The 243,793-nt window shown below is 46.2% G+C and overlaps 4 protein-coding genes, 2 long non-coding RNA genes and 2 pseudogenes across 16 annotated transcripts; 4 read left to right on the top strand and 4 right to left on the bottom strand.

The window, feature by feature from the left end:
• The first annotated feature begins 2,822 nt into the window (after positions 1 to 2,822).
• Positions 2,823 to 114,765, top strand: NUDT3 (nudix hydrolase 3). Its single transcript, XM_008960613.4, has 5 exons — positions 2,823 to 3,229; positions 53,613 to 53,723; positions 98,778 to 98,822; positions 100,935 to 101,019; positions 105,539 to 114,765. Exons 1-5 carry the CDS (start codon positions 3,131 to 3,133, stop codon positions 105,715 to 105,717), a joined length of 519 nt encoding a protein of 172 aa, XP_008958861.1. The 5' UTR covers positions 2,823 to 3,130; the 3' UTR covers positions 105,718 to 114,765.
• Positions 3,237 to 53,605, top strand: LOC117980572 (uncharacterized). Its single transcript, XR_004671952.3, has 3 exons — positions 3,237 to 3,686; positions 25,199 to 25,430; positions 52,572 to 53,605. It is a non-coding gene; the product is annotated as an uncharacterized LOC117980572 (long non-coding RNA).
• On the bottom strand, positions 114,314 to 145,616 carry LOC129397951 (uncharacterized). Its single transcript, XR_008625600.2, has 2 exons — positions 145,435 to 145,616; positions 114,314 to 115,304 (listed from the first exon to the last, which is right to left on the bottom strand). It is a non-coding gene; the product is annotated as an uncharacterized LOC129397951 (long non-coding RNA).
• Positions 130,840 to 131,356, top strand: LOC134730493 (large ribosomal subunit protein uL29-like; annotated as a pseudogene).
• On the top strand, positions 144,971 to 147,685 carry SMIM29 (small integral membrane protein 29). Of its 4 annotated transcripts, none has more exons than XM_034961887.4 (5): positions 144,971 to 145,126; positions 146,229 to 146,352; positions 146,603 to 146,628; positions 146,948 to 147,053; positions 147,229 to 147,685. In XM_034961887.4, exons 2-5 carry the CDS (start codon positions 146,302 to 146,304, stop codon positions 147,292 to 147,294), a joined length of 249 nt encoding a protein of 82 aa, XP_034817778.1. In that variant the 5' UTR covers positions 144,971 to 145,126; positions 146,229 to 146,301; the 3' UTR covers positions 147,295 to 147,685. The 4 variants fall into 4 exon arrangements, with proteins under 4 accessions (XP_034817778.1, XP_034817777.1, XP_014200803.2 ...); XM_034961886.3 differs by having other exon boundaries at positions 146,229 to 146,412; XM_014345317.5 differs by having other exon boundaries at positions 145,056 to 145,378; positions 146,229 to 146,412.
• Positions 147,686 to 147,848: 163 nt separating this feature from the next.
• HMGA1 (high mobility group AT-hook 1) lies at positions 147,849 to 157,360 on the bottom strand. 8 transcript variants are annotated; one of them, XM_034961880.3, is made up of 6 exons: positions 157,130 to 157,360; positions 156,774 to 156,887; positions 153,172 to 153,350; positions 151,279 to 151,362; positions 150,555 to 150,605; positions 147,849 to 149,250 (listed from the first exon to the last, which is right to left on the bottom strand). In XM_034961880.3, the coding sequence occupies exons 3-6, from the start codon at positions 153,304 to 153,306 to the stop codon at positions 149,197 to 149,199; spliced, it is 324 nt and encodes a 107-aa protein (XP_034817771.1). In that variant the 5' UTR covers positions 153,307 to 153,350; positions 156,774 to 156,887; positions 157,130 to 157,360; the 3' UTR covers positions 147,849 to 149,196. The 8 variants fall into 8 exon arrangements, with proteins under 8 accessions (XP_034817771.1, XP_034817773.1, XP_034817774.1 ...); XM_034961882.3 differs by having other exon boundaries at positions 153,205 to 153,350; positions 157,130 to 157,286; XM_034961883.3 differs by lacking the exon at positions 156,774 to 156,887 and having other exon boundaries at positions 153,205 to 153,350; positions 157,130 to 157,260.
• Positions 157,361 to 173,133: 15,773 nt separating this feature from the next.
• LOC129397948 (cytochrome c-like) lies at positions 173,134 to 174,696 on the bottom strand. The gene has a single exon (XM_055113483.2). The coding sequence runs from the start codon at positions 174,647 to 174,649 to the stop codon at positions 174,326 to 174,328; it is 324 nt and encodes a 107-aa protein (XP_054969458.2). The 5' UTR covers positions 174,650 to 174,696; the 3' UTR covers positions 173,134 to 174,325.
• A 26,073-nt stretch (positions 174,697 to 200,769) lies between these two features.
• Positions 200,770 to 204,140, bottom strand: LOC129398093 (keratin, type I cytoskeletal 18-like; annotated as a pseudogene).
• Between the last annotated feature and the right edge of the window lie 39,653 nt (positions 204,141 to 243,793).

The following is a 243,793-nucleotide window of genomic DNA, read 5'->3' as shown; positions in this document are numbered from 1 at the left end:
AAGTTTTGTATTTTTCATAGAAACGGGGTTTCACTATGTTGCCTAGGCTGGTCTCAAACTCCTGGGCTCAAGTGGTCTGCGTGTCTCAGCCTCCTAAAGTGCTAGGATTACAGGTGTGAGCCATCGCACTCAGCCTTTTCTCGCATCTTAAGGTGGAAATTTATATTATTGATTTTAAGCTTTTCCTCCTTTCTAATACTAGTTGAATCTATTTATATCCTTCTAAGCACTGCTGCTTCTTTTTTTTTTTTTTGCAGCGATGGGGTTTCACCATGTTGTCCAGGCTGGTCTCCAACTCCTGGACTCAAGCAATCTGCCTCTCTCAGCCTCCCAAAGTGCTGGGACTACAGGCGTGAGCCATTGCGCCCAGCCTCCTTTAGTTAAGCCTCATAAATATTGATATCAGTTAGAAACATTTTATCTTTTGTGACTTTTGTTTCATGGGTTACTTAGAGGTAGATTATTTAATTTACAAATATTTGAGCCTTTTCTAGATATCCTATTATGGTGTTTTCTAATTTAAGTCCTTTTCCCCATGAACATATTCTATGCAATTTCAGTCCTTTAACATTTATTGAAGCTTATTTTATGGACATGCTTATGGTCTATGTTGACAGATGTTCTTTCAGATTTTTTTTTTTTTTTTTTTTTTTTTTTTTGAGATGGAGTCTCACACCGTCCACCAGGCTGGAGTGCAGTGGCACGATCTCAGCTCACTGCAACCTCTCCCTCCCGGGTTCTAGCGATTCTCCTGTCTCAGCTTCCTGGGAGGCTGGGATTATAGGCACGCACCACCACGCCCGGCTAATTTTTGTATTTTTAGTAGACACGGGGTTTCACCGTGTTGGTCAGGCTGGCCTCGAACTCCTGACCTCAGATGATCTGCCCACCTTGGCCTCCCAGAGTGCTGGGATTACAGGCTTGAGCCACTGCGCCCGGCCGAGTATAATTTTTTTAAACAAATTTAAATGTACTACTTACCCATTATCTTCAAGGAAAGGACAGAATCCCTTGGTTAATGCTCCCTGAACAAAGACAAAGTAATTATTACTCAGTCAAGGGATCTGGGAGTAATCTTGTGGGCTCTTGAAACTAAACATGCCCATAGGCTGGGAGCAGTGGCTCATGCCTGTAACCCCAGTACTTTGGGAGGCTGAGGCAGAAGGACTGCTTGAGCCCAGGAGTTCGAGGCCAGCCTGGGCAACATGGTGAAACCCTGTCTCTACAAAAAAAATACAAAAGTTGGCTGGACGTGGTAGCGCTCCAGGCTGCATGACAGGCGCCTGTGGTCCCAGTTACTTGGGAGGCTGAGGTGGGAGCATCGCTTGAGCCCAGGAGTTCTAGGCTGCAGTTGAGCTGGCTGAGATTATGCCACTGCACTCCACCTTAATTGACACAGCAAGACCCTGTCTCCAAAAAACAATCAATCAAACAAAAAACCCCAAACAAACAAAAACATGCCCATAAAAAGTCAGGGTAAGGAATTAGAAACCAAAAGAAAACCTCCATCTATCTATTCATTCAACATTTACTGAACTCTAATTTTCTTTTCTTGAAGAGAGGAAAGTTTAATAGGCAAACAAACTATTAATAGCATCTGGTGTGCCCTGAGTGCTTGCTATGTGCCAGGGCCAAGTAGGTCTCTATTTTGCGGAAGTTAAAATATGATGTAATCGGGTGGTATGAACATTAAAAAAAATGTAATTGAGGTTACAACCAAGGTGTATTTGGTTTCAAATCCAGATCTTTTTGACTATGCTAAATACAAGCAAATTCAAAAAGGGGAATTAGCCGGCTGCTGTGGCTCACACCAGTAATCCCAGTGCTTTGGAAGGCCGAGGGTGGATAGCTTCGAGGCCAGGAATTCTGGACCAGCCTGGGCAACAAAATGTTAAATAAAAAATTTTTTAAAAATTAAATAAAAAAATTTAAAAAACAAAAAAGGGTATTAAACAACTCACAGACAGATACTGCACAGGATTTTTGGTACGTTTAGGGCATCTGCATGGTACTTGGTTTGTTCTGGGTTGCTGAGAACATTCACAGGTCATACACCAGTTTTCCTTTCTGGAGAGCTTCTGTCTGTATATCTTTTCCTGGAGAATCTGTTTGACATCCACAACACACACTCCTCATTTATTGCCAGAAACGATGATGTTTTATGATTTACATTATGTGTGTACACACACACGCACGCGCGTTCCTTTCTGGCCCTCTTGTTTACCATAAGAGGAAGCAATTACCTTTAGCATCAATAAAAGATTGCAGAATAAATATTTGTTCTTTGTAATGGGCGACATGCACCAGCCCCTAAGACATCCTGAGGTTCAGGCTATCAACGCAAAGTGCACACGCCTCCCATGCGCCGTTTCCTTGCAGTTCCAAATCCCAGATGTCTCAGGCTGCAGCTTCCGTTGCCTTTAACTACATCCTCCTTTTTCCTACAAACCTTCCCCCTCAACCCCTTCGAGACCGACCGGCAGGGCCCAGGGGCGGGTGGCATGACCTTGGTTCATCCTCGGCCGCGGAGACGCGGCGTGACCTTGGCCAAGTCCCCGATTCCCCATCCGCTGACTTGCGCGGCTGGACCGCTCGGTCTCCGCTCCGGCCGCTAGGCGTCCTGCGCCGCTGTTCTTATCTCCCCCGGCTTCCTCCGCGCGCCCCACCAGTTCTACGCCTACGCTGCCGGCGTAGCGGTCGCCTGGAGTCGCACGTCCCTCTCCTTTCAGATGCTGGTTTCCGCCGCGCGAACTGGGAGGGCGCGATTCGCGAACGCGGCCTGCGCTGCGAGCGCGCGGCCGTCCCGCAGGCCGGTGCAGCCTTACGCCGCTGACGCATCGCGCCCAAGATGGCGGCGCGGTCGTCGTCGGGGGTGGCGGCGGCAGAGGGGGCGGCGGCCCTGGCGGCAGCGGAGACGGCAGCCGTGACGGTGGCAGCGGCGGCGCGGGACCTGGGCCGGGGGGAATGAGGCGGCCGCGGCGGGCCAGCGGCGGAGCCGTGTAGCGGAGAAGCTCCCCCTCCCTGCTTCCCTTGGCCGAGCCGGGGGCGCGCGCGCACGCGGCCGTCCAGAGCGGGCTCCCCACCCCTCGACTCCCGCGACCCGCACCGCACCCCCACCCGGGCCCGGAGGATGATGAAGCTCAAGTCGAACCAGACCCGCACCTACGACGGCGACGGCTACAAGAAGCGGGCCGCATGCCTGTGTTTCCGCAGCGAGAGCGAGGAGGAGGTGAGGCGGCAGGCTGGGCGGCCCGGGGTCGTCGGGTCGCCGGCCCCTTCGGGTGGAGGCGCGAGGGGCGCGGCCGCCGGAGGAGGGTGTGCCAGGGCCGCCCGGCTCGGGCGGAATGAAGTTCCGATGGAATTTCCTGAGGCGAAAAAAGGGGGAAGGAGAAAGGACGTTGGGGCTGAGGGGAAGCGGGTTTGAGTGCGGCTGCACAGGGCGCGCCGGGCGGAGGGGGTAGCCGGCTTGCGGCCGGAGCGCTTCGGTTCCGCCGCCTGTTACCGGGGAGAGCGGCCGCGGGAGAAGGCAGTGGGCTGGGAAAAGTGCGGCTTTCGGTCCAGGCCAACGGCTTTGATCCTGGAAGGGCCGCTCCGCAGTTGTCAGCCAGGCACATGTGTGCGGAGGCCGGCGTGCACGAGGCGCGGGCCGGCCTTTGTGGCAGAGAAATACTGCACTTCATTGGCAGGTTTGGGGTTTGCCGAGGGATTATATGTCTGTGAGCCCAAAGCCGAGGGGTGGGGGTGGGGTGTCTTCGGAAGATTTAGGGCGTTGTGCATAAGCCACAGACAGCTGTTTATTTTACATTGCGCTGGGTAGCCTTTATGGTGTAGTCTGAGAAGAAAAGACATTTGATATAATAATCTTTGTGTGCTGAAAATGTTTCATATTAATTGGGAAGACCAAAAGCGGTATTTAACATTTTTGCCCTGACGTTCCTCCACTGCCTTGTGGGAAGACTCTTAGGATTAAATTAGCTAGGAAAATAATGTTTTAGAATCAGTTTCTTTTTATAATAGGTAGGGTACTTTAAAAAAAAATCTCGGCTTCCCAAAGCCGTTTCTGTGGTGATGAAGGGAATTCAGAGAAGCACATGTTTTGTAAATCCACAAAAGAGTAGCTGCTTTGGAAATTCATAAGATGCCTGTGGGAATGCATTTCTCGTGTGCATGGTGGTAAAATGGCAGTTAAACTGGAAACAATGAAGGACAGTGAAATCCAATATGTTATATTGGATTCAGCAGTGGGCTATGGTGGCAGGGCCGCAGTACAGTGCAGTGTCGAAATGGGGAAAGGAACTTGACCCGTTAGTTATGAAAAGAAGCTGTGGCGAAAGAGACAGATGGATTGCCAGGAGTTGCTGTCCAGAGGTATTTAGGAGGAAGTGGGAATTTGAATTACTGCCTGAAGAAAATTAGTAGTGAATTGTGTTGTTAAGGGATCCCATGTGTGCTCCCTTTCAGCAAAACAGAACGAAAGGAGATTTGGAAACGTATGCTTTGTATCCTACCATATATTGTAAAAGTCCCCAGAACAGATGCATTGTAATAGCTAACCAGGGCCGTGCTGTAAATTATATACTGTTTTGGAGTGCATATTTGAGTAAAGTAAAATTATTGGTGGTGCTTATTGCTCCAGAGCCTTTATTCTCTTCATTATCATATCATGTTATGGGAAATCAGATGGGATCACAGGCTCTTAACTGAAGGGAAAACTAATTAGCATAATAGCATGTCTTACTACACTAGTATGCGTAAATCTGTGAGCACCCCAATTATAAGTATAATTTAGTTGTACGAATGATGCAAGACTGTTTGTTTTTAAAAAATCACACCAGGCCGGGCGCGGTGGCTCACGCCTGTAATCCTAGCACTTCAGGAGACCAAGGTGGTGAGGCCAAGAGTTCGAGACCAACCTGGCCAACACAGACCCCCATCTCTAAATATAAAAAATAATAATAATAATAAATCATACTAGAAATAGAAAATGTATTTTTGATAAATTGAAAACTATAGATCATAAGCAAACTAGCAAAGGCTTAATTTTCCATTTTCTGTTAAATGTTTTGTTATGCACTGACATTAGCAACATTAATGTTGAAAGCTTACTTGTCTGTTTAGGCTACCTCACGGCATCTCACGAGTCAGAGCAGGCATAGGACTTGCCTTCTAGGAGCTTACTTTTTTTCTTTTTTTTTTTTTTGAGACAGACTCTTGCTATGTCGCCCAGGCTGGAGTGCAGTGGCCCCATCTTGGCTCACTGCAACCTCTGCCTCCCAGGTTCAGGCGATTCTAGGAGCTTGCATTTTTATTTTTAAAATTTTATTTATTTATTTATTTTTATTTATTTATTTATTTATTTATTTTGAGACGGAGTCTCGCTCTTTCGCCCAGGCTGGAGTGCAGTGGCGTGATCTCGGCTCATTGCAACCTCCACCTCCCGGGTTCAAGCTGTTCTCCCTGCCTCAGCCTCCCGAGTAGCTGGGATTACAGGCACCTGCCATAATGCTTGGCTAGTTTTCTGTATTTTTTTTTTTTTGAGACAGAGTCTTGCTCTGTTGCCCATGGTGGAGTGCAGTGGCACCATCTCGGCTCACTGCAAGCTCCGCCTCCCAGATTCACGCCATTCTCCTGCCTTAGCCTCCCGAGCAGCTGGGACTACAGGTGCCCACGACCACGTCTGGCTAATTTTTTGTATTTTTAGTAGAGACGGGTTGTCACCGTGTTAGCCAGGATGGTCTCAATCTCCTGACCTCGTGATCCACCCGCGTTGGCCTCCCAAAGTGCTGGGATTACAGGCGTGAGCCACCGTGCCTGACCTTTATTTATTTATTTATTTTGAGACAGGGTCTTACTGTGTCACCCGGGTTGGAGTGTAGTGGTGTGATCATGGCTCACTGCAGCCTCAGCCTCCTGTGCTCAAGCAATCCTCCCGTCTCAGCCTCCCAAGTAGCTGGGACTACATGCACAAGCCACCACATCTGGTTGATTTTTAAATTTTATGTAGAGACAGGGTGTATTAGTCCATTTTCACACTGTTACAAAGAAATACCTGAGACTGAGTAATTTATAAAGAAAGAGGTATAATTGACTCACAGTTATACATGGCTGGGGAAGCCTCAGGAAACTTACAATCATGGCAGAAGGCAAAGGGGAAGTAAGAACCTTCTTCACAAGGCAGCAGGAGAGAGAGGAGGGAAGGAGGAACTCCCAAACACTTGTAAAACCATTGGATTTCGTGAGCATTCACTAGCATGAGAACCGCATGGGGGAAACTCCCCATGATCCAGTTACCTCCCTCACTCAACACATGGGAGGGATTACAGGTTCCCTCCCTCCACAGGTGGTGATTACAAATCGAGATGAGATTTGGGTGGGGACACAGAGCCATAGCATATCACAGGGTCTCCCTTTGTTGCCCAGGCTATTGTCAAACTCCTGGGCTCAAGAGATCCTCCCATCTCAGCCTCCCAAAATGCTGGGATTATAGGCAAGAGCCACTTTGCCAGGCCAGGAGCTTAAAATTTTAAACTGTTAAAATGAGTTTCTTTAATGCATTGAGTTTCCTTTATTGAATTTCTTTTTGAACGTTGGTTAATGAGCCGAGGAATCATGCAAAGCTTTAAATTACAGATTCAGTGGGTGTTACAGCTAAAGCCTGGGAAGAAAAATAAAATGAGTGAAATACATCCATTTTAGATTTGTTCAGTTCAACAAACATGTATGAAAAACAACAAAAAGCATGTATTAAAGAGCCTGCTATGGCTGCAGCGCTGTGTCATGGAGAATCTAAATATTAGCATCCCTTCTTGCAGACAGAGTTGAGTAGTTTTAGATGAGATTCCTTAATTGGGAGGGATTTTGGACCACAGAATAATCTCTAGGGTGCTTTTCAACTCTCAGATTATATAATTATGTTGGAAGGGAAGTAATTTGTTAGTTCCAGGAGAACTTTTATGTTCTCAGTAGATGTGCCAGAAGCATTAGCTGCCACACATTGTGGGAATGTAAAATTCCAACCGAATAAGGCATTCAACCCAATTAAAAAAAAATTTTAATGGGCACTAATGGCCTTAATAAAGATAGAATAGTTTACAGAATATTATTAGCATTAATACAGTAGTAATATAAGTATAAATAGGACCTTGATTTATAAATTTAAGCAATGTCAAGAAGCATACATGGAATGTGAAGAAAAAGAGATGAAAATACAGCCATGTGTCGCTTAACGTTGGGGATACGTACTGAGAAATGCATCGTTAGGTGATTTTGTTGTTGTGTGAACCTCATAGAATGTACTTACACATACCTGGATGGTACAGCCTACTGCACATGTAGGCTATATGGTATAGCCTATTGCTCCTAAGCTGCAAAACTGTACAGCATGTGACTGTACTGAATAAATAGGCAGTTGTAATGCAGTAGTATTTGTGTATCTAAACATATCTAAACAAGCAAAGTACAGGAAAAATACGGTACAAAAAATAAAAAATGGTTCACCTGACCAGGGCACTTATTATGACTGGAAGTTGCTCTGGGTGCATCAGTGAGTGAGCGGTGAGTAAATGCGAAGGCCTAGGGCATTACTGTACACTACAGAAACACTGTACAGCTTAGGTTGCACTAAATCAAAAAATTATTTTTCTTCGATAATAAATTAACCTTAGCTTACTGTAATTTTTTTACTTTATAAACTTTTACATTTTTTAACATTCTGACTCGTTTGTAATACTTAGCTTAAAACACATTGTACAGCTATATAACAATATTTTCTCTTTCTTTCCTGTCATACTAAAATCACTTTTTTTTTTTTTTTTTTTTTTTAAAAAGAGATGAGATCTTGCTCTGTTCCCCAGGCTGGTCTTGAATTCCTGGGCTCAAGTGATCCTTCCACCTCAGCCTCCCAAGCAGCTAGGACAACTGGTGTATGCCGCCATGCCTGGCTAATGTTTTCTTCATTATATCTTTATTCTAGAAACTTTATTTAAAAATATTATTTAGTATTTGTTTGTTTTACTTTTTGTTCCTCTGGCTACCCATATTTTACTTTTTAAGCTTTTTCTTTGGTTGAAAACAAAGACACAAACACACATTAACCTAGGCCTACACAGGGTCAGGATCATCAGTATCACTGTCTTCCACCTCCACATCTTATCCCACTGGGAGGTCTTCAGGAGAGTAACAGGCGTGGAGCTATCATGTCCTATGATAACAATCCCTTCTTCTGAGACTGTTTTACAATTAACTTTTTAAAAAAATAAGTAGAGAGAATACACTCTAACATAACAATAAAAAGTACAGTATAGTAAATACAGAAACCAGTAATAGTCATTTACTATCAAGTATTATGTACTGCACATAATTGTATGTGCTACATTTTGTTGTTGTTGTTTTGAGACAGGGTCTTACTCTGTTGCCCAGGCTGGAGTATAATGGTGTGATCACAGCTCACTGCAGCCTTGACCTTCTGGGCTTAAGCGATCCTCCCACCTCAACAAGTATCTGGGGCTCCAGGCACATGCCACCATGCCTGGCTAATTTTTGTATTTTTTTGTAGAGATAGGGTTTCGGCATGTTGCCCAGGCTGGTCTTGAACTCCTGGACTAAGGCAATCTGCCTCCTCAGCCTCCCTAAGTGCTGGGATTACAGGCATGAGCCACCGTGCTCAGCTGTGCTAGACTTTTATATGACCGGCAGCACAGTAGGTTTGATTGTGTACTCACCATAAACACATGAGTAATGCATTGTGCTGTGACACCACAGCTATGATGGGATAGGAATTTCTCAACTCCATTATAATCTCTTGGGACTACTCTTGTATATGTGGTCTGTAGTTGACTGAAATGTTATATAGTCCATGACTATATTAGAAGGTAATAGATCATGGGTAGCCAAACCTATCATTCTAGGTTTTTTTTTCCCCAGCCTCAGAAAACTTTATTTATAGACCAGCAATGAGAGGCTGAAATTCTGATCCAGGTTAGGATGTGTCAACATAGCAAATTTATTGAACACTCATTGAGTGCCAAGTTCTGTGATACTGTTATGAAGGAGACAGACATGCAGGGAGCTTAGAGTCTAATGGGAGAGATGGAAGAACAAACAGACCAAACAGCATAATGAAAATGATTACCTTTTCTTTTTCTGGCTTCTCTTCTTGTTGACAAACAAAAATTAACAGGAAAAAACCTCCCACTTAAAAAGTTGTACTGATTGTTATTGGTATGTTGATAACATCTTTAAATTGGGTATTTGTGGTAACTAATAATAATTAAATAAAAGAAACTGATATACAGTTTCTTAACCAACCACCACTTTAACCAGCTTGGTACACTGAATGCTTGGCTGTTACACAGCAGGCTGCTGGGTCTGGTGTACCCCAACCAGGTGGCCTCCCAGCTGCCAAATTGTGTGATTACAATTAGTTACCTTTATTCCTTTATCTGTTTATGTTCATTGTACTTGTTATTGTAATTGTGCAACTTAACCAGTGAACTTTGAGTTCAGAAAAGAACAAGGCTCAGCATGGTGGCTCACGCCTATAATCCCAGCACTTTGGGAGACCAAGGTGGGCGGATCACATGAGCCCAGGAATTTGAGACCAACCTAGGCAACATGGTGAAACCCCCTCTTTACTGAAAATACAAAACTAGCCAGGCACAGTGGTGTGCAGCCTGTAGTCCCAGCTACATGGGGGCTGAGGCACAAGAATTGCTTGAACCCAGGAGACAGAGGTTGCAGTGAGCCAACAGCACGCCACTGCACTCCAGCCTAGGTGACAGAGTAAGAGTCTGTCTCAAAAAAAAAAAAAAAGAAATTACTGCTCACTTATATGGACAAACAAACTGAGAAGACTGGAGAGGGGATCTTAAAAGTCTAGAAGGACTCTGCACATAGATTACTTCATGAATGTTTTTAGGTTTTTGTTCTTTATAAAAACTAGGACTGGAAAACATAGGTCATTGATTATGGATGTGGCATATGAAAGAAAGACAACTTAACAATTCAACAGTAGACTCATACTCAAAACAAGATCTTGGCCCTACAAAGATTAGCAGATAACTACATGTTTATATACATATAAAAGATTTATTTGCTAATAATATGTAATATGGTCTTGAACTCCCGACCTCAGGTGATCGCCCGCCTCGGCCTCCCAAAGTGCTGGGATTATAGGCATGAGCCACTGTGCCTGGCCATATTTTTTATTTTTTGTAGAGATGAGGTCTCATGTTTCCCAGACTGGTCTGGAACTCCTGGCTCAAGTGATCCTCCCTTCTTGGCCTCCCAAAGTGTTGAGATTATAGGCATGAGCCATCACATCTGGCCTGATTATTTAATATTTTCATTTGCTTCCTCTTTGCACATAATATATAATTAGTAATATATAAAGTATGTATATATAAATGTATATTTATCTGCTAATCTTTGTTCTTAGGGCCAAGATCTTGTTTTGAGTTTTTTTTTTTTTTTGGAGGCAGGGTCTTGCTCTGTTGACCAGGCTGGAATGCAGTAATGCGATCTCAGGTCACTGCAGCTTCCACCTCCCAGGCTCAAGTGATCCTCCCACCTCAGCCTCCCAAGTAGATGGAAGTACAAGTGCCTGCCACCTTGCCCAGCTATTTTGTGTGTGTGTGGAGACAGGGTCTCACTATGTTACTCAGGCTGGTTTTGAACTCCTGAGCTCAAGCGATCCTCCCACCTCAGCCTCCCGAAGTGCTAGGATTACATGCGTGAGACACCACGCCCAACCTACATTTATATTTTTTAATCAACCATATCCTTTACTTGATACTTTATCATACACTGTGTGGAAGACTGTAACTTCTTGAGTAAGATTTTATAATCCAAAATTGGGTAATATGATATTCATCTGTCATATTATTCAACTTTGGCCCTGCTAAAGTACTTCCAGTGAGATTGTCCCTCTTCCCCCAGCCTTTCCTTTTTTAGAGCCTCTGTGAGGAGAAGTGAGAGACAGGGATGGGCTTGTTTGTACTCTTAGAAAGGCCAAATGATACAGAACATACAACAAATGACATCACCGTGCCTAGGAAAGTTAAAGCTGCTCCTAACGGGTCTGTTTTTACCCAGGGAGAAAAATGACTACTAATAGGATTGTGTGAGTTAGATTTCCCTGTGCCTTAAAGCTGTTTTAATAAAGAAAGGATGAAGCTGTTCCTAAGTTGTTAGGTTCGTTTGTTGTACTTTTCCACTAGAAGCCCTATATCTCTTGGCAAAGGGGAGCTGCTTCACATTTTCTCAGATCCTTCAGCTCACCAGGTTGGAACGGAGAGATGATTGACATTGGAGCTCTTCAGTGGGCAGAGACTGGTGGCCTGTTTGTCTGTAAAATGCCCCAGAGGAGCAGGTGGACTGACGTCTCTGCAGACTACACCTTCCAGCAGGCTCTAGAGAAGAGAGTAAGACACAGGTAGCAATCCCAGAGGCAATAATCATGACAAAGGGCTTCCAGCAGATCCCAAGGTGGTTCGGGAGTCCTTTTGTAACACATCTTGGTCACCGTTCAATATTACATTGCTCTAAGATCACGATGGGTTCATTGATCCCGTCATGACTGGACATTTCTGCTCCTCATTTCTCAAAATCTTTCCTGGAAGCTTTTTTCCCCTGCTTTCCCTTCTGTTTGCCTAATACCAGTTAGTCATGTCTTCCATTACGTTATTTTTTGCCTCCTTCCCAAGGTGTGAATTGTGGTCTGAATTCATACTGCAGTCTCCATTCTTTTTATGTCTTTGCCCCAATCCTACTTCTTTGCTTCTGCTTTAATTCTCATTTCTCAATAAAAATAGTGCTGCACATCTACTGTGTGCTGTGTCTGAAGCAATCTATATCTTCATAGCCTAGTACAGAAAGGAAGGGCCCTTGTTCAGGAATACAATTGTTTATTCATTTCTTCAGCACACATTTTTGGAGTGTCTGTGTAAGACCTTGGGAATACATGGATAAATAAGACTGCTCAGCATTTTGGGAGGCCTACGTGGGAGGATCGCTTGAGCTGGGGATGTCTAGGATGTGGTGAGCTGTGTTTGCATCACTGCACTCCAGCCTGGGCAACAGAGTGAGAGAGACCCTGGCTCCAAAAAGAAAACACCATAAAATGAAATGATCCCTTAAATAGACTTTCTTTGTATACAATTAGTTGATCTCTTTGTTCATAAAACAGTAAAGTTTTATGAACTGCTTAGAAAATCTTTTCTTCGGCTTGGTTATTTAACATATTTCTGATGTGTTTTGTAAGAGCAGCTTAGCAATGATGAATAAAAAGGAGTATGAGCTCAGACATAGTGCTTATGCTTTTCTTAAAAGGAGGAAGGATTGTGATTTTTCTTTTTTCCTTTTTTTTTTTTTTTTTTGAGGTGGAGTCTTGCCCTGTCACCCAGGCTGGAGTGCAATGGCGCCATCTTGGCTCACTGCAACCTCCGCCTCCCAGGTTCAAACGATTCTCCTGCCTCAGCCTCCCGAGTAGCTGGGATTACAGGTGCCTGCCACCGCACCCAGCTAATTTTTGCAGTTTTAGTAGAGATAGGGGTTTCACCACCTTAGCCAGGCTGGTCTCGAACTCCTGACCTTGTGATCCACCCTCCTCGGCCTCCCAAAGTGCTAGGATTACAGGTGAGAACCACCGCGCCCGGCCTTTCCTTTTTTTTTTGAGACAGGGTCTTGCTCTGTCATCCAGGCTGGTGTGCTGTGATGCAGTCATGGCTAACTGCAGCCTTGACCTCCTGAGCTCAAGCGATCCTCCTTCCTCAGCCTCCCGTGTAGCTAAGATTACAGGCATGCACCACCATGCCTGGCTAATTTATTTTTAGTAGAGACAGGGTCTTGCTATGTTGCTCAGGCTGGTCTCAAACTCCTGAGCTGAAGCAGCAGCCCTCCTGCCTTGACCGAAGCAGCAGCCCTCCTGCCTTGACCTTCCAAAGTGCTGGGATTACAGGTGTGAGCCACTATACCTAACCATGATTTTTATTTGAATATTTAGAAATCCTAATAAAATATACATTAAGAAAAGTTACAAAACAAACAAAAAAAGAGAAGTTACATTGTGCTTATACTTTGAAATTTGTTTGTTTGTGTTTTGAGACAGGGTCTGGGTCTGCCACCCAGGCTGGAGTGTAGTGGTGTGATCATAGCTCAATGCAGCCCCAACCTTCCGGGCGCAAGTGATGCTCTCACCTCAGCCTCCTGAGTAGCTGGGACTACAGGCATGTGCCACCACACCCTCCTAATATATATATTTTTTATTTTTTGTAGAGATGAGGTTTCATTATGTTGCCCAGACTGGTCTGGAACTCCTGGCTCAAGTGATCCTCCCTCCTTGCCCTCCCGAAGTGTTGGGATTACGTGCACGAGCCACCACATCTGGCCTGTTTGATTATTTAATTTTTTTTTTTTTTTTTTTTGAGATAGAGTCTCGCTCTGTCGCTCAGGCTGGAGTGCAGTGGTGCGATCTCGGCTCGCTGCAACCCCCGTCTCCCGGGTTCAGGTGATTTTCCTGTGTCAGCCTCCCGAGTAGCTGGGGTTATAGGTGCCCACCACCAAGCCCGGCTAATTTTTGTATTTTTAGTACAGCTGGGGTTTCACCATGTTGGCCAGGCTGGTCTCGAACTCCTGACCTCGTGATCCGCCTGCCTCGGCCTCCCAAAGTGCTGGGATTACAGGCGTGAGCCACCGTGCCCAGCCGATTATTTAATATTTTTATTTGCTTCCTCTTTGCAGAAATGATTTGATTGCTAGGCTTATATTCAGCCATCATTAACCAAATGTGCTGAGCCCTGACTCAGGGCTTTTACATCTATCACTGTGGTATTGATTTCTTCCTAGGAGGCTTTGCAGTTTGGATAGTCTGCCTTTAATAATAGTAAGACAAAACTTTTAGATTTTATTGCCAGTATGAGTTAGGAAAACAATCCAGAGAGTTTCTGTATATAATAATTGTATTTCTGTGGGGTTTTTTTTGTAGGTTCAACTATTTTAGCTGGGCACAATCATCCTTCTGCCAGGGTGTATGGTTCATTTTTTTTTCAAGAGGGAATTATTATTTTTGGTTACAAAAGTAATTGTATTGTGGTATCTATAAAGAATACTTCAAACTGAAGAGTTTTAAAATGTGTAGAATACAGAATCTGAGCTTCAGTCTACTGGCAAGATGCAATTTAGGCCGGGTGCAGTGACTCACACCTGCAATCTTAGCCCTTTGGGAAGCCGAGGGGGAGGATTGCTTGAGCTCAAGAGTTTGAGACAAGGCTGAGCAATGTAGTGGGACCTCGTCTCTATAAAAAAATTTAAAAATTAGCCTGGTGTGGTGGTGTGCGCCTGTGGTCCTAGCTACTTGGGAGGCTGTGATGGGAGGATCACTGGAGCCTGGGAGGTCAAGGCTGCAGTAAGTCATGGTTGTGCCTCTGCACTTCAGCCTGGGTGACAGAGTAAGACCCTGTCTAAAAAGCAAAATAAGATGCAGTTTGGAGTGTAAAATAGAGAAGTATGGAGAGAGGTGTTTATAGGAATTGGAGAAGCCTTTGAAGAAAGATGAGCTAGAGTGTCAGGGATGACTTTATGGAGCAGGCTAGACCTGAACAGCTTGGTCGAATATGGGTAGTTGAAGAATATCCTAGGTGAAGGACACTGGGCCATCTAAGTCAGAGGCCCAGATATGCAGCCTTTGGAAGCCTGTTTGTATTAACGTATTGTGGATAAAGAAAGCTGTTATTCCCTGCCTGTCCCCCTAATCTGTGCTGGAAGAAAGAGAGAAAGTAAGAGGCCCAGTCCAGTGTCTATGAGAGAGTGATGACCCTTTTTCTCATCCCCAAGGACATGAAAACAAAGATCTCAACAGAGAATTCTATCCATTTTGAACCCTGTAACTAACAGTGAAATCAACCAGGAAAATCCTTCATGATTTCATCTACTTTTCATTTCATGGTATGGATGCTATATACCACTAAAAATTAGTACTTTAGCTGGCTGCAGTGACTCTTGCCTATAATCTCACCTATTTGGGAGGCTGAGGCAGGAGGATTACTTGAGTCTAGGAGTTTGAGGCTGCAGTGAGCCATGGTCGTGCCACTGTACTCCAACCTGGGTGACAGAGCAAGATCCTTTCTCTTAAAAAAAAAATAAATAGGGCTGGGCGCTGTGGCTTGCGCCTGTAATCCCAGCACTTTGGGAGGCCGAGGAGGGTGGATCACCTGAGGTCAAAAGTTCAAGACCAGCTTGGTCAACATGGTGAAACCCTGTCTCTACTAAATATACAAAAATTAGCCAGGCGTGGTGGCAGGCGCCTGTAATCCCAGCTACTCGGGAGGTGGAAGTTGCAGTGAGCTGAGATCGCGCTGCTGCACTCCAGTCTGGGCAACAAGAGCGAAACTTTATCTCAAAAAATAAATAAATAAATAAATAAATAAATAAATAAATAAAAATTAGTACTTTACTGCATAAAAGAAAACTGATTTATTTTAATATGTATTTACTATTTTTTTTTTAAGATGGAGTTTCACTCTTGTCCATGCTGGAGTGTAAAGGCTCGATCTCAGCTTGTTGCAACCTCCACCTCCCAGGTTCAAGGGATTTTCCTGCCTCCACCTCCCAAGTAGCTGGGATCACAGGCATGTGCCACCCCATCCGGCTAATTTTTAGTAGAGATGGGGTTTCACCATGTTGGCCAGGCTGATCTTGAACTCCTGACCTCAAGGGATCTGCCCACCTTGGCCTCCCAAAGTGCTGAGATTACAAGCATGAACCACCGCGCCTGGCCTAGATTTTAAAATACAATCTTTGGGCTGGTACAATCTCAAGCCTGTAATCCCAGCACCCTGGGAGGACAAGGTGGGATGATCACTTGAGGCCAGGAATTCAAGACCAGCCTGGGTAACATAGCAAGACCCTGTCTGTACAAAAAAACTTCTGTGGATTACTTTTTTTTTTTGAGATGGAGTCTCTCTCTGTCGCCCAGGCTTGAGTGCAGTGGTGTGATCTTGGCTCACTGCAACCTCTGCCTCCCAGGTTCAAGCGATTCTGCTTCAGCCTCCCAAGTAGCTGGGATTACAGGCACCTGCTAACACGCCCAGCTAATTTTTGTATTTTTAGTGGAGATGGGGTTTCGCCATGTTGGCCAGGCTGGTTTCAAACTCCTGGCCTGAGGCGATCTGCCCACCTTGGCCTCCCAAAGTGCTGGGATTACAGGTGTGAGCCACTGTACCCCACCATGGATTACTTTTATAATAAGTCATAAAAAGTCCATACTTTTATACTATGTCACACATTTAGCAAATCTAAATTTTATTTTGAAACATTGAAAACTAAACAAATACTGATATAGGTGGACTTTTCTATTTTCCATGAGTCTATACAGATCATGGAGCTGTTGTGCTAATGAAAAGAAAACTAGAACTACGTTGCTGTGGGTGAAAGAAGAGGGGAGGTGAATTCTTCTTGGGTTTGATAAAGATGTATGACTGAGAAGGTCTTGGCATAAGACTTGATCATGGACTTGGAGGAGGGTGTGCTATGGCCAGACTGGGCAGAAGAGGCCAGGGATGGTAGAAGCAATAAGCATACACAATGGTGCCACTAGAGAAGAGTTTGGGTGGCTGTGGTGCAGGGATGCGGAGTGTATTGAATGATTGATTTTTCTGGCATAAAATTAGAAGAGTACCATTCTTTTTGGAGAATGCCCTTCTTGGAGAGAAGGAGGGACCCATCCTCCACCTAGCTCTCTTCTCTGGTGTGGCCATGTGGATGCGGGACTAAGGCTCCACCAGTTGGAGGCCTGAGGAGGCCAAAGGGATGGGTGGGGCAAGGCAGTGACTGTGTGCTGACCAGATGTTTGTGCTATAGACCCAGGCTGTGGCTTTTGCTGCCACCTCTGGAGTGCTCATAGTGTGGGCCTATCTTCTAAGATTGGTCCTATAGTCCTTGCCACTCCAATATTCTGAGCATTTGATATTTTTTCCAATAAATTCCTTTTTGGCTTCAGACAGCCAGGCTTTGTTTCTTTTGCTTGCAACCAAGAACTTTGCCTAATATATCACTTTGGTAGTTTTTAGGGTAGCCTCCTCAACTAATCCAGTGCACCAGAAGAAACGTATACATGTTGAGTCAGAAGTTTTTTTGTGTGTGGGAGAGCTTTTCATTTTATTTATGAAGCAAGCTTTAACATTTTTCCTTTTTTCCCCCCAAGTCAGGATCTTGCTCTGTCTCCCAGGCTGGAGTACAGTGATGTGATCATGGCTCCCTGCAGCCTCATCCTCCTGGGCGCAAGCAGTTCTCCCACCTCAGCTTCCCAAGTAGCTGAGACTACAGGAATGTGCCACCTCATCTGGCTATTTTTTTTTTTTTGGGTAGGAGCGACGAGATCTCGCTATGTTGCCCAGGCTAGTCTCAAACTCCTGGGATCAAGCAGTCTTCCTGCCTAGACCTCCCAAAGTGCTGGGATTATAGGTGTGAGCCGCTGCACCTGGCCATTTTTCCGCTTTTTGTAGTAAGAATTTCTTCATGGTAAAGTTTGTAAAATTGATTTTAAATGGCAAAAAAGTAATTCAGTCAAATTAGAGCAAATCAGAGCACTGTAACTAACAGTAGCCTGAACGCCAGTGTTTTTATAAAATGCTTATCAGCATAGTCATGCTCTCTCCACACTTTTTTTTTTTTTTTGAGACGGAGTCTCCCTCTGTCACCCAGGCTGGAGTGCAGTGGTGTGATCTTGGCTCACTGCCACCTCTGCCTCCCAGGGTCAAGCGATTCTCATGCCTCAGCCTCCCAAGTAGCTGGGGTTACAGGTGTGCTCCACCACACCTGGCCAATTTTTGTATTTTCAGTAGCAACGGGTTTCACCATGTTTGCCAGGCTGATCTCAAACTCCTGGCCTCAAATGATCTGTCCGTCTCAGCTTCCCAAAGTGCTGGGATTACAGGCATGAGCCACTGTGCCCTGCCCTCTCCACACTTTTTAAATTCTCTTTTTAGAATTATCCTAAATAATATTTGAGAATGTGTGAATTTTTAATGTTTTAAATGTTGGGGGTATCAAGGACCAGATTTTTTAAAATGAATTTTTAAAATCCAAGTTTATGAAAACAGTACGATGCTTCTTAAAATACATATTGTAGTCTCCAAGTTCTGTCTTGGTTAACAAGAATTTATTGAGGCTTCACTTTTTGCAAAACACTATTCTCGGTGCAGTGATGGTTTTAAAACTGTGGACATGTCCACTGCTGTCCAGGAAGAATGCTTTTCTAAATTGATGAATTAATTAAATTACCGTTAGGCATTTCAGTACAGTTGAACAAGTGGCTGCATTATGTGCCTTGGGTGGGATCAGACAAAAATTAAAGAAGTGGGACATAAAGTACATGGAGCAGTTAGAAAAAATGTAGGAAAGGCTGTGCTTCCGGAGTGCTTCATTTTGGATGCAAAATACAGAAGTAGTCAGTCTTGGGCTCTAAGAAGTTAATAGGATTTACGTAGAAAGGAGGGGAAAGAGTATGTTAGGAGAAGGAGACCCAGCATGATTGAGGGTGGAAATGAGTTTGTTGCATGCCAGAGACTCTGAGCATATGAACCTGGGTCTGGGATAGTGGTGTGGCAGGGTATTTATGGGGAGTGATAGGGGGTGTCAGCTGGCTGGGAGCTAAGGGTATAGAGCCTTGATTTGAGATAATGAGGAGTTTGGGTTTGATCCTACAGTGGGGAACCACAGTTGTCCTTCAAAGGGTTGTGGAAAGGTATGTGTGAGAGTAGAATGCAGGGTGAACTCAGTGGGGGCTACCAGAGGGAATGATTGGGAGAATGATGTTCTATTCTGGAAGTGAGAGCCATGGTAGCAGCAGAATGGAATGAAGTATCAAGTGACACTGTAATCAAAGGGTGGACAGGTTTGGTAACAGATGATATGTTAAAGATAAAGGAGGCCATGCATGGTGGCTCACGCCTGTAATCCCAGCACTTTGGGAGGCGGAAGCAGGAGAATCACTTGAGGCCAGGAGTTCAAGACCAACCTGAGTAACATAGGGAGACCCCATCTCTACAAAAATAAAAATAAAAAATTAGCTGTGCATGGTGGTGCATGCCTGTAGTCCCAGTTACTCAGGAGGCTGAGGTGGGAGGATCACTTGAGCCTGGGAGATCGAGGCTGCAGTAGATGCCATTGCACTTGAGCCTGGGAGGTCAAGTGGCATGATAGTGCCACTGCACTCCAGCCTCGGTGACAGAGTGAGACCCTGTCTCAAGAAAAGAAAAAAAAAAGATGAAGGAGCTCATGGTTGAAGATGACTTTTAAATTTTGATCCTGGGTGACAGGAGAAATGGAAATTTAGAAGAGAGGTTGGTTTCGGAGAGAAGATGGAACTTTGGTTTTGTCATGTCGAATTTGAAGTGATGAACTGAATTCAACTGATGATAGTTGGAGATGTGGGACTAGAAGGGGAGTAAGAAGTTAGGACTATAGATACAGTGTGGAGTGTCAGGGACCTTGGAGAGGGAGAATAGAAAGTTAGCACAAGAGAAAGTACGCAGAAAGCAAAACTGAGCGTAGAGCCTGAGCTTGGGGCATCATAGCACTCAAAGAAGCACTGTCATAAAAGCGGAGGTGGAAGAACATTTCACAAAGATGTGATAGGTGATAGGTCACACCTAGAGCCATCAATTATAATGAAGATGAGATGTAGCAACAGATTTAACGATGACTTTATAAAACTGTTAGAAGGATGGTAAGATGGACATGTGGATTTGGGTTGATTAAATCAGGCTTTAGGAAACAAGCACATTTTCTTCGGAGATTGGAAGGTGGATAAATGAAAAAACCCAAGAGTCTGAGTTATATTGACATGAATTCGAGAAAACTCCTTCCACATGGATCTATTCTGAGAAGGAGAGTTATTCACCGTATTTACTCTTCCAATCAATATACTGATCTGGTGATTTGAGAGGCAAGAAAAAGTCTGGCAGAGTTACTGTGGTGTGGTCAGGATTGAAGTGATAGTTTTATAAGGGGATACATTTGGAGGCTGAATGGTATTTATCCTCACAAACAATTGTGGGCCTTCTGTGTATAAAGCAGCATGTAGACTCCACGGAGGATAAACTATGAGCAGGAGAGACTGTTTTAGAACTCTGGTAACTTTTTTATATTTTATTTTTTAATTTTTTTTTTGATACAGAGTCTTACTCTGTCGCCCAGGCTGGAGTGCAATGGCACGATCTCAGCTCACTGCAACCTCTGCCTCCCCGTTTCAAGCAATTCCCCTGCCTCAGCCTCCCAAGTAGCTCGGATTACAGGCGAGCACTGTCATGCCTGGCTAATTTTTGTATTTTTTAGTAGAGATGGGGTTTCACCATGTTGGTCAGGCTGGTCTCGAACTCCTGACCTCGGGTGATCCGCCTACCTCGGCCAAAGTGCTGGGATTACAGGCATGAGCCACAGCGCCCGGCCGAACTCTGGTAACTTATTACCTAGTGGGCTCAAAAGGAGGTGGAATTTATATTAAGTTTCATATATTTCCTTATCCCTTTGCATATAGACGCTGGAGAGGGGAAAGAGAACGGTAGAGATGTCCCAAGATTGGGGACTGATTCAAGAGCATGTTATAAGATCAGAAGAATCAGAAAGTTGACTGAGAGTCAGTTTTTTTATTTGTAAAATGGGAATAAATAATACCTAATTCATGAAGTTGTTATGAGACTTGAATGAGGAAAGTAAAGTGCCTCCCAGATAACATAGTTGGTGCTGTAACGAAGGCAGGAACCACAGAAGGAATCACACTAGCCAAGAAATGATGATGATACAGTGAAATGAGTGCTGTAAAAGAACCCTCTCCGAATGCTTTAGAAATGGAGGAGTAGACAAATGCTGGATTGAGAAGTCAGACACAGTGCGAAAGGACTAGATCTGAGTGTTGAAGGATGAGTATAAATTTGCTGCTACTCCAATACAGATTGTGCAGGCATTAAAAAAAAAATCAGATGCTGATCATAACAGCGTCACAAAGACAGACTGATATGTGATCTAAAAAATACAAGAACTGGGAAAGAAAGGAAAGATTCACTGCAGTAAATGGTGCTCTGTGAATTTACTGTGAAAGAGCTTTTATGGAAAGAGAGGAAGACCTGAAGTTATAGAATCTTTACATTTGTGAACCTGGAAGTAAACATAGACATGATCTATCCAGCCACGTCAGTGAAATAAGGGAACTGGAACCAAAAGAGTGTTGAAATCTGTCTACTGTGATAATTCTGGTAAAATAATATGTACAAAGATAACACAGTTTTCTTCTGACAGATCCACAAAAGGAGTTAAACAAGTAGAATGCATTTTTTTTTTTTTTTTTTGAGAGGGAGCCTTGTTCTGTCGCCCAGGCTGGAGTACAGTGGCATGATCCGGGCTTGCTGCAACAACCTCTGCCTCCCAGGTTCAAGTGATTCTCCTGCCTCAGCCTCCCAAGTAGCTGAGACTACAGGTGCGTGCCACCACACCTGGCTAATTTTTTGTATTTTTAAAGTAGAGACAGGGTTTCACCATGTTGGCCAGGCTGGTCTGAAACTCCTGACCTCAGATGATCCGCCCGCCTTGGCCTCCCAAAGTGCTGGGATTACAGGCATGAGCCACTGCGCCCAGCCGAATAAAAATATATTTCTAAAACAGACTCCCAGTACCAGTATTTAAAAGAACAAAAACAGGTGGAATGAAAGGCTGTAACACAATTATAGAAGTGTAATCTATACCAACTTCACCAGCATCTATTGCTGTTGTCACTGTTAGCTGAAGCTGATCACGAATCCCAGCACCAGTGCGTGTGTGTTGTGGGAAGAAGCTGAATTTGTCAGAAACATGGATATTTTTGGCACATTTTGAATGCCATAAAATACTTTTTAAGGCAGTTTTAGTAGTCTTCCTTCCATTATAAAGATGTTCTACATTCACCATAGCAAATTTGGAAAATATCCTCTTTTGAGCCCATTACGTTATAAGTTACCAGAGTTCTCTCCTGCTCATAGTTTATCCTCTGTGGTGCCTACGTGGTGCTCCATACACAATAGGCCTACAATTACTTATGAGGATAAATACCATTCAGCCTCTAGTTTCCCCCAAAACGTATGAAGGAAATTATTCTCTTTAATCATTCTGGCTTTAAATTTTATAACATTGTGTTTGATTTATATACAATTCCTTCCCCACTGCCCCCCATGGGACCTCTCTTTGTTGCCCAGGTTGGCCTCGAACTACTGAGTTCAAGTGATCCTCCCACCTCAGCCTCCTGAGTAGCTTGGGCTACAGGATTAGATTATATACAATTTTATAATCTGTTTTTTCACATATAATATGCAATTTATCCTAATTTGAATTCTGTATACACTTTTTTTTTTTTTTTTGAGACGGAGTCTTGCTCAGTCCGCCCAGGCTAGAGTGCAGTGGCGTGATCTCAGCTCACTGCAAACTCCGTCTCCTGGGTTCACACTATTCTCCTGCCTCAGCCTCTCGAGAAGCTGGGACTACAGGCGCCTGCCACCATGCCCGGCTAATTTTTTGTATTCTTAGTAGAGATGGGGTTTCACCATGTTAGCCAGGATGGTCCCGATCTCCTGAGCTTGTGATTTGCCCGCCTCGGCTTCCCAAAGTGCCGGAATTACAGGTGTGAGCCACCGCGCCCAGCACGTGCGCGTGCTCTCTCTCTCTCTCTCTCTCTCTATATATATATATTAAAGCCTGTCAGATTTAGTGGGGGCAGGGATGAGATGGGGGGTAGATGACAATGTTAAGCCAGAAAAGAAGATAGTATTATTGACCAGTAATTGATAAATTATTGGTTTATTTTTCTCCAATCTCACAAAGTATATATATATATATATATATTTTTTTTTTTAAAGATGGAGTTTTGCTCTTGTTGCCCAGGCTGGAGTGCAATGGCATGATCTGGGCTCACCACAACCTCTGCCTCCTGGGTTCAAGCGATTCTCCTGCCTCAGCCTCCCTAGTAGCTGGGATTACAGGCATGTACCACCACACCTGGCTAATTTTGTATTTTTAATACAAATGGGATTTCTCCATGTTGGTTAGGCTAGTCTCGAACTCGTGACCTCAGATGATCTCCCCACCTCGGCCTCTCAAAGTGCTGGGATTACAGGTGTGAACAACTGTGCCTGACACAAAGTACACTTAAAAAAAAAAGTGACACTTGGCCATCAGAGAAACGCAAATCAAAACCACAATGAGATACCATCTCACACCAGTTAGAATAGCGATCATTAAAAAGTCAGGAAACAACAGGTGCTGGAGAGGATGTGGAGAAATAGGAACACTTTTATGCTGTTGGTGGGACTGTAAACTAGTCGAACTATTGTGGAAGACAGTGTGGCGATTCCTCAAGGATCTAGAACTAGAAATACCATTTGACCCAGCCATCCCATTACTGGGTATATACCCAAAGGATTATAAATCATGCTGCTATAAAGACACATGCACACGTATGTTTATTGCAGCACTATTCACAATAGCAAAGACTTGGAACCAACCCAAATGTCTATCAGTGATAGACTGGATTAAGAAAATGTGGCACATAGACACCATGGAATACTATGCAGCCATAAAAAAGGATGAGTTCATGTCCTTTGTAGGGACACGGGTGAAGCTGGAAACCATCATTCTGAGCAAACTATCGCAAGGACAGAAAACCAAACACTGCGTGTTCTCACTTATAGGTGGGAATTGAACAATAAGAACACTTGGACACAGGGTGGGGAATATCACACACCGGGGCCTGTCGTAGTGTGGGGTTAGGGGAGGGATAGCATTAGGAGATATACCTAATGTAAATGAGGAGTTAATGGGTGCAGCACACCAACATGGCACATGTATACGTATGTAACAAACCTGCACGTTGTGTACATGTACTCTAAAACTTAAAGTATAATACAAAAAATAACAATAATAAAAAAAGACACTTAGCCAACCATCTTAAAGAATTATAATTCTCATCTTGCCAGTCTATTTCCCCAGTGCTCATTAAAAAGAATTAGTGTGATTCTCTATTCTTCTAATCAGTGAACCACATAAACTGACTGTTACCTCTAATGGTTTCAGAAAGGATCTCGTAAGGAATCAATAACAATTTAGTAGTGATTGTTCTTTTCTGTTTCCCACGTTGAATCTGCATCTGCTGAGTAAGAGACTTGCTATCTTCAAAGCATTTTTTCTTTTTCTTTTTCTTTTTTTTTTTGAGACAGAGTCTTGCTGTGTCGCCAGGCTGGAGTGCAGTGGTGCAATCTCAGCTCACTGCAACTTCCACGTCCTGGGTTCAAGCAATTCTCCTGCCTCAGCCTCCCGAGTAGCTTGGACTACCGGCACGCCACCACGCCCAGCTAATTTTTTTATTTTTAGTGGAGACAAATTTCACCATGTTGGCCAGAATGGTCTCGATCTCTTGACCTCTTGATCTACCTGCCTCGGCCTCCCAAAGTGCTGGGATTACAGGCATGAGCTACCGCACCTGGCCCAAAGCATTTTCAGTAGCCATAAAGTTGCTCTTTAAAGACACAGCAAAGCGGTATTAGACTTTTTTTTTTCTTTTTTTGAGACGGAGTCTTGCTCTGTTGCCCAGGCTGGAGTGCAGTGGTACGATCTCGGTTCACTGCAACCTCTGCCTCCCGGGTTCTAGCGATTCTCCTGCCTTAGCCTCCCGAGTAGCTGGGATTACAGGTACATGCCACCATGCCCTGCTAATTTTTGAATTTTTAGTAGAGACTAAAAATTTAGTTTCACCATGTTGGTTAGGCTGGTCTTGAACTCCTGACCTCAGGTGATCCACCTGCCCCGGCCTCTCAAAGTGCTGGGATTACAGGTGTGAGCCACGGCGCCTGGCCAGTATTAGACATTTTTAATGCATTTTTTATTTGTTGGTGATTGTCATCAACAGTACAACAACTATAACAAAAATCGTGTTTATGTTTTAGCCAAAGAAAATATGTGAGAATTCACCCAGAGGTGCTGGACTTCACTGGTTTGATGGTCAGCTTAGTCTAAAATTAACACCATTGTTCAGCTTGTCAAGTTCTGTCCGAGGAAGGAAGTTGGACATTGGTTTCCCGTATTTGGCTCAACCAGTGTGTGACAGACACTGTTGTTTGGCTGACCCCACATCCTGAACCCTCTTTTCGCTAAATACTCATTTCCCAGTTTTCTGTGCAATTAGGAGTGGCTGTCTGACCCAGAAGCAGAAGTTTGCTGAAGAACAGATGTGACTGGCACTATTACTTCTGTCATCTGCCTTGAACGCTGAAGTTGTATCTGGAGTTGTAGCCGCCACTTTGAGGCCATGAGGAGGAATGGGAGAGTGCAAAGATACAGAGTCTGGGCCTTGATGGCATCAAGTGGTCAGACCAACTCCAGTAGCTGTCTTCCTCAGATTTCTGTTAGTGAGAAAAGTAAGTTCCTATTTATTTTAGCCAGCATTATTCAGGTTTAGATTCATAGAGCATAGTGGAGATGACTTGTAGAATGGTGCCAAGAAGGCAGCAGAAACTATCCATTAGGGCAGGTGCAAATGGTCATAAATGTTCTATGGATAATCTGTTTGGATTTTGAGTAATAACTTGCCATATTATTTGAGGAGTCACCAATTCTTAAAAATAAATCAAGAAAAATGTAGTGTTTTCTAAATATTATGTTTCAGGGCTTTATTCAAATGTAACTTTAAAAAATTTGTTTTTAGGTAATAGACATTATAAACTGCCTCTGGGAAACCTCAGATTTGTCCCCAAGATTATGAATATTATGTACCTTTCACCAGTGGCATGTGTTAGTCATACTAGGAAGAGGTCAGGATTAGGGTCTCTGGGTCCTTGGAGTTTCTACCAGCCAGCTGCCTAATATTGCCAAGTTTCCTGAGAAGACCCTCCAGGCATCTGCTCTGTTTGTGGTTTATTCAGTTATAATAAGGTATAATATTCAGTAGAATTTTAAAAAGTCTTTTCATTGTACTGAAGTGACATGGTAAATGACTTTAGATCAATATGTTGATTTTTCTTAGACCAAAGGCTTCCCTGTCTTTGATGTTGCCCTCTTAAGTCACACACTGTCACATCATGGTCTTTAATTTCCTTCCTAGTACCTATCGCTGTTTGACATTATCTTACTTACCTGTTTACAATACCCCTCTCCTTAACTGTGACTTCATCAGAGCAGCCGTCTCCTCTGTCTTGCTTACCATTGTAGCCCCATCGCTTAGACAAAAGTCTGACACAAGTCTTAATGTTTGGAATTTTTGCCTTTGAACTTTAAGAAAACTACTGGTTTATTTCATATTTTTAGATTAATTTTGTTTCTGAATGATGAAAGAAGAGAGATTTCAGGATGCTTTTTTCAAGTATCCTTTTGTAAATAATGTTGTAGCTATGAGTAACTTAACCCCCAGTAAATAAAAAGTCAAGATGGAGATAGTCTTCATTATATATTTTTCTCTTGTGTAGTCATTTTGATGAGTTGAATTTAACTTACAGATCTGGTAGAAATTATTTCGAAAGAAATTTGCAGAATTGTATTTATGTTCCTTGTTAACATACATTTCTATACAAGTTTTCCTTCTATATCTTGTGTTCAACCAGTGGTCTATTACAGGTACCCAGTAAACAGTATAGAACTAATTCAAAATCAGCTAGGCTGCTAAGGGAGTTGAACTGTGAGGAAGCTTCTCAAGATCCACTCCAGAAAACAGACAATGAATTACTTATTAAACAGAGCTACCGTTGGGCCGGGCGCGATGGCTCACTCCTGTAATCCCAGCACTTTGGGAGGCCGAGGCAGGCGGATCACGAGGTCTGGAGATCAAGACCATCCTGGCTAACACGGTGAAACCCCGTCTCTGCTAAAAATACAAAAAATGAGCCAGGTGTGGTGGCGGGAGCCTGTAGTCTGAGCTACTCAGGAGGCTGAGGCAGGAGAATGGTGTGAACCCAGGAGGTGGAGTTTGCAGTGAACTGAGAGCGCGCCACTGCACTCCAGCCTGGGCGACAGAGTGAGACTCTGTCTCAAAAACAAAAAATACAAAACAAAAGCAGAGCTACTGTTTCATACGTTGATGCTTAAACCTGGGAGGTTGTGAGCCACCAGTTGAAAATTGCTGTCTGAGATTCATCTATACTGTGTTTTTGTTTTTCCCCTGTACTATGTTTTGATTTGATTTAATGACAGCCAAATAAACCAGACTTTCTCTCCTCCATGCCCTGGAGCCCAGGGGATTGTATGCTACTGCACTTCTTTGCTTTATGAGGTCTCCTGGCCTGTGCCTTTCCAGATCAGTTATTCCTCCAAGAGTTCAGGTCCCTTCTCAAGCTTGTAAAGAGATAGGCCTTCTCAGGCTCCAGCTACTTGGTAGGGAAGAAGGAGAGGAAAAAAGCAGCTTGAAGTAGTCCTAATATGAAAACATCCCAAGAAAGAAACACCTGAAAACAACATTCTTTATGGAAGATGCAGCTTTCTTTTTTCTGAGATGTAGTCTCGCTCTGTCGCCCAGGCTGGAGTGCAGTGGCACGATCTCAGCTCACTGTAACCTCTGCCTCCTGGGTTCAAGTGATTCTTCTGCCTCAGCCTCCCGGGTAGCTGGGACTACAGGCACATGCCACCACGCCGGGATAATTTTTGTATTTTTAGTGGAGACGAGGTTTCAGCATATTGGCCAGTCTGGTCTCGAACTCCTGACCTCGTGATCCGCCTGCCTCAGCCTCCCAAAGTGCTGGGATTACAGGCGTGAGCCACTGCGCCCGGCCAAGATACTGCTTTTAACCTCTCCATTCTTCTGGCAGTCCTGAGCTTTCCCCACTCCCCAAAATGGTAGCCAGTTTTGCCCATGGCACAGCTCTTCTTTCTCCATCTTTTCTTCCTTCTAGGGTATGAAGCAATGCTCTGAGCTTGCCTTAGAGCAGCAGTGTCCAAATGCAAGGCTAGAAGCAAGTTTTTATTTTATGGTAAAATGAGAAAAAGAAAGCCAATGTATGTATAAATGCATTGGAAAGTTGCCACTTGTCTTTTGTTCTGAAATTAGGTTTGTCCTAGTGTTTTTGGTACTAAAATGTTCTTTATGAACTGGATGGTCATGCTGGACGGTACTTATGTTTAATCTTTTGTTTACTTACATGACAAAATATGGTAGTGGCAACTATTAGTACCTTATTTATTAAATTTTTTTTTCTTTTTTTTTTTAATGAGATGGAGTCTCACTCTTGTCGTCCAGGCTGTAGTTCAATGGTGAGATCTCAGCTCACTGCAACCTCCGCCTCCCAGGTTCAAGCAGTTGTCTTGCTTCAGCCTCCCGAGTAGCTGGGATCGCAGGCGCACGCCACCACACCCGGCTAATTTTTGTGTTAATTGTAGAGACGGGGTTTCACCATGTTGGCCAGGCTGGTCTCGAACTCCTGACCGCAGGTGATCCACTCACCTCAGCCTCCCAAAGTGCTGGTATTACAGGCGTGAGCCACTGCGCCCGGCCAATTTATTAAAATGTTTTTAGGTCAGGCATTGTGGCTCACACCTGTAATGCCAGCATTTTGGGAGGCTGAGGCGGGTGGATTACTTGAGGAGTTTGAGACCAGCCTTGCCAACATAGCAAAATCCTGGCTCTACTAAAAATACAAAAATTAGCCAGGTATGTGCTCACCTGTAATCCCAGCTACTTGGGAGGCTGAGGCAGGAGAATCGCCTGAACTCAGGAGGCAGAGGTTGCAGTGAGCTGAGATTGTGCCACTGGACTCCAGCCTAGGCAACAGAGCGAGACTGTCTCAAAAAAAAATTTTTTTTAATTGTGGTAAAATATATGTAATGTAAAATTTTCACAACTTTAGGTATTTAAAAGTGTACAGTTCAGTGGCATTAAGTACATTCACATCGTTGTGCAACTATCACTTCTGTCCATCTCAAGAACGTTTTCATCTTCACTAACTGATACTCTGTACCTATTAAGCAGTAAGTCTCAGCCAGATATGGTGGCACACCTTGCAGTCCTAGCTGCTTGGGAGGCTGAAGGGCAAGGATTGCTTTAGCACAGGAGGTTGAGGCTGCAGTGAGCTATGATCATGCCACTGTACTCCAGCCCGGGCAACAGAGTGAGACCCTGTCTCTAAAAAACAAAACAGTAAGCTCCCATTCTGGCCTCCTCTCTGCCCCTGGCACTACCTTCTCTCCCTCCCTCCCTCCCTCCCTTCCCTCTCTCTCTTTCTCTCTCTCTCTCCTTCTCTCTCTCTCTCTCCTTCTCTCTCTCTTTCTCTCTCTCTTTCTCTCGCTCTTTCTTTCTCTTGCTGTTTCTCTCCCTTTCCTTTCTTTCTCTCTTTTCTTTTCTTTTTTCGACAAGGTCTTGCTCAGTCACCCACGCTAGAGTGCAGTGGCAAAATCATGACTCACTGCAGTCTCAACCTCCTCAGCTCAAGTGATTCTCCCACCCCAGCCCTCCGCAGTAGCTGGGATTATAGGCATGTATCACCATGCCCAGCTACTTTTTGTATTTTTTTTTTTTTTGGTAGAGATGGGGTCTTCCCATGTTGCCCAGGCTGGTTTTGAACTCCTGGGCTCAAGTGATCTGCTGGCCTTGGTCTCCCAAAGTGCTAGGATTACAGGTGTGAGCCTGACCCATTCTACTTACTTTTTAAAAAATATTATTTATTTATTTATATATATTTTTTGAGACAGGGTCTCGCTCTGGCTCTCAGGCTAGAGTGCAGTGGCGCAATCTTGGCTCACTGCAACCTCTGCCTCCGGGGCTCAAGCAATTCTCCTGCTTCAGTCTCCTGAGTAGCTGGGATTACAGGCTTGTGCCACCACCCCTGGCTAATTTTTGTATTTTAGTAGAGATGGGCTTTCACCATGTTGGCCAGGCCAGTCTTGAACTCCTGACCTCATATGATCCACCTGCCTCGGCCTCCCAAAGTGCTGGGAATACAGGCGTGAGCTCCGTACCCGGCCTGTATTTATTTTCAGAGATGAGTTCTTGCTGTGTGACCCAGACTCGTCTCGAACTCCTGGCCTCAAGGGATCCTCTTGCCTCAGCCTCCTGTATAGCTGGGAATACAGACATGAGCCACTATGCCCCATTCTGCTTTCTATCTCAATGAATATGACATCTCCAGGTATCTCATAAGTGGAATCATAATTTGTGTCTTTTTATGACTGGCTTATTTCACTTAGCATGATGTCTTCAAATTTTATTCATCTTGCAACATGTGTCAGAATCTCATTCCTTTTTAAGGCTAAATAATATCCCAGGACTTTATTTATTTATTTATTTTATTTATTTTTGAGACAGAGTCTTGCTCTGTTGCCAGGCTGGAGTGCAGTGGCGCGATCTTGGTTCACTGCAACCTCTGCCTCCCAGGTTCAAGTGATTCTCCTGCCTCAGTCTCCTGAGTAGCTAGGACTACAGGTGCCTGCCACCATGCCTGGCTAATTTTTGTATTTTTAGTAGAGATAGGGTTTCATCATGTTGGCCAGGCTGGTCTCAGACTCCTGGCTTCAGGTGATCCACCCGCCTTGGCCTCCCAAAGTGCTGGGATTACAGGTGTGAGCCACCTTGTCTGGCCGGTTTATTTTAAAAACTTGTCTGTGAAATTTTAAAAATCTGGAAATTACTTGTCAACATTGTGTCCTGGATGGACTAATATTTTACTGATTGGTTCTTTTATTTTATTTATTTATTTATTTATTTATTTATTTTTGAGACGAAGTCTCGCTCTGTCACCCAGGCTGAAGTGCAGTGGCATGATCTTAGCTCACTGCAAGCTCCACCTCCTGGGTTCACGCCATTCTCCTGCCTCAGCCTCCTGAGTAGCTCGGACTACAGGCGCCCGCCACCGCGCCCGGCTAATTCTTTTTATTTTTAGTAGAGATGGGGTTTCACTGTGGTCTCGATCTCCTGACCTCGTGATCCGCCCGCCTCAGCCCCCCAAAGTGCTGGGATTACAGGTGTGAGCCACCGCACCCAGCTGATTGGTTCTTCTAATAATTATTTGTTGTACTTTATATACACTCTACTGGATGCTACTGGTGTGTTACATAATGGCCAGTTCTTAGGCCCTGCCTGAGTTTTTGATTTATGATGGGAGGTAAAGCTTCACTTATCAAGGTAAAGGTTGGGCAAAAGATACAGTATTTGTGAAGAATGGAGAGGATTTATGTATGACTTCCCGTTGTTTAGATTTGTTCCGTTGTTGTTGTTGTTGTTTTTTTTTAATATCCTAGGCCATGGCAGGCCATTGTTTAGTTTTAGAAACTGTCAGTAGCACTTGTATTTTTAAAATCAACTTATTAAAAAAAATTCTACAGAAAGCAAACAACAGGTTGAGCTGCTGTCGGATATATTGGAAATAGGGGAGTTTTATAATGCTAGAGAACAAAAGGGCTTGGCTTGTAGATGAGGACAAAACCTTAGTAAGTTTATTTATATTCAGTTATATTTACAATAATTTACCATAAGACAGCTTGTCAGCTGTTAAATGTTTCCTCCACCAATCATGTTTTCTGACTTTTTACAATCATGTTACGTGTTTCTTCATTCTTAATGCCCAACAGAGGTAGGTAAAAACAGCCCTTGTAATATAATAGTTTGACAGCAATAGAAAACACCAGCAGAAAAATTTGTTACTTAAAACAGAGCATGGTCAAGTTTAGTCTTACTTGAGAGCTTGACACAGTCTGGTTAGTTAGCAGCTAGCTTCCTTGTTAGCGTCTCTGGAATAGAGGAGAAACAGACGTTGGGCGACAACCGCGGTGAAACCCCATCTCTACTAAAAATACAAAAATTAGCTGGGCGTGGTGGTGGGTGCCTGTAATCCCAGCTACTTGGGAGGCTAAGGCAGGAGAATCGCTTAAACCTGGGAGGAGGAGGTTGCAGTGAGCTGAGATCGCGCCACTGCACTCTAGCCTGGGTGACAGAGCGAGACTCTATCTCAAAAAAAAAGAAGAAAAAGAAAAAAAATTACTGCTGGGCACTGATTATGATTATTTCTATTGTGAGGATGATTGTGGGGGTAGGAGGAACTTTTCTGACATTTCAGAAGGCTGGCTCCTTAATGTTGAACTGGACATGGGAAAGGTAGAAATGTGCAGTTTCTAAAAATACATGCTGATCAGAACTCTCACCTAGCCCATGCTTAATACATCTATTTTGGGCCCTGTTTCCCACTGCCAAGACTCTCTAATCTCTCACAACTGCTGAGTTTGCCTCTTACCCTTAAGTGACAAGCCTGCTTCCCTTACTCCCCTTCATGAGTTAGGATAAAAATTCAGTTATTTTTCAGTGCTGCGGTGGATGAGCAGTTAAGTCTGCCCTTTATTTACCTTTGGTTATTTGCCGTTTCTGCTAATCTCTTTTGCATAGTTGCCTGCCTTGAGTGAAAGTGTCTAAATGCCAGTACTTGTTAACTTGCAAAGGAACCCAGGTAATCTTTTATCCTTCATGAGTTGAGATATGGATCTGGAGGACCCCCAAGCTCTGCTGCCCTAGAACCCAATAAACTTTGGCGTAGCTGTTAGCATATTATGCAACCTCTCAGTTCATAAACCAGCTATGAATGTCTGATAGCTTTTGGTTACCCAGCAAAGTAGAGGGGAAAACCACGTCCTGGCAGGTTTGAGTGTTGTGCTCAATCGTTAACTGTATATTCTGAGCACATTTTACTAGTCTAAGCTGTTAGAATCCATGTGCCATACAGAACTGAAGCTACCAAAAGCTCTTTATTCGGATGCAAATTCTCAGGACTCTCATGAGGGTTAGCTCATGGTAGCTAGTGCTGCAGCAGTCAAACGGAGACAGGTGGTGTATGGAAATAATGGCTTTAGAGTCACATCTGAAGTTCAGGGCTGAATTATTCTCTTTAAACCAGTTTCCTCAAGTGTAAAACAGAAATACATCCACTAATACCATCTGATTCCTAGGGTTATTGTGAGAATTTAATTAGGTTATATTTACATGAATAGAACTTGGGGCGAGGCGCAGAGACTCACGCCTGTAATCCCAGCACTTTGGGAAGTTGAGGTGGGGGGATCACTTGAAGTCAGGAGTTTGAGACCAGCCTGGCCAATATTGTGAAACCTTGTCTCTACTAAAAATGCAAAAATTAGCTGGGCATGGTGGCAGGCCCCAGCTACTCAGGAGGCTGAGGCAGGAGAATCACTTGTTACTAATAATTTTTTGAGTTTATATTGAACCTTTAGTGATCTGTTGAGGTAATCTAGCATATAATTTAAAATTATTTTTAATCCATGAGCTAGCCCACTAGCTCATACCTGTAATCCCAGCACACTGGGAGGCCAAAGCAGGAGGATCTCTTAAGGCCAGAAGTTTGCCACCAGCCTGGGCAATGTAGCAAGACCCCATCTCTACAAAAAATAAAATTAGCCAGGTGTGGTGGCATGCTCCTGTAGTCCCAGCTACTCCGGAGGCTGAGGTGGCAGTGAGCTATGATCATGCCACTGCACTCTAGCCTGAGGTACAGAGCAGGACCTTTGTCTCTCCTTCTCTCTTTATGTGTGTGTATGTGTATATATAATGAATGTATGTTTAGTACTTTTAAAAATAGACTTTACTTTTTAGAGCAGTTTTTGGTTCATAGCAAAATTGAGTGTAAAGTACAGAGTTCCCATAGGTCCCCTGCCTCCACAGGCAATCTCCCTCACTATCAGCATCCTGAACACAGTGGTATATTTGTTACAATCAATGAGCCTACTATGACACATGATTATCACCCAAAGCCCATACTTTACATTAGAGTTCTCTCTTGCTGGTGTACTTCCTATGGATTGGACAAATGTATGCACCAGACAGAGTAGTTTTACTGCCCTAAAAATTCTGTTCTTTCTCTACCTATTCATCCCTCCCTCTCTGCTCACCCCTAACAACCACTGATCTACTGTCTTCATAGTTTTGCCTTTTCCAGAATGTTATCTAGTTGGAATCTTACAGTATGTGGCCTTTTCATGTTGGCTTCTTTCATTTAGTAATATGCATTAAAGTTTCCTCTATGTCTTTTCATAGCTTGATTGAGTACTGAATAATATTCCTTTATGTGGTTGTACCACACCTTATTTATCCATTCACCTACTGAAGGACGTCATGGTTGCTTCCAAGATTTTGGCAATTATGAATAAAGCTGCTATAAACATACATGTGCAGGTTTTTGTGTCACTTAAGTTTCTAACTTTTTGGGGTAAATACCAAGAGGTATGATTGTGTTATCATAGGGTAAGAGTATATGTAGTTTTGTAAGAAACTGCCAAACTGTTTTCCAAAGTTGCTGTACCATTTTGTATTCACCCCAGTGAGCAAATGAGTTTCTGTTGCTCCACATCCCCACCAGCATTTGGTGGTGTTCAGTGTTCTGGATTTTGGCTATTCTAATAGGTGTTAAGTAGTGTCTTCTTGTTGTTTCATTTGCATTTCCCTGTTGACGTATGATGTGAAACATCTTTTTATATTTATTTACCATCTGCATATGTTCTTTTAAAAATTATTTTTTAGAGACAGGGTCTCACTCTGTCACCCAGGCTAGAGTGCCAGTGGTGTGATCATAGCTCACCGTAACTGAACTCCTGGGCTCAAGTGATCCTCCCACCCCAGCTTCCCTAGTAGCTGGGACTGCAAGTGCACACCACCATGCTGGCTAATTTTTAAAATTTTTTATAGAAATGGGGTCTTGCTATGTTGCCCAGAGTGATGTCAAACTCCTGACCTCACGCAGTCCTCCTGCCTCAGCCTTTCAAAGTGCTAGGATTATAAGTATGAGCTACTGCTCCTGGCCCCATATGTATGTATTTCTTCTTGAGGTGTCTGTTCACATCTTTTGCTCATTTTTTAATTGGGTTTTTTTTTATTGTTGAATTTTAAATGTCCTGTGTATATTTTGGATGAATCCTTTATCAGATAAGTCTTGTGAAAATATTTTTTTTCCATCCTGTGGCTTGTGTCTTCTCATTCACTTGGTATTTAGTACATTTTAACTTATTTTCCAGGGGGAAAAAAAACTAGTTATTTGAGCTTTTTCTGCATGTGTGTCTATGGTGGAGGGCGAGAGAATAAGAGTAACTTTTTCCAGTCTCACTAAATGGTCATTCTGCTTTCCTTCAAAAGTTAAGTAGTTATTATAGACAATCTTTTTTGTTTGTTTGTTTTTGAGATGGTGTCTTGCTCTGTCGCCTAGTGGCACAATCTTGATTATCTCGGCTCACGGCAACCTCCGCCTCCTGGGTTCAAGTGATTCTCCTGCCTCAGCCTCCTGAGTAGCTGGGATTACAAGTGCCCACCACCATGCCTGGCTAATTTTTGTATTTTTAGTAGAGACAGGGTTTCACCATGTTGGCCAGGCTGGTCTCGAATTCCTGACCTCAGGTGATCCACCCACCTTGGCCTCCCAAAGTGCTGGGATTGCAGGTGTGAGCCACTGTGCCCGGCGTTTGTTTTGTTTTGTTTTGTTTTTGTTTTTAGCTTTTTTTTTTTTTTTTTTTTGAGACAGGGTCTCACTCTGTTTCCCAGGCTGGAGTGCAGTGGCACAATCACCACTTACTGCAGCCTTGCAGCCTCAACCTCCCCAGGCTCAAGTGATCTTCCTTCCTCAGCCTCCTGAGTGTGTGGGACTACAGGCATGTGTCACCATGCCTGGCTAAATTTTTGTATTTTTTGTAGAGATGGGGTTTCTCTATTTTGTCAGGCTGGTCTCCAACTCCTGGACTCAAGCAATCTGCTCACTTCAGCCTCCCAAAGTATAGACATTCTTAAAACTAGTTAAACATGTCACACCCACTAGAGTGGAAAATAACAAGTGTTAGTGAGGATGCAGAGAAATTGGATACCTCATACATTGCTGGTGGGAATGCAGAATGGCTCAGCTGCTGTGGAAGTTTAGTGGGTCCTCAGAAACTTAAATGTAGAATTATGTTTGATCCAGCAGTTTCATTTTTAGGTATGTACTTAAAGGGATTGAAAAGCTTGTACTCAAACATTTGTAGAGGAATGTTCAGCACTATTTACAATAGCTAAAATGTAGAAACAACCAAATGTTAACCAGTAGATGAATGGATAAACACATTGTGGTATATGGTGTATACATAAATTGGAATGTTATTCAGCTATGAGGAATGAGGTGGTGATACATGCTACAATATGGATGAACTTTTCAAATATGCTAAGTGAAAGAAGACAGACACTAAAGGTCACATATTTATTGTATGCTTCCATTTATATGAAGTATGCAGAATAAGCAAATCCATAGATACAAAAAACAAATTGATGGTTACCAGGAAGTGGGAGGATGGGGACAGGGAATAACTGCTAAATAGGTATGAGTTTTTTTGTTTGTTTGTTTTTGTTTTTTAAGGCAGTCTTGCTCTTGTCCCCCAGGCTGGAGTGCAGTAGCACGATCTCGGCTCACTGCATCCTCCACCTCCCAGGTTCAAGCAATTATCCTGCCTCAGCCTCCCGAGTAGCTGGGACTACAGGCGCCCGCCACCACGCCCGGCTAATTTTTTGTAGTTTTAGTAGAAACTGGGTTTCACCGTGTTAGCCAGGATGGTTTCGATCTCCTGACCTTGTGATCTGCCCGCCTCAGCCTCCCAAAGTGCTGGGATTACAGGCATGAGCCACCGCACCTGGCCGAATTCTCAATCTTAATGTAGTCGTTACTTAGGTTTTTCTATGATTTATTGTGATAACTCCTTATCTTCCTAAATTGAGTAAATGTTATTTCCAGTAGAATAAAACAGTCTGATGGTTAAATTTAATTCATTTCAGAACACAAAAATTTGTGACATAGTACTTGAAATTACATAAAAATATTTTCCTTGCAATAACTATCTTTCTATCTTAATTTTCTCCTATATAGTTAATGTATTATTCCTGGTCCACCATATGATTGGCTCTTTTTTTTGTTCTCATGTTTGTAAGAACGATAAACTTGAATTCATACATCCGTGAAGAGCTGTTTGTGCCCTGTCTACTCTCTGGTTATTGCTCCTCTGCCCAGCCCTAGCTCTGGCCCCCCTGTGAGGCATGGGTTTCATATCTCATGGCTCTAGCTGGGCATCTGGCCAGGCCATCATGGTTTACAATCTGTTGGTATAAAGTAAAAATTTCTTTTTTACTTTAAAAAATAATTTCCACATAATCACTTGATTGTGCTTATGTGTGGAATTAGTATTTTAATACTAACCTGTGAAAATTTTCTGTGACTCCTTTGAAATAATAAGCCATAGGATGGAGTTAGGAACCCATTATAACAGTAACAAAAAAGAATAAACTTAAGACATAGATAAGGTCTGTGCAGAGAAAACTTTTTAAATATTATTGAAAAAACTTGAGAAAGTATCTTGCTCTTAGGTGGGAAGTTTCAACATCCTGTCGATTATTGTAAATTAATCTATAAATTCAACTTGATTCTTGTAGAAATTATAAGGGGTGGGTGTGTGTGTGTGTGTGTGTGTGTAAACCACTCATGCAGTTTCTGAGTTCAAATGGATAAGAAACCTTGGAGGAAAAGCCAGTAAAACTCTGAAAAAGAAGAGTGAAGGGCAAGTATGGTGATGTCAGCCCCATGAAACCATATTGCAGACTGTGATACTTAAAATAGAATGCTACTAAGCTGGATCATGAATTGGCAAATGAATCAATAGAACCGAATAGATAGTCCAGAAGTAGACTTCAATGCATATAGGAACAACTGGCAATACCTGGAAAAAAGTATAGTTGGATTCTTTCCTCATATTTATAATCAGAATAATTTTTACATAGATGGGAAGTACAAACATTAAAAACTACCGTCATAAATTACTAGAAGAAAACCTGGGATAATTTCATTGTAATCTTGGACTGAGGCAGGACCTTCTAATTATGCTAATTCAAGTTATAGAAGAAAATATTTGAAGGACCTACATGAATGAAAAGCTATACCTTGCTTATGGATTAGAAGACATACAGTTTTTTCTGAAATCTATTTGGTTTTATAATACAAATCAAAATCTCAGCAGGTTTCTTTTAAAAAATAATAAATTCATTCTAAAATATATGAAAGTATAAATGGCTAAGAATAACCAATGCATTAAATTTTTTTTTTTTTTTTTTGCAGGGTGCAGGGGATGTAGGGTCTTGCCCTGTCACCCAGGATGCAGTATAGTGGGATGATCACGGCTCATTGCAGCCTCAGCCTCCCAGGCTCAGGCGCTCCTCCCACCTCAGCCTCCCTTGTATTGCTGAGAGTACAGGTGCTCACTACCATGCCCCGCTAATTTTTTAGTTTTTAGAAAGATAAGGTTTTGCCGTGTTGTCCAGGCTGGTCTGGAACTCCGGGGCTCAAGCGGTCCACCTGGCCTCCCAAAGTGCTAGGATTACAGGCATGAGGCACCATGCCTGGCCTAAAAAAAAACCTTTTATTATGGAAAACTTAAAAGCTCTTCCAAAGTGGACTGAATAGTATAGTGAACCCCCGTGTACTCCTCAGTCAGCTTCAACTGTTACCAGCTCATGGCCAATTTTGTAGGATGTATATTCGTAATCACTTCTCCCCCTCCACTATTATTTTGGGTCAAATCTCAAACACTGTATGATTTTATCTGTAATTTTTCAGTAAGTACTTCTAAAACAGAATACTGTCTTTAAAAAATAACCACAATTTGGCCGGGCGTGGTGGTTCACGCCTGTAATCCCAGCACTTTGGGAGGCCGAGGCAGGCGGATCACGAGGTCAGGAGATCGAGACCATCCTGGCTAACACGGTGAAACCCTGTTTCTACTAAAAATACAAAAAATTAGCCGGGCATGGTGGCGGGCGCCTGTAGTCCCAGCTACTCAGGAGGCTGAGGCAGGAGAATGGCATGAACCTGTAAGGCGGAGCTTGCAGTGAGCCAAGATTGTGCCACTGCACTCCAGCCTGGGCAACAGAGCGAGACTCCGTCAAAAGAAAACAAAAAAAACCCCCACAATTCCATAATTATACCTAAAAATAATTATATAGAAAACACAAAATAAATGATTGATTTTTTTCCCCCTCAGTTTGTCATTATTCCCCAAATTAGTGAGTTGGTTCATTGACATCCTTCAGTGGTTACCAGTTCTGTTTTTATTTCTTAAAAATTATCAGTATAAACTCATGGATTTAAATATATTTGATATTCTAGTCTGTTGCTGTTATTCTTACTGGCCCATTTTTGACCAGCGTGAGCCTTTTCAAGTTAACTCCTGAATCCTTTTGATACAGTCCTAGTGGGTTTTGATAGCTTCTTCAGTATCTGATTTGACAAGATGTTTTAGACTTATATTGTATATTTCCTGTTGGTCATGGAATCAGCCATATCAGGAATGAAAGTATTCTGTAGAAAGAATCAGTATTGGTTTTACAGATATCGAAAGGATAATAAGGGAATATTGTGAACAACTATAAGGCAATCAAATCAGTATTTTCAATGAAATGGGCAAATTTCTTTTTTAAATGTAATTTTTAATTTTTGTGGGTACGTAAGATATTTTGATATAGGCATACTATGAGTAACAATAACATCAGGGTAAATGGGGTACCTATTACCTCAGGCATTTATCCTTTCTTTCCAGGGCCTTCTTACATTGTTAAGTATCTGGTTCCTAAGATGTCCAGTATCACAGACACAGCCAGGAACTGTGTGTCCTGCATTTAAAATACACAGTCCCTTCATGGCTCCTATCATGCTTTCTCTCTTGAGATTGTCCCATTCTACTCCTAAACAGGGTCTTATGTTTACTGGTTTATTATAAAGGACATTGCAAAGGATACAGATGAAGAGATGCATAGGGGAGGTATGGGGGAAGGGGACCGAGCTTCCATGCCTTCCCTGGGCACACCACCCTCTAGGGACCTTCACATGTTCAGCTATGTGGAAGTTCTCCAAACCCTTTCCTCTTGAGTTTTTATCCAAATTTCTTGAAAGATACAAACTACTAAAGCTTCTTTAAGAATAAATAAATAAGCCTATGTCTATTAAAGAAATTGAATTTGTAGTTAAACCCTCCCCCCACCCCCCACCCCCCACCCCCCCAAAAAAACAGCTGTAGGGCCAGGTGGCTTCGCTGGTGAATTCTAAAGATATTTAAGAAATAGTATCATTCTACACAATTTCTTTACTTTTTAGGAAATAAAAGAAGTATAATTTCTTTATTTTTTAGAAAAGAAGAGGGAATGTTTGCCTATTTTATAAAGCCAGTATTACCTTGATACCAAGATGGTACATTACAAGAAAAGAGAACATCAGACACTGTATCCTTCGTGAACAGAGACCCCAACCCTAAACTGGACATTAGCAACTTGCATCCAGCAATATACAAAAAGAATAATACATCGTGACTAACTGTGATTTATTCCAGAAATACAAGGCTGGTTTAACATTTAAAAACTGGTCAGTGTAATTTACCACACTGACAGACTAAAAAAAAGAACCACCATATCATCGTATCAATAGATTCAGAAAAAGCATTTGACAAAATCCAATGTCCATTTATAATAATAATTAAAAAACAATCTCAGCACTAGGAATGGAACTTCCTTAACCTAATAAAGGGCATCTACCCCAAACAGCTAATATCATACTTAATATTGAAATAATGAATACATTCCTCCTAATACTGGGAATAGATAAGGTTGTCTGCTCTTACCACTTCTATTCAACATTATTCTGGAAGCCCCAGCCAGTTCAGTAAGGCATGAATGAGAAATAAAAGAAATATAAATTAGAGGGGAAGAAGCAAAACTATCTTTATTTGCTGTTAACATGATCATCTATATAGAAAATCCTAAGGAATCCACCAAAAAGCTACTAGAACAAATGAACAAATAAGTGAATTTAGTATGGCATAGAATATAAAGTATACAAATATAAAATAAAATATAAGTATACAAATATAAAATAAATATATAAAATACAAATATAAAATATAAAGTATACAAATATAAAATAAATATAAATATAAAATAAATAAATAAATATATATATATATATATATATATATATACTTTCCCCCCCCCGAGATAGAGTCTTGCTCTGTCGCCCAGGCTGGAGTGCAGTGGTGCCATCTCAGCTCACTGCAACCTCCGCCTCCCGGGTTCAAGCAATTCTCCTGCCTCAGCCTCCCAAGTAGTTGGAACTACAGGTGCCTGCCACCACGCCTGGCTAATTTTTGTGTTTTTAGTAGAGATGGGGTTTCACCATGTTGGCCAGGCTGGTCTCGAGCTCCAGACCTCAAGAAATCCATCTGCCTCGGCCTCCCAGAGTGTTGAGATTACAGGCGTGAGCCACTGTGCCCGGCCAAGAGTGTGTGTGTGTGTGTGTGTGTGTGTGTGTGTGTGTTTAATGAAATCTCACTATACTGCCCAGCTGGAGTGCAATGGCTGTTCATAGGATGATCATAGAGCACTGCAGCCTCAAACTCCTGGCCAGGCCCAGTGGCTCATGCCTGTAATCCCAGCACTTTGGGAAGCCGAGGCGGGCGGGTCACCTGAGGTCAGGAGTTTGAGACCAGCCTGGCCAACATGGTGAAACCCTGTCTCTACTAAAAATATAAAAATTAGCCGGCTTGATGGTGGGTGCCTGTATTCCCAGCTACTTGGGGGACTGAGGCAGGAGAATCTGAGGCAGGAGAATCGCTTGAACCCAGGAGGCAGAGGTTGCAGTGAGCCGAGACCATGCCATTGCACTCCAGCTTGGGCAACTCTGTCTCAAAAAAAAAAAGAAAAAGACTAGCCTGGGCAACATGGCGAAACCCTGTCTCTACAAACAAGTATTAGCTGGGTATGGTAGCAGGCGCCTGTAGTCCCAGCCACTCAGGAGGCTGAGGTGGGAGGATTGCCTGAACCCGGGAGGACAAGGCTTCAGTGAGCTATGATGCACCACTGCACTCCAGCCTGGGTGACAGAACGAGATCCTGTCTTAAAAACAAAAGCAAGGCTGGGTGTGGCTCATGCCTGTAATCCTAGCACTTTGGGAGGCCAAGGCAGGCGGATCACTTGAGGTCAGGAGTTTGAGACCAGCCTGGCCAATATGGTGAAACCCTGTCTCTACCAAAAAAATACAAACATTAGCTGGATGTGATGGCACGCACCTTTAATCCCAGCTACTCGGGAGGCTGAGGTAAGAGAATCGTTTGAACCCCGGAGTTGGAGGTTGTAGTGAACAAGACTCTTGTCTCAAAAAAAAAAAAAAAAAAAATACTTGGGAGTTGTGTATAGGTAAGTAAAACAAGATTGGCAAACATTGATAGTTATTGAAGCTGGACAGTGACTACTGAGGAATTCATTATATTTTCTCTCTGCTTTTATGCATGTTTGAAATTTGTGTATAACAAATAATAAGTTTTAAAAACATACCCTGTGGTTATTTAAAAAAAGGAAGGGGCTCTCAGAATGTACTGATAAAATGATCTCCAGGATTTAAGTGAAAAGGCAAAGTAGAACAATGTGTATAATGGGTTACTATTTGGGTTGACAAAGGGGAAAGAAAAGAATAAATATGTATTTGTTTATACTCATATGTTAGAATATCTCTAGAAGTCTTCACAAGAAGTGCCTCTTGGGACAGAGTTAAGAGAAAAGGCTTGCTTTTCATTATGTTTTTTTTATACCCTTTGAATATATACATTATGTACTATTAAAAAAATAGATGTTTGGAAAGAGTAGAATTAGGAAGACGAATTCTAGACACATGTACCTCTATCAGTTTAGAACAACAGAATATTAATGCTGAAAGAATTTTAGATTTGGACCATCTCATTTTAAAACTAAAAAAGCTGAAGTCTAGAGAGAGATAATTTTTTCATTGCATTTATGTGACTGATTGGTGTCAGAGGCAGACCTGTAACCCAAAGTCTCCTGACTGTCCTCCTCTATAAAGATGACAGTGTACATTTGTGGTTTAAACTTTGACATCTTAAATTAGACTGAATTGTGGTTAATAAGTTCATGCTACCTTGGGAACACAATACCTGCCCTTGAGTTTACAGTTAATGTCTTCTGTTTGAGCATGTATTATGGAGGCTATCATTTGGTACATGGCTTGGCAAAATCAGCATATTGATGAGCAGGGATTTTACAGTGTATTCCTGTAGTTCTAAGACTGTGGGAAAGTTATGCAATTCATGGATGTCAGGAAATGTTGCTGTGGCTTTGTTTATTAAAATAAGCTCAAGGCCCAGGGATGGTGGCTCATGCCTGTAATTCCAGCACTTTGAGAGGCTGAAACAGATGGATTGTTTGAGCTCAGGAGTTTGAGACCAGCCTGTGGAACGCGGTGAAACCCTGTCTCTACAAATAATGCAAAAATTACCCAGGTGTGGTGGTGCACACCTGTAGTCCCAGCTGCTGGAGTGGGTGGGGGGTGTTGAGAGGATTGCTTGAGCCCGGGAAGTTGAGGCTGCAGTGAGCCAAGATGGCACCAGTGCAGTCCAGCATGGGCGACAGAGTGAGACCCTGTCTCAAAAAATAATGATATAATAAAATAACCTAAAGAAACTTCATTCACTTTATTTGGCTTTCAGAATTTTCCTAGGAAATAATGTTTGGGATTCTTCTTGGCCAATTATAAGTTTTTTTTTTTTTTTTTTTTTTTTTTTTTTTTTGTGGAGACAGGACCTCGCCATGTTGCCCATGTGGGTCTTGAACTCCTGGGCTCCCACAGTGCTGGGATTACAGGTGTGAGCCACCATGCCCACCTCCATTTATACATCTTAAATGTTTGTTCTAAAATATTCAAGCCATACTCAAGGTTTTAAAGTAAAGCACCTCATCCTTAGCACTGCCAATTGTACTGTACAGAGGCAATCTCTGTACACCCTGGGGACTCACTTAAGAATGATACATCTGTGTGTATATATATTTTTTCTATTTCTTTTTTTGTTTTTTTTTGAGACAGAGTTTGACTCTTGTCGCACAGGCTGGAATGCAATGGTGTGATCTCGGCTCACTGCAACCTCCACCTCCTGGGTCCAAGCAATTCTCCTCCTTCAGTCTCCCGATAGCTGGGATTACAAGCGCCCACGACCACGCCCAGCTAATTTTTGTATTTTTAGTAGAGTCAGGGTTTCACCATGTTGGCCAGGCTGGTCTCGAACTCCTGACCTCAGGTGACATGCCCGCCTTGGCCTCCCAAAGTGCTAGGATTACAGGCATGAGCCACCGTGCCTGGCCCTCTAATTTTTTTTTTTTAAAGACAGGGTCTTGCCTTATTGCCTAGGATGGAGTGCAGTGCACAATCATAGCTCACTGTAATCTCAATCTCCTGAGCTCAGATGATCCTCCTGCCTCAGCCAGCCACTAGGTCTGGCTAATTTTTTTTGTAGAGACAGGTCTCTCCATATTGCCCAGACTGGTCTTGAACGCCTGGCCTCAAAAGATCTTCCCATCTTAACCTCCCAAAGTGTTTTTTGTTTTTTTTTTTTGAGGCAGGGGAGTGTAGAGACGAGGTCTCAATGTGTTGCCCAGGCTGGTCTCAAACTCCTAGGCTCAAGTGATACCCCCACCTCAGACTCCCAGAGTGCTGGGATTACAGGGGTGAGCCACTGCGCCTGGCCACCAAAGTGTTCTTTTTTCCTTTTTTAAATTTCTGTCAGTGCGCATCCCAAAGTGTTGAGATTACAGATGTGAGCCACTGCGCCTGGCGCCGATATCTGTGTAATAGTTTGTATCTGTGGAAACCTTTTCATATTGTTCTTAAAATAATCTTGTTGCTCCCAAGATAAAAACTGTCAGAATATCTGTTCATAGCACAGTATGGTGTTTCTTTGTACTAGGCAGGGAATTTCCTCTTTGATTAAATAAGCGGCCTGATAAGCTAACTAAGGTGAAGCAATGTTTATAAGGCATTTTGTAAATTGACTGTTTATGTCTAGGGGTTCCTCCTTTTAGCATTTTTTTTTAGTTCCTCTGTAGCTAAAAAAAATAGTTTTAAATTTTTAAAATAACTATTAAAAATAGTAGAATGGCTTTAAAGCTCTAGAAACTGAAACTTCTGTGCTTGGCCCTGTGATAATTTATTGATTTACTTTCAGCAAGTTATTTAACCTCATACTCAGCTTTACTCATCTTTTAAACATTTTATGGGATCATCATGCACAAGACTTTGTGACAGCTGTTCTTTAAAACACTGTGTAAAATATCGTATACGTCCATTTATCTGGAATCCAAACAAGTACAGATAATTACTCACTTTCATCTTGGCCTTATTTTTATGAAGGGACACATAAATTATTTAAAGCGCTCATCTGAAGATGCAATTTGCAGAGCATATCACAGATTTGATAGGATCTGGTCCTGGTGCCATCTGGGGTACCAGCAGAGCACTCTGGCAGTATTGGCAGTGCTGAGAGGCTTGTCAGATGTCAAGGGAATTGCATTGTTGGAAACAAGATCATGTTGAGTGCTTTACTGTATGCAACTGATTCTCCAGAAATCAGTAATATGTCCAGTCATGTAGTTTGTTAATCAAGATTTCCTATGGCATAGATTATCACCATAGATAATCTAATTTCTTTTCTTTTTTTTTCTTTTTTTTTGAGACGGAGTTTCGCTCTGTCACCCAGGCTGGAGTGCAGTGGCGCGATCTCGGCTCACTGCAAGCTCCACCACCCGGATTCACGCCATTCTCCTGCCTAGCCTCCCGAGTAGCTGGGACTACAGGCACCCGCTACCACGCCTGGCTCATTTTTTGTGTTTTTAGTAGAGACGGGGTTTCACCGTTTTAACCAGGATGGTCTCGATCTCCTGACCTCGTGATCCGCCCGCCTCAGCCTCCCAAAGTGCTGGGATTACAGGCGTGAGCCACCGTGCCTGGCCTAGATAATCTAATTTATTTAAGGAGAGTATTTCCAGAACTTTAACCTAGGATCTCTGGAGTATATCTATGCCCACTATACCCTTGGCAGTAGGAATGGAGATTTGTCTGATACCAAGGTGGATGGTGGGTGGATAGGGAGAAAGGGGTCAGATCCTCTGGCCAGAGCTTTGCAAATGCCCATGTTCCCCTTCTGTTAGTCTCATTCTGGCTGGAAGATTCTGATACCATTGTTTCCAAAATCACCGTCGGTTTCCCTCTTAACTCCAGTCCCACATTCATATAATTTCTCACTAGAAACACTCATTAGATGTCTCACTGAACCCTCAAATTCATATGTTCAGAGGATGATTTCACAACTCCTCCCTGTGGTTCCCTCCTCCACTGACGCCTCCATATTCTCCTTGGAAGGCTGCTACACCATTGACCCAGCCCATATCCAAGGAGTCATATTCCCACGTCCTGTCAGTCACTTGGTCTTATAGACTCTTCTTTCTATGTATCTGGAAACCTATCACTTCCTTCTACTTCCGCCTCCTACTGTCTTAATCATTTCTCAACCTGAATTACTGCAGGAACCTGCTCCATTAGCATGCTGTCCCATCTCCAACATATGTCAAAGTAACCTTTCTAAAACTCAAATTGGGTTTTAGAGGCCAACTCAGGAGGATCCCTTGAGCCCAGGAGTTCAAGACCAGCCTAGACAACATGGCAAAACACCGTCTCTACAAAGTAAAAATAAAAAATATTAACCAGGCTTGGTGGTTAATAAATATATTATTTTAAAAATAAAAAATATTAACCATGCCTGTTGTCCCAGTTACTTGGGAGGCTGAGACAGGAGGATCACTTGAGCTCAGGAGTCCAAGGCTGCAGTAAGCCACGATTGCACCACTGCGCTCTAGCCTGGGCAAAAGAGCGAGATCCTGTCTAAAAAAAAAAAAGAGAAACCTTCCCATATCATTTCTCCATTATGATGCATCCCCTACTCCCCAAGTCTGACTTGTTCTTTTGTTTCTTTCTATTTTTTTTTTGAGACGGAGTCTTGCGCTGTCACCCAGGCTGGAGTACAGTGGCGCGATCTTGGCTCACTGCAAGCTCCGCCTCCCGGGTTCACACCATTCTCCTGCCTCAGCCTCCTGAGTAGCTGGGACTACAGGTGCCCGCCACCACGCCCGGCTAATTTTTGTATTTTTAGTAGAGATGGGGTTTCACTGTGTTAGCCAGGATGGTCTCGATCTCCTGACCTCATGATCCGCCCGCCTCGGCCTGCCAGAGTGCTGGGATTACAGGTGTGAGCCACCGCTCCCAGCCTGTTTCTTTTTTTTGAGACAGGGTCTTGCTCTGTCACTCAGGCTGGAGTGCAGTAGTGGGATCATAGCTCACTGCAGCCTCGACCTCGTGGGCTCAAGCAATCCTCCCAACTCAGCCTCCCCAGTAGCTGGAACTGTAAACATGCACCACCACGCCTGGCTATTTTTTTTTGGGGAGGGGGGGTTGTTGTTGTTGCTTTTGTTTTTTTGGGACAGGGTTTCATTCCCATTGCCCAGGCTGGAGTGCAGTCATGTAATCTTGGGTCACTGCAACCTCCTCCTCCTGGGCTCTAGCGATTCTCCTGCCTCACCCTCCTGCATAGCTGGGACTACAGGCTCACACCATCGTGCCCGGCTAATTTTTTTGTTTTTGTTTTTGTTTTGTAGAGACGGGGTCTTGAACTCCTGAGTTCAAGTGATCTGCCCGCCTCAGCCTCCCAAAGTGCTAGGATTACAGGCATGAGCCACTGCACCTGGCCTAATTTTTTATTTTTATTTATTTATTTATTTATTTTTTTGGTAGACATGGGGGTTTCAGTATGTTGCCCAGGCTGGTCTTGAACTCCTGGCAAGTGCACCTCCTACCTCAGCCTCCCAAGTAACTGGGACTACTGGGTTTACAGGTATGAGCCAGTACGTCCGGGCAGGTATCTCTTTTCATTATCACTGTGGTATCCTCAAGCTAAGTATTTATCACTCCATATAATTACTCTTGTTTGGTCTTTCACTAGATACTCAGTTCCTATAGGGCAGGGACTATGGGTTTCTTTTATATTTTAAAAATTTGTATTAAGCACTATTTAGCAAAAAACCCCACAACAATTTGTAAGAAATAAAACAATGGTGTTCCTGCTATATTTCTTCCTCCCTTCATTAGGTTTATCATTCCCACAGATTTATCATTTCACTGCACACATGTCACTAATCAATAAAATGTTTTTTCTTCTGTGCCCATGTGGAAAACAAGTTGTCACTGCACCACCTGTTGATTTCTGCCTGCTCTGTAGAGCCACCTATATCATGAATCCAAGAGTCTATCTATGGATGGGTGTGTTCTGTGGGTCTCTCTATCCACTTCTGCATAGATATCACCTGTCTCAATGACTAAAGCTTCAAAAAGGTCTGATACCTGGTCAGCTGGTTTCCCATTTTGATCTGCCTGCAAACTGCAGTGCATTTAATCTCTTCATCTCCAGTTCCTGGCTCATGATGTTACTTAATGAACATTTGTTGAGTAGGTAATTTTTCCCCTTAGTGTATTATTTTTGAAATCTTTTTGGAGCTTTTGCACTTAATTTCTTTTCAGATAATTGTATATGTCAAAATCAAACTTCGGAATAAGAATTTACTGACCAGAACACCATTTAGTACTTTATATGATAGGAAGGAGTAAAACCACTGGCTGAAGTAGAAAATTTTTGTGGGTGGGCACAGTGGCTCATGCCTGTGATCCTAGCACATTGGGAGGCCGAGGCAGGAGGATTGCTTGAGGTCAGGAGTTCAAGACCAACCTGGCCAACATAGTGAGACCCCCGTCTCTAAAAAATGAAGTTTAAAAAATTTAAAAATTAGCCGAGCATGGTGGTGTGTGCCTGTAGTCCCAGCTACTCGGGAGGCTGAAGCTGGAGGATCTCTACCGCCAAGGAGTTTGAGGCTGCAGTGAACTTTTATCCTGCCACGGCGCTTCAGCCTGGGCAACAGAATGAGACCCTGTCTCTACAAAAAGCAGAAACAGAAACTTTTTTTTTTTTTTTGGTAGTAAATTTTCAATAGGTTGTCAAGGAAACTTACCGAGGAGAGCTATTTACCAGTAACAGTGTTTGCTTTGAAGTGTGGCTACAAACTAATGAGGCTTGCTTCCTTCAGCCTCATTATTGTAGTCCTAGTTCATATAGTCATGGCTGACTGTGCAAAGCAATAACACTTGCTAGATTTACTAATTAGTATTTCACATTGATTGAAATTTAGAAATTGAATGCTTATCTTTTGTCAGAGGTTTCCTTTTCTTTGCTTTATCTTTGAAATATTCCTATAAAGGTTTTTGTTTTGGACTGTAACTTCATTGGATGGCCTTAGTCAGCCTTTGAAGCAATGCTTAAGTTTATAATGGCTGGCAAACACTTTACCGGGAAGTAAGGGAAGAAAGACTACGTGTTGTTATTTATACAACAAGTCACTGGAGGATTAACCCATTTTACTTTTTCTTCTTGAATCTTTTTGTAGTTGGATAAATATGACTTAAATGCTTTTGTCTACAGTCTTTGGAGGCCTTTTTTTTTAACCTTGTAATTCGAATTAACTTACATGCTTATATTTGGGTTTATTTTTTTTTGATAAAGAATGTTGTAAAATGTAAGATTGGTCACAGTTATTGAAGAGAATGAGTGTGGCAGTAGTTTTATGATTTAGTAATATAAAACTTGGCCGGGCGCGGTGGCTCACACCTGTAATCCCAACACTTTGGGAGGCCGAGGCGGGCGGATGACCTGAGTTCGGGAGTTCGAGACCAGCCTGACCAACATGGAGAAACCCCATCTCTACTAAAAATACAAAAATCGGCCGGGCGTGGTGGTGCATTCCTGTAATCCCAGCTACTTGGGAGGCTGAGGCAGGAGCATTGCTTGAACCCGGGAGGCAGCGGTTGCGGTGAGCCAAGATCATGCCATTGCACTCCAGCCTGGGCAACAAGAGCAAAACTCCGTCTCCAAAACAAAACAAAACAAAAGTAAGGATAACCTTCTGGAAGGTTACTCCATTGAGGTGTAGACTCTGGGGGAAAAAAGTAGTAGCACTGAGTCCCTTCAGCTTTTTTTTTTTTTTTTTTTTTTGGGATGGAGTCTCGCTCTGTCGCCCATGCTAGAGTGCAGTGGCGCAATCTCGGCTCACTGCCAGCTCCACCTCCCGGGTTCACGCCATTCTCCTGCCTCAGCCTCCTGAGTAGCTGGGACTACAGGTGCCTGCCACCACGCCCGGTTCATTTTTTGTATTTTTAGTAGAGACGGGGTTTCACCGTGTTAGCCAGGATGGTCTCGATCTCCTGACCTTGTGATCTGCCCGCCTCGACCTCCCGAAGTGCTGGGATTACAGGCGTGAGCTACCATGCCCAGCCGACTCCCTTCAGCTTTTAAAAAATGACAGTGATCAGCTGGGCATGGTCGCACACCTACAATCCCATCACTTTGAGAGGCCGAGGCAGGTGGATCACCTGAGGTCAGGAGTTCAAGACCAGCCTGGCCAACACGGTGAAACCCCGTCTCTACTAAAAATACAAAAAATTAGCCGGACGTGGTGGTGGGCACCTGTAATCCCAGCTACTCGGGAGGCTGAGGCAGGAGAATCACTTGAACCCGGGAGGCAGAGATTGCAGTGAGCCAAAGTTGCACCACTGTACTCCAGCCTGGGCAACAAGAACAAAACTCCGTCTCAAAGAAACAAAACAAAACAAAACAAAAAACTGTGATTGCAAAACTAGTTTTCTTTTTTTTTAATCAAAATGGAATTCATGTAACATACCATTAGCCATTTAAAAATGAACAATTCAGCCTGGCGCGGTGGCTCACGCCTGTAATCCCAGCCCTTTGGCAGGCCGAGGTGGGCGGATCATGAGGTCAGGAGATCGAGACCATCCTGGCTAACACGGTGAAACCTCATCTCTACTAAAAACACAAAAAATTAACTGGGCATGGTGACAGGTGCCTGTAGTCCCAGCTACTCGGGAGGCTGAGGCAGGAGAATGGCGTGAACCCAGGAAGCAGAGCTTGCAGTGAGCCAAGATTGCACCACTGCACTCCAGCCTGGGCAACAGAGGGAGACTCCATCTGAAAAAAAAAAAGAACAATTCATTGGCATTTGGCAATCACCATTTCATATCTACTTTCTGAATACTTTCATTTTCCCCAAATAAAACCCTGTACCTGTTATGCAGTTGCTGCTCATTTTCCCCTTCCCCCAGTTCCTGGTAACCACCAATCTGGTTTCTGTTTCTCTGGATTTGCTTATTCTGCTTATTATGCGTATTTCATATTCATGGAATCATACAATATGTGGCCTTCTGTGCCTGGCTTCCTTCCCTTAGCATGTTTTCAAGGTGTAGCATCTATCAGTAATTCATTTTTTTAATGGCTGAATAATCCATTGTGTGTATAGGCCACATTTTGTTTATTCATTCACTCTTATTGGATATTTGAGTTGTTTTTACCTTTTGGCTATTGTAAATAATGCTGCTATAAACATTTGTATGGAAGTGTCTGTTTGAGTACCTGTTTTTAGTTCTTTTGGTTGTATACCTAGCAGTGGAGTTACTAGATCTGATGGTAATTTTATGTTTAATTTACTGAGGAACAACCAAATTGTTTTCCACAGTGGCTGAATTAACCATTGTACATTCCTATCAGCAATGTACGAGGGTTCCATTTTCTCTATATCCTTGCCAGCACTTCTTATGCTGTTTGGTTGATTGAATTATAGCTATCCTAGTGGGTGTGAGGTAGTATCTCATTTTGGTTTTACTCTGCATTTCCCTAATGACTAATGATGTTGAGCATCTTTTCATGTGCTTGTTAGCGATTTGTATGTCTTCTCTGTAGAAATACTGTTTATCTTTTTATTGTTTTAGATACTGGACCTGTATTAAATATATAATTTGCAGATATTTCCTCCCATTGTGTAGATTGTCTTTTCACATTCCTGATTATGTCCTTTGTTACACAGAAGTTTTTAATTTCAATAAATTCCAGTTTATCTTGTTTGCCCTTTTGTTGCTCATGCTTCATATCTAAGAATTTGGCATATCTTGCCAAATTCAAGATCATGACATTTTACCCCTGTGTTTTCTTCTAAATGTGCTATAGTTTTAGCTCTTACATTTAGGTTGTTGGTCCATTTTGATTTTGTATAAGGTCTGAGACAGTCCAATGAGAGGATTTTTTTTTTTGAGATGGGGGTCTCACTCTGTGGCCTAGGCTGGAATGCAGTGGCTTGATCATAGCTCGCTGCAGTCTCAAACTCCTGGGCTCAAGCAGTCCTCCCAAGTAACTGAGACCACAGGTGTGCACCACTAAGCCTGGCTAATTTTTTTTTTTTTTTTTTTGTAGAGACGAGGTCTCATCATGTTGCCCAGGCTGGTCTTGACCTCCTGGGCTCAGGCAGTCCTCCTGCCTTGGCCTCCCGAAGGGCTGGGATTACAGGTGTGAGCCATCACACCTGGCTCTTGTAGTATCTTTTAACTGAGTATATATACATATCAACCAAAAACTACTGTGGATTTCATAGTATTTTAAATTATTTCGCATTGTATTAATCAAAGCAGAGCTTATAAATATATTTGAAAAATAGTACTTGTAAGTTTAAGACAAGTTTTCAGTCCATGGCCTATATATTAGTGACTGAGTATGGATTCATGGATTTCCTTCCCATAACACCATGATCTTCTCTGAATCTACAGATCACATATTTTGTAGATGAGCATCAGAAGACTTATGACAGGAACAAGAGGGACTGAGGATGAAGGTAGAGTTTCCAAGGGTCCATAGCTGCAGAGACCTCAGGGAAGAGGCTGGGGATGACTGGAATGTCAGTAACTAGAAGGCAGTGGTGGAATCTATAAGGGCTAGAGAAGGAAGTAGCATTTCATTTGAGGCAACAAGGATGGTTGCAGAGTTTGGTTTGTAGGCTCACAGGTCATCATCAGAAAGTAATGGTTTAGGGAGCAGTTGAAGATTCCTTTAGTTTTGGAAATAATGCCAACTCAACTCAGCCTCCAGACAGGGAGTCCAACTGACTTTGTTTAGCATCTTTCCTACAGAGAGGGGTAAGTAAGGAAAAGGAACTAGGCAAATTCTAGATTTTTATTTCAACTCTGACCAGAATGCTGGCTAAGTCTTTTAAAAAAGTCCAGTTTTAGTTTAGCTGAAAATGTGATGAAAGGAATTTTTCTACTTCTCATGTGGCCAAGAGAATTAGGGTCCCTTAGAGTCTAGGGTGGTGTATTGGCCTGTGGCCATCTGATGGAGCAGGAACTGGGATACAGCTCCCAGTTCATGGGTGAGAAACTTGGAGGGAAAGTGTTGGACCATGATGGCAATCATGGCCAAGGGCCTTTTGTCTTCTGGCCAGCTTTTTCAGTGCTGACAGGCTCATCAGTGACAATCCTCTTTTTTTTTTTTTTGAAGTCTTTTATTCACCTTGTCAGGTCTGTGTTCAAAGGGCTCTAGCAAAAGGAACAAGGAGGGGATAAATAGAGCAGGAGATTGAGCATCTGAGGGGAGTGTAGAGATAATGGCCTTCAGATGCCCTTCTGCTTTTACTAGCTGATTGCCTACTTTTTCAAATAGAAACGAAAGCTACTTTGCAAGAAGTGATTTGGGAAGGCATAAACAAAGAGTGGGTCTTGGTCACTTTGATGTTTGTGGTGTTTAAACTCTGAATTTGTGTGGATGTGTCTTTGAATTTTTAACCCCCCCATGCAACCTTTGTGACTTAACAGGTGCTACTCGTGAGCAGTAGTCGCCATCCAGACAGATGGATTGTCCCTGGAGGAGGCATGGAGCCCGAGGAGGAGCCAAGTGTGGCAGCAGTTCGTGAAGTCTGTGAGGAGGTATGCACGGAGAAGAGAGGGCACAGCTGTGCCTCGTCATCATGAACCTGTCTTATCTGTGTAGTTCTTTAATATGTCAGCACTCACTGAATAAATATACAGTCACAGAAAAAGGGCAATGAATGGTTATCCGGTCCCTCCTTTATTACCGGGTGATGGAGTTGTGACATGGTAATGTTAACCGGCACTCTGTGCCAGACTTCCCATGACTTTTTATGCCAGACTTTTGTTACTTCCCATGGATTTCTTCCAACACTGCCTGTTACCTGTGGCACAAAATCAAGAAGCAAATAGTTCCTGACCTCTAAGGAGTAAGAGGAACAGGCAGCATTAGTATAAATGACTCATTGTCATTAAGCTTTGGAGGAGGCCCTTGTTTTCCTGTGCTTACTGCATCCTAGCCATGGAACTGTGGCTAAAGGAGTGATTCTGTTAGCCAGATACTGTTAATGGTACAACTTGAGAGAGAATAGTATCTTCTTTTTTATTTAGTCACATGATGTTCCACATACATGTGTTGAGTTCCTGGGCCACGATATCCTACTAGATACTCCAGAATAAATAAAAGAAGTAAAGTCATGGACTCTTAGTTCTCTTATTTCAAGAATTTACAGCCTGGGGGAAACTGAGAAACAGATTGCAATTGAAAACCCAGAGAAACGAACTAATATTTTTCCATAGCCTCTTGTGGTGACACCATGCTCTGCTTTTCTTGTTATCTCATTTAGGACTCATAACTCAGTTGTGTAAGCTTTATCGCCCCAGTTTACTTGCCCTGGTCACATAGGTAGTGCTTTTGAAATCCATTTCCTTGTTCCAGAGGGAATATAAGATTGATTCTAAGAACATATAAAAAAGCACTTACAACAAGTCTAATTCCTATGTTTCTTTTGGATCCAGCTTTTGATGAAGTGCTCTTAGAATAATCTTACCCTTGGAATATCCAAGGAATTCTTTCCTCACTCTGAATTCCTACACTTACATTGGCTTATGTCACTCTCATTGTAGCATCTATCTTATACCCATAACTAGATTGTTCTCTCTGAGGGCAAAAATCACGTTTCCCATCAAAAATCCTTACTTTCCATGCCTAGTACACAGCTAGGTGAACAGAAAGTAATTAATACATGCTTCTTTGATAGATGGAACAATGGTTGGAACAATGCAGATGCTGAAGAAATACCCTAAATGGAAATTGTCAGAGTATAGAAAGTGATAAACATTGACAGAGAGGATGTGAGAAGGCATTCTTACAGTGGGTGGTAAGGAGGCTAACCCGGGTAGAACCAAATGGAATCAAGAGAGGGTGTAATGAAAAGAACATTGACGTGGGAATCCTGGTTTCTGTTACTGTCAGTTAATAGCTGCGTGACCTATGAGAAAATAACTTTAAACACCCTGGACTTTTGTCCTTCATTTGAATATCTTCCTTTTTACTCCGTCATGGAGGGAGGGGAGGGGAATATGAGGTTCAAACGAGAACATGAGTATGAATGTCCTTTGTGAATTATGTATCACTCTACCACTTAGGATGTATGCAGCTGAAAATAATATTATGCCCCTTACTGTTCTGTAACAGGCTTATTATATCGCATAATAAGAAGTCCCAGGTTGGCTGACTCAGCAGTATTAAGAGCCCAAGTGCTTCCCTTCTTTCTCTTCTGCCATCCTTGGCTTTTGTTTGCGGGCTTGTCTCCTTGTAGTGACAGGATGGTTATCACAGCTCTATCCTTACACATTCTTTTCAAATGCAGGACACACAGTTTCACCTCATGGGTCTCTTTATTTGAGAGAAAAGAAATTTTCCCCAAAGGGTCCCCCAGCAGACTCGTTATGTCGGTGTTTCAGAGTTGCTTTGTATGCTTATGCTTAAACTTCCTGGCAAAGGGAATGTCGGTTCCATGTTTAAACTACTAAGCCGTCACCGTCTAGGATTTGACTTTGAGAAACCTCTTAGACTTTAAAGCAATTTAAAAGCATGGCCAATAAGAGAAGATAAAATGTTTATTTTGTTAGAAATTTAGCTTACATTGGAATGTGCCAATATATGTTTACTCTAAAAAAGAATGGATAGATAATATGTAATTTTAGAGTGAGAAAAAATTTATTATACAGGCCATACAATCTCTGTCACAGCTATTTAACTCTGCCATTATAGGGCAAAAGTAGCCATAGACAGTACAATACATAAACAAATGGGCCTGGCTATGTTCCAGTGAAGCCTTATTTATAAAAACGGTGGTGAACCATAGATAATCCCTGGTTTAAGCTCTTGCTACTCAGAGTGTAATTGATGGACCAGCAACATCAGCATCAGCCAGGAGCTTGTTAGAAATGGAAAATCTCAGACCCCAACCCAGATCTACTGTATCAGAATCTGATTTTAATAGGACCTCTGGTGATTTTGAGATCCTACTGCAGTAGAGTATTGAATTGTTACCAGTGAGTGTTCTGAGAATTTCTCCTGATGGATCTTGTGGAGAGAAATGCTCTTTGAGGGATGGACTGTGGTTTGGTGGTCTCCACACCCATTCCAATACTCTTCTGACATGGAGAGACTAGAAAGTTAAAAAGCACTTTTCCTAAACTCAGGTAAGGAATGCAACTAAGTCTCCTTGATGATATTTAGATATCCCCAATACAAAGCACTTGAACAAGATTGCTTTAGTCACAAGGAGGGCATGTTCTGAGAGCAGCAGGCCCATCTGTTTTGGTGGCACACATTTAGACAAAGGAGATAATGGTTTTGGAATTGGCAGCTATAGTGTTAACTTCCTGATTTGGCTGGTGGCTTTTATTTGGCAGCTTCCTGATCCACCCCAGAGACAGCAACTCCCTTGGCAGTCCAGTTCTGCAGTGTGGTTTTAAGAATTGGTCTTGGAACCTTGGCCTGTGTTTCTTGAGCTCTCCTAGTGATTCTGTAAACTATTTTTATCCCTTAATAAATCATTATCTTAAACTAATCAAGTTGGATTCTGTTGTCTGCAATTAAGAATTTTGACCCAACCAGATTCCCTGTGAATGATAACAGCTGCTTTAGTTGTATCAGACATTCTCCTCTGCCTGGCTGTGCTAACCCATCAAGGAATTGAGATGTCTTTGCAAAGCATCCCCCTCTAGAGAAGAGTGTCCAGTGGCTTGTGAGAGAGCTGTCTGATCTACAGTGTGTCAGTAGTTTAATCAGGCAGACCTGTTTCTGTGGGAAAGTGAAGCTGTGACAGAATCCAGTTCAGAGTCTGCACCTTCCTCATAGCTGTTTACTGATTGAATGTTATTTGTCCGTTCAGCAAATATTGAGTACCCATCCATCTTGCACACTGGGCCACAAATTGGGGATACAGAAATTTGGGTTTTGCCATCATCACATAAGCTTAACATCTCACCAAGAATACAGAGTTAATAGGAAACTATAATTTGAAAATTAAACTTTGAGGGAATAGTTTGTACAGCATGCCGGGGGCTTATTGGCAGAGTAGCTAACTCTGGCACAAAAGACTGGCTCCTAGGAGAATGTCTGGATGGTTATAGACCTGCTCATTTAAGATTTTCCCATTTTGGAGGGACTTTGGGGATGCAGTAGGTAGTGTGATGATGGTCTTATATATGATATCCCCACATAAGGGAGATTAGATGGAGGAGGGATGAAGTAGCTAGTGAGCTTTTCTTTACTCTGAAGCAGAATTGGGTTCCCACTTTCCTGTCAGACCTGGGATAATGCGGAATTAGAAGGGTGTAGACACACCCTGAAGGGCAGGTATGATTCTGTACTTTGCATCCCTAGGCCTGAGGGCACCAGAACCTTTGCCTGACTCTTTCTGTAGGAACTGAGAGTTTGACTGTTCAAATAAGTGTGGTAGGGCCAGTTGGTGGGCCTAAACTGAATAATTTTGATTTAAATCCAGTTGGCTTCTGTAGGTTCTAAGGTGCTTAAGGCAAAAATGGTGTTTGAGAGTGACCATGCAGTTGTGTATTCAGACAGATTGTTACAAGACCTGAAATGGAGTGATGGTTCTGGAATAGAGAGAGAGGAAAAAGTTCAAAGACCTTGTGCAAAGACTTGATACTTGGTTTTGGGAGTTGTGGTTGGAATATCTCTGGCAGTTCTACTTTTGTAGAGCACATTTGGAATTTGTGTCTGTTTCAGGAAAGCTCACCTTATTTGTTGTCACTGTTGCTGTTCTGTTTTTGAGTGTTACAGTTGAGTTGTCCCTGGGTTATACAAGTGCAGCTAAGATATAGAAAACCAGATGTTTGCAACAGGAAATGCACTGAGGGAGTAGGAAGGATATAGGGTATTGTACTTTTGTTTCCTGGAAATTGCATACTATCCTTCTATAGGTAAAAGGGAGAATAGTGTGAAATAGGAGTAAAATAATCTTGAAGCAAGGAAGTGAAAGATGCAGCACAGATAATTAAACTACACTCCTCATGTTTAGTATCTTACCTAGCTCCTGTCTTGAAGGAATCCTGATCGTGAAACTTTATTCTCTTAATAATACTGGAATAAAGTATGAGATATGATGATGTGATTCTTTTCTGACTGCAGGCATGCTCTGCCTGCCGTTCTCAGCCTTAAAGAATCCTTCCTGACTTTGAGCTAATTTTTTTTCTGCAGTCAGAGGAGAATCATATCATCATATCTCATATTTTATTCCAGCATTATTGAGAGGATAAAGAAATGTCTGTGAACTGCTTTGAACTTTAGAATAAGTATCCAAATAAAATGTACAAACAATAAAAATAAGAGAACATGTCATTACAGAAACAGAAACAGTTCAGTGGCTTCCATCAAAACAGAATGAAAGAAGTGGATTTTCCAGTTTTATCAACAGAGAATTAGACTTGAAATCGGAGACTTGAAATGTTGATAGATGTTTTTTATTGTCCTTGAAGGGAAGCTTTTGTAAACAAAGCACTGTTTAGAGATTCACTTAGTTTTCAAGATGTTTATGCTTTCAGATCTGATTTTTTATTTGTAAATGTAGGAGATTTTAATAGCCACTTTTTGAGGGGCTGTGTGGATAATACCTCTATACCAATTAGTTGAAAACCTTCAGATGTTTCAGATTGCATTTATACATTTAATATATTTGATTTTTTTTTTAAAGAACTTCAGTTGTCCTACTTAAAAAAAAAAAAACTTTATAAAGCTCTTCAATGAAAAAAAGTCTTGTGAAAAACTACTACAAGTAAACACAGGGGGAAGCACTTTAGGACATTGGTCTGGACAAAGATTTTATAGTTAAGACCTCAAAAGCACAGGTAACAAAAGCAAATTTAGACAGATTGGATTGTATCAAACTAAAAACCTTCCGCACAGCAAAGGAAACAATCAACAGTGAAGAGACAGTCTACAGAATGGGAGAAAATATATGCAAAATACTCATTCAACAAGGGATTACTATTCAGTATATACAAAGAATTCAACAGCAAAAAAAAGAATCTAGTATTAAATGTGCAAATGATGTGAATAAACGTTTCTCAAAAGAAGACAAATGGCCAAAAAATACATTGAACAAGGCAGGGATTAGGAGCAGCAACACCCCTCCCAAACTCCCCCACCCCACTCAAATGTGTATATAACCTTTTGTTTGTTTGTTTGTTTGTTTTGAGATGGAGTCTCGCTCTGTCATCCAGCCTGAAGTGCTCACTGCAACCTCCGCCTCTGGGTTTCAAGCGATTCTCCTGCCTCAGCCTCCCATGTAGCGGGGATTACAGATGCCCACCACCATGCCCAGCTAATTTTTGTATTTTTAGTAGAGACGGGGTTTCATCATGTTGGCCAGGCTGGTCTAAAACTCCTGACCTTAGGCAGTCCACCCGCCTCGGCCTCCCAAAATGCTGGGATTACAGCCATATTATACCCAACCAGATTTATCATTATATATTGTATACATGTAGCAAAATGTCACTGTACTCCATAAATACTTAAAATTATTATGTGTCAATAAAAATTAATAATAAAGACACTTATAGCCAGGCCTGGTGGTATGGGCCTGTAGTCCCAGCTACTGGGGAGGCTGAGGCAGGAGGATCACGTGAGCCTAGGAGTTTAAGACCAGCCAGGGCAACGTAGCAAGACCTCATCTTAAAAAACAAAAAAAACACAGCATTTTCAAAGAAAAAAACACTTTTTTTTTTTTACAAACTCCTGTAAGTCTCATATATTACACTTAGAAATAAGATGTTTTAGAGTCTTTAAATATTCCCATGCTATATATAAGCTTCTTAAGATTTTTAACTTAAAATCATGAGTCAGAAATAAATTATTCAACTATATTTTTAAAATTTGAGGCCACAAGACTGCCAGCCAGAATAAGTAACATTCTTGTAAGCATTACAAAATCTTAGATTATGTCTGGTCTCCTTCACACAAAAATACTTCTGTGGTAATGAACATTATAATATTTAAGACTAAAATATTATAAATTATAAAATATTTATTGATTCCCTTAAACATTTTTATATTTAATTCTAAATGTTTCTAGGATTGAAAGATGCTTACCTGTTGAACAAACTGAGCCTTCCTATTAAATGAGGCCACGACTCTTAGGTGACCTGATAGGCCACACTGACCCTGTTCACTTTTGCTTCATCAAAACTCCATAACATCACAAGGCTGGGGGTCATGGAGTTCACACAGCATGAATCAACATAGCAAATTTAGTCAATCAACATGAAGGTTACTTCATTCATGAAATCTTTGTGATTCCTTCTAGTAGGTTCACTCATGCTGTATGTTTCCATTGCAGTCTGTATTTCTAGCACTGTGGTATTGTTCATGCTTTATTGATGTTGCTTGTTTAATTATCTGTCTTTTGTGCTAGACTTTATACTCTGCGTAGTCTTCCTTCCTTCCTTCCTCTCTCTCTTCTCTCTCTTTCTTTCTCTCCCTCTTTCTCTCTCTCTCCTCTTTTCCTTTTCCTTTTTTTTTTTTCTTTTTCTTTTCTTCCCAGGCTAGAGTGCAGTGATATGGTCATAGTTCACTGTAACCTCAAACTCCTGGGCTCAAGCAATCTTCCTTCCTCAGCCCCCTGAGTAGCTGGGACTACCGGTGCATGCCACCATGCCTGGCTAATTTATTATTATTATTTATTAGAGACAGGGTCTTGCTATGTTGCCGAGGGTCTCCTAGCTTCCAGCCCCTCCTCCCTCAGCTTCCCAAAGTGCTGGGATTACAGGTGTAGGCCGTTGTACCTGGTCCCCATTTTTTCTTTTTTCTTTTTTTGAGATGGAGTTTCACTGTTGTCGCCCATGCTGGAGTGCACCATCTTGGCTCACTGCAACCTCCGCCTCCTGGGTTCAAATGATTCTCCTGCCTCAGCCTCCCAGATAGCTGGGATTATAGGTGTGCACTACCATGCCGGGCTAGTTTCGTATTTTTAGTAGAGACGGGGTTTCACCATGTTGGTCAGGCTGGTCTCTTAACTCCTCACCTCAGGTGATCCACCTGCCTCGGCCTCCCAAAGTGCTGGGATTACAGGTGCGAGCCACCGCCCCCGGTCCCATTTTTTCTTGCTCATTGTCGAATCTCCAGTGCTCAACACATATCTCAAGTGCTTAATAGAGTGCTACAATTATTGACCTCACTGTTAGAACAGCTACAGAAATGCAACTGCAATGTGCCCTTTTAGGTTGTCAGAAATAGACATACTCTCCAAATGCCTCAGTTAAGTGAGGAAGAACATGACATTGTCACAGCAACTGCCCAGCCAAGGCTGTACAAAGCTGGAAACTTGGGTCACAGTGCACCGGCAGGCATCACTCGTGACAGGTGGAACAACAGTGGAAATGCAGAGTGGCTCAAGGAGCCTGGTCACACGCCAATGGCTCAGCCCCCCTCTTCCACTGCGGAGGACCTGCCTATCTCATCTCTTCTCAGCCTCTTAGCTTACTGCTTTTATTTTGTGTTTTTCCTGTCTTATGCAAAACTTACCTGTCTGTTGACTCTGTATTCAGCCTTCCTAAGAGAGGACCTGATTGGTTTTGCCTAGTGACAACTTCATGTAGTATGCCCCTTTGGGCAGAGCTGCCAGGTCACATCATCAGCTTCTGGCTATTTTGAAAATGTCTACCTTACCTTTGCATCAGTTGCTGATTTTTAATTCTCTTAGCTGTGCTCAGAGTAGTGAAGTCACGTGCTATAAAAGCATGGCAACCCATGGTTAAGTACCATCTGCAGCACCTTTTCCAAAGGTCCTGTGTATGTAGTAGGAACTGTTATTATGTACATTTTACAGGAGAGAAAAGGCTGAGGTTGAGTGATTTGCCCCAACAAGTTGTGTCCAGCCTAATATGCTCAAGGTAAGATTTGAATCCAGGACATCTTTTGTCCCCGACACTCCTAATGCTATGGCTCCTTGAAAGATGTCCACCAAAATGTTTGCAGTGGTTATCTTTATGTTAGTTCGTAGGTTATCAAGTTTTCTGCATTGAGTGTATGTTTCTTTTGTTACTAGAAAAAGTTTTTATATAAACATGAAAGGATTGAGATTATTCAGTAGTTTATCATGGCATTGTCAGTCCTAGGTCTCATTAAATTCCACCTGTTCTAAAGCGTTGTTCAGCCCAGCTTAAAAATTTTAGCATATTGGCTGAATTTCAGAAACAGATAAATCTGAAGCATTTGACACATTAGCAATCACATGTAAGGGGAGGGCTAAAATATTCCCTTTTGCAAATTAGCTTCCTTTTTTTAGCTGCTTGTGGTCAAAATCCTTTTAGAGTGACCCCTTACAGGGTTAGGGGAACAGGCTTGCTCCCATGGCCTGCCATGGGCTTTAGTAACAGTGCCTCTTTAGACTAGGGCAGCAGAAGCTGTGTGAGCCAGCCATGTGATAGTCTTTCTGTAATAAAAAAGAAAAGCACCTCTTTGTATGATCTCAGAGCTATTCTTTCTTGCTAATTCAGTGGGAAAGGTAAAACTCTTGTCTGACAGGGGAAAAAAGGGAAGCTGTGTCTGAAACCGTTCTGTCTTCTCTTCGTCTTACATTCCCATTTCCTTTACCTTTTCTCACCTCAGCCATCCCAAGAGTATTATCACAAGAATAGAGAACATCCAAAAACAGAAACAGGAGGAGAAAATTATGTGCCTACAGTATAGCCATTCCTTGGTATTGGTTTCAGGACCCCTGATGGATATAAAAATCTGCCAATGCTCAAGCGCCTTATATAAAGTGGCAGAGTATTTGCATATGACCTACACATATCCTCCCATATACTTTAGTTCATTTGTAGATTACTTATGCTACCTCATGCAATGTAAACACTATGTAAATACAGTTGACCCTTAAACAACAGGGGATTGAACTGCACGGGTTCGTTTATATGTGGATTTTTTTCCAGTAAAAGTTACACCATTATACTGAGTGTGCCTGCCTTTCCTGCTTCCTCTTTTACCTCCTTCACTTCTGCCTCTGAGGTGGCCCCTGAGACAGCAAGACCAACCCCTCCTCTTCCTCCTCCTCTTCCTTAGCCTACTCAATGTGAAGATGACGAGGAAAAAACCTTTACTGGGCTCCACTTCCACCTAATGAATAGTAAATATATTTTCTCTTCCTTATGGTTTTCTTAATAACATTTTCTTTTTCTAGCTTTAATATAAGAGTATAGTAAATAATACACACAACATACAGAATATATGTTAATCAACTGTTATTGGTAAGGCTTCTGGTCAGTAGTAGATTATTAGTAGTTAAGTTTTGAGAGAGTCAAAAATTATATACCCACCAGACATGGTGGCTAGAGGTTAGGAGTTTAAGAACAGCCTGGGCAACATAGTGAGACCGTATCGCTACAAAAAACAAAAAAATTAAAAAAAAATTAGTTGGGCGTGTTGACACATACCTGTAGTCCCAGTTACTTGGGAGGCTGAGGAGGGAGGATTGCTTGAGCCCAGCATCAAGGCTGCAGTGAGCCATGATTGTGCCAGTGCATTCCAGCCTGGGTGACAGATCAAGACCTGTCTGTTAACAAAAAAAAAAAAGTATACACAGATGTTTGACTGCGTGGGAGTTGGCACCCTACCAGCTTGTTCAAGGATCAACATTATTCAAGGATCGACTGTAGTTATACTATATTGTTTAGGAAATACAAGGGAACAAAGTCGGTACGTGTTCAGTACAGATACAATTTTTTAAAAAATTCTTGATCTGCAGTTGGTTGAATCCACAGACGTGTAGTGCACAAATACGGAGGGCCGACTGTATTTGTAGTCAGCCTGATAGTTTGTGACAGAGCCATTGCTTTTTTAAAAAGTGTGGTTAGTTCTCTGTGACTTCCTCACTTCTATCCTAATAGTACTTCTGTGCTACTCCTCTGGCTCATGCCACCTGTTGCTTTGCCATAGAAACAGTCCATCTTCAGGTTGGTGATATCTGCTTAGATTTCCCTGTATCTTTGCTGCCCTCCCTCAAGTTTTTGTACAAGTTAGTATGTACAGTGTCATACATAAAATAAAAATTCCACAGCATGTTTTACTTAATTAACCTTCATTAAAGAAAGTTGTAAAAGAAAAGAAAAATCCAGCAGGTCATGGACAACTTAAAAAGAAAGTTTGGAAAAAAAAAAAAAAAAGAAAGTTTGAAAGTCTAAATACCTTAATGTAGAATAATTGAGGTTGCCTTCCTAATGGCACCGCAAGAGTTCAGAGCTGCTCAATTATCTCTAGCCTTGTTAATCTATCCGCAGTCTATCAAGAAGTTATTTTAGGCCAGGTGCGGTGGCTCACCCTTATTATCCCAGCACTTTGGGAGCCCAAGGTGGGTGGATCACTTGAGGTCAGGAGTTCGAGACTAGCCTGGCCAATATGGTGAAACCCCATCTCTACTAAAAGTACAAAAATTAGCTGGGCGTGGTAGCATGTGCCTGTAGTCCCAGCTACTCAGGAGGCTGAGGCAGGAGAATTGCTTGAACCTGGAAAGCAGAGGTTGCAGTGAGCCAAGATCGTGCCATTGCACTCCAGCCTGGGCATCACAGTGAGACTCCATCTCAAAAAAAAGAAGTTATTTTAACTCTTCTTGATTCCATTTGTATTTTCTTTTCTTTTTCTTTTTTTTTTTTTTCTTTTTGGAGACAGAGTCTTGCTCTGTTGCTTAGGTTGGAGTGCAGTGGTGTGATCTCAGCTCACTGCCACCTCCACCTCCCTGGCTCAAGTGATCCTCCCACCTTGGCCTCCTGAGTAGCTGGGACTACAAGTAAGCATGCACCACCACACCCAGCTAATTTTTGTATTTTTTGTAGAGCCGGGGTTCCACCATGTTGCCCAGGCTGGTCTCAAACTCCTGAATTCAAGCAATCTGTCCACCTTGGCCTCCAAAAGTGCTAGGATTATAGGCACGAGCCACCATGCCCAGCACCATTTTTATTTTCTAATAAGAATATGGAAAATGCCATAGTGAACTTTATTTAAAAAATGTGTATCTTCTGCATTTACGCAGCCAACAGACACATGAAAAAATGCTCATCATCACTGGCCATTAGAGAAATGCAAATCAAAACCACAATGAGGTACCATCTCACACCAGTTAGAATGGCGATCATTAAAAAGTCAGGAAACAACAGGTACTAGAGAGGATGTGTTGAAATAGGAACACTTTTACACTGTTGGTGGGACTGTAAATTAGTTCAACCATTGTGGAAGACAGCATGGTGATTCTTCAAGGATCTAGAACTAGAAATACCATTTGATCCAGCCATCCCATTACTGGGTATATACCCAAAGGATTATAAATCATGCTGCTATAAAGACACATGCACACGTATGTTTACTGCAGCACTATTCACAATAGCAAAGACTTGGAACCAATCCAAATGTCCATCAATGATAGACTGGATTAAGAAAATGTGGCACATAGGCACTGTGGAATACTATGCAGCCATAAAAAAGGATGAGTTCATGTCCTTTGTAGGGACATGGATGAAGCTGGAAACCATCATTCTGAGCAAACTGTCACAAGGACAGAAAACCAAACACCGCATGTTATCACTCATGGGTGGGAATTGAACAATGAGAACACTTGGACACAGGGTGGGGAACATCACACACCAGGGCCTGCCATGGGGTGGGGTTGGGGGAGGGATAGCATTAGGAGATATACCTAATGTAAATGAGGAGTTAATGGGTGCAGCACACCAACATGGCACATGTATACATATGTAACAAACCTGCAAGTTGTGCACATGTACCCTAGAACTTAAAGTATAATAAAAAAAAAATTTTTTTTTTAAGTATCTTCTCATCCTAATTCCTGTACCATGTATTCCCTGTCCCTGCAAAAGAATGGTTGTTCTTGGCTGGGCACGGTGGTTCACGCCTGTAATCTCAGCACTTTGGGAGGCCAAGGCAGGCGGATCACCTGAGGTCAGGAGTTCGAGACCAGCCTGGCCAACATGGGGAAACCCCGTCTCTACTAAAAATACAAAAATTAGCCAGGCGTGGTGGCAGGCGCCTGTAATCCCAGCTACTCGGCAGGCTGAGGCAGGAGAATCGCTTGAACCCGGGCGGTGGAAGTTGCAGTGAGCTGAGATCGCGCCATTGCACCCCAGCCTGGGGGATAAGAGCGAGACTTCATCTCAAAAAAAAAATGGTTGTTCTCTTTTTTATATATATATTTGTGTATATGTGTGTATATCTATGTATATATGTATTTTTATGTATATCTCTCTATATATATACACAACACACACATAGCAACCAGAAGGCTCCATATGGTATCTCAGAACAGTCTCTAACAGGAAAGCAGAATTTCATGTTTCATGTTATACAAGAGTAGAACACTTAAAAAATCTGTGACTACTTGGGAGTAATTTAAGATATTCATTGTCACCAGTTTTTTAGTTCATTAATGTTTGGCTCTGGAGTAGGGGAAAAAAAGTGAAGGCACAGTATGACTGTGTTGTATTTTCATCTGTACCTTTTACCCAGCCTGAGCAGTTGTGAATAGAAAGTGGAGTGTAGGCTATCATAGGATTTATCAGAGAAATAACATGCATTTTTAAAACCCAGAACTTTAATCACAAAATTATATATCATTTAGTAGCAAAACTTTATGAATAATATATTAAGGATACTTTTGAAGATTTCAACATAAGTATAGCAGTTTGGGGAATTATGAGGAATTAATATGGTCAGGGGTCTCCGGCTCATAAACTTGTCAGGAAGGGGACAGGCAGTTGACAGTAAGTACACCTCTGACAAGGTGGGTACAGCTGTAGTCCCAGCTACTTGGGAGGCTGAGGAGGGAGGATTGCTTGAGCCTAGCATCAAGGCTGCAGTGAGCCGTGATTGCACCAGTACATTCCAGCCTGGGTTACAGATCAAGACCCTGTTAACAACAAAAAAAGTATACACAGATGCTTGAATTAGGATAATATGCAATCTTCTTTGTACTTTCTGTTTTTTCATTCTACTAGGAACATGTATTATTTTTATAATCAGAAAAAAATGGTAAGCTATAGTGGAGTGGGCGCTAGCTTAATCAAGTGATAAAACTTGGCTACACTAATACACTAGTGGTAGTTAAGTCCCAGTGTGTATACATACATCAAAACGTCATGCAGTACACCGTAAATGTATATAATTTTTATTTGTCAGTTAGACCTAAATAAAGATGGGGGTAAGGGGAAGACCCAGTGTGATCAGATCCTCTGATGTTTCAAGAGAAACTTGAAAGCTGGATTCTTGGCCGGGCGTGGTGGTTCACTGTGGGCGGAAGATTACCCAGGTGCCGAGGCAAGAGACTGAAGGCACAAACTGTTTCAGTATAATAAAGAAAGTAGTTAGAATAAGAATAGTTATCATACAAATTAGATATAGAGATGATCATGGACATTATCAATCATTAGCGTAAACATTATTAATCATTAGCTTTTAATATTACTCTTTGTTGTATTACTAATATAACCAAGGAATAACTGGCAGGTACAGGGTCAGGTGCTGAAGGGACATCGTGAGCAGTGACCAAGAAGGCAAGAGGTGAGCCCTCTGTCACATCCGCATAAGGGCTGCTTGAGGGCTCCTTGGTCAAGCGGTAACGCCAGCGCCTGGGAAGACACCAGTTACTTAGCAGACTGTGAAAGGAAGTCTCCCTTTCCTTGGAGGAGTCAGGGAACACTCTGCTTCACCTGCTTCTTGTGGGAGGTTGGATATTATCCAGGCCTGCCCACAGTCATCTGGAAGCTTAAACCCCTCTCTGTAGTGCTGTGCTTCAGTGGTCACGCTCCTTGTCCACTTTCATGTTCCTCCCATACTCCTGGTTCCTTTTTGAAGTTCTTAGAAGATAGCGGTAAAAGAAATAGTTAAAGTCTTAAAATCTTTGATCTTTCTTTCTTCTTTTTTTTTTTTTGAGGCGGAGTCTCGCCCTATTGCTAGGCTGGAGTGCAGTGGCACGATCTCAGCTCACTGCAACCTCCACCTCCCAGGTTCAAGCGATTTTCCTGTCTCAGCCTCCCAACTAGCTGGGAATACAGGTGCGCACTACCATACCCAGCTAATTTTTTGTATTTTTAGTAGAGACAGGATTTCACCATGTTGGCCAGGATGGTCTCGATCTCTTGACCTCGTGATCCACCCGCCTCGGCCTCCCAAAGTGCTGGGATTACAGGTGAGCCACCGCGCCCGGCCTGTCTTTGATCTTTCTGATAAGTGAGTAGAAGAAAATGCTGACGTATGCTGCCTTCCCTCTCTGCTTCGGCTACCTATAAGGGAAGGGCCCCCTGTCCTATGATCATGTGACTTGCTTGACCTTATCAATCATTTGGATGACTCACCCTCCTTACCCTGCCCCCTTGTGTTGTATACAATAAATATCAGTGCACCCAGCCATTCAGGGCCACTACCGGTCTCCGCGTCTTGGTGGTAGTAGTCCCCCCGGGCCCAGCTGTTTTCTCTTTTATCTCTTTGTCATGTGTCTTTATTTCGTACGATCTCTCGTCTCCACACACGGGGAGAACACCCGTCAAGCCCCGTAGGGCCGGACCCTACATTTCACGCCTGTAATCCCAGCACTTTGGGAGGCCACGGCGGGTGGATCACCTGAGGTTAGGAGTTCGAAACCAGCCTGACCAACATGGTGAAACCCTGTCTCTACTAAAAATATGAAAATTAGCTGGGCATGGTGGCGGGTGCCTATAATCCCAGTTAGTCAGGAGGCTGAGGCAGGAGAATTGCTTGAACCTAGGAGGCAGAGGTTGCAGTGAGCTGAGATCACGCCACTGCACTCCAGCCTGGGCAGCAGAGCAAGACTCCGTGTCAAAAAAAAGAAAAAAAAAAAAAGCTGGATTATCATGTAAGATCTTCTGATCTTTCAATGTGGGCAACTAATTTGAAAAATTGGCTTTTAAAAATGTTAGAGTAATATCTGCATATGGATTAAAAAGACAACAACAGTAGTAGGACTGAAAGGCTCATAGTGAAAAACAACCAAAGTATGTGTTAATTAAATGAATGAGCTGTGTTTCGAATTTTAACTTTATTTTAAACTGTAAATTGATAAACTCCAACCTCTTAGAAGATAGTTTTTGTTTTTTTGTCTCCGAAAGCAAATAAAGGTTTTTAACCTTGGGAATATTTTACTGTTAAATAAAAATGTTAAAATTAGAAAGTGTAGCTAGATGTAGTTTGCTAAAATTATCTAGATGTAAATTGTTAAAATTAGAAAGTGTATCTAGATGTAAAAAGTCAGGAGAGACCACGAGTTGCTCCCGTTTGTTTAAAAGCAGGCTTTATGTAGATGGCATTCTCGAACTTCCATTATTTAATTTTTTAAGGATTTTAAATCACATGAACATGAATTCCTAATAACAATGTACATGTATGGCCTAGGCCTATGGCTTTATCTTTAAAATCAGAACTAAAATAGGCAAATAATTTTTCTGTATGTTTGACATTTTTCAAAATGAAAAGTTGAGAAAATAAGCATAAGTACTTATTATATATATACCAGCTATATTCAAGTTCCTGAGCTGGAAGCTACAAAGGACGGTGATGTGATAGATGCCACTTTCCCTAAGACAGATTGTATGTTTGTCAACATTGCCATGTCTGTCAGCACTACCGTGTCTTTATTTTTACTTGATAAGAAGACAGATATTTTTATCTCCTTTGGTCACAGCACTACAATATATAAGAATCATTGTGTCTTAGTACATTATATGTGAGGATCTTATTCTGATAATTTATTCTTTTTAAAGGATTTAGTGGGAAATGTGGCTCCGTAGTAAAAATTTCAGGAAAACCTTTGTTCACCTAACATGAACATATATTTTTGTGTGAGGAAGCATCTTTATTCCGCCCTCCTAGGAAAACTCATACACAAAAATACAGCAAAAGAAGTTAAAAGCTTATCCTTAGAAAAATAATTTTGTCTGGGTGCAGTGGCTCACGCCTATAATTCCAGCACTTTGAGAAGCCCAGGTGGGAGGATCACTTGAGCCCAGGAATTTGAGACCAGCCTAGGCAACAAAGGGAGACCTTATCTCTACAAAAAGTTTTTAAAAAGGAACCAGACATGGTGGCTTGCACTTATAGTTCCATCTACTCAGGAGGCTGAGGAGGGAGGATCGCTTAAGCCCAGGAGTTTGAGGCTGCAGCAAGCTATGGGCAACAGATCGAGACCCTGTCTCTTTAAAAAAGAAAAAAGAAAAAAAAATTCATTATATAAAGTGATCAGTGAAAGCATATCATGTTTTAATGTAGAAGGTGGTGTGAGGCAGTTTTACATTAGAAGACAGAATGAATCCCATAGATCTCTGGCATTACCTTTCAGGCCCTTAAGTAAATCGGTATTGAATCTCCTGTTTCTGGCAGCTGAGAACTTAGAAAGGGCCTTCCCTCTCAGTTACAGTTCGGGGATGAAGGCAAGCCTTGGCATAGACATAGCCTCCAGTGCAGGGCCTGGCTGAGTTGCAATTGTGATGATTCCTGTGCTCAGCTTTTGCTCTGTGCTCACGTGGCCGAGTGTAATTCAACACTGGCCCCACAGCCATATTCCTAGTAGAACCGCCTCTCTCTCTTTTCAGAGAAGCATCTCTGCTCTGAGGCTGTTACTAAATGGTAAATGGCTGCCTCTGGGTTATTACCATGATTACTTCTAGAGTCATCCTTAAGATGATTGACTTTTTAGTGACTCTGTCATTCTGGTGTTTGCAAAAATTCATGGTAGATACTATTGACTATATAAAAAGTGATATTCATAATGTTATTACATATTTGTGTTAGTGACCATTTTAGTTTTAAATATATAGGTGCTTTTGACTAAGACCATTAGAGTGATTTGTAAAGTTTTAACCCTAAAAATGGAGACATGCTGGGTGCAGTGGCTTATGCCTGTAATCCCAATACTTTGGGAGGCCAAGGCAGGAGGATCACTTGAGGCCAGGAAGTCAAGATTACAGTGAGCTATGATCATGCCACTGCACTCTGTCCTGGGCACAAGTGAGACCCTATCTCAAAAACAACAACAACAACAATTATATGATCTAAACAAGGCTCTTATTCTGAAGGCTTTTTTTTTTTTTTGCAAGCGTAGTCTTGCTCTGTTGCCCATGCTGGAGTGCAGTGGTGTGATCTCAGCTCACTGCAACCTCTGCCTCCTGGGTTCAAGCCATTCTTCTGCCTCACAGTCTCCTGAGTAGCTGGGATTAGAGGTGTGTGCCACCATGCCAGGTTAATTTTGTATCTTTAGTAGAGACGGGGTTTCCCGTGTTGGCCAGGCTGGTCTCAAACTCCTGACCTCAGGTGATCTGTGCACCTCGACCTCCCAAAATACTGGGATTACAGGCATGAACCACCACGCCCAGCCCATTCTGAAGGCTTTTAAGTGCTCCTTGTAAGCACTTAGTGATGCTATTAGTATATTAGTGTAGCCAAGTTTGATCACTTGATTAAGCTAGTGCCCACTGTAGCTTACCATTTTTTTCTGTTCATAAAAATAATACGTGTTCCTAGTAGAATGAAAAGACAGCGCAAAGAAGATTATATATTACCCTAATTCCATGGCTAATTATTTTTCCGAACTTTTCAATCATGAAAATTTTCAAGCATACAAGAAAAATTCAAAAATAGTACAATAAACACTATACCTTCTTCTAAATATAATATCTTTTAACCTTTTGCGTACTCGCTTTATCTTTCTATATTGTTACTTTTTTGGCTATTCCATTTGAATGTAAAGTTGTAGATAGTGTGACACATCACTCCTAAATTCTATTCTTTAGCATGTATTTCTTTTCCTTTTCTCTTTTTTCTCTTCTCTTCGCTTCTCTTCTCTTCTTTGTTTCTTGTTTCTTTTCTCTTTTTTTTTGAGACAGGATCTCCCTGTGTTACCCAGGCTGGAGTACAGTGGTGCAATCTCTGCTTACTGTCACCTCTACCTCCCAGGCTCAAGCAGTCCTCCCACGTTAACCTCCTGAGTAGCTGGGACTACAGGCACAAGCCACCACACCCAGCTAATTTTTGTATTTTTTGTAGAGATGGAGTTTCACCATGTTTCCCAGGCTGGTCTTGAAATCCTGGGTTCAAGAGATACACATGCCTTGGCCTCCCAAAGTGCTGGGATTATGGGCCACTGTGCCCAGCCCGTCTTTCTTTGTGCCCGCCCACCCTTCCTCCCTCTCTTTCCTTCTTTCCATTTTAAAATTTAGATTTGGGGGATACATGTGCACATGAGTATATTGCATGTTGCTGAGGTTTTGGCTTCTAATGACCCTGTCACCCAAATAGCAAGCATAATACCTGATGGGTTGTTTTTCAACCTCCCCCCACCCCACTTTTAGAATCCCCAGTGTTTATTGTTCCCATCTTTGTGCACATGTGTACCCAGCGTTTAACTCCCACTCATAAGTGAGAACATGCAGTATTTGGTTTTCTGTTTCTGTGTTAATTTGCTTAGGATAATGGGCTCCAGCTGTAACCATGTTGCTGCAAAGGACATTATTTCGTTCTTTGTTATGGCTGCATAGTATTCCATTTTGTATATGTACACTTTCTTTATCCAGTCCACTATTGATGGGCACTTGGGTTGATTCCACCTCTTTGCTATTGTGAATAGTAGCATGCATCTCTTTGGAATAAGGCCAGTCTCCTACATAACCACATACCATTGTCACATCTAAAGAAATTTGTAATAATTCCATGATATTATCCAGTATTGACTCTATATTCAAATGTCCCCAGTTATCATGAAATGTTTGTTATATTTGTTTCCTCACTAGGCCTTAACCTAGGTTCACACATTACTGTTGCTTGTATGTCTTTTTAGGCTGTTTTATCATAGAACTGTATTTCCATTCTTCCCATATGCCTGTCCCCAAAGATACTGACTGTTTTATAAGAGTCCAGTGACCGGGCGCAGTGGCTCATGCCTGTAGTCCCAGTATTTTGGGAGGCCAAGGTGGGCGGATCACAAGGTCAGGAGATCAAGACCATCCTGGCTAACACAGTGAAACCCCGTCTCTACTAAAAGTACAAAAAATTAGCCGTGCGTGGTGGCGGGTGCCTATAGCCCAGCTACTCGGGAGGCTGAGGCAGGAGAATGGCATGAACCCGGGAGGCGGAGGTTGCAGTGAGCTGAAATCGTGCCACTGCACTCCAGCCTGGGCGACAGAGCGAAACTCCGTCTCAAAAAAAAAAAAAAAAAAGAGTCCAGGGTAGTTGTCTTATAAAATGCCTCACATCCTGGTTTTGTTTGATTGTTTCTTCCTGGTTTCCTTTAACTTCTTTCCCCATCCTCTGTATTTCCAGCAACTTAGTCTAAAACAGTGCCATCCAATAGAACTTTCTGAAGTGAAGGAAAAGTTCTATATTTTTGTTGTTCCGTATGGCAGCCACTAGCTGCCTTACGTGGCTAGTTAAACTAATTAAGGCTTTCTGGGCACACTGCCTATGGGATAGTTCTGCTTCACAAGAAGCGGTAAAACAACAACAACAAAAACAAACTAATTAAAATTAAATAAATACAAAATTCAGTTTCTTAGTTACACTAGCCACATTTCAAGTGCTCAGTAGCTACATGTATATCATGTTCACCATTTTGAACAGCCCAGGTTTGGAGGCTTGATTAGATTTAGGATAAATATTTTTGGTGAGTTGCACATAGGTATGCTGTGTGCTTCCTGATGCTCATGTCACTTGAGGAGGTTCTAGTACCTGGGCGCCTTGGTGAGAGTGTAGTACTGCTCAGTGACTTGCATACCCATGGAATGGATTGGGAAAGATAGTGGTGGTCGATCTTCCCTGAGATTTGCCACTTCTAAGCAGAGAAGAAATAATAAGCGAAAAATATATATATTATACCTCACTGATTATCAGATGAATGCAAATTAAAGCAAGCTGGTATCTTGCTCTTACTACATTAGCCAAGATTTTAAAACTAATTCTATTAATGATGAAGGAGACAACACACGTTATTATTATTATTTTATTATTATTATTATTTTTGAGATGGAGTCTCGCTCTGTTGCGCAGGCTGGAGTGCAGTGGTACGATCTCGGCTCACTGCAATCTCTGCCTCCCAGGTTCAAGCGATTCTCCTGTCTCAGCCTCTTGAGTAGCTGGGATTACAGGTGGGCATCACCACGCCCAGCTAGTGTTTTGTATTTTAGTAGAGATGGGGTTTCACTGTGTTGCCCAGGCTGGTCTTGACCTCCTGAGCTCAGGCAATCCACCTGCCTCGGCCTCCCAGAGTGCTAGGTTCACATGCGTGAGCCACCGTGCCTGGCCTGAGACAACACATATTATAACCTTAAGGATGTCTGTGCTATCTCGGACCCTATGTGCCAGTCATTCTAACTGCTTTCCAGGACCCCACACATCTGACATAATGCATGCGGTTCCCTCCTGTCCCTCCTGCTAGAAACCGTGCCCTATCCTTTTGCCACCTAGAGACACCTCTTTGGGTTTTCAGCTTAGTCACTACATTTTATCAAAGCTTTTATGACTTTCCATGCTGATATGTAAGTGCTTTTTTCACCATCTCATTGTAATGTAAATTTCAAGTGTGTTTTTCCTGTATATTTAATGTGGACTATTTATTTATTTATTTTGAGACAGGGTCTCACTTTGTCCAAGCTCGAATGGAGTGGTGTGATCATAGCTCACTGCAGCCTCGACCTCCTGAGCTCAGGTGATCCTCCCACCTCAGCCTCCTGAGTAGCTGGGACCACAGGTGCATGCCACCACGCCTGGCTAATTTTCTTGTATTTTTTGTAGAAATGGGGTTTCACCATGTTGACCAGGCTGGTCTCGAACTCCGGGCTCAAGAAATCCACCCACTTTGGCCTCCCAGGGTGCTGAGATTACAGGTGTTAAGTCACTGTGCCCAGCCTAGTGTGAACATTTTAAAAGCAGAAAAGTAGGCTGGGTGCAGTGGCTCACGCCTGTAATCCCAGCACTTTGGGAGGCCAAGGTGGGCGGATCACGAGGTTAGGAGTTTGAGACTAGCCTGGCCAACATGATGAAACCCTATTTCTAAAAATACAAAAATCAGCTGGGCGTGGTGGCAGGCGCCAGTAATCCCAGTTACTTGGGAGCCTGAAGCAGGAGAATCGCTTTAAACCCGGGAGGCGGAGGTTGCAGTGAGCCGAGATCACACCACTGCACTCCAGCCCAGGCAACCATACGAGACTCCGTCTCCAAAAAAAAAAGAGCAGAAAAGTAAAAAGAACAAAATTTAAAATTTTCATACTCGCCACTAGTAACATTTTGATATATTTCCTTTTGTGTGAGTTTTCGCCTATTAACAGCCCTCCTTCTTGACTGTGGGCTTTTCAAGAGTATTTTCAAATATTGGATACAGAAGTGAACTAGGAGGTTCATGTAAATTATTAAAAAGGAGACAAAAGTTTCTCTTTACTGTTGTGATATTGACACATATATATATGTTTTCATCTCAGGTTCCCAGCTCCTAACTGTCATAGCCTTTTGGAGTTAACAGTCTTTTGTTATAATGTTGGAGCACTTTAGGCCTCAGGAGCAGGCCTCAGAAAACAGAATCTCTGTCTCTGACTTTCTCCTGCCCTCCTTTTACCTGCCCAAGGCAGGACTCTAATCTTTCCCCGCCTTTATGATTATGGGTCACAAGATCCTCATTCCAGAGAAGGTCATGCCCCATATGTTAGAGGAAGAAATCCTGCACAGAAAGGCCAAGAAGAATCTGAACAAACAGGCCTTGCTAGGTTTTCCTACTCAGTCGATTAGTATTAACTCATACCCTTTGTGTTCAATCACATTTCAACATGGTTGTCCAATCATGCCTATCCAATGAAGTCTCCATAAAAGGCCTAAGAGGACAGAGTTCAGGGAGCTTCTGGGTAACTGAACACGTGGAGGTTCCTAGAGAGCAGCACACCCAGGGAAGCCATGGAAGCTCTGTGCAGCTTCCCCCAACCTCGCCCTGTGCATCTCTTAATCTGTATGGCTTATATTCATTGTAATATACTGGTAAATGTGAGTTTCCCTGAGTTATGTGAGCTGCTTTAGCAATTGAGCCCAAATAGGGGGTCATGGAAATCCCAACTTGAAGCTAGTTGGTCAGAAGTTCTAGAGGCCCGGACTTGTGACTGGTAGGAAGGAGGGTGTTGTGGGACTGAGCCCTCAACCTTGGTTTCTGGGGCTGTCTTCCGGTAGATAGATTCAGAATTGAGTTGGATGACAACCTGCTGGCATCCACTGCAGAACTGATCCCTGCTTGGTGTGGGAGAGGAAAATCCCCACACATTTTGTTACAGAAGCCTTCTGTGTTGATTGTTTGGTGTGAGAGCACAGAAAAAACATGGTTTGAGTTTTCCCTGCCTTACAGCTGTCATTTTCTACCATCCCAGGCCTTTTTTTTTACTGTCCCAGCTCTGTTTTCCTAGAAAAGCCCTATCTCTCCTCTCTTGCCACAGGCTTGGACACATTGACTAAATCTTCTAACTTTCTGTGTCTTTTGGTTATATCTCACCCTAGCACTTTCACTTCTAAGCATATGCTGAGAAGTGCTTATTTATGAGCACAAAGAAGCATGTACAGGCTGGGCATGGTGGCTCACACCTATAATCCCAGCACTTTGGGAGGCCACGGTGGGAGGATCATTTGAGTCCAGGAGTTTGAGGCCAGCCTAGGCAACATAGCGAGACTTCATCTCCAGTTTAAAAAAAATTTTTTTTTTAAAGAAACATGTACAAGAGGTTCTCACAACTTTATTTGTAATAGCAAAAAGTTAGAAACAGTCTAAATGTCCACCGATAGGAGAATGATTGTGTCAAATATGACACATTTGTATTTTTTATTACCATCCAGCAGTTTAAAAATAATATAGGAAATCTTTATATCCCAACATAGAGCGTCCTGTAAGACACATAGTTAAATGTTTGTTGAAGATAAGGTTAGTTGGCAAGCATGATCCCATCTGGGTAAAATAAAATGTACAAAAATGTATTTGTGTGTGTTCATATATATGTAAATATATAGAGTGGAATCTGGCAGGGAAAATATTAAACTGATTAGAGTGATTACCTCTGGGGAAGGAATTGGGACTGGAAGGAAGCCATGGAAACTTTTACTTTATCTAAAGTTTAAAAAATTTTTTTACAACCCCATCATCTTTTCCAGAGTCTGGGCAGAAATGTGAAGCAATCGAGCAATTGTAAAAGTTAGTATTTAAAGTGCTTAAGGATACAGCCATCCTTTCCCCCAAGAATTCTAAAGGTATATATTTGAGCTTAGAAAAGTTAAAATTAGAATTGCTGAAATTCCGTTCTATATTGTCTTCTCCTTGGGTACAAGGAAATGAAAGCAAAGATGTCTCTGGGGGCAGATGGCAGAGCTTCAGTTAGGTTTTTGCTTTTGATGCAAGTTTATTTTCAGCTTTTAAACCTGACCTTGCTATTCTTAGAGTTTTAATTTTTTAAATTTAAATTAAAATGTTTTGTTTGTGAGGATAAGATGAGTTGGGAAAGAGATGGTTCACATGGAGATCATTGAGATAGCTGAGTATGTTTCCAGAGGCCTGGGTTAATCTTTAAAGGGGTAAAAGACACTTTGACTAGAAGTAATCCATGAAGAACTATCAGATGTGTTAATCAGCCTGAGAGCTAGAGAATATTGCTCTTGTATATATTTATGTGACTTCTGTTGGTGATGCTGACTTTTATGTATTGAAAAATGATGAGTTATCTGTTGCTACCTAATAAAACTTAAAATAAGGATAATCATTTGTTATCTCATGCTTTCTGTCAGACATGAATTCAGACAAGGTACAGCCATGTACCATGTTGTCTAGGGCCTCAGCTAAAAGAATCAAAGGCTGAGAGCAAAATACTGTTGGGGGGGTGGGAGAAAAGCTTGAATACCTTTTTCCAGCAGGCTTCCAGTAGGTTTTTCTCCTGCATCTGAGTTGTCTTTGCTCATTTTTCCCTCTCTCTCCACCTCTTAACATTAGATGCCTTGGGATTCAGTCCTTGGTCTTTTTTTTTCTTTGTCTGCTTCTCATTTATTCCTTGGTGATCTCTCCCAATCTGGAGGCTTTAAATACAGTAGGTAGGTGGTTGGATTAGTGGGTAGGTAGGTAGTTGTGTGGATGGGTGAGTAATCTATCTCTAACCACTGCTATTCTTAACCTGCCTACTTGGTATTTCCATTTGAATGTTCAGTAGCCATCTGAAACTCAGTATGTATAAGCCTTGATTCTACTGCCTTCCCCCAAACCTGCTTCGCCAGCAGTCTTCCCCGTCTCAGTAGTGGCAGTCCATCCTTTAAGTTACTTAACCCAAAAACCTAGAAGTCATCCTTGATTTTTGTTCTTTTCTTACACCTAGTATCTAGTTCATCAGCAAATCCTGTTGGCTCTACCTTCAGAATACGTGTGTCTAGATTTCAGCCACTTCTCACTATCCCCCTGGTCCAAGCCACCATCACCACTCACCTCAATTCCTTAGCTACACCCCCTGCACCCTTGCCTTCTTCAGTCTACTACTTTCAACACAGTAGGCAAAATTATCCTGTAAAAAGAAACCAGATCAGATCATGTCACTCAAAGGCTTTCTAAGCTGAAGCCCTCAGATTGGCCTATGATCTATCTCTCTCTGGGACCTTAGCTCTCACTCCCCTCTCTTTCTCATTGTGCTCCAGCAATACTGGTAGCCTCCTTGCTGCTCCTCTAATACCAGGCCTTTTCCCTCTCAGTGCCCTTGTAATTGCTGTTCCCTCTGCCTAAATCACCATGGTTGGAAATACAATCTTACATTAAACCTGGAGGAGAGAGACTTCATCCTGTTGCTTTTTTAAGTGCCTTTTATTGGTGAAGAAATGCCATGGTACTGAGGATGGGAAATTAAGTTTCAAATAACAGAATGTGTTTATACTAGAAGTAGCCAGTCCAAGCATTCACACCTATGCCAGATGAAATACTGTTTTTCATCCACCTACCTGCCATTCTTGCTCATTTATATCTCTTCTATATGAAGTAGTCCTGTCCTTTAGATGAGGTGGGAATTTCTAGGAGACCCTCTAATGCCACTAAAGTGTTCATTTCATTTGGCTCCATTTTTGTTCCTCTTTACTACCTTTTGTGATTGAGGGTGAATTAGAGGGCAGTCTGGGATGCCATCTGAATAACTGATTCTGTCAGTTAAGAGACTTGGTAGGGGTCCACATCAGGCCCTAAAATAGATACGGTTTTAGTTTCAAAATAAGCCATAAAAACACTCTCAAAAGAGCCAAGCTTTTGGGCCAGGTGTGGTGACTCACACCTGTAATCCCAGTGCTTTGGGAGACTGAGGTGGGAGGATTGCTTGAGATCAGGAGTTCAAGACCAGCCAGGGCAACGGAGAGACCTGTCTCTACGAAACAAAGTGAAAAGAGCCAGGCTTTTGAAGTAGGTTTCTAGAGTGGAGAGTAAGGCAGTCAAAAAGGGGAAGAGGTTGTTTTTAACCAGGATGACGAGAGCTCCTCCATGACATGCTTTATCGGAGATTTATGAAAGCAGGAAGAAAGACGATCAGCTATTTATGGCCATGTGACTAGCAAAGCTCTGGGCGTAAAACTGAATGAGGACATCACTGAGAAAATCCTTAAACTTGAGAAGCCTAAGGTAGTATGCCTGTTGTATATAGAGACTGTGATATTAAGTGGAATTTATTTTTATGGGGTCATAGAATCACATTGTTGAAAGGATGTCAAGAGGTTATCTAGTTTAAATCTATACTTTTGGTCAAACAGAAACCTATAACTGCAGGCCTTCAGTTTTTTCTTTTGAATACATATTTATAACAGATATGTCTGTACATGATCTAAATGAGTAAACTTTTTTTGAGACAGGGTTGTGCTCTGTCTTAAAAAAATTTAATGAAATAAATTACCTTTAATGCCATTGAATAGTGAGATGCCACTACATACCTATTAGAATGTCTAAAATAAAAAATGATGTCATTTAGATTGAGAATAAGAAAGGTAGATGCAGCTTATTGCAGCTTTCAAATAAACCGTTCATCTCTGGTGAGTGAATAGAATAGATGTGATATTAAATGTTTCAGAAAGAACAAGACCACCTTTGTAGTGGTATTTGGCAAAGTTGAATTTTTTTGTCATTTCAAACTGAAACTGGCAGTTCTGCCTTTAAAATGAAAGCTAGAAAATTGAAGAGGCTTTCAGGTAATAAGAGAACCAGAATCACTTAAGACTGCAAAACCAGTTTTTCTTAAGTGTTTGTTCCCCCCACTCCCTTTTTAAACCTGGTCCTTAATATGGATTTTTCAGGTAGTCTAAAAGGCAAAAGATTTATGTAATACCCCTGTAGTAACTGCAAATTCAAAAAATAATTTAATGTTCCATTTAAATAAACTTATCTCCCCTGCAGAAGGTGTCCTGATTTATTTTCCCAGCGGCAGAGGTCAGGAGGTTGGTACGTGTATATGCTTTAAAATCAGAGGCACCTAGGTTCTAATCCTGGTGCTGATGTTTAACTGCATAGTATTGGCAAATTATTTATCATCTCTAGATATCAATTTTCTTGTCCGGAGCATAGATATCATGATATAATATCTGCTTCACAGGTAGACATTTAGTAAGAACTCAAATGCTAGGTATTATTATTACTAGAAAAACAGACTAATTTGCCCCGAATCACACAGTGACTTATGACCTGAACCCTCAGGAGCATTTCCCAAAGCCCTGGGCTTTCATCTGCTCTTTTCTGCTCCCATCACCCTATTACCGTTGTTAGGAGGATGCTAGTTAAGTTAATGAAGTATATAAATAATTTTAGGTTCCTTTATGTAGTTAGGAAAGAAACTACTTTTGGCATTAGGGTTTAATTTTTTTTTTTTTTTTTTTTTTGAGACAGAGTCTCACTCGGTTGCCCAGGCTGGAATGCAGTGGCGGGATCTTGGTTCACTGCAGCACCCACCTTCCAGGTTCAAGTGATTCTTCTGCCTCAGCCTCCCGAGTAGCTGGGACTGCAGGCGCGTACCACCAGGCCTGGGTAATTTTTTTTTTTTTTTTAGTAGAGACAGGGTTATGCCATGTTGACCAGGCTGGTTTCAAACTGCTGACCTCAGGTCGTCCACCCACCTCGGCCTTCCAAAGTGCTGGGATTACAGGTGTGAGCCACTGCGCCCGGCCTTATATTTTCAGTAGAGATGGGGTTTTGCCATATTGGCCAGGTTGGTCTCAAACTCCTGGCCTCAAGTGATCCACCCGCCTTGGCCTCCCAAAATGCTGGGATTATAGGCATGAGCCACTGCTCCCAGCCAAGGTTTATTTAATTTTTTTATGCTCAGAATTTTTTTTTTTTTGAGACGGAGTTTCACCCTTATTGCCCAGGCTGGAGTGCAATGGTGCAGTCTTGGCTCACCACATCCTCCGCCTCCTGGGTTCAAGTGATTCTCTTGCCTCAGCCTCCCGAGTAGCTGGGATTACAGGCATGTGCCACCACGCCTGGCTAATTTTGTATTTTTAGTAGAGACAGGGTTTCTCCATGTTGGTCAGGCTGGTCTCGAACTCCCAGCCTCAGATGATCCACCCGCCTGGGCCTCCCAAAGTGCTGGGATTACAAGTGTGAGCCACCGCGCTTGGCCTAATTTTTTGTATTTTTAGTAGAGATAGGGTTTCACTGTGTTAGCCAGGATGGTCTCGATCTCCTGACCTCATGATCTGCCCGCCTCAGCCTCCCAAAGTGTTGGAATTACAGGCGTGAGCCACTGCGCCCGGCCTTAACTTTTTTTTTTTTAAAGCCGTTTTAGATTCACAGCAAAATTGAGTGCAAACCACACAGAGTTCCCATATACCCACCGACCCTATGTGTGCATAGCCCCCATTATCAACATCTCACACCACAGCAGTACATTTGCTACGGTCAATGTACCAACACTGACACATCATAATCACCCCGAATCCCTCGTTTTCATAAGGTTCCCTCTTGGTGTTGTACTTTCTTTGGATTTGTAGAAAGGCATAATGACATGTATCCAGAATTATAGTATCACACAGAATAGTTTCACTGCCCTATAAAAATCCTCTGTGCTCTGTGTATCATCCCTCCCTCCCCTAAACTCCTGACAACCACTGATCTTTTACTGTTTTCATACTTTTGCTTCTCCTAGAATGTCTTATAGTTGGAATATACAGTATGTAGCCTTTTCAGATTGACTTCTTCCACTTAGTAATACGCATTTAAGATTCCTCCAAGTCTTTATTTTATTTTTCTGGGTTTTTTTTCAGAGACAAGGTCTCGCTCTGTCACCCAGGCCGGAGTGCAGTGGTGCAGTCTCAGCTCACTGCAAGCTTTGCCTCCCAGGCTCAAGCAGTTCTCTTACCTCAGCCTCCCTGGTGTCTGCGAGTACAGGCCTGTAGTCGTGCGCCACCATGCCCAGCTAATTTTTGTAGTTTTAGTAGAGAGGGGGTTTCACCATGTTGGCCAGGCTGGTCTTGAACTCCTGACCTCAGGTGATCCACCCACCTCAGCCTCCCAAAGTGGTGGGATTATAGACGTGAGCCACCATGCCCGGCCCTCTCCATGTCCTTACATACATAACTTGATAGTTCATTTCTTTGAGCACCGAATAATAATCCTTTGTGTAAATGTACCACACCTTATTTATCCATTCACCTACTGAAGGACATCGTGGACTCGGACGTTGCTTCCAAGTTTTGGCAGTTATTAATAAAGCTGCTATACAGTAATCAGGACAGTGTGGTTTTAGTAAGAGACATATAAATAAATGGAACAATAGTGAGCCCAGAAATAGACCCACATTGATTTGCAAGTTTTTGCATGGACATAAGCTTTCATTAACATGGATTGTTGCCATTTATTTAGTTTTTCTTTGATATCTGAAAGTTTTGTGGTTTTTTTATATAGATCTTGTACATATGTGTTTTAAATTTATACCTAATTATTTCACTTTAGGAGGTGCTAATGTAAATGATATGTTTTTAATTTGAAATTCTACTTGTTTATTCTTGGGATGTAGAAAAGCAATTGACTTTTGTACATTACCCTTGTATCTTGCAGCCTAAAAACAAGCTAATTGTTTTAATTTCACATTTTTTTTGTCAATCCTTTTGGATTTTTAAAAAATTAAAATCATGTCATCTGCAAACGAATACAGTTTTGTTTTATTCTAGTTTCTCACCATTAAGCTTCTGGTTTCTCACCATTAAGCATGATGTTAGCGATAGTTTTTTGTACTTACTCTGTATCAAATTGAGGAAGTCTCCCTCTGTTCCTAGTTTGTTGAGAGTTTTTTTTTTTTTCTTCTGTGTCCAACTGTGATTGGAGGTTGAGAGTTTCTTTTATCACGAGTAGGTATAATTTTGTTACATGCTTTTTCTGCATCTATACCTGATCATGTGACTTTTAGCTTGTTGATGTGATGGAATACATTAATTGATTATTGAACATCGAACCAGCCTCGGGAGAGATAAATCCCACTTGGTTGTAGGTGTAATTATTTTTACACATTGTTGGATTTGATTTACTACAAGATATTGGTCTGTAGTTTTCTTGTGATATATTTGTCCTGTTTTGGTATGAGGGTAACGCTGGCCTCATAGACTTAAGTTAGGAAGTATTCTTTCTTCTAAAAGAAATTGTAGAGAATTGGTGTAATTTTTTCCTTAACTTGTAGAATTCACCAGTGGCCCATCTGGGCTTGGTGTTTTCTGTTTTGGAAGGTTATGGTGGTGGTGGTGGTGGTGGTGGTGGTGGTGGTGGTGGTGGTGGTTGTTATTTGAGACAGAGTCTCACTCTGTTGCCCAGGCTGGAGTGCAGTGGCATGATCTCAGCTCACTGCAACCTCCGCTTCCCAGTTCAAGTGATTCTCCCGCCTCAGCCTCCAGAGTAACTGGAATTACAGGCATGTACCACCGCGCCCGGCTAATTTTTGTATTTTTAGTAGACACAGGGTTTCACTGTGTTGGCCAGGCTGGTCCTGAACTCATGACCTCAAGTGATCCTCCTGCCTCGGCCTCCCAAAGTTCTGGGATTACAGGCGTGAGCCACCATACCCTGCTTTTGTTATTATTTTTGAGACAGGGTCTTGCTCTGTCACCCAGGCTGGCGTGCAGTGGTACAAACATAGCTCACTGGAGCCTCAAACTCCTGGGCCCAAGCAGTCTTCCAGCCTCAGCCTCCTGAGTAGCCGAGACTACATGAACAGGCCACTATGCTCAGCTCATTTTTTTATTTTTTGCAGAGATGGGTCTCACTGGTTTTGCTCCTCCTTGTCTCAAACTTCTGGCCTCAAGCAGTCCTCCCACCTCAGCCTCCCAAAGTGCTAGGATTACAGGCATGCACCACCGCACCCAGCCAGTTATTAATTATTGATTTAATTTCTCTAATAGGTACAGGCTTATTGAGATTGTTTTTTCTTATGTGAGTTTTGACAGATTCTACCTTTTCAGGAATTGGTCATTTCATGTAGGTTGTGAAATCCATGGGCACAGGGTTGTTCATAGTTTTCTTTTATTTTCCTCTTTTTTGTTCATGGCATCTTTAATGATGTCTCCTCTTTCATGTCTAATATTAGTAATTTGTGTCTTCTTTTTTTCTTAATTAGCCTGGCTGAAGACTTATCAATTTTTATATGATTTTATTTTCATTACATATTTTAAACATACGTTTGTATACTTTTAGGCTTTTTAATTTTACTGACCTTTTAAATAACCAGTTTTGGGTTATGTTCATCCTCTCAATTGATTTTCTTTCTCAACTTCTTTGATTTCTGTTCTAATTTTTAATTATTTTCTTATGCTTACTTGGATTTAATTTGCTCTTTTTCTAGTTTCCTAAGGTAAAAGCTTAGATTATTAATTTTAGATCTTTCTTTTCTAATATATGCATTTAGTGCTAAAGTTTTCCTCTAAGCACCACTCTCACTGCATCCCACAAATTTTGATGTTATATTTTTATTTTTATTCAAAAATTTTCTTGAGATTTCTGCTTTAATTCATATGTTATTTAGAAGTGTGTTGTTTAATCTCCAAATATTAGAGGATTTTCCAGCAATCTTTCAGTTATTGACTTCTTTCTTCTTTTTCTTTTTTTTGAGATAGGGTTTCATTATGCTGCCCAGGCTGGTCCCGAACTCCTGAGCTCAAGTGATCCTCCCATCTTAGCCTCCCAAAATGCTGGGATTACAGGTGTGAGCCACTGTCCCCAGCCAAATTGATTGATTTCTTAACTCCATTGTGGTCTGAGAGCATACATTTTAATGATTACTGTTCTTTCAGATTTGTTAAGGTGTGTCTTGTAGTTCAGAATGTGGTCTGTCTTGTTGAATGTTCCATGTGAGCTTGAGAATAATGTGTATTCTGCTGTTGTTGGATGAAGTGGTCTATAGAGGTCACTTATGTCAATTTGATTTTCTGCCACCTAGATCTGCCTGTTTCGATAGAGGGGTATTGAAGTCCCCAACAGTAATAATGGATTCATCTACTTCTCCTTGCAGTTCTGTCAGTTTTTGCTTCATGTATTTTGATGCTCTGTTGTTAGGCATATACACATTAAGGATTATTATGTCATCTTGTAGAACTGACCCCTTTATCATTGTGTAATGTTTCTCTATTCCTGACAGCTTTCAAGCTCTGAAGTCTGCTTTTTCTGAGATTAGTGTAGTTAGTTACTCCTGCTTGCATTTGATTAGTGTTAGCACGGTATGTATCACTCTCCATCCCTTTACTTTCAAGGTATGTGTTTTTATACTTAAAGTGGTTTTCTTGTAGACAACATATTAAACATATTGGATAACTCTTGTTTTGTGATGCACTCTGACAGTCTCAGTCTTTTTTTTTTTTTTTTTTTTTTTTGAGAGACGATCTCACGCTGTCTCCCAGGCTGGAGTGCAGTGGTGCAATCAGTGCTCACTGCAGTCTCGACCTCCCAGCCTCAAGCTGTCCACCCATCTCAGCTTCTTGAGTAGCTGTGATTACATGTAGGCACACACCACTATGCCTAGCTAATTATTTATTTCTTGTAGAGAGAGGGTGTCCCTATGTTGACCAGGCTGATCTCGAATTTCTAGGCTCAAGTGATCCTCCCACCTCCGCCTCCCTAAGTGCTGGGATTACTGGTGTGAGCCACCTGGCACCTGGCCTATCTTTTTTTTTTTTTTTTTTTTTTTGAGACAGAGTTTCTCTGTGTCTCCCAGCTGGAGTGCAGTGGCACGATCTTGGTTCACCGCAACCTCTGCCTCATAGGTTCAAGCGATACTCCTGCCTCAGCCTCCTGAGTAGCTGGGATTACAGGCATGTGCCACCATGCCCAGCTAATTTTTTTGTATTTTTAGGAGAGATGGGGTTTCACCATGTTGGCTAGGCTGGTCTCAAACTCCTGACCTCAAGTGATCCATCTGCCTCAGCCTCCCAAAGTGCTGAGATTACAGGCATGAGCCCCTGCACCCAACCCTGTCTTTTAATTGATGTATTTAGACCATTGATGTTTAAAGTGATTATTGATGTAGTTGGATTAATATCTCCCATGTTTGATAGCTTTCTGTCCATTGCCCTTTGTTCTCTGTTCCTGTTCTTCCATTCTTTCTCTGCCTTTTGTGGTTTTAATTGAGCATCTTATATTATTTCATTTTTCTCTTTTGTTCTTATCCTTCATTTTAATGGGCTCCTTGGAAGAAGAGATAATATACGTAGTTGACCACTGCATTTCTTGTTAAAATTTTTAGAGACAGGTTCTCCCACTGTTGCCCAGACTGGAGAGCAGTGGTGCAGTCATAGCTCACTGCAGGCTCAACCTCCTGGGCTCAAGCGATCCTCCCACCTCACCCTCCTGAGTAGCTAAGACTACAGGCGTGCCACCATGCCTGGCTAATTTTTTTATTTTTGTAGAGATGGGGTCTCGCTTTGTTTCCCAGGCTGGTCTCGAACTCCTGGCCTCAAGCCATCGTCTTGCCTCGACGTCCAAAAGTGCTGGCATTGCAGGCATGAGCCACCACACCTGGCCTCAACTTTTTTTAAAGTTTTAGAATTATTATTTTTTATTATTGTTATTATTTTTAGAGACAGGGTCTTGATATGTTGCCCACGCTGGTCTTGAACTCCTGGGCTCATGCAGTCCTGCTACCCAGCCTCCCAAGTGGCTGGGATTACAGTTGTGTACCATCACACCCAATGTTTCAGAATTATATCTCTTTTTTCTCCTTTGACTTGAAAATAATGATATAAATGTTTTTGCTTCTCTAAGATACTGCACAGGAGTATCTTGCTTTTAATAGACTCCTCTTCACAAATTGCGCATAGGCCACATTGTTGTAAATACACTCGTTTCTGTGTATAATTTATCTCAAAAGCTAGTAGCGTTTAAAAAAGAATTGCTCCTTAGTCAAGGAACTGATATTTTAAATTGACTAATTTAAAGGTATTTTGCTGTTAGCACACTTTTAGTACAAATAACTACTCTAAATTACTTTTTAACCACTTTTTAACAACTGGAATTAAAGATATCTTTTTACTCAGTTTAGTGGTCTGTGTTATAGTACATTGAATGGTACCCATTGACAAATATTAAGTTTAGTGGCTAAGTGTACAGATTAGAATGTGCCCTGTTAGAGAGAATATAGTACTGTATTTGAGCTGGTTTGTGTTGGAACCCTGAATAGAGGTGGAATTACTGGGACGGGAGCCAGTCGCCTTCTGCGAAATGAACTGAGTCCAGAAGAGTCTTCCAAAACAGTTGTGTTTGCTTTCCCATCCAGCTGCACATTCCAGGAAAGGATTTTTAGTCATTAGGAAATATATCCACAGCTTACTTTCCATTGACTTCAATATAATTAACAGTGGTTTCAGCAAACACTAAATGCAACCCTTGCCTCTGGAGATTCCACAATCGTTAAACTACCAACAGCTGCTGGATTTAGACAAATCTAACTTATCCGGCCTTGTTGCCACTTAACAGCTTTCTCTTAATTCCATGGACTTATGAATACAAGCTGCTTATCACAAAGCTTGCTACACAGGAAGTAAATGTAAGGACTGCCAAGACAGTATGGTAGTCATGAACTTAATGTACACCTAGTAAACCTCCATCAATATAAAGTAAAAATTATCAGAGTTACGGGGAAAGTCAACTCAATAGCCATATTGAAGACTTCAAAACATCTCATTTTGTGCTTGATAGTCCCTATGAAGAACAATAAAATCTCATTTAGAAAGTGATTGAAAAGTGGCAAACAGAAAAATAGAGGTTAAATAACACCATTAACAAGATTGAGCACATAGATATGTTGAGAGAGAAGCTTCCACCCAACAAAGAATACGTAATTTTTTCAAGCATGCATGGAAGGATAAGAACATAACCACATGTTAAGTTGTACAGGAATGGTTAAAAATTCCAGAGCATCAGTATTATAGACTGTATATACTCTGATAGAATGCAGTAGAATTAGAAACCAACAACAGAGCCAGCTTGAAAGAGAGAGAAACACAGGTTTGGAAACAAAAAAATGTTCTAAATAATCCATGAGTTAAAGCACAAATCATCATAGAAATAAGCAAATAGAGCTGAAGAGCTGTGAAAGCACTTCACATCATGACTTACGGGATACAGCTCAGTCAGTTCTTTGATGCTTAGATGCTTATATTAGAAAGTTAAATGGACGTTAAGTAAATTGAGCAATCAACTCAAGAAGCTGGAAAAAACAAGAGCAAGCCCAAAGGAAGTAAAGGGACAGAAATAACAAGGAAAGGGGTAGAAATTAATAGAAAAATAGAAATGACCAACAAAACCAAAAGTGGGTTATTTTTATTTGTCTAATAAAATAGATAAACTTCTGGCAAGACTGATAAATAGGAAGACAGAAATAAATGAAGAACAAAAAAGGGAAATAACCACAGATTTATAATAGAGGTTTTTAAATTATAAGAATGTTACAAAGAGCTACAAACAGAAAGATTTGAAAACTTTCATAGAAATTTTCCAGAAAATCCTACCCAAATTTACTTTTAAAATAATTCAGGCTGGGCGTGGTGGCTCACACGCCTATAATCCCAGCACTTTGGGAGGCCAAGGCGAGTGGATCACTTGAAGTCAGGAGTTCGAGACCAGTCTGCCAACATGGTAAAACCCCATCTCTACTAAAAATTAAAAAATTAGCCAGGCATGGTGGCACGTGCCTGTAGTCCCAGCTACTAGGGAGACTGAGGCAGGAGAACTGATTGAACCCGGAAGATGGAGGTTGCAGTGAGCCAGTATCACGCCATTGCTCTCCTGCCTGGGTGACAGAGCAAGACTGTCTCAAAAAAAAAAAAAAAAAAAAAAAAAAAATTCAGACCAGGCACAGTGGCTCATGCCTGTAATCCCAGCACTTTGGGAGGCGAAGGCAGGAGGATCACTTGAGCCCAGGAGTTCAAGACCAACCTGGGCAATATAGTGAGACCTCATCTCTACCAAAAAAAAAAAAAAAAAAGTTTTTAATTAGCTGGGCATGATGGTGCACCCTGTTGTCCCAGCTACTCAGGAGGCTGAGGTGGGAGGATTGCTTCAGCCTGGGTAGTCAAGGCTGCAGTGATCCATGATCTGCGCCACTGCACTCCAGACTGGGAGACAGAGTAAGAGCCTTTCTCAAAAAAAACAAAAAAAAAAGGAAAAAGAAAAATTTGAAAACCTACACATAGATCATTAGTCCTTAAATTAAGTAGTAATCACCTTCCTTCCTGCCAAAAAATACCAAGATCAGACTAGATTAATTTTACTAAAATTTTTAAATATGTATATTCTTGAAGACTATTTAGAGGAGGATAGTTACATACCTTTTGTAAGACTGGTAAGATCTTGATTAATGATTAGCAAACTCTTCCTTTCCTTTTTCCTTTCTTTTCCTTTCCTTTCCTTCTTTCGATATGGGGTCTCACTGTGTTGCCCAGGCTGGTCTTGTGAACTCCTGGGCTCACAGTCTTTCCACCTTAGCCTCCCAAAGTGCTAGGATTACAGGTATGAGCCACCATGCCCAGTGATAGCAAACTTTCTTTTTTTTTTTTTTTTTTTTGAGACAGAGTTTCACTCTTGTCACCCAGGCTGGAGTACAGTGGCGTCATCTCAGCTCACTGCAACCTCTGCATCCCAGGTTCAAGTGGTTCTCCTCCTTCAGCCTCCCGAGTAGCTGGGATTACAGGCATGCGCCACCACACCCAGCTGATTTTGTACTTTTAGTAGAGATGGGGGTTTCACCATGTTGGCCAGGCTACTCTCGAACTCCTGACCTCTGGTGATCCACCTGCCTCGGCTTTCCAGAGTGCTGGGATCACAGGCATGAGCCACTGCGCCTGGCCTCGTAGCAGACTTTCTATAAAGGGCCAGATAGTAAATGTTTTAGGCTTTAGAATTCATATGGTATCTGTTTTAGCCACTCAGCTCTCCTATTGTGATGTGAAAGCAGCCGTAGACAATACTTAAACGAATGACACAGCTATGTTCCAGTAAAACTTTATTTACAAAAACTGATGGCAGGATGGATTTCGCCTGTAAGCTGTAGTTTGCTGACCCCTGATCTCGATAATTAAACTAGAAAAGAACAGTAAATTGTCATTTATGAATGAGAATTTGCACAAATTCTAAGTAAAAATTTATTAAAATTCAACACCTATTCATTATAAAAACTGTTAGCAAGCTAAAAACAAAAGGAACTTCCTTAACCTGATAGAGTATCTAATAAAACCAATAGCAAACATCGTATTTTTGAAATGTTCAAAGCATTCCCATGACAGATAAGAATAAGACAGTTATGCTTGCTATTATGCTAACATTTAATATTGAACTGCGATCCTAGCCACTGCAATTAAGACAAGAAAAATAAATACAAATTGTAAAGATTCCAGAGACAAAATTGTCCTTATTTACAGAAGATGTGATTATTAACTTAGAAAACGAAAGAAAAACAACAGGAACTATTATTAATAGAATTAGTGAACACATTTAGAAGGACTGCAAGAGATAAGATTGATATCTAAGAAAACCAGCTGAATATTTCTGGTTCTGACTAGCCTGGGCAACATAATGAGAACCCCAATTCTACAAAAAAAAAAAAAAAAAAAAAAATTGCCAAGTATGGTGACACGCATCTGTGATCCGCGCTACTCAGGAGGCCGAGGAGGGAGGATCACTTGAGCCCAGCAGGTCAAGGCTGCAGTAAGCTGTGTTTGCACCACTGCCAAAATATCTGAAAAAACTGATTTTTGGCATTTATATGGATGGATAAAGGTACAAAAATGGCTTAGAAGTTTTTGTTAAAGAAGAGCAGAGAAGGGTATTCCAAGTATTAAGATAAAGTTGTATTAGTTAAAATCATATGCATATGCTATTAGTACATAAGTTAACAACTAAATTAGTAAAACAGTAATATCTATGGCTCTATTCTGGAGTCTCTAGACCATTGGCTATTTGGAAATAAATTACAGATGGATCGTACGATAAAACTCTCAGATAATTAGAAAAGATATGTGACTGTAATTTTATGCCATAGGAATAGGGATGTGTTTTTTTGTTTTTTGTTTTGTTTTTTTGAGACGGAGTCTCTCGCTCTGTCACCCAGGCTGGAGTGCAGTGGCGCAGTCTTGGCTCACTGCAATCTCCGCCTCCCAGGTTCAAGCAATTCTCCTGCCTCAGCCTCCCGAGTAACTGGGACTACAGGCACACGCCACCACGCTCGGCTAATTTTTTGTATTTTAGTAGAGACGGGTTTCACCATATTGCCCAGGCTGGTCTGAAACTCCTGAGCTGAGGCAATCTGCCCACCTCGGCCTCCCAAAGTGCTGGGATTACAGGCATGAGCCACCGCACCCGGCCATGGATGTGTTTCTTAAACAAGATAACTAACACAAAAGGTAAAGATAAGTAAAATAAACTGTGTCTAATAAAATATGCTCAGCAAAGAACATTGAAAACAAGGGTAAAAGACAAGTGCCAGATTGGGAGAAAATATTTGCCACAGAGCATAAGTATCAAGAAGGAAGCTGAAATGGAAGAATTGCCTGAGCCCAGCAATTTGAGACCAGCCTGGGCAACATGGCAAAACCTCATCTCTACCAAAAAAAAAAAAAAAAAAAAAAGCCAGTTGTGATGGCACGTGCCTGTAGTCCCAGCTACTCAGGAGGCTGAGGCAGGAGGATCACTTGAGCCTGGGAGGTCAAGGCTGCAGTGAGCCATGATTGCACCACTGTACTCCAGCCTGGGCTACAGAGACTGGTCTCAAAATAAATAAATAAATAAATAAATAAAGATACAAAGAACTGCAGATTCATTATGATGGTCACTTGTCAAATAAGGCTGTGAATATATAATGCCCCTAAGAGGAAATCTGAATGTTCACTGAAGTAGGAAAAAGTGCACAATTTCAGTTAAAAAATAATGTAATACAATTTCACACTCATATTGACCCAGAAGTGGGGAGGGAAAATGGCTAACAACAAATACTAAATATTGAAGAGGAACAAGAGTGATGGCAACTCATACACTGCCTGTGTACTTTGGAGAGTGTATCAGTTTGCTGTATAACAAACTATTCCAAAATGCAGTGGCTTAAAATAGTACTTATTACTCCTTACAAGCCAAGGTCAACTTCTGGTGTCAGCTGGACTATTCAGATGTCTGCAGCCAGCTCTGAGTTGAGTAGGCAACTCTGCTGATCTTGGCTATGCTCTCACACAGTTTGGAGGTTAGCTGGCTGTAGGCCACTCAGCCTAGACAGCTGTGGTCTTTCATCCTTTAGGAGCCTAAGCTCAGGCTTATTCATATGCCGAAGGCAGAGTTCCAGGAGGAAAAGTGGAAACTACAAGGCCTCTTGAGGCCTAGGCTTGGACCTGGTAAACCATTCTTCTACATTCTGTTGGCCGAAGCAAGACACAAGGCAAGTCTAGATATAGGGATGGGTAAGTAGATTCTATCCCTTGATGGGAAGAGCTGCAGAATTAATGTCAAAGGATATGGATGTAGGGAGAGGTGGAGAATGGTCACTATCTCTGCAGTTGATCTACCAAAAGAGACCAACTTGAAAATATCTGGAGGTACTTATCCTCTGTGACTGAGAAATTTGACTTTTAGTATAAATCTTCGAGAAACTCTTTCACTTGGTAACAAGGAGATAGATTAGATCTACAAGAGAGTTTTTTTGCAGCATTTTTAATAATAGCAGAAGTAAACTGACAAGGGAGTAGATTAATAAATTATGGTAAATTCCTAAAATAGATAACTGTTCAACAATTAAAATGAATTACCTAGAACTACATGTGTCAATATAGCTAAAACTCTGAAACATAATACTGAGGGAAAAAGTTATAGAAGGTAAAATACCTTTTTTAAATTCAGTAGAGAAACTTGCAGCAAATACTGTTAATAGTGGATACATACCCAAGTAGTAAAAGTATAAAAACATGCAAGAGAATGATAAACACCATTTTCAGGTGAGTAGTTGTCTCTTGCCAGGGAGTGGGGAATACAGTTCTTGGTCTTCTCAGAGAGCTGCCTTTTAAATCAAGGGAAGAAGTAGCAGGAACCTTTCAGCTACAAATAATAACAGAACACCTGACTAAAAGTGGCTTCAGCATCATCAGTTATGTGGGAAACATGAAAGCCCCAGACACTGGCCATTATTACTTCATTGCTTCACAGCATCAGGGCGCTGGGTCAGCTTCTTTCTAGATTTCTTTGGCCTTCCCCTTATGATCAGATGATGGTAGCAGCTCCAGCTTTCACATCCCCACTTGACAAGGAAGTACAGGGTTTCTTTTTGTGCAGTCTTTTTATCGTGTTGGGAAATCTTTTCCAGAAGTCCCTGAGAGACAGCCTCTAAGGAGCTGTTGGACATACAGCACCTCTGAACTAGTCCCTGCAGAGGGGAGCAGAATTTCCTGTGCCTTGCTTAGGCATGCCATCTCAAAGTACACCACAACCCCCACCTGGACAGAATCTGGGTCTCCCTGGTAGCAGCAAGGGAAGGGGAATGCCTGTGGGCTGGGCAAACATCATTGTCGGTCAAAATGTCCACTGTAGAGTGAAAAGCTGGTTTCAGAAGATGACGGTCCACTTGTGCCAACAAAGTCAGGATTCCTTGTGGTAGATCGTTTTAGGCACAGGTTCAAAGGGCCATCACCCACATTAGTGCCTCTGCCTAAGCTTTTGTACATACACAGGGAGACTGCCACAGAGCAAGATCGGATCCAGCCCTTTCCAGAGAAATACCTCAATCCCAGTAGAACACCTCATAGGAAAAAGAGACACTTGTGTTTTTTTCTCTTAAAAAAGCAGGGCCGGGCAGGTGGCTCACACCTGTAATCCCAGCAGTTTGGGAGACCAAGGTGGGAGGATTGCTTGAGACCAGGATTTCAAGACCAGCCTGGGTGACACAGCGAAACCCTGTCTCTCAAAAATAAAAAATAATATTTTTTTTTTTTTTTGAGACAGTCTCGCTGTGTCACCCAGGCTGGAGTGCAGTGTCACAGTCTTGGCTCACTGCAGTGTCTGCCTCCTGGGTTCAAGTGATTCTCCTGCCTTACCCACCTGAATAGCTGGGATTATAGGCACCCACCACGCCCGGGTAATTTTTGTGTTTTTAGTAGAGATGGGGTTTTGCCGTGTTGGCCAGGCTGGTCTTGAACTCCTGACCTCAGGTGATCCACCTGCCTCAGTCTCCCAAAGTGCTGGGATTATAGGCGTGAGTCACCACACCTGGACTTAAAAAAAAAAAAAAAAATTCAAGAAAATACCCGGTCTTGGTGGCACATGCCTATAGCCCCAGCTACTTGGGAGGCTAAGACAGGAGGATCACTTGAGCCCAGGAGTTCAAGGCTGCAGTGAGCTATGTCCATGCGCCCTAGCCTGGGCGACAGAGTGAGACCCTGTCTCTTAAAAAAAAGAAAAAGGGTAGGCAATTATTCAGATTATTTTTGTTAACCAGGCCTAAAGTACTAGAAAAGGGTGAAAGAATTACCTCTACTAAGATGGACTTTTAAATAAAGACTCCCTCTCTAGATTAGTGGCTTTTGACATATAGATTGAAATTGTAACTGCTTTCATATAATTTTGCAAAAGACAGATCCATACCAGCATCCTGATGGGACCAAATTTAATATACCCTTGAATTCAATCTTATCCCCAAATGTGTGAGCCAAATATCTGTCAGATGTGGCCCTGACACATATCCCGACCTGCATGCAGGAATCATGTGACAGATAAAAATAACCCACTCTCAGATTGCTTGTGGCAGCATTTGAGAAAAAACTAGGAGATGAAAGTTGGACTCTGAGTCTGGGAAAATTGTGAAAAAGTAAGATAGTTAAGGTAAGCTGTCTGGGAGAACCTTTGCCTGTGAGAAATTTTTCTTTTTTGTCAGCACTATGACTTCAAAGAACTGAAATCCTTTTACTAAAGGGGGGACCTCTTCCTGAGAAAAGTGCTGAATTCCAATTTTTAAAATTGGTAAATAGGGAAATATTTATTTGCTTTATACTATAGAATTATTGGTAAGATCACATTAAATAGAATTCTGCTAATTAGATCCCATAAATATTATGAAAGAAAGGCTAAGGGACAAATAAAAAGTATCATTAGCCATGTGTGGTGGCACGCACCTGTAATCCCAGCTACTCAGGAGGCTGAGGCAGGAGAATTGCTTGATCCCAGGAGTTTGAGGCCGGCCTGGGCAACATAGACACCATCTCTTTAAACAAACAAACATCATTAGTTTCTACATTCTACAAGGTGAAAGACTAATTAGAAGTGAAAAATACCACTGAAATGTTGGTGTACAAATGGCAGCATAATTTGATTTACACTAGATTTTACACATTTCTGTCTATTTCAAATAGGTACTTTTACATTTTTCTTAACTGCATCTGACACAGAGTGAATCACAGATATATGTTGGTGTCGAAAGCAGAGGTTACTATTATTAAACGAAATTTTGTGTTTTGAAGTTATTTTGTTTTGTTTTTTTGAGACAAGATGTCTCTGTTGCCCAGGCTGGAAGTACAGTGGTGCAGTCGTGGCTCACTGCAGCCTTGACTTCCTGAGCTGGGGTGATCCTCCCACTTCAGCCTCCTGAGTAGCTGGGACTATGGGCATGTGCCACCATCCCCAGCTAATTTTTTGTTTTGTAGAGATAGGGTTTCACCTTATTGCCCAGGCTGGTCTCGAACTCTTGGGCTCAAGCAGTCCACCTACCTCGGCCTCCCAAAGTGCTGGGATTACAGGCTTGAGCCACCGTGCCCAGCCAAACAAAAGTTTTAAATTAATTATATTGAGTTGTCATAATGTTAAGTTGATTTGTGCCCTAAAAGTTTGGAGATTGTTTCATAAACTTCTAGTTTAAGAAAAAAATATTGGATAGTAGCTGCTAAAGAGACTTTCTCCTTTGTGGAGGAGAAAGGTGAATGATGGCCTCTTAAATCTTTTCTTGGGCCGGGTGCAGTGGCTCACACCTGTAATCCCAGCACTTTGGGAGGCTGAGGCGGGCAGATCATGAGGTCAGGAGTTCAAGACCAGCCTGGCCAATATGATGAAACCCCGTCTCTACTAAAAATATATATATATATATATATATTTTTTTTTTTTACATTAGCCGGGTGTGGTGATGTGCACCTGTAAGACACCTGTAGTGCCAGCTACTCGGGAGGCTGAGGCAAGAGAATCGCTTGAACCTGGGAGACGGAGGTTGTAGTGAGCCGAGATCATGCCACTGCACTCCAGCCTGGGTGACAAGAGTTAAAAAAAAAAAAAACAATGACTTTTCTTACCTCTGTCCCCCAAGGCCCTCATCTGCCCCAACAGCTCTCCTTCCAGACCCTCAGTGGAGGCTTGTGGCAGGAGCACAGGTGACATGTCTCAGGAGATGAGCAGAGTGTGTTCAGGCTGCCTGGGATCAGAGTACAGAACTGCCTTTCCAACCCAGGCTGGCCTGGCAGCTTGTCCCACTTGTCAGGCAGCTTCACTGGTTAATTCATGAAGTATAAGCTAGCTAGTTTTAGCTGGCTGTGGAGGGCAGTTATTTATAAAAATGTAGAGAAGCAAGTTACTGTTTTCTTATTTAAGAAAAGGCAGGCCAGGCGCGGTGACTCACGCCTGTAATCCCAGCACTTTGGGAGACTGAGGTGGGCGGATCACGAGGTCAGGAGATCGAGACCATCCTGGCTAACGTGGTGAAACCCTGTCTCTACTAAAAAATAGAAAAAATTAGCCGGGCGTGGTGGCGGGCACCTGTAGTCCCAGCTACTTGGGAGGCTGAGGTGGGAGAATCGCTTGAACCCGGGAGGTGGATGTTGCAGTGAGCCAAAATCACACCACTGCACTCCAGCCTGGGTGACAGAGCGAGACTCTGTCTCAAAAAAAAAAAAAAGGTCTAACCACTGAAGTTATCCCTCTTCCTGCCACTCCTTGTCATCACATCACTCTGTGTATTTCTGTCATGATACTTACCCGTAGCAGAATTACCATGTTTATGTTCTTGTTCATCTAGGCTTTCTTGAGTTCTTGCAGGGTGCCAAACTCTCTTCCACCATATTGTATACAGACAGCCAAGTCAGAGCAGGGTCTTAATCCCATGGGATCTTGCGTTCTAGCCTATTCACTGTTACATCTCTGGCACATATACTGTTTTCTGGTTCAAATTAGGCATTTAGTATGTATTTGTTGAATGAATAAGTGAATGAAGTAATCTATGTATGTATGTATGCGTGTATGTATGTATGTATTTACCGACAGGGTCTGGCTCTGTCACCCAGGCTGGAGTGCAGTGGTGTGATCTCGGCTCACTGCAGCCTCCACCTCCTGGACCCAAACAACCCTCCCACCTCAGCCTCCCGAGTAGCTGGGACTACAGGCATGCACCATCACACCCAACGAATTTTTATATTTTTTGTAGAGACAGGGTTTCACCATGTTGCCCAGCCTGGTCTCGAACTCCTGAGCTCAAGTGATCCACCCGCCTCAGCTTCCCAAAGTGCTGGGATTACAGGCATGAGCCATAGTACCCGACCAATTAATTAATTTATTTGTTTTTGAGACATGGTCTCACTTTGTCACCCAGGCTGGAGTGCAGTGGTGCAATCATAGCTCATTGCAACCTTGAACTCCTGGGCTCAGGTGATCCTCTCACCTTAGCCTCCCCAGTAGCTGGGACTATAGCCACATGCTGCCATGACTGGCTAATTTAAAAACAAATTTTTAGAGGCAGGATCTTGCTATGTTGACCAAACTGATCTTGAATTCTTATCCTCAAGCGATCCTCCCAATTCAGCCTCCCAGAGTGGCAGTGCCTGGCCTGAAGTAATCAATACCTCAGAATATTTTTGGTGTGGTGGCTTCATGGCCTGATGATCTTGCTCTGCTTGGCTAGCTTTGCAGTAGGGAGAGAGACCAGAAGAAATGAAAGGCATTCTAACTTCCCAGAGCATACACTGCTGTTAGCAGGTTAGCAGTCGGTGACACACAGGAAACACTGGTATCACTTCACAGATGTGGAGTCTGCCAAGCTGTGTCCTCTTGTTTTTTGTTTCTATTTCATAAACTGCTTAAGAAGACTCAGAATGAGGCCAGCAATATAATACTATCAGTGCATTAATTGTTCTTTTTCACTTTCTAGGCTGGAGTAAAAGGGACATTGGGAAGATTAGTTGGAATTTTTGAGGTAAGTCTGTTAAAATCTTTGGTACAAATGATATGTATTAATAACCACACAGATATTAACATAGGAAAAATGCCATTTCTGTTTCAGCGAGTTTTTTTTTTTTTTTTTAGTTATTTTTAACTTTTCGAGACAAGGTCTCACTCTGTCAGCCAGGCTGGAGTGCAGTGGCACAGTCATAGCTCACTGCAGCCTTGAACTCCTGGGCTCAAGCAGTCTTCTGCATCAGCCTCCCGGGTAGGTGAGACTACATGGATACACCACCATCCTTCTAAATTTTTAAATTTTTTGTAGAGACAGGGTCTTGCCATGTTGCCCAGGCTGGTCTCAAACTCCTGCGTTTAAGCGATCCTCCTGCCTCAGCCTCCCAAAATGCCAGGATTACAGGCGTCAGCCACCATGCCCAACCTCGGTGAGTTTTTTAAAGAAAGCAACACCAACAGAGAATAACATGCTTTAAAAAAAAAAGAAAGAAAGAAGGAAATCCCATAGTCTTGTCCCCTAAACTACTAGAATTATTTTTAAATATTATTTTACCCCATTCCTACTTTTCTTTGTCTCCTACCAAGGTAGGAGGAAAGGTAGCTAAGTGTAGAGAGACAGAAGAAAAATAGAAGATAAGTAACTATAACAAAGAGAGGAAAAACAAATAAGCTGTGATACAAATTTGAAAGAAGGCAGGGAAAAGTGAGAAATCAGGAGAAATAAAGATGAGCAGATGCTGGGCGTGGTGGCTCACACCTATAATCCCAGCGTTTTGGGAAGCTGACACAGGAAGATCTCTTGAGGGTAGAAGTTCAAGACCAACCTGAGCAACAGAGTGAGACTCTATCTCTACAAAAAGTTTACAAAATAAAAATGTCAGAAGAAAGGTCTCTGATGAAAAAATAGATATGTAAATAATTTTTTTTTTTTGAGACAGAGTCTTGCTCTGTCACCCAGGCTGGAGTGCAATGGTGCGAAGTCGGCTCACCACAACCTCCGCCTCCCAGGTTCAAGTGATTCTCCTGCCTCAGTCTCCCAAGTAGCTGAGATTACAAGTGCCCGCCACCACATCTGGCCAGTTTTTGTATTTTTAGTAGAGACAGGGTTTCACCATGTTGGCCAGGCTGGTCTGGAACTCCTGACCTCAGGTGATCCACCCACCTTGGCCTCCCATAGTGCTGGAATTACAAGCATGAGCCACCGCCCCTGGCAATAAATAAATTTTTTTAAAAGGTGGCTGGGCACTGTGGCTCATGCCTGTAATCCCAGCCTTTTGGGAGGCCAAAGTGGGAGGATCACTTGAGCCTAGGAGTTTAAGACCAGCCTGGGCAACATGGTGAAATCCTGTCTCTACAAAAAAATACAAAAATTGGCTGGGTGTGGTGGCTCACATATGTAATCCCAGCACTTTCCCAGGCCTAGGCATGCGGATCACTTGAGGTCAGGAGTTTGAGACCAGCCTGGCCAACATGGCGAAACCCTGTCTCTACTAAAAATACAAAAATTAGCAGGGCATGGTGATGTGCACCTGTACCAGCTACTCAAGAAGCTGAGGTGAGAAGATCACCTAAGCTCAGGAAGGTCAAGGCTGTGGTGAGCCATGATCATGCCACTGTGCTCTACCGTAGGTGACAAAGTAAGGCTCTCTCTCTCAAAAAAAAAAATAAGGTAAGTGGGGTTAGTGGGAAAAGGGGTGTGGGTGGGAAAAGGGGTGTGCGTGGGTGTGTGTGTGTGTCACACTCAGCTTGTTTGCCTTGCTGGGGTCACTGAAGTTTGAGACCTCTGTGGTAGCCCACCCATCCACAGTCCTCTCCCTGGTGGTCTAGCTAGTTAAATTTACATGATGCCTTTTTCTTGATTCACAGTATTCCTGTGAAGTTGTATTTAGGGGAAGGGGAGGAAAAACCAATATAATTACTTGGTTTTAGAAGTCCAGCCAAAGAGCACACCCTCAAATTCAAGTGTGGCCTGTTTTAAATCATGTAGCTATAACTGTAGGACCATAAAAAGTAAAAGTTTAGAATCTTTGTGTCTGAGCTCTCTGGACATATGCATAAGAGTGTGTTTCATTTAAGTAATTCCAGCTTTCTAAGGAAAAATTCTCTCTATCCTTCTCTCTTTGCCCTTCAGAACCAGGAGAGGAAGCACAGGACGTATGTCTATGTGCTCATTGTCACTGAAGTGCTGGAAGACTGGGAAGATTCAGTTAACATTGGTAAGCCATCTCCAGACAACCTGGAAAGGGCTCCTCACAACCAGCCCTTGCCATGCCACAGGTCATGACCAGAGCCAGAAACAAGAGCGTACCAGGCTCAGTACTCACCTATAACCCCAGTACTTTGGAAGGCCAACACAGGAGGATCACCTGAGCCCAGAGTTCTAGACCAGTCTGGGCAACCTAGTAAGACCTCGTCTCTACAAAAATCAGAAGACTTAGCTCGGCGTGATGGCACATGCCTGTGGTCGCAGCTTCTCAGGAGGCTGAAGCAGGAAGATCATTTGTGCTTGGGAGTTTGAGGTCACACTGAGCCATAATCATGCCACTGCACTCCAGCCTAGGCAACAGAGTGAGACTCTGTCTCAAAAACAAACAAACAAACAGAACAACAAGAGCTGGATAAAGAATAGAAATAATTGAAGGATGTGTATAATAAAACAAGCATGTACATTTTGAACCTGATAGTATTTTGAAATGTTTAAATGGAATCTGAAGTGAGTACATGGTCCACAAATAGAAGCATGACCCCTAAAAATAAGAAGTGTTGCTTCTAAAATCAAACTGGGTCCTTGCCAAAAGGGCTATACTTCTGCACCTCCTGAGCAGATACTGATTGAGGGCCTCCGCCATGCCAGGCTCACTGCTGGCCATGGGGACCATAAGTGAGAGCAGGACCCTGGTCTTTTTCCTCATGACATTTATATTGTTGAGAAAACTGTTGGTTTGGTGGTGTGAGTCCCTCCAGAAATCATTTAGTAGATACAGAATAGTGCAGGTGGTTTCTAGTTTTATTCTTATAAAATATGAATATATCTATAATATATATTTTTATATTTTTTTCATATTTTATATGAATATAAAAATAAAATTTATGAACTTTTACAAAAAGTGCTGTGTGTACCCTTTAGGTACACCCAACTTTCTCCCAAAGGAGCCATTTTCTTTGATCTCAGATGGCTGTTAACGTTTATAATGGAACTATAAACTGTGGTGGTACAAAGGTTGGTTCATGGTTTGATTGTTTACTTCTGAAGGAAAGTATATTCTAGAAAGGAGAACACTAATTTCCATTACAAATTGGCAGACAGATAAAATTTATTTGCCAACATTCTCACTTTAATGTTAGTGTTTGCCTTGCCGCCATGCCCCTCACGTTGTTACTCTGGGCAGTTCGTAGCCCTTTGGCTCTTGATGGCTTTGTGTCTAGTAATAATGCAGGGTGCTCAAGGAAATAAATTCAGTGTGGATATACTGAAAACAGACTCCCTGACAGGTGTGCTAGCGCTTGAAAAGGAGACTGCAGTGGATGTGTGGTGTGGCCCTATCCTCAGAGCACTCTCTGTCAGGCAGGAGTCATACACTTGTGATACTAATTTTTTTAGGTACCGTTGCTCTATTAATATTCAAACAAGCCTTTCACCTTGTACTCCCACTTCTGAGAATTGACCCTAATGAAATAATCTAAAATATGACAAGCTATGGAGCCTTCCTTCAGATGATCTTACTACCATTATTCTTACTGGTTAAAATTTGCATCTTAAATGTATAACTCAATGAATGACAAATCAATGAATGACATGTGTCTGATGGAATGTTATACAGCTGTTAAACACCATAGTTTAACACCACCCCGTTAAACTGCAGTTGCAGTGGCTCACGCCTGTAATCCCAGCGCTTTGGGAGGCTGAGGCAGGTGAATCACTTGAGGTCAGGAGTTCGAGACCAGCCTGGCCAACATGGTGAAACCCCATCTCTACTAAAAATACAAAAATTAGCCAGGCATGGTGGCGCACACCTGTAATTTCAGCTACTCAGGAAGCTGAGGCAGGAGAATAACTTGAACCTAGGAGGTGGAGGTTGCAGTGAGCCAAGAATACGCCAATGCACTCCAGCCTGGGCAACAGATAAGACTGTTTCAAAAAAAAAAAATTTTGTCAATGTTAAAGAAAAGCTAATATTGGCAGGAATGTGGTGAGACTGACATCCTGACATACACAAGCAGGACTGGGAATCAGTGTCGCCTTTCTGTAAAGCACTTTTGCAGTATAAATCAGGAGCCCTTGAAAGTTCAAAAGCTCTATTTTTGTAGTTCTTGTGCTAGATATCTTTCCCTAGAAGGTTAAAAAGAAAGAAAAAACGGGGAACGTTTTTAAAAAATAGCATTATTTATAATAATTAAAATCACTGGGCATGGTGGATCACGCTTGTAATCCCAGCACTTTGGGAGGCCAAGGCGGGTGAATCACTTGAGGTCAGGAGTTCAAGACCAGCCTGTCCAACATGCTGAAACCCCATCTCTACTAAAAATACAAAAATTAGCTGGGCGTGGTGGTGTGCGCCTGTAGTCCCAGCTACTTGGGGGCTGAGGCAGGAGAATTGCTTGAACCCGGGAGGCGGAGATTGCAGTGAGCTAAGATAACGCCACTGCACTCCAGCCTGCATGACGGAGTGAGCCTCCGTCTCAATAAATAAACAAAAATTAGCTGGGTGTGGTTGTGGGCGCCTGTAATCCCAGCTACTTGAGAGGCTGAGCCATGAGAATTGCTTGAGCCTGGGAGGCAGAGGTTGCAGTGAGCCGGGATCACATCGCTGTACTCCAGCCTGGGTGACAGACTGAGACTCTGTCTCAATAATAATAATAATAATCATCATCATCACAGACAATTGATGTCCAGTGATATGGAAATGCTTAAGTGAATGATAATACATCCATACTAGATACTATGACATAATGCAGCCATAAATGTCTTTAAAAAAAAGACAGTCTCACTCTGTTGTCCAGACTGGAGTACAGTGGCATGATCACAGCTCACTGCAGCCTCAACCTCCTGGGTTCAAGCAGTCCTTCTGCCTTAGCCTTTCTAGCAATGGCAATGTCTCATATTTTTTTCATAATATAGATTGCTTAAGAAATAGTGTGACATAGGACAGGTGTGGTGGCTCATGCCTGTAATTCCAAGTACTTTGGGAGGCTAAGGCAGGAGGATCACTTGAGGCCAGGAATTTGAGACCTCATTTATACCAAAAAAAGAAAAAAAAAAGAAGAAGCAGGTGTGGCACGTGCTTGTAGTCCTAGCTACTTGGAAGGCTGGGGCAGGAAGATCCCTCGTGTTCGGGAGCTTGAGTTTGCAGTGAACTATGATCATACCACTGCAATCCAGCCTGTGAGATCCTATCTCTGGAAAAAAAAAAAAAGAGAGAGAAAGAAAAAGAAAAGAAAAAATAACATGAAGTAAAAAAGAACCAGTAACAAAAATTAAAAAGCAAATTCAGCAGCACATTCTTTTAGCAGCCAGTTACTCTTCAGGTGCTTTCCATACTAATAGTCATAACAGACTTGTGAGATAGGCCCTATTTATTGTCTGTTTTATAGATGAGGAAAATGGAACAGGAACACAGCTACCCGAGGCTGCACAGCTCATTGGAGCCATTTATGTGATTGGAGCCCAGCACTTTGGCTTCAGAGTCCTTGTTCCTGACCATAACACTCCAGCAGAGCTGGTCAGGATTCAGAGTACCTGAAAGCATGATCCAATTTTGGTTGTCTCAAGATTGTTTCTTTTTCAAGTATATGAAAAAAGGGCAGTTGTGCTAGGGTATTGAGAGTGTTTTTTTCTGGTTTATAAGATTATGGGTAGTTATTACTTTTATAAGAGAAAAAATATAAAGGATTTTAAAGCATGGACTAGAAAAGAGTAAGAAAATAGACTGAAAAATAAAAGTGTGATTGTATTGAGATTATTTTTACTTCTTTTAAAAAATATTTTCTATTATGTAGATACATTCACTCTTATAAGAAAACTTTTAAATGAATTACTGATTACAAACCAGGCATCCTAGTAATTCTGGAAGCTGATGCTCATGTTGATTTTTTTCCCCCCTTGGGACAGGGTCTCACTCTGTCACCCTGCTGGAGTGCAGTGGCGCAATGACAGCTCACTGCAGCCGCAACCTTCCGGGCTCAGGTGATCCTCCCACCTCAGCCTCCTGGGTAGCTGGGAGTACAGGCACATGCTACCATGCCCAGCTAATTTTTGTATTTTTTGTAGAGACAGAGTTTTGCCAAGTTGCTCAGGCCAGTCTCAAACTCCTGGGCTCAAGCGATCCGCCCACCTTAGCCTCCTAAAGTGCTGGGATTGTAGGCGTGAGCCACCTCATCCGGCTCTCATGTCAGTTTTTACAGGAGATGGGGATGCTGCTGGGCTTTGATCCCTATGTATGTGCAAGCAAGGAAAGCTCAGAGACGCAGGAGGGCAGGAGGAAAACACTAGCCGTAGTTCTCTCTGGAGGGCAGGTTTTACACAATTACTCTTAGCTCTTTGGTTTTCAGGTTTCTCACCTTTCTGCATTAGACATTGATATAATATTTGAAGCATATGAAGTGTGCTTGAGTTATTTTTGTAAGAAAAAAAGTGTTAAGAAACATTGCTTTAATGTTTTCTATATTTTCTCAAAAGTTCTAGGCTCAGAAACCTTATTACTCTTGTACTAGTTTCTTTTCTCTCTGCCTCCACAGGAAGGAAGAGGGAATGGTTTAAAATAGAAGACGCCATAAAAGTGCTGCAGTATCACAAACCCGTGCAGGCATCATATTTTGAAACATTGAGGCAAGGCTACTCAGCCAACAATGGCACCCCAGTCGTGGCCACCACATACTCGGTTTCTGCTCAGAGCTCGATGTCAGGCATCAGATGACTGAAGACTTCCTGTAAGAGAAATGGAAATTGGAAACTAGACTGAAGTGCAAATCTTCCCTCTCACCCTGGCTCTTTCCACTTCTCACAGGCCTCCTCTTTCAAATAAGGCATGGTGGGCAGCAAAGAAAGGGTGTATTGATAATGTTGCTGTTTGGTGTTAAGTGATGGGGCTTTTTCTTCTGTTTTTATTGAGAGTGGGGGTTGGGTGTGTAATTTGTAAGTACTTTTGTGCATGATCTGTCCCTCCCTCTTCCCACCCCTGCAGTCCTCTGAAGAGAGGCCAACAGCCTTCCCCTGCCTTGGATTCTGAAGTGTTCCTGTTTGTCTTATCCTGGCCCTGGCCAGACGTTTTCTTTGATTTTTAATTTTTTTTTTTTATTAAAAGATACCAGTATGAGATGAAAACTTCCAATAATTTGTCCTATAATGTGCTGTACAGTTCAGTAGAGTGGTCACTTTCACTGCAGGATACATTTATCTACACATTATATATCGGACATATAATATGTAAATAAATGACTTCTAGAAAGAGAAATTTGTTTAATTTTTCAAGGTTTTTTTCTCTTTTAATTTGGGCATTTCTAGAATTGAGAGCCTCACAATTAACATACCTTTTTGTTTTTGATGCTAGTGGCTGGGCGGGTTGCCCTGTCCTTTCTCTATTTCCCAGTCATTGACTGTAGATATGGGAAGAGTTTAGCTACCTTCATAGTGCTCCCAGGACTCATGGCCTTTCCTTCTTTAAGCTGTATTTCCCTGCCCAGAAAGAAACAGGAAGAAACCTTTTTTAATTTTTTAATTTTTTTTAACCAAGCAAGGAGCAAATGGCCTCAGCCCAGATCTGTAAAAACAATGATAGAAATTGAATTCTGCCCCACATGTTGACAGTAGAGTTTGAACTGGATTCTTGGGATTACTTATCTAAAAAACTGGAGCATCAGGTCCATTTCTGTCCTGCTGGTTTGGAATCTTTTCCGTAATGCTATTTATTGCCAACAATGGCCTCTCTTTGTGTCCATATATGCCTTACACCGTGCTGACCTGGGTATCGTCCATGTGCTCTGAAGCATCCAACTTTACTTTGCAGGTGCATCAATGTATTCCTGTCCCCGAACTGAGTAACCGTGTTCCTGAAAAGTACACTAGGGAAATTCACCTGCTTGCTTGTCTTTGTATTGGCATGGCACTTGTGATTGCACCATGGAGCATGCTCAGAGCTATTAAATTGGTCTCCCATCTCCCACCAGGATATGAAAGGTCCATATGGGAGGCCACGTAATCACTTATTACAGTGGTTACATAATACACTGGCTCACTGCAGACTCTCTTGTTTTTTGATACAGGTTTCGTGCTGGCTTCATTTGCCAATTGTGTTGTTTAGTTCGGAAGTAAGAGGGTCTCGAGATTGAGGGGTAGGGAGGGCTACACTGACTGATCCGTGGCTTAAGACAGGAGATTATCTCTGTACTCCAGTGGCATCTCCTTAGCCAAGATGTGAAATTAAAATCATAGTTCGCCTCATTTAAAAATTCTAATAAAGCACTCAAACTTTGAAAAGCTTTTACTTTTCCCTCCTACTAAAAGAAATGTATGTACCTCATAGCCCTGTGTCATTTAGTGTTCAGCACTTTTGGGAACATCAGTTGGTGAACTTTAAATTTTGCTGTCTACTCACTGGGCACGGTGGCTCACACCTGTAATCCCAGCACTTTGGGAGGCCGAGGCAGGTGGATCACCTGAGGTCAGGAGTTTGAGACCAGCCTGGCCAACATGGTGAAACCCCGTCTCTACTAAAAATGCAGAAATTAGGTGGGCGCCTGTAATCCCAGCTACTTGGGAGGCTGAGGCGAGATAATCGCTTGAACCTGGGAGGCAGAGGTTGCAGTGAGCCGAGATTGCACCACTGTCGTCCAGCCTGGGTGATAAGAGTGAAACTCCATCTCAAAAAAAAAAAAAATTTTTTTTTTTTTTTGCTATATACTCTTAGTTTACATCCTCTCTCCCAATCTTCACACACAGAGCCAAAGAGCAGTTGTATTCTTGGGATACCATGATACCTCTGGGAAAGAAATTATATTCCCAAGGAGAGGTCCCATTGGATAAGAACAATACCATGGGACTTGAGTCTGAATGCCAACTTACTATTCACACATCCTTCTTAAAAACGAACACACTGTTTCTTATCCTGACCTAGAGCATTCTAAAGTTCTGTTCAAATAAATAAAGGGCAAAATAAAGTAGATTTAACCAAGTGCCAGGTGGAATTCAAAAAACACATTCTTCTAGATAAATTCTACCTTTATGGTATGGATTTGAAAGTACTTTGCAGGAAAACAGTCAGTACTCTTTAAAAAGGGACTGCAGGGTTGGGTGTAGTGGCTCACACCTGTAATCCCAGCACTTTGGGAGGCCAAGGCAGGTGGGTCACTTGAGGCCAGGAGTTTGAGACCAGCCTGACCAACATGGCAAAACCCCATCTCTACTAAAATACAAAAATTAGCTGGGCATGATGGTGCACTCCTGTAATCCCAGCTACTTGGTAGGCTGAAGCATGAGAATTGCTTAAACCTGGGAGGCAGAGGTTGCAGTAAGCCAAGATCATGCCACTGCACTCCAGCCTGGGCAACAGAGTAAGACTCTGTCTCAATAAATAAATAAGAAAATAAAACGGAACTGCAGTGCTAACAGTAATTTATACATTTTTAAATGTTCTGAGTATGTTTTGACTGGGCTAGTGTAACAATATACTACCCTGAAAGTGCAGTTTTGATTGTTGTTGGTGTCTTTGGGTTAGGAAAGTGAACTGTGCCAAGAAGTATTTTTCAGTGACATGAATGGATTCCTGTTAATGCAATTGACTGAGAGATTGTGCTTATGCTTTCTTAACTGACAAAAAGAGGCTTTGTCCAACATCAGAATTGTTGAAACTGGTGCTGTTTTCTGTTACACTGGGATTCTGATGATCTGGGATTTTCCCTCCTTGGCACAGTAAACACCATGACTGTCTTTATTGAGAATGTCGTCACAGTCCTTTAGTGATAGATTAGTTAGACCCATGGTTGCAATACCTTTATCTCCCCAAAGAAAATAATCAAAAGAAAGCACAAAAGCTACCCTGTTTGCAGAATATTTCACTGACATTGATTTGTCATTAATTCTACCAGAGCTGACCTCATTCAGGCTTGATAGAAACAGGTTCCTATGTTTAGGGCAGATCCCTAGCCTCTCGCTCACAGTGAGTCTGCATGTCCTAGATTCTGGTTATTGCTGGAGCATCCATTAAAGTCTACCAAACTCAGGACAGAAGAAGATAGCAGTGGATTTGTAAAAATTTTTAGTTTATAAATTACAGTCATTGGGGAAACACTAGTAAGGTCATGTGATCTTTTGGACCAGGATTTTCTCTCTGTCTTCTCTCTGGGTGTGTGTGTGTGTATATACAGAAGGGCTACCACGAAGTGTCAACCATGTTAGATTTTCTGTAGTCTTCCAGAAACAGTGCAGCCCATAAAACAGGAATCTTAATTTTCCTCACAGCAAATATAACAGGATGGAACAGTTAGTGTTTTGTTTTTACAAGTGTCCACCAACTCCATCTGCCCTGCATGGAGAGGGCTCTCTCACTGCTAGATCTAGGCTGAGCCATCTGGAAGGATCAAAGGGTGTGGGAGTATCACCCCCTCTCAGGCTGCAGAAGGTCTCGAGGGTGGCGTCACAGCAGGATTTCCGCCTTCTGCATTGCACTGCACAGCCCCATGGAACGTGAGGCACTTGAGGCCTTGCTTCTTGCAGCCTCTGGGGAGCAGAGTAGGTCACTGCCCTCTGGGAGTGTTTTGCAGTAGTTTTGTAAATGTGTTGCTACATAGTCAAGTTCCTTTGTGGCAAAGAAATATTTTGTTTTGATATTAGGAGCCAGCCCATGTAATGCCTCTTAGGCTTGCTTGCTTAGAAGAAAAAAGTCACCCTTTGTGGTTTTTAAGAAAAAAATTCTGTGCAGATCTGTTCCTCCTCCTGCTCCTTCCCTTTTCTCTACATACAGTGCTCATTGGAGGCTCCTGCTAAACCTTCTTAACCAGAGAAATAATAGGTATTTGTTAGACCTGAGTGTACATTTCACATGTTATCCTTCACATATTTCTCATTTTCATGTAGTACTTTCTTAATGCCTTTGTTGGAGTCCGCATCCTCATCTTTAAAAAAAAAAAAACAAAAAACAAAAACAGCTTAGCCTAAGCCACATTCACTTTTTTTAGTTCACAAAAAGGATTTAATAGCCACAATGTGATTTTTGCCACAACTGTGTGATTTTAATATTCTCTAATATCAAGGGTGGATTTAGAATTGCAGGAAATACCTGGAGAAATCACAGTGGAATGAATTTTTGCTTTAAGAGAAATGAGAGTTGGCTGTAATTGATAATACAGCTTCATCCTAGTCCCATCTGCATTTCAGAAAATAACCCTCATCTTTACAAACCACAGGACACTTGTGGGACAGTTAACTTAAGCAGCTATGGGGAGGGAGGAGATTATTGAATGGTGATTAAATAATGCAAATGGCTCTTCTGTTTCTTAAAGACTATGGAAGAGGTCAGACTGCCCAGTTGAGGTGGGCAGTTCATACTGCTCAGTTGAGGTGGCAGTCATTTATTCTGAGTCCTGTTGGATAGAGCCTATCTCCTCAAGGCTACAGAGGCTTCCAGGATATGGAGCTGTGCATGTTAATGGCTCAGCCTTGCCTCCACCAGGGCACCTGCCTAACTTGGAGCAAGTGGGAGAGCACCCTAGAGTCATCCTCTGTGCTGTTTCGTGAGTTTTGCAGCGGAGACTTCACCATCCGGAGGAGCTGTGTTTCTGTGTCACTTGGGATATCACCTAAAAATGAAACATTTGATATTTTAAGGTATAAAAAAAAAGTAAATTGGGGAACATTGGCTGCAGTCCCTAAAAGATACTGTTGTCTGTGCATCAGGTTAGCTTGAGGTCACCACAGGTCCTGGGAGCCCAGAGAGTTTAGGCATACTCTCCCTTGGAGGCCAGCAGCCTTTCACAAACCCTGCCTCTAAAAGGGCGGTTTCATATTTGACCATGTTTTTGCATTAGCCTCAGAAACTCTTGTCTTTAGCTGATAACCTTTGAGGGATGTGAGAAGCCTAGTTGGAGCATCTGAGAAAATGATACCTCTCACCTTCAAATTAATCAAATAGTTTGTCCTTCTAGACCCCTTATAAATTAATAAATGGAGGGCTGGGCACGGTGGCTCACGCCTGTAATCCCAGCACTTTGGGAGGCCGAGGCGGGTGGATCACAAGGTCAGGAGTTCAAGACCAGCCTGACCAATATGGTGAAACCCCATCTCTACTAAAAATACAAAAATTAGCCAGGTGTGGTGGCACACTCCTGTAGTCCCAGCTACTCGGGAGGCTGAGGCAGGAGAATCGCTTGAACCCAGGAGGTGGATGTTGCAGTGAGCCGAGATCCCGCCACTGCACTGCAGCCTAGGCGACAGAGCAAGACTCCGTCTCAAAAAAAAAAAAAAAAGGAAGGGAATCCCATTTTGTGATGATTTGGGCACACTACTTGAGCTGAGGCTAGCAGTCACATGATTTTGGCTGTCTCTGACCTGAAGCTTTTGAAGTAAGGTTATGTCTTTTCCCTGAAGCTTTGTTTATAGTGGTAATTTGGTGAGTTTGAGCTTTGAGCTTGTCTTAGAAAATAAGACTGTCCACCTGGGGAGGGGAGCTTATAGGGAACCCATGTTAACTCAGAATGCTGAAGAAAGTGCTTTTAGCCAACAAAAGTAAGATTACTATCTAGAAGGTGGAAAGAAGTCATTGCTTCTGTTCCTCCAGCAGTCAGTTGACTCTAGGTTTCCTTTGGTTTATATCCCCCGTTCTTAATACTAAAACTTATTTGACTTCCTATCAGGAAGCACACAAAAAAAGCGTCATTTAAAACCCTGGATATAGGCTTTAAAGGATACAAAAACAGCAGCATTGTCGTTTTGCCAGGTTCATCACCATTTTGATGTGCTACCCATCCTTCCACCCTCCCTTTCCTGCCCCCAAGCCTCCCAGCCAGGCCAGATGTGAAGATTCTATTAATCACTGTTTCAGAGAACATTAATTCTTGTATAGAATAATTATCTACTAAATTGCTTATTATCTGTGACTACCTTGCAGAGAACATCTCAACAGTGCAGTAGAATAGCTCTCCTAGACTTGAGCTTCCAGCCAGGCATTTAGATCACTCTTAAGCCTTTGTGGAATTCTGAGGAAAAAAAGCAAGATGCCTCAATGCCAATGCTGGGCCGTAAGATTCTACTCCCCTCCCTGTAGGGTGGGGCGCGTGGCTCAGCTTTGGAAAATCATTTTGTCAGTAATATTGCCTGTGAATCCCTTTAAGAAGTCGTCCTGATCTGAGCCTGTCTTCCTGAGCACTTTGGTGCTGAATTGAAAATGGTAAGCTAAAGCAGTGACAGATCCACGTAGCCTCTTTAACCTCTTTATTATCTTGCCAAAAAAAAAGTTTCTCAGGTTAAACCTTTGTCTTTAGCCTCCCTTTGTTGTGGAGAAAATGTGTCACTAATCAGTGGTCCAAGGGATATCTAGCTTTGGTTACTCAGTTCCTGCAGCATAACAGATATGACTTATGCCAGGGAAGGTAGAGGCTGATTATGGAGACACCCAGGAACAGGAATAAGAAGGATAGGTCTGCTCCACGTAGAACCTCCCCAGATCGGAAGTTAAGTCTTGGAGAGTTTCCAAAGTGCTGAAGTAAAAAGGAGACTTGGAGGGCCTTTGCTTAATGAGCAAGAGGCTTGTGTCCTCCCAAGAACATGAAGGAGTTCAGAAGGGAGCTATAGCTCACAGACAGAAACCTGCCCGCTCACCCCATCCCTCGTGACTGGGAGCATGTTTGTTCAGAATTTTCTAAGAGGACGCTCCCTTCAAAAATCCAATTTGCTCCCAGAATGTTGTTTAGCCTCTGAGAATCTCACTCTTTCATTTCCATCTGTGAATGGACATAGATGTGTTGCTCAGGGATCAGAAACATCAGAGTCCAGGGCCCAGTGGCATGGTGTTGCATTAGTAGTTAGAAAAGTAATTGGTCAGCTCTACTGTAAAAGAAAGTATGTAGTACAGTTTTGTAAATGTCAGGTCTGTTCTATTGTTTTGTGATCTGAAGACTGTCAAACTGGTTGATAATCAAAGAAAAGGTTGGTGGTTAGAATAAGTAAAATTTCAGTTAGAAAGATATAGCTTACCAGTTTTCCATGTGCTTAAGGAAGTCAAGAGTATTTCAGGATGTTGAGAACTGTTGTAAAATGGAATTGAAGCAAGTGTCTCTCACCTTCTTAGGTGTATCAGAGAGAGGAAGTGGAAGGCCAGTAGTAGCATCTTCATACTTACTTTTGCCAGCCCAGCCTCCATTTCAAAGACTTTGTCTTCCATCCTATCCAATGACATGGTCAGGGATGGGCTCTGAGGAGGCAGTGAGGCCCCACCTTGGTTTGCTCCACTGTGGTGTGTAGTCTCCAAACAGCTTAAGGGTTTTTAAGTTTTCTCACGATTGCCTCCACTCCACTCATCTACCATCAGCATCAGAAAGGTTAACATCCCTGGGACCATTCTACTTATAAAAGAGATGAACTAGTGTGCTTTCTCCCCTTTTCCAGGTGTGCCATCCATATACAATCTCCTCTTGGCCAAGTTCAACAAATGTTTCCAGGGAACCCCGTGCATTGAGACTAAGTAGCCAAGATGTATTGAGTTAAGTTTTTCTAGAGGACAAAAGTATTTCTTGTCCCTTTTCCCTCATGCTCATATGTTTTAGCTGAGGCGTAAATGGCCAAGTTGAGTAATATCTGTGGAACTGAGACAGAGAGCCAGGGACCCATGTACCCAGGGACCAGTCCCCTGGGGAATCACACAGTGGCTCAGACTAGACTGCTCTATCCCACCAGAACTCTGCTGCTGTTCATTTCCATCAGGACCACCCAGGAAAGCAAATAAGTTAGCCTTCTCATCATTAGGTCACCTAATCTCTTGGGTTGCAGGATGAGAGCATATATAGATCTCCTGTTTAGAGAGTGTGTTCATAATTGTAGAAAGGGATAGAAAATGGAATAACCAAGAGGCTGTGTCATTTTTTAAGAGGATGGCAAGGATGACCTCAAATGAGCTCAACAAAACTGGGAATCCAAGGAATGGTGCTTGTAGGGAGAGAGGTCAGTTGTGGTCCTTAAACCTCTTGGCACCTTGTGCGGGTTATAAAACAAGGAGCTGGAGTAAAATTGCCCTTACCCCCAATCCAAATGCTGTCCAGGATTTAGGAGCTACCCAACCTGTGGTTATATGGTGTTGGTTTCCATTTTTTGTTTGTTTGCTTGTTTCCAAAATAGCCTTGCTTGGTACTGCATGGAAAGTTCAAGCTTTTCTTCTTGCCCGCTCAGGGCTGGCCTCTTCCCCGTGTCTTCACAGCGTCCCTAAGGAAGATTTTTGCAGCACTCTCTGGAGCTGAGGGGAGTGAAATTTGGTCCAGAGAAGGCGGAAGGAAATAGTTTTCCTGTTTCCTTTTCTCGAGGTGGATGTCCTCAGGCTTCCTTCACACCTCCTTCTCATGGGTGCGGCTGGCAGTACAGTCAGGCTGTGGAGGAGGGCTGAGAAGAAAGGGGCACTGGTCCAGCCCCAGGTTTGGTCTGAGACAGGTACACAGCAGATACCATCCCACCTTCCTCTCTTAAGAACAGGCCAGCCACACATATAACCCTTTCCCTACTTTACTAATGTATCCCTTATGTGGTACCAGCAATGGAGGACAGGCAGACTTACCCCCTGCCATCTAATGTTGTTACTACCCGTAAAACTTGACCACCCCCATATCCCACTCCTTTTTGTAAAAACAAATGCTTAAACCTGTGAGCCTGCCGTTCCTTTCTATGTGTTAATCAGTTTCCTTCCATTTGAGCTGTGTGGGAGGGAAGGGCATTGAAATTGTAGGTTGTAATCTTGTGCCAACCAATAAAAACCAGTATTTCACACACATCCCTTTTAGTGTCTGGTCTCTTCTTTTCAGAGGCTTCCCTTGAGTCCTTCATGTCAGTCTTTTGGTTTCCCCCACTCCTCTGCTAGATTCTTGGGAATTGCCCTAGAGGTCAAGGGTGACCCCATGGAAGATTTGGTGTGCAGGGCATTCAGGTGAGAAACGCAGTAGAGAAAGCCAGAGGCTATTAAAATCAGCATGTTGTTGTATCTTGCCGTCCTTGCTACCAGGTGCCGAGACAGAGCCCTGGTTAGACGGTCAGTGCCCAGTGCTGAGGAGAGGGCCTGTCCCCCTTAGCCAGGGAGGCTTTCTAGGGGACCCAAAGGAGCTGGAAGGGGTAAGAGGTGAGCCACATCCAGAATAAGGAAGCATCACAAGAAGTTGCTTTCCTCTGTGTGGGGTGGAATCAGGAAGGGCGGAGCCATTTTTGAAGCTGTGAGTGGTAGGGCTTGCAGGCAGAGAATGGGTGGGCATCATCAGTGGGAGAGCAGCATTAAGTGAGCTCTGTTCCCTGGTCCCAAAATGGAAGGAACAGTTTGAGCTGTAATGGAAAACAAAGACTGATGAGATCAAATTATGGAAAGCAACAAAAGCCAGTCCAGAGAGTTTGGTTTTATGCATGGGCGTGGTCCTGAACAGGGCAATCATGTGGTATCAACCATGTCTGAGCAGGAGCCAGCAGGAGAGTTTGGAGTGGAGCAGTCTGGAAGCTGTTGTGATACCATGCTTGAGGCTCTGCAGACTCAAGGAGTGCAGTGGAAATGCAGAGGGGGATATAGAAACAAGAATGAACAGCGTATCACAGAGAAACACCCATCCTCCGAGACAAGCTGGCTTCTCTAGGATGGGACTCTGTTGGCATCACCACTGGTCAAGTATTTTAAGCCAAGAAACCTGATGGGATCAGTGGGAGAGAGTCAATTCCAGGAACAAGACTCACAAATCTAATTCGTAAGAGACTAATGTATGTGCCCAGATGCTAATCGGTTCATTTATATGATGATAAACATCAAAGTTACCTGGTTTGTGTACTGGCTGGCTGTATGGGAAGCAAAAAATAGGCAGAAAGTTGGTTACTGAGCAATAATAATGGCGTATTGACTTCATTCCACCACAGGACAAATTCCCTATCAGTTGGTCAGAACGCTCCACCTAAAATTCTGATTCTGCAGGCTTCCTTGTCCGTTCCATGATGATCACCCTTAATTCCTCCATCAAAGGATTCTTTTGCCAGATTTAGTGTATATGATGAGGCTATGAGCTCATACATGCTGATACAGGTGGGCCAGATTTAGTGTGTGTGATGAGGCTATGAACTCATACATGGTGATACAGGTGATGTACTCTGGAAACCACCAACTGGCCACCTCTAATTGGGATTAGAGTGTTCTGGAAACTTCCCACTCGCCCATGTCAGATCATTATGGACCATTCTAAAGCTGATCCATCATCACATTTACTACATGATTCTGTTTCATTTGCAGAGGGTAAACGGCAAAGTTCAGGGTTACCTTTCTGCAGCCTAGTCTTCCAATGGCCTGCAGGACTTGTGGCTAGAGAGAAAGAACTCTAAAGAGACGCCCCAAAACTTTGGACGTGGGTGGAGAAAGGAAATCAGCCCAAAGGACACCATTGCAGCTCATATCATTGCGGGGAGCAGCACTGCACTTCCTCCATCCTTTGTTGACATGCCAGGTGGTAGCACTGACCGTCTAAGCCAGTTTGAGTTGGTAGAATAACTGCTCATCCCCAGTCAGGGTGGCTTCCATCTCTGGGCACCTGATAACTGTTCCAAGAAAGCCTGGTGTTAACAAGCCATGGCCTTGCTTGCTTTCTGGTTTCCAACAGATTTAGGTTGTGAAGGGTTTATTTATGTCCTTGATCTTGTGACACCCAGCTAACATCTCAGCATCTGAGGATGTAGCCATGAGGTTCCATGTTCTGTGTTCTGAATACCAGCAATGTGCTAAACCTAGGACACACAGTCCTCACAGAGGCACCTGCTTGGGTGACAGATGGCATGAAATGGGAGAGGTGACAGCCTGGGAACAGTAAGCCACGTGGGGGGTGAAGTAGGAAGGAGCAATATCAGAGAGAGCTTGGGTGGGAGGACCATGGAAGGATGAGACGGAGATAAGAAATTCAGAAAAGTGAAGGACAGTCATTCATCCGAAGGCTGCCTGGTGTAATAGAAGATACGAATGTTGGGAATTAGCCCAGGTCTCTGCTCCGCTGCTGACAAGCTCTTTGATCTTGAACAAATTACCATCCCTGCTCCCTCCTGTTCAGTGGGGGAGAAGTCTACTTTGCAGGATTAGTGTGTTAAATAAGTGAAAGAGTGTGTGTGACACCAAAGTCAGTGTGTGATTATCAAATGATGGCACCTCTTTGGAAATGCCAAGGCCTGTGCTGAGTTCACTAAATAAGACACAAAGTCACAACAGACACAAGTAATCACAATGCAAAGCGATACATGCAATACAAGAAGCCCGAGGGAGTGTCTTAACTCCTCAAAGGAGGCATCGTCTGAGAGGATCCATGAGGGATGCGTGGGATCCCAGCGTGAAGGGACAGCATGTTCGAGGGCAGAGCACTGTGTTCAGGGAACATGATAGGGATAGTGGGCAGGGAGGAGGGAGAAGCAGGAGGTGCCATGGGAAAGGTTAGCTGGGGTCAGGTGGCTTAGCAGGCTGTGTTTGACCTTTACTCTGCATGCCTGGGAAGCCAACAATGTTTTTAACAGAACAGTGACTGCATCAGGTTGGGCATTTGGGGAAGATGATACTATCTACTCAATGTTTCTTGTGTTCCTGGCCAGGTGGTGGTCACTGTTTTACACTTAAGTCTTCGCAGGCCTGTGAGGCATAGGTCATGGTAAAGGAAATGGAGGCTTAGGGAAGCTGTTTTCTAAAGGACCTAGACAAACTTATCTAAAAACTACAGGTAAAGCACTAAGGATGTCTAAGACAATTTGAAGAAACTGCCAGGGAAAACACAGGACTACAATGGAAATCCTATGTTCAATCAGTATCAAGACTTAATATAAAGGTACAGTAACTAAATGTGATAAATGGAATAGCTGGATAGAAATAGAAATCAATTAGACAATAAAAGTGAGCAGGGGACCAAAAAACAGACCTGTGCAGACATGGGAATATGGTAGGAGCCAGAGGAACCATGCACCTGAGTAGGGAAAGGAAGGGATCTTTAGCAAGTGGGGTTGGGACAATCAAGTAACGAGGATTGCTTGAGCCCAGAAGCAGGAGGCAACAGTGAGCTATGATTGCGCTAGTGCGCTCCAGACTAGGACACAGAGGGAGACCTGGCTCGAAAAAAAAAAAAAAGTCACAGTGGCTCATGCCTGTAATCCTAGCACTTTGGGAGGCCAGCTCACCTGAGGTCAGGAGTTCAAGACCAGCCCAGCCAACATGGTTAAACCCCATCTCTACGAAAAATACAAAAATTAGCCCGGCGTGGTGGCAGGTGCCTGTAATTCCAGCTGCTTGGGAGACTGAGGCAGGAGAATCGCTTGAACCTGGAAGGCAGAGGTTGCAGTGAGCTGAGATCATGCCACTGCACTCCATCCTGCCTGGGCAACAGAGCAAGACTCCATCTAAAAAAGTAAAAATAAAAATCCCTACCTCACACACCACTTATGAAAATAAATTCACAAATATGAAAAAAGAGTCATTTGTGAAATATCTAAGCTAAAGGAACTATAAATATGGACTTTTTAAGCCTGATTCTTCTTTCACTTACATTTTGTTCTCAAATAAAAGGAAGGTTTTTCTAAAAAGAAAAAAAAAGAAAAAAGAGTCACAACGTTTAGAAGAAAATGTGGAAGTAAAGTAACATATCCAAGGTAATAGAAGAAGTGCAGTTCAGCATGGGGGTCTGGTGCGCCAGAACCTGCCCACTTGGCAGTTCTCTCTTGGTCCTTTCAGACTGTAAGATGGACCAGGGCAAGGAGAAACTGAAGGTGGGGAGGGGCGAATGAGGGCTGGATTTGTACCTGGTCCCTACACACCTCACAGGAAGGGTTGCAAGGGAGGCAGAGGGAGGGACTTCCTCATGACATCACCATCACTCAATAAACAGGCAGTGGTGATGGGCCTAGATGCTGACAGGTGTCTTTTGTGAGAGAGACCATCAGGTACTCCACACAAACATCTATTGAGGGCAGATGGCTGGTCATTATGCTTAGGTAGGTGTGAAGAGGATACAGATAAAACAATAGCAGTGAATCCTTGCATGATAGAGCAGGAAGGATTTTAGGGATCATCTAGTCCAATCCTCTGTTTCACAGATTTAGAAATAGACACAATGAGAAGGGATTTCACCAGTATTCTAATTTGGAACTCTAAGTGGAAAATACAGATCACTGGCCATGCTGTAAATAGCTAGCTGCTCTGTTTCTATTGACATGAAAATCTTTTTTAAAATGGTTATCCTGGCTGGGCGTGGTGGCTCACACCTGTAATCCCAGCATTTTGGGAGGCCAAGGCAGGTGGATCACTTGAGCTTAGGAGTTTGAGACCAGCTTGGCCAACATGGCAAAATCCCATCTCTACTAAAAATACGAAAAAATTAGCAGGGTGTGGTGGTGCATGCCTATAATCTCAGCTACTCGGGAGGCTGAGACATGAGAATTGCTTGAACCCAGGAGGCGGAGGTTGCAGTGAGCCAAGATCGCACCACTGCACTCCAGCCTGGAAGCCAGAGTGAGAATCTGTCTCCAAAAAAAGGTTATCCCACTCTGGCCACCAAACTCTATCAGCCAGTGCCACATCAAGACCCATGCCCATGACTTCATCACTCATTCACCATTAATTACTCCATCTTTCTTGTCCCCATGTCCTTCCAGTGTAGTCTCCCTTAGAATGCCAGACCCGAATTAATCCATCTTTTTTTTTTTTTTTTTTTTTTTGAGACGTCTCACTCTGCACTCTGTCACCAGGCTGGAGGGCAGTGGCACGATCTTGGCTCACTGCAACCTCCACCTCCCGGCTTCAAGCAGTTCTCCTACCTCAGCCTCCCGAGTAGCTGGGATTACAGGCACATGCCACCACACCCAGCTAATTTTCGTATTTTTAGTAGAGATGGGCTTTCACCATGTTGGTTCAGGATGGTCTCGATCTCTTGACCTCATGATCCGCCCGCCTCGGCCTCCCAAAGTGCTGGGATAATCCATCCATTTTTATCCCCTCCTATGTGAGAGCTGAGCCTGCCCAGAGAAAACCATATACACCATGGGGTCACTATGGGTTCATGCCTCCCCTCCACTCAGCCTCCAATGCTTCCTGTCAATGGCCAGTGACTACCACATTGACAAGTCCAAAGGTCACTTGTCAGTTCTCATCTGACCACTGACCACTGGCCCCCAAATCCTGTGGTGTCCTTGGCAACATTTCTTGTTCTCTTCCTACCCATAGCTTTCAGGGTAAGTTTCCACCTCCTTAGATTAGTACCCAATACCTTTCGTGAGTTGGCCCCTGCCCACCTCACCAGACTAATTTCTTGCCACTGCCTCATCCTTGTTTTCTCCTGGCCTCGTAGAACTTCTTGCAGTTCTCCAAATGCATCCTATACCATCACACTGTTTCACAATTCACACGTTCTGTGCCCTCCTTTGGGAAAGATCTCTGAGATACTTCTCCCTACGCTGGACTGTGTGTCCGCTTGGACATGCCCCTGTTCTGAAGGTGCCTTCTGAACGAAGGGAAGATATTTCTCCATTGTGGTATCCAGCTAAGTGGTACAGAGCAGGTACCCTGGAAATGAAATATGGGTTGGAACAAGCAAAGAGCCAAATGACATTTTGGGGATGTCCACCACACAAGAAATGTGTGCCAGTGTCACCTGGTCCCCTCAACCCCCTCCCTCCAAATACCCCTTCACTTCCCCCAAACCCTGGAAGCAAATGCAAGGTCCCCTGGGACCTGGTGTGGGAGACATTTGGAGCAGGTGGAGGAGGTGGGGAGAGCCATGCAAAGAGGCTCTTCCTTTGGGGCAAGGGTGACATTCAAACAGTGTGGCACCCACTGACCAGTCAGAATGAACACGTGATGGAGGCCTCTCCTCTGAGGCCCCTTCCCCAGGTTTGTCTTCCTGCCTTGAGTCTGGAGGGCAAGGGAGTAGTAGGAGGAGATGCTTTTCTAGGGTGAGGAAACCCTCAGTTCCTGCCGGTCCTCTTATCTCAGCTCAGCAGCCTGTGAACTCTCCCAGACCTGTGGCAAGAGCTAATGGGAGGCTGGTCACTTCCTGCCAGGCCTGTGCCTGGGACAGGCAGAGGAAGCCAAGTTTGGGTGAGCCTGGAAAGGAGGAGAAGAGGAGGGGCAGTTATGGGGACTTGCAGTTTATGGGGTGGAGTTGAGGGAAATTTGTTTTGCTTGGGGCAAACTCCATCTGAGGAAGTTGAGTGGACCAATTATAATAGCTAATATTATTTTTCTAGTGTTTTTCAACTTATAAAACACTCTCCCGGCCTGGTGCGGTGGCTCACGCCTGTAATCCCAGCACTTTGGGAGGCCGAGGCGGGCGGATCACAAGGTCAGGAGATTGAGACCATCTTGGCTAACACGGTGAAACCCGGTCTCTACTAAAAACACAAAAAAATTAGCCAGGCGTGGTGGCGGGCGCCTGTAGTCCCAGCTACTTGGGAAGCTGAGGCAGGAGAATGGTGTGAACCCGGGAGGCGGAGCTTGCAGTGAGCAGAGATCGCGCCACTGCACTCCAGCCTGGGCGACAGAGCAAGACTCCGTCTCAAAACAAAACAAAACAAAACAAACAAAAAAGCACTCTCCCATCAGTTCAGACCATTCCTTGAACACCTACTACCTGCATAGGCCCAGGGCCCAGGACCCAGACCTTCACATCTACCCTGAGAGGCAGGTACTTCCATCCACACCTCACTGCAGAGGCAGCTGAAGCCTGCAGGGGACTGGAGGACGGGAGGGAAAATCAGTTGAATATGGAGCAGGTTGGGAAGGTGAAGGAAAGCTGGGGATGGAGAACAAGTATGTTGCAAGTCAGGCCTCTGGTGCTGTCAGGGGCTGGTCGGTGAGGGGTTCCCTCCGTTGAATCTTCAGGACTCACTTAGTCCCCGCTCACTTGTCCCTTGGAGGTATGCAGGCCCAGCATGGGGCACCTCATCCTCCCTCCCCCTAGCCTTGGCCCTGCCCAGCTCCACCGACCCCTTACCTCAGAGTGGGGTGGGAGCCCGAGGCCGACCTGGCCCCAGCTCCAGCCTCCCACAGGAGACCAACGGGTTTCCAACTGGCAGAGATGGTGGGAAAACCGCTCGAGTGAAGGTAGGAAAGTGGGAAAACACAGGGGCTGCACAAGGAACAAGCGATTTCGCAAAAAAGTGAGCCAGTGTAGGGAAAAGCCTGGAAGAAGGCGCCCCTGGGGTCAGGACACCCTGGGCTGGCCTGGCAAGGCTGGGCCTGTGCAACAAAGCGGCAGGCAGGAAGAGTCTGCGGGCAGTCTCAGTTCCTCTTCCTTACTGTGTCTGCCTCTTCCCAGTCAGTCCCTGGAGCTTGGTCTGTGGAGTTGTCAGTCATTAATTCCACTAATTAATTTTTAAAAGACTCTTTAAAAAACAATTTTTTTGGCCAGACTCAGTGGCTCACACCTGTAGTCCTAACACTTTGGGAGGCTGAGGTGGGAGGATGGCTTGAGCCCAGGAGTTAAAGACCACCCTGGACAACAAACTGAGACTCCCTTTCTACTAAAAATAAAAACCTAGCCAAGCATGGTGCTATGGGCCTGTAATCCCAGCTACTTGGGAGGCTGAGGTAGGAAAATCCCTTGAGCCCAGGAGTTCGAGGCTGCAGTGAACTATGATGGTGCCACTGTACTTCAGCCTGGGTGACAAAATGAGACCCTGTCTCTAAAACAAATTTTTTTAATTAAAATAAATTTAATTACTTAAAATCTTTAAAATAAATTTAAAACAATTTTAGGACAGGCACAATGGCTCATGCCTGTAATTCCAGCACTTTGGGAGGCCGAGGCAAGAGAATTGCTTGAGCCCAGGTTTTCAGAGTCCAGCTGGGACTAAAGGCACACGTCACCGCATTCTGATAATTTTTTTTTTATTTTTAGTGGAGACGGGGGTCTCACTATTTTGCCCAGGCTACTCTCCCGTTTCCTGGCTCAAGCAGTCCTCTTGCTTGGCGTCCCAAAATAATGGAATTACAGGCATAAGCCACCCCACCCGACTTTAAAAGGCATTCTTTATTACTTTTTTTTTTTTTTTGTAGACAGTTTTGCTCTTGTCGCCCAGGCTGGAGTGTAGTGGCACGACTTCGGCTCACTGCAACCTCCACCTCCCAGGTTCAAGTGATTCTCCTGCCTCAGCCTCCTGAGTGGCTGGGATTACAGGTGCCTGCCACCACGCCCAGCTAATTTTTGTATTTTTTGTGGAGAAGGGGTTTCACCATGTTGGCCAGGCTGATCTTGAACTCCTGACCTCAGGTGATCTGCCTGCCTTGGCCTCCCAAAGAGCTAGGATTACAGGTGTGAGCCATCGTGCCCAACCTCTTTATCACATTTTTTAAAAAGTTGTATTGAGGCCGGGAGCAGTGGCTCACACCTGTAATCCCAGCACTTTGGGAGGCCAAGGTGGGTGGATCACAAGGTCAGGAGTTTGAGACCAGCCTGGCCAACATGATGAAACCCCGTCTCTACTAAAAAACACAAAAATTAGCCGGGCATGGTGGCTAAAGCCTGTAATCCCAGCTACTCGGGAGGCTGAGGCAGGAGAATTGCTTGAACCTGGGAAGCAGAGGTTGCATTGAGCCAAGATCGCACCACTGCACTCCAGCCTGGACGACAAAGTGAGACTCCGTCTCAAAAAAAAAACAAAAACAAAACCAAAAAATAGTATTTAACTATAATTAACATACAATAAGCTGCACATATTTAAAATGCGTAACTTGAAAAGTCATGACATGTTTGCCTATGAAACTATCACTACAACCAAGATAATGTACATATCCATCATTGCCAAAAGTTTTTTGTGCCCCTTTGTGCCCTCTCCCCTGGCCCTTGGCCCCCTAACCCTGGGCAAACACTAATCTGCTTTCTGTCCCATTACACGAGTTTGCATGTTCTGGAGTTTTCTATAAATGAAATCATACTTCATAAATGTTGTATATGTTGTGAGATATAGAGCCGGATTGATTTTTTTCCATGTAGATATCCAATTATTCCAACACCATTTGCTAAAATCCTTACTCCTGGTGTGCTGATTTTTCAGTCATAAAAGGGTGTTGATTTGTCAAATGCATTTTTTTGCATTGATTGAGATGATCATGGCTGGCACAGTGACCCATGCATGTAATCCCAGCACTTTGGGAAACCAAGGCTGGAGGATTGCTTGAGCCCGAGTTCAAGACCAGCCTGGGCAACACAGTGAGCGACCCCCATCTCTACAAAACATAAAAAAACTTAGCTGGGCATGGTGGCATGCACTTGTAGTCTCAGCTACGTGGGAGGCTGAAGTGGGAGGATCACTTGAGACCAGGAAGTTGATGCTGCAGTGAGCTATGATCATACTGTGTCCGGAATTGGTGGGTTCTTGGTCTCACTGACTTAAAGAACAAAGACACAAACCCTCGCGGTGAGTGTTACAGCTCTTAATGTGGCACGTCTGGAGTCTGTGCCTTCTGACTGATATTCAGATGTGTTCGGAGTTTCTTCCTTCTGGTGGGCTTGTTGTTTCGCTGGGTCAGGAGTGAAACTGCAGATCTTCCCGGTGAGTGTTACAGCTCATAAAAGCTGTGTGAGCCCAAAGAATGAACAGTAGCAACATTTATTGCAAAGAGTGAAACAACAAAGCTTCCACAGCGTAGAAGGAGTCCCGAGCGGGTTACCAACAAGGGCTCGGGCAGCCTGCTTTTATTCTCTTACCTGGCCCCACCCACATCCTGCTGATTGGTAGAGCCGAGTGGCCTGTTTTGTCAGGGCGCTGATTGGTGCGTTTACAATCCCTGAGCTAGATACAAAGGTTCTCCACGTCCCCGTCAGATTAGTTAGATACAGAGTTTGGACACACAGGTTCTCCAAGGCCCCACCAGAGCAGCTAGATACAGAGTGTCGATTGGTGCACTCACAAACCTTGAGCTAAACACAGGATGCTGATTGGTGTGTTTACAAACCTTGAGCTAGATACAGAGTGCCGATTGGTGTATTTACAATCCTTGAGCTAGACATAAAGGTTCTCCACGTCCTCACCAGAGCAGCTAGATACAGAGTGTCCATTGGTGCACTCACAAACCTTGAGCTAAACACAGGGTGCTGATTGGTGTATTTACAATCCCTGAGCTACATATAAAGACTCTCCACGTCCCCACCAGACTCAGGAGCCCAGCTGGCTTCATCTAGTGGATCCCGCACCGGGGCTGCAGGTGGAGCTGCCTGCCAGTCCTGCGCCGTGCGCTCGCACTCCTCAGCCCTTGGGTGGTCGATGGGACTGGGCGCCGTGGAGCAGGGGGTGGTGCTCGTCGGGGAGGCTCGGGCGGCACAGGAGCCCATGGAGTGGGTGGGAGGCTCAGGCATGGCGGGCTGCAGGTCCCGAGCCCTGCCCCTCGGGAAGGCAGCTAAGGCCCAGCGAGAAATCGAGCGCAGCGCCGGTGGGCCGGCACGGCTGGGGGACTCAGTACACCCTCCGCAGCCACTGGCCCGGGTGCTAAGTCCCCCATTACCCGGGGCTAGCAGGGCTGGCTGGCTGCTCCGAGTGCGGGGCCCACCAAGCCCACGCCCACCCGGAACTCCAGCTGACCCGCAAGCGCCGCACGCAGCCCCGGTTCCCGCTCTTGCCTCTCCCTCCATACCTCCCTGCAAGCTGAGGGAGTGGGCTCCAGCCCAGAAAGGGGCTCCCACACTGCAGTGGGGGCGGCTGAAGGGCTCCTCAAATGCCACCAAAGTGGGAGCCCAGGCAGGGGAGGTGCCGAGAGCAAGCGAGGGCTCTGAGGACTGCCAGCATGCTGTCACCTCTCAATACTACATAATCCCACTGCACTCCAGCCTGGGCAACAGAGCGAGATTTTGTCTCAAATATAAATAATAAAATATTTTTATTAAAAAAGAGAGAGACGATCATGTGGGCAGTCTTGTTTCCCACCGTCACACTGCCTGTGCTCACCCTTGCCAGGTTGGCATGGAGTACCCTGACCCCACTACTCACTACCCTTGGAGCCTCCAGTCACTTAGTACCTTAATCTCAGAGTCTCTAGCTTCAAAATGGAGCTAATGACATCTACCTCATAAAGATTATTAGTAGATTGAAAGAAATAACATACACGGGGTATGTTATTGTCTCACTGTCCTATTAATGTGGTGTATGACATTGAGTTTCTGTTGAACTACCTTTACATTCTTAGAATAAATCTTTGGTCATGGTATATAATCCTTTTTGATGTGCTACTGGATTTTTTATACTAGTTTGCTAGTAGTTGGTTGAGGGTTTTTTGTTTTTTGTTTTTGTTTTTTGAGACAGGGTCTCACTCTTTTGCCCAAGCTGGAGCGCAGTGGTGCTATCACGGCTCACTGCAGCCTCAACCTCCCCGGGCTCAGGTGATCCTTCCACCTCAGTTTCCCAAGTAGCTGGGACTGCAGGTGCATGCCACCATGCCCAGCTAATTTTTTGTATTTTCTGTAGAGATGGGGTCTCACCATGTTGCCCAGGCTGGTCTTAAACTCCTGAAGTCAAGTGATTCTCCCCTCTCAGCCTGGCAAAGTGCTGGGATTACAAGCATGAGGCGCCACACCCAGCCTCAAACAACTGTCTTGGCTCAGTGTCCCAAGCGGCTAGGACTACAGGCATGGGCCACCACACCTGGCTAAAAAATTTTTTATTTTATTGATTGATTGATTGATTGCAGACAGTGTCTCACTCTGTTGCCCAGGCTGGAGTACAGTGGCACAATCAGCTCACTGCAGCCTTGAACTTCTGGGCTTAAGGGATTCTGCTGCCTCAGCCTCCTGAGTGGCTAGGACTATAGGTGCTTGTTGAGGATTTTTATATCTATATTCATAAGGAATATTGGTCTATCAATTTCTTGTGGACTCTTTCTCTGGCTTTGGTATCAAGGTAATGCTGGCCTAATAGAATGTGTTAGGAAGTGGATCCTCTTCAATTTTTGCAAGAGGCTGTGTAGGGTTGGTATCCATTCTTTTTTTTTTTCTTTTCTTTTTTTCTTTTTTTTTTCTTGTGGAGTCTCGCTTTGTCTTCCAGACTGGAGTGCAGTGGCGCAATCTCTGCCTCCCGGGTTCAAGCGATTCTCCCGCCTCAGCCTCTCAAGTAGCTGGGATTACAGGCATGAGCCACCACGCCCAGCTAATTTTTGTACTTTTAGTAGAGTCAGGGTTTCACCATGTTGGTTAGCCAGGCTGGTCTCGAACTTCTGACCACAGGTGATCCACCCGCCTCGGCCTCCCAAAGTGCTGGGATTACAGGCATGAGCCACTGGACCCCACCTACTTTTTTTCTTTTTTTGAGACAAAGTCTCTCTCTGTCAACTAGACTGGAGTACAGTGGTGTCATCATAGCTCACTGTAACCTTAAATTCCTAGGTTCAAGCAATCCTCCTACCTTGGCTTCCCAAAGTGTCAATATTACAAGCATGTGCTACTGCACCTAGCCTTAATTTTTCTTTTTCTCTTTTTTTTTGAGATGGAGTCTCATTCTGTCGCCAGGCTGGAGTGCAGTGGCACAATCTCGGGTCACTGCAACCTCTGCCTCCCAGGTTCATGTGATTCTCCTGCCTCAGCCTCCCGAGTGGCTGAAACTACAGGCATGTGCCACCACACCCAGCTGAATTTTGTTGGTATTTTTAGTAGAGATGGGGTTTCACCATGTTGGTCAGGATAGTCTTGATCTCTTGACCTCGTGATCCACCCACCTTGGCCTCCCGAAGTGCTAGGATTACAGGCGTGAGCCACTGCGCCCAGCCCTTAATTTTTCTTTAAATGTTTGATAGAACTGGCCAATGAAGCCAACCTGATCCTGGACTTTTCTTTGTTGGGAGATTTTTTTTTTTTTTGAGACAGAGTTTAGTTCTTGTTGCCCAGGCTGGAGTGAGTGCAGTGGCACCATCTCAGCTCACTGCAAGCTCCACCTCCGGGGTTCAAGTGATACTCCTGCCTCAACCTCCCTAGTAGCTGGGATTACAGGCATGCACCACCACGCCTGGCTAATTTTGTATTTTTAGTACAGATGAGGTTTCACCATGTTGGCCAGGCTGGTCTTGAATTCCTGACCTCAGGTGATCCAGCCGCCTTGGTCTTCCAAAATGCTGGGATTACAGGCATGAGCCATCGTGCCCAGCTGTTGGGAGATTTTTGAGTACGGATTCTATCTTTTATTATAGGTCTGTTGAGATTTTTTATTTCTTCTTGAGTCAGTTTAGATAATTTGTGTGTTTCTAGGAATTTTTCCATTTCATCCAGATTATCTTATTTGTTGGCATACAATTGTTCATAGTATTTGCTTATAATCCTCTTAATTTCCGTAAGGTCAGTAGCAATATTTCGGCATTTATTTCTGATTTTAGGTATTTGCGTCTTCTCTCTCTTTTTCTTAGTCTAAAGTTTTAATTTTTCTTTGGTCTTTTCAAAGAACCAACTTTGAAAAAAACTTTGGTTTTACTGATTCTACTTTTTTTTTTTGACGGAGTCTCACTCTGTCGCCCAGGGTGGAGTGCAGTGGTACGATCTCGGCTCACTGCAACCTCCGCCTCCCAGGTTCAAGCAGTTCTCCTGTCTCAGCCTCCAGAGTAGCTGGGACTACAGGCGCGTGCCACCACACCCAGCTAACTTCTTTGTATCTTTAGTAGAGACAGGGTTTCACCATATTGGTCAGGCCGGTCTCGAACTGCTGACCTCAGGTAATCTACCTGCCTCGGCCTCCCAAAGTGCTGGGATTACAGGCGTGAGCCATTGAGCTTGGCCAATTCTACTTTTTAAAATTCTCTACATCATTTATCTGCTATCTAATCTTTATTGTTTCTATCCTTCTGCTGGGTTTAGGTTTTGTTTGCTCTTCTTTTTCTAATTCCTTAAGGTGTAAAGCTAGGTTGTTGATTTGAGATCTTTAGGCATTTACAGCTATAAATTTTCCTCTGAGTACTGCCTTTACTACATCCCATCAGTTTTGGTATGTTTTCATTGGTCTAAAAATATCTTATATTTCCCTAGTGGTTTCTTCTTTGACTTGCTGGTTTAAGAGTGTGTGGTTTACTTTCCACATATTTGCAAATTTTCCAGTTTTTCTTCCACATTTGATTTCTAGCTTCATTCCACTGTGGTCAGAGAAAGTACTTTGTATGAGTTTAGTCCTTTGAAATTAATTGAGAATTCTTCCATGGGCTAACACCTATGTTAGTAAGGGATTTTGGCCTGTAGTTTTCTTTTGCACCTTTGTCTGCTTTTGATATCAGGGAAAAACTGAGTCAGAATGAGTTAGAAAATATTCTCTCCTCTCAATTTTTTGGAATAGTTTAGGAAAGATTGGTATTAATTCTCCTTTAGATGTTTGGTTACAAAAAAAAATTGACCAGTGAAGCCATCTAATTCTGGGCTTTTCTTTGTTGGAAGGTTTTTAAGTTTATTAAGATCTGTTTTGTGGCCTAACATATCGTCTATCTGGGAGTGTGTTCCATGTGCCCTTGAGGATACTGTATAGTCTGCTGTTGCTGAGTGGAGGGTTTTGTATATGTCTGTTAGGTCTAGTTGGTTTATACTGGTTTTCTTTTCTTTCTTTCTTTTTTTTTTTTTTTTGAGACAGTTTCACTCTCGTTGCCCAGGCTGGAGCGATCTCGGCTCACTGCAACCTCCGCCTCCCAGGTTCAAGCGATTCTCCTGCCTCAGCCTCCCGAGTAGCTGGGATTACAGGCATGTACCACCATGCCCGGCTAATTTTGTATTTAGAGACGAGGTTTCTCCATGTTGGTCCAGCTGGTCTCGAACTCCCGACCTCAGGTGATCACCTGCCTCTGCCTCCCAAAGTGCTGGGATTGGAGGCATGAGCCACCACACCCGGCATGGTTTATACTGGTTTTCAAGTCCTGTGTTTCCTTATTGATCATCTCTGTAGGAATGTATTCCACCCATTGAGAGTAGGGGATTGAAGTCTCCAACTACTATTGAACTATTTCTAAACAAATACCTCATGTTCCTATGTCTGTGGAAAATAAAACAATCAAACTCATAGAAGTGAAGAGTATATTGGCCAGGCGCAGTGGCTCACGCCTGTAATCCCAGCACTTTGGGAGGCCGAGGCGGGTGGATCACGAGGTCAGGAGATCGAGACCATCCTGGCTAACACGGTGAAACCTTGTCTCTACTAAAAAATACAAAAAATTAGCTGGGTGCGGTGGCGGGCGCCTGTAATCCCAGCTACTCGGGAGGCTGAGACAAGATCGCGCCACTGCACTCCAGTCTGGGCGACAGAGCGAGACTCCATCTGAAAAAAAAAGAAGCAAAGAGTATATTGGTGGTTACCAGAGGCCACGCGTAGGGGGAATGGAGAGATGTTGGTCAAATTGTATAAAGTTGCAGTTAGACAGGAGGAATAAATGGTAAGTATTTAAGGACATGGATATGTAATTCGCTTGATTCAATAATTCCAAACTATAAACATATATAATAATATCACTTTGTACCCCTTAAAGATGTAAAATTATAATTTGTCAAAAATTAAAAAATTTAAATAGTAACTAAATAAAATAATGCTGCTACAGGCCAGGCGCCGTGGTGCACGCCTGTAATCCCAGCACTTTGGGAGTCCTAGGTGGGAGGATCACTTGAATTCAAGAGTTCTAGACTGGCTTAGGCAATATAGTGAGACTTCACCTCTACAAATTTTTTTTTTAATTAGCCAAGCATGGTGGCACACACCTGTAATCCCACCTACTCAAGGAAGTGAAGATGGGAGGATCACATGAGCCCAGGCTGCGAAGGCTGCAGTGAGCCAAGATAGCGCCACTGCATTCCAGCCTGAGTGACAGAGTGAGACCCTGTCTCAAAAAATAATAATCTGCTATAAATATTTTTGTACACATTTGTTGAAGACATATATTTTCATTTTTTTCTGGGCGTGCACTTGCTGTATCATTAGGTAAGTTTATATTTGAATCTATGCTCTTTGCCTCGGAGCGGGCGGCGCGGCGGCGTCGGCGGCCTGTGCAGCAATGGCCAAGATCAAGGCTCGAGATCTTCGCGGGAAGAAGGAGGAGCTGCTGAAACAGCTGGACGACCTGAAGGTGGAGCTGTCCCAGCTGCGCGTCGCCAAAGTGACAGGCGGTGCGGCCTCCAAGCTCTCTAAGATCCGAGTCGTCCGCAAATCCATTGCCTGTGTTCTCACAGTTATTAACTAGACTCAGAAAGAAAACCTCAGGAAATTCTACAAGGGCAGGAACTACAAGCCCCTGGACCTGCGGCCTAAGAAGACACGCGCCATGCGCCGCCGGCTCAACAAGCATGAGGAGAACCCGAAGACCAAGAAGCAGCAGCGGAAGGAGCGGCTGTACCCGCTGGGGAAGTACGCGGTCAAGGCCTGAGGAGCACATTGTCCATAAAGCACGCCTGGCTGAGAAAAAAAAAAAAAAAAAAAAATCTATAAGAAAATTCTAAACAGTTTTCCAAAGTGGTTGTACCATGCCACACCACTACCAGTGATGCATGAGAATTTCAGTTGTGCCATATTCTCTTAAAAATTAAATATCTTTAATTCTTTTTTGAAAACTATTTCTGCCCCCAACTCTGCCAATATTTGCTTCATATATTATGGGACTCTGTTGTTCAACATGTATGTTATTATAGTTGCCGTATCTTCTTGATGAATTGACTCCTTTATCATTATAAAATTTCTTCCTTTATCTTGTGTAACACTTTTTTACTTAAAATCGATTTTGTCTAATATTAGTATAGCCATTTTTCTCTCTTTACACTCTTCATGGGATACCTTTCCCATCCTTCCACTTTCAATTTATTTGTGTCTTTGAGTCTAAAGTAAGTTTCTTTTTTTTTTCTTTTTTCTTTTTTTTGAGGCAGAGTCTTTCTCTGTCACCCAGGCTGGAGTGCAGTGGCGCTATCTCGGCTCACTGCAAGCTCCACCTCCTGGGTTCACGCCATTCTCCTGCCTCACAAGCTCCACCTCCCGGGTTCACGCCATTCTCCTACCTCAGCCTCCTGAGTAGCTGGGACTACAGGTGCCCGCCACCACGCCTGGCTAATTTTTTTGTATTTTTGGTAGAGACAGGGTTTCACCGTGTTAGCCAGGATGATCTCAATCTCCTGACCTCGTGATCCACCCACCTCGGCCTCTCAAAGTGCTGGGATTACAGGCGTGAGCCACCGCACCCGGCCTAAAGTTTCTTATAAATAGCATATACTTAATGTACTTGGATTTTCTTTTTTTTCTTTTTCTTTTTTTTTTGTGACAGAGTCTCGCTCTGTCGCCAGGCTGGAGTGCAGTGGCATGATTTCGGCTCACTGCAACCTCTGACTCCCTGGTTCAAGTGATTCTCCTGCCTCAGCCTCCTTAGTAGCTGGGATTACAGGCACGTGCCGCCATGCCTTGCTCATTTTTGTATTTTTAGTAGAGACAGGGTTTCACCATGTTGATAAGGCTGGTCTTGAACTCCTGACATCAGGTGATCCACCCACCTCGGCCTCCCAAAGTGCTGTGATTACAGGCCTGAGCCACCACGCCCAGCCACTTGGATTTTAAAAACCGTTTCAAGGCTGGGCATGGTGGCTCAGAAAAAACACTTTTTCTGTTTTTTTCAACAGAGCGAGACTCCATCTCAAAAACTAAACTAAAAAAAAAAAAAAATTCTGGCTGGGCATGGTGGCTCATGCCTGTAATCCCAGCACTTCGGGAGGCCGAGGTAGGCAGATCATGAGGTCAGGAGTTCGAGACCAGCCTGACCAACATGGTGAAAGCCTGTCTCTACTAAAAAAATACAAAAATTAGGTGGGTATGGTGGCCCATGCCTGTAATCCCAGCTACTCAGGCGGCTGAGGCAGGAGAATCATTTGAACCCTGGAGGTGGAGGTTACAATGAGCCAAGATCACACCACTGCACTCCAGCCTGGGCAACAGAGCGAGACTCCATCTATAAATAAATAAATAAAATAAACATTTCAACCATTTTTCAGGCTACATTTCAGTGGCATTAAGTACATTCACACTGTACAACTATTGCCACCATCAATTTCCAGAACCTTTTTCCTCTTCCCAAACTGAAACTCTGTACACATTTAACAATAACTTTCATTCTCCTCTCCTCCTAGTCCCTGAAAAGTCCTATTCTTTCTATGAATTTGGTTATTCTAGGTACCTCATATGAGTGGAATCATACAGTTTTTGTTCTTTTTTTGATTGGCTTATTTCACTTAGCATACTGTCTTCCAGGTTCATTTCTGTTGTAGCACGTGTGAGAATTTCATTCTTTTTGAAGGCTGAATAAAATATTCCATTGTATTTATATACCACAGTTTGTTTATTCATTCTATTGTTGATGAGCACTTGGGTTGCTTCCACCTTTTGGCTGTTGTGAATGCTGTGAACATGGGTGTACAAATATCTGTTCAAATCCCTGCTTTCAGTTCTTTTGGATAATATCAGATACGGTTTGGCTGTGTTCCCACCCAAATCTCAACTTGAATTGTATCGCCCAGAATTCCCACGTGATGTGGGAGGGGCCCAGAGAGAGGTAATTGAATCATGGGGCCGGTCTTGCCCATGCTATTCTCGCGATAGTGAATAAGTCTCACAAGATCTGATTCGTTTGCTGCAGGGGCGGGGCCCTCATGGAGAACCTCTGCTAAGGCAGTGTGGAAGGGAAATGTGGGGTCGGCGCCCCCACACAGAGTCCTTCCTGGGGCACTGCCTAGTGAAGCTGTGAGAAGAGGGCCACCATCCTCCAGACCCCAGAATGGTAGATCCACCTACAGCTTGTACCGTGGACCTGGAAAAGACACAGACACTCAACGACAGCCTGTGAAAGCAGCAGAAGGAGGCTGTACCCTGCAAAGCCACAGAGGCGGAGCTGCCCAAGACCGTGGGCACCCCTATCTTGCATCAGCGTGACCTGCATATGAGACCTGAAGTCAAAGGACATCATTTTGGAGTTTTAAAATTTGACTGTCCCGCTGGATTTCAGACTTGCATGCGCCCTGTAACCCGTTCGTTTTGGCCAATTTCTCCCATTTGGAACAGCTGTATTTACCCAATACCTGTACACCCCATTGTATCTAGGAAGTAGTTAGCTTGCTTTTGATTTTATAGGCTCATAGGTGGAAGGGACTTGCCTTGTCTCAGATGAGACTTTGAACTGTGGACTTTTGGGTTAATGCTGAAAAGAGTTAAGACTTTGAGACCCAGCGCTGTGGCTCACACCTGTAATCCCAGCACTTTGGGAGGCCGAGGCGGGCGGATCACCAGGTCAGGAGATCAAGACCATCCTGGCTTACACGGTAAAACCCCGTCTCTAATAAAAACAAAAAAATACAAAAAATTAGCTGGGCGTGGTGGCAGGCGCCTCTAGTCCCAGCTACCCCAGAGGCTGAGGCAGGAGAATGGCGTGAACCTGGGAGGCGAAGCTTGCAGTGAGCTGAGATCGTGCCACTGCACTCCAGCCTGTGTGACAGAGCAAGACTCCGTCTCAAAAAAAACACAAAAAAACAAAAAAAGACTTTCAGGCACTGTTGGGAAGCCATGATTGGTTTTGAAATGTGAGGACATGAGATTTGGAGGGGCCAGGGGCAGAATGATATGGTGTGGCTGTGTCCCCACCCAAATCTCAACTTGAATTGTATCTCCCAGAATTCCCATGTGTTGTGGGAGGATCCCAGGGGAGATAATTGAATCATGGGGGCTGGTCTTTGCCGTGCTATTCTCATGATAGTGAATAAGTCTCACATGATCTGATGGGTTTATCAGGGGTTTCCTCTTTTGCTTCTTCCTCATTTTTCTCTTGCCGCCACCATGTAAGAAGTGCCTTTTGCCTCCTACCGTGATGCTGAGGCCTCCCCAGGCATGTGGAACTGTAAGTTCAATTAAACCTCTTTTTCTTCCCAGTCTTGGGTATGGCTTTATCAGCAGCATGAAAATGAACTAATACAATATCCAAAAAAGTGTAATTGCTGAGTCATATGGTAATTCTTTTTTTTTTTTTTTTAAAGACGGGGTCTTCCCATGTTGTCCAGGCTGGTTTCAAACTCCTGAGCTCAAGCAATTCTCCTACCTCAGCCTCCCAAGTAGCTGGGACTACAGGCACACACCATAACGCCTGGCTTATTTTTAATTTTTTGAGGAACTTCCATACTGTTTTCCTTAGTGGCTGCATCTCTTTACATTCCCATCAGCAGGGTACAAGGGTTGTAATTTCTTCACATGCTCATGAACACTTTTTCTGTTTTTTAAAAATATATTATTTAAAAAATGTATTATTTAGAAAATATCCATCCTAACGGGTATGAAGTGGTATCTCATTGTGGTTTTGATTTTTTTTTTTTTTTTTTCTGGTAGAGATGGGCGTCTCACAACGTTGCCCAGGCTGATCTTGAACTCCTGGGCTCAAGCAATCCTCCCATCTCAGCTTCCCAAAATACTGGAATTACAGGCATGAACTAACATGCCTGACCCATTGTGGTTCTGATTTGCATTTCCCTAATTATTAGTGATGTTGAACATATTTTTATTTGCTTATTTGCCATTTGTCTTTCTTCTTTGGATAAATGTCTGTTCAAGAGTAGTTGGATCATTTTAAAATCCATTCTGCCAATCTCTGTCTTGTATTCTGAGTGGTAAAATATAAATAATAGGCCAAACATGGTGGCTCATGCCTGTAATCACAGCACTTTGGAAGGCCGAGGTGGGTGGATCACTTAAGGTCAGGAGTTTGAGACCAGGCTGGCCAACATGGAGAAACCCCATCTCTACTAAAAATACAAAAATTAGCCAGGCGTGGTGGTGCGCGCCTGTAATCCCAGCTACTCAGGAGGCTGAGGCACGAGAATTGCTTGAACCCAGGAGGCAGAGGTTGCAGTGAGCTGAGATCATGTCACTGTACTCCAGCCTGGGTGACAGAGTAAGACTCTGTCTCAAAAAAAAAAAAAAATATATATATATACACACACACACACACACACACACATATGTATACATGTATATATATGTGTATATATATAAAATATAAAATTTACCATTTTTACCTTTTTTTGAGATGGCTATATATATATAGTAATTATATATAATTATATATCTATATTATATATATAATATATAATAGATTATATAATATATAATAGATATATAATCGATTATATAATATATAATATATATATAGAAACCCCGTCTCTACTAAAAATACAAAAAATTAGCCAGGCGTGTTGGCGGGCACCCGTAGGCCCAGCTACTCGGGAGGCTGAGGCAGGAGAATGGCATGAACCCGGGAGGCGGAGCTTGCAGTAAGCTAAGATCGTGCCACTGCACTCCAGCCTGGGTGACAGGGCGAGACTCCGTCTCAAAATAAATAAATAAATAAATGCATTCTTGTGGGCAGCATATATTGAATCTTGCTTTTTTATCCAGTCTAAAAATCTCTGATATTTAAATAGGTTGTTTAAACCATTTACTTTATTATCATTATTATTTTTCTTGAGACAGAGTCTCACTCTGCTACCCAGGCTGCAGTGCCGTGGTGCGATCACAGCTCACTGCAGCCTCAACCACCTGGCCTTAAGTGATCCTCCCAACTTAGCCTCCAGGTAGCTAGGATTACAGGCATGTGCTACCACGCTGGGCTTTTTTTTTTTTTTTTTTTTTTGGTAGAGACAGGGTCTTCCTATGTTGCCCAGGCTTGTCTTGAGCTCCTGGGCTCAAGCAAATCTCCCACCTCAGCCACTCCAAGTTCTTGGATTATAGGCAAATGCCACCACACCTAGCCTCCCATTTACTTTTTTTTTTTTCTTTGAGACGGAGTCTCGCTCTTTCGCCCAGGTCGGAGTGCAGTGGCGCTATCTCGGCTCACTGCAAACTCCGCCTCCCGGGTTCACGCCATTCTCTTGCCTCAGCCTCCCGAGTAGCTGGGTCTACAGGCGCCCGCCACTGCGCCCGGCTAATTTTTTGTATTTTTAGTAGAGACTGGGTTTCACCGTGTTAGCCAGGATGGTCTCGATCTCCTGACCTCGTGATCTGCCTGCCTCGGCCTCCCAAAGTGCTGGGATTACAGGCTTGAGCCACCACGCCCGGCCTTTTTTTTTTTTTTTTTTTTTGAGACGGAGTCTAGTTCTGTCACCCAGGCTGGAGTGCAGTGGTGTGATCTTGGCTCACTGCAACCTCTGCCTCCTGGGTTCAAACGATACTCCTGCCTCAGCCTCCCGAGTAGCTGGGATTACAGGCGTGTGCCACCACGCCCAGGTAATTTTTGTATTTTTAGTAGAGACAGGGTTTCACTGTGTTGGCCAGGCTGGTCTCGAACTCTTGACCTTGTGATCCGCCCGCCTCAGCCTCACAAAGTGCTGGGATTACAAGCGTGAGCCACCGCGCCTGGCTCCCATTTACTTTTTTTTTTTTTTTTCTTTTTGAGACAGAGTCTTGCTGTGTCGCCCAGGCTGGAGTGCAGTGACAAGATCTCGGCTCACTGCAAGCTCTGCCTCCTGGGTTCACGCCATTCTCCTGCTTCAGCCTCCCAAGTAGCTGGGATTACAGGCACCTGCCACCATGCCTGGCTAATTTTTGTATTTTTAGTAGAGACGGGGTTTCTCCCTGTTGGCCAGGCTGGTCTTGAACTCTTGACCTCAGGTGATCCACCCGCCTTGGCCTCCCAAAGTGCTGGGATTACAGTGTGAGCCACCGTGCCGGCCTTTGCTATTTGTTTTCTAATTGTCTTATCTGTTCTTGGTTCCCCTGTTCCTCTTTTCCTGCTTTTTTTTTTTTTTTAGATTTCTTATTTTATATCCACTTTATTTTCTTTGTTGGTATCTATAACTCTTTGTTACTTTATTAGTTACTTTAGGGTTCATACTATACATCATTAACTCACCACAGTCTATCATTAAGTGATATTATACAACCTCATATATATATGAATACAGTAGTATATTCCCATTTCTTTCCCAACCTTTATGCTATTAAAGTAATACATTAAATTGAATCCTTTATATTTATTGAGACTTGTTTTTTGTTTTGTTTTGTTTGAGACAGAATTTCACTCTTGTCACCCAGGCTGTAGTGCAGTGGCATGATCTCTTCTCATTGCAACCTCCGCCTCCCGGGTTCAAGTGATTCTCCTGCCTCAGCTCCCAAGTAGCTGGAATCACATGCATGTGCCACCACACCTGGCTAATTTTTGCATTTTTAGTAGAGACGAGGTTTCACCATGTTGGCCAGGCTGGTCTGGAACTCCTGACATCAGGTGATCCACCCGCCTTGGCCTCCCAAAGTGCTGGGATTACAGGCGTGAGCCACCACACCTGGCTGAGACTTGTTTTATGGCTCAGAATATGGTCTGTCTTGATAAATGTTCCATGTGCAAAAGTCCCACAATACAGTATTGGGCTTTTTGTTTTGTTTTTTACAATCGATTACTTTTTTTTTTCTTTTTTTGAGATGGAGTCTTACTCTGTCTTCCAGGGTGGAATGCAGTGGTACGATCTTGGCTCACTTTAACCTTCGTCTCCTGGGTTCAAGCGATTCTTCTGCCTCAGTCTCCCTGAGTAGCTGGGACTACAGGTGCGTGCCACCACACCCGGCTATTTTTAGTAAAGACGGGGTTTCACCATGTTAGCCAGGCTGGTCTCAAACTCCTTACCTCAGGTGATTGGCCTGCCTTGGCCTCCCAAAGTGTTGGGATTACAGGTGTGAGCCACCGTACCTGGCCTCAATTACCTCTTTAAAAAGATTTAACTAACAGACAGGGCAAGCGGGGCACAGTGACATGCTTCTGTAATCCCAGCTACTTGGGAGGCTGAGGCATGAGGATTGCTTGAACCAAGGAGTTCTAGACCAGCCTAGGCAACATAGGGGGAACTGGTCTCTAAAAACAAACAGGCCAGGCGTGGTGGCTCATGCCTGTAATCCCAGCACTTTGCGTGGCTGAGGCGGGTGGGTCACCTGAGGTCAGGAGTTTGAGACTAGCCTGGCCAAGGTGAAACCCCGTCTCCACGAAAAATACAAAAATTAGCCGGGCGTGGTGGTGGGTGCCTGTAATCCTAGTTACTCAGGAGGCTGAGGCAGGAGAATCGCTTGAACCTGGGAGGCGGAGGTTGCAGTGAGCCAAGATCGCGCCATTGCACTCCAGCCTGAGCAACAAGAGTGAAACTCTGTCTCAAAAAAATAAATAAATAAAAGCAAACAAACAAAAATGGTGGTGGTGGGGGGAATATATGTGTATATGTGTGTGGCATATATGTTTGTACATATATACATACTGACACATATATATATATTTACATATATACATACTCACATAGCTACCATTTTCAGTATTCTTCATTCCTTTGGATAGGTCCATTTTTTTTTGAATTTTTTTTTTCAGTAGGTTTTTGGGGAACAGGTGGTGTTTGGTAAGTTCTTTAGTGGTGATTTCTGAGATTCTGGTGCACCCATCCCCTGAGTCGTGTACACTGTACCCGATGTGTAGTCTTTTATCCCTCACCCCCCTCCCATCCTTTCCCCCAAGTCCTCAAAGTCCACTGTATCATTCTTATGCCTTTGCATCCTCATGGCTTAGCTCCTACTTACAAGTGAGAACATATGGTGTTTGGTTTTCCATTTCTGAGTTACTTCACTTAGAGTAATGGTCTCCAACTCCAACCAGGTTGCTGCAAATCCTATTATTTCATTCCTTTTTATGGCTGAGTAGTATTCCATGGTGTATATATATATATCATAGTATTCCATGGTATGTATATATATCACATTTTCTTTATTCACTCATTCATTGATGGGCATTTGGGCTGGTTACATATTTTGGCAATTCCGAATTGTGCTGCTATAAACATGTGTGTGCAAGTGTATTGTTTCTCTTTCTTTTTTTGTTGAGACAAGGTCTTGCTCTGTCTTATTCTTTTGCCCAGGCTGGAGTGGAGTGCAGTGGCGTGATCTCGGCTCATTGCAACCTCCACCTGTTGGGTTCAAGCGATTCTCGTGACTCAGCCTCCAAAGTAGCTGGGACTACAGGTGTGTGCCATCACGCCCAGCTAATTTTTGTAGTTTTAGTAGAGACGGGGTTTCACCATGTTGGCCAGGCTGGTCTCAAACTCCCGACCTTAGGTGATCCGTCCACCTCGGCCTCCCAAAGTGCTGGGACTACAAAGTGCTGAGCCACTGAGCCCAGCTGCAAGTGTCTTTTTTTCATATAATGACTTCTTTTACTCTGGGTAGATACCCAGTAGTGGGATTGCTCAATCAAATGGTAGATCTACTTTTAGTTATTTAAGGAATATCCACACTGTCTTCCACAGTGGTCGTATAGTTTACATTCCCACCAGCAGCGTAAAAGTGTTCCCTTTTCACCACATCCATGCCAATATCTATTGTGTTTCTTTTTTTTTTTTTTTTTTTTTTTGAGGCAGAGTCAGTCTCACTCTGTCGCCCAGGCTGGAGTGCAGTGGCACGATCTCAGTTCACTGCAACCTCCACCTCCCAGGTTCAAGTGATTCTCCTGCCTCAGCCTCCCAAGTAGCTGGGATTACAGGGGCATGCCACCACACCCGGCTAATTTTTTGTATTTTTAGTAGAGACGGGGTTTCATTGGGTTAGCCAGGGTGGTTTCGATCTCCTGACCTCATGATCTGCTCGCCTTGGCCTCCCAAAGTGCTGGGATTACAGACATGAGCCACCATGCCCAGCCTACTTTTTGATTTTTAAAATTATGGCCATCTTGCAGGAGTAAGGTGGTATCCCATTGTGGTTTTGATTTGCATTTCCCTGATCATTAGTGATGTTGAGCATTTTTTCATGTTTGTTGGCCACTTGCATATCTTTTTCTTGAGAATTGTCTATTCATTCCTTAGCCTACTTTTTGATGAGATTGTTTGGTTTTTTTCTCGCTGATTTGTTTCAGTTCCTTGTAGAATCTGGATATTAGTCCTTTGTTAGATGTATAGATTGTGAAGATTTTCTCCCATTCTGTGGATTGTCTGTTTGCTGATTATTTCTTTTGCTGTGCAGAAGCTATTTAGTTTAATTAATCCCATCTATTTATCTTTGCTTTTGTTGAATCTGCTTTTGGGTTCTTGGTCATGAAGTCTTTGCCTAAGCCAATGTCTAGAGGCGATTTTCTGATGTTATCTTCTAGAATTTTTATGGTTTTAGGTCTTAGATTTACATCTTTGATCCAGCTTGAGTTGATTTTTGTATAAGGTGAGAGATGAGGATCCAGTTTCATACTCCTACATGTGGCTTGCCAATTATCCCAGCACCATTTGTTGAATAGGGTGTGCTTTCCCCACTTTATGTTTTTGTTTGCTTTGTCAAAGATCATATCAGTGACAGTATGACTTCCTTATTCCTGGTGTGCTGATTTTTCAGTCATAAAAGGGTGTTGATTTGTCAAATGCATTTTTTTGCATCCATTGAGATGATCATGGCTGGCACAGTGACCCATGCATGTAATTCCAGCACTTTGGGAAGCCAAGGCTGGCGGATTGCTTGAGCCCGAGTTCAAGACCAGCCTGGGCAACATAATGAGTGCCCCCCCATCTCTACAAAACATTAAAAAAAAAAAGTTAGCTGGGCATGGTGGCATGCACTTGTAGTCTCAGCTACGTGGGAGGTGACAGTATGACTTCCTCTTTACCGATTTGGATGCTCTTTCTTTCTCTTGTCGGATCATATTTTTATTTGGTACAATTACCTTTCTGCCTGAAGAATTTCCTTTAACAGTTCTTGTAGTGCAGGTCTACTGGTGATGATTCCTTTCAGTTTTGTATGTCTGAAAACATCGTTTTCAAAAATTTTTTAATTTTATGTTTTAATTTTTATCTATTTATTTATTTTGAGACCAGGTTATGAGACTGGCTAATGTTTGTATTTCTGGTAGAAACAGGCTTTGACCATGCTGCCCAGGCTGGTCTCAAACTCCTGGGCTCAAGTGATCCACCCGCCTCGGCTTCCCAAAGTGCTGGAATTACAGGCGTGAGTCACCACGCCTGGCCTGAAAACATCTTTATTTCTTGTTTTTGACAGATTTTTTTCCCCCCAATATTCTAGATCGAGAGTTTTTTCTTTAAGTAGTTAAAAGATGTTAGCCAGGCGCGGTGGCTCACGCCTGTAATCCCAGCAATTTTCAAGGCCGAGGCGGGCGGATCACGAGATCAGAGGATCGAGACCATCCTGGCTAACACGGTGAAACCCTGTCTCTACTAAAAATACAAAAAATTAGCAGGGCGTGGTAGTGGGTGCCTGTAGTCCCAGCTACTCGGGAGCCTGAGGCAGGAGAATGGCGGGAACCCTGGAGGCGGAGCTTGCAGTGAGCCGAGATTGCGCCACTGCACTCCAGCCTGGGCGACAGAGCGAGACTCTGTCTCAAAAAAATAAAATAAAATAAAATAAAAATAAATAAAAAAATAAAAGATGTTGCTCCACCATCTTTTCACCTGGATTGTTTCAAGTGAAATCTTATGCCATTCTTAACTTTGTTCCTCTGTGTGTAACATCTTTACCACTGGCTTTGAGCAATTTGATTACGATGTGCTTTGGCACAGTTTCTTCATGTTGCTTGTGCTTGGGCTTATTGTGCTTCCTGGGTCTGTAGGTTTATAGCCATCTTTAAGTTTGGAAAGTTTTTTGTTGTTGCTGTTTTGTTTTTTGAGACGGGAGTTTTGCTCTTGTTGCCCAGGCTGGAGTACAATGGCACAGTCTCAGCTCACTGCAACCTCTGCCTCCCGGGTTCAAGCGATCCTCCTACCTCAGCCTCCCAAGTAGCTGGGATTACAGGCATGTGCCAACACGCCTGGCAAATTTTTGTATTTTTAGTAGAGATGGGGTTTCTTCATGTTGGCCGGCTGGTCTCAAACTCCTGACCTCAGGTGATACACCTGCCTCGGCCTCCCAAAGTGCTGGGATTACAGGAGTGAGCCACTGCGCCTGGCCCAAGTTTGGAAAGCTTTTGGTCATGGTTTCTTCAAATATTTTTCTGTCCTTTCTTTCTTCTCCTTTTGGACCTCTAATTATCCATATATTAGGCCACTTACGGTTATCCTGCAACTCACTGATCCTTTTTTCATTTTTCTTTTTTTTTTTGGATTTTTTTATCTTTGGGTTTTATTTTAGGTAGTTTCTATTGCTATGCCCTCAAGTTCACTTGTCTTTTCTTCTGTAATATCTAACCTGCCATTAATCCTATCCAGTGTGATTAATCCTGTCCAGTATGATTTTTTAAATCTGATATTGTAGTTTTCATCTCTAGAAGATCACTGGGATATTTTTCATACATTCCTTGTCTTAAGTGCTGGGATTACAAGTGTGAGCCACAGCACCCAGCCAGGGTCCTTTTTTTTTTTAATATTTGAGACAGAGTTTCACTCTTGTCACCAGACTGGAGTGCAATGGCATGATCTCGGCTCACTGCAACCTCTGCCTCCTGGGTTCAAGTGATTCTCCTGCCTCAGTCTCCTGAGTAGCTAGAATTACAAGCTCCCGCCACCACGCCCAGCTAATTTTTGTCTTTTTAGTAGAGATGGGGGTTTCACCTCTTTGGCCAGGCTGGTCTCGAACTCCTGACATCAGGTGATCCACCACCTCGGCCTCCCAAAGTGCTAGGATTACAGGCATGAGCCACCACACCTGGCCACCAGGTTCCATTTTTTAATGGATGTCAGATATTATAAAAACTGGATATTTTTGCCTTCCTATAAATCTTCTTGAGCTTCATTCTAAAAGTTAACTGAAAATAGTTCAATCCTTTCAGGTCTTGCTTTTATGGTTTGTTCAGTGGATCCAGAGCTGGAGGACACGAGGATGAGTGAGGCATTAGCTGAAGTGGGCAGACAAGTCCAGGCACTAACCACAGCAGCATGGATCAGGAGGCAGTCAAAACTCGAGCATGGTAGCACAATGTAGTCTCAACCCCACCCTAGCCTCCCGCTTCCTGAAACGGTAGCTGCATGAAGAGGGAAGGCAGAGCTGCAGTTTTCCCGGCTATACTTGGAGGTACTCTCATCAGATATGAAGCCTGAACACAGCAAGACACCAGGCCTCAAATGTAGCTCTGGGGCAGCTGTCAGCAGAGAGCTGTCCAAGAAGAGAGGCCCACCTGTCATCTCATCCCACCCTGCCCTTAATGATCAGGCCAAGGGCCCTGAGAAGTCATCTCATTGCTTGAGCATCAATTAACTCATCTGCAAATTGCGATTGCTCCACTTGCCCTGCCTAGCTCACAAGGGTGTTCTCTCTTAGGAGAAAAGAAAGTAAAATCCGGCTAGGCCCAGTGGCTCACGCCTGTAATCCCAGCACTTTAGGAGGCTGAGGCAGGTGGATCACCTGAGGTCAGGTGTTAAGAGACCATCCTGGCGAACATGTTGAAACCCCCTCTCTACTAAAAATACAAAAATTAGCCAGGCATGGTGGTGCACACCTGTAGTCCCAGCTACTCGGGAGGCTGAGGCAAGAGAATAGCTTGAACCAGGGAGGCAGAGATTGCAGTGAGCTGAGATCGTGCCACTGCACTCCAGCCTGGACGACAGAGACAGACTCCATCTCAAAAAAAAAAGTAATAATAATAATCCTCACACAGCTTGTTTTACAGACGTTAAGACAGGCGCAGAGAGGGTGGGCGTGACAGGGCCCTCGGTAGCCCAGACCTGCCGTACTCTACCAGCCGAGCACAGCCCGAAGGCCAGGGAACAAACACAGACGGAGGCCGAGTGGGCCCGGAGCAGGGTCTTGCCGCGAAGGGCCTGGGCTCAACGTTAGAGCGCGGCGCGACCCTATTCTGGCTGCAACGAGAGGGGTGAATGAAGTGGGCGCCGGGGACCTCCCAGAATCGGAGCTCCAGGCGCGGGCGGGCCAGGGGCCGCCGGAAAACTGCGCGCGCCCCGCCCTACCCCGTCCGGCCCCGCGTCGCGTTCTCCTCCCCCCACTACGCAGCCCTCGGCTGCCCCCTGCCGCCGCCGGGCGGACCCTGCAAGCCCCGCTGTCCCCGCCTTCGCACCGCCCACCCCCGCCTCCGGATTGGCGGCTCCAGAAATCTCCAGGCCACCGGCTTTCTGCTACCGGATTGGCTGCGCCCGGGTGCTGAGGCCCGGCCCATTTCCCCGGGTCCTTTGATCACGCGCCTGACGGCTTTTCCGGGGCCCGGGAGCCAACCGAGGGCGTTCCTGTCGGGGCTGCAGCGGTGGGAGGTAAGGCATGGCCAGGCCGGCTGGGCTGCAGAGCGCCGGCACGGGTCCACGCCTCGGGTGACGGGCTTCCAGGATGTTCGGGCGCGGGGCGGCCCATCCGCATCCCCCAACACCCCCACCTCCGGCCTGAGCCTCCCAGCGCCGTGGGAACCACCTCCTGTCCGCTGTTGCTGGCCCGCATCCTAGCAGCGGCCTGACGCCCTCCCCACCCTGGCATGCCCCCTTGACCTGGGACGATGAGCATACGACTGGGTAAGGGCAAGCTCGATGCCCCGTGCCCTACGGACACGGGGGTAGGTCGTTCATACCTTGCCCTCTGATACAGACTCAAGCGAACCTGGGTCGCGGACCTTGGGCCATCAGCGTGCAAACTGCCCCAGGACGATCTCTTTGCTTCTGTCGATGGGGACTGACCCTCTCCACCTCTGCCTGTCAGCTCAGGCCAGGAGGGGAGGGACCTGGGCGGAGCCCCGGGTGGAGACAAGAGGAAGGTGACATCATCTTGAAGATACAATCCAGCTTTACCCACTCGTGTCCACCCTGGCACACGAGACAGATGGGGGAGAGGGTGTTTGGGCTGTATGTCTGAGGTGACACCAGGGACAAGGGCATAGAACTCAGGCATGGAGCCCATCGCTTGAAGTGGAATTGGACCAGGATGGAAGCGGGCTCTTTCAGATGCTCCCATCTCACCCCTGGCTGCAGTGCAGGTCCTTCCTTTAGACCTCATTTATCCATTTTGCTCCACTGGACAGGTGCTGGCAGCCCAGTGCCCCAAAAGGGCTGGGGCAGGCACCAGCTTCTTTCCCCAGAAGCTGAGACTTGTAAATGTTTGGCCAGCATCTGAGCTGGGCCCCACCCTGATTTAGGGATAGGAGTTGGGCAAGACTCAGCCCTGGATCCAGGCCTTCCCTTGATCCCCTTTCCTGCCAGGATTTGCCAAGACTCACTGGAGGGTCACACCCAGTACATCTACCTGGAGGATCCCTCCTCCCAGGATTTGACCTGGGACCAGTTTTCATAGATCTTCAGCTCTGGGGGAGGGATCCAGAGTCTGGATGTCACCTGGGTGCAACTGATAACCTCCCTTCCTCCTCCCCAGGGAGCCCAGTGGAGGCGCCCTCCCGAAGCGCCACTGCCCATGCTGACCACCCAGCCCTCCGGCTGCTGATGTCATGAGTAACACCACTGTGCCCAATGCCCCCCAGGCCAACAGCGACTCCATGGTGGGCTATGTGTTGGGGCCCTTCTTCCTCATCACCCTGGTCGGGGTGGTGGTGGCTGTGGTAAGGAGCCCTCATATACACACACAGACACCCACAGCTTTGCTAAGGCAGGGGCTGGGTGGGCCTGGTCCAGTCTGCACAGAGTCCCTACTGTCCTGTTAAGGGAGTGAAGGGTGTGGAGGTGGGCCTCTCTCTGCCTGTGGGCCTTCCTGGGCTCAGCAGCCCCCACAGTGCTGTGTCTCTGTTGCAGGTAATGTATGTACAGAAGAAAAAGCGGTGAGTGTCCCTGTCCCCCACCCGCCCTAACCCCACACCCGTTCTGAAATTCCTGCTCATAGGCTCTGACTTTTCTGTAAGATGTCCCTCAGCCATCCTGATACAAGCCTGTGATTTGTTTTCCCTGCCCCAGCCTCAGGTTACTCACTGGGGAAAGCCCCTTTGTAGAACCAGGGTTGTATTCTTGGAGGTATAGTGTGTCCCAAAAGGCACCCACTGGAATTGCCCCTGCCTGGGAAAGGGAGGAGAGACGGGGCAGCCAGGTGTTTGATGAGGGTTTGGGGGACCTCCTAGCTGAGTCCCCTCCCCTGCTCCCCAGGGTGGACCGGCTGCGCCATCACCTGCTCCCCATGTACAGCTATGACCCAGCTGAGGAACTGCATGAGGCTGAGCAGGAGCTGCTCTCTGACATGGGAGACCCCAAGGTGAGCACTTGGGGGCCAGGGGGAGAATGAGGCAAGGTGGGGGTCAGCCCTGTTCCCAGCCATACTCGTCCACACTGAAACCAGAGCCTGGTTCTGCTTTCTTGGGCTGTAACTGGGTGCTGCAGACTCCCAGGGAACACAGCCCAGCCTTGTGGTGTGGTCTCCTCCCCGACAGGTGGTACATGGCTGGCAGAGTGGCTACCAGCACAAGCGGATGCCGCTGCTGGATGTCAAGACGTGACCTGACCCCCTTGCCCCACCCTTCAGAGCCTGGGGTCCTGCCATCTGCTTCCCCTGCTGTCACCTGGCTCCCCCTGCTGGGTGCTGGGTCTCCATTTCTCCCTCCACCCACCCTCAGCAGCATCTGCTTCCCATGCCCTCACCATCACCTCACTGCCCCCAGGCCTTCTGCCCTTTGTGGGTGTTGAGCTCACCGCCCACCCACAGGCACTCATGGGAAGAGGCTTTCCTTCTGGGATGGGGGCGGCTGGTAGACACCTTTGCTTTCTCTAGCCCTCCTGGGCTTGGCTTGGGCATAAAACCCCAGGCAGGCTTTGGAGTTGTTTCCATGGTGATGGGGCCAGATGTATAGTATTCAGTATATATTTTGTAAATAAAATGTTTTGTGGCTAGGGGTTTTGATTTCATCAAGAGGCTTAAAATGACCTTCCCCCGAGGTGATTACAGTGCTATTTCCCCTCCCTTCCTGCAGCCTGAAGGATGGGGGCCAGAACACAAGTGTCACCCATCCTACCTGCCCCAGGCTTTAGGGGCACACACCACAGGAGACTCCAGTCCAGAAAAGGATATTTTTTTTATTCAAGTAACTGCAAATAGGAAACCAGAGAGGGAGCCCCAGGCTGGGACAAATCATGGCTACCCCTCCCCAACAGAACAGGGGGAGGAGGTGGCCCCTACACCCTTTATGGTCGATTCGGGCCCCCTTGCTCACTCTGCTGCAGCATCCTAGGGGCAGGGCCCCACCTTCCCTGGGACTGGGGTAGTCGGTCACCCAGCCTGCCATGCCCCAGCCCCTCTTCCCCACAAAGAGTATCTTGGGGGAGGGGATCGTGGGCAGAACAGGAGGCAATGAGGATGAACATTTGGCGCTGGTAGCAGCAGCAATGACGGATGTCGAAGAATGGAACATTGAACAAAAAAACAACACAACTGTCCAGAGGTAGTTTGTGAACAGAGGAAAAATGGAACCAGAACCTTGGGGGGCAGGGAGGAGCAGGAGGGGGGTTGGGAGCGGGCAGGGTGAGCTCCTTGTTATTGGTGCCCCATCTGAGGAGGGGGAAATGGCTGAGTGGCAGAAGCAAAGTAGGGTTAGGGGAGCAGCCCCAGCCCACCTCAGGTGGCGGCCACAGGGCTCTTGGGCCTCACCTGGACAATAAGTGACTGCATCTCCATCACCACAATATGTACTCAGATCCCAGGCGGAGGGCAAGGGGGCTGTGGCCACAGTGAAGAGGGAGTAGGGGACTCACCCCTCCTGCCTTCCTGTAGCCGAAGGGGGCTGTCCAACCTAGTACAGGGACTAGGGAAGTTGGGGAAGGATGAAAAGTGAGCCCCATGTGGTGACAAAGACAGTTTGGCTGGGGGAATCCTGGGGGCCAGCACCCCCCTCCATTGGCCACACCTGCTGCTGCCAGGGCAGTGGAGTAGGGCATGCCAGGATGAGATGGGGCTTGGGCCCCTTTTAAGGCCAGGGGAACCCTCCCAGGCCCCACTATGGGAAGCCAGAGGGAACAGTGAAGGAGCAGAGAGGGCGCCCCCAAACCAAAAGCCCAGAGAGCAATGTCCCCACCACCAAGGGAGTGGGGACGCAGCAGGTGCAGGGTGCGGCTAAGTGGGATGTTAGCCTTGTCCAGGAGGGCATGTGTGTATGCGTGGGTGGGCGGGAGGAGCTGGGAACTGAGGCCAGGGGAAAACTGCTCCCCACTCAGCCCATGGGAGCCCTGCAGCGGCTGGTGTGCTGTGTAGTGTGGTGGTGAGGGCACAGGTGGAAGATGGGGGTGGCGGCCAGAGGCGGTGGTGATGGTGGGCCTGGGGAAGGGGCGGGGGCGGTGGGAGCGGAGCAAAGCTGTCCAGTCCCAGAAGGAAGCTGCTCCTCCAGTGAGGAGCAGGCGGCACGCATGGGTCACTGCTCCTCCTCCGAGGACTCCTGCGAGATGCCCTCCTCTTCCTCCTTCTCCTGTGAGGTGGGCAGTTGTTGGTGTGAGCTCTGGCCCGGTCCCCCTCTTCCACCCCCAGAGGCTGGCCCCCACCCGCTCCCTGCACTCCCTGGCTCTCCTGAAGAGGGATGAGTCAGGGCTGAGTGTGTGGGTGACTCAGCAACCTCCACGGCCCGGCTTCATTCATAAAAAGAATTTAAAAGGAGGAAAAAACCCCACACACATGCTGCTCTCACCCAGAGCCAGGAGCCAAGCCCCCTTGGCCCCCAGGCCCACGGAGGGCAGAGCTCAGGGCAGCACTGAGCTTCAGGATGTGACTGACTCCCTAGGGGAGAAGAGGAGGTGGGGGAAGAGGTGGCTGGGGGAGGAAATGGGAAGGGGTGGCTGGAAGGTGCAAGAGCCCGCTGGTGGGTGCAGGGGAACCAGGTCCTTGGCCCACAGGGGCAGATGCTGTGCTGTGGTGCCCTGGCCCTCCGGGGTGGCCGAGGGCTGACCCTAGGCCGGGGTGGGGAGGAAGGGGAAGTGTGTGCCGCCGGGGCTCACTCACTGGGCGGGAATGTCGGGACACCACACGGGGCTACAGCCCCCGTGCCAGGCACAAACTCCAAAACAACTTGTTTCCTGTTACTCACTCTTGGGGCCTGGCCAGCAGCACCCCCTAACCCCCCCACCCCAGCAGTGGCTCAGCTCAAGGAATGACAGCTTCAGGGATTTGAGGGGGCAGGCTGGGGGTAGGAGAGGGCCAGGAGCTGGAAGGCTGGGGTGACCCTAACTGCAGTGGCCCCCTAGAGGCAGCTTCTTGACTCAGCCCACTGAGCCTTTCCACCAGCTGTCTGGGGACCCAGAATTGGATGGTGCCCTCCAGTGCAGTGTGGTGGCTCACATCAGAACTCCAGCACCGACCCCTCCCAGGGCCCAGCTCCTTCGCTGTTTCTCTTCTGCAGAGGATCATAGGAAGGACAAACCTTCCCCCTATGGCTTCCTTTCCTCATCTCTAATTGAGGGGGACACAGGCTAGATGACTTCCAAGATCTCCCCTAGAAGTTCTGAGTATTCTAGGAGCAGGAGAGGGAGGGACCCCCACACACAACTAGGGCAGGGCAGGGCAGGGGAATGTGGTCTGATTTGTACCTGGGACCCCTCACTTCTCATGGGCACAGCCCAGGCCAGGTACCTTCCCCTCTCTGGACTTCTGTAAAATCTGATGTCCCAGCAGGTCAGGGAGAGCCTTTCCATAGGGGGTGCATAGCATCAGGTACTGTGTACTCAACACCCTCACTCAAAAGAGCCCAGGAGGCAAGCAGTAGTCTGCTTCTTCACCTACCAGTTTTTTGGGTCTGCCCCTTGGTTTCCTTCCTGGAGTTGTGGTGGTTTTCTAGAGGGTTAGAGAAAATATCTCCTAAGTCCAAAATGCCCATCAGTGCTCACCCGATGCCCAATAGTGATGGGGGGCAGACCTACCTGCCTGTTCAGGGTGACCCAACACTCTCACCCAACAGGCCCACCCAAGTCCAGCTGGCGATGACTGGCCAGCCACATTTGCCCCCTCAACATACACACACGCCCCCTACTCCCACCTCCGCCCATGACTCAGAGGATATGAGTCGTGTCTTAGAAAAAATAAAATAAAAAAACAAAACAACTTTTCTGAAAGGCTAATACCACTGTGAATCTGGCCTTTGCTGCTTGTCCCCACCCCTTCAGGCTCCAGGGAACCCCAAGAGAAGGTAACATTCTCAGCCCAGGGACTGGCAGGGACCCTCCATTCTCCCCACTCTGCCTTTCTCTAGATCAGGAAAGCTGTGGGACTTCTGACCTGATCTCCGCAGTGTCCTGGGCAGGACCAACCCCCCAGAAGTAAGACCTTAGTCATCGCCCCACTCTCCCCAGTTAGCAAAGACTCACTGCCATCCCTGTACCAGGGAAGGGGGTACACAACTGAGATGACCGAGCCCCTTCCCAGACCTCCCCACAGCCGTGGCCATGGTGCCAACAAGAGGATCCTCTGCTAGTCATCCACCCAGGGGTAGTCCCATCTCAAGTCTCACCCGGGTCTTGGCAGCACCCTTGTTTTTGCTTCCCTTTGGTCGGCCCCGAGGTCTCTTAGGTGTTGGCACTTCGCTGGGCTCCTTCTGTAAAGACAGAGTGGGTAGTCAGGGACAGTCATCACCTGTTTCCACCCCCTCAGAAGACACAGCCCTCTGCCTCCTCAACAAGGTTAAGTCAGCAAGAACCAAGAACCAAAAACCATCCCTGACCTAGGAATCCCTTCAGGATCCAAAGCTCCAGTTTGAGCATCTTTGCAAAGTGCCTCCCACCTCTCCCCTTGCTTCCCTGCAAGTTTCTAAGATGCAAAATGCCAAGAGCCCAGAAGACCCCTAGGAAAGGCATTCTGGGGACAAAAAGACACTGTTAGGTGGCTCTGCCCAAGTCTCAGTTCTGACACTGATCTTGGGTGGGACACTTAATGCTGGAGCCTCAGTTTCCTCATCTATAAATGGTGAAGACTTCCCTTGCCGGGTGTCATGGAGATTAAATGGGTAATGTATGGTTATCTAGCACTGGGCCATGATCACTGCCCACCCTCTCAGATGACCTATGCTGGACACACACTCCCTGCCTGCACTTGCAAACCTGGAGCCCATCCAGGCTGCCCCCAGAGAAGGGGAATTATAGCCGGACTCCAGAGATCCCTGCCATCATTCCCACTGAAATTTTAATAAGCCGTAGATAGAATAAAAAGCTGCTGCATAATGCATATAAGGTGTGTGGTGAAGGCGCGCCACCTACTGTTTCCTAGGGGGCCCCCCATGGTCTGTCTATAACCAGGGTCCAGTAACCCTGCACCCCTCCTGACACCTCCCACTGACCATGGCTAACAGGTGGGGTAGGAGGGGAGGCTGAGGGAGCTAGGCTAAGAGGACAAATGACCCCACCCCAGGCTCTGAAGGTGGCTGCCGAATTCCAACACAGCAGAATCCTCACAGCTCGTGTCTCCCTAGGCCCAGGTCAGCACAGACCACTCTCCACCGTACGGACAGGGAAAACCTGCAGGTGAACAACCTGTATCATGTTTAAGGGGCAGAGGTCAAACTCAACTCCTCTTACCTCTCACCCAGGGAAGGGAAGTAACTGGGCTTCACCAACAGCCACCCTTCACTTGGGTGACAGCTGCCTCTGTAAGAGGCCAATATGGGGTCCCCCATAAGCCCAAGTGGCCATGCTCCCTAGGGTGCCCCACAACGCCAGGCTGGCAGCCTCATCCTTCTATGAGGACTTTGTGGGGAGAGCAGCACCAGGGTTCTGAGGGTCACTGCCACCAACTCCCCAACATTTTTGACTTCTTGGGCTTCAATTTCCATCTAAAGAGCCAGGGGCAATGCCCATTCCAGAACTACTCATAACTGGTCTGTGCACAAACAAGTGCTGGCCCACGCAGGCACCCGTTTCTCACCTGAGATGAGGAAGTACAAGAATCGACCATAAGTATTCAGCAACTTTACAGCAAATTGACAAAAATCATTTTACGTGCACTGAATCTAATGATTAAAAACCCTGGGCTTCTATGTTCATTTTTGTTCATTCGTCTTTACTGCATTTTAAAATTACTGGTCCACAGTGGATTGGAAATTAAGAAAAAGGCGAGTGTTTTAAGCACTGGCCATGTGACCTCTGGGGTGCTTTAGGTTTGGACTTTTTGCCACTGGCTTCAGAATTTATCTTGAATTCCTTGGCCCCCGGTTCTCTCCTGGGGTCTCTAGAGATCTGACCAGGGTTGCAAGTGGGGCAGGAGTACACACAGGTGGGAAGACACACTCACACGCTTACTGCGCAGAATCATTCTGCACCCTCCATGCATGTTCTCGCCTGCTGAATGAAACTCCAGGCACCTCCCTAGCCCCAAAGGGTAAACCAAGTGAAGCAAAGGTTTGGACACCCACCTGACTCCCTACCAGCGCTGTCCCGGGACTCACCGGAGGCTGCTTGCGCGGCCTGCCCCGGCCCCGCTTCTCAGTGCCGTCCTTTTCCTGCTTGGAGGCCAAGGGCTGGCTGGACTTCGAGCTCGACTCACTCATCTTCCCTTCTCTAAGGAGCAGGTGGAAGAGTGATGGCTGGGATGCTGGGAGACAGAAAAGTGCTTTTAGACAAACATCTCGCTTCAGCCACTTTCTACCCCCTCATCACCCACACCTTCAAGGCACACTGCAGAAAACTGTGCTCCCATGGGCCCCCAGGCCTCCTACTCTGCCCAGGATGGAGGGGTCTGCCCACCCCCAGATGCTACCAAGGGCGGGGAAGGGCCGTTGGCCCTAATCAGCTCCTTATCTATCTCCTGTTCAGAAGGGCTCTTTGTTGTCCTGCCTTAACACCGCCCCAGTGGAGCGTGGTGGGGGGGGCGGTCCCAGGAGGTACAGCCAGCCCAGACCTAGCTACATGGGTGAGGCCGCCCTGGGACAAAGGTGTGGGGAGGTGAGATATGACATATTGCCAGCATCCCCTCCTTCTGTAGTCAACTGCTGCCCTTTCTCTTTAAGAGAAAATCCAGCCTACGCAGTTCAGTGGGAAAATGGAAAGAATGAGACCTTGCGATCTGGCAGCTATGGACATTGATCCCCTGCCCACCTCACTGACAATATTGCCTATCTGGCAAGGTGCAAGACTCAGGACCAAAAAGAGCCAATCACACAGCCAGGGGTGGTGCCCACCACCAGCTCTCTTCTCTGTTCTCACCCAGGGTAAATCCCTGGAGGATTCAGATTGGTATAATTGAGGGAGGGAGGAGATGGTTGAAGCTAGTGGGTGAGGTGGGGGAGGAAAGTGAGCCCAAAGCCAAAGGCCACCCTCCTCTTTCCCCTTACCCCTCCTCTGCCCAACTGGAGTCAGATGGGACTTTGCCAGATGGGTAGGGAATTCTCCAACTGAAATGCACGGCCTAACAGACCCTGGCTGGCCCTCATCCTTTAGGATGAGGTTTAGGGCTCATCCTAAAACCTTCTTGGTCATTTTCTAGCATCTTCCTTCTTCTTAGAGGCCTGTTGGGGTTTAATTAACCCCATCAATTTTGAGTTTTCCTAAAACTTCTCATTGGAAGGAGGGCCTGCAACCTGTATTTGGGAATACCCTGTATTACAGGCTTAGAAAGGACAGTCCTCCACATCTTCATCCTAGTCCTTATCCCCAGGGTACAGATGGATGAGACGCCGGAGGCCTAGGCTACACATTTTTCCAGTAACCAATCCCTGCCTGCCATGGTAAGGGGTGGGACAAGCGGCTCCACTTCTGAAACCCTCTCAATCTGTAAGATCAAGGTAATTATAAGGTACCTGCCTGAACTACCTCCTGACTGCTTCAAGGATCAAACTAGGTAATAGTTTAGAAAAACTTAAAATAATAGAAAGAAATCTTCACTCTAACCAAAATAAGAACTAGACCATTTGAAAATGATTTATGGGCCAGGTGAGGTGACTCATGCCTGTAATCCCAGCACTTTGGGATGCCAAAGCAGGAGGACTGCTTGAGGTCAGGAGTTCGAGACCAGCCTGGACAATACGGTGGGACTCCCATGTCTAATTTAAAAGAAAAAAAAAAAAAGAAGAAAAAGAGTTTTTACCCCAATGAGAGGAAAAAAACATTTTTGCAAACTTGTGATTTCTAGAGGGCCCAGAACCTCCATTTTCAAGCATCAAGAGACCCTCCAGACAGCAGGACTTTGGTAATTATTCTATCTTATAATGTTTCAGACTTGGAGACCCTTTTAAACAAGGTGGTTGGTGATTTATCCTGCTCCGTCATTAGTGGCTTGGCCTGCTCTGCAATTACAGGCAGTGATTAGAATCTTATATTACACCACAGGTCCCCCTTCAAACTAAACATCAAAATTAATCAACTAAACGAGTGCTGACCTCATATAAGGTCTGCCTGGGGCCCCCTCATCGAGGGGGTTCCAGTTGGGCGAAGCCAGTCCGGAATCCCAGAGAGCCTGGCCCGGCCTGCCTGGAGATCTTGGCGGGTCTCCCTGGAAGCTCTCATACCATCTGGTGCCTCCCCCCACCTCTTGCTGCTGGGGACCCTTTAATCCCCCCAGCCAACCCCCCAAGAACTAAATGAAGGCCCGAGGCCCTTTCCAGTAAGGCCAAGAAACGCTCGTCTTTTCCACCTGTTTCTGAACATCAGAGGCCTGTCTTGGAGGAACTACATTTAGGGCCTAACCCCAATCCCTCACTTTGTAATAAGCCCGCTTGGGCCTCAAGCCTGTCTCCTCCATACACTGTGCATGCAAACTGTGCTCCTCAAATACTTAAGGACTCTGCAGGAAAGGCCCTAGGAAATTATCTTGGGGGTTCCCTTGTTTTCTTCCCCGTCCCCCGTAAAAAAGTAGCCCAGAGAAGCCTTGAGTTGCCTAAGGTCACACAGCAAGTTGGCGAGCAGGAAAAAGTAGGTTCCCGGAGACCCTTTCAACCCGACACTTTGCCTACCCGCCTAGCGGCTAGGGCTAAACCCCTGAGGCATCAGGCTCCAGACCCGGCCCGAGGGTGACTCTGCAAGTGTCTGCGCCCGGCCGTTGCAGGCCGGCCGGCGGGACCCGGGGCCAGGGCGCGCGGGGGGAGGGGCGCAGGCCGCTCCTGCAGGCGCGGGAAAGCAGCGCACCCCGACCGCATGCACCGCCACGCGGGTGCACCCGGCCCCACTTCCTGCCAGAGGGGGCACCCAAGCCCGCCTTGGGGCAGGAAACCTGGCGCGCGCGGGCGCGGGGGAGAGGAAGAAAGCCCCCTCCCTCCGTCCCCTCCCCGCAAAATAAAGCCCCAGAAGAAAATAAAATAGAAACGGGGAGTCAAAGGGACTAGTTCCAACAGAGCCCAGCAAAGCAGCGAAACCAGTTTGTGGGGGCGGAGGGCAGGCCCGGCCCCTGGGGCTGAAGAGGCGCGGGCCAGGCCAGAGGTGGGGTCGGGGTGAAGCCCCAAACCCAGGCCCGCGCTCCGGCCTCATCTGCGGAGGGGGCGCGAGAGAAAGGCCGAGAGGGCGTAGGGCCGAATTTCGGGGTTCCTCCCCATCCCCCTCACTTCCAGAACTTCCCTGAGCTGCGGGGGGCGCCCGACCCCCCACTCTCCTGCCGCGCCGCAGCCCGTGTCTCTCCCCGCCCCTCACCCGGGCCCGGGCTCGGGCTCGGGCTCCGGCTCCAGCGGGAGCGGCCGCCGCGCGAGGTGCGCCGGGCTCCTCCGGGCTCCGCCGGGTGCACAACTCGCGCTCGCCGCAGCTGCGCGCCCCCTCCCCCACCGCGCGCCTTTCCCGGGTCCCCGCCCCCCGCAGGGCGCCCGCGGCGCGGGGGAAGGGGTGCGGGCGTCCTCCCCGCGCCGCCGGGCCCCGTCGCCCGCCCCCGCGCCGCGCGGCCCTCCCCCGCCGCCGGCTCGCGCCGCCCCGGCCTGGGAATAAAGCCGGCGGCGCGCGCTGCAGCCCCGGGCGGCTCGCAGGAGGGGCGACGTGCGGGCGGGGGCGCGGGCGCCCCCCTCCGCCGCCGCCGCCGCGGGCCCCGGGGACGACTCACCGCGAGCTCGGCCGCCGGCCTGCGGTGCGCGCTCCGGGTTGCCGGGAGCGGCGGTGCTGGGCGCTGAGGACCGGCCTGGCTCCGCCGCGGCCGCCGCTGGTAGCAAATGCGGATCTGAAACCGGGAGAGAGAGCAGAGGCGCTCAGAGACCGCCGCCGCCGCGTGCTCGCCGCCCAGGCCCCCGCGGGGTATTTATGTGTCACAGCCAGGCGGGGGGACAAAAATATTCCCCCTCCCCCGAAGGATGGCGAGGGGCAGGAAGCTGGGCACGGCCCGTGCGCGGCCTCAATAAATAAATAATTTAATTAAATTATAGATATAAAAAAAAGAAGCCACCGGAGCGGCCGCGAACTCACGCCTTCTTGGAGCCGCGCCAGCGCCAGAAATAGCCCCGGCTCGGAGTCCCAATTAGAGGAGCGCAGCACCGGCTCAGGGGAGCTTAAAAAGAGCGACCCAGGGGCAGGGGGGACGGGCCCGCCCGCGCCAGCCGTGTCACTCAGGGGGCGGGGCCATGCAAATGAGCCCGGGGATTTAAAAGGGCGGCCGCCCGCCAGCCGCCGCTGCCGCGCGGGTGGGTGCTGACGGCAGGGAGGGGCGTGTGGGAGGCCTGGGCTGCGAACTCGAGTCGACCGCCCACTCCTCGCAGTCCCGGACGGAGGAGGTGTGGGAAGGCACGCACAGAGGAGTCACGAAGGAGCTTCTGGCGGGGGGTGGTGACGGGTGGCGGTATCCTTCCTCCCTGGTACAGGGGTCCCAAGGAGAGTCACCTCTAGGGGCTTCCAGGGCGTGTGGGCCCGGCCCCCCCCCCCAGGGCGTGTGGGGGTGGACGGGGGTCCACGCGGGCCCAGGGGGTGAAGAGAAACGCGCTCGTTAGAGAATTCCGCGGCCTACACGCCGCCCCCTCACTAAAATAGAGAGATGGTAGATTTCTCCTGGGCGGACAGGTGTCAGCATGTGCCTTTCAGTGTCAACCCGCGTGTGGCTGATTGGTGAGATACAAGTCTTGTGAAATTCAAACGTGAAACTTGTGAAATCCAAAGTGTTTTATTAATGGCCACCAGCGAGCCATGATCAAGGTGGAGCCTTCCAGCGAAACCAACGATTGGCTCGTTGGCAGGTACACCCAAGGGAGGCTTCATACCTTGAGGTGACTTAGATGGTGTTCTGGAGATACGCAGGCCCACTTGGGGACCTGGGCCCTTCCGTTGGGACTGTAAATAAAAATAAAAGGTGGGCCAGAGGTCGCCTGGAAGCGCTTTGAGGGCAGGGGCCGAGCACGCAGGCCATCTCCGCCACGCCTGGCCCGCCCGGCGCCCGGCTTAACAAAGACTTGTTGCACCGAGCGAGAAGGAAGCCAAAGGGGAAGATGGCGGGGAGGGCGGTGGGGGAGGAAAGGGCGCAGGCGGAGAGGCGCGCCCTGCAGGCCGGCCCGGGGCCTTCTCGGGCGCACCTCCCGCGCCCGGTCCCCGAGGCGGCCTTCCACACCTCCTGTGATGCAGGGAATTGAAATGCGCTCCAGTGACACACGGCTGTGACTCATGTTTTTCTCTGCTCCCCTTCTTCCTCCCCGGTCAGCCGAGGCCCTGGCCCAGCCCCCTCCTCAGGGGGCGAGCCGGCGGTGGAGGGGACGCAGGAAAGCCCTGGGCCCGGCGCGGAGGCGGGGTGGGGAGCGGCGGGCTGGGCCTCGCAGTTGCAGGAATGTGGCAGGAATGTTTCCGGTGGGGGTGGGGAGCGGGCGGGGGGTGGGCCCAGCCCCCACCCGTGCGGCGGGAAGCGCTCGGGGCCCGGGCAGCACGTGCTTGGCCGGGTGGGGGCGGGGGCGCCTGGGCGGGAAGGCGCCAGGGGCCGGGAGCGCGGGTTCAAAGGGGAGGGCGCGGGCCTGGGGCCCGCTCGGCCTAGGGGTGGGCCCGGAGGCCGCCCTCTGCGCGCCGGCTCCCCGCCCCGCGTCCAGGTGAAACGCAGTTCCTGAGAAGTCCCGGGGCCGCCCCTGGAGGGGAGAGGAAGTCACCAAAGGGCGGCCCGAGGGGAGGGGAGGAGAAGGCGGCGGGGCCCGCGAAGAAGGCTGGGGGAGGGGCGGCCTGCCCCTTTGTCTGGTGGGTGGGGGTGGGGCGGGTGGATCGCACCGCTCCCTCCATCTTTGTGCCCTGGGCCCCGAGCGCGCGCTTAGTAGGCCGTGAGTGGTGGTGGCTGGAGGGCGTTCGGTTTCGAGCGCGGGAACCTGTGCGGCGTGGCATGGAGGCGCGATTCCTCAGCCTCCAGCACCCCGTCCCTGGTCACAGGCTCCCCGCCAGCACCCTGGGACCCAGGTCTGGGCTCGGGCTGCCCCCCAGAGCCGCGCGCCCCTCCACTTCGTGCTCTCCAAGGCCGCGGAGGCTGCTAGGCCCGGGTACCGGGCTGGCGGCCTGGCGGCTGGGGAGGTGCGGAGAGGGTCCTGTCCGTCCTCTCTCTCGGGTACATCTCTCCCCGTCCGTGTGGGACGTGTGGCCGCCCCTGAGACGGGGAGGGGAGAGGGACTTCCGCCTCGAGTGGTCTGTGGGAAAACTTGGCCAACTTTTTGGCCCACTTCTAGCAAGCCGACTCGATCTTATTTTTCCTACTCTTATTTTCCCCTCGGCCTGATTTCCTCAGCGACTTGTTTTTTACCTTGTATTGTGTGTATTTTTGTCAGCCACCTCAAACCCTTTCTGGAAGGAGGCAGGTATAAATAAATTCGTAGGCAAATAAATATAGTAGCTTGTTCTCCTCCAGGATTACCCACACCCTTGAAATCCAAATAACTCTATACTCACTGACCCCCACCTCCACGCTTTCTGGATTGTCAGTGCCCTGAATTCACTGTCTTTCCTTTCTTTCCCTTTTAAATAAGTATTAAGCAGAAGAGCGAGTGGTAGGGATAAAAAGATGGGTAGGATCTAGTCCTTGTCCCAGCGAATTTCACGTCTAGGGAAATCAGAATCAGGCCTGCACTGGAGAAAACTGAATAGCAGTACAGGAGATGCCATGTTAGAAAACATTTCATTCAGTAGTTATTGAGAACCCACTCTGTAGCAGGAACTGGGCCAAATTCTTGGGGTATCATATGAACAAAGTCCCCTGCACTCTTGAAACTTGGACCAAGGGGTCAGGCGCTTACAGACTTAGGAGGAAATACAGGAGGAGAGGATGGGAGCCCAGGGTGGTCAGGGAAGTCCTGGAGGAGACGGGCTTGAGGAGGCCTTCGTGAGACTTAGGTGGGTGGCTGAGGAGTTGGGGACAGGGCAAGCAGGAAGAGGGAGCTATTCCAGGCCAAGGACATGGTCAAGGCCCGGGGGGTTGAGTTGGCCGATACCAGAGCCCGTCTTCCCCACAGGAAGCATTTTCTGTTATTGGAGTCAGTCTATACAGTTTGCTCAAGGACGACCCAGTGAGCTTCAGTGAACCCAATAGGAATGTCCAGGGAATGGGGAGTTTGAGTCAACTTTATATTTTGGGACGCTGACTCTTAAGCTCATTTTCTAGATGAGTAGGTGAAAAAACTAATGTGGATGGTTCCATTTAGTTCTATTAAGTATTCAGCTTGATGCATTTTCACAAAGTGAACACCTTTGTGTCACCAGCATGCAGACCAAGAAATACAACATCTCCAGTACCCCTGTGTAACCACCATCTCAACTTAAGCAGCGCTTCGTTTCACCTGTTCGTGCACACGTAGGGATATGGAGTCTTACATTATGTATTCTCCTGGGTTAGTTTCCTTTGCTTACCCTTATGTCTGTGAGGTTCATCCATGCTATTGTGTGTGGCTGCAGAATGTTCATTCTCAGGGCTGCTTAGTGACGTGATATGAATGTACCACAATTTTATATCCATTCTGTTGAAGGACATTTGGATAGTTTCTGGCGGGGGGCTATTATGAATAGTGCTGCCATGAATGTTCTAGAATACAGGTGAGTAGATGTGCAAATTTCTGTTGGGTATCTGCCTAGGAGAGGAATTATTGGATCACAGGATGTGTATGCTCAGCTTCAGCAGACGAGCAGGGCACTTCAGAGTGAAAGCGGCACTATTAATACTTATGGCCAGACAACAGGCATAAACCTCACCTGGCCCCTATCAACCAGGACTGACCCAGGCCGGTAGGAGGTGGGGCTACCCTGGTACACAGTGTTTGACCACTCTCCTCAAGAGTCACCCAGCTACTAGTGCATCTGGTCATCTGGCAGGATCAGGCTTCCAGGCTCTGCTGACCACAAGTTCTGCTGCCAGCAAGGCTGGCAGGCCTAGAAGGGGAGGAGGGCCTCTGCTGCTTCCAACTTTCGAGGGAAAAACTCTCAAGTGAAAAGGAGGGCCCAGGAATCAGGGCCCTCTCCGCCTTCCTACTGTGAGCTAATGACCCACCTTGCATGGCCCCAAGATGCCATGGACTTGTCAGCTTACTTCTTCAGGGGTAAATCCCCAAGGAAGCCCAGCTCCTCTCCAACCCCTGAAGAAATCTAAGGAGAGAGTGGAGTTGATAAGCATATACTGAATGCACATGTTCTCTCAGATCCCTCCACGTCCCTACTGGTGAGTGATACTGTTGCCCCATTTCACAGGTATTAAAACCAGGTCTTGGCCGGGTGCGGTGGCTCAAACCTGTAATCCCAGCACTTTGGGAGACTGAGGTGGGCGGATCACCTTAGGTCGGGAGTTCGAGACCAGCCTGACCAACATGGGGAAACTCCGTCTCTACTAAAAATACAAAAATAAGCCGAGCTTGGTCACGCGTGCGTGTAATCCCAGCTAGCCGGGAGGCTGAGGCAGGAAAGTCACTTGAACCTGGGAGGTAGAGGTTGCCGTGAGCCAAGATGGCGCCACTGCACTCCAGCCTGGGCAACAGAGTGAGACTCCCTCTCAAAAAAATAACCAAACAAGTCTTGGGGCAGTTAAATATAAATAGCTAAGGATTTTGCCTCTTTCCGCTCTACTGCTTCTATTCCCAGGCTGGATGGGCTTGCTGCCTCCTCCCAGCCTGGCCAGATGGATCCCTCCAGGTACCACCACCAAGGGTGTGGCCTTGAAATGGGTAGCTACATTCCTGTCCTCAAGGGGCTTGCATTGAGTGGGGTGCACGAGGGGATAGACAAGTACACAGGCAATTCCACCAGCGTGGTACATGCTGTAATGCCAGCCTGAGGAAGCACAGGGCAGGGGCCCAGGGCATGGGTGGAGCATCCCAGGAGGCCTAGGAAGCAGGCAGGTGGGAGCAGTAGGGTGTTTGGCATGGGGCTGGACTTGGGCCTGTGAGAGATGTGGTGGGCAGGTATTTGGTATGCACCATGCCCTACATTCCTTTGAAGCAAGTTTTGGATATGAATTGGGTTCCATCAAAGAAAGAAATTTGGGGCCAGGCACAGTGGCTCATGCCTGTAATCCCAGCATTTTGGGAGGCCGAGGCGGGAGGATCATTTGAAGTCAGGAGTTTGAGACCAGCCTGACCACATGGTGAAACCCATCTCTACTAAAATTACAAAAAACGTAGCCAGGCATGGTGGCGCATGCCTGTGATCTCAGCTACTCGAGAGGCTGAGGCAGGAGGACTGCTTAAACCCTGGAGGCAGAGGTTACAGTGAGCTGAGATCATGCTACCGCACTCCAGCCTGGGCGACAGAGTAAGACTCCTTCTCAAAAACATAAACAAAATAATAAAGTGGCTGGGCGCAGTCGCTCAAGCCTGTAATCCCAGCACTTTGGGAGGCCGAGGCGGGTGGATCACCTGAGGTCGGGAGTTCGAGACCAGCCTGACCAACATGGAGAAAACCTCGTCTCTACTAAAAATACAAAATTAGCTGGGCATGGTGGTGCATGCCTGTAATCCCAGCTACTCGGGAGGCTGAGGCAGGAGAATTGCTTGAACCCAGGAGGCAAAGGTTGTGGTGAGCCAACATCGTGCCATTGCTATCCAGCCTGGGCAACAAGAGCAAAACTCCGTCTCAAAAAAAATAAAAATAATAAAGTGAAATTTGGTGGGAGGAAGTGCAGAGGAAATATTGCTGTGAGGAAGTGCAGAGGGAAATATTGCTGTGTGGGCTGTGGAGATATGGGTTTTCTACAAGACATCCAGCATCTAGTCACTAGCTTCATGGTGTTCAAGAGGCAGGTGCAGTGGCACAAGGCCTCCTGACCCTAGATCAGATCTCAACCATGCCCGTGGGGCCTCCTGATTCTGTACCCGCCTCATCAGGGCAGAGGCCAGGCTGGCAGTTCAATCATGTTCCAGTGGGCCCAGCATGGAGCTGGCTCCTCCAGTTCTTCCAATGGTTTTGTAAGCACCTAATTCCTGGCATTCAATCTCTCTACATGAAACCTAAGGCATGTTTCTCCTCTGCTCAGATTCCTCCAGGGTGTCTCATCTCCTACAGTAAAAAGAGAGGCCTCCAAGGCCCTGCAGTCTGCCCTCTGACCTCATCTCCTACCTGTTGCTCTCTCTGCTTCAGCCACATGGGCCGCTTGATGTTCCCCAGGCCTGCCAGGCATGAGCCCACCACAGGGCCTTTGCACTTGCTGTGCCCTCTGCCTGGCATGCTTTTCCCCTGATGTCCTCAGGGCTTGCCCTCTCACTGCCTTCAGGTCTCTGTTCAGTGTTACTCATCTACACTATTTACAACTGTACATCTCTAGCCAGGCCCAGCACTTTGAGAGGCTGAGGTGGGCAGATCACTTGAGAGTTTGAGACAAGCCTTGCCAACATGATGAAACCCTGTCTCTATTAAAAATACAAAAAAATTAGCCAGCCGTTGTGGCACATGCCTGTAATCCCAGCTATTTAGGAGGCTGAGGCACGAGAATCATTTGAACCCAAGAGGCGGAGGTTGCAGTGAGCCGAGATCAGGGCACTGCACTCTAGCCTGGGGGACAGATCTAGATTCTGTCTCAAACAAACAACCTGTACATCTTCCCTTACAATCCCTCATCCACTTGATCATGCTTTTTTTCTTGTAACGCTTATCAATTTCTAACATAAATAAACTCATCTATTTAACTGCTATCGAGTATAAATATGTGTGGTATTTTCTGTGTAGTTCCCTCCACTGGAAAGCCAGCTCCATTAGGTTACGGAATTTTATCTTTTGTGTTCCTTGGGGTATCCCTAGGGCCTAGCGTAGTGTTCAAACTAAAAAAAAAAAATGCGTTGAATGAAGAATGATTAGCCAGAGTGGTTTCTGTTATCCGCAAAGGCCAAGCCACAGGGCATCTGTCCCCAAACCTCAAGGCAAAGAAGAGGTCAGGGAACCCAGCAATCATCATGGGAATGGCAGGGTGGCCAAGCCTGAGACAGGTGGGAAGGCTTTTACACCTTCCAGAGATAGGCGCTTTTTTTTTTTTTTGAGGTGGAGTTTCGCTCTTGTCGCCCAGGCCGGAGTGCAATGGAGCCTTCTTGGCTCACCCCAACCTCTGCCTCCCAGGTTCAAGTGATTCTCCTGCCTCAGCCTCCCAAGTAGCTGGGATTACAGGCATGTGCCACCACGCCTGGCTAATTTTGTATTTTTAGTAGAGACAAGGTTTCCCCATGTTGGTCAGGCCGGTCTTGAACTCCTCATCTCAGGTGATCCGCCCACCTTGGCCTCCCAAAGTGCTGGGATTACAGGCGTGAGCCACGGCGCCCGGCCCAGGAAATTGTTTTTTTCACTTGATCTCAGGTTTAGTCACAGGAGCTGGCAGCCATCTGACAACAACCACTTTGTCCCTTTGGTTGGGGCAGACTGGCTGGTTTGCTTGTTGGTGACCAGGCAGTGGTGGCAGCTTACCAGACTGTGAGTTGGGCTGAATGAGTGCAAGATTTTGGCTTTTTGTGGAACAAAATCGTTTCCCTTTGGTCTGAGTAACGTGCAGTCCACAGTCCAATGTTACAGGATCTGCAGGTAAAATGCCCCCAAACACGATGCCCCTTTCCACCCAGGACCAGCTGAAAACACATGCACTGCTAAGCTGTGTAGCCTGTGAAAGCCCCATTCGTGTGAGTCGGTACAAGGAAGCCTGTTAGGATGGCTACTGCACACACATGTGACCCCATTACCCAGGTGCTGGCGTGTTTTCTGGAATCCAGCTTGAGGCCTGGGCTGGGTTTGCCTCCCAGGCCACACACCAGGATTGGAAGTCCATGTCAGCTCACTAGCCAGCATTAGGATGTGGGGGGTCAAGTCCTGTAACTTTAGCCACTGCTGCTACCCATGTCACACCCACTAGGGAACAGGCACTGACTGAAGTTTCAGGGGATTCTCATATGGTCTTTAACTTATTTCTCTTGTTTCTATTTCTTGCCTGCTTTTTTTTTTCTTTTTTTTGAAATGGAGTCTCACTCTGTCACCCAGGCTGGAGTGCAGTGGCGCGATCTTAGCTCACTGCAACCTCCACCTCCCAGGTTCAAGCGATTCTCCTGCCTCAGCCTCCCGAGTAGCTGGTATTACAGGCTTGCGGCACCACACCTGGCTAATTTTTGTATTTTTAGTAGAGACGCGGTTTCACCATGTTGGTCAGGCTGGTCTCGAACTCCTGACCTCGTGATCTGCCCACCTTGGCCTCCCAAAGTGCTAGGATTACAGGTGTGAGTCATCGAGCCCAGCCTCTTTTTTGTTTTTGAGACAGAGTCTCACTCTGTCACCCAGGCTCCAGGCTGGAGTGCAGTGGCATGATCTTGGCTCAGGACAACCTCTGCCACTTGGGTTCAAGCAATTCTTTTTTTTTTTTTTTTTGAGACGGAGTCTTGCTCTGTCACCCAAGCTGGAGTGCAGTGGTGTGATCTCGGCTGACTGCAACCTCCACCTCCCGGGTTTGACCGATTCTTCTGCCTTAGCCTCCCAAGCAGCTGGGATTACAGGCGCGTGCCACCACGCCCAGCTAATTTTGTATTTTTAGTAGAGACAGGGTTTCACCATATTGGCCAGGCTGGTCTGGAATTCCCGACCTCGTGATCCACCCACCTTGGCCTCCCAAAGTGCTGGGATTACAGGCGTGAGCCACGGCGCCTGGCTGGGGTTCAAGCAATTTTTATGTCTCCGCCTCCTGAGTAGCTGGGATTACAAGTTTGCACCACAACGCCTGGCTAATTTTTCTGTATTTTTAGCAGAGACAGAATTTCGCCATGTTGGCCAGGCTGGTCGTGAACTCCTGACCTCAAGTGATCCACCCACCTCAGCCTCCTAAAGTGCTAGGATTACAGGCGTGAGTCACCACACCTGGCCTCTTTCCTGCTTTCTAAGCCAGGTGGGAATGTGTCGTGGGCTGTGGAGGGGGAACAGTGACCCCAGGTCTGGCTGCCCTGAGCCTCCAAGCCTGACTGTTCTCCATCATTAGCTGTGGGCAGGCTCCCTCCCACCGCAGTCTGGGTTTGCATGAGTTTTGGGTCATTTCCTTCTGCCTCTACAGGCTGCACCATTTACTGAAGGTGTGTCACGGCTAGGGGACACTGTCCTGATTAGGGAGTCATGTGAGACCAGGACTCCAGGCCACCCTGCGTCCTCACCCCGAACCTTTCTCAGGGCTGAGTATGGTATTGGGGTCTCCGTCCTAGAAGGGGCAGGAGGGTACGCTGCCTGCCTGAAACCAGAAGCACAGGGGTGCCTGGGGTGGGACATACAGCCCCACAAGCTGTGGGCCAAAGTCAGGAGATGGAACTGAGAGCCGGGTGGAGGTCGAGGGGTGGGGGTCTGGGCTGGGGTGGAGGTGGGCTAGGGGAAAGGGGCCAACACCAAGCTGGAGATTTGTGGGAAGCCTCCAAGGCTTTGTTTTGTTCTTCTCCACACCCACAAGCTTTGCACCAGGGCCTAAGGGGACCTTGGCGCTCAGCAAAAGTTTGGTGAATGGATGGTTGAATGAGAGTGAAAAGGGCTGGGGGAGGGGTAGAGGAAGTGGGTAGCTGGGGGAGGGGAGGAAAGCAGAGTGGGGGAGGGGAGGTAGCCACTGGTGGGAGAGCGGAGGAGGGAGGCAGGCCAAGCTGGGCAAGCCTGCTGGTCTGGAATCTGGCTAGGAGATGGTGGTGGGGAGCGGCCCAGCTGGCTCCCTCTTCCACGCCAACCTCCTCTCCTGCTCCCTGCTCACCCAGTCCTCAGGTCTTTCCCCCACCCATAAATCCTGGGGGTCGATATACCCTCTAAGACCTAGTTAGTCCTCGCTGTAAATTGGGTTGGAGCCTCTTTATTTTCTTACTTTCTAGGAACCCAGCCACTAGGGGGTCTCTAGAATGCCTGAGTGGCCTAGGGGGTGAGCAGCGTGAATCTGGTGGCCAGCCCAGGCTGGGACACCTCCCAACTCCTGCCTTCCCTCTGAGGTCTGCTGGATGGCGGGAAATACAGCTACTGGGAACTGGGCATGCCTTGCAGTCTGGGGTGGGATCTGTAAGGGAGACTGGTAAGCTAGCGAGTAGAGAAACTCCAGGGCCTTCCCTGCTGGCAGCTGCCCGGGACTCCCTGGAAGAGCAGTGGAGCTCGCCATGGGCAGTGTCAGGCAGGAGCTGCTGACATTCAGGTTTCTGTGTCATCATACAGGGGGACTGTTGAGTTCCCCGGCTTTTGGTGAGGGGCAAGGGCAGGTCTGCATCCCAAGGCCGGTCCTGCTGCTGCTTGTCTGGGCACTTCTGGGCCTGCTCTCATCTCCCACCTCCAGCCTTGCTGCAGTCTCAATCCTGGTCCCACAGGTCCCCCAGGAAGGGCTGGTTGTTGATCCCAATACTTCTCTTGTGTTTGTGGGCCTGTTGCCTACCAGCCCAGGTGGAGGTGGAGTGTATAACAGTGATCAGCAGCTCCTCTCGAAGCAGCTTCTTGACTTGGGGCCCTCTCCTCCACCCCTGCTCCCTGGGATCTGTGCGCATTTCAGATGCATCCTTTCATATCATTTTTGTCCTTGGCTGGAAGGGGCTTTGAGGGTAGGATGGCTGTTGTGGGCAGAAAAGAGGGCCAGTCGTTTTTTTTTGAGACAGATTTTTGCTCTCATTGCCCAGGCCGGAGTGCAATGGCGTGATCTCGGCTCACCGCAACCTCCGGAAAAGAGGGCCAGTTTTTCTCCCAGTTCCCAAAGAGGTGTGGTGGGGTTGGCACCTGGAACCTGCTGGCCCCACCCACCTCAGCATTGGCCTGGGTCCATCTTAAGAGGGTGGGTGGCTTGGTCTTCTGGAAGTCTACAATGCTCTTCTTTGAAGAGCTTAAAGCACCTACTACGTAGTGAAACAGAAGCCTGAGAAGGTTAAGTATCTTGCTGTAGCAAGGAGTAGAAATGGATAAAAGATGGAGGGTCTGGGGGTGGGGTGGGGCATAGGCCGCCTTTGTTGGCCATAAGAGTTGGGGGTGGAGAGGATGTGACTCTGAGATTGGGGGCCTGTGCCCTGCCTACTGTTGCAGACAGGTGAGATAAGGATAACATTGAATAAGTGCCTCATAGCCTCAGATGCATAACTCCAATCCACACTGGAGGAAAATGCCCTTATTCAGCAAGGTCAGGTGAATTGCGAAGGCCAGTGGCCAAGCCTGGATTCAGATTGCAGGTAATCTGCAGGTCTTACCTGTGGCCCGACTCCTGTCCTCACCACCCGGTCAGGGCTGCCCAGGGCAGACCACCCCCACTTAGCGCTTCCTATCCCAGCCCCTTTGCCCGCCTCTACTTTCCTTATGTTCCACAGCCCACATCTAACATCAAGACTCTGCTGCCCATTGCTATAGCCATTAGGCACATGTGGCCACTGAGTGCTGGGAATGTGTTCAGGCTGAGCTGAAATGTGCTGGAAGTATAAGTACTCACTGGATTTACAAGGCTTAGTACAAGAAAAAAGAAAAAGAAAAACTCAATAGTTTTTTGTATATTGATTACATGTTGAAATGGTAACATCTCGATATATTGGATTAAATAGAATATATTATTAAAGTTAATTTTGGCCAAGCCCAGTGGTTCACGCCTGTAATCTCAGGGCTTTGGAAGGCTGAGGCAGGAGCATCAGGAGTTGGAGGCCACAGTGAGGTATGATCGCACCACTGAACTCCAGCCTGGACCACAAAGTAGAGACCCGGTTCCTTAAGGAACCCTTTAAGAAGACCCGGTTCCTTAAAAAAAAAAAATTAAAATTGGCCAGGCGCGGTGGCTCACGCCTGTAATCCCAGCACTTTGGGAGGTCAAGGCGGGCGGATCACCTGAGGTCGGGAGTTCGAGACCAGCCTGACCAACATGGAGAAACCCCATCTCTACCAAAAATACAAAATTAGTCAGGAGTGGTGGTGAATACCTGTAATCTCAGCTACTTGGGAGGCTGAGGCAGGGGAATTGCTTGAATTCAGGAGGCAGAGGTTGTGGTGAGTCGACATCATTGTATTCCAGCCTGGGCAACAAGAGCGAAACTCGGTCTCAAAAAAAAAAAATTAAAGTTAATTTCATGTGTTTCTTTTTACCATCTTAACATGGTTACTACAAAATTAAACATTACATTCATGGCTTCCCTTCTATTTCTATCGGGCAGCACTAGCCTAGATCATTTGCTTATTTTTTGTTTATCATCTCCCTCACCTAACTAGAATGCCAGTTCCTGGAAGGCAGGGGTTAATATATTTTGTTTACTGTCCTGCTTTGTTTACCATCTTGTCCCAGGTTTTTATAACTTGGCATATAGTCAGTGTTTAATAAATCTGTAATTGAATCCCATCGATTGATTCTAGGGCAAACTTAGAGGATGAGGAGGAGAGCCTGGGGGCAGGAGGGAGTTCATCCCTGGTTCCCCCGGGCGCTGCAGGACCTCAAATTGCCCTCCTCCTTCTGCCATACCCCACGAGGCTCCACAAGGTGACGTGGAAGACCCTCAGGGGTCCTTCTTTACACCTCGTGGGAGAAGTGGGTCTGGGGTCTGGCCGTAGGTGAGCAACGCTAGCTTTTGGAAGCTGGAAAAGGGACTGCCCTGTGGAGGGGCCGGGTCCAGGCTGCTGGACCCTCGATACCCCGCTCGCCCAACCACACAGGGACGCGCAGGCCCGGCCCGGGAGTGCGGGCAGCGGCCGCGTACCGGGAGCCGGCCGGGGGTGTGCGTGCTGCTGTCTGCGGGGAGGGCGTGGGTGGGGGGGGGTGTGTGCAGCTAGGGCTCACACAAGGTCACTGTGTCAAAGCAGCGTTTCGAACACTTTCTCTTTCCCTGCGATTCGACTGCAGCTCCGAAAGCCCCTTCCGCAGGGACTTCCCTCCGCGCCTGACTCACGCTGCCTCATGCGTGTGACTCAGGCCGGCGCCGCGCCAGCCCCGGCCCCGCCCCCGCCTGCCACCCGGCCCGCCGCCCAGCGCAGGGGAGGGCGGCCCGGCAGGGGCGGGGCCACGGCGGGCAGAGGGGGCGGAGCTCGGGAGTGGCAAAGAAACTGAGCCTTAGGAGGATGCACCCTTGTGAGCCTGCTATAGGGAAAGACTGAGGGAAATGAAGACAGCGACTGAGTGAGGGAGACAAGAAGACTGAGGAAAAAGGGAGAGACAAAGTGGGGAAGCACACAGAGGAAAGGGGCCACAGCCTTCTTGAGAGGAGGCCAGGGGAGGCCCAGATAAGGCAGACAGAAGGTTGGAGGGTGGGAGAGCTGAGCAGTGAGGGGAGGGAGGAGAAAGGAGGGAGACCGGGAGCATGGGGTGCTGGCCTGCTCCGCGCTCTGCTCGCGCCTTGAGGCTGGGATTGTATTAGGAGGCTGGGCGGAGGGCCTCAGAGCCTGGCTCTCCTCTAGCTCCACCTTCCCAGCTCTGTGGCAGCCGGCAGGTTACTTCATGTCTCTGGGCCTCAGTCTTCTCATCTGCGAAATGGCATAGAGCAGGATAATCCTGCTTCCCTATGCTTGTTATTCTTCCTTCGCCCCGCCCCTTCCCCTCCCATGCCGACTTCTTGGCCCGGGCTCCCTTACCAGCTGGCTTTCTGTTGAGCAGCACCCATGCAGCCGACCTGAGGGGAGGAGAGAGAGAAGTCAGGGTACTCCTGGCCCTGTTTTGGTCCTTGGTCTGACTGTGGCTATGCCCCCTCATGATGTCAGCTCGGGAACACTGCATTTTCCCATTGCCCTTTCAGCCCAGAAGTTGCAGTGTCTTGTCATCACTGCCGGTCCCAATACCCAGGTTGATCCCCTTCACCCTGCCCCTACCCCTGTCGTCCTTCCATTAAAGCCTCTTGTACCCTTTGGTTGGATTCCATTTCCTGCCTGGGCCCTGTTTGTTATACAGCAGGGTGAGCACTAAGTGAGGCAGCACAGGACTTAGCATCCATTAAGTGCTCAATAAATCACAGCTCTTACCATCATCATCCTGCTTCTTCAAGAATAGGGGTGTGGGCAAAAATGATAAACATGAGGGGAATGATGCACAGCCTAAAAAAGCTTTTTTTTTTTTTTTTTTGAGGCAAGGGTTTGCTCTCTTGCCCAGGCTGGAGCGCAGTGGCATGATGGAACCTCACTGGAACCTCGAACTCCTAGGCTCAAAGCATCCTCCCACCTCAGCCTCCCAGGTAGCTGGGACTACAGGTGCACACCACCAGGCCCGGCTAATTAAAAAAAAATTTTTTTTTTTGAGACGGAGTTTCACTCTTGTTGCCCAGGCTGGAGTGCAATGGCATGATCTCGGGTCACCGCAACCTCCGCCTCTCAGGTTCAAGTGATTCTCCTGCCTCAGCCTCCCGAGTAGCTGGGATTAGAAGCATGCGCCACCACGCCTGGCTTATTTTATATTTTTTAGTAGAGACGGGGTTTCTCCATGTTTGTCAGGCTGGTCTCGAACTCCCGACCTCAAGTGATCCGCCTGCTTGTTTTTAAATTTTTTGTAGAGACGGGTCTCACTATGTTGCCCAGGCTGGTCTCGAACTCCTGACCTCAAGCCATCCTTCATTGTTTGTAATGCTGTCTGTATGGGTTGACCTGGGTCTCCTGCCAAACTCCTGGCATCAAGCGATCCTCTCACCTTAGCCTTCCAAAGTACTGGGATTACTTCTGCGAGCCACTGTTTGTGGCCCCCATAAATCTTTAAATCATCACGGTGAGTCTGTGAAGCAGGTACGGGTTATTAGTCATTTAGACGCGCAACCTCTGCCTTCCAGGTTCAAGTGATTCTCCTGCCTTAGCCTCCTGAGTAGCTGGAATTACAGGCAAGTGCCACCACACCCGTCTAATTTTTGTATTTTTTAAGTAGAGACGGGGTTTCACCATGTTGACCAGGCTGGTCTCGAATTCCTGACCTCAAGTAATCCAATCGCCTGGGCCTCCCAAAGTGTTGGGGTCACAGGTGTAAGCCACCACACACGGCCCAATTGGCAGAGTTTTTAAATGACCAGTCTCAGTGCTGGCCGTGTTTCAGCCCACTGAGTCCTCTCACATGTTGCTGATGAGAATGGGAAACATGCTTGATCTTTCTGACAAGCAGCTCAATCGTGTGTAGGACTTGAGAAGGGTTCAGCTTTTCGGCCTGCTAATCCCATTTCTAGGAATCTCTCCTCTGACATAATTTAAAAAGGGGTCAAAGGTTTATGTCCCAGCATCTGAAATGTATTCCATCATTATAGTAATAATAATGACAGCAATAAAAGAAAACAACATAAATGCCCAACAGGAGGCAATTGGTAAAACATATTAAGAGTGAACGGCCAGGCGAGGTGGCTCACACCTGTAATCCCAACACTTTGGGAGGCCAAGGCGGGCGGATCACAAGGTTAGGAGTTGGGGACCAGCCTGGCCAACATAGTGAAACCGTGTCTCTACTAAAAATACAAGAATTAGCTGGGCATGGTGGTGTGCGCCTGTAGTCCCAGTTATTTGGGAGGCTGACGCAGGAGAATCGCTTGAACCCGGGAGGCGGAGGTTGCAGTGAGCTGAGATGGAGCCACTGCCCTCTAGCCTGGACGACAGAGCCAGACTCTGTCTCAAAAAAAAAAAGAGGTCGGGTGCGGTGGCTCACGCATGTAATCCCAGCACTTTGGGAGGCCGAGGCAGGTGGATCACAAGGTCAGGAATTCAAGACCAGACTGGCCAATATGGTGAAACCCTGTCTCTACTAAAAATACAAAAATTAACCGGGTGTGGTGGCAGGCGCCTGTAGTCCCAGCTCCTCGGGAGACTGAGGAAGGAGAATCACTTGAACCCGGGAGGCAGAGGTTGCAGTGAGCTGAGATTGCACCACTGCACTCCAGCATGGGCGACAGAGCGAGACTCCATCTCAGGAAAAAAAAAGAAAAGAAAAAGAGTGAAAGATGATGGATTTTTTTGGGGGGGGGGACAGAATCTCACTCAGTCGCCCCGACTGGCATGCAGTGGTTCGATCTCAGTTCACTGCAACCTCCACCTCCCAGGTTCAAGCCATTCTCCTGCCTCAGCCTCCTGAGTAACTGGGATTACAGGTGCGCACCACTGCACCTGGCTAGTTTGTGTGTGTGTGTGTGTGTGTGTGGTTTTCTTTTTAATTATCTTTAGTCTTGTAATCACACATAATTTTAAAATTTGTGTATATCTCCATTACTTTAATCCTTTTAATTTGGCAAAAGCACCATTCCCAATCACAAATACACAGTTCTACAGTTTTATGTTTCTGAATGGCTGTTTAAAGACAATCCTAAATTATAACTTAGTTTGACTTAGATTGTAAAGAATTCAAGAGTGAAGTTTAACTTGCTACTATTTTAAAAGCATGTGACCTTATAGATCTATAAGATGGGAGAGGTGTTGAATAATCTTTAATATTACACATAAACCACACTAAAATGCCTTTCAATAAGTAAAAGGAACCATTTTAAATACAGGGAATTATAATTAGATTGTTATAGTTAAGGCCAAAACTATAGACATTGCTACCTTATTTATCTTCAACCCTTGCCTTTAAGAGGCAAATGAACACAAAACACAGGTGAATCTTGCTTGGTTCTAAGACAGTGTAGGAATTTCCCCAGTATTTAAATATATTCACATAACCAGTTATATAAATCTAAATATAAAACCAATCTCCAGTAAGTTTTAAGATGGCACTCACCATCTTTGTGAAAAGTTGAACATTACTAACGAAGTCTAATCATATCTTTAAAAGGGGTAAACAGTGATAGCATTTACTGAATTGGAGTTACTATTAAAATCAAAAACTGAACATATTCATTTAACCACAAGCCAGTCTTAGTTTTAAATCAGGACTGCCCAACAAAATATTCTGTCAGTCATTCATGATCTGAATTCTGGTGTATGAGATCTATTAAAGGATGGTACACATAAAAAAGTCATGAGACATTTCTGTTTTGTAATAAATAAGGCAGTGGCCAATTATTACTCATTAGTAGCTTTTTTGAGATAAGCTATCAAGTCTGCCCTTTCTTCCTCTTTTTTTTTTTTGTTTTTTTTTTTGAGACGGAGTCTCGCTCTGTCGCCCAGGCTGGAGTGCAGTGGCGCGATCTCGGCTCACTGCAAGCTCCACCTCCCGGGTTCACGCCATTCTCCTGCCTCAGCCTCCTGAGTAGCTGGGACTACAGGCACCTGCCACCATGCCCGGCTAATTTTTTATATTTTTAGTAGAGACAGGATTTCACCGTGTTAGCCAGGATGGTCTCGATCTCCTGACTTCGTGATCTGTCTGCCTCAGCCTCCCAAAGTGCTCGGATTAAGGCGTGAGCCACCGCGCCCGGCCTCTTCCTTCTTCTTCTTAATGCCGACAAAGATCATTTTTGTTCCAGGGATGTACTTCTTGGGATTCTCCAAATACTCCATCAGTGTATCCTCTCCCCAGATGATGTCTTTGTTCTTAATGGTGGCTGTGTAAGAGTATCCAGGGGCCTGAACTGTCTTCCGCCCGAAGAGACCACGGAGATTTGACCCAGTCTTATGCTTGCCTCCCTTTTCAACAATGTGGCACTGGGAACGCTTCATAATAAAAATCTTCTTGCCTTTCTCAACATCACCCATATTTAATTCTCTTTTTAGTCGCTGGCGCAACGAAGACTCCCGCTCTGAAGCCGGACGTCCCCACTCTCTCTAGTTTTTATATTTTTAGTGGAGATGGGGTTTCATCATGTTGGCCATGCTGGTCTCCAACTGCTGACCTCATGTGATCTACCCGCCTCAGCCTCCCAAAGTGCTGGGATTACAGGCGTGAGCTACTGTGTCCGGCCAGATGATGGAATATTTTATAGCAATGAATATAATTTTTTCAGAGTAAATGCCATTAGGAATGCTGGACACCTATTATAGAACTCCTAGAAGTAATAACTGAGTTTCTCGTGGCCACAGAATATAAGATCAACACATGAAATTCAATTGTGTTCCTATATGTTAGCAATGAGTAATTAGAAGCTGAAATTAAGAACACAATACTATTTATAATAGCTCTAAAAAGAAAGAAACAAAAAAGGAAATATTTGGGTATAACTAAACCTACACAACATACACAGGATGTTCTAACATAACATACGCAGGATGTCTATGCTGAAAACTACAAAAAAATGCTGATGAAAGAAATCAAAGATCTACACAAATGGAGAAACATACTATGTTCGTGGACTGGAAGACTCAACATAGTAAAGATGTTATTTCTCCCCAAACTAATTGAATTTAGTTTCCTAGGACTGTCATAACAAAGTGCCACAAACTAGGTGGCTGAAAACAACAGAAATTTATTGTCTCACAGTTCTGGAAGCCAGAAGTCTGAAATTAAGATGTGGGCAGGGCGGTGCTTTCCCTTAAGCCTCCAGGGGAGGATTCTTTTCAGCATCTTTCCAGCTTCTGGTGGCTTGCCTGCAGTCACTGGTGTTCCTTGGCTTGTGACAGAAGCACTCTAACTTCTGCCTCAGTTGTCACCTGGCGTTCTCTCTGTGTCTCTGTGTCTCTTCTCCTCCTATAAGAATATCAAACATATTGGATTAAGGGCTGACCTTATCTTAACTACATCTACAATGTGTCTATTTCCAACTGAGGTCATATTTCAAGGTGTTGAGGGTTAGGGCTTCAACATATCTTTTCTTTTTTTTTCCTTTTTTGAGACAAGATCTCCATCTGTCACCCAGGCTGGAGTACAGTGGCGCAAATACAGTTCTGTCCACTGCAGCCTTGACCTCCCAGGCTTAAGCAATCCCCTGTCTCAGCCTCCTGAGTAGCTGGGACCACAGATGTGGGCCACCACACCTGGTTAATCTTTTTTTAAAATTAATTAATTAATTTATTTATTTATTTATTTTTGAGACGGAGTCTCACTCTGTCCCCCAGGCTGGAGTGCAGTGGCTTGATCTAGGCTCACTACAAGCTCCGCCTCCCGGGTTCACGCCATTCTCCTGCCTCAGCCTCCCGAGTAGATGGGACTACAGGCTCCTGCCACCACACCCAGCTAATTTTTTTTTTTTTTGTATTTTTAGTAGAGATGGGGTTTTGCCGTATTAGCCAGGGTGGTATCGATCTGACCTCATGATCCGCCTGCCTCAGCCTCCCAAAGTGCTGGGATTACAGGCATGAGCCACCACGCCCGACCAATTTATTTATTTATTTATTTTGTTTATTTTTTTGAGATGGAGTCTCGCTCTGTCACCTGGGCTAGAGTGCAGTGGCGCGATCTGGGCTCACTGCAACCTCCACCTCCCGGGTTCAAGCAATTCTCCTTCCTCAGCCTCCCAAGTAGCTGGGACTACAGGCGTGCACCACCATGCCCAGCTAATTTTTGTATTTTTAGTAGAGACAGGGTTTCACCATGTTGGTTGGCCAGGATGGTCTCGATCTCTTGACCTTGTGATCCGCCTGCCTCGGCCTCCCAAAGTGCTGGGATTATAGGTGTGAACCACCGTGCCCGGCCAATTTTTTTTTTTTTAAATGGAGTTTCACTCCTGTCACCCAGGCTGGAGTGCAGTGGCGTGATCTCAGCTCACTGGAAACTCTGCCTCCCAGGTTCAAGTGACTCTCCTGCCTCAGCCTCCTGAGCAGCTGGGATTACAGACATGTGCCACCACGCCCGGCTAATTTTTTGTATTTTTAGTGGAGACGGGGTTTCATCATGTTGGCCAGGATGGTTTCAAACTCCTGACCTCAGATGATCCACCGGCCTCGGCCTTCCAAAGTGCTGGGATTACAGGCATGAGCCACCACGCCTGGCCACTAATCTTTTAAATTTTTCGTAGATATGGGGCCTCACTATATTTCCCAGACTGATCTCAAACTTCTGGACTCAAAGTGATCCTCCCACCTTGGCCTCCCAAAGTGCTGGGATTACAGGGATGAGCCACTGTGCCAGGCCCAACATACCTTTTTGGGAGACACAATTCAAACCATAACGCTGATCTGTAGATTTAACACAATTCTAATAAAAATGCCAGCAGGAATTTGTATATATAAAAACAAATTAATCGTAAAACTTATATGGAAAGGCAAAGAATAGCTACAACAATTTTGAAAAAGAAGAATAAAGTTGGAGGAATTACGCTACCTGGTTTTAGGATTTGCTATATAGCAACAGGATGGTATTGTATTGTCAGAGGAATGGACACATAGATCGATGAAACAGAATAGAGAGTTCAGAAATAGACCCACATAAGTATGGACAATTGATTTTTTTTTTTTTTTTTTTTTTTTTTGAGATGGAGTCTTGCTCTGTCGCCCAGGCTGGAGTGCAGTGGCACAATCTCGGCTCACTGCAAGCTCTGCCTCCCAGGTTCACGCCATTCTCCTGCCTCAGCCTCCCGAGTTGCTGGGACTACAGGCGCCCGCTACCACGCCTGGCTAATTTTTTGTATTTTTAGTAGAGACGAGGTTTCACTGTGTTAGCCAGGATGGTATCGATCTCCTGACCTCGTGATCCGCCTGCCTTGGCCTCCCAAAGTGCTCGGATTACAGGCGTGAGCCACCGTGCCTGGCCAGCCAATTGATTTTTGACAAAGGTGCAAAAGCAATTCAATGGAGAAAGGATAGTCTTTGCAACAAATCGTGCTTGAACAAGCAGACATCCATATACAAAATATGCATGACTCACATCTGTAATCCCAGCACTTTGGGAGGCCAAGTCTGGAGGACTGCTAGAACCAAGTGTTTGAGACCAGCCTGGGCAAAATTGTGAGACCCTGTCCAAAAAAAAGGAAGGAAAGAAGGAAGGAAGGAATGGAGGGAGGGAAGGAAGGAAGGAAGGAGATCTAAATGTAAGGCCTAAAACTATACAACATCTGGAGGAATACATAGGAGAAAATCTTTGTGATCTGGGGTTAAAGAGTCCTTAACTGTGACACTAGGCCGGGTGCTGTGGCTCATGCCTCTAATCCTAGTACTTTGGGAGGCCATGGCAGGTGGATCTCCTGAGGTCAGGAGTTCGAGACCAGCCTGGTCAATATGGTGAAACCCTGTCTCTACTAAAAATACAAAAATTAGCCATGTGTGGTGGCAGGCGCCTGGAATCCTAGCTACTCAGGAGGCTGAGGCAGGAGAATCACTTGAACCCGGGAGGCGGATGTTGCAGTGAGCTGAGATCACACCACTGTACTCCAGCCTGGGCGACAGAGCGAGACTCTGTCTCAAGAAAAAAAAAAAATTCTGGGCACAGTGGCTCATGCCTGTAATCCCAGTACTTTGGGAGGCCAAGGCGGGTGGTTCGCCTGAGGTCAGGAGTTCAAGACCAGCCTGGCCAACATGGTAAAACCCTGTATTTCCTAAAAATACAAAAATTAGCCGGGTGTGATGGTGGGCGCCTCTAATCCCAGCTACTCAGGAGGCTGAAGCAGGAGAATTGCTTGAACCCCAGGGAGGTGGAGGTTGAACCGAGATCGTACCACTGCACTCCAGCCTGGGCGACAGAGTGAGCCTCCGTCTCAAAAAAACAAACAAACAAACAAACAACAACAACAACAAAAAACACTAAAAGCAGGATCCACAAAAGAATAAAAATTGATCAATTGGACTTCATCAATATTAAAGGCTTTTGCTCTGCAAAAGACACCATTAAGAGAATGAAAAGACTAGTTACAGGCTGAGAGACAATATTTACAAATCATATATTTGACAAAAGACTTGTATCCAGAATATATTTTAAAAACTCTCCCAGGCCTGGCACGGTGGCTCAAGCCTGTAATCCTAGCACTTTGGGAGTCCAAGATGTGTGGATCACTACTGGAGGCCAGGGGTTCAAGACCAGCCTGGCCAACATGACAAAACCCCGTCTCTACTGAAACAAAACAAAGATTAGCCAGGGGTGGTGGTGCGCACCTGTAATCCCAGCTACCCTGGAGGCTGAGGTTGCAGTGAATCAAGATCATGACACTGCTCTCCAGCCTGGATGACAGAGCCTCTGTCTCAAAAAACAAAAACAAACAAAACAAACAAAAACAAGACCTCTTCTAACTACTTAGGACACTGAAATGGGAGGATCCCTTGAACTCAGGAGGGTGAGGCTGCAGTGAGCTGTGGTCACACCGCTTCACTCCAGCCTGAGCGACACAGTGAGATCTTCTCTAAAAATGAAAAGAAAAAGAAAAAAACTCTAAAAACTCAACAGTAAGAAAACAAACAAACAATTTTGTTTGGGAGGGGTTTAACCTCCACAACCCCTCTTTCAACCAACCAATTTTAAAATGAGCAGACACTTCACCAAAAAGAATATACAAATGTGCAGAATATAAAGCACGTGAGAGACATTGGCCAGGCATGGTGGCTTATGCCTGTAACCCCAGAACTTTGGGAGGCCGAGGCGAGCGAGCTGATCGCTTGAACTCAGGAGTTCCAGACCAGTCTGGGCAAAATGGCTATACTCAATCTCTACAAAAAATGCAAAAAGTAGCTAGGTGTGGTGGCGCCTGTAATCCCAGCCACCCAGGAGGCTGAGGCAAGAGCATTGCTTGAGCCCGGAAGGTGGAGGTTGCAGTGAGCCGAGATCACACCATTGCACTTCAGCCTGGGCAACAGAGTGAGACACTGTTTCCAAAAAAAAAAAAAAAGAAAGAAAAAGAAGAAAGAAAGATGCTCAACATCATTAGCCACTGGATGAGTGCGCAAATTCAAATCACAATGACCCAGCATTCACACTTCTAGTTATTTACCCTAGAGAAATAAAGAAAAAAACTTATGTTCACACAAAAACCTGTACAAGAATTTTTTTTTTTTTTTTTTTTTTTTTTTTTTTGAGTCAGGGTCTTGCTCAGTCATCCAGGCTGGAGTGCAGTGGTGTGATAATGGCTCACTGCAGTCCCGAACTCGTGAGCTCAAGCAATCCTCCCACCTCAGCCTCCCGAGTAGCTGGGACTACAGATCCACACCAACACACTCGGCAAATTTTTAAATTTTTTGTAGAGATGGGGGAAGGGGGTGTCTTGCTGTGTTGCCCAGGCTGGTCTCAAACTCCTGGCCTCAAGTGACCCTCCCACCTCGGCCTCCCCAAGTGCTAGGATTACAGGCGTGAGTCATCATGCCTGGACTTACATGAGAATGTTTAAGCAGCTTTAGTCATAATCACCGAAAACTGTAAGCAATAGAAATTGGGCGAATGGATAAACAAACTGTCCATCCATTCATGGAATACTGCTCAGTCATCAAAAGGAATGAACTGTTTTGATATACGTAACATTATGGATAGAAGAAGTCAGACTGAGAAGTTTACATGCTGCAGGATTCCATTTTCGTAACATTCTAGAAAGGCAAAACAATGGTGATGAGAACAGATTAGTGCTTCTCAGGGTTTAGGGATGGAGGAAGGGGTGGCCACAGGGAATAACAACTAGCGAGTTTTTTGGGAGTGATGGAACTGTTCAGAATCTTAATTGTCAAGGTGGTTACAAGCATCTGTACAAGTAAAATTCATAGAACTATATACCAAAAGAGGTCAGCATGACTGTATGATAATTCAAAGGAAACCCAGCCTGGTGAGGTGGCTCACATCTGTAATCCCAGCACTTTGGGAGGCCAAGGTGGGCGGATCACGAGGTCAAGAGATCGAGACCATCCTGGCCAACATGGTGAAACCCTGTCTCTACTAAAAATAAAAAAATTAGCTGGGCGTGGTGGTGGGCTTCTATAGTCCCAGCTACTCGGGAGGCTGAGGCAGGAGAATCACTTGAACCTGGGAGGAGGAGGTTGCAGTGAGTCAAGATGGCGCCACTGCGCTCCAGCCTGGTGACAAAGCCTGACTCTGTCTCAAAAAAAAACCAAAAACCAAAAACAAAAAAAACCCATATCCAGTTGGATAACTGTGTGATAAAGCAAGTTTAGTACAGTGTTAATGGGAGAATCCAGGTGGTGGGGATGAGTGTTCAACATTTCTTTTAGCTTTGCTGTTTGAAAATATTCATAATAAAATGTTGAAAAAAAGTCTATATCCACAATGGCACTGAGTTTGTTTTAAAAATCTCTCTTTTGGCCTGGCGAGGTGGCTCACGCCTGTAATCCCAGCACTTCGGGAGGCTCAGGCAGGCAGTTCTCAAGGTCAGGAGTTCGAGACCAGCCTGGCCAATATGGTGAAAACTCATCTCTACTAAAAATACAAAAAAAAATTAGCTGGGCATGGTGGTGGGCGCCTGTAGTCCCAGCTACTCGGGAGGCTGAGGCAGGAGAATTGCTTGAACCCAGGAGGAGGAGGTTGCAGTGAGCTGAGATCGCACCACTGCACTTCAGCCCGGGCGACAGAGATCAAGATTTCGTCTCAAAAAACAAACAAACAAAAAAAAACAACTCTCTTCTCTCTCTACTTATCTACCACTATATGTGCAGGGAAAAGAGTGAAGGTATTATGCCAATATACTATCAGTGGTGATCTTGCTGAAGAGTGAAAATGCAGGTGATTACAAATTTCTTTTTGTATATTCATGTGTTTTATTTTGTTTTCCTTTTTTTTTTTTTTCTTTTTTTGAGACGGAGTTTCACTCTTGTCACCCAGGCTGGAGTGCAATGGCACGATCTCGGCTCACTGCAACCTCTGCCTCCTGGGTTCAAGCGATTCTCCTGCCTCAGCCTCCAGAGTAGCTGGGAGTACAGGCGCCTGCCACCACACCCAGCTAATTTTTGTGGTTTTTTTTAGTAGAGAGAGGGTTTCACCATGTTGGCCAGGCTGGTCTCAAACTCCTGACCTCAGGTGATCTGCCTGCCTCAGCCTCCCAAAGTGTTGGGATTACAGGCAGGAGCCACTGCGCCTGGCCTATATTCATGTGTTTTCTATAACCGGCATATATTATTTGGGGAGATTATAAACTATATTTTTTAAATGCTTTTTAAACAAATTTACATGTGCAATGCATACTTGCTGTAAAGTTCAAATGATACAGCAATCTGTAATCTCCCAAGGGCAAATCCCTCGTGCTCAATCCTGACACTGTTAATAATCTGTGTATATTCTAAGGGTTATATATTATATATATATATATATATTTTTTTTTTTTTTTTTGAGACAGGGTCTTGCTCTGTTGCCAGGCTGGAGTGCTGTGGTGCCATCACTGCTCACTGCAGCCTCGACCTCCCAGGCTCAGGTAATCCTCCCATTTCAGCCTCCTGAGTAGCTAGGACTGTATGTAGGTGTGAGCCACCAAGCCTGGCTAATTTGTTTTTTTTTTTTTTTTTTTCAAGACAGAGTCTTGCTCTGTCACCCAGGCTGGAGTGCAGTGGCATGATCTCAGCTCACTGCAACCTCTACCTTCTGGGTTCAAGCAATTCTTCTGCCTCAGACTCCCGAGTAGCTGGGATTACAGGTGCCTGGCACCAAACCTGGCGGATTTTTGTATTTTGTATTTTTTTTAGACGGAGTCTCACTCTGTTGCTCAGGCTGGAGTGCAGTGGCGTGATCTCGGCTAACTTCAACCTCCCCCTCCTGAATCATATGATTCTCCTGCCTCAGCCTCCTGAGTAGCTGGGATTACAGGCACGTGATACCAAGCCCGGCTAATTTTTGTATTTTTAGTAGAGATGGGTTTTCATCATGTTGGCCAGGCTTGTCTCGAACTCCTGACCTTGTATCCGCCCGACCTTGTATCCGCCCGTCTTGGCCTCCCAAAGTACTGGGATTACAGGCGTGAGCCACCGTGCCTGGCCAATTTTTGTATTGTTGGTAGAGACAGATTTTGCCACGTTGGCCAGGCTTGTCTCGAACCCCTGACCTCAGGTGATCCGCCCGCCTCGGCCTCTCAAAGTGCTGGGATTACAGGTGAGCCACTGCACCCAGCAATTTTTGTATTTTTTGTAGAGACATGGTTTCACCATATTGCCCAGGCTGGTTTTGAACTCCTGGTCTCAAGTGATCCGCCTGTCTTGGCATCCCAAAGTGCTGGGATTACAGGCGGGAGCGACAACACCTGGCCCTAAAGGCTAAATCTTACATTCAGGTTCATTGCTTTCATATTTTGTCATCTTTTCAAAATTAAGCAGCTCTTATATACAGTTTTTATTTGTCAGTTAAAACAAGTAAAATTAAGTCGAGTGTGGTGGCGCACGCCTATACTATAGTTCTAGCTATTCAGGAGCCTGTGGTGGGAGGATCACTTGAACCCAGGAGTTCCAGGCCAGCCTGGGCCACACCAAAAGACCTGAGACCTCTTCTCTAAAAATAAATAAATAATAAAAAAGTAAAAAGCAAGCAAACAAACAAAAACAAAAACTAGGCAGCTCCAACATATTTTATTTTTATTTCCCATTATTAACATCACTTAGCAATAAGTTTTATGTTTAAAGAAAGAAAATGGCTTCCTTTTTTTTTTTTTTTTTGAGACGGAGTCTCCCTCTGTTGCCCAGGCTGGAGTGAAGTGGCAGGTCTCGGCTCACCTCGGCTCACTGCAAGCTTCGCCTCTCAGGTTCACACCATTCTCCTGCCTCAGCCTCCTGAGTAGCTGGGACTACAGGTGCCCGCCACCTCGCCCAGCTAATTTTTTGTATTTTTAGTAGAGACGGGGTTTCACCGTGTTAGCCAGGATGGTATCGATCTCCTGACCTCATGATCCTCCTGCCTCAGCCTCCGAAAGTGCTGGGATTACAGCCGTGAGCCACTGTGCCTGGCCAGAAAATGGCTTCTATTCTATAGGTTCAAGGCACAGATCCTGAAGTGAAGAGAATGTAAAGTGCAATAACTTCTGGTTCCGAGAATTGGACCAGGAAAATTTGCCTCCTTGAAACATGGAGTCACCCTTTTTTTGTATTTTATTTTATTTTAATTCAATTTAATTATATATATATATATTTTGAGACAGAGTCTTGCTCTGTCACCCAGGCTGGAGTGCAGTGGCATGATCTTGGTTCACTGCAACTTCAATCTCCTGGGTTCAAGGGATTCTCCTTCCTCAGCTTCCCGAGTAGCTGGGATTATAGGAGTCTGCCACCACGCCAGGCTAATTTTTTGTATTTTTAGTAGAGACGGGGTTTCATCATGTTGGCCAGATTGGTCTTGAACTCCTGACCTCAGGTGATCCACTTGCCTCAGCCTCGGCCTTCCAAAGTGCTGGGATTACAGGCGTGAGTCACTGCACCTGGCCCTTTTTTGTTATTTTAAAAGATATAACTATAAATACTCGTTTTCAATTTATTTTGTAACATGGGTCAAACCTCTTTTGTTGTACGTTTGTGTGTTTCAGCTCCCTGATTATAAAATAATACCAGCTGAGGAAACTAAGGCCAGAGTAGGGAGGGACCGCAGGGGTCAGGGTGTACCTCTGGCACAGCCACCAACTCTGTGACTCCTCTCTGGGTCTCAGCTTCCTAAACTGTAATATTTTATAATGAAGAATAAGCAAATGAAAGTAATAATAAAACCCTGTTACTGGGTAGCAGTGTGGAGAGCACTGCAGACTGTCCCTCATGCCTGATCTCCTTTTCTTCCTGAGTACTAAACCTCTGTATTTTTAGCTGAGCACATGACACATTTTGACCCTCAAAATAGACTGCTTTTCCTTGCCTCCTTTGCTAGATACGGTTAGTGGAAAACAAACAAAATGTTTTTAAAGGCAAGGGATGTTTTGTTTTTCTCCAGTTACTCCTTTCTAATGGCTAGAATGTGGACATGATGGCTGGCATACATGCAGCTATTTTAGATTATGAGGTAGCCTTGGGGATGAAAGCTGCCCACTGCAGAGCAACGAGATGGAAGGTACTCGCCTGGGTTCCTGGCACTGTAGCACAGCATGCCAGCTCTGGACTGCCTGCCTTGGGCCTTCTCAAACGGGAGAGAGAAATACACCTCTGTCTAGCAGAATCTACAGATATTTGGGGATTTTGTTATTTGCAGCTGTATACAAGGCAGGAAAATTGGTGAGGAGGCTGTTTCAATAATTGAGGGAAGAGACCAGGGGCCTGAACAGTGGCAGAGAATGGATTGAAGAGATATTTGTCTGGGACATGCCAAGCTCCCAGGGCCTGAGGGCCTTCACGAGGGCTGCTGATTGAGTTGATCTGAAGTTCAGTAGAAAGGTCTGAACTGGAGAAAAGAGATACGTTCAGAGAGGTAAAGATGCCCCTGGTAATATGGCCAGGAGGGCTGGACTCTGAATGGAGTGCGTATTAGTTATCTATTAAAGAGTATCACATTACTACAAAACCTTAATGAGTGGGGGGTCAGAAATCTGGGATCTGCTTAGCTAGGTGGTTCTGGCTTGGGGGTTCTCTCCTGAGATTGCAGTTAAGATCTTGGCCAGGACTGCAGCCATATGAAGGCTTGATGGGGGCTAGAGGAGCCACTTACATGGTGGCTGACTCACATGGCTGTAGGCAGAGGCCCTAGTTTCTCACCACATGTGCCTCTCCCTAGGGCTGTGTGGGCCTCCTCATGACCTGGTGGCTGGGTCTCCCCAGAGTGAGTTATCCAGAGTGCAAGCAAGGCAGTTACCGTGATGCCTTTTATGACCTCCTTGGAAGCCACACATTGTCAGTTCTGCCATATCTTGTTGGTTATGCAGGTCACCTTATACCATGTGGGAGGGACCACACAAAGGTGTCAGTGCCAGGAGGTGGGGACCCTTGGGCCTCATCTTGAGGCTGGCTACCACATAGGGAGGATCAGTAAAGGCTGGAGGAGACCGGAGCTGACCTGCTCTGGTGACCTGCCCTGTGCCGAACATTTCATGGGAGCAAAGATTGATGCCACTTCCTGGGCATGTGTCACATGGTGGTTAGACATGCAGGCAGGGCCTTTGAAGGCTATGTGGCCTCTGAGAAGTTCCAGCAAAGGCAGTTTTGATGATTAAGAGAAATAATGTGTAAAAGGCACAGGGCCCACAGGAAGTGCTCACTAAATGTCAGCTCCTGAGGCCAGGTGCAGTGGCTCACACCTATAATCCCAACACTTTGGGAGAGTGAGGCAGGCAGATCGCTCGAGTCTAGAAGTTCAAGAGCAGCCTGGGCAACATGGTGAAACCTCGTATCTACAGAAAATACAAAAATTAGCTGGGCGTGTGCCTGTAGTCCCAGCTACTCAGGAGGCTAAGGTGGGAGGATCGAGCCCAGGAGGTTGAGGCTGTAGTAAGCTGAGATCGTGCCACTGCCACTGCACTCCAGCCCTGGTGACAGAGTGAGACCCTGTTTCAAACAACAACAACAAAGTCAGCTCCTGGTGAGGACAGGGTCAGAAAGACTGAGGGTCAAGTCCCCACTTTGTCGCTTGGTAGTTGCAGTGCCTTAGCCATCAAATGGGGATGCCAATATCCATCTTACAGGGTGTTGTGAGGATTGAGAGAGGAAATACATGTAAAATGCCGACACAGTGCCTGGCATATCAGAATTACTCAAATAAAGCTTTCTGATGGTTAATTTCTCTGCTCAGAATTCTCAGCGGCTTCCCCTAGCCTGCATCACCAAGGGCATTTGAAGCCTTCCCTGACCTAGCTTTGCCAACTGAATTTCATCTCCACGCCTGTGCGACCCCGTTCCCGCCACCCCACAGGCCATCCCCCTGCCCAGCCTCTTCCTTCTGTTCATCTCTTCCCCAAGCCTTTTCCCCGGGGTCTCCCAGATAGGGCCTCACCTGCTTTTTATCCCAGAGCACTTTATGTCTCTCAGGCATGTCCCTGCCTTGTTCCCTGTGCCTGGAGACATGCTGGGCACAGCCTGGGGTGGTGGAAATCCACACAGGGACTGTGTCAATGACTCAGCTGAGATGAGGGTCACCGGGGGCTAACTGGGCTGACTGGGGAGCAGGAGGGTAACCCACTGAGATGGGCAGCAGCGAGAAAGGGGAGAACTGCCCCAGGAAGGCTGCCCGGAGGTGATGAGTAGTGTCCCTCTCTCCCGCCCCTTCAGGATGTCCAGCCAGCAAAGGGTGGAAATTGAGTCTTTTTCATCTGCACACTTTAGGTGCTCAATAGTTAAATTAAAATTTGAATTTAGTTGGGAGAAGTGTAATTTAAGCATTTGAGGGTAATAAAATCCCTGCTTTTCCCCCAAATAAACTCCATACCAGCTTGCTCAAGGTGCCTGAAATCCTCCTAGTAGAATCGTGTTCAGCTTAAAAGCTGGCATCTCCAGAAAGCTCCCGTTCCAACCTGCACCCAGTGTGTTCCGTGGGAGGGTAACAAAGGGCCCATGAGTCCCGATTAACTGATCTGACAAACCATCTGTCACCCACAGTCCTAAGCCACACTGTGAAACTGCCTAGGGTGGCACCAGCTTTTTATCTTCCTCAGGGTCCTCCTCTCAGGCCCCCAAGTCACCCCATCATGGTCCAGATTCTCCCCTGAGTGACTCCATCCCCATGGTCATCTCCCCTCCTGAGCCTCCCCCTCTGAGGGCCAAGGGCTGTCCTCAGGGCCCTCCTGGGGCTTCCTGGTGGGGAGCAACCTGAGGCAGGATAAGCTCTTATTCAGAGCGTTGAGAGGAAATGCCCCCACTTCCACTCCTCTCCCCACACACTACCCCGGCAGGAATGTAGGGCCCTGTCCTGAGCCTTTGCCCATGGAATGCAGGTGCAGCTGTGCTGGGGTGGAGTAAGGTGGGGTCATACAGCCACAGGGCTCAGAGTTGCAAGGAACCCCAAGAAGTCAGTTGGTCCAGTCCCCTGCTGTTAGGCAGGCAAGGGACTGCTGATTGTCCATGGTTTTGAATGAGCTATTTCATTGGTGGTATTATCCACCTCCCTGGATAATACCAGCAATCTCTCTCATGGGGAAGTGCTTCTCACCTGGGGCTTTTGCATGGGATTGTCTCACAACATGCCCAGGAGGGAGGTAGGAGTGCGGTACCGGTGAGCAAGATTCAGGCTGCCTATCCCTGGACACCTTGACTCAAATGGCTCCTACGATGAGGACATTTATACTCTCTGGTAACAAGGTGGCTGGAGTGGGGTGTTTCCCATGCTGATTAATTGAGTGACTCAACAGCATCATCAAGGACTGAGGTTGTTTTTAGCTTTCATTTCTGCCATTGCCAAAGGGTAGGCCATGTTTTTTCTCATAGTCACAAGATGGCTGCCTGTCACCAGGCACTATGTCTAGACATGACAACATGCAGTGAAAAGAGAGCAGCCTTCCCAGGAGCTGCCAACAATATGTCCTCCTGTTTCAGTGGCCACAATTACACCACTGCTGTCATAATCTGATATTAGTGCAATGTTGGGAGACAATTACTTCTCCATGATTCTCTCATGTTTCTGCATATCAGGTGAGCAGAGAGTGTCTTTTTCTGTCTTTTTTGTGTTTTCTTTGTAAGCAATAGCTGTACATATTCTGATTGTCTTTTTCCTATCTTTTCAAGGAGGTTTATGTAGTGAACAGCTTTGGAAGATAATGTTTTCCTCCAACCAAAGGGCAGGTTTGCTTAGGTCCCATTATAAAATATTCAGGTTCCCAGCTGGGCGCAGTGGTTCATGCCTGTAATCCCAGCACTTTGGGAGGCCGAAGGGGCAGATCATTTGAGGTCAGGAGTTCAAGACTAGCCTGGCCAACATGGTGAAACCCCGTCTCTACTAAAAATACAAAAATTAGCCGGGCGTCGTGGCGCACTCCTGTATCCCAGCTACTCAGGAGGCTGAGGCAGGAGAATCGTTTGAACCCAGGAGGCGGAGATTGCAGTAAGCTGAGAAGTGCCACTGCACTCCAGCCTGGGTGGCAGAGCAAGACTCTGTCTCAAAAAAAATTTCCTCCCCTGTAATAGCCCACTTCAGTCACATGACCACACCTCACCACAAGGGATGCTGGGAAATATAATCTTTAACTAGACAGTCATGTGCTTAGCTAAAATTTCCATTTCTTGTATGTATGTGTGTATGTATGTATGTATTTTTGCAACAGAGTCTTGCCCCATTGCCCAATGGGGAGTGCAATGGTGCCTGGAGTGCAATGGTGCCATCACATCTCACTGCAGCCTCAACCTCAGCCTCCCAAGTAGCTGGGACCACACAGGTACACACCACCATGCCTGGCTTTTTTTTTTTTTTTTTTTTGAGATGGAGTCTCGCTCTGTCGCCCAGGCTAGAGTGCAGTGGCGCGATCTTGGCTCACTGCAAGCTCCGCCTCCTGGGTTCACGCCATTCTCCTGCTTCAGCCTCCAGAGTAGCTGGGACTACAGGCGCCTGTCACCACGCCCGGCTAGTTTTTTCTATTTTTTAGTAGAGATGGGGTTTCACTGTGTTAGCCAGGATGGTCTCGACCTCCTGACCTCATGATCCGCCAGCCTTGGCCTCCCAAAGTGCTTGGATTACAGGCGTGAGCCACCGCGCCCGGCCCACCATGCCTGGCTTTTAAAATTTATTTATTTATTTACTTATTTTATTTATTTTTTTTGTGTCGGAGTTTCACTGTTGTTGCACTGGAGTGCAATGGGGCAATCTTGGCTCACCACAACCTCCGCCTCCCAGGTTCAAGCAATTATCCTGCCTCAGCCTCCTGAGTAGATGGGATTATAGGCATGCACCACCACACCTGGCTAATTTTATATTTTTAGTAGAGATGGGGTTTCTCCACGTTGGTCAGGATGGTCTCGAACTCCCAACCTCAGGTGATCTGCCTGCCTCAGCCTCCCAAAGTGCTGCGATTACAGGCCTGAGCTACCGTGCCCAGCTACTTACATTTATTTTTAAAATTAATTATTTTTTGTTGTTGTAGAGATGAGGTCTCACTATGTTGCCCAAGCTGGTCTAAACTCCTAGGCTCAAGCAGTCCTCTCTCTTCAGCCTCTCAAAGTGTTGGGATTACAGACATGAGCCACTGCACCTGGCCTAAAGTTTTCGTTTCTACCTAAGAATGGAGAATGTATACTGGGGCAATTGGTGGTCTGTGCCACAGTTACCCCAATAAATCTGGGGTTCTACTAGGGAGTCAGGAGGAATAGTGTTGGAGAGGCAACAGCAGTATCTGCCATGGTAGGGTTGGTGCTGTGTCCGCATTTTATAGATAGGGACTGGGTTCCAGAGTGGGCGGTATTGCTGCCAGGTCCAGAACCCAGGCCGCTGACTCCTGACTTTAGTTTTCTTCCATTCTTTTCCTGCTTCTGCATCAATACAGATCAGGTTAGGCTGTGGGCAGGTGAAGCCTCCCACTGGCCTTGGCGTGCGGGGCCACATCCTCTTCTCAAGACACTCAGTCCCTTTGGCTTCCTGAGTCCTCTCTCTCCTGCTGTTCTTCAGGTCTTTGGCCTCTCTTCCTCAGGCTCCTTCTCTGCTTCCTTTTCTTTCCAGCCTGTCACTTCCAGAGTTCCTCAGGTGCTCACTTGCACCTGTGTTTGCTGGTTCAAATTAAATATCATCTCTTGCCATGTCCCCACACTCCTGGCAGTGGCTGCTGCCATCACGCCAGCTGCAGCAGGGAGGTACGGCTGGGGCTGCACACTCCATGGAGCCAGTGGGAGCCCCGCCCCTTCTGAGTTGGGGCAGGAGCGCCCTGGGGTGCCGCTGCAGCCACCCAAACCGTGGCCACCCAAACCAAACGGAGGCAGACCCGGGCCTCCGGCTCCATGGAGCCGACAGAAGCCCCGCCCTCTTGGGCGGGGCTACAGCCACCCAAACTGTGGCTGCGGATCGGAGCCTCCTTGTGCTCTTGGAGGGGGTCAGGAGCAGGCAGGAGCTGCCCTCCTGGATGCAGCTGCAACCACCTGACGGGTGGCTGCAGACCTGGACCTCTTGCTATATGGAGCAGGCAGGAGCCGGGGATAAGCAGGAACTGAGCCCCTTCTGAGCTGGTGGGGTGGGAGCTCCCAGGTGCAACTGCAGCCACCTTCCCTGGCGCAGGACCCGGGCATCTCTGCAGCCTGCACCCTCGGGGCCTCAGGAAGAACCCACCCCCTTTCTGTCCCTGCAGGCTCGGGGGTGTCTGCTCCCACTGCCTAGCTTCTCTCCACTCCCAGGGCCTGCTCAGATCTTGGAGCAGGGGTTGGGGCAGAGCCCCAGGGGCTTTGAATGGCAGTGGGAGGCTGATTCCTGAGTGGAAGTGGATGGGTCCCCAGTAAGGCCCCACCTTCAGGCCAAGGAGGGCCTGAAGTCTGGGGGCGGGGCTGCCAGTCCCAAGGACTGGAGTGGGAACTTGTGGTGCCTCTCTGGGCTGCCCACGGCCACCCATGGACCAATCAGCATGCACTTCCTCTACTCTGAGGTCCATAAAAGCCCCGGGCTCAGCCAGAACAGGGCAGAGGATGGTCAGAGGATGAAGAGGGCAGAGTGATGGCAGGATGACAAGCTGCAGAGAGGAGCGGCTCTCTCTGCTGATAGCTGGAGATGACAGAATGACCAGTTGCAGAGAAGAGCTACCCTCTCTGCTGAGAGCTGCAGAGACAACCTGCCAGCAGAGAAGAGCCACCCTCTCCAGGGCCTCCTCTCTGAGAGCTGAAAACTCGAGGGATGACCTGCCTACGGAGAGGAGCTACCCACTGTTGGTCTCTGAGCTGTTGTAACACTCGATAAAGCTCATCTTCATCTTCACGCTTCGCTTGTCTGCGCACCTCATTCTTCCTGGACGCACCTGGACACAGGACAAGAACTCAGGCAAAGGTGCCAGGGCCACAGGGGTTGCCGGCCTGAAACTGACACCTTAAAGACCCTGTAACACTCCTATCTGCCTAGACCTCTCTGTGTGCTCTGGGCTTGTGTATCCAGCTGCCCATCTCACACCCCATTTGGGTGTCATACAGGCACCCTGATGTCATGTTTAAAAGTGAACTCATAGCTGGGCATGGTGACTCACACCTGTAATCCTAGCATTATGGGAAGCTGAGGCGGCAGATCCTAGAGCCCAGCTAGGAGTTTGAGACCAGCCTGGGTAAAATAGTGAGACCCCTGTCTCTACAAAAAAATGAAAAATTTGCCAGGCATGGTAGCATGCGTCTGTAGTCCCAGGTATTCAGGAGGTTGGGGCAGGAGGATCCTTTGAGCCAAGGAGGTCAAGACTGTAGTGAGCTGTGATCTCATCAGTGTACTCCAGTTCACCACAGAGTGAGACCCTGTGTAAAAAACAAAACAAAACAAAACAAAAACTCATGACATCACCCACAAACTTGCTTTTTCACTCTCGGCAATCTCAGTAACTGCTTCCACCCTCCAGCTAGCAATGTTGGCACCTTTGATGCCTTCCTTTACCTCGCCCTCCACATCCATCCCCCTGCATACCAGATTATTGCCATAGCCTCCTACTCTGCCTCCCTGAAGCTACCCTGGCTTGCCCATCCATTCCTTACTATCTTTTTTTTTTTCGAGGAGGAGTCTCTCTCTCTTGCCCAGGCTGGAGTGCAGTGGTGCGATCTCGGCTCACTGCAATCTCCACACCCCCGTTTAAGCGATTCTCCTGCCTCAGCCCCCCAAGTAGCTGGGATTACAGGTGCGCACCACTTCACTAGGCTAATTTTTGTGTTTTTAGTAGAGACGGGGTTTCACCATGTTGGCCAGGCTGGTCTTGAACTCCTGACCTCGTGATCCGCCCACCTCGGCCTCCCAAAGTGCTGAGATTACAGGCATGAGCCACTGCACCCAGCTCTTTACTATCTTAAAATGCAGCTATGATCACACTAACCTTCTTAAAAATCTTCAATGGCTTGCCATTGCTTTTAGGATAAAGACCAACATTCTTTAAATGATGTGGCAGAACAGTTGCCCCTCCCTTGTCCATTCTTTTCAATTTGTAGCTGGGCACAAAGCCATTTAAATAAATATTCCACTTCCCAGCCTCCCTTGTGACTGGGTGGGACCACGTGACTAAATCCTGGCCAATTGGATGCAGACAGAAATGTAACGTTCTTAGGTAGGGAGGGGGCAGGACTTCTTTTGACCTTTCCTCTTGCCTGCTGATAAGCATGAGAAGCAGCCATCTTGGACCAGCAGGAGGAAGCGATTGCTGAGGCTGGGGGAGCACTACCTTAGAAGAACACACACTAGCCTTAGATCGCCTACCTACCTTCTGGCTTTGGTTACGGAAAACAGTTAAGCACTGAGCTTGTTTGAGTCACTATTTTGCATTTTCTCACAGCCCAAACAAATCCTGCCTGAATCACATGGCCCCACTGGGCCCTTCCCCTTGCTTACTCTGCTCTAGCCACAGTGGTAGTGTTGAGTTTCTTCTGCATACCTACCTTCTTGACTCAGGGCCTTTGCACATACTCTTGCCTCTGCCTGCAGCACCCTCCTCATCACACTTTCCTGGTAATCTCCAACCCACCCTTTCAGGTGGGATGTTGCTTACTCCAGGAAGCCTTCCTTGACTGCAAGGTCATACCTACAGTATTTCATACCTAGAGCATAATTTTCTTAAGGTTTTTTTGGACAGCATAGAGCAGGTATATATTTTTTAACACCTCTCCTTTATTCAACATTACCTTCAATAATAATAATGACTTGAATAATAATAACGACCAATAAAAATGCAGTTAAAAAAAGTTCTTTCTTTCCTTTTTGTTTTGTTTTTTTTTTTTTTGAGACAGGGTCTCACTCTGTCACCCAGGTTGGAGTGCAGTGGCATAATCCTAGCTCACTGCAGCCTCAACCACCCGGGGCTCAAGCGATCCTCCCACTTGAGCCTCCTGAATAGCTGGAGCTACAGATGCAGTTTTTTGTATTTTTTACTAGAGACTGGGTTGCATTATGTTGCCTGGGCTTGTCTTGAACTCCTGAGCTCAAGCCATCCTCTTGCCTTAGGTTCCTGGAGTGTTGGGATTACAGGCGTGAGCCACCACGCCTGGCCAAAAATTTTCTTTTATTGGATTTCATACATATACAATTATCCCAGTAAAAAAAAAAAACAAATATGATAGAACCAAAAAAAAAGAAAGAGGCCGGGCGCGGTGGCTCACACCTGTAATCCCAGCACTTTGGGAGGCTGAGGCAGGCGGATCACCAGTTCAAGAGATAGAGACCATCCTGGTCAACATGGTGAAACCTCGTCTCTACTAAAAATACAAAAATTAGCTGGGCAGGGTGGCGTGTGCCTGTAGTCCCAGCTACTTGGGAGGCTGAGGCAGGAGAATGGATTGAACCTGGGAGGTGGAGGTTGCAGTGAGCCAAGATCGCACCACTGCACCCCAACCTGGTGACAGAGTGAGACTTCGTCTCAAAAAAAAAAAAGTATTAGGTTAATATTTTAAAATTATATTAATGCGTTTTTTGACAAAAGAGAAAAATGAATGTCTAGATCTATTCCAGCAATGAATAACATTACATTTTGTTTTCCAGCCTTCTGCAAATTTGTCAAAGACTTTGTCAAAACTGATCTTTGCATATTCGTGTTCTAGTGTAGGCAAATTTGTCATAGAAGATTTGTTTATCTTCTATCATAGTTGACCAAAAAACACTTCTTACTAATTTTTATTTGGGGCCGGGTGCGGTGGCTCAAGCCTGTAATCCCAGCACTTTGGTAGGCTGAGGCGGGTGGATCACCTGAGGTCAGGAGTTCGAGATGAGCCTGGCCAGCATGGTGAAACCCCATCTCTACTAAAAATACAAAAAATTATCCAGGCATTGTGGCGCGTGCCTGTAGTCCCAGCTACTCGGGAGGCTGAGGCAGGAGAATTGCTTGAATCCAGCAGGCGGAGGTTGTAGCGAGCCGAGGTCACGCCACTGCACACTCCAGTCTGGGTGCCAGAGTGAGACTCCATCTCAAAAAAAAAAAATTACTTGGAAATGTTTCTTTTCACATGAGGCAATAGATACACAAATAGTTAGGGAAAGCCTTAAACATAAGGATAAGTTTGGCAGAAATTCATTCATTTTTGTAAAATGAAAAAAAGTCATTTTACAATAAATTCCAGAAATTACAGTACTGTCAATATCTGTGTTTCTTTGAGATTGATTGTAAAAGCTTTCGAGTATCTTCCCAGTGGAAAAACTTTAAACAAATACAAACTCCCAAGTGACCAAAATTATGCTACCAATGTTTGTTTCAAACCCAATGTTTAAACGCAGAACAATATAGTACAACAGGGATTCTAGACACAACTTTTCTCTGCAGTGAGTGTAAATAATTCTGAATCCATATGGACAGGGGCAGCTGGGTCCTCCTGTGCTGGGGATTGGCTAAAATAACAGGGAATTCTCTCAATTAACTTCTAGGCAAAATCAATGCTTATTAAAGAATAAGTAATAAAATTGTGTTAATTTGAGACTTACGTATAGGTTATTAAAAGTCAAAAGTAAGGAAAGCAATTGAGGTTTTAAACCACCAAAATAATTTGCAGGGGAGAACGTTGTTTAGAGTCGCTCGTGTGTAGTGATCCTAAAGAGCAGACTGGCTTTTAGCTGGTTCTTATTGTTTGAAAATGTGTTACCGACACCCCCTCTTATTGCTGGCATCAGTGCAGATGCGCAGCCACTTACCCCTGGTGCGTTCTCTGAGGTTCTGACTCCTGACATTCTCCTTCGAGGCACTTGCCTCAATTATGAGTTCAGACTGTGATTGTGTCATAACTTCTTTTTTTTTTTTTCATTTTTTCCCCTCTGTTCTTTATTTTTAGGGAGGATGTCATTATTTCTTTGAGATCTGTTCCCTACTAGGCTGTCTGCTCAACTCCAAGTGGGTGGTCACTGTTGTGTATGGCTATGCCCAGCTCCCAGCAGAGTACCTGGCACTCGAAAGGGCCTCAATACCTATTTGTTGAACGAATGTAGGTGAAGAACCTGGCACAGAGTATGCATTCCATAAAGGCAGTGACAGTGACCGTCACCTGCAGCACATTCAAGGTCAACACCCCTTCTTGGTTCCCTTCAGGCAAACCTATGTCTCCCTCTCCTGGATCGCTTTATCTCTGGAAAAGAACCTTATCTTGGCCAACAGTCCTTCCTGGAGGGCGGCAGTCACATCTCATTCATCTCTGGGGTTCCCTGAACCCCAGCAGAGGGCCTGGCACAAAATAGGAGTTAATCGATACTCCTGGAGGCCGGGCGCGGTGGCTCACGCCTGTAATCCCAGCACTTTGGGAGGCCGAGGCGGGCGGATCACGAGGTCAGGAGATCGAGACCATCCTGGCTAACACGGTGAAACCCCGTCTCTACTAAAAATACAAAAAAATTAGCCAGGTGTGGTGGCGGGCGCCTGTAGTCCCAGCTATTCGGGAGGCTGAGGGAGGAGAATGGCTTGAACCCGGGAGGCAGAGCTTGCGGTGAGCGGAGATCCCGCCACTGCACTCTAGCCTGGGCGACAGAGCGAAACTGTCTCGAAAAAGAAAAAAACAATTAATACTCCTGGAATAATCATAGTTATTGAGCGTCCACACACAACAGGTATTTTATGTCATGCATATGGTTTCGCTTCTCCAGGGTGAGCATGAGGAAAGTTAAATGATGTGTCCAAGATCACACAGCCAGTAGTGGCAGAACCCGCTTTAGTCCAGATCTCCAGATCTCTGAGGCTCCAAAGCCCCTGTTCTTTCTATGATTCCTCTTCCTAGGACAGGGCGTGTCGGGGAGGTGGGGGGGGGCGGGGGGGGGGGCTGAGGGGGGTGGGGGGGCTGAGAGGGGTAGGGGGGTGGGGTTGATGGGGAGGACTCCAGTACTGGGGCGGGCCTATCCTGGGGATCCAGCTTGCTCAGGCAGCAGGAACCTGGGCTTCCGGTCAGGCACGTGCCAGGTACCTGGGCTGATTCCTGGTCAGCACCTCTGCCTTTCCATGGGATGGAGGAGCCCAGGTGTGGACCGGGAGCTCCAATGCCAGCCCCACCACTGGTGAGCTGTGCAGCCTGGGCAGGGCAGAAAATCCCTCCAGGTTTTGGTTTCTCCACACATACAACGGCAGGCCACAGGTGCACCCCAATCAAGATGACCAGTACTGTACTGCCCAAGGCATCGGCCCCAGGCGGAGCTCTGCCAGTGCCAGTGTCTTTGGGTCCATGTTCCGTTCTCCCCGCTCCCTTTCACAATGCAGGAGGCGCAAAGTGCACTCCGACGGGCCGCGCACGGAGGGCGTGCGGCACACTTGATGGGCCGCAGCGGTCCCCAGGCTCCTTCCACAAGGACGCCTCTGTGGCCGCACCGGGATGCCAGGCAGCCGGCTCCCCTGTAAACTGGGGTTCCCGTGCGGACAGGAGTTGAGAGGGATTCGATTTGCAGCAGTCAGCAGCGTGGAGGCACGGGCGCCGTGTGTGCCGACTTGGGAAGCGGAAGAGTAGTGCGGCTGGTGGCCCGCGTGGGCCTGACCCTGGGAGTCTCGCGTGGCTGCCTGGCGCCCCCTCGCGGTCGTGGCCCGCTTCGCCGCGCCTATTCAGCAGAGCTGCTGGAGGGCGCGGGTGGACTGGGCTTGGGACAATTTGGGCTCTCGGGCTGCGATACTGCGACAAACTCCCAACCCCGTTTCCTGTCTTCCGAGGGAGGGAAAACCAAGGCTTTGAGGGTCCTCTGAGGCCTGCGGCGAGCCGGGAAGGCTGGGAAGGAAACACCCAGTGAGGCAGGTTGGGACGAAGGACCCTCCTGGAGCTCAGGAGGCCGCCCAGCGTCCACACCATGGCTCAGATTCCACCGTCCAGTCCCGCAGCCTTTCAGTTGTAAATCTGCGGCCCAGGCTGGATACCCAGGCGTGGAGATGGGCTTGAAGCATGGTCCACTGTCTCCTGACCACTGCAGACAGATGGCGGAAGCTGGGGCTTGGCCCTAACTCCTGTCCTGGACCAGGGACCCGGAGTGTGACTGTGGAACTGAGACGAGCTCCCGGGCCAGCCCTCCTCAGCAGTGGGGCTCCCATGGCTTTGGTGGCTCAGTGCCAGCAGCCAGCGTCTATCTTTTGCCTTGAGACACCTCCAAGCTGGCAACATGATTAAGGCAGCCAAGGGTGGCTGGGCAGCAGTGTGGGGGACTCTGGGTCCCCCAGATTCCCCAGGATGCCCCAGCACCCTCACAGCAGTGCCAGGGGCTGCTCTGGTCCCTGTTGGAGAGAAGGGGCAGTCCAGGAGCGACCCTCAGGAGAAGCTGTGGGCATCTGTTGGTCTGCAGTTTGAAGTCACAGCCCTCATCTGTCTCATGGGTCCCCACGGTAGAGGGTGAGACCTAGGGCCACCTCCCTGGCTTGACCAGCTGCAGCTTCCACCTCAAACTTTCCATCTCCGTAGCCCTTGCCTGTCTTGCTCTGCACACCCACGTCCCTTACGCTGGTGGGTCATGCTCTCTTCTCCACTCTTTTCTTCTTCAGCCAACATATAAACCTAGATACTTTAATCAGGAAGGTTTTGCACATAAATGAATGAAAAAGCGGTCAATATAAAAACTGGGTAGAAGCACAGGTCTGTCTACGAATGAGACGGGCACTGCTAGTGCTGTTGGATGAAGCCTCCGCTGGACAGAGCCTCTGGTCCCAGTCAGCCTTCAGCTACCCTGAGAGGGGACAAAAGCCCCTTCTGGAAAAGTCAGTGGGTGAGGTCGATAATGAGTCTTGAAAACTGGGGGCTCCCTACAGGTCTAGAGCGAGGTGTGTGTCTGGGGGTCCAGCGGGCATCTGTGTAGGAGCAGGCCCCTCTGGATTTCTGCTTCTCAGTTTCCTCTGGCTGGAGGGTAGGTGACCTCTAGGGATCTGGGGTGGTGCCAGCCAGCCCTGTTGTCAGGTAGGGGCACTGAGTCCTGGGGACACAGGGCAGGCGGTGGAGGAGGTCAGAGACCCTGGGATTCCAGGCAGGGATGGAAAACAGTGCCCTCTTGTTGTCGCTCCCCTGCCCTACCGGCACCAGGCAGCATCACTGGGGTATCCCAGCACTCTTTCTGTTTGTTTTACTTTTAATTACTCATTTAAAAATATTTGACGCATAAAGAAAAATACAAAAAATGATATAAAAACACACATACACCCTCCAACAAGATGATTTTGTTTTTAATATTTTGACTATTTGCTTCAGATCCTTTTTTTTTTTTTTTTGAGACAGAATCTCACTGTGTCGCCCAGTTTTGAGTACAGTAGTGCAATCACAGTTCACTGTAACCTTGACCTCCCAGGCTCAAGTGCAATCCTCCCACCTCACCCTCCTGAGTAGCTGAGACTACAGGTGCATGCCACCACACCCTGCTAACTTCTGTATTTTTTGTAGAGGCAAGGTCTCCTTCTCTTACCCAGGCTGGTCTCGAACTCCTGGGCTCAAGCAATCTGGCTTCCTCAGCCTCCTAAAGTGTTGGGATTACAGGAGTGAGCCACAATGCCCGGGCATCTTTTTTCTTTTTTTTCGAGACTGGGTCTCACTCTGTTGCCCAGGCTGGAGTGCAATGGTGTGATTACAGTTCACTGCAGCCTCGACCTCACCCCAGCTCAGGTGATCCTCCCACCTCAGCCTCCAGAGTAGCTGGGAACATGGTTGTGCCACCATGCCTAACTAATTTTTCTTTTTTCTTTGAGGCTGAGTTTTGTTCTTGTTGCCCAGGTGTGATCTCGGCTCACTGCAACCTCCACCTCCCGGGTTTAAGCGATTCTCCTGCCTCAGCCTCCCAAGTAGCTGGATTACAGGCATGTACCACTATGCCTGGATAATTTTCTATTTTTTAGTAGAGACAGGGTTTCTCCATGTTAGTCAGGCTGCTCTCGAACTCCTGACCTCAGGTGATCCTCCCGCCTCAGCCTCCCAAAGTGCTGGGAATTACAGGTGTGCGGCAGGCCTAATTTTTGTATTTTTTGTAGAGACAGGATTTCTCCATGTTGCTCAGACTGGTCTCGAACTCCTGGGTTCAATCTTCCCATCTAGGCCTCCCAAAGTATTGGGATTACAGGTATGAGCCACCACACCCGACCTCTTTTTTTTTAAATATAAAAAGTCACAGAAATAACTAAAGCCCACCCTTGTGGCCTCTCCCCTCTCCCTTCCCTGAAGTTTTTTTTTTTTTTTTTTTCTGAGATGGAGTCTTGCTCTGTCTCCCAGGCTGGAGTGCAGTTACACGATCTCGGCTCACTGCAACCCCTGCCTCCCGGGATCAAGCGATTCTCCCGCCACAGCCTCCCGAGTAGCTGGGATTACAGGCACGGGCCACCATGACCGGCTAATTTTTGTATTTTTAGTAGAGACAGGTTTTCACCATGTTGGCCAGGCTGGTCTCAATCTCCTGACCTCGTGATCCACCCCCCTTGGCCTCCCAAAGTGTTGGGATTACAGGCGTGAGCCACTGTGCCCAGTCTGTATTTTTTATTCTCAAACATGTTTTAAAACTTTTACCCAATAGGTATATATCTGTATTTTATTATTATTATTTTTTTTTGAGATGCAGTGTTGCTCTGTCACCCAGGCTGGAGTGCAGTGGCGCGATCTCGGCTCACTGCAACCTCTGCCTCCTGGGTTCAAGCAATTCTTCTGCCACAGCCTCCCGAGTAGCTGGGATTACAAGTGCACGCCACCACACCCAGCTAATTTTTGTATTTTTAGTAGAGACAGGGTTTGACCATGTTGGCCAGGCTGATCTCAAACTCCTGACCTTGTGATATGCCCCCCTCGGCCTCCCAAAGGGCTGGGATTACAGGCGTGAGCCACTATGCCTGGCCCAGGTATATATCTTTAAACAATATATGGTATTGCTTTATGTTCTAAAATTTTACATGAATGGTATCATAATGTTATATATCATTTTGCAAATTACTTTATCTCAACATTATGCTTTTGAGATCTATCAGTGCTTATCTTTGTAAATTTAATCCATTCATTGTAATCTCTGTGTGTCTTTTATTTTAACTACTCTCCTGCTGAGAATAGATTGCTTGTAAAATGTCATAATTATGATCAATGCCTCAGAGAACCTTCTTGAGCACATCTCCTTGGAAAATAAACAAAAGTTTCTCTACAGTATCAACTGGAAATGGAAGTTCTGGGTCATGATGCTCATGCATCTTCACCTTGACAAAGATTTGTCAAATTGCTCTTCAAAGTGGTTGTACCAATTTACACTCCCATGGACAAACTATATAACTCCCATTTCTTCAATTACTCTTATTGGGTGTATTAATTTTTGCCAGTCTGTTGGGTGTGAAATGGTATTTCAATCTTGTTTTAATTTGCATTTCCCTAATTACTAGTGAGACTAAACAGCTTTTCATGTATATTGGGCATGAGTGGCCTCCTCTTCTTTGAAAAGCCTGTTCAGATCCTTTGCCTATTTTTAGTTTAGGTTGTTTATCTTTATCTTTTTTTTCTTTCTTTCTTTTTATTATTATTATTATACTTTTAAGTTTTAGGGTCTTTTTTTTTTTTTTTTTTTTTTGAGATGGAGTTTTGCTCTTGTTGCCCAGGCTGGAGTGCAATGGCACGATCTTGGCTCGCCGCAACCTCCACCTCCCGGGTTCAAGTGATGCTCCTGCCTCAGCCTCCTAAGTAGCTGGGATTACATGCATGCACCACCATGCCCGGCTAATTTTGTATTTTTAGTGGAGACGGTTTCTCCATGTTGGTCAGGCTGGTCTCGAACTCCCTACCTCAGGTGATCTACCCACCTTGGCCTCCCAAAGTGCTGGGATTACAGGTGTGAGGCACGGTGCTCGGCCAATTTTTGTATTTTTAATAGAGATAGAATTTCGCCTTGTTGGCCAGGCTGGTCGTGAACTCCTGGCCTCAGGTGATGTGCCTGCCTTGGCCTCCCAAAGTGATAGGATTACAGGTATGAGCTACCGCACCCCTCCCCAACTTTATTTGTTTACTTTATTTTTTATTTTATTTATTTATTTATTTTGAGACAGAATCTCGCTCTGTCGCCCAGGCTAGAGTGCAATGGCGTGATCTCGGCTCACTGCCACCTCCACCTCCCGGTTCAAGCGATTCTCCTGCCTCAGCTTCCTGAGTAGCTGGGACTACAGGTGCCTGCCACCGTGCCTGGCTAATTTTTTGTATTTTTAGTAGAGACTGGGTTCCACCGTGTTAGCCAGGATGGTCCTGATCTCCTGACCTCGTGATCCGCCCGCCTCAGCCTCCCAAAGTGCTGGGATTACAGGCGTGAGCCACCGTAACCGGACTTTTTTTGTTTTTCCTGAGACAGAGTCTCGTTCTGTCACCCAGGCTGGAGTGCAGTGGCATGATCTTGGCTCACTGCAACGGCCACCTCTTGGGTTCAAGTGATTCTCCTGCCTCAGCCTCCCAAGTAGCTGGGACTACAGGCGCCTGCCACCACGCCTGGCTAATTTTTGTATTTTTGGTAGAGATGGGGTTTGGTCAAGCTGGTCTCGAAAATCGCCCGCCTCGGCCTCCCAAAGTGCTGGGATTACAAGCGTGAGCCACTGCGCCTGGCCTTTATTTTTTATTTTTTAGAGATAGAATCTTGTTCTGTCACCCAGGCTGGAGTGCACCAGCACAATCATGGCTCACTGCAGCTTTAAACGCCTGGGCTCAAGGGATCCTCTTGCCCAGCCTCCCAAGTAGCTGGGACTACAGGTGTGAGCCATTGCACCTGGCCTATGTCTAAGTATTTTTAAATTACTTTTAACTGTTTGATAAGAATATGTTTTTTTAAAAAAACTTCTTGTTTATTTACTTATTTATTATTTCTTTTTTTTTTTCCACAATGACCTTGGAACTTTTTATTGGCCTTCTGCTCCCCAAAGGGTACCCTGCTTCTGCTGGCTCAATGCCTCCGAACTTTGGTGTTGTTGGTCTCATACACCACTTTGCCATCCACTATCCTGGCGGCGGGGGGAGGGTGGTCTGTTGGATGGTGGTCGTTTGCATGGAGTTGCTGCTGTCCAGGGCATCCCAAGATTGAAGTCCTTGCCGTCTTCCAGCAGGTGGTGGTAGGTGGCGATCTCGGCCTCCAGCTTGACCTGGATATTCAGCAGGGCCTTGTACTCCTGGGCCTGGCGCTGCTCCTCTGCCCGGGTCTGTGCCAGCTCCAACTCCAGGTGCAGCAGGACCCCACTGGGCTACTCCATCTGCAGGGCGTAGTGGGCCTTCGCCTCCCTCAGGCTGTTCTCCAAGCTGGCCTTCAGATTTCTCATTGAGTCCAGGTTGATCTCCAACGACTGGACTGTACATCTCAGCTTCATGAGCGTCAGCTCAGCAGCTCTGATCTTGGCGGACTGCATGGTGACCACTGTGGTGCTCTCCTCAGTCTGGTGGGAGCAGTACTGGTTCAGCTTCTCTCGTTCTTCTGAGCCAGCTTGTCATATTGGGCCTGGATGTCTGCCATGATCTTGGCGAGATCCTGTGATTTGGGGGCATCTACCTCCACGGTTAACCCAGAGCTGGCAATTAGGGCTTGTTGGCCTTTAACTTCCTCCTTGTGATTCTTCTTCATGAAGAGCAGTTCCTCCTCAAAAACCTTGATCTCTGTCTCCAGCTGCAGCCGAGTGACATTGGTGTCATCATTGACCTAGCAGAGCCTACAGATGTCGCTCTCCAGACTGGAACATGGCCAGCTCTGTCTCATCAGCGGCAAGATGGGGATTGTCAATCTGCAGAATGATGCGGGCATTGTTCACAGAATTTGCGAAGATCTGAGCCCTCAGGTCCTCCATGGTCTTGAAGTAATGCCCCCAATCTCTGACCTGGGGTCCCTTCTTCTCCAGATACTCCTGGATTTTGCTCTCCAGCCTCCAATTCTCAGTCTCCAGGCTCCTCACTCTATCCAGGTAGGAGGCCAGGCAGCCGTTCAAGCCTTGATTGGTCTCCTTCTGGTTCTAGATGTCCCCCATTTCAGCCAGACCCCTGGCCATCCATGTGGCCAGGCCTCCAGACCCCAAGGCACCTTGGAAGCTGGTGGAGTGGGACACAGAGATCTGAGAGCCTGGGCCCTCTGAGAGCCTGGGCCCTCAGCATCTGCATAGACGCTGGCTGTGCTGCTGACCAGCTGGGCGGCTGCATTGAGTCCAGGGACTGGTAGTTGGTGGAGAAGGTGGTAGAGCGAGTGGTGAAGCTCATGCTGTCCAGGGAGGAAAGCGAGAGGACAGGACTCAGGTTTTGCCGAGGGCCTGTTTAATTTCTTTAGAGATGGAGACTAGCTATGTTGCCCAGCCTGATCTTGAACTCCTGGGCTCAAATGATTCTCCCACTTTAGCCTCCCAAAGTGCTGGGATTATAGGTGCACACTACCATGCTTAAAAAGCTTTTTGTTATGGAAAAAAGGAAATATATAAAAGATAAGAGATTATATAATGAACTGCAGTGGGTACCTGTTAGCCAGGTTCAGCAGCATTATTAACATGGCCAGTCTTTTTAAAATCTGTATTCCCATATACTACTCCAATTCCCAGACTGGATTTATTTTGAAACATTTGAATGTATACATTATTTGAATGTATAATTAAACAATATATTATCCCCTTTCCTAAATACTGCAAGAAAGACCTCAGAACACTTCAGTGCTGGCCATCCTCCTTTGCCTGGCTTGTTGTGTATTTTAGGTCTGTCCTCTTTTTTGCACCCTCAAATTCTACCTTACTATTGTTACTTTATGACGATGGGGCTTGTTTGAATTTCCTCACGCTTACCACGGGATTGTTCACTGTTTCTTCATGCAGCTCAGGCTTCCCTTCTGGGATGGCTTTGCCTCCTCCTGCCGTACATCCTTCACCTGTAGATCTGATAGTGGCAAGCACTCACGGTTTCATTTTGTTTGGAACTTTTAAAATTTTTACTTATTTATTTATTTTGAGATGGAGTCTCGCTCTGTTGCCCAGGCTGGAGTACAGTGGTGCAATCTCAGCTCACTGCAACCTCCGCTTCCCGGGTTCAAGCAATTCTCCTGCCTCAGCCTCCCGAGTAGCTGGGACTACAGGAGCGTACCACCACGCCCAGCTAATTTTTTGTATTTTTAGTAGAGATGGGGTTTCACTGTGTTAGCCAGGATGGTCTTGATCTCCTGACCTTGTGATCCACCTGCCTCGGCCTTCCAAAGTGTTGGGATTACAGGCGTGAGCCACCGTGCCCGGAACTTTTAAATAATTATAAAATATAACACACATAGAAAAATGCATAAGATAGGCCAGGCACAGTGGCTCACGCCTGTAATCCCAGCACTTTGGGAGGCCAAGGCAGGCGGATCACGAAGTCAGGAGATCGAGACCATCCTGACTAACACGGTGAAACCCCGTCTCTACTAAGAATACAATAAATTAGCTGGACGTGGTGGCGGGCGACTGTAGTCCCAGCTACTCTGGAGGCTGAGGCAGGGGAATGGCATGAACCCGGGAGGCAGAGCTTGCAGTGAGCCGAGATGGTGCCACTGCACTCCAGCCTGGGCAACAGAGTGAGACTCTGTCTCAAAAAAAAAAAAAAGAAAAAAGAAAAGAAAAAAGAAAAAAAAACGCAAAGACAAAAATGGACAGAATAATTATAAAATGAACACTAGAAGCACCACTGGTGTCCCGCCCCCCTACTTTTTTTTTTTTTTTTTTTGAGACGAGGTCTGGCTTTGTCAACCCAGGCTGGAGTGCAGTGGCCTGATCACGGTTCACTGCAGCCTTGACTTCCCAGACTCAAGTGATCCTCCCACCCCAGCCTCCTGAGTAGCTGGGACTATGGGCATGCGCCACCACGCCTGGCTAATTTTTGAATTTTTGTAGAGATGGAGTCTTCCTATGTTGCCCATGCTGGTCTCAAACTCCTGGGCTAAGCAATCCTCCTGTCTCGGCTTCCCAAAGTGTTCAGATTACAGGCATGAGCCACTGCACCTGGCCCTGTGTCCCTTTAGGATCATGTCTCAGTCTCTATCCTTTTTTGTTAATCATGTCCTTGCATTTCTTTATAGTTCCATCTACTTATTTTTATTTATTTATTTATTTTGAGATGGAGTCTTGCACTGTTGCCCAGGCTGGAGTGCAGTGGCGCAATCTCAGCTCACTGCAAGCTCCACCTCCCGGGTTCACGCCATTCTCCTGCCTCAGCCTCCCGAGTAGCTGGGGCTACAAGCGCCCGCCACCACGCCCGGCTAATTTATTGTGTTTTTAGCAGAGACAGGGTTTCACCGTGTTAGCCAGGATGGTCTCGATCTCCTGACCTTGTGATCTGCCCGCCTCGGCCTCCCAAAGTGTTGGGATTACAGGCGTGAGCCACCGCGCCCGGTCTGTTTATTTATTTTTGAGATGGCATCTTTCTCTGTCGCCCAGGCTGGAGTGCAGTGGTGCAACCTGGGCTCACTGCAACCTCCGCCTCCCAGGTTCAAGCGATTCTCCTGCCTCAGCCTCCTGAGTAGCTGGGATTATGCACCCCACCACACCTCGCCAATTTTTGTATTTATTTATGTATTTATTTATTTATTTATTTATTTTTTGAGATGGAGTCTTGCTCTGTCACCCAGGCTGGAGTGCAGTGGCGCAATTTCAGCTCACTGAAAGCTCCGCCTCCTGGGTTCACGTCCAGCTAATTTTTTTGTATTTTTAGTAGAGACGGGGTTTCACCATGTTAGCCAGGATGGTCTTGATCTCCTGACCTCGTGATCAGCCTTCCTTGGCCTCCCAAAGTGCTGGGATTACAGGTGTGAGCCACCACACCCGGCCTCAATTTTTGTGTTTTTAGTAGAGACAAGGTTTTGCCATGTTGGCAAGGCTGGCCTTGAACTCCTGACCTCAGGTGATCCACCCGCCTCAGCCTCGCAAAGTGTTGGAATTACAGCCGTGCGCCACTGCGTCCGGTCATAGTTCCATCTACTTATGCATCTGATGATATACTAGAGATTAGTTTTGGCTCTTTTGAACCTTCTACAGGTGGAATCTTTCTGCATGTAGCTTTTTGCCTCTGGCTGTTTCTCTCAGCATTGCTAGTAAGGCTCATTGAGATTGTTTCATGTAGTTGAAATTCACTTATTTTTATTACCATATTGTATCTTATCATATTACTATGCCATAATTTATCTAGGCCTCTGCTGATGGGCCTATGGATTGTTTACAGTGGGGCTGTCATGAACAAGGCTGCTGTGAGCACTTTCAGCATGTCCCTTGTGCATGTGTATGTGTGTGGGCGGGTGCATTTCTCCAGTCCAGTGTATAGACTCAGGACTGGACTTGCTGGGTTATAGGTTAGGCATATTTTCAGTTTCATCAGATAATGCCCAGATTTACACCTATGCACCCATTTACACTCCTACCACATCCTTGACAACACGTGGTCTTGTCAGATTATAAATTTCTCTCTGTTTTTATTTATATGAAAACAATTTTATTTCATCCTAGTCCTTGAAAGGTAGTTTTGCCAGGCACAGAATCTAGCCTTACTTAAAAAAAAAAAAATTAATTAAATTTTTTTTCTTTTTGAGACAGAGTATCACTGTGTTGCCCAGGCTGCCAGGCCCGAGTGTAGTGGCACTATCTTGGCTCACTGCAACCTCTGCCTCCCAGGTTCAAGCGATTCTCCCACATCGGCCTCCCAAGTAGCTGGGACTACAGGTGTGCACCACCATGCCCAGCTGATTTTTGTATTTTTAGTAGAGGCAGGGTTTTGCCATGTTGGTCAGGCTGGTCTTGAACTCCTGGCCTCTGATCCACCCACCTCGGCCTCCCAAAGTGCTAGGATTATAGGCATGAGCCAACATACTCGGCCTGTTTTTATTTTTTAGGTAAAGGGACAACAGCAATGGGGTCTTGCAGTGATGATGGGGAGGGTGTATTTACTACAAGGTATCGAGGCGTGGGCTTTTCTTTATTTAGCTGCTTGGCATATGTGCTCTTTTTGTGGATTTATGTTGCTTATCACTTCTCCAGGTTTCATAGTCATTATCTCTTTTTTTTTTGAGACGGAGTCTTGCTCTGTCACCCAGGTTGGAGTGCAGTGGCATGATCTCAGCTCACTGAAACCTCTGCCTCCTGGGTTCAAGCGATTCTCCTGCCTCAGCCCCCTGAGTAGCTGGGATTACAGGCACCCACCACCACACACGGTTAATTTATTTTATTTTATATATATACATATATATATATATATATATATATTTTGAGACGGAGTCTCACTGTGTCACCCAGGCTGGAGTGTAGTGGCGCGATCTCGGCTCACTGCAACCCCCGCCTCCTGGGTTCAAGCGATTCTCCTGCCTCAGCCTCCTGAGTAGCTGGGATTACAGGCACCTGGCACCATGCCCGGCTAATTTTTTGTATTTTTAGTGGAAATGGGGTTTCACCATGTTGGCCAGGCTGGTTTCGAACTCCTCACCTCAAGTGATCCGCCCGCCTCGGCCTCCCAAAGTGCTGGGATTACAGGTGTCAGCCACTGCGCCCGGCCTAATTTTTTTCTATTTTTAATAGAGACAGGGTTTCACTATGTTGGCCAGGCTGGTCTCAAACTCCTGACTTCAGGTGATCCACCCACCTTGGCCTCCCAAAGTGCTGGGATTACAGGCGTGAGCCACTGCACCCAGCCATCATTATCTCTTTAAATATCTCATCTCCTTCTTTTTCTCTATTCTTTCTTTTTCGGATGCTGATCAAATATATATTAAATCTTCTTCTATCCTCTACGGCTCTTAAAATCTTTTTCAAACTCATTTTCTTGCCTCATTGTGCTGTTTTCTAGGCAAATTCTTTGGAAGTATTTTCAGCTCACTAATTGTGTCTTCAGCTATAACTAATATACTTTTAATAAGATTTTACATTTCAACCTTTATATTTTTTATTTCTCAAAGTTCCATGTAAAAATCTATCTATTCATTCCTAATGGTCTTTTGTTGAGTGTATTTTTTTTAAATGCATCTTTTATTTCTTTAAGTATGTCATAAATATCTACTTGACATTTTGTATCTGAAAATCCTCAAATCTTTAGTCCTTAGGGATCTGCAGTTCATTGTTTCTGCCAACTCACGGACAGAGTACCTCACCTCCTTGTGTGCTGGTGATCTTTGTGAGTTCATTGTTTGTTTAAAATTTGTAGAAGTCTCAGTTGGGGTTTGGGGAAGAGTTTTGCAGACAGCATTTGCATTTCTATTTCTGTTGGTATCAGGAAGTGATCTGAGATTACTTCATATCCCCTTGAAAGAACAAGTCCCAGACTCCCTTTCTCAATTTTGAGCTGGCTCAAGGCTCAGTTTCCCCACAACACAGCAATTTACCTAACTGCCTGCCGCTTCAGCCCTGGCCAGGCCCCATTTCCTTGTCTGGGAGGTAGTATTTTTGGAAACATACCCTATCTCTTGTCAGATCAGCTACATCTAAAAAAATTATGCTGTTCAGGGTTTAACTGTTCTCAGTCATGATGCCACAATGGCTGAGAACCTCTAATACTTTCCTTTTCTACTTCTCTGACTGGCCATGGGTCACATGACCCAAGATAGCCAACTGGAGTCCTTCCCTGGGATTTTCTGAATTAGAGTGGTAAGAGAAGCTTCTTCCTCTTTGGGGCAGCATCTTAAGGATGTGAGCTCAGCAAGGGTGGCAGTCATGCTTCCCACACATGGGGAGAAAGCCTGCCGAGAATGGAACCGCATGCTGAGAGATGAGAGAAGGTGGGAGACAGGGGAGGCTGCAGCATTTCCTGTATGATCTGTGGTTTGATCACGTGAGCCAGAATATTCGGCCCTTGCTGCTTGGGTTTTCTGTCTTTTGCGGTCTTGGTTTTTACATAGTGAGATGATGGATGGCGATTATTTTGTTTTCTGCTTTTCTGTATTTTAAAATGATCTATCTATCTATCTATCTATCTATCTATCTATCTATCTATCTATATTTTTTTGAGAGAGGGTCTCACTCTGTTGCCCAGGCTGGAGTGCAGCAGTGCAATCGTGGCTCACTATAGCCTTGACCTCCCAGACTCGAATGATCCTCATGTCTCAGCCTCGTGAGTAGCTGGGACTAAAGGTGTGTGCCACCACATCCAGCTAATTTTTAAATTTTTGTAGAGACAGGGTCTCACCATGTTGTCGAGGCTGGTCTCGAACTTCTGGCCTCAAGCAATCTTCCTGCCTTGGCCTCCTAAAGTGTTGGGATTACAGGCGTGAGTCAGTGTGCCTGGCCATCTGTATATTTTTTAAAAATAAGGAAGTATTATTAATTTAAAAAGTGTTATCTAAAAATCCTGCTTTCATTTCTTTGGTGAAGAAAATATCCTAACCCCAGTTGATTTCTGTAAAGTGAGATCACACATTGGGTTTGGCTAAAGCAGGGACCTGTGAAGTGGTTGAGGACTGAGTTGTATGTCCTCCTGTTGATGGTGAGGGAGCAGCATGCCATCTGCATGAAAGACAGCCTGGGCTTGTTTGTGCCAAGTGTCTGTGGTGTCCCTGATGGTGGAACAGTGGCTTTGGAGCTCCCTGCCCTGTGCCAGCCTCTGCCTCTGACTCCCCCTCACAAGGCTGTACTGTTTGAGGGGCTGCTCAGTCACCCTGGTGTCCCTGGCACCCAGCACCGAACTGCCAAGAAATGTTTTTGATTGACTTATGCTAGACCTCATTTTTCTTTTCTTTGAGACGGAGTCTCACTCTGTTGCTCAAGCTGGAGTGCAGTGGCACGATCTCAGCTCACTGCCATCTTTGCTTCCCAGGTTCAAGTGATTCTCCTGCCTCAGCCTCCCGAGTGGAATTACAGGCTCTCACCACCATGCCCAGCTACTTTTTGTATTTTTAGTAGAGACGGGGTTTCATCATGTTGGCCAGGCTGATCTCAGACTCCTGGTCTCAGGTGATCTGTCCACCCTGGCCTCCCAAAGTGCTGGGATTATGGGTGTGAGCCACTGCACCTGGCCTGGACTTCAAATTTTTTGTTTTTTTGAGACGGAGTCTTGCTCTTGTCGCCCAAGCTGGAGTGCAGTGGCGCGATCTTGGCTCACTGCAAGCTCCGCCTCCCGGGTTCACGCCATTGTCTTGACTCAGCCTCCCGAGTAGCTGGGACTACAGGCGCCAGCCACCATGCCTGGCTAATTTTTTGTATTTTTAGTAGAGACAGGGTTTCACTGTATTAGCCAGGATAGGATGGTCTTGATCTCCTGACCTCGTGATCCGCCCTCCTTGGCCTCCCAAAGTGCTGGGATTACAGGCGTGAGCCACGGTGCCCGGCGGACCTCAAATTTTTATTTTATTTTTGAGACGGAGTCTCGCCCTGTCGCCCAGGCTGGAGTGCAGTGGCACAATCTTGGCTCACTACAACCTCCATCACCCGGGTTCAAGTGATTCTCCTGCCTCAGCCTCCAGAGTAGCTGGGATTACAGGTGTGTGCCACCACGACTGGATAATTTTTGTATTTTTAGTAGAGACGGGGTTTCACCATGTTGGCCAGGCTGGTCTCAAACTCCTGACTTCAGTGATCTGCCTGCCTCGGCCTCCCAAAGTGCTGGGATTACAGGCATAACCCATTGCGCCCAGCTGCTGGGCTAATTTATTATTATTATTATTATTATTTTTTGAGACAGAGTCTTGCTCTGTCACTCAGGCTGGAGTGCAGTGGCACTATCTCGGCTCACTATAATCTTCACCTCCCAGGTTCAAGCAATTCTTATGCCTCAGCCACCCAAGTAGCTGGGACTACAGATATGCATCACCATACCTGGCTAATTTTTGTATTTTTAGTAGAGACAGAGTTTCACCATGTTGGCCAGGCTGGTCTCAAACTCCTGACCTCAGGTGATGTGCCCGCTTTGGCCTCCCAAAGTGCTGGGATTGCAGGCGTGAGCCACTGCACCTGGCCTTAATTTTTTAATTTTATTTTTCATAGAAACGAGGTCTTGCTGTGATGCCTAGGCTAGTCTTGAACTCCTGGGCTCAAGCAATCCTCCTGCCTTGGCCTCCCAAAGTGCTAGGATTACAGGTCTGAGCCAGTGCACCCAGCCCAGACTCAGATTTTGAGGTCTCCACACAGCTTAGTGCAATCAGAATGAGTCAAAAAAAGATACGGGATGCTTTGAGATACTTGGCTTCTCTGAGTCTCAGTTCCCTCTTCTGTAAAGTGGGTGCAACAGTAGGTAACCTTCTGCAGTGTTGTTGTAAGGATTGGACACAATGTACAGAGTGTGAGCATTGGCTCAGTAATCCAACTATGATGTCGGGGGAGAAGGAAAGATTAAATGGTAGGTGTTGACAGTCCCAAATTGTGTAAAAGCATATTGAATCAGGCTTTTCTTGTTGTCACTTAGAATCACAGTTGGGACAAAGAAGCATTAAGACTCATAGTCTAGAGAACGTGGACATTACCGTGTGGCAGACTCCTCCAGGGCCTGTTAAAAGGTGGATGAACCAGTTCTGCTTCTCCTGAACATTCTGCCAGTTACCAGCAAGGATGGCGTGTTCCTAAACTAAGTAACTGGTGAAGTTGCCTAATTTCCCTGTGCCTCAGGCACCTCACCTGTAAAATGGGGATAATAATAGTATCCACCTTTTTTTTTGAGACAGAGTCTTGCTGTGTCTCCCAATCTCTGCCTCCCAGGTTCAAGTGATTCTCCTGCCTCAGCCTCCTGAGTAGCTGGGATTACAGGTGCCCGCCACAGTGCCTGGCTAATTTTTGTATTTTTAGTAGAGACAGGGTTTCACTGTATTGGCCAGGCTGGTCTTGAACTCCTGACCTCAGGTGATCCGCCTGCCTCAGACTCCCAAAGTGCTGGGATTACAGGTGTGAGTGACCATACCCTGCGTAGTACCCACCTTTTAGGGTTGCTGTGAGGATTAAGTGAGTCTGATGGTGGTAGTGGTCCGTCTGGAGTGGCCGCTGAAAAGACTCTGGCTGCAGTGGGGGAGGCATGACCAGGGCTGCTAGCTCCACGGAGCCAGCAGGAACCAGAAACAGGCGGGAGCTGCGCCCGCTTCTGAGTTGTTAGGGTGGAAACAGCTGCAGCCGCCCAGCCACAACTGTGGACCCCAGCATCCCTGTGCTCTCAGGGCCCTGGGAAACCCCTCTACCCCTGCAGGCTCGGCAGTGCCTGCTCCCACTGCCTGGCCTCTCCCCACTTCCACTGCCTGCTCTGATATCACAGCAAAGTTGTGGCCAAGTCCAGGTGCTGTCACACCCAGAGCCTGGGTGCTGTCATGACCCAGCTGGGTGTGCGTGCACTTGGTGCAGTGCTGACACACCAGCCCCCTGCCGCCTTGGCCCCCTCCAGACTTTGGGTGCTGACAAGCATGGGAGGGTGTCCAAAGTGGGGCTGAGGGTGCCTCGGCTCAGGCCTGCAGGTGCCCCTCGACATGAACAGCCTGGGCACCATGAATGGTGGCAGGAGGCAGACAGGTTTCTGGGTGGAAAGGGGTGGATCCCTGGTGAAACCCCACCTTCAAGCCACGGACAGCCTGAAGTCTGGGGGCCAGGCTGCCAGTTCTGCTGACTGGAGTAAGAACTTATAGTGCTTTTACCAGGCCTCCCATGGCTGCCCATGGACCAATCAGCACACACTTCCTCCCCTCTGAAGCCCATTAAAAACCCCAGACTTGGTCAGACTTGGGCAGACAATGGATGACCTGCCTGCAGATAGGAGCTACCCACTCCGGGTCTCCTGAGAGCTGTACTGTCGCTCAGTAAAGCACCTCTTCACCTTGCTTACACAAACAGGGCTGAAACACGCCCCCTGCTTGCCATGTTGCGAGCAACAAGAAGGATTGAAGAGAGAAAGAGAGAAGAGCTTCAGCCCTTTGGTGAACCCAGGCTTGGGAGTTCCCCAAGCCAGGGCCGTGACATGCTTTTTGGGGCTCTGCAGTTCCTGGCATCTCCAAGCTTCTGGGCGCCACCATGTTCCCTGGTGCCCACCGTGGAAGCTGCTTGTGGTACGTCTGGACCAGCTGCAGCAGGGAGCCAGTGCCTGTGCTGGCACCTGGAGCGGCCTGCCTTGCCGCAGCTGGTGTGCCTGGCTGTGTACGCAGTGGCCGGACCCTGTGCCTGCTCGCTCACGCACCCCTTGCCACTCCGCACCTGGCTCGCCCTTGGCAGGCATGGGATCCAGGCTGGTAGCAAAAGCTGAATGCAGCCTGCCAGGCAAGTGGGTAGAACAAGCCAGTGGGCCTGAGCAAAACTTGTGAAAAGGCGCCAACAGCCACAGAGGTTTCCAGCTGGTGAAGTGATACCCTGAGGATCCCGTAACAAATCAATGCAAGGAGAACAGTGACCAGGACCTCAGAAGCAATGTATCCTTTATTAGCATTGCTTTTGTTTTTGTTTTGAGATGGAGTCTCGCTCTGTTGCCCAGGCTGGAGTGCAGTGGTACAATCTCGGCTCACTGCAACCTCCACCTCCCAGGTTCAAGTGATTCTCTGACCTTAGCCTCCAGAGTAGCTGGGATTACAGGCATGAGCCACTATGCCTGGCTAATTTTTTATATTTCTAGTAGAGACTGGGTTTCACCATGTTGGCTAGGCTGGTCTTGAACTCCTGAGCTCAAGTAATTCACCTGCCTCGGCCTCTCAAAGTGCTGGGATTACAGGCGTGAGCCACAGTGCCTGCCTCTGATATTAGTATTATTACCCCAATTCCTTACCTACCCCCAACTCCCATCTGGGTCTATATAAGCCAGAATTTAGGAAATCTAGAGAAATCCTAGGAGAGAGGTTAGTGGCTTTCCTCTCTCACTCCTCTAGCCAGCTATGGGTGGGGGGCGGGGGAGATACTAGGGCTTCCTCTCCTGGTGGTGGGGGGGTTGGGGGAGTGCCTGTAGAAAGGGGAGCCCACATTGCATTCTCTGGCTGGATGTTTGCCTCCTCAGTGGTCAGGCTAATCTTCCCCTAGGCCCACTTGAGCAGTGACAGGTGGGATGAGGACAGCAGGGGTCTCTTACATGGCCCCTGCTTGGTGAGGCCAGGATGAGTGAGTGTGCTGTGGCCAAGTGGGCTCCGGGAGCGTTAGAGCCATTTTGCTTGTCTCCCCAGGGAGGGCTGGCTGCTGGGCAAGGGGCCCTCAGCAGCAGGAGAGGGAGCTGGACCCCAGGTGGGAGCTGAGAGGTGGTAAAAGGGCTGGGGCCAGCACAGGGGTCCCCTGTCAAGGCACTGAATTGGCAGGGACCCAGCCGGGACCCTGCCAGCCCACCATCACTCTACGAGAGGCTGGCTGTGTGGCTGCCACACAGCAGGGAGCTGCTGACACCCACAGGGAGGCGATGCTGTGAAGCACAGGGTCCCTCACTTCACCCCTCCCTCCTTCCCAGAGCGGGGAAGGCCTGGGTCCCTCCTGTTCACAGGCCCCTGGGCATGGCCGTGGGCCAGGGAGGGAGGAGGGGAGTGCTTGACCAGACATCAGGTGGAGTTCAAGTTGGCAGCAGATGGGGCAGGGCTTTTTTATATCTGAAAGTCACCAGAAAGCAATGGGATGTGCTTGAGATGGTGCTAAGGGATAGGAAGATGTTAAAGGCTGGATGTGAGGGGAGACAAATGTTTTGTGTTAAAGCACTGCTGAGCTGAGAAGGTCCTTGGAACCAGTCACCAGTTCAGTGTCCCTGAGGCAGGGTGGTGGCCTCTGCTCACCCTGGTGCTGTGCCAGGGGTGTCCAGCTCAACACAAGGAACTGGGGGTGAGTGACTCCTGAAGTGAGGCTAAGCACCCTGCCCTTGCCAGGCATGATGTGGGCAGCCTTGGGGTTGAGGAGGGAGCCCTCCTGGTCTGACACCCCTGTCTGACCCACAGTTTAGGGCAATGGAGGCCGAGTAGGAGGGTAAGTCCCCAAAACTGCATCAGCCGGGCATGGGGCCTGATAGCAACCCTCCCTCCCATCCTTCCTCTGTAGGGGTCAAGCTCAGACCAGGGTCAGATGACAGCAAAAGGTCCTTGGAGACCCAGAGGAGTAACACCTGTGACAAGAGCAGAGGCAGGGGGCTCTGCCAGGGCAGAGAAACAAGATGGTGGCTCTCCCTGGTGGCCTGAGCCTAGGCCTGGCTGAGGGAACAGGGTCAGAGGGCAGCAGTGTGGGCTGCTTCAGGCCACAGGGCCCCAGAGAGGGCAAGATGGGTGGACCAAGGACAAACCCATGCCAGAGACCAGCTGAGGAAACCAGGCAGGGAACCAGGATCTCAAAGGGTTCCCGCCAAAGGGAGGCATCTGTTTTGGGCTGGGACCTGCCGGGGACACTACCTGGCCTGCCTGCTGTTTGCAGCCTCAGATGGCTCTCTTTTGTTGGTGTTTTTCTTATCATTGCTTTTGTAAGATCTTTTAATTTAAACCTTGTTTGCTGAGTGAATGAAAGTAGACCTTTTTCCAGGAGCTGTGTACACTTGATGGAAAAAGTTTCCAAAGAAAACCTTTTTTTTTTTTTTTTTTTGAGACGGAGTCTTGCTGCTCTGTCGCCCAGGCTGGAGTGCAGTGATGTGATCTCAGCTCACTGCAACCTCCGCCTCCCTGGTTCAAGCAATTCTCCTGTTTCAGCCTCCTGAGTAGCTGAGATTACAGGTGCCCGCCACCACACCTGGCTAATTTTTGTATTTTTAGTAGAGACGGGGTTTCACCATATTGGTCAGTCTGGTCTTGAACTCCTGACCTTAGGTGATCCACACACCTTACTCCTGACCTTAGGTGATCCACACACCTTGGCCTCCCAAAGTGCTGGGATTACAGGCGTGAGCCACCTAGCCAAGCCCCAAAGACAACCTTTCTAAGCCTGAATTTCCTCACACATGAATGGGGAGTAGCAATATTTACCTGAAAGGGCTGACGTGAGGGGTAAGTGAAATAGTGTAAAGGGTCTGGCACAGTGCCTGGGACACAATAGGTGCTCAGTAAATGGCAGATTGTTATTCTGCCTCCTCCTTCTATACCCACATACCTTCCCATGTTTCCTGGTACCTGTATTAAGAAGGAAAAAGTTACAAGGAAGAGGTGAAGCAAGATGGCAGAATAGAAGGCCCCACTGATCATCTCCCCCACAGAAACACCAGATTCCACAACTATCTACATAAAAAGCACCTTAATAAGAAACAAAAATGAGGTGAGCATTCACAGTACCTGGTTTTAACTTCACGTCACTGAGAGTGGCACCGAAGAGGGTAAGAAAGGCAGTCTTGAATTGCCAACACTACCCCTTCCCATTCCCCTGCAGCAGCTACACGGTGCAGAGAAGTCTGTGATTGGGAAAGGGAGAGCGCAGTGATGCTGAGACTTCAGATTGAGCCCAGTGCTGCCCTGCCACAATGGAAAGCAAAAGCAGGCTGAGCTCAGCTGATGCCCACGCATAAGGGGAGCATTCAGATCAGCTCTAACCAGAGGGGAATCACCCCTCCCAGTGGTCAGAAATTGAGTTCTGGCAAGCCTTGCCACCACAGGCTAAAGTGCTCCAGGGTCTTAAATAAACTTGAAATGCTGTCTAGGCCACAAGGACTGCAACTCCTAGGTGAGTCCTAGTATTGAGCTGGGGTTGGAGCCAGTGGACCTGGGGGGCACACAACCTATTGAGGGTGGCTAAGGAAGTGCTTGCACCACCCATCCCCCGGCCCCATGCTGCACAGCTCGTGGCTGCAAGAGATCCATTCCTTCTGCTTGAAGAGAGGAGAGGAGAGGGAAGAGTAAAGAGGACTTTGTCTTGCATCTTGGATACCAGCCTAGCCACAGTAGGATAGGGCATCAGGCAGAGTCATGAGTCTAAGGCTCCCATTCCAGGATCCCAGATGACATTTCTAGGCACACTCGGGGCTAGAAGGGAATCTGCTGCGTTGAAGGGAAGGACCCAGGCCTGGTGGGATCCATCACTTGCTGACCGTAAGAGCCCTTGGGCCCTGAATAACCAGCAGCAATACCCAGGTAGTACACTGTGGGCCTTGGGTGAGACACTGAGGTGTGGCTTCAGTGTGACCCAACACAATCCCAGCTGTGGTGGCTATGGTGAGAGACTCCTTCTTGAAAAAAGCAGAGGGAAAAGTAAGGGAGATTTTTTCTTGCACCTTAGGCACCAGCCTATCTGCAGTGGGGTAGAACACCAAGCAGGCCCTTGGGGTCCTCGATTCCAGACCTTAGCTCTTGGATGGCATTTCTGGGCCTGCTCTGGGCCAGAGGGGAGCCTGCTGCCCTGGGAGGAGAGACCTGGGCCGGACAGCATCCACCATGAGCTGACTGAAGAGCTCTTGGGCCTTAACCCTTTTCTCGTTTAGGAAAAAAAAAAAGTGCAGCTCACTGCCAGCACTCATTTAATTTTACATAAACACACTCTTTGAGGCTGAAGCAAATCTGACTGATTTTCAACGTGAAAAGAAAATATAAAAACTGTTCTTGGAGTTATTTCTAAACAGAACTAACATCATCAGAATCATCTGAATCATTAGAATCATCTATTTCAGGAAAATCGGATTCATTAAATGAATCTTTGGCCAAAAACTGTTCGAGAATGATGTTAACATCAAGCGTAGGAATGCTATGTTTTCTAGGATTTGACATTTTCAGCGATCAAGAATTACTATATTTTGTAAATGGAAATATCACTACTAAAACCAGAATGCTCTAAATAGAATAATGTCTTTTGTTTTCAAAGTCAATATACTAGGACAATGTGAAAATAATAATAAAAAGGAGATATTTTGTGACAAAGTTATCTCAGAGTAAAGCACTCCAGCAAGTATTCTCGGGGCAAATGGGAAATTGAGTGAACATCAGCAGTGGCCTGGCAGTGCTTCCCATGGACCTGTGGTGGTGGCCATGGGGTGAGGCTCCTCTGCTTGCGGAAAGGGGAGGGAAGAGTGGGAAGAACTGTGTCTTGTGTTTTGAGGGCTGCCTCAGCCACAGAGAAAACCAGGTAGACTTCTAAGGTTTTTGACTCCTGTCCCTAGCTCCCAGATGGCACCTCTGGACCCACTTGGGGCCCAGGAGAACTCACCACCCTGAAGGGAAGGACACAGTCTGGCTGGCTTCACCACCTGCTAATCGTAGAGCCGTAGGGACTTGAGTGAACATAGGTGGTAGCGAGGCAGCGGTTACAGCAGGCCTTGGGCAAGGCCCAGAGCTGTGCTGGCTTTAAGTATGACCCAGTCCAGTCCCAGCCACAGGAGTGCTTGTATCACCCCTCCGCCAGGACCGACACCAGGACCAGGTAGCTCAGGAGAGAGAGAGAGAGAGAGAGAGAGAGAGAGAGAGAGACACTATTTATTTGGGAGAAAGTAAGGGAAGAGAATAAGGGTCTTTGCCTGCTGATCCAGAGAATTCTTCTGATCTTATCCAAAACCACCAAAGCAGTACCTCTATCAGTCTGCGAGAACTACAGCATAACTGGGCTTGGGCTGCTCCCTATTGCACACACAGCTTGGATCACAACACCCAAATCCTTTTGAATACTTGGAAAGCCTTTCTAAGAAGGACAGGTACAAACAAGCCCAGACTGCAAAGACTACAATAAATACCTAACTCTTCAATGTCCAGACACCAACAAACATCAATGAGCATCAAAACCATGCGGGAAAACATGACCTTGCCAACCAAACTAAACAAGGCACCAGAGACCACTCCTGGAGAAACAGATATGTGACCTTTCAGACAGTAAATTCAAAATAGCTGTTTTGAGGAAACTCAAAGACATTCAAGATAACACAGAGAAGGAATTCAGAATTCTATCAGATGCATTTAACAAAGGGATCGAAATAATTTTTAAAAATCAGATGCATTTAACAAAGGGATCAAAATAATTTTTAAAAATCAAGCAGAAATTCTGAAGTTAAAAAACGCAATTCACATACTGAAGAATGCATGAGTCTCTCTCCCTCTCTCTTTTTTTTTTTTTTGAGACGGAGTTTCACTCTTGTTGCCCAGGCTAGAGTGCAATGGCGCGATCTCTGCTCACTGCAACCTCCATCTCCCGGATTCAAGCGATTCTTCTGCCTCAGCCTCCCAGGTAGCTGGGATTACAGGCATGTGCCACTACGCCTAGATAATTTTGTATTTTTAGCAGACACGGGGTTTCTCCATGTTGGCCAGGCTAGTCTCAAACTCCTGACCTCAGGTGATCCGCCCGCCTCAGCCTCCCAAAGTGCTGGGATTACAGGCTAAGCCATCGTGCCCAGCCAAGAGTCTCTTAATAGCAGAACTGATCAAGCACGGCTGGGCACGACGGCTCATGCCTGTAATCCCAGCACTTTGGCAGGCCAAGGTGGGTGGATCACCTGAGGTCAGGAGTTCAAGATCAGCCTGGCCAACATGGTGAAAACCCATCCCTACTAAAAATACAAAACTCAGGCAGGTGTGGTGGCATGCGCCTGTATTCCCAGCTACTTGGGAGGCTGAGGCAGGAAAATCTCTTGAACCTGAGAGGCAGAGGTTGCAGTGAGCCGAGATCGTGCCACTGTACTCCAGCCTAGGCGACAGAGCAAGACTTGGCCTCAAAAACAAAGCAAAACAAAAAAATAAGTGATCAAGCAGAAGAAAGAATTAGTGAGCTTGAAGACAGGCTATTTGAAAATACACAGTCAGAGGAGACAAAAGGAAAAAGAATAAAAAATAATAAAGCACACCTACAGGATTTAGAAAATAGCCTCAAAGGACAAATCTAAGAGTTACTGGCCTTAAAGAAGAGGTGGAGAAAGAGACGGGTAGAAAGTTTATTCAAAGGGATAATAACAGAGAACTTCTCAAACCAAGAGAAAGATATCAATACCCAAGTACAAGAAAGGTCTAGAACAGCAAGCAGATTTAACCCAAAGAAGACTACCTCAAAACATTTAATAATCAAACTCCAAAAGGTCAAGGATAAAGAAAGGATGCTAAAAGCAGCCAGAGAAAAGAAACAAACAAAATACAATGGAGCTCCAGCACACCTGGCAGCAGACTTTTCAGTGGGAAATTTACAGGCCAAGAGAGAGTGGCGTGACATTTAAAGTGCTGAAGGAAATAAACTGTTACCATAGAATAGTATATCTGGTGAAAATACCCTTCAAACACGAGGGAGAAATACTTTCTCAGACAAACAAAAGCTAAGGGATTTCATCAAAGTCCAAAATAAATGCAAAAGAGAGTTCTTCAATCCAAAAGAAAATAATGTTAATGAGCAATAAGACATCATCTGAAAGTACAAAACTCACTGGCAATAGTAAGTACACTGAAAAACATAGAATATTATAACACTGTAACTGTGATGTGTAAACACTCTTAAGTAGAAAGACTAAAAGATGAACCAATCAAAAATAGTAACTACAACAACGTTTCAAGACATAGGCAGTAAACATTCTTCCTCCCTCCCTCCCTCCCTCCTTTCTTTCCTTCCTTCCTCCCTCCCTCCCTCCCTCCCTCCCTCCCTCCCTTTCTTTCTCTCTCTCTCTCTTTCTTTCTTTCTTTCTTTCTTTCCTTCTTCTTTCTCTTCTCTCTCTCTCTCTCTTTCTTGACAGAGCTTCTCTCTGTTGCCCAGGCTGGAGTGCAGTGGCACAGTCTCAGCTTACTGCAGCCTCTGCCTCCTGGGTTCAAGTAATCCTCCTGCCTCAGCCTCCTGAGTAGCTGGGTTGACAGGCACACACCAGGGCACCCAGCTAGTTTTTGTATTTTTAGTAGAGATGGGGTTTCATCATGTTGGCCCTATACTGCTCTCTAACTCCTGGCATCATGTGATCCACCCATCTCAGCCTCACAAAGTGCTGGGATTACAGGTGTGAGCCACCATGCCTGACCTATCCTTCACTCTTAATATGTTTTACCAATCGTCTCTTGTTGGACATTTATATTTTTTCTTTTATTATTGTTGTTATTATTATTATTACTACTATAATGATGGAATGAATTTCAGATGCTGGGACATAAACCTCTGACCCCTTTTTAAATTATGTCAGAGGAGAGATTCCTAGAAATGGGATTAGCAGATCAAAGAGCTGAATCCTCCTCAAGTCTATGCACGATTGAGCTGCTTGCCAGAAAGGTCAAGCATGTTTCCCATTCTCATCAGCAACACGTGAGAGGACTCAGTGAGCTGAAACACGGCCAGCGCTGCAACTGGTCATTTAAAAACTCTGCCAATTGGGGCTAGGCCTGGTGGCTCCATGAGGCTTTGTTGTTTCTATGAAAAAGTGGGGAGACAAAGTTAAAGTGTAGAGTTTTTACTAGTTTTCTTTTTGCTTGTTAGTTTGTGCAAGCAGAATTAAGTTGTTATCAGCTTAAAATAATGGGTTATAAGATAGTATTTGCAAGCCTCATGGTAACCTCAAATTGAGAAACACAACAGATACACAAAAAATAAAAAAAAGCAAGAAATTAAATCATATCACCAGAGAAAATCACCTTCACTACAAAAAAAGACAGGAAGAAAGGAAAGAGGATGAGAAGATCACAAAACAACCAGAAAACAAATAACAAAATGGCAGAAGTAAGTCCTTAATTATCAAGAATAACATTGCATGTAAATGGACTAAACTCTCCAATCAAAAGACATAGAATGGCTCAATGGATAAAAAAACGAGACCCAATAATCTGTTGCCTGCAAGAAACACACCTCACCTATTAATACACATATAGGCTGAAAATAAAAGGATAGGAAAAGATATTCCATGCCAATGGAAACAAAAAAAGAGTGGGAGCAGCTATACTGATATCAGACAAAATAGATTTCAAGACAAAAACTATAAGAAGGGACAAAGAAAGTATGTAGACCAAAGCCAGATGTGGTGGCTCACACCTGTAATTGTGGCACTTTTGGAGGCTGAGGCAAGTGGGTCACTTGAGGCCAGGAGTTTGAAACCAGCCTGCTATCATGGTGAAACCCCATCTCTATTAAAAATACAAAAGTGTAATCCCAACACTTTGGGAGGCCAAGACAGGCAGATCCCCTGAGGTCAGGAGTTCGAGACCAACCTGGTCAACATGGCAAAACCCCATCTCTACTGAAAATACAAAAATTAGCAAGGTGTGGTGGCATGCATCTGTAGTCCCAGCTACTCGGGAGGCCAAGGCAGGAGAATCACTTGAACCTAGGAGGTGGTTGTTGCAGGAGACCAAGATTACACCACTGTACTGCAGTCTGGGCTACAGAGAGAGATTCTGTCTAAAACAAACAAACAAACAAATAAATAAATAAATAAAATTTAGCTGGGCATGGTGGCATGCACTTGTAGTCCCAGCTACTCAGGAGACTGAGGCATGAGAATTGCTTGAACCTGGGAGGCAGAGGTTGCAGTGAGCCTAGATCAAGCCACTGCACTCCATCCTGGGTGACAGAATGAGACTCTGTCTGAAAAAAAGAAAAAAAGCCTGGGCGCAGTGGCTCATGCCTGTAATCCCAGCACTTTGGGAGGCCGAGACAGGTGGATCACTTAAAGTCAGGAGTTAGAGAGCAGTCTGGCCAACATGGTGAAACCCCTTCTCTACTAAAAATACAAAAATTAGCCAGGCATGGTGGTGCACACCTGTAGTCCCAGCTACTCAGGAGGCTGAGCTGGGAGAATTGCTTCAACCCAGGAGGTGGAGGTTGCAGTGTGCTGAGATTGTGCCCTTGCACTCCAACCTGGGTGACAGAGTGAGACTCTGTTTCAAAAAAAAAAGAGTAGACCAAATGTTAGGTGACAAAATACAACTTAAAACATTCAAAAAAATTTGAAATAATATCAAGCATCTTCTCTGACTACAATGGAATAAAGCTAGAAATCAATAACAACAGGAATTTTGGCAACTATACAAACAAATGGAAATTAAATAATATGCTCCTGAATGACCAGTGGGTCAACGAAGAAATTAAGAAGAAAGTTGAAAAAGTTATTGAAACAGATGATAATAGAAAACAACATACCAAAACCTACGGGATACAGCAAAAGCAGTACTAAGAGGGAAATTTATACTTATAAGTGCCTACATCAAAAAATAAGAAAAACTTCAAATAAACAACATAATGATGCATCTTAAAGAACTACAAGATCAGGAACAAATGAAAACCAAAATTAGTAGAAGAAAATAAATAATAAAGAGCAGAGATAAATGAAATTGAAATGACGAAAATAATACAAAATATCAGTGAAACAAAAAGTAGTTTTATTGAAAAGATAAATAAAATTGACAAACCTTTAGCCAGACTAACTAGAAAAAAGAGAGAAGGCCCAAATAAATAAAATCAGAGATGGAAAAGGAGATATTACAACCAATATCGCAGAAACTCAAAGGATCATTATGGCTATTATGGGCAACTATATGCCAATAAACTGGAAAATCTAGAAGAAATGGATAAATTCCTAGACACACACAACCTACCAAGATTGAACCATGAAGAAATCCAAAACCTGAATAAACCAATAACAAGTAATGATATCAAAGCTGTATTAGTCTGTGCTCACATTACAAGAAAGAAATACCTGAGACTGGGTAATCTCTAAAGAAAAGAGGTTAATTGGCTGATGGTTCTGCAAGCTGTACAGGAAGCATAATGCTGCCATCTGCTTGGCTTCTGGGGAGGCCTTTGGAAGCTTGCAGTCATGGCAGAAGGTGAAGTAGGAGCTTGCACATTACACGGCCAGAGCAGGGGCAAGCGAGAGGATGAGGAGGGAGGTGGTACACACTTTTAAACAATCAGATCTCTTGAGAACTCATTCACTATTTTTTTTTTTTTTGAGATGGAGTTTTGCTCTTGTTGCCCAGGCTGGAGTGCAATGGTGTGATCTCGGCTCACCATAACCTCCGCCTCCCGGGTTCAAGTGATTCTCCTGCCTCAGCCTCCCGAGTAGCTGGGATTACAGGCATGTGCCACCACGCCCGGCTAATTTTGTATTTTTAGTAGAGACAGGGTTTCTCCATGTTGGTCAGGCTGATCTCGAACTTCCAACCTCAGGTGATCCACCCACCTGGGCCTCCCAAAGTGCTGGGATTACAGGCTTGAGCCACTGTGCCCAGCCTAGACTCATGCACCCTCATAAGAACAGCACCAAAGGGATGGTGCTAAACCATTCATGAGAAACACCTCCATGATCCAATCACCTCCCACCAGGCCCCACCTCCAACATTGGGGATTACAATTCCACATGAAATTTGGTGGAGAGAGAGATCCAAACCATATCAGAAGCCATAATAAAAAGTCTCCAGCAAAGATAAGCCTGAGACCTGATGGCTTCACTGTTGAATTCTACTAAAGACTTAAAGAAGAATGAATACAGATCCTACTCAAACTAGGCCAAAAAATAGAGAAGGAGAGAATATTTCCAACTCATTCCATAAGGCTACTATTACCCTGATACCAAAACCAGACAAGGACACATTAAAAAAAACTACAGGCTAATATTGCTGATGAATATTGATGCAAAAATCCTCAACAAAATACTAGTAAACTGAATTCAACAACACATTGAAAAGATCATTCATCAACACCAAGTGAGATTTCTCCCATGAATGATTAAACATATGCAAATCAATCCATGTGATACATCATATCAACAGAACGAAGGACAAAAACCAACTGATGCTGAAAAAGCATTTGATAAAATGCAACATCCTTTCGTGATAAAACTGGGTAGAAGGAACATACCTCAACATAATAAAAGCCATATATGACAGATCCATGGCTAGTATCAAACTGAATGAGGATAAACTGAAAGTCGTTCCTCTAAGATCTGGAACATGACAAGGATGCCCACTTTTACCACTGTTGTTCAACATAGCACTGGAAGGCATAGCTAGAACAATCAGACAAGAGAAAGAAATAAAGGGCATCCAACTTGGAAAGAAAGAAGTCAAATTATCCTTGTTTGCAGATGATATGATCTTACATTTAGAAACACCTAAAGACTCCACCAAAAAACTATTATAACTGATAAACAAATTCAGTAGAGTTGCAGGATACAAAATCAACACATAACGATCAGTAGCATTTATACATGCCAACAGTGAACAATCCGAAAAAGAAATCAAGGAAGTAATCTCATTTGTGATAGCTACTAATACAATAGAATACCTAGGAATTAACTGAACCAAATAAGTGAAAGATCGCTACAATCAAAACTATAAAACACAGATGCAAGGCATTGAAGAGGACACACAGAAAATGGAAAGATATTCCATGTTCATGGATTGGAAGAATCAATATTGTTAAAATGTCCATACTACCCAAAGCAGTATACAGATTTCATGCAATCTCTGCAAAAATACCAATGACATCCTTCACAGAAATAGAAAAAAAATTCCTAAGATTTATATGTAATCACAAAAGACCCAGAATAGCCAAAGCTATCCTAAGCAAAATGAACAAAAGTGGAGAGATCGCATTACCTGACTTCAAATTATACTACAGAGCTATAGGAACCAAAATGGCATGGTACTGGCATAAAAACGGAGACATAGACCAGTGGAACAGAATAGAGAAGCCAGAAATAAATCCTTACATTTACAGTGAACTCATTTTTGACAAAGGTGCCAAGAACATACAGTCTCTTGGACAGTCTCTTCAATAAATGATGCTGGGAAAACTGGATATCCATATGCAGAAGAATGAAGCTAGTCCTCTATCTCTCACCATATACAAACATCAAATGGATTAAAGACTTAAATCTAAGACTTCAAACTATGAAACTACTAAAAGAAAACACTAGGGAAACCCCCCAAGACATTGGAGTGGGCAGAAATTTCTTGACTAATACCCCACAAGCACAGGCAACCAAAACAAAAATGGTCAAATGGGACCATATCATGTTAAAAAGCTTCAGCACAGCAGAGGAACCCATCAACAAAGGGAAGAAACAACCCAAGAAATGGTAGAAAATATATCAAAACTACCCATCTGACAGGGGATTAATAACCAGAATATATAAGGAGTTCAAATAACTCTATAAGAAATAACCTAAGCAAAATCTAATAAAAAGTGGGCAAAAGGTCTGAATAGACATTTCTTAAAAGAAGGCATACAAATGGCAAACAGGCATATGAAAATGTACTCAACATCACTGATCATCAGATAAATGCAAATCAAAACTACAATGAAATGTCATCTCACCCCAGTTGAAATGGCTTTTATTCCAAGACAGGCGATAATGAATGCTGGGGGGGATGTGGAGAAAAGAAAACCCTCATACACTGTTGGTGAGAATGTAAAGTAGTACAGCCACTATGGAGAACAGTTTGGAGGTTCCTCAAAAAGCTAAAAATAGAAGTACCATATGATCCAGCAATCCCACTGCTAGGTATACACCCAAAGAAAGGAAATCAGTGTGTCGAAGAGATATCTGCACTCCCATTTTTCTGCAGCACTATTCACAGTAGCCAAGATTTGGAAGCAACCTAAATGTTCATCAGCAGATGAATGGATAAAGAAAATGTGGTACTTATACACAATGGAGCACTATTCAGCGATAAAAAAAATAAGATGCTGTCATTTACAACAACATGGATCGAACTGGAGGTCATCATGTTAAGTGAAATAAGCCAGACACAGAAAGACAAACTTTGTATGTTCTCACTTATTTGTGGGAACTAAAAATAAAAACAATTGAACTCATGGAGATAGAGAGTAGAAGGATGGTTACCAGAGGGTTGGGAAGGGTAGTTGGGGGGTGGCGGGGAAGTGGAGATGGTTAATGGATACAAAAAATAGAAAGAATGGATAGACCTAGTATTTGCCAGCACAACAGGGTCACTAGAGTAAAAAATATATTTTTTTATTTTTTATTTTTTTGAGACAGAGTCTCACTCTGTTGCCCAGGCTGGAGTGCAGTGATCTCGACGCACTGCAACCTCCACCTCCCGGGTTCAAGTGATTCTCGTGCCTTAGCCTCCTGAGTAGCTGGGATTACAGGCATGTACCACCATGCCTGGCTCATTTTGTATTTTTAGTAGAGATGGGGTTTTACCATGTTGGCCAGGCTAGTCTCAAACTCCTGACCTCAAGTGATCAGCCCGCCTTGGCCTCCCAAAGTGCTGGGATTACAGGCATGAGCCACTGTGCCAGGGCTATAGTAAAAAATAATTTAATTGTACATTTAAAAAAACAAATAATATAATTGGATTGTGTGTAACACAAAGGATAAATGCTTCAGGTGATGGATACATTTACCCTGATGTGATTATTACACATTGCATGCGTGCATCAGAATGTCTTATGTAACCCGTAAAATATATACACCTACTATGTATCCACAAAAATTAAAAATTAATTTAAAAAAAGGAAAAATAGTCCTGGCGTGGTGGCTCACGCCTGTAATCCCAGCGGTTTGGGAGGCCGAGGAGGGCGGATTACAAGGTCAGGAGTTCGAGACCAGCCTGGTCAACATGGTGAAACCCCGTCTCTACTAAAAATACAAAAAATTAGCCAGGCGTGGTGGCAGGTGCCTGTAATCCCAGCTCCTAGGGAGGCTGAGGCAGGAGAATTGCTTGAACCTGGAAGGTGGAGGTTGTGGTGAGCCGAGGTGAGCCGAGGTGAGCCGAGATCTGCCACTGCACTCCAGCCTGGGCAACAGAGCAAGACTCCGTCTCAAGAAAAAAAAAAAAAAAAAAAAAGAGAGAGAAAGGAAAAGGTCAAAAAGAGAAACGAGGTTGAAAGGACCAAAAGGGGTGTTGGAGTGCCCTCTGCTGGCCAGTGTTGACTGAGGGCTGAGTCAGAACCTGTCAAAGAACCAGGCCGGCTGAGAAAGGAGCTGCCCTGTCCTCCTTCCTAAGATCCCTGTCTTCTCGAGAGGAGGGAGCAGCTTCTGTCCCTGTGGGGAGGGGTATCAGTAGCTGCCCAGGCACATCTGCTACAGCAGGGACACACGCTCCCCAAATCTGTTACTCTTGCACTGTGAGGGTCTCCTGGCTGGCAACACTTTCGGCAGATGTAGTTGGAGGGAGGAGGCGCGGGAGGCCCGGGGAGGCTCGGTGCAGGCCTGGAATGCGGTACCGAGTCATCTGCTCTCAAGCTTGTGATCGCCCCCATTGCCCCCACATTGAGTAGCTCTCCTGCCGGGGAGAGTTCTTCATGGTTACAAAGTGGGTCACTTTCAGCCTCTCACTGGTTCCTCATACAGTCCATGAGAGATTTTCATTCCTCTCTACAGCTACTTTTCAGAAAGGTTTAGGGACTTGGCCAAGGCCAAGCTTTGTGGTTGTCTCAGACCCGAGGCTCCAAGTCCTGCGTTCTTCATGTTCTTCATGTTGCCTCTCAGAGAATCATAGAAATTTTATCTCCTGACCAGGCACGGTGGCTCACGCTTGTAATCCCAGCACTTTGGGAGGCCGAGGCGGGTGGATCACCTGAGGTCAGGACTTTGAGACCAGCCTGGCCAACACGGTGAAACCCAGTCTTTACTGAAAATATACAAATTAGCTAGGCATGGGCTGGGAGCGGTGGCTCAAGCCTGTGATCCCAGCACTTTGGGAGGCCAAGGTGGGTGGATCACGAGGTCAGGAGTTCAAGACCAGCCTGGCCAAGATGGTGAAACCCTGTCTCTACTAAAGATACAAAAAGTAGCCAGGTATGGTGGTTGGCGCCTGTAATCCCAGCTACTCGAGATGCTGAGGCAGAGAATTGCTTGAACCCAAGAGGCGGAGGTTGCAGTGAGCTGAGATCGCGCCACTGCACTCCAGCCTGGGTGACAGAGTGAGACTCCGTTTCAAAAACAAAAAACAAAAAGCAAATTAGCTGGCGTGGTGGTGTGCACCTGTAATCTCAGCTACTAGGGAGGCTGAGGCAGCAGAATTGCTTGAACCCGGGAGGAGGAAGTTGCAGTGAGCTGAGATTGTGCCACTGAACTCCAGGATGGGCAACAGAGCAAGACTCTGTCTCAAAAAAAAAAAAAAAAAAAAAGAAAAGAAAAGAAAAGAAAAGAAATTTGATCTCCTTGTTGTCTGATGCTTGAGTCACCTGCAGTATATGTGACACGTGGCCATGCAGTGATGCTGGTCCTCCAGTGCACACCTTGCCGGGCAAGGACCTCCCTTTCCCTGGGGCAGCCGTTCCCGCGGTGGCCAACTGCTTCAGCCTCCTGACTTGGATTCGCCATGTGGAAGACACTTCTTCCTGTCTGTGGTTTCTCTCTCTGGACAAGTTCTCCTCCTTGGGCCATGGAATGAGAATATTCAACCTGCTGCCTGGAAATATTTGAAGATATTATTGGGGATCCCTGAATCTTTCCCTGGCAGACCCCAATTCTGCTTCACCTGTGTTCCCAATATCAACCGACACTGGCATCATTGGCTCAGCTCTACACCTCCTAGATGGGTCCCTTCTGAGCCCGCCCCCGTGACCCGAGCCAGGCCGACTCTCCCCTATCGTCTCTGCATCTTTTCCTTCTCCACCCCCTGCCACCTGCCTGAGCTCTGTGTGACCCTTAGGATTACCCCAACAGCTTCCTAATGGGCCTCCCTGCCTCCAGCTTTGCCCCCTTGGGGCCATTATCCACTCTCCATCAAGAGGATTTTCCTAAAAGGTTTCATCACCAGCGCCCATTGCCTTGCAGTAAGTCCCAACTCCTTCCCCCATCAGAGGGGACCCTGTGCCCACACCCTCCCTGGACCTTGGGCTTGTTGAGTGATTCCCCCCAGCTGCTTGGTTTGGGCTTCTGACCTCTTCGCTTTGTACTTGTGGGAGGACTGGAGCTGGGAGGAACAGAGGCCCCTTTCAGCTGCATGAAGGGGAGCCATGGTCAGAGGTGGGCAGGGACACGGCCAGGTCTCAGGAGGCAAGCTCATTTTCCCTCTTCCTTCTCCATATGTGGGCAGATTTTCCTTTCCTCTCAGGCTGCAGGGCGGTGAGTGTCCCAATTCATGAAGGACAGGTGCAGCACACAATTAGAGTCAATCTGTCTCTCTCTCTCATCCAGGTTCCTGGGAGAAAACACCAGGCTGGTCTAAGCCTACTGCTGTGCAGGGCAGGGGCAGGCGAGGCAACCTGGAGTGCCCATCACTCCAAGGCCCAACCCTGGTGGTTGCCCAGCAGCCTTCCTGCCCTCACCCAGGTCTGAGCCTGCTGCTTCTCCTCTGGGCTCTAAGGTTATCCAGGGTTCACCCTGCATAGTGGACAATGTCTGTTCAGAATCCCCCTTCTCCTAGAATCCCCCACCTCCTAGAATCCCCCACTTCCCCCATAACACGTAAAGCAGCCACTTTCTTTTCTTTTCTTTCTTTTTTTTTTTTTTTGAGACGGACTCTCACTCTGTCGCCCAGACTGGAGTGCAGTGGCACAATCTCAGCTCACTGCAACTTCCACCTTCTGGGCTCAAGCAATTCTCCTGCCTCAGCCTCCTGAGTAGCTGAGATTACAGGCACGCATCACCATACCCAGCTAATTTTTTTTTTTTTTTGAGACAGGTTCTTGCTCTGTGGCCCAGGCTGGCGTGCAGTGGCTTGATCTTGGCTCACTGCAACCTCTGCTTCTGGGTTCAAGCCATTCTCCTGTCTCAGAACCCGAGTAGCTGGGATTACAGGTGTCCGCCACCATGCCTGGCTAATTTTTGTAGTTTTAGTAGAGATGGGGTTTCACCACGTTGGCCAGGCTGGTCTTGAACTCCTGACCTCAGGTGATCCACCCGCCTCGGCCTCCCAAAGTGCTGGGATTACAGGTGTGCAACCGCACCCAGCCCCTACTATTTTTGTCTGATGCCAGGTGGTATGGTGTGTGTGTAATCCCAACTACTCGAGAGGCTGAGGCAGAAGGATTCCTTGAGACTGGGAGTTCAAGTCCAGCCTGGGCAACACAGTGAGATCCCCACTTCTAAATATATATATATATGTGTTTGTGTGTGGGGGGTTGTATAGATATAAATATATATATGTGTGTATATATATGTATATAAATATATATATGTGATGGTTTCCTCATAATTAGATTCAGGTTAAAACATTTTTAGCAAGAGGCTGGGCATGGTGGCTCACGCCTGTAATCCCAGCACTTTGGGAGGCCGAGGCGGCGGATCACGAGATCAGGAGATTGAGACCATCCTGGCTAACACAGTGAAACCCCATCTCCACTAAAAATACAAAAAATTAGCCAGGTGTGGTGGTGGGCACCTGTAGTCCCAGCTACTTGGGAGGCTGAGGCAAGAGAATGGAGTGAACCTGGGAGGCGGAGGTTGCAGTGAGCCGAGATCGTGCCACTGCACTCCAGCCTGGGTGACTGAGCGAGACTCCATCTCAAACAAAACAAAACAAAGCATTTTTAGCAAGAATGCTACCTAGGTGGTATCATGTACTTTCTGTAGCACATCTGGGGACACACAATGTCAGTGGTGATGCTGAACTGGATCACCTGCTTAAGATGGAGTCCACCAGATTTTCCATGGTAAAGGTGCCTTTCTCCTTTTCCAGGTTTTTACTAAGATATAATTCAGAGTCCACTATTCCAGGTCAACTTCTCTAAATACTTGATGGGCCCTTTCAATTTGTAGACTCAAGTTGTTCATTTCTAGAAAGTTTCCTCTTTTTGCCTGGGGAGGGGTTATGCTTTAGTTTGATATTTTTTCTGTTGTTTTGTTCTTCTTCAGGCACTCCAATTATGTGTATGTTGGATTATCTTTGCCTATCTTCTTTGGCCATGTCTTTCTCTTTCTCTCTGACATTTAAAAAAAATCTGTTTTTTTTTTTTTTTTTTTTTTTTGCGACATGTCTCCCTCTGTCACCCAGGCTGGAGTGCAGTGGCACAGTCCTAGCTCACTGCAATCTCAACCTCCTGGGCTAAAGTGATCCTCCCACCTTAGCCTCCTGAGGAGCTGGGACTACAGACGTGCACAACCATGCCTGGATACTTTTAAATTTTTTTGTAGAGATGAGGTTTCACTTTGTTGCCTAGGCTGGTCTCGAACTCCTGGATGCAAGCAACTCTCCTGTCTCAGCCTCCCAAAGTGCTGAGATTACAGGTATGCACCACTGTGCCTGGCAGAAAACTCTTTTTATTGATTTTATTTCTGTTCTCTTGGCTCTTTTCATTTCTTTCATGAATCTCTTATTATATTTTCCATTAAATTTAATTTCCCCTTAGAGTATCTTTCAATTTATTTATTTAAATATTTTATTTTATTTTATGTTTATATTTATATTTTTTTGAGATGGAGTCACCCAGGATGGAGTGCAATGGCCCAATCTTGGCTCATTGCAAACTCCACCTCCTGGGCTCAAGTGATTCTCCTGCCTCAGCTTCATGAGTAGCTGTGATTACAGGCGTGCACCACCACATCTGGCTAATTTTTGGATTTTTAGTAGAGACAGATACCTGTCTCTACTGTTTCACCATGTTGGCCAAGCTGGTCTCGAACTCCTGATATCAGATGATCTGCCTACCTCGGCTTCCCAAAGTGCTGCAATTACAGGCATGAGCTGCCGTACCTGGCCATATTTTTAATTTTTATTTTTATGGGTGAGTACCTTGCAATTTAATCTTCATTTCTGAAATGATTCTGACTTTTCTTCTTTTTTTTTTTTGAGACAGGGTCTCACTACATTGCCCTGGCTGGAGTGCAGTGGCACAATCTCAGCTCACTGCAACCTCTGCCTCCCGGGCTCAAGGGATCCTTCCATCTCAGTCTCCCATGTAGCTGGGACTACAGGCGTGCGCCACCACACCTAGCTAATTTTGTATTTCTCACTATGTTGCCCAGATCTGTCACTTTTTCTTGAATTTCTTTCCTGATTTTTGTTAACTCTCATTTCCTGCTTTTCCCCTTTTTTGGTCTATTTCTGTTTGGTGTTTTAAAAGTTTTTATTTAAAGGGTGTTTCAGGCTGCAAATGCTTATGTAAGAATACTTAGTTTGGGTTGGAGTATTGTGTTACAGTTTTCTGCTTGGTATTTTTCTGGAGGAGAATTTTCATCAGCTAAAATGTTTTGATTCTCACTTTCTATTTTTTTCTTATAGTAGATTCGTATGAATGTTTGCTTTTTTCAGTTCATGTTGAAATATCTGCTATTTCCCTTGACCAGCAATATAGGCACTTGCAGACAGAAGCAGGGGGTTTGGGTGGATTACTAGGTTTCTTAGTTCAAGGGCACCCTCTTCTAAAGAAGTTTTTTCCCCTAGGCTGTTGCCCAGGCTGGTGTGCAGTGGCACCATCTCAGCTCACTGCAGCCTCAACCTCCTGGCTCAAGCGATCCTCCTGCCTCAGGCCTCCCCCATCTTCCCCCAGTAGCTGGGACTACAGGTGCACACCACCACACCCAGCTAATTTTTGTATTTTTTGGTAGCTATGAGGTTTTACCATGTTGTCTAGGCTGGTCTCGAACTCCTGGACTCAAGTGATCCACCTGCCTCAGCCCCGCAAAGTGCTGGGATTACAGGCGTGAGCCACCACGCCCAGCCTCTAAAGAATTTTTTTAAAAAAATCAGTGATACTTTTGTTGTGGGGAGGGGATGATACGTCTTTTGATTTTGTGATTGTTATTGTTTTGTAAAACCTTTAACTTCCACAGCTTATTTCCTTCTCTGCGTTCACCACCAAGCTTCCAAGGGACACCTTCCCCTTTCGGGTCGCCCCCTCTCCCTTCCACTTCCTCAGCCCTTTCAAGACTGCCACTCTGGCCCTGCACATTCTCAATTCCCCCAGAAGTCCGTGCTCTGATCCACCCGGCATCAGCCCTTTCTCAGCATTGCCCCACTCAGAGCAGGCCTTGCTCTCTCTGGGGTCATTGTTTGTGTCTACACTCAGGCCTTGGCTGCCCTCTCCTCTTTTGTATGGAGTCTCCACCGGACTGTGTACTCTCTGGGCTCCAGACCTTGTTCTGTCATTTTCAGATGTTTATTTCTCTACTTGGTTGTGGAAGGAGTTTGTAGTGCTCCATCCACAGATGATGCTGAGGGCAGGGTGTAGGAATGACTTTCTTTGCTCTCCCTGTTGTTCTGCATGGCTTTGGGGGGCTATGCAGAGAGGCTGGGTTACGGTGGCTGCCATTATCCTAAGGGAGCCTGGAAGGCAGCTCACGTCCTCTCAGTGAACAGCAGTGACCATCAGCAAGTTACACGTGTGTTGTCAAGTCAGTTCCTGTTATTTTCTTTTACAATTTTTACATTTATAGCTTAAATTGGCCAGAGGCATCCTGCTGTTTGAAGCTGAAGAATCCTAGATGTAGCAGCATACTTCCTGCCACCTGGATGAGGCTGGATTGCAGGGCGAGGCGGAGGTGAGCTGGAGGGAGAGGTGGAGATGTTTGGAGCTCCTGTTTCAAGCCATCCCGAGTGCAGGGGCATTTCTGGGAACTGGACAGCTTTGGAATTCCTTTATTTATTTATTTACAGACATGGTCTCACTCTGTCACCCAGGGTGGAGTGCAGTGGTGCAATCTCAGCTCACGGCAGTCTCAACGTCCTGTGTTCCAGTGATCCTCCCACCTCAGCCTCCTGAGTAGCTGTGACCACAAGCACATACCACCATACCTGGCTATTTTTTTTTATTGTTTATTTTTTGTAGAGACAGGGTCTTCTTATGTTTCTCAGGCTGGTCTCAAACTTCTGGGCTCAAGCGATCCTCCTGCCTTGGCCTCCTAAAGTGTTGGGATTACAGGCATGAGCCACTGCACCCCCTCCATGTATTTATTGAAACAAAACACTTTCAGAGTGAACACACCCATGTCATCAGCACCCAGGTGAAGGACAGAACATAAGAAGCCCCCAGGGGCCCCTGCATGTCCCTTTTGGTCTCTACCCACTTCAAACGTAACCAATATTCTGACTTCTCTCACTATAGGCCGGTTTTTATACTTTGTAGAAATGGAATCACATAGAGTTTGTGCATGTTTGCTTGAGTCTGGCTTCTTTTGCTCAACATTACCTCTGAGTTCCACCCATGTGGATGTGTAGATGCAGAATATGTTTTGGAGTTGGAAGTGACGGGACTTGGAGATTCATCCAGTGCCCTTGGACAAACCACTTCACATCTCCCACTCAGTCCCTTTGTCTGTCAAATGGGGCAGATGGTGACAATACACAGCTGTTAGTGCTGCAGTTTTCACATCCCGGTCTGTTAATGGACCTGGAATAGGGCAGAGGCCCCAGGGCCCTCTCCCCCACTTTGCCTGAGAGGGTGGGGCCTGGGAGCACTTGAGCTTCAGTTGGCTGCAGTGTGTGAAACTCACACACCTCTCCCTACCCACACACTCCTTGACATTTGCACTTTTAAATTTTAAAATAGCTCTTTTCTTTTCTTCCTTTCTTTCTCTCTTTCTCTCTCTCTTTCTTTCTTTCTTAGATGGAGTCTTGCTCTGTCGCCCAGGCTGGAGTGCAATGGCGCAATCTTGGCTCACTGCAACCTCCGTCTCCTGGATTTAGCGATTCTCCTGCCTCAGCCTCCTGAGGAGCTGGGACTACACGCCTGATTAATTTTTGTATTTTTAGTAGAGACGGGGTTTCGCCAAGCTGGCCAGGCTGGTCTCAAACTCCTGACCTCAGATGATCCACCCTCCTCGGCCTCCCAAAGTGTTGGGATTACAGGCATGAGCCACCGCACCCGGCCTAAAATAGCTCTTTTCATGGAGTGCCTGCCTGCCCTGGCTCTCCACTCTGTCCCTCTGTCCTCAGCGCTTGGGCTCCTGGCAGGACATGGCTGTATTATTAGTAAAAATATTAAAATATTGCACAGGTAATGACACATGTTAGTTACAATCTCTCTCAGCATATGGAGCTTTAGTTTGCCTGGACAGACATGGCACAGGGCTGGGCGTAGGGGGTTGAAGCCCAACTCCTGGCTAAGTTCTCTTAGCTTCTGAAGATAGAGACCGCCCTATGTACCTCTGGGGCTGTGGTGAAGATGAAAGGGGCTACCCCCTGCCAGAGTCTGCCGACGCTGTGCCTATAATGCCTGGCAGCGCCTGTAATGCCTGGCATGGAGGTCTCAGGCGTGGCTGCACCTGGCATCTTCTGGGATAGCTGGAGCCTAGGTCCTCCCGCACACAATCTGGTTTAGGCCGGCGCCGCAGCTCCTGCCCGTAATCCCAGCGCTTTGCTGGAGGATCGCTTGAGCCCAGGAATTCAAGACCAGCCTGGGCAACATGGCGAGACCCTGTCTGTCCCAAAACAAAAAAAACAGATTTTAATTGGTTTGGGATGCGGCCTGGACACAGGGAAATTTTAAAGCTCTCTAGGTAACTCCAACGTGCGTCGAGGTTGCGAACCGCCGGCCTGTAACACAGAGGGAGCTCAGGAGATGCTGAGAGTGGGAGGATGCCGGCTTGGGAGCCTGGAGTTGCAGCTTCCTGCGGCTGGCGCGCCCCTCCTTGCTCCCCTCTACGCCTCTGCATCGCACCCCACCCCTGTACCCCACCTTCCTCCCACCAAGGAAACCTCACCTGCCGCCTCCCGCCCAGGTCCTTTGGATTTTGCCGGTGTGTGTGGGTGCGCACAAGAGGCCCCTCCCTGCCAGGAGAGCAGGTGAGCCTGGCCGCGCACGAATCGGAGGGGGCGGCCGCCCAGCTGGGAAGCAGCCCTGAAATAGACCCCCGCCGCCCCCGCTGCCTCCTTCCGGAATCTGCTCAGGTGAAAAACAAGCCTCTCAATCCGGGCGTGTCCCCGAGCGTGGGACGGGGAGGCGCCCAGCACCGCGGGAGGCGTAGACTGGGCCTGGGTCCCGCTCGGACCCGCCCCAGGCCCGGCCGCTGGGTGCAATGAGGGCGCTCGGCCACCGGGCGGCGGTGCTGGCCCGCGATGGGGAGCCTGGCTGGTGCGGCGCTAGGCTCGCGCTCGGGCGCGCGGGAATCGAGGCTCCTCACGTTCTCAGCGATCTTGCCGCGTTTCTGGGGTGGCTGAACTGGCCCTCCATCCTGAGGAGGCCGGCGCAAGGGGCCTGCCCGGGGCAGTGGCACTCCCTTCTGCGGGCACAGACAGAGAGCCGGGCCGGGGTGCCGACTCCCCCCACGTGTCTGTCTCCCTGCCCTCCTGCTGCTGCTTTTTGTCCCGCATTTCCCACGAGCTTCCTGAAGTCTAAGAGTGTGTGTGTGTGTGTGTGTGTGTGTGTGTGTAATCAGGACCATCCGTCCATCTAACCTCCCATCTGTCTGTCCATCCGACCACCCACCCATGTCACATTTGTTGCCCAAGGACTGTAAACCAGCTGGACCAAAGAAATGGGGTGGGAAGGGACACATTCCTTCCGGTCTGGGAAGGCAGACCAGTGAGCGGGATGCCTCGGAATTCTGGACTAGGGGTGCTGCTTAAGCTGGGCCTTGAAAGTTGAGGAGGGGGCTTTTGGGTGCCGAAGAGAAGGTAATTTGGCCACAGAGGTGAGAACGAGAGGGCCCAGGGGCTGGGCTGGGCTGGGGTCGGGGAGCAGGACCGCGCTGAGGGGAGGTGTGTGCCGGGAGCCGTGCTCACCATCTCACAGGGCCATCGCAGCAGCCTGAGCTGTGGGCTTTATCTTCCTCTCCTTATCAATGAGGAAACCTGGGCTGGAGAGGTCAAGTGCCCACGCAGTGGAGAATGTCACAGCCCAGGCTGAATGCGGCTGAATGTGGCTGTGGAAAGAGCCTAGCCTTTAACACAGAGCGTGACACTTGGGAGAGTGCTGTGCCAGGGTCAGCCCGCACCCACGGACAGTCCCAAACACCCCATGTGGTCCTGGACCTGGCGCTGGCCTCCCAGGAATACAGGGGGTCTTTCCTGGCTTCAACTTTTTTTTTTTTTTTTTTTTTTGAGACAGTCTCACTCTGTTGTCAGGTTGGAGTGCAGTGGAGTGATCTTGGTTCATTGCAATCTCTGCCTCCCAGGTTCAAGTGATTCTCATGCCTCAGCCTCCCCAGTAGCCGGGATTACAGGCATGTGCCACCACGCCTGGCTAACTTTTGTATTTTTAGTAGAAATGGGGTTCACGCCTGGCTAACTTTTGTATGTTTAGTAGAAATGGGGTTTCACCATGTTGGTCATGCTGGTCTTGAACTCCTGACCTCAGGTGATCTGCCCACCTCAGCCTCCCAAAGTGCTAGGATTACAGGTGTGAGCCACCACACCCGGTCCTGGCTTCTACTTTTGTGCCCCCAAGGTTCCTGTGGTTCTGTTCTCCCTGCTCACAGCTGCTCACAGGAGAGCGTCAGCCATGACCTCTGCAGTGTTCGGCAAAAGCCTTTGCCCCTGGGCAGGCAATTCAGTTTTGTCAACAGGTGGGGAGCACTTGGTGGGGACAAGCCAAGGCAGTCTTGGGGTCCCCAGCAGTCCTGAGGATGGAGATGCCCGGAGTGTGGGGGATGGAGGCTTGGAGCTGGGCTGGCCAGAATCTGGGGCAGGGACTGAGGCCAGAGACTGAGCCGGGCATGAAATCTCTGTGCAGCCCTGGCCTCTCTGGGCCCTGCGTGCGTGTCTGTACCCTGAAGGGGTGATGCAGATCCCGGAGGTAGGTAGGGCTGAGGAGAGGCTCAGGGGTAGGGATATAGGGATGAGCTGGGTGTGTGCGTCGGGGAGCCCTGGGTTTTCTGCCAAGGTCCCTTCTTGTCCAGGGTGGAGTCCATATGTCTCAGCAGGTGAGGAGGTCTCCAGGGTTGCACCGCAGGGGCTTACACCTGGACCCTCCCTCCTCTGTGCCTCTCAGCTTCCCCATTTGTGGAGTGGAATCATTGCACTGGCTGGTCCATCACAGGGCTGTTGTGGAGACTCTGATGAGCACCTGGCATGCAGCAAGGGCTCCAGTGTGCCACCTACTCCACCCCCAGCCCGGGGCTCTGCAGGCCCTGGCCCTCCTGAGATGCCCCACCTTCCCATCCCCAGCCACCCTCCCACCTTGCTCCTGCCTGTCCCCCTTGTCTTCCACTGTGGGGGCCTCATACCCCACTCCAGCTGGTTAGAATTCTATTAATATTTCAGTTTGATGAATTAAAGATTCTTTTCTACCCTCATTCTGATGTCCCAGGAGGGAATTAAAAGCGCATCGGATCCAATCAAACGCCATTAAAATGCAGCCCACGAGGGTAGGAGCTGGCATGTGGGCTTTTCTTCCCCAGCACTGCTTTGTCCTCTTTGGGGGGTCTAGGTGATGGGTCGGTTGCTGGGAGGTGGGTACAGGAAGAGAGAGAGAAAGCTGAAGAGGAGGAGGAGGACAAGGGGTGTTTGCAGAAATGTTGCTGCCTCCTTCGAGGGGAGCAGAATCCTCCCCACCCCTGTAGCTCATGTTTCCCCAGGAATGAGTAGGACAGAGTTGGGGGCAGTGCAGCTGTGACCTCAGCCCCAGGACCAGACCACAATACCCCTTCTTCTCTGCCTTGATGGGACTTTTTCCAGGGCAGCGCAGCCTGCCTGGTGTCCGTGCTGGAGATACCGCAGCAGCCAGCCTTGGAGGTGGCCTGAGTGGGATGCGGGCTCCTCCAGGCTCTGCCGGTGGGAGGTCCCGGGGCCTGTGTCCAGCTCTCTGTCTTGTCAGCTGTCTGGGTCCTGCTTGGGAAGGATCAAACATTGTCCATGGAGTTTCCTAAGTAGAACCAAGGCTAGAGTGTGGTAGGGGGACATTGACAGAGGGGCCCACCTGGGATTCTCAACTGCCGATCAGTTAACGAGCTTGTGTGGTCTTTGCCCTGTGCCAAGGGGCCTGGAGCTTGCTTGGAAGACAGGGGCATCAGACACAATCTAAGGCCCCAGTCGTGGGGTCCCTGGCCCTTGAAAAGCATTTCTCACTCCATTCTTTCATCCCCCAAACTGCCCCGAGTGGCCTGCCACATTGGGACTCACATTTGGCAGTGGATGACGCTAAGGCTCAAAGTAGTGGAGTGCCATGGAACACTCACTTGTGAGGACCCTGAGTGCTGTGGACAGTGTCCACACTAGTCTGTTCGTGGAGTGTGTGCAACAAGATCCTGGAAGAGTGCAGTGGAGAGCTCGGAAAAAGGATTGGAGGGTCTGAGGAAGATGGGCGAGGTGGGGAGGGGGCGGGGTGGGCAGCGCTCCAGGTTGGGGGCAGTGAAGCAAGGACACTCGCCTCCCAGGGCACCGCCTCCTGCAGGTCTCCTCCCAGGGCCAGTTGGACTGCGCCCCTCCCGTGCCTGTCACCTGGCTGCTCCCCCTGGCGCCCGGAGCCCTGCCACTCTGCCAAAGGAGCAGGCAGCCACGAGGTCTTGGGCGGAAGGGGCTTTTAAATGTTAATTGTATTTTGACATCCCGGCTTGTGACATCCATGCTAATGACATTTGGCTCATGGCTGACAGCCCCTGGACATGTGGAGAGAGAGATGATAAGTTGTTTTAAATTGCAGCGAGGCAAAGAGGCTGGAAAATCGTGAGTCTTAAGAAAAAAGAGACAGGGAGAGGACCGAGAGAGAGAAGGAGGAGGAGAAAGAGTCTTTCTAGGTGGGTCATTCATTCATTCATTTAACAATTTGTTGGACAATAAATTCTTACTGTAAACTCGGCACAGTGTCAGCCCAGTGGAGGGCCAGGTGCTCAGTCTGGCCGTGTATCCCACTCCCCCTTAGCTAGGTCTCTCGGCTCTTCTAAATCCTACTTGTCTTTTAGGGTCTAATTCAAGGGGAGGCCTCCTTTGACCTCCCAGCCTCAGCCATCCCTGCCTTCCTGGCCACTCTTATGCTGGAGGCAGCACCAGGTGCTTAGCCCATGGCAGGGCGTGGGAGGGGCACAGTCAGGACCTGTGCCTGCGTCCTCTGCTTCATACCACCAGGACCTGTGCTTTAGGGGTGACCCATTGAGCACCCAGCCTGCCACTTGCTGCCCTGCTCTGAGAATAAGGCGCAGTCCTGAATCCCACCATCCCTCCCTTCTTTTTGAATAAAGTGCTTCCTCCTCTCTGCCCAGTGGCAGGAGGAATTTCACTCCGGCTTCTCTCAACTTCTGCCCCGTGGCCGCTGGAAAGGAAGAAGCAGTTTTCCTGCTTCCTCAGCTCTTCCTTTCTGATATTCCCTCCCTCTTCAGCCCTATAGGTGGGGAAACTGAGGCTGGGGAAGGGAAGTGGAAGCATCATCTCTCAGGTCAGGGAGCCCTATAGGCGGGGAAACTGAGGCTGGGGAAGGAAAGAGGAAGCATCATCTCTCAGGTCAGGGAACTCTGGAGCAGACAATTGGAAAGGCTCAAGTTGACCTTGGACCACTTGTCTCCTTCACCCACCCCACTCACAGCCCTTCTCCTGCCCACCCCCCAGCCACTTGGTGAGCATCCCCTCCTTCCCAGCTGCCTTGACCTCCATGCAAGTGGGAAGAGACAGAGACCTCAGCCTAGCCTCTAACTCTCTGTCCTGCACCCCCACTCTTGCGGGGTGCTCCTGCAGCATGTGTGAAGGCCTCTCTAGCATGCTGGTGCCGAATGTACTCTATCATAAATCCTCACCTACCTGCTCCTGCTTAGTCCTGGGTGAATGCATTTAGCAGAGCTGTGTTCAGATCCAGCTCTCTCTGCTCTTAGCCTGCTTGGCCCCAGCCAGTCTCTCTCCTCCTTCAGCCTGACAGGGCAGGTGGGGGTACAGGTACAAATGCGCTGTGTACCCAGGAAAGCCCTTAGTCCAAATGGGATGATTACAGGTGCAAGGCCCTTATCAGAGACCCTTGGGGCCAGGTCTTTTTTGGAATTTAGAAAGATATTATGGTGCAAATGCCATACGGTATGCAATACCCCCAGGAGGCCTGGGGCAGTATCCTGAGAGCAAATTTGGGCTGGCCTTCCTGCAGTGCAACAGACAGTGTTCCCCCACCAAGGCACTAGGCAGGGGCAGGGAATAGCTTTGATGCAAGTTTTGTTGCCAGTTGAGTTGCCGAAAACTTATGGACAAACTTGTGGCTTTCAGAGCATTTCGGATTTTGGAATTGTGGAAAGGGGAGTTTAGCTTTAGTCAAGTTATTACTCCAAGCCAAAAGCTGGAGAAAGTCCCAGAGAGGTGGGAGGATTCCTGGAGGCTGGATTCATACTGGCCTGAGGGAAGAGCAAATTCCCAGGGCTCTGTCCCCTAGCCATCAAAGGTGTCACTCATACCTGTCCCAGCCTGTCCCGAGCAGGCTGTGGGAATTTCTAAGTGCCCTTGAGGTGAAGGAGCGGGGCTGAGGTGACCTCTGGAGGCAGGACAGGGACAACTTACCCCAGGATTCTTAACCCGGGGCCCTAGCCCCTTGACCTCAGCCCATGGCTCCTCCTCAGTGCCTGCGGGGTGACTTACGGCTCCCTGGAGAGCCTGGGGCCATTGCATTCTCTTTGCAGTCAGCTCTTCATCCTGAAAATGTCCTGCCAGGGGACAGTTATTGTTTAAACAAATTTCCCCATCAGAGACATTTTCATCTAATGGCCTGATTTAGGGGAAACCAAAATTGAAACCCATCAGACACAGAGGCTGAGGTGATGGCTGGGTCAGCTCAACACGGAAGCATTTATCAGGTGTCCTGGGTCTGCTCCGTTCTCTCAGGGAATCTGCACCTCCAGGCTCACTTTAATTTATTTCAACAAATCCTAAAGGTCAGGATTTTCAAAGACAATTGCCCTCCTCTATTAGGATTCTTTCAAAAGGTTGGGGGGGAGTTGTTTTCCCTCACCAGGGAGGCCAGAAAAAGAGCAGGAAGAAACAATCTAATGCAGCAGGAGGGAGTTAGGTCAGACCTCAGGAAGAACTTCCAGGTCACACAGGTATGAAACACAGGCTCAGGACTCTGTATTATTATTTTCTCTAGAACTCCCTGCCTCTCTCTCTTCCCTTCAGCCTTCCCCTTCCCCTGCAGAGATGGTGTTGCCATTTCCCTGGATGAGGACTGGTGCAGGAACGGGCGGGTCAGCATCACTCCCTGCTTACTCCACGACTAGCAGGCCAGCCTCCTTTAAAGGTTTAAGAGTGAGACCCAGTTCTGAATCCCAGCATCCTTAGGGAGACCTTGTCCCAGCCCCTGGTCTCACTGATGGGAAAACCAATGCTCAGAGAGGCTGGGGGGCTCCCCCACATCACATGGTTCTTAGCACAGAAGTCTCGGCTTCCTGGTTTCCCGCCTTGTGTCCTCTTCCCCTCACCCCAACTCTTCCTAGTCAGAGCACGACTTACAGGGGAGGCAGCTTGTTGGAGACACGGTTAGAAATCAGGCCTTGGAGCAGCTGGTCCAGGCCAAGTCCCTGAAACATGACTCCTTGAGGTCATCTCTGATTGCTTTTCTCCCACAGCATGGTCCCCTAGCTCCCCCAGGGCAGGGGACGCCACTGGAAGTTCTTTGAGGTGTGTGTGTGTGTGTGTGTCTCTCAGTGTGTGTGTTAGTCTATGTGTCTCTCTGTGTGTGTGTCTCTGTG

This window comes from Pan paniscus, chromosome 5, assembly GCF_029289425.2.
Source record: "Pan paniscus chromosome 5, NHGRI_mPanPan1-v2.0_pri, whole genome shotgun sequence".
Taxonomy (NCBI): Eukaryota; Metazoa; Chordata; class Mammalia; order Primates; family Hominidae; genus Pan; species Pan paniscus.
The sequence above is the reverse complement of the archived record's forward strand: the minus strand, read 5'-3'. Positions and strand labels throughout refer to the sequence as shown.

Bases quoted from the DNA above. Each gene is read 5' to 3' on its own strand.
- NUDT3 (XM_008960613.4), top strand. From the start codon at position 3,131: ATGATGAAGCTCAAGTCGAACCAGACCCGCACCTACGACGGCGACGGC. The intron at 98,823-100,934 runs GTAAGTCTGTTA...TTTGCCCTTCAG, and splicing joins GATTAGTTGGAATTTTTGAG to AACCAGGAGAGGAAGCACAG. The intron at 101,020-105,538 runs GTAAGCCATCTC...CTGCCTCCACAG, and splicing joins GGAAGATTCAGTTAACATTG to GAAGGAAGAGGGAATGGTTT.
- LOC129397948 (XM_055113483.2), bottom strand. From the start codon at position 174,649: ATGGGTGATGTTGAGAAAGGCAAGAAGATTTTTATTATGAAGCGTTCC.
- HMGA1 (XM_034961880.3), bottom strand. From the start codon at position 153,306: ATGAGTGAGTCGAGCTCGAAGTCCAGCCAGCCCTTGGCCTCCAAGCAG. The intron at 150,606-151,278 runs GTGAGACTTGAG...CTAACCCTCTAG, and splicing joins AGGGTGCTGCCAAGACCCGG to AAAACCACCACAACTCCAGG. The intron at 149,251-150,554 runs GTAGGTGAAGAA...CCCACCTCACAG, and splicing joins GGGGCAGACCCAAAAAACTG to GAGAAGGAGGAAGAGGAGGG.
- SMIM29 (XM_034961886.3), top strand. From the start codon at position 146,302: ATGAGTAACACCACTGTGCCCAATGCCCCCCAGGCCAACAGCGACTCC. The intron at 146,413-146,602 runs GTAAGGAGCCCT...TCTCTGTTGCAG, and splicing joins TCGGGGTGGTGGTGGCTGTG to GTAATGTATGTACAGAAGAA. The intron at 146,629-146,947 runs GTGAGTGTCCCT...CCTGCTCCCCAG, and splicing joins TATGTACAGAAGAAAAAGCG to GGTGGACCGGCTGCGCCATC.